Here is a 252,875-nt window from a genome sequence, read left to right as displayed (position 1 = left end):
GGTGCCTTGTAGTTGCATCTGGTGTTAGTTTGAGCTTTACAAATCTTGATTCTTTTTTTTCTGTTTTGCACTTCATTGATGTCATATATGCAAAATTTCATCCTCAGCATCATTGCTTGCTTCCTTGATATGGTGCGGTTTTTTGTCTTGGTTTTTCTTGTCTGTAAGCTTTGGCTTAATGATTTTATCTTGCCGCTATATGCAGGGCATTTTCCATTATCATATTTTGATCCAAAATACTCACAAGTCTTTCTTTCCATATTGTTTATTTCCTGTGCTTTGTATTTATGCAGTTATTTTTGCATACATTTAGATGAATTCTTCCTTTTAATTTCATGGTTTCCTTCTGCTACTCAGTGAATTATCTCTGCATCTGCACCAATTATTCTGTGCATTTGGATGTGAGCTTGTTCACTAGCTTTGCATATGTCTATGGCTCTTGGCAGAGCTCATGTGGGTAGTCTAAGTATTCTGCTTCAAGTTCTTGCATCTTTTGTTCCTATTACTAATCTAGAATGAATTAGTTTATCTTTTAAGATCTGATAACCTGATGAGTCATCCATTTTGTGCAGTTTGGCAGTTACTTCTCCAGATTCCCGATTACACTTCTTGTAAAGACACCTTTCATATATTAGAGAGACTAGGTGGGTGAGGTAATAGCTTTTATTGGACCAACTTCTGTTGGTGAGAGATACAAGCTTTTGAGCCACACAGAGCTCACACACGATATTTTTTGTGGTGCTTTTGCAGTGCTTCTAGGATTTGACATGGGTCCTCTCAGTCTGCTGCCCTTGGCATATCCACATGCTGTTGGACCATGTGGTAACTATTGGCCATTACTTCCAATAATACAGCTGCTCTTCTTTTGTTTTTCCCTTTATACTTAGCCCCATCACAATGTCGTGGTTTTCCTATTATCTAAAGAATGTTAGTTGCTAAGCACATCTGCTTTCACATCCATCTGTTCAGCGACGGGAATCTAGTATTCTGCCATGAATATCATTTTCTCTTTGACTTTTATTTGTTTTTTTGCAATATTCTTAGTTTCTGATTTCACATACCTGCAGGAGCCAACTCACTTCTCACACCATGTTTAGTGTTCAGGCATAAAGAGAGCCAATGCAGTCCAGCATTCAGGCTTTCCCATTCCTCCACATATACTGGCCTCTCTCATCAAGCACTTCCTTAAAGTGGTGGTCTCTGAATTTCTAGAGGTTGCCCTATACATAAACATCTTGTTATACTACAGAGCAGCATATGGGGAAGCTATCTATCATAACACTCTCCCTTCCAAAGTTTAGGAGAAACAGGAGACCATCAGCACAACTAATAGTTGTCAGAGGCTGTGGACAATTGGAAGTATGAGTTTGTGAAGGTCAGGAAGGGAAGAGGGGGCTCAAAAAAGGCAGAAGTGGAAGCATGAATTTGGGGATAGTGGGAGGGGTTGTAGAAGGGACATGAGGGGTTGAGAACAGGAATTGAGAGACTTGTGAGCAGAGAGCCCAAAGAAGATGAACTTGGGGTAGGGGTTGTGGAGATAGTGGAGGTGGTTTGGAGAGAGAGGAGTAACCCAGCTGAGGGGAAAGAAACTAGGAGTATGGGGCTGAGACTTTTGAAAAGGAGCATCATAGGGCAGCAGGGGTGCTGGGAACAGGTGACAAAAGAAGTAAGGGGTGACACTAAGAGCCCCTCGCTGCCAACTGGCTGTGGGCTCCTATACCAAGGTGACCAAACTTACTGACTCTCTGAGCCACAAACAATAATCTTTAGAAGTTCGAGAGCCACAAGACATGCACAACCTTTACATGTGTATTTTTTCTACTTACTGTATCACAGCTAATTATTGCTTGAGCTAGAGGCCTCGTGGGTCTCTATCCTGGTTTTAAGTCTTTGGAAATATGGTTAATACATTGTCAAGGAGAGGTACAGAGGTACTTGGTCAGATATTGATTTGTAAGGACTATACGATGTTTCGATTTTACGAACTTCATCATGGAGTACAGGATTCACAGCAGTATGTTGTGCCAAAAATTGAAATGAATTGCACACTAGTCTTCTTGAGTTGAGGACACTTCGTTCCTGGCACTTGCTTCCAGAACTCAATTGTAAACTGTGATTTATGCATCATCTTTAGAGCCTGGTCTTTCTGGAATTCCAATAGTTCCATTTCTACAGTAGATGGTTCTGTTAACCACAGTTTTGGGAATCGGACAGCCATTATTGATCATATCAATCATGAATGAGTTGCAAGAAAGGCAAAGCAGGATATCAGCTTCTGCAAGTCTTCAAACCTGGCCTGAAAGTCATCAAACAATCCTTGTAATTTACCTCTGTATTCCTCGAGTTTGTGATCTTCTACTTTGATCTCAGGGAATGCGTTTACCCTACTCTTGAGATGGGAAAGTGGTTGCAGTCTCTTGACACTATGTCTCTTTGCAAAAGCTTTAACTTGTTCTGAAAGCTAAAGACTGTCTGAGTAAGGTCAGAAATAATCTTATCCTTCCCTTGGAGTGCCAAATTGAGAGTTTGCAGATGCTGCATAATATCAGTGAAAAATTATCAGATCCTTCATCCATTGCTCATCTTTCAGTTGTGGATAGGACTTTTCCTTTTCTTGAAGGAAAGCACCAATAGGCTCCAACAGTTCCACAAACCTATTTAAGATATTGCTGGTTAATAACCACCTCACAATACAGTAGAAAGAGATGTCGTTAGGTTTGTCTTCAAGATCCAGCTCTTAAATAAAATTTTTGAACTGTCGATGAGTCTTCCCATTCGAGCAGATTAAATTGACAATTTTAGGACTATTTTCATAACATTTTCATACTTGAAGTATCTGCCTGTGAGATGTTCATGATGGGTGATGCAATGAACAGAGAGAAATTCCAGAAATGTGGGATCACTTTTCAAGAGTCCGATAAGGCCTACTTTTTTCCCCATCACTGCAGGTGCTCCATCTGTTGCAAAACTGACAAGTTTATCCAGTGGTACATCAGCATTTGTCAATGTTTTGTCAAGTGCATTCTTTATGTCAACACCACAAGTTGTTTCTTTTAGCACCACTAAGTCCAACATTTCTTCTTTCACAATTACATCTGCGGAAACATAGCGAACAAATATTGCTGGTTGTGGTTTATCTTGAATGTCTGTGGATTCATTGACAGCTGGCTGAATACTAGAGAATTCTTTACATCATTTTGCATGTTCCTTGCAACATTGCCACTAATCTGGGAGATCCACCTCTTTGTAGTGTGGCACGATATTCGAATCAGCCTCAGCGCTCCCCCACTCACGGGGCTGAAGTCGCGAATGCCTTGCTTTGGAGGAAGCACCGAGCCTCAGCATCCCCCCCACACACACAGGGCTGGAGCCACGAATGCTGGCTCATCCCCCTGCCACAGGGGGAAGCCCCGAGCCTTGGCACCCCTCCCACCACAGGGCTGAAGTCACAAGCACCAGCTCATCCCACCCATGGGGTGAAGCCCCGAGCTCCGTGAGCCGCAGCTGACCTGTCAAAGAGCCGCATGCAGCTCGTGAGCCACGGTTTGGTCATGCCTGCACTATACTGTTACTCATATCAGGCCTGATACACTCACTACCCCATTGTTGTCATATGTATATGTATATAAAAGGAATTTTATAAGGTATGATATGTAAACTGGTGCTACACTGAAAATTATTGCATGAGGTATGTACAGATTGTGTACAGTTATATGTGTGCTGGAAATATGTTCTTAAATGTGTTTGAGAGGCAGTGCATACATCTAGCCTGCCCTAGACAAGAATGTGCATTTATCTGTCTGACTGGCTTGATCACAGGCAGAGGACAATGAAAGTACATTGAAGGTAAACAAAGCCATCAAGCTAACATAGTAAACACACAGGGGGACAGAGCCTGCGCCCCAGGAAGTCTTCTTGGCTCTTGAGGCAGAGATAGTGGACTTTGGGAGACATCACTTAAGGCACAAAAGAGGCTAGTGCTCTTGGAATCTGAGAGGTGGATTCTTCAAACATGTGGTTTGAAGTCTCTGGGAACTGACTATAGGTGTGAAGTTGCCTGAGACAAACATTGCCCTCTGTTACGCTTTAGACACTAGAAAGCATATTGTATTTTGTGTAGTTTGGAACTATACCTGTCTTTTTCTCGTTTGGCAGCACTTAAATCTCTGTTCTTTATCAATCACCTTGTGATAAAACAAGAGTAAGACCATTTGTCTTGCTGTGTATTAAAGTGAAATATGAGTCTTCAGCTAGCCTAACAGGCTGTCCTAAGCAGAACACCACAAGGTAGCGATAACACCAGGGAGTGTTAGGGCAGAAGAGGAGGGCTAACCACCATGATTTAATGTAATTGGGGTTAAGTAGGAGAGAAAGGAGGTGCTGAGGCATGAGGAGAAGATGGCTGGGTTATGATGGATCATTCGGGTGGGTAGGTGAAGGGAGTGGAGCATAGGCTATGTTTGGGCAAGAGGAAGCAAACTGAATGTATGACTGGGGATCCAGTCGTATTCCTGCAACCTTCAAGAGGACTAATTAAGTGGACGCTGCTTAAATAAATGTTTATCAACAACTTTTGGTTTATAGCAACATTTTGTCGGGAACCAATCCCTTCCCATTGCCTGTATGTGATGGTTTGTGCTCATAGGGAGCATTGCCTAGTGTTCAGGACTTAAGGGGTAGGGGTTTTGGTAGGGGAGCCCAAGCCCTCCCACTCCCCTGCCCCACCCAGGGCCCTGTGAGATCTGTGAGGTCTAACATCCAGGAGCACCTTAAGGTTGCCCTCCCATGGCACTTCCTACCACCCCACTATTGTCCAAAATTCAGTCTGCAGCAAGGAGGTGTGAAGTGGGTCAGCTCACTGCCGGGTGCCTCCTCATGTCCAGGCTTGGCATGGGAGCACTCCCTCTCCAGATAGCAGCTGCCTCCTCCTGTGACTTGGCCCTCTGACCCAGTCAGTTCCAAGTCTCTCCCCTGTCAGGGTAGTCCATAAACAACACAAGTGGGAATTAACACAAACAGAGATCATACGGGGGGGGGGGGGGCGGAAGAGGAGTGCCTCCCTCTCAGGGTCGACCTGAAACAGATCCTCCCTTCTCTCAGGGAGGGACCTTTGAGCAGCTGCTGAGGGGAGAGAGCCTACCTTCCCTTAGCAATTACAGGTCTACCCTCTGCCATGGTCTATCACCAAGTGAGCTGCTCTGCTCCCTTTTAACTCCTCTCCCAATCTATGCATCTCTTGCAGGTGTGGCTGGGCAGGGCTGGCTGAGTCCAGAGCAGTTCCTTAACCCCTTGTTGCCACTGTGGGGTTTGTATACCCCATCACACTGTCATGTTAATGGCATTCAGTTACTGGCAACAGGCATGCTGCTTATTAACAACTTTTTGGAAAAAGGGCCCTGGCCACAGACAGGTTTGCGGGGCTGCAGCTAGGGAAGGAAGTGCTGGGATGTGCACAGTACCTCTCCCTGTGTTCTTAAGCTGCATCTTGCTCTCAGGCTCAGCACATTCCACAGCTTCCTTCCCTGCTGCAGTCCCACTAACCGGTCTGTTTTTGGGGATCCACCACCCTCACAGGAGACAATGTGCTGAGGCATCTGCATCCCCACCCAGTGGGGGAGCCCTTCTGGAGTCCTGGTGCTAAGGGCTAGGAAGGGAAGCTGGGAGGTGTGACGGGTTTGGTCACAGAGATCCCCTTGGGTCTGTCACCTGACGTGCTGAGATTACATCTGAGCCCGTTTTCCCTGCCAGCTTGGGACTCCAGAACTCTGTCTTGTTGAGCCAGGCACGCTAGCCTGCTGCAAATACAGACCCAGGTCTGGTCCACACCCTCAAAGCTGCAGACTTAACTGAAAGCAGCTTAGCAGGTTACTAGCCTCCAGAACACAGACCCTCAGCTCCCAATGGGATCCAAACCCCAAATAAATCCATTTTACTCTGTATAAAGTTTATACAGGGTAAACTCATAAATTGTCCACCCTCTATAACACTGATACAGAGATATGCACAGCTGTTGGCTCCTCCAGGTATTAATCACTTATTCTGGGTTCATTAATAAACAAAGTGATTTTATTAAGTATAAAAAGTAGGATTTAAGTGGTTTCAAGTAATAACAGACAGAACTAAGTAAGTCACCAGTAAGTGGCCAGATTTTCAAAATGAAAAAACTAGGAAACTTCTTGTACCATAGAGATGTGTGTTGGGGTCTCAAGCGCCTTAAGGTATTAGGGCTCATGCAGTGCAGGAGTCCATCTTTGAAGAGTTTATGGGAGGATCAGGGCATTAGCTGTGAGACACTCCAACCTACAGAATTAGGGGAGAGGCCCACAGGTGGTGGTGAACTCTGTCCACGCTGAGCTCTTTGGAATGTCAGCAGTTATGTGAATTTGTTGGTGTGTGTGCACTGAATGAGACAATGGTACTCAGGAGCCATTAGAGATTTGTGCATCACCTTTAGTTTAATTTGGTGAACAGCTCATTTAATTGTTTTACATTTTATTTAATTAATAAACCCCCTGGGACACCCACCGAAAAAAACCCCTCTTAGTTTCAAAATTATTTAACATCGCTAAGCAACAGTAAACTTAGTTAGCATGTCATTTACAAATCCAAGCATTTAAAAGCAAGGACATGAGCAAGTAAGAACATATTTTACATTATTCACATAACCAAACATGTTAAACCCTAATTCTGATAAGCAAAGGCCTATATGTGCTTTAATTTCATAGCTTTATAGTACTCCATATGATGATTGTATTGCTTAGTCTAACCAACAACTCACATATGCTGCCGCAAAATCAAACTAAATTCTGCAGGAAGCCCCGTTGTTTCACTATTTCTTTATGCACCCCTTTATGTCTGTATCTCCTTGGTCTCTTGTCTGAGACTGTAAATTCTTTGGGGGTAGGAACAATCTTTTTGTTTTGTGTTTGTACAGTACTTAACACAATCAGGTCCTAGTCCACAACAGGGGTGCCTACATGCTAATGCAATGCAAATAAGAACCTCCCCAGCTCCCACAGCATTTTTAGGGGGACACCTAAAGCATGGCCACAGATCGAGATTATGGGGAATAAATATATTCACTGGATGTTTTTGCTAAAATGGCCATTAGTGGCATGATGGTTCCTAGTGCTGAGGTTTGCTGTACCCTCTGTAGGTTTCAGAGTTAATGCTCCATTGTGAAGAAAGGCTCAGGCCACACAGGCCATGCCAGGCCAGCACCGCACTGCTCATAGTTCAGTCTCATTCTAGTTCAGTGGTTCCCAAACTGGGGTTCAGGAACCCCTGGGGGTTTACGAAATGTTACAGGGGGTTCTCGGGAAAAAATTCCCTAATGGAAGACAGAGCTGTCCCTAGAGACCCCGGGCAGCACGGGGCCAGCAGCCTGGAGCCCCTGGACTTCCAAGAGCTAAGTAGATCAAAGCAAGCATATCTGTCACACTGAGGAGATTTCAACTTCAAGACTCCTTATAAGAAATGGAAAGGGAGGTGGATATTTTTTGCTGTTGTAAAAATTAAATCGGCCGCTAGTGTTGTTTTAAAAATTATGATGAAGAACAAGTTTAAGCTTTGTTTTAACATACATTGTTTGCCTGAATTGCTCAAGACCTGAATGCTTATGTAGGAGGAACACTTTGAGTTGGCTTCTTAAATACCTTTGTTGCCGGCCCAGAGGGCCCGAGGGGGACAACAGTGGGGTTCGTTGCCCGCTGTGCATCGCACTAATTAACACACCAGGGTGGAGAAGCAAACCAAGTTTATTTGAGATCTCAAAGCGATGCCAGGAGACAGACATGTCTCAAATCAAGCACACTAATTACAAGCACGTTTCCCTTTTATATTTCAAGCTGTCTGTACAAGTCTTTGTTTCTCCCTGTTTTTCCCCCTTCCTCCCTCCCCCCCCCCTGCAACAGTTACACTAAACACTATATTGTAGCTTGTTAGAACTGTTCTCATTCGCATGTTTATCTATGACCTTCACAGCACAGATGCATGCAGACTTCCCTCCCCCTTCTCCCCCGTCTCACCACCGCTTTTTGCTGTTTCAAGCTGTACTGCAGCTGCAAGCTAAGAAAGCTGACAGTTACAAATTTTTGCTTGCTGTTTGTTAGCATTTTAGGCTGGTTAAAGTTCACAGCATGGAAGAACTTTGGTTCACCTCGGCCTAGAGTCACAACTTTGGTTCACCTAGGCCTAGGGACACCAACACCTTCATGCTGTTTCACATCTGACACTCGATGAAAAATAGGAGCCTTGTCTTGTAACAGGCTTATTCAAAGTGATACAAGCTATGAAAGTGAGATCTTGGAAGAGTGTTGCTGTTTTCATAATGTAATAAAAATATTGTCATGATAAATAATAATTAATAATAGTGTGTAATAAGCATGTCATAAAAACAAATTTTATATTTCCAAGGTCACTGCTTTTATAATTTATGCTCAGGTAAAGGAGAAAATCACCAGGAAATAGTCATTTTCAGGAGAGGGTTCACGAGACTTGACATTTTAGTGAAAGGGGGGGGAGGTCACAGGCTGTTAAAGTTTGGGAACCACTGATCTAGCTTATCTTCACCGCAAAGGGTTAATGATTATCCCCATAGATTCCGCAGCTCCTTCCTGCGGCAGACACAGGGTCAAACTTCTCCACCGTCAGCCTAATCCTCGCTTCCCCATTGGTCAGTCGCGGCCCGACTCTCGCTCGCTATTGGCTGTTAGGTACTGACTAACTCTCCCTCGAGTTAGTCAGTACCTGTCTGTGATTGGCTAGGCTGCACGGAGCCCGGCCCAGCCCGGAAGCTGAGGCGCTGTGGCGCGATCGGGGGATGCGGTGACGTGATGGTTTCGGGGCTCAGGTATTGGCGGGAGCGGGGTGACGGGCGATGTGGCGTTCGCTGTGCGCGGGTTGCGGGGCCGCACTTGGCAGGTTGGGCCTGCGCGCTCCCAGCCCGCTACTGTCCGCCAGGTAAGTGCAGCGGCGGCCGCACCGCCTCTGGCGGGGGTGCGGGGGGGGGGGCGCTAACGGGAGCAGAGCATGGGCATGGGATGGACCGGGGGTGGTGATGTAGGGTATGCGGGGGAGCGCCAGGGGATAGGAGGCTGTGAGGGGATGTTGCGGGGACAGGAGTGGGGTGTCAGGATAGGAAGATTGGGGTGGGAATTTGGGGGGACTGGAGTGGGGGTATCAGGGAATAGGAGGATGGGGTGGGGTTTTGGGGGACAGGACTGGGGGTGTCGGGATAGGAGGATGTGGATGGGGATTTGGGGGACAGTGGGGGTGTCAGGATAGGAGGGTGGGGTTGGGGACTGGAGTGGGGGTGTCGGGATAGGAGGGTGGGGTTGGGGAACTGGAGGGGTTGGGGACTGGAGTGGGGTGTCAGGATAGGAGGGTGGGGGTTGGGGACTGGAGTGGGGTGTCGGGATAGGAGGGTGGGGTTGGGGGAACTGGAGGGGGTGTCAGGATAGGAGGGTGGGGATGTTGAGGGGACAGGAAGCTGTGGGGTGGGGATGTCAGGGAGACAGGAGTAGGGGTGTCAGGGGATAGGAAGATAGGGGTGGGAATTTGGGGGGACTGGAGTGGGAGTATCAGGGAATAGGAGGATGGGGGTGGGGTTTGGGGGACTGGAGTGGGGGTGTCGGGATAGGAGGGTGGGGATGTTGAGGGGACAGGAAGCTGTGGGGTGGGGATGTCAGGGAGATAGGAGATGGGGTGTCAGGGGATAGGAAGATAGGGGTGGGAATTTGGGGGGACTGGAGTGGGGGTATCAGGGAATAGAATGGGGGTGGGGTTTTGGGGGGACAGGACTGGGGGTGTCGGGATAGGATGATGTGGTTGGGGATTTGGGGGGATGAGTGGGGGTGTCAGGATAGGAGGGTGGGGGTGGGGATGTTGGGAGGACAGGAGTGAGGGTGTCAGGATAGGGGGATGGGGATGTTGGAGGGACAGGAAGCTGTGGGGTGGGGATGTCAGGGAGACAGGAGTAGGGGTGTCAGGGGATGGGAGTGGGGGTGTCAGGGGATAGGAGGATAGGGTTGGATTTGGGGAGAATGGAGTGGGGGTGTTAGGATAGGAGGATGGGGTGGGGATGTTGGGGGGACAGGAATGGAGAATGTCAGGAGTTAGGAGGATGGGAGTGTCGGGAGAGGATTGTGGGGTGTCAAAGGATTAGGAGACCTTGGTGTATCTGACGTCCTATAGGGTCTTCTACTGGGCTCTCTGATATGGGGTGTCGGGGAAGGGAGGATGGGTGGTATTGGGGACTGGGGTGTATTGGGAGTGTCAGGGGAACAGGGGGTTAGGGAGTGTCATAGGATTTGGGGTTATAGGTGGGGTTGAGGGGATTTTGCATGGAAGGGCTTTTTACACCCCTGGCTCTTTCTAGTGTGGGGTGAATCTCCTCCTTCGCTGTAACTCCTCATCCACTTCATCTGGTCCCAGCCTAAGGGCCCAGGAGTATCTTTCTGTGCTGGATGTTTTCATGCCATTGCATAGGTTGGTGTTTGAGGCTGGCACTGCTGCAGTGGAACTAACCTTCTCATAGAGAATTCGGATCATCTCTCTGAAGGGTTGTTGCCACCATCATCTTAACTCATACCTCAGTCGGAGACCTGCTTCTCAGTGTTGCTGGCAATACTGAAGAGTCCCTGTAACTGAGCAAGATTAAAGGAAAATATTTCCTTGATGTGCTTGATGGTACCCGTTGTCTAGTCGTCATCACTGTTTCCACTCGGTAGTGTGGGTTTGTCACAAAGCAAAAATTAAACAATTTTTAAAAATAGCAAAAGGTGACGGCAAAACCCTCAGTCAGTTGTAGGAGCCATAGGGGCAGACAAATCACCTATAACTAACTTTAATTCCTTTTAAAAGAAGTATAAACTTTTTTGTATTGAGAATAAAGTCTCTGTATAAACTTGTCACATCTTGGGCAGATCTTGCAGCACTTTGGGCACAGGAAAAAAACAGGATGAACAGGAAAAAGGGTATTTGTTTAATTAGAAAATTGTTTAGAATACACTGCCCCATATTACAGTTTCTGGGAATACTACACCTCAGACTCCTGCTCTCTCTCATTATTGCTACACTGCGATAAAAGACATCTCACAGCAGTCTCAGAGCCTTGGCTCCAGCCCAAGCCTGATCATCTACACTGGAATTTTTAGCCCCACAGCTCAAGTCCCATTAGCCCAACTCAGCTGACCTTGGCTCAGAGACCCAGTGCTGTGAGTTATTTTTATCGCAGTGTAGATGTACACTCTGAGCACGCGCCCTCTTGGTTTCAGGCCTTAGTTGTCCCGTGTCTCTCAGGGTGGAATCATGCAATTCTTCCACTCTGACAGGATCCTAGATTGCATTTTTCTGTGTATCAACTGTGATTATCTCAGCAGATCTGATTTATGTCCAGACTTTGCAATTCTGTTCCCTCTGTGGGGCAATGACAGTGGTAAATCAGTGACCAAACAACCTCCTTAAAGCAAGCATGTCAGAAAAAACAATCTTAAAAAATAATAAAACAGATTGTACATGTGTAGCTTATCAGATTTTTAACCATATTTCACATGTAGATCTGACTTCCTATAGGGTCTTCCATAGAGCCTCTCTCCCTCTCAACTTGTCTTCCTAGTGGAGCTTACTGACCACATCCTAAGCAGCCTGGCAACTCCATCCTCCTTTGCAGGAATCATGTAACTTTTTAGCTGCTTATAGTCCTTTGATCTGGTAACCTCTAGCTTTGGCAAAACAATCAGGGTGGATAAAAATCAATGATTTAAAAAAAAAATTAAAAAATCAGATTTTTTTAATTTAAATCAGATTTTTTGGTAATGCTATTTGAGGAAAAAAATCTATCTAAAGATATCTTTGAGCTATAATGTATCTTAATTAAAACTATCTCATCATGGAATAGGGATTATAAATTCTAATTCTATAGTATGAGACAATATATTCATGGAATGTTTAAGAAAAGTTTTGTAAATGAGTTCCAATAGTTCATGGATTAGGAACCCAATCTTATGGGATTCCAGGGGCTTCTGTAGAGATTATTTAGGTTAATCTTTCGATCTACCCAATGGGACTCAGTATTCAGTCTAGAAGAAACATCTCTATCCCAATATAACGTGGTCCTCGGGAGACAGAAAATCTCACCGCGTTATAGATGAGAAAGCGTTATATCAAACTTGCTTTGCCCTCCCCCATTCCTTGTTCCCTGACCCCCCCTCCAGAGACCCCCATCCCTAATAACCCCCAGGACCCCACCCAACCCCCTGACTGCTCCGACCCCTGTCTACCCTCCCCGCCCACCTGACAGGCACTCACCGGCAGCGACAGGAAGCGGAGCAGCCCGGCCACAGCCCGCTCTACTCCACCACGTCCCAGCCTCGGCACTCCACTTCCCGCTGTCGGTGAGTGCGGAGAGGTTGGGGAAAGGATGCCTCCCCGCACTCACCTGTGGCGGGAAGCAGAGCGACGCGGCCCCAGCCCGCTCCACTTCCCTTGCCCTGGCCCTAGCCGTGTTGCTGGGGGGCGGCTGGGGAAAGGTCCTGCACTCACCTGCCCAGCGGGAAGTGGCGTGCCATGGCTGGGAGCTGGCAGAGTGGAGCTGGCTGGGGCTGGGCTGCTCCGTTTCCCGCCGCCGGTGAGTGTGGAGAGGTTGGGGAAAGGACGCTCTCGGCGCTCCCCTACGGTGGGAAGCAGAGCGACACAACCCCGGCCTGCTCCACTCTGCCACCTCCCTGCTGCGGCGCTCCGCTTCCCGCCACATGTGAGTGTGGGGAGGTTGGGGAGAGGACGCCCCTCCCCATACTCACCTGCGGCAGGAAGTGGAGCCCTGCAGCTGGGAGCTGGCAGAGTGGAGCGGGCTGGGGCCGGGCTGCTCTGCTTCTGCCGCTGCTGGTGAGTGCGGGGGGGATCGCTTCCCCCAAACCCCCACCCCCGAGCAACACGGCTAGGCCTGGGACGAGGGAAGCAGAGCGGGCCCTCCCTGCTAATCCCCCGGGCCACTCTGGGACTGTGGGGCCCCCAAAAGTGCCCTCCTACAGCTCTTGCCCCCCAGACCGTGGTGGGAGGGGGGAGCCCCTGACTGCCCCCGAGACCCTCTGCCCCTTATCAGACTCCTTGGCCCCAGCCTGGCCCAGCACCCTTAACACGCTGCTCAGAGCAGCATGTCAGAGCTTTACCGCCTTGTATGCGAACCCGCCTTACGCTGGGTCGCGTTATGTCGGGGTAGAGGTGTACCATCAGTGATGCTTAGTTTTGCAGTTCTCAAACTGTGGATTTGTGTCTCCACAGATAACTTGCTTGTTAACAGCAAAAATGTTTTTAAATAAATAATATATAGAGGTGAGAAATTTAAATCAAATCCACCCTGAAAATAATCTTTGCAACTTGTTGGAGACCAGGGCCTTGAAGCTAACAGATTGCCCCGCTGTCTTTCAAGTATGTCCTTGGGTGTTTTTATCTGGGAAGCAACTGTGTCCCCTTCACATATATGTACATCTGGTCCAGACCATATGATTAGTTCACTCAATCTGGTTTGGGCAAGCTGATGTGTAGCATGTAATGCAGGACTTCCTATATCAGATCAGATATCCAGCCTCCTTCTCGGGCTAATACCTGCTCTTTCAGAGGAAATTGACAAAACTCCATAAAGCATCTAGCTAATATTGTAATACAGTACATGCTGTGGGGTAGCCAATACCTTCATCTCCGTGCCAATCCATTTACATTTAGCAGAATAAGGTTTGCTTATCCTTCTCTAAACAAAATAATGATAAATATAACTTCTTGTAAAACTATCCACAGTATTAGTCTACCACCTATGGCAGCAAATTCTGAAGGCTGAACATGTGATGTATGAAGTATCCTTTCTAACCTGTTCTAAATTTGCTGGCTCTCAGTCTCATCAAGTGACTGTCTCTCTTGTTTTCAGTGGGAAGAGAAGTACCACAGCTATGCCTGAAGTAAACACAGATAATCTTGATGAGCAGCAGGTGCAGCTTTTGGCAGAGATGTGTATCCTTATTGATGAAAATGACAAGAAGATTGGTGCAGATACCAAGAAAAACTGTCATCTGAATGAAAATATTGATAAAGGTACAGTTTAAATTGATAGGAAATTATGTTAACAATAATTGTGTGCAATATATGTAAAAACCACAAACCTGGCCTTGAAGGGTTTACAATCTAATTTTAAAGCAAGATGCTACGGTGGGAATAACAAACAATTGGAGGCAATAAAGAAGGGAGAATAAAGACAATAGTACTAGGAACATGTGGCCATGAACATTAGCCAAGGTGCTGTATTAGATGTTTTTGACTCACTTCGATTTTAACTTATAAAATGTAAGCAAATAGATATATTATAACAAAAGTCTTAGACAGTAATTAACATGTATTTTAGTAGAGGTTTTTTTGTTTTTTTTCAAATGGCAAAATATAACCACTTCATAGAGGGGTGTTAAAAGGGAATTTGTCTCATCTTACATGCTGGTTTGTGTCTACTGGAAACATGAGTCTGTATACTTCTTGAATGCTTATCCTTATATTTTTTGGTGGCCCAATAAATGGTATTTCATGTAAGGGTTTGCAGATTGCTCTTGTGTACTCACAGTACAAAGTAAGGAGCTTGTCCTGCAGAAGGACAGAGAGCTAACATTTTTGGGGAAGTTCTGTTTTTAAATTCTACTTCTTACTCCATGCCCATTATTGTGAGAGCTGGATGCTTTCCAAAGTTAAGTTTGGGATTTTAACAGCCTGTCCTACATTCTCTCTCACTCTCATATAAAATCTCAGGTAATGACTAAGCCCTGGTAGTGACTTGCCCAAACATGCCATAGATAAACTTGCTTCAGAGACATTGAGCTTAATTGCAATAATATATTGGAAGCAGATACTTCGAGACATGTGCATGTTTGGGAATAGGAAAAGCTAACATTTAACATAAGTCAAAAAACAAAATCAAGTGTTTCTTTTTTTCCACTTCTTACTTAAGAAAAGTTTCTAGCACATATGATTGAGGGGAAAAAAACCTTTAAAAGATTAACCTATTCCGGTTCTGTGATCTTTACTATTCTACTTGCAGTTCTTTTTATTTCAGAGACTTATACTCATGGTTCTTATGTCTGTTTTAGGATTATTGCACCGAGCTTTCAGTGTTTTTTTATTCAATACAGAAGATAAGTTGCTATTGCAGCAGAGATCAGATGCTAAAATTACTTTTCCAGGTTAGTATGTAAACATTTCATGCTAAGGTAAAAAGCTGTGTTTGTGTCCTTCTCTCATTTCCCACCATTACTTCCTCTACAGACTTTAAGATCAGTTTCCTTGGGGAGAGGAGAGAGAGTTAATTCGTTTTAGGCTTTTCCAGGAGATGAAATCAATGTATAGGCACATCAGTTTCTTGCATTAGAGAATAATTATACCATGGATTAGAGGCTTGTAGGGAGAGATTGTCCTAGGACATGTTACAGACATGTTTATGCAGGTGCAGAGAGTGTAATTAACTTTTCTCAGTAGAGAAGAGCTAGAAAACAAAGTGGGAAAGCCATGCAACTACCTGTACAAATGGAATTTGAGCCTTTAGATTCCACTTGGAAAGAAGTGTAACTGAAGTCTCTCAGGAAAAAAATATTTAGCTGTTGGAAGGTGATCCTGAGTTGAATCTAAAAACTGACTCCTTTTACCTGACCCTGCTGTTTTAGTAGTTCTTTTTCCACCCCCCACCCCCACCCCACAAAGTAGCAAAAATACTGCTTTTGATCAAAAGGTACAGTGCCCCTATCACACTGTCTAGAGTGGCTCACAACTGAGTGTGCCTATTTCAGGGCAGATTGTCAAAAATAGAACGGACATCCCAGACTGTTGGTATGTACTATAATTAGATTTCACCAAGCCAGTAACAAAAGTGAACTCCTGGATCACTATATCGGTGTTACCATGGAGTCACAGTCCCCTAGACTGTTCAGTCTATCTTGCCGTCCAGGCAAGCTGGACTTAGTGATAAATGGTCACTTACACCAAAATATTCTAGTTGCTCCCAGTTCCAAGAAGCCAGTCACTTACCCCAGATCAATTGGTACTCTAGATCTCATGTCAAAGACAATACCTGAAGGCAATTCTGTAACAAATTAACTAAAGGTTTATTACCTGGGGAAAAGAAATAAGCGTTATTGACAGGTTAAAGCAAGCAAACATACCATATATACTCAATCTTAAGCCGGTTCGTTTATAAGCTGACCTCCCAAAATGGATAAGTAAAAATGGAAAATGTTTATAACCCGTTCATAAGCCTACCCTATAATTCAGGGGTCAGCAGACTTTGGCTCCTGGGCCAACAGGATAAGCCGCTGGAGGGCAGAGATGGTTTGTTTACCTTGAACGTCCACAGGCACAGAAGTAAACCTAAGTAAACAAAGCGTCCCAGTGCGGCAGCTGCTTACCCTGACGTGCCGGGACAGCAACTGGTGGGGAAATTTTTTTTTTGGGCCGGGGGGAGAAGCTGGGAGTCAGGGGAGTAATCCCTGTGACCACCCCCACATGACCCCACCCCTAGCCTGGGACCCCCACACTCTCCCCATCCCTTCCCACCTTATCTGGGGAGGGCCAGGGGAGGATGTCTCTGGCCTGGCTGGAGCTGTTCCGGCAGGCTCGGCTGCACTGGGCCAGCCAGGCGGCATAGCTGCAGCATGTTCCAGTTGGCTGGGCTGGGTGGCATGGCCGCAGCGTGCTCCAGTGGCGTGGCCACAGCCTGCTCTGGGGGGCAGGGCTGAGGCCGAGTGGCAGGGCTGCAGCCTGCCAGCCCCAGAGCTACAGCTGCTTCGGAGGCTGTGAGGAGAGCAGCGTGGCCAGAAGCAGAGAGACTCTGGCCTCACCTCTTCCCTTCTGGCTCTGCTGGCTGTGCTGCCTCTCCTTGCTCCCTCTGTTGGGGGGAGGGGTTGTGTCCCACCTCTCCCTCTCTATACCCGTTCATAAGCCGACCTCCTTCTCTAGTGCTTCCCTTTTTTACTAAAAAAATTCGGTTTATGAACAAGTATATATGCAAATGAGTTGCAATCTAAATCCTAAGAGTGACAGAGCTGTAGTGATCTATCAATTCAAAGTATCTTTCAGGGTGGATCCAGGGGTAACCCCTGCAAGTCTCTGGTTTCAGTTTGGTATCTCTGGCCCTGTGAGAGTTCAGACAGCAAAAAGAGAGAAAATTTTCCTATATCTTTGTTTTATTTATTTCATTCAGCCTCCAGGTCCATCGGATGAGTTTCCTTGCACATAGAATTTCCAAGGTGTTATAGGGCCCTTCACCAATCCTTTGTATTGTAATGTTCCTTGATGTACCATCTGATTTTGATAGTTCTTCTGGGTCGGCAGGAAGAGACACTCTTCCCATCTGAGTTCAAATGTAGAGCAAATATTTTCAAAGTTATCAAGCAAAACTTATATATTTCCTTATAGCATGAAATACAGACATTACAAATAAAATTAATGCATGCAGCAACTAACAAACATACTATAGAGTCTAAGCCAGGGATAGTCAGTAGGCGGCCTGTGGGCCAAATCCAGACCACCAGATGCTTTTGAATGGACCACAAAATCTTTTTATTTACTTAAAACTATTGTGGTGGTGGTGTGAAAAGTGTTTCTTTGTAGTCTGGACCTTGACCAAGAAATTTGGACTTGTCAAAAAATAGACTAACCTTGGTGTAAGCACTAAATACATTCTTATAAGACTAATACTGATTTTGAGCAACACTTAACACATAAGTGAAATGGTCCGGTCTCTATAGCTGTGAGTTTGTCAGTCCTTAGCTAATGCCTGTAGCTTTGGCAAGAGCTAGCACCTGGCTTGCCAGCGTCACAGCCCCCTTGCAACCTCCTTCTTTTTATCCTTTCATGCTTTGGTCTGTTTTCTCAGAGTCTGGTTCTTTATTAATGTCAAAACAATAGGCAAGACAACTTACAGAGAAACCTAAATATGCCTGTTTCCATTTAGAACTCTGAAACCCATCTTAGACTTGAAAATGTCTAAATCTTGTCTGCTCTAGAAAAATCTCATTGTATTATGAGACTGCTGCTTCAGTCAAAGCACTCAGGCATGTGATTTAAATCCCATTCAGGTCAGTAGGATTTAAGCATGTGTTTAAGTGCTTTGCACCTGGGTTTTAATGATTATTTAGACTGGTTTGGTCAACTCAAAGCATTTACCATGCTCCAATATCGGTAATTAATGTGAAAACATTCAGTGCAGTGGGTGGGTGCTCTTTTCTACCAATCTAAGGGCTTGTCAATGCAACTGCTTAGTTTGCTGCAAGCTAGGGTGTGACTCTACTCCTGCCATGGATTAAGTATCTATATGGACCCTGGTGCACCTTGATCTAACTCACTTTGAACTAGAGTAGATTAAAATGCACTGGGGAAATTTCAGTGTGCGGCAGCAGGGTCCACATAGATACTTAGAGTGCAGCAGGTTAGCATGGGATACATTTACCCCACAGCAAGCTAAGGACTTGTCTTCATTACCAGGGTAAGTCGACCTAAGTTACACTACTCCAGCTACATGAATAACTTACTTTGGTGTTTTCGCTGCGTTGACAGGAGACACTTTCCAGTTGACTTACCTTATTCTTCTCGGGAGCTGAAGTACCGGAGTTGACCAGAGAGCACGCTGCTGTTGATTTAGAGGGTCTTCACTAGACCCGCTAAATTGATACCTGCTGCATCAATTGCAGCAACGTTGATCAGCCAGTAGTGAAGACAAGCTCTAATTTTGTATAGGAAAGCCCTAAATAAGCAAGTAGCATTTGCAGTTCGTACTCATTTGTCCTGCCTCTTCAGAGCTGATTTGCACCATCTGCTGGAGAGTATCCTTTGGATTCTATTGTTTATCAAACTTTCAAACACTCCAGGTAAAGTCTGCAGGATTTTGCCTGCTGATCTTGCAACACTGGATGAGATCCTCTGGTGGGACAACATTTGTTATCCCAGGTGATACTGCAGCACAAATAAGGCACTAACGTGCAAAGTCAGGTTAATTCTAACTTCTGTTAGATTCCCCCTAATCAAATATTTCTCTCTTTTTTTGTCAAATAAAAACAAAGGGAGCAGGAATAGATGCTCGAGGTTTAAGGTAGAGGGTACTGCAGACCTCTTTTTCAAAACATGCTGTCTGGTGATGCATTAGTTCTATACTGGATTTCTGCAACATATATTACTGTTCTGAACATTGACTGTACACAAACTTCTTACAGATTGTTTTACCAACACTTGTTGCAGCCATCCACTGAGCACCCCACTAGAACTGGAAGAAAATAATGCCCAGGGTGTTCGGCGAGCAGCACAGAGGCGATTAAGAGCAGAGTTAGGCATTCCCCTGGAACAGGTAATAGAGGGTGTTGCTACAGATTATAACAGGGTTCGGCAACCTTTCAGCAGTGGTGGGCCGAGGTTTCATTTATTCACTCTAATTTAAGGCTTCGTGTTCCAGTGATACATTTTAACATTTTTAGAAGGTCTCTGTCTATAAGTCTATAACATATAACTAAACTATTGTTGTATGTAAAGTAAATAAGGTATTTAAAATGTTTAAGAAGCTTCATTGAAAATTAAATTAAAATGCAGAGCTCCCTGGACCAGTGGCCAGGACCCGGGCAGTGTGAGTGCAACTGAAAATTAGCTTGCGTGCCGCCTTCGGCACATGTGCCATAGGTTGCCTACCCCTGGATTATAATTTACCTGAAGAAAAATTGTTGAACAGTAAATAGACTTTTGAATTTGGCACAAAATAACTACCAACTAGGACTTGTATGCAAAAGCTTACACTGAAGAGGAATTAGACTTTTTAACCTTGTAGGTCCAGTTGGTTAGGGATATATGTAAATATTGGTGAGTCAATTGGCACAAGTGTGTTCCAGATTCTAAAAATCTTGTCTAACTGCCTACTAAAGGATCCCTCATGAGTACTTGAGTTGTACATGAGTACAACCTAAATATAAGGCAAAATGTAAATAACATGGTGCAAAGTAGGACTTCATCATTTCAGTTTAAATCCTCTAATGTTTACTAACATGGGAAAGGACATTTAATCACCAACCTAAGTCACCCCACAATATTTCAGTGATTTTAAAAATACAAATTGGCAATGAGGGGTAGGGCTTCTGTACCTACTCAATTATGAAAGTTAAAAGGAGTAACAAGTAGGATACCTGCCCCTGAGTCCCCTGGCAGTGCTGGATTTTTTAAATTACTTAACTATTTAAAAATATTTATTCTGTTTCCATGTAGAAAAACCCACACAAAATGAGAGCATACTGCTGTATAGGGAAACAGTGAAGCCAACTCGAGTGCTGTCACGTGCACCAAGTTAGACAAAAAAATTAAGCATTTTCTCTCTATTTGTGTATTAGAAATAAGCTTTAAACTTTTTTCCAGACCAAAAATGTATGTTGGAGTGTTTTTTAAACTGACAGTGTCCCTTCAGAAAGGTGATTCATAACTGTTCTGTTTTTTCCACTTCCAAAATATATTCATTAAAATATCTCTGCTGTATCTCCCTATCTCTTACTGCTGATTAGTTAATTAAGGATTTTGGTTATAGGTAACTCCAGAAGAAATCTGCTATCTAACGCGAATTCACTACAAGGCCCGCTCTGATGGGATCTGGGGAGAACATGAAATTGATTACATCTTGTTTGTGCAGAAGAATGTAACACTGAATCCTGATACAAATGAGATCAAAAGTTACTGTTACGTGACACAGGAAGAACTAAAACAACTCTTGGAAAAAGCATCAAAAAATGAAATCAAGATTACTCCATGGTTCAAATTAATTGCAGAGACTTTTCTTTTTAAATGGTGGGATAACCTGCATAATTTAAATAGATTTGTGGATCATGAAAAAATACACAGAATGTAAAAAGCTCCAAGTAAATGTAGTGGTGAAGGACAACAGTAGGATGCTGCCTTAATAGCAGTAAGGTAACTTTTAATCCTTAAGGTTTTGAATACTGACAGAAATGGTACATCAGCAGTACCTGTTGTAGGAATTTCTGTACCTATGCCTAGTGATGGTGTGGCAGTTGGGTTGGGGTTTTTTTTTTAGTTAGTTTACAGCTGATGAATGGTGCTGGCTTGACAGCATGGGAAACTTAAGACATCTTTTCAGAGCAGGCAAGCTGTGGTGTTACCCAAGTGCTGAAAAAAGTTTTAAATGTAAAGCCAGCCTTGATGACTATAAGTAAATAACAGTAGGTACAGTATGAACTTGTTTGGGGCTTAATGAATACTAAGATAGAAAGCCCATGTAGAAAAGAAATTATAAACCTTTATTTTGAAGGGCACTGAAATACATTTAATGAGGCTTATGTGTAGACATGAGTTTTGTAGAAGGAGACAGACACAAATAGGCAACAGCAAAGTAAGCTTCCCTGCATTGCCTTCCAGTGCAGTGCCTATAACATGACTGGGAGTGATTCTCTCCAATAAATGGAGGATAATCCAGTCTCTAACTCTGTTTAGTTGTCTCCATTGTGACTGTAAATAAGTGCCACTTCTGATGTAAACACCAACCCACTGGCAATTAATCTGAGACTTCTCCTTCCACACTCAGTTAATGGAGGCTTTTGGTAGTTAGGTTAATTAGAGGAATTTTGTCAACTTGTATTTATACTAGTTCCAGGCCACAGTATAACTAGCATGTCTTCATCTTTCATCGAGCGGGGGGAAAAAACTGATTTACTAAGTAAATGTCATCAAATGCACAAAGTAAACAAATCACAAACTTCACAGCTGTACCAGTCTCAGTAATATTTAGAAGTTGTAATGAAAATTTTGAAGTACGTGTTCCTTTGAAAATCTAAGTTACATAAACTCATAGCTAAGTTATATGAAAATCACCTGCAGTGACTGGTTCCTGTGCTCTTTTGTAAAAGTTTGAAGTAGAATACTCATATCACTGAAGACTTCCACTAAGTTTAATAACTTAATATTTTATTATTATAAAGAAGAAAATGGAATTTCAACTTAGATGTTTTCGTACAAGGCAACTACAACTAAAATGGAAATGTTTGTTTTTGCCTAAAAAAAAGTGACTGACAAGGCTGTTAACTGCAGTCCTTAAAAGGACTGTAGTTAGGAGCACAGAAAGAAGTGCAACATAACCATTGTTAGAATGCAAATATAAGAACCTTAGTAATTCACTAAGTTCTTTGAACTTAAATGCACTTAAAATTACTGGTGGTCATGTGATAGGAGTCTGATACAGTGGAAAAAAGTAAAAATAGGTTGAGGGTTCTCCCTTAAAATCAGAAAGTAAGGAAAGCTGTATTACCTTTTTCTTGAAAGGTTTAGTTAAAGGTAATACTTGTGACCACGTGACATCTTTTCCCTTATCATTAATAGAGCACCCTGGAAGTGTTGTAGAGGATTAAGTAGCTTCATTTCTAAAATTCTTTTGATGACAAAAATAATTTACGTGAGCCTTAGAGTAGTTGTGTTTTGGATCGAGCCACAATTGACACTGTTCTTCACTTCTAATTTTAGACAACTGTTTTCCTGGTTCTTTAGTTTCCTCCTCTTCCCCCCTTCAGTTTACATTGTGGACACCAAAATGGAACTGCCACCCCCCAAAACTGAGCCTACTGTGGTTACGCAACTCTCACACTTTGTACAAGTGGATCATGGTGGACTATCAAAACACTTAAGATTTGAATTATTGAGAGGTTCTAAGGACAGCTGTTTTGGCTGATACTGTACACTAAAATAGAGCCATGTTGCTATAAAGATATGTATATTAAAAGTGTTTGAACCAAAATATTGTTTATTCAGGTACTAGTTTTTTCAAACCAAAACTAGATGACGATAAGCGTTTTTGCTCAGTGTGATCTGAATTAAGACAATAAGTGTAAGAGCTCTAAAGGCATTGAAAACTGAATGCTAGATTCTGTCTTCTGTGAAATCCATTCTGCTTCAATAAAGTCAAAATAGGAGCATAAGAAAATAAAATTTCACAAGTTATCACTGTTTCTGTTCTCTATCTGACCCTGATGGTCACATTGGGTAAAACTCTTGGCAACCACTCTAGGATAAAGCTGACAGTTTATGCAATTGCCAGTTGCATTACCCAGTCTGAAGTTTTGCCAGAGCATTGGCAAGAAGACAAATTCCCAAGAAGACCATTAATCTTAACATTGGTCAGGGCTTTTGTTACAAAAACAGCTTAAACACTTTTTATAAACAAAAGTGAACTCGCTTTACAATTACCTGCACTTCTAGGGAGAGCACTTAAGTGCTGTATTAGCATAGCTGCAAAAAAAATCTATTGCTTTTCATAAATGAAAGGAATACGTTTATGTATAATGCACAACTTGTCTCACTAACATTAAAAAACAGAAGAAATTCAACAGTACAATCACAACTAGTGCTTCACTACTGTATTGTCAGTGAAAGCTAATCATGTTCTTACACATTGAAACAGGAACTGAAGTATCCGTGTAAAGGACATCTGCTGAAATTGCATTTGTGTACGGCTAGAGACATTTCAATGAATACCCCATTAAACTAAAGAAATATTTCACTAAAACTGTCCCATTAGCTGCTTTTGAAGATTTTACACAGTCTGATTATCAGAATGAAATCAGAAGACCATTCTACTCCATAACAGAGGGACGTTACAATAAACTGACTATAAAAACAGTTCAATAATGGAAAGTGCATGCTGCTTATCTGATTCATTAAATAGATTAAAAAAAATACACCCCACTCACGCAACAGAGTTCCCATCCCAATTCAAATGAAGGGATGAAAGGCACTGTCAACGACTTAAAGACAAGATTATCTCTTTGGCATAAAAAAATGGCAGATTCAGCAATTGGGAAAGTACACCTTGCCTGCAACAAATACTGAAAGCCAAAGAGCAACGTTTCAACATGTTGAAACAAAAGTACTATAGCTAAACTTGCCCTGACTTTGGCTGGAGTGCAAAAGGCAAAGTTCTAGTCTCCCCTTTCTAAACATTATATTCCTGCCAGTTTTAAATTATATACATTTTAATCAAATTCTTATGCCAAAATATTTCCTTATATTAGTGCTGGAGGTTTTAACATCTGCTTTTTTCTTACTTTATACTATACATAATGAGGCTAGCGTGGTGGGGGGGGCGGGGGGATGTGGCAGGGAAGAGGGGCTTGGTTGTCAGAGATAGCCAGTATCACTCAGCCCTTCTGACCATCACCAGTTTTCCCAGTGCCAAGAGAAAATATACTTGCTAGTTTATTTTAGGATTGTAGAGAATTAGCACTGAGCTCCTCTATAGTTTGGAAAGTCTAAGCATAAGCTCTCCAACATGAAGTCTTTAATAGTTTGTTTTACATCTCTTACTGCAAAAAGTATCTCATGTTAAAAAAAAAACACTTCTACGTTACAGTGTAAATTAAATTAAGTGCCCTAACACAATGGATGAAACAAGCTCCTTCTGAGCTGAGAACAAAGATAACAGATCCCATTGATTTACTAAAGAACATGTATTCCTGCCTATTTTTCATTTATAACAAGTCATATGCAAATTAGGTATAGAAACAAGCAAATGTTTCAATCACAACCATTAAAAAAACCTAAGTGCTCGACAGCATTGGATTTTTTTTAATTTAAGATAATATTCAAATCTCCAGCTTTGCATGTGCTGAACAAGTATGTAATCTTATATAACAAGCTATTTGTAATACTGTGCATAAGGCATAATGCAAAATATTACTGTTATTTTGTTATTGTTAATCATGTATTTTTTAAAACCACTGTGAGGTAAAATATCCTTAAGACGATTTTAACTGGCCAAGCTAATGTGAAGTTTCTCATTACAGTTATTTTCTTATGACAACATGCCAAGTCCATTTGGGTTTAATACCCTCAACTTCTGTAGTTATTCAGATGGTTCATCTGGATCGATGCCTATCTGACATCCATTCAAAACTCCAGTTTTAGTGGTGAGATAGTCATATCTGTTTCCGATGGCCTTACTAACCCACTTTGGACTATGGAACCAAAACGTCAAACTCTCCTTCTGTACATTTAGATCTAAATAGTTACCAAGGAAAGATTTCTGCATTTCTTTAATAATTATTTTTGCTTCCAGATTATATGATCTAGTTTTTATTGGGTGTGTGGGGGGAAAAAAGCAGGACAGCAAAGTAGTTTTAATTCAGAAAAATGTTTTATCTTCTCTGTGTTGTACCAGATTTCCTTTTGCCAGACAGTAAATGTTTGGGTTTAAGGTCAAACACATGCCTATCTGCCTCTCCTTTCTTGCCCAAGCGATTCATTTTCTTTTGAGAATTCTTCATGATAGTCTTAACCTTCTTCACCATCTATTTGAAACAGAAACAAACATTTAAGAGAAATTCTCTCTCTTTCTTCTCCTCAGCAAGAAACTTGAAACAAAATTCTATTTAAAAGTCTAGCAAACCTAAATTGCAGAATGTCAGGAAGAAGATATCAAAACAAAAGGTCAAGCACAAACCATCATCTCTGCAGTTAGAGCGGATTTTCAAGGCCAGGTGTAAGAAAAAGTGACAAAGGGGAAATGAATCTCCTTTCCAAACAAAGTCAGAAATTACAAAGTCAGTCAGAAATTCCTTCTGTGATAAAAACTCAGGCTAGCATCCTATTTCCAAATATATTAAGAGCGACCTAATGATATATCTTTGGGAATCTAAACATTTAGACACAAGATTTAAGTGACAGATTATGAGATGTGTGAAGTTAATAATGAATTCCATTTCAATTTAGATTGCCTTTCCTTCTCAGGTGTCTAAAAATAAATTTATTAAAATCTAAGTGTTACCAAGTGTTTTGTGAAAAGCATTTTTAAACCATTTTGTATCACTACATTTTATCTTTACATGTTGTCATTTTTCAGTGTGCATAAGGAATCAGAGCAATAACTGACTTTAAATCGTGAAGAGAAGACATATCCCCTCCACAAAATATATACTGAAAAGAGACCAGAGCAAAGTTTCATTGAAGATCATTTGAAACTTTGTACAAATAGTAAATCCTCATCTATATTCTATTAAAAGTATCTGTAAATGTGACCACATATTGTAGCAGTTACCATAAAGTTTAGATAACATTAATGAACTAAAACAAACCTTTGCATCTCGCAGACCGGAAGTGTCACGTGGTGTGCGAGAGGAACTGCGACTGCGTGCTGCAGACTTAGGGGGTTCAGATTCTTCACGTTTACGTTTCCTAGTTACACTCCTGGATCTTCTTGCTTGGACCACATAATGTGCCTGAAATACACAAAGTAAGCATTAGAGCTGCTATTGTCTATTTCAAATAGAATAATTTAAAAATCATTGTAAAAAGACCTCCTGTGGCTTCCTTTGATACAACACTCTTGGCTCTTCCTCGTTAAGCTAAAGACCATTGGATAAAGTCCTTAAGTCAACTGTTGATCAAAATTCTCTGCTGTATTTCCAACAATTCTTATGCAAAAGATCACTAACATGCACTTAGTATCACTCATTCAACATTCTCATACAGTAGCTTTATATGATAAAGCACGAAAAGGCTTCAAAGTCACGACAACCAGCATCACCCCACACAAGTCTCAGGCTCCTTCCCCTATAGAGTCTGGCTGAGACAGCAGGCCTTTGGGAAGTATGGCTCCTAAATAAACTTGGATTCCAAGCTCTGCAGACCATAAGTATTTGCTTCAAAATGTATAATGGCACCTCTTATTATTCCTAACATCCCAACCCCTCATTATCTGAAGGCTTTGGGTCTCACGTGAGATCTCTGTATATGGTTGTGCTACATTAGGAGTATAAAAAGGGGTGCTGGGATCTTGTACTACAATAAAGCGGACCCCAAAATCCAGGGATAGACAATTTACTCCATGACTGCATTACCTGCTAAGTACTAGTCAGGTACTTAACGTCACACCTGAAGAACAGCTCTGCGTATGCTTGAAAGCTTATCTTTCCCCAGCACACATTGATCCAACGAAAGATATTACCTCACCTACCTTGTCTCACTTAAAAACCAGTAATTTATGGTGCTGATGTGTGATGAGCCTGTTTAATTTGTCCCTGTCTTTAAGCCACATTTTTAATGGGCATTTATCCTAATCAATATTATGTCCTCAAAAATTAAACATACTAAAAACTGTTGCTCGTTAATTCTGTATCCCCAAAGTTGACTCTTGTACATTAAGCTTATTCCAGAGAGCTGGAATCCCACCCAAATCCACATGAAATGTTCTAGTATAAGACAGCGGTGCCAATACAAGTATATCATGCTGAAAAACGATGGCAAAGAAATCTTTTCTAGGTAACTAGCATGGCATAACTGCATAGCTCGGTCAAGCCAGATAAAGGAACAACAGGAGATCTGCATGTCCATACATGAATTAATGGTCCCTTCACTTAGTTTATCAACTGTAGATGTAACTGACATTTTAGGGGGATTTTCAAAGGCATCCAAAAGGAGTTCAGCACACAACTCCAATGGGATTTCCAAACCCTCACTCTTCAGACATTTGTAATACTTAATTAGCCAAAGCCTTACTTCATCTTTACCAGCCATGTCAAGACCAAGACTGCTCATCTCCTTCTCTAGTATCTTCCGTTGGACCTTTATAAAAAAAATAAAATAAAAAGATAATTAAGAGAATGTTGGTTTTTTAAGAAGGTATGTTTTCTTGATCAAACAAAATGTCTATATATTATACATACAACAAATTGAAGAGCCATGTGATTTATCATGAGCCATGAATTTATCATGCACTTTTGATCACTTTACTGGCTCTCTGCCCACTAATGCATCTTCATGGGATTATTTTAATATTCCAAACTCTACAGTAACTTCAAATAGCTGCCAGGCTTTGCTGTTTGTTTTTTAAATCAACTTATTACATAAATATTTCCTTCTCTTCCCAAAGTGTGCAAAATTCCCCTCTTTTACCAAAATTACATACCCACTATTGGCAACATTCTAACGTAGGACAGTAAGAGTTTTCTAAAAATATCACAGCTTTACAACAGGACTTCTTGCTACCCTGTTGGGCTAGACACAGCTGCTTTATATAATTAGAAAGAGAGTTCCCTGAACTTTCTAAAGGGAACTAGCAATCACTTCCAGCCCAGGAATTGTCTAAAATAATAGACTTTAAGTTAGTGACATTTTTATGTATACATTGCTATTCTATATAATTGCAAGAGGTGTTCACAGCTCTCTCCAAGCCACATACAGTTAGACTCATGACAACTAAAGAACACCGGGTTTGCAGGTGAAGAGGGAAAACCAAACCCACTTCTAAAATTTTAAATAAATTCCTATGAGTTTTTCTATAATATATATATCATAAGGTGACATAATGTGATGGTACTACTGGCATTTGTTTGGCATGACCTACGTAACTCACTAAGTAGGGTTTTCAACACAACAGGCCCAGAGGTAATATAGAGGAGAGAAGGTAGGGAGTGAGCAGCAGGAAAGAAGCGAGAGGGGGCAGAACAACAGGGAAGAAGCCATGGGGGAGATCAGTTCCACCTGTTATATAACAGCCAAACTTAGGTTTATGCTGCCATAATTCTGTTTTAGCTTTTCAATGTTTTTATGACATCACCAGATCCCCTTAATGGAATTACAGCTCAATTATATAGTTTGCCAATTTCTATTTAATAAGCTAAAAGGTCCAAAATGCCAGATCCATGTTTTATGGAGGCTCCCACCCTTTCCCTCATATTTCCACATCTCTTTACCTATCACCACAGTAGCTATTCCTAGAGCTCCAGTGGCATTCTCTGAACCTGTTTTTGGCAAGGAAAGGCGGGGTAGGGTAGGGTACAGAAGAAAGTGCTACATTGATTGGTAGAATCTTGTAACTGAAATCACACCTAATAATGAATCATTTTCCATTTGCATATTATCCATGAAGAAGACTATATTACTGACGGTATTTTATACTTACCCTTCGAGCTGTCCTAGGCATTTTTGGACCTTGAGTATCTTTTTCCTTGGATTCCAGAATTTTTAGTTTCTTTTTTTCTCGAATCTGTTGTGCCAGTTGTCTGATTTCCATCATTTCCTCATCTTCACTTTCTGGTTCACTGTCATATTCCCCAGCAGCTTGCCTCAGCTCTTCCTCTTTCTCTAACTCTTCCAGTTTCTTAAAATGTAAAGAGATCAAATGAAAAACAAGTTGTTAGTGTCACAGTTCAAGGCAACTGGACCTGTATTTCCCTGCAATGACCCATTGCTGGAGGCCTGTGTCTCACTCCCGTCTGATCAGAATATTTCCAGGCTGCATAGTCCGACAATATCATGTTATCTCAGCAGAGACAGGCTGTCCAAACGGACCTGCTTGTTTTCTCTTCAGAGATGGCTAAAAGTGGGACTGCCACAGTTAGTTACAGTTACCACACAGCTCTTTTAATCCAAGTCTATTTTATTCTTAAAGTAACAGGCACTACAGAGAAAACATTAAAAATAAAAGAATTTACATTCCTGCTAATAAGCTAATCAGAGATCACCGCAACCTAATGTTGGTTCCAGCAGAAGCAGCCCTCCAGATCCCACCCAAAGGGTTTCCTTGTGGTTTCAAGTTCATCAGCATTCACCACCAGAATATCTTCAAAAGTGTAAAACAAATAGCATAAAGCTCACCCTCATGATATCTGGATCAATATAATCAGCTATATTATGTCCTTCCCAGATCTCAGGTATCTTATCATATTTTTCAGATGAACTCATTAGATCCCAGTATTCTAAAAAAAGAAATTAAGCAAAAATTAACCAATACTTTAACTCATTGAAACTTTTTATAAAAAAATCCGTGATGGGAGAAAACATTTGTATTTTATATTAGGATGCAAATCTCTCTCTAAAATGTAAGCATTTGATAACATACAGACTCTGTGCCACACAGAACTTTACACTGGAAGTCTTCTCAAACAGTGATGATGCATGTGACACACAAATAATGAGCAAAAGTAATATCAGTGAAAAAGAATACACCAAATTATTCTCTCGACAAATCAATTATTTCCCTTAAGACAAGGATCATGCAAGAATATGTATCAGATATGTCCAAGCAGGACAAAAGAAACAGAGCTGAGTCATCAAGCCATTCATTCTGTTTCAGTAGTTCTACAAACTGGAAGACACTCCAAATTACATCACAACACAAGTGAGAGCAGAACGCCAATTTTTACAAATTTGGAATTAGAGAAAAAGTCTGTTAGTGTTCACTAAAATATCAGCAAGGACACTTAAGATGGAAATAGTTAGGATAAGATTTTCCTCCTTGAAACTTTCTGCTACAAACACAGAAAGACAACGTCAGCCCAATTTCACTTCTTAAAATAATTATACTGAGACTTGAATAACACTTACTCTGAAGATCCAAAACATAATCATCTCCCATTTCCACTTCAAGATCTCTCTCCTGAAAAGACATACGTAGCATAAATATTGTACTTTTCAATGATCACTCTTTTGTTTTTATTTTTTTAATTTCGCTACTGATTCCTCAATTCAAGGGTGTCAAATCTGTTCGGTAAACCACTTACCCTCTTCTTTTTAGGTACATCTACTTCCATGCGTTTCTTACGTGTTATTGCTCCCTCAGGAATGAAAGGTGGCCTTTCCTGAAATTAATGCAATATAGTGATCACAAAAGCATGCAATTCTTTTCTTTTTTAATGTAATGTGGAAATCCCAAATTTTCTGTAATGCAAATAAAACATTGTCACTATCCATTTCTCTGTAAGAAAAATTTTCAATAATCTTAACTGATTGTGACAGTCTGTATCCCTATGTTCACGCTTTTTACAAAAACTATAATGGATTTTGTCCAAAATATGCCTTGTGAGATATCATCTGAAAACTCAGTGTGCCGATTATTTTGTCCTGGTAAAATGTATGTGGCAATATTGTATGTAAAGTTATAAGATTCTATTGTATAACATTGAGACATATTCCAAGTTTAGAAAAGCAGGCACAAACTGCTTCCTCAAAGTCAAAAGGCAAACTGGTGCCTCAGCCAGGTTTCAACAAAATTAAATGGACTATCCCTGCCACCACTCTTTGGCAGGAAAAAGGAGGTGAGCAAGAAATTTACATCTTGGCAAAAAACAAAACAAACAAACAAACAGCTGGAAGTTCCTGTCCCACAGACTTTGTCTCTTGAATCCCAGCTGGAGAGGATTCTCAAAGAGGATGAAAAGATAGAAAAAAGAGGAACAGATACCCCAAATTATCTCTACTCACAGCATCAACACCACCTGAAGGACAAGGAAATTAACACTGAACTGGGGGAGGGGTCCTGCCTGAAAGGATTCCAGACAGTAAGACTTAGAAAGCACATGGTAAAGCAAAGGTTTCTCTTGAATTCATTTATCTTAAGTTAGGAGTTAATTATGTTCTACCTTTTATTTCTTTGCAACCAACACTGACTTTTATGCCTCATTACTTGTAATCACTTAAAATCTACCTTTCTGTAGTTAATAAACTTTTTTTTATTGTTTTATCTGAACCAGTCTGTGTCTGGATTGAAGTGTTTGGGAAACTTCATTTGGGATAACAAGATTTGTGCATGTTATTTTCTATTAACAAAAATGACGGACTTTACATGAATTTGTATTGTCCAGGAGGGTGCTGGGCAGTACACTATGCACATTTCTGGGAGGGGAAGTCTGGCACTGGGAGTTTGCTGGTGTTGCCCTGCAGTGTAAATCATCAGTGGCTCGCAATAGCACTCATACAATATAGCTGGGAGTGATTCACATGCTGGAGGCTATGTGGGGGAAGACCAGGAGTGGTTGCTCTTACAGCAAAGCAGCATAAAAGACACCCCAGGCTGGAGAACTGAGGGGACACAGCTATCCATCAGTCCAGACTGTACCCTGGGTAATGTCACACTAATTCACTATGCCAATACATTAACTGAAATCCTGAAATTCACAGGATTCCAACAAAATGAATCCCCACATTAAGTCAGCAAAAAAAGGATTTTCAAAGACTACTGAAAAATATATCAAAATTTTAATAACCTACCTTATTATCTCTTTTGCTTGGTACAGCTAAATGTAGTCGGTTCAGCACTTCATTCACCTTATTTCCTTTCATTTTGGTATCAACACGATGGGACAACAGTCTGTCACAGGCCTAAAAATGTACAAAGTGTCATTAATTATTGTCAGGGACGGAGAGAAGGCTGTCTGATTTAATGCACTAGCTTTTCACTTACAGAGACCCGTTCAAATCCTATTTTAAGTCACTGTTTCCCCTCCCCCAAAATACTTGATTTTTTTTATTTTACAACTCAATACAAGAGCAGTTATGTAACAATATTCATATTTAAACCATGACTAAATGGGAATGGAACCTCCTACAGTGAGAATCTACAAGCAATACAGAAAGAAAAATCAGAGCAACAAAGGCTTATAGAAGAAAAAAATCTCAGTCAAGTTTTTTTTTTTTTTAATTAAAGAAATCTGGAAAATCATGCCAAGGAAGTGTGATCAATTATAGTTAAGGATCTGGTTGTCATATTTGTTCAATCTTGGATATGGAGTTTGAAAATAGTTTCCAATGTAAGGCATGAGTAATGTCTGGAAAATGGTTCCCAAAAAACAAACTGTCTTCAGATTTATTTCTAGAAATACACAGGACCTTTTCAAAACTGAGCTTTTGCTGTTCTGTAATATCTAGTGGGAGTGTTTTATTTTTAGCTGAGAACAATTCTCTGCTTGCCCAGACCAAAAGCAGGGCCAAATTAATGACTATCTTTTTTTATCCCTGCTAACAAAAAGTCTGATGGGACAAGAGTTCAAAGTAGATGGAATTTCCTCATGTGTTATTTCTGTGTAGCAAGAGAGACACTGGTCTAAGAAATGACCAAACAGCCTCTGAACAAGTAGTCAATTTAAGATTAATATCTGAAAGACAGTGGAGAAGTTCCCAGTACATAGAAATTCCACCAGGATTAAAGACACGGCATAGAATTTATATAAATCTAACCAATGATTCACAGGGGTTCTCAAACTTCATTGCACTGCAACCCCCTACTGACAACAAAATTACTACATGACCCCAGAAGCGGAGGGAAGGAGCCCGAGCCCCACCGCCCCGGGTGGGGGTGGAGCTCAGGCTTCAGCCCTAGGCCCCAGCAAGTCTAATGTTGGCCCTGGTGACCCCATTAAAATGGGGTCATGGCCCACTTTGGGGTCCCGACCCACAGTCTGAGAACTGCTGGATTAGAGTTAATTTTCAAACAGTAACTCTTCAGTCCAAATTAAGATCCAGGGTTTTCATTGTAATGTGTATAGTTTTTTCTGCCATTTTAGATTTTGTGACCTACAATCTATTTTACTTCTACTGCTTTGTTATATGCTGGGACAAGAGAGGGTGGCTATCATCCCCCTGGGATCCTCAAAAAATGCACTAATTTTCATAAAGCCATTTCAGTAAGCAAAACTGTACAATAAATATGTCAGAAGTAAGAATCATACTTGCTTGTCTCATCCTAATCTCCACTTATTCACATCATAGAAAGCAAAAACAATTTTGCTCATCTGGCAGTATCTGTCCCAGGTGAGACCCAAAACGTGAACATGAGAGTGTCATAGTTCCTCAGACACACAGGAAAACTTGCTTTATCTGTCTCAAGCCAGAGCACCAGTCCACTACTTTAATAAAGACTAGATTCACAAGCAGTAAAACAAAAGTTAGATATCTATTTGGAACAAAATTTGTGTAAGTGAAAGAAGAAACTCACCTCTGTTTTAACTTTAATCACACCTTCTTCTGTTAGAGTACTTGTCTCTATGACAGGAAATCCTTCTGCTTCTAAATTTTCAAACATTTTCTAAAAAACAAAGAGAACACACAAAAATAAAGTACGTTCTGATTATTTCTTAAAGATCACTGTTTCCATCTCATTAAACTAAGTCAAACTTCTAATCTCATCTCAAAATAAAAAATTTCTTCTGACATTATTGAACAACTGTATTATTAATATATGTTTTTCCTAAAGAGGAACTACAGAAACTTTGCATAGACTAACTTTTACACATAAATACTTTATGGATATCAGATGTAAACAGTAAGTTAAGTAACAAATAGAAAAAATATATATACATTAGATAGGTGCTCAGAACTTGTGAAAATCAGGGTAACCTGTATGCATATGAAAATCAGGCCTGTGTGTGCAGATACTACTTTATACATAACTTCCATTCAGACAGTTCAAGACAGTGTGCCTCACACTAGTACTCAGTTGTCTCTACCCAGAAACTGTTGGGTGAGGTTCACTGGCCTGTGTTATGCAAGAGTTCAGATCAGATGACCCTTTCTGGCCTTACTATCTATGAAATCAACAGGAGCTATGGGTGCTTTGCACTTATGAAAAATCAGGCTAATCTCTCTCACACACGTACCCCCCATACATGGAAATACACAAACACACCCCTTAGTAGGTATTCATGATTTTAAAAAAATAAAAAAAAATCGAGATTCAAAGACCTACTCACTCTTCATCAGATTATTAAACTGTCTGATTAACAAGTTACACAATGAAGTTCATCTGTGCACATTATAACGTATATTATTCCACAATAGAGGCATATAATGCTTTTGTAAATTATGAAAAGAAGAAAAGGCCTTCTAACCTGATTTTCTTCAGGAAGTTCAGAAATCCTCTTCACATCACACTTGTTCGCTACGATTATAAGAGGCTAATAGAAAGAAAGTAAACAATATTATTCAGCTTATTGATTCACATTGTGAAAAATTAGATTTGACTAGTGTTGTAAATCAGATCTACCTTATTAGCAAATAGTGGTTTAATATTTCTGAAGAGTTCTAGCTGCTCCTCCAAGCTATGCCCGCACTGCTCAGACACATCCATTACAAAAAGCACAGCAGCACGAAGATGTGCAAGCGCTGTTATAGCCTGCATCTCAATGGTATTCCTCTCTTCCAAAGGATGATCCAAAATACCAGGGGTATCTACCACCTAAAATTTAGATTAACATAATTAACTCACACCTTAACATAAATTAGCCACAGAAGTAATAAGATTGTGGGGGTTAGAGATCAATCAATCTTTCACAGTATGTTTGTGCTTATTGGTTAGGAAAGAAGCAAAGCAGAAACATATCAAACCTGCCCTCTGCAACATACACTGGCTTCCCATAGAATATCATATTAAGTGCAAGGTCTCAGTCCTTATCTTCATAGGCCCCCCCATGACCAGGCCCCAGGATATCTAAACAATCATCTAAAGCTACAAGACAAAGACAGTGATCAACAACTATTACTCCTGAGAGAATTCTGCGCCAAAAAAATAAAAATTCTGCAAACAGTATGTTAAAATCCTGCATATTTTATGTGTCAATAAATAAATGTGGACGCCCCAAGCATGGTAGTGGGGAGCACAGGCCACTGGCTGCACGGAGGTGGAGGATCACCCTGGCAGCCCTCCCTTCCCCCCAGGACATGGACTTGGCGGTGAGGCTGCATCCAACCCTGACACAGCACAAGGACTGGGCCTACCCCAAAAACACTCTGGGGCCCTGCCCCTCCACAACTGCTGCACCAAGACAGTATGCAAGAGGAACAGAGTCCCTCATGCACACCCGCCCTGGCGCCCAATCCAGATGTGTTGCAAGCAGGCTCAGCCCAGCAAGATCCAAGTGTGGAGGGGCTTCATGTGGGGTGATCGGGTTCTGTGTGGGGCAATCTGTGTGCAGGAAGCTAGGTGGGGAGTCCAGGACTCTGCAGGGGGTCCAGGTGCAGATAGCTGTGGCTCAGCAGAAGGGTCTGGGTGTGGGGAGATGGGACTCAGCAGGGGGGTTCCAGGTGCTGGGGAAGTGGAGCTCAGTGGGATGGGGCTTCAAGTGTGGACAGGCTGGCTGAGTGCAGGGGTGGGGGTATGGATGCAGGAGGGTGGGGCTTGGCAGGGTCTGGATATAGGGGGTCCAGATGCATGGGGTTAGGTGGATGGGAGAGCAGCTCCCTGCACACTGACCCCTTCCCCCAAGCCTGGGGAGCCATGGGGTCATGAAGTGGCGGAAGGGAGGGGTACGGAGCTTCCTGCATGGGAAGGGTCTAGGGGTGGGTCTGGCACAGCCCCAGCCGTTCCTTGCAGGGGAAGAGACAGTCCCATCCTCCTCCATCCCCAGCCAGGACTAGCAATTGAGCCCAGAACACGGTAGGAGCCGCTGGCCAGGGCGTCTCCAGCCCCACAGTGATTTACCTCTCCGCCCACTGCTCCGGGCACCCAAAATGATGCGCCAGTGCTGCTGGGGTGGGAGGCATGACTGCTCTTACAGCTTACCTATGCTTCCCCATCATTTTCTGCAGGGAAGCAAAGAAATCTGCAGGGGACATGAATTCTACATGTGAGTAGTGGCGCAGAATTCCCCCAATAGTAAACTATGCTCTTCTGGCACAATGGAACTCTCAACAATAAGAGTAAAGCTTGTATGTGCATGAGAGCGCACCTTCTCTGGGGGCAGTCTGAGACTGTGGAATGAACAGCCCCAGGAACTTAGGAACCTCACCATTTTCTGCTTCAAGTGCAAAGCACGTTTCTTTGACCTGCCTTCTCTAACAGAAACACATAGCAACAAATATATTTATATTAAAGAGAGAGAGAGCGCGCGCGCTCCAAAACAGGACATTCTCTCATTCTTTCCCCAGAGAGAGAAGCATGTGCAGTAGAACAAACAACATAAGACAGATGCGTAGTTATGTGGCTTAATATACTACTGGAAGGTGCTCAGATACTATAGTGATACGCATGGTATAAAAACCTAAAAGAACAGATGCTGACAATCGCATCTATATATATAGTTTCCTTTCAGCCAGGAGTTTGTAATTTCATTTGAAGTAAGACCATGAAAAATGAATAAGAAAACAATAGTATTTGTGTTAAAATAAGATGAGACTGAGTACTTCAAATTATAGTCAGAGAAAAGAGTATCACAGTAATACAAGGAAAGACTACCTGTAGTTTGTGTGCATTTTCACTTTGACTGAATCAGAAGGAGGGAGACCTGCCCTGACCTGATCCAGTCTGGAGATGAATCACTGTCTCTTACTACTCAGGAGTTATACAAGTGCCCTGTCCCTCCCAGCAACTGAAAAACCCCAGGATCTACATTTTTAGAATAGCTTCTGATAGCTGACCTTACTCAGCACATTATGTAGAGAGATCTTACACAGCAGTTCTCTAGGCACAGTACTTTAGAAATAGCCATCAGCAAGCAAATGGTATTCTCAACAGCAACAGGATCCTAACCAATTCATTCCTGTGGAAACAGAGCGGTAAGTTAGCAATAACGCTTACCTGCCAACGCAGATACCTATAATCCATGTGTCCCACAAAGAGGGATTTTGTGGTAAAGGCATAAGGCTGCACTTCCACATCTGCTCTTGTCACCTTAAAACAAGAAAAATCCCCAAATAAAGATTTTTTTCATTTACTGAGATAATTATTTTCCAGACAGCAGCAGGTCAGACTAGATGATCATAATGGTCCCTTCTGACCTTAAAGTCTATGAGTCTATATCAATTATCATGCACTTCCTTTGCTACATCAAAGTAGTTATTATCAATGGTTTTCTATAGAAGGTTAATACACTTATTCATCTATCTGGGGGGAAGATTTTACCACACTGGGGAAGCTTATGATACAATAAATTGATTTAAAAATAAATCTGTTTTTCATTTCCTTCTACAGCCCTGAGATTCATACTAAATCCCTAACCTTGTACAGAGACCTGCTAGCTGAGATCCTTGGGTAGAGTCCCAATAGTTCAAATTATTTAAACTTTGAAGTAATATTTTTTACAACAAACTCACAAACCTTGTTTATAAAGCTCGATTTTCCAACATTTGGGTAGCCACACAACAGAAGAGTTCGTGTATTGGGATCAATAGTTGGCAAACGGGACAAATGTTGTCGCACTGAAAAGTTTAAAAAGCTTTAATTAATTACATGGGTGATAAAATAAAGTTTAAACGTACAAAAATAGAAAGGAAGAGATCTTTCTTTGTAGATGGGAAAGCTTCTGATTTTATTCAGAAACAACATTATTCAGAAACCACATTTAATTTGGACCTATTTTTGCATTAAGTTTCCTTTTGTAAGTGGTTCATAAAGTGTTAATAAATTATTAATAAAGCATGTTACAAGAATGAGTTGAATATGTTATAGTTATACGTACATCAGTAGAAGGTGTTCTAGACGGTTATAAACAACCTATTGGACCTTTAACAATTAACCATTTATGAAAACATTTATTAACCTGGATAATCTATTTACAAATGGGAACTTAATATAAAGTGTGCCTGATTCTTGTAAATATTATATTTTAATTAACACATCACCCCCCCTCAATTAGCTATAATGTGAACAAGAGGCAAAAAGGGCCACAGAGAAGAACGTATAAAAATATTTGGCCTCTATTAAATCAGAGGCAGGGAATTGATACAGATAAATGACGACAGCCTATATCATTTAGTCAAAGTAAATCAAATACTAGGAAAAATGCACTGTACAAATGTGAATGCAATACTTAAGACACGGTCAACAAGGTGGGTGAGATAATATCTTTTATTGGACCATCATCTGTTGCAGACAGACAAGCTTTTGCGTTTACACAGAGCTCTCTTTCAGGTTTGGGAAATGTATTCAGAGTGTCTCCGCTAAATAAAAGGTAGAACAGACTGTTTAGCAAATGTAGTTAACACATTTCAAGGGATCATTATGCTAAACAATCTGTTCCACCTTGCATTTAGCTATGACACTCTGAGTACCTTTCCTAGACCTGAAGAGCTCTAGGTAAGCTCAAAAAGCTTGTTGTCTCTCTCACCAACAAAAGATGGTGAAATAAAAGATATTACTTCACCTCCCTTGTTTCTCTAATATTCTGGGACCCACAGGGCTACAACACCACTGCAAATAACAAGAAATCTAGTCAGTTTTAGAAACAAGTTAAGAATACTTCAAGGTACTTAATCTTTCAAAGGCTCCTGCGCCAATTATTTGTGCCGATTATATTTTCCTGGGTTTTTTTTTTTAAATGTTTTTCCCTCTCCTCTTGCCATGCAAAACATCTCAGAAAAAGCAGGTGTATTTGACTGACTAGTCAGGAGAAATAGTGAAACTAACCACAAAATGTTGATAATTTCCCAAAGTAAATAAATTGAAAAAAGAAAAAAAATGTTTTTCCTCAAACCTTTCAGTTAAAGTAAGATTAGATGCTATTTATAAAAACAATTGGTAAAAAGTCTTCATGCGCAAGTCTGTATTTTAAATTCTCTCTTCAAAATTCTTCATTTTACTATATCTGCAATACATACCTTGTTCCAAATATTCTAAACTTTGCTTCTGCCTTTTGATAATTGTGCACATACGTCCAAGAGCTGCCCGTTTCAACTGTTTGCATCGATAAAGGGAATCACCGTATTTCATCAGGCGCACATAATCTTTAGAAACACTATTGCAGGAGGAAAGAAAAGGTTAATCTGTTGTTATGACAAAAACAAGCCACAGAAAAATAAGTTAAGATATCTTACTTGTCAATCAGATTCTTGGCAATATTAATCTGTCCTAAGGCCAACTTGTAATGATCTTTGTCATAGAGAACATTCATCAAATCTGCATAAAAAGGATGGATATCCTAAAAAAGCATAAAATAAATTAATCAAAACCTTTTCTGGATGTTTTCTTTCATGAACGTAAAGACTTCTTACTACTAATTTGAACTTTTTCATAGATACAAACCAGTGGTACAGCTGACAAGTACAAACTGAAGACCATTTTCCATATCTAAAAATCTCTAAAGAAAATAATCTGCTTATCCATACATTTGAATGTTTTTTCCATAACTTTGATTCCCTGCTTTATATTTCATTGGACTGAAGCTAAATTTCTGCTTGTGCCTTTTTCTTTGTAAGAATATTTTTTGTTAAAAAGGAAAAAATATGCACGATTATATTGTATAGAGGGAAACTGCAAGCATACTGTATAGTGGCAGCCTTTTTTCTAACATACTTCTGCTATTGTGGGAACACAGCAAAGTAATTCCTCTCTTTCACTGAACCCTAAATTCTGTAAGATTCATCTCTTTTTAGGCAGACAATTTTTCATGCCTGAATAAACTCATCAGCATATGAAGAGTGCACCTTCTTCACATCAATTCTTTTTGAAGAGAGTTTACAACACATCCCTTCATCTCTGTGTAAAAGAATCAGAGAGAATATTTTACCCATCTAGGTGCTTTATTTTTAGAAACTTAACCACATGACACAGATACCAAACTAGTTTAGCAAATACAGAAGCTGTACTTCAGAACTTTGTAATGGAGATCAGCCATTAGAAATAGAAGTCAGAAAAACCCCCACGTAAACTAAAGTCTCAATTCTGCATCGGATTAAGTACAGGCAGATTCATGTGCATACACAAAGCCCCAGTCACTGAAGACTGCACATCTGCAACTGCAAGATCACGGCATTAGACTGTAAACACACTGATCAGACCTATATTTGGATGCTCATTCTTTCCTACAAAACATTTGGATGGCAATAACTGTGAAAATAATATCCTATGTTTCCTTAGCACCTTTCACTAGAAATAGGTGGTCAAAGTCCTTTAACAGCCTATATTTCTTTACCCATCATTCAACTGAAGTTTCTATCAAATTTAAACGTATCTAGAAGTTAGTGCTAAAACTCCCACTCCTGGAAGAAGTGCTGAGAGACCTTTAATCACCACTGGTGGTTAAGACATCGATTTTTTACCTCTCGTCTACAAGACGTGAGCTCCTGGAAAAAGTTGCCCTAGAACCCTGTTCGAGCCCTGATTCAGAACTTTACTCAAAAGAAATAGAGCCACCTGAGTTATCAATACCTCTTCCTGCAGATATAATTTTTCTTCCAAAGTCTCCTATCCAAGTAATGTCAGCCTGATTTTGCTTAGCCAACAAAACCTCACAAGACCACAATTTACAGTCACAGCATTAGATCTGATGAATTTAAGGTACACTTTCTTTCACTTATCAGTTGCCAAAGTCACTTACATCTAATTTTGGGAAATCTGTTAAAATCTGGGTGAGTCTGTCATGGTAATTTTGCTGGGTGTATTTAACTTTTCTCATGTAAAACTGTCGAATGCGGTGGATTTGATAATGCTTATGAATGACTGTCGGAGTCTTTCGCTGAGTCTTCGACAATGTCAGATCTATGAAGTCCTGAAAGAAAAGTACAATTATCAGCAAAGACTGTATTACTTATTACTAAGAACCCATATTCTAATATGGAAGTTATTTAGAAAAGGAAAACAGAGCAGTCAAGTGTTTTAAAAAAAAGACTCTTAAGCAGTTATTGAAAGAATCAGTACACACTTCACACCACACTTTTACCCGCAGTTAGGTTGATAGAATACAATGCATCCACTTTCTATCATTGTTGTGGAAGTTAAGAATTTTGCACATTGTGTGGGATAACCAAGTTTTTTGAAAGAAAAAAGCTGTTGTGCAGCTTCAAAGGCATCAGTAAAAAACATAGATAGCATGTCACTCCAATTTTAAGATATCTAAACAAGTCCTTCCATTAAATTAAGTTCAGACCACCCAGTCCCATGCACCACCCACAAGTTTGAAAGCAGAACCTTTCATTCTTTTATCCAGTGTTCATTTCAGCTATGTAAGAGACAGCCTCCTTTTCCTACATTCTTTCAGGGAACTGCCATGTATCCACTATCAGTGCTAGATCTCAACTGATTGGGGTGGGCAGTAAGGTGTTCAGTTGACGGCCCAAATCTCTACAGCTTCCTCCCTCTCTGCTGGCCTGTCTGAGTCCAAGTTTGGTGAGGCACAGATCATAATGAAAGGCTTCATTTCCTTCCCTCCACCCCCCCACCCGACTTTTGACAATGTTAAATAGGGGGAGAAGAGTTGTTGGTTTTGTCCAGGTATTTTATTGACCCACTCTGAGTTGTGTACTAAGTTATGTGTGTGCAGCACCTGCATACTCTCACAATAGATACTATATGAAACAATAAGTTATTGTGCATAAAAACATTTCTCTATATTTTCCTGTTGGAGCAATTCCTTATAATATGCACATTACTGTCCTTTCTCCAACAATCTGACCACCCAGCTCAGGCTTTGAACCCTGATGAAACTCCAAAGCCAATTTCAAACCATTTTCACAGATTTTAAGCAACTGTCTCTGAAGAGAGGTAATGAAGGGTTGGGAGAAGAAGAGTCAACGGAAGTCTGAAGGATGCAGGCACTCATTAGAATTGTCACTGGTATTTACATATGCCTCTGAAAATGGCACAGAACTTCTGAAGCTCAAAATAATGATTGAAAGCAGGCCTGTTCTGCATTTAGAAAGGAGAAACAAAAGGTGACTGTCCCGAGAAAACCAAAATTTATAAGCTCTCTTGGATGTAATCACTTTATATAGAGAGCCTTTAGAGAGAGGCTTGCTATGTTTAGCCACAAGAATTTACCTCTTAATCTTAAATTTGTTGAAGTCTTTTTTTAACAAGGACAATTTTATTCACATTTCAGACAAGAGTAATAGGTCCCATTGAGGGAGTTCTGCACATTCAGGATTACACACATAGCAGTGACAATAACTCAGATTATCATAAAACAATGAATTTCTTATAATAACCATTACTTGTGATAGTACCTTATGCCCAGTCATTTACCCTTTGTGTGGCAGATTTTCATTGTTTAATTTCTCTCCCTATAAAAGTTAATACTGAGCACTTACATACTAAAAGAGTATATAAATATTAAATAGAGTAATTAATCTTTGCCAGGTAACTAAATATATTACAGAAAGGGAAACTGAGGTACAGACAAGGATTTGTTTAAGGCCAGACACTAAACCAGTAAGAGTCAGGATTACAATTTAGAAAATTCCTGCCTGTCAAACCATAGTTTGGTTTAAATACTAACAAGCTCCAAGTTTCTGCTATGTAGGAGGACCTGTTACAGAAAATGTGTGCTTATGTTTAAATTTGACGAAGACTTTACTAGCTCCCTGGAAAAGCACAAGACAGTCATATTTGATAACCATCACCTTTCCCCAGTACATTTCACATGTGTTCAGTGCAAACACTGCTTCAGTGAAACCAGCCTGAAGCCACTACGCCAAAGACTAGATCTGCTGTTGGGCTGAGGTGGTTTTCACCAGAGAGGCACCCCGCTCTTGTGTTAGCTTCACAGGGCAGAGGTGCCTGTGACATGCACGCAGCCCAATACTACACTTCTCCTCCACCACCCCACGCCTGCGCTAGGGCCCCCCCCCCAACTCCCACTCCTCTGCTGGGCCCCTGCCCCCCCAACTCCCCCTCCTCTGCTGGGCCCCCCCAACTCCCACTCCTCTGCTGCCCCCCCCCAACTCCCACTCCTCTGCTGGGCCCCCGCCCTGTGCCGGTCCCCTCATCCAGCTCCCCCGCCCCGGCCCGTGTGCACGGCCGGAGGCTGCCCGGGGCAGTGAAGGTCCCACGCGCTGGGCACGGGGCGGGGCAGCGCCCCCGGCACACATGGCTCCAGCTCAGCACGAGCTGCCGGACAGCGGCCGGCAGGAGAAAAGGGGCGCGCGCCCCCCGCCGCTACCACTGCGATGGCGCTGACGGGGGATGGGAGAAGCGCTTCACCTTGGCGGAAGGAACCACCATAATCTTCTTAAAGTTGTAAAGCGCCATGGCCGCAACCTCCGCGCGTGTCTGCCTGCCTAGCTGGCCGGGTCCGGAACAACCCTGTACAGTCTCGCGAGACTTCCGACGAGGTGCTCAGCCCGGGACAAGAGTTCAAATATCGGCCCTTTGTCAGCCGCGCGCCTTGGGCACAGCGCCCCCTGCCGTGGCGGTCTGAACTGCAGCGCCGCCCTGCGGCCAGACTGTGCCGCCGGGAACCGAGCCCGAGCGAAAGGGTCCGGGACCGGGGGGCGGAGAAGCAGAAAGAAGCTGCAGGAGCATCTAGTCTGAGGCCTGGTCTACACTAGGACTTTAATTCAAATTTATCAGCGTTAATTCGAACTAACCGCTCAACCGTCCACACCAGGAAGCCATTTAATTCGAACTAGAGGGCTCTTTAGTTCGAATTTGGTACTCCACCCCGGCAGGTGGAGTAACGCTAAATTCGCACTTGCTAGCTCGAATTAGGCTTGGTGTGGATGCTAATCGAACTTAGCAGCTCCGGGAGCTATCCCACAGTGCACCACTCTGTTGACGCTCTGGACAGCAGTCCGAGCTTGGATTCTCTGGCCAGCCACACAGGAAATGACCCGCGAAAATTTGAATTCATTTTCCTGTCTGGGCGGTTTGAATCTGACGTTCTGGTTGCACATCGGGGCGAGCTCCGCAGCACCTGCAACGATGCAGAGCTCTCCAGCAGAGGAGTCTGGGCAATCCCAGACTAGAAAGAGGTCCCCAGCATGGAGTGACCGGGAAGTCCAGGATCTGATCGCTGTGTGGGGCGAGGAGTCTGTGCTCTCAGAGCTGCGCTCCAACAAGCGGAACGCGAAGACCTTCGAGAAGGTCTCTAAAGCCATGAAAGACAAAGGATACAGCCGGGATGCGATGCAGTGCCGCGTGAAAGTGAAGGACCTAAGACAAGGGTATCAAAAGTCAGAGCGGCAAACGGACGCTCCAGAGCCCAGCCCCAGACATGCCGCTTCTACGAGGCACTGCATGCCATTCTAGGTGGGTCTGCCACCAGTGCCCCACCAGTGACGGTGGACTCCGAGGACGGAATAGTGTACCGGGACAGTTCCCCCTCCCTGTTCGCCGATGGGGAAGATGAGGAAGGGTCTTTGGAGGACGGCGCAGGCGACATCGAACCCACTCCCGCTTTCCCTGACAGCCAGGATCTCTTCATCACCCTCACAGAGATCCCCTACCAACCGTCCCCGCCCGTTAACCCGGACTCGGAATCAGGGGAAGGATCAGGCGGTAAGTGGTACAAACAGGGAAACATTTATTTTTTTAAGAAACAGGGATATATATAAAAAATAGAAATACTATGTAAAAATTTTTAAATATGAAACTATACAAACAGCAGGTCTACACAGATAGGAATGGAGCAATAGTCCTCTGGGGACAGTTCAAAAAAGCTCTCAGAGAGCAGCTGGAAAAGCCTCAGCAAGAGGTTTCTTGGGAGAGGTGCTTTATTGGGTGCTCCGTTGAAGCACACTCTTCCGCGCCAGGCCATCCTCAGGTACAGGGGGACCATCGCCTCAACGAGCATGGCGGCGTATGGTCCTGGTCTGTGCAGGGCTTCTGTTAGCATCCGCTCTCTCTGTGTGCGCCTGACACGCCTCAGGGTGATGTCGTTGTGGAAGTGCTGCATCTAATTAGTGGAATTAGTGTACTGTTACTATTGTGCATGGTAGACTTTTACTTTGCATAAGAATGACCCTCGCTTAACAGAGTTTTACTTTGCATAAGAATGACCCTCGCTTAACAGAGTTTTACTTTGCATAAGAATGACCCTCGCTTAACAGCCACGTGTTGCAGGCCACAGAGGAAAAGCATACAGGGGTCTTTCCGTTCACTGGCGGGAGGTGCCGCATAACGCTCATCTTTTCTGCTTTGCACATTGCCTCCAGCAGGAGAGCACAGCTAAGCACTAACTGATAAGCACTCTGTACTGTAAGGCTTACCAGGACTTTGTGCAAGAGGGATGCAGCTGTCTCTCCTCGCTTGTGCGCTATCCAGTGCAATCACGCCGCCAATAAGAGCGTATTCCGAAATCTCGGACTAGTTCCGAGATCTCCTGAGACTTGGTTCCCTGTTTGGTCTTCTTAACTGAAACTGACTAGACTGTGTTTACTGTTGGCAAACATGTATTTGTTCAAGGAAATCACCTACTTTTTCGCATCACACAGCTTCGGCTCCTTCCCGGACTGCCCCGCCATCCCCCTCGCAGAGGCTGGCTCAGATTAGACGCCGCAAGAAAAAGACAAGGGACGACATGTTCCAGGAACTGATGGCCAGCTCCAGAGCGGAGGCGGCAGAGCAGAGACAGTCGAGGGAGAGCCTGTGTCAGCAGCATCGCACACACATGGAACGGGAGGATAGGTGGCGGCAGGAAGACCAGCAGGCGACTCAAACGCTGCTTGGTCTAATGAGGGAGCAAACGGACACGCTCCGGCGCCTTGTAGATGTTCTGCAAGACCGCAGTCAGGAGGAGAGAGCCCCCCTGCAGTGCATCTGCAACCGCCCTCCAACGCCAAGAAGTCCTGTCCCCCCCTCACCCAAAGTGACAAGACGGAGGGGCGGCAGGGGCCGTGAGAACTGTCCCTGCACCGCAGCACACCGATAATGTTCGAGACAACTGTCACGCTGTAAATTTGTACAAGCTCTTTCCTTAAAGCATCAACCAGTCCCAACTCCAAGTTCAACCCCCCCACTGTTTACTACATTATTAAAAGCGGTTTTGTGTTACTGACTGTTTCCGTCCCGTTTCTGGTGTCAGAAGACTTTCTGTTGTTCTGTACGGGGGGGGGGGGGTTGTAATTTCACTGCATAGCCCACAGTGCCATGCTACAGACTTGGCTGCAGGGTCAACTGCAGGGCACACACAGACTGCAGTCACTAGGCACCAGGGACAGTCTGTGTGGTGTATGCTGCCCCGGGTCTTTCCTTGATGTGTATGCTTGTGCAGGGTCCTGGTGCCTGACATCCCAGAATGTAAAGGCAGGCTTCCCTTCACATGCACTTGGACCGTAGTCACGATCCTCCCCGGTGCCCTGAGCCCCAAAAAGAGACCTCATCCAGGGGCAGATACTCACCCTTCCCCCACACCCCTCACCCCTTCCAACGCCCAAACCCACAGCCGTCATGTTAACCCCTATCCAAAGACGGCACCCCTCGCCCCTTCCTGCAAACCCACCCATCAGTGCACACCTTAACCAGCACAGAATGCTTCCATGTTTCAACGAAGAAAGACAAATGCAAAGTCAACGAAAGATTTATTATTAATTACTAAAACATGTCCTTAGTTTTAAAAAGGCCTTCGGAAGTGGGGGAAACTTGGTTTATGATCAGGCTCTCTTAAAATCAAGTGGACAGTCACAGGTTACCCTGCTCTGCGAGGAAACTCGCTTTCAAAGCCTCCCTGATGCATATCGCTTCCCGCTGGGATATTCTCTCAGCACGGGTGTCTGGCTGATCGTAAACAGCAGCCAGGCGATTTGCCTCAACCTCCCAAGCGGCCAAAAAGGTCTCGCCCTTGCTCTCACAGAGATTGTGGAGCACACAGCAAGCAGCAATAACTACGGGGATATTCTTTTCGCTGATGTCCGAGCGAGTCAGTAAGGTCCGCCATCTCCTTGAGACGTCCGAAGCACACTCCACCACCATTCTGCACTTGCTCAGCCGGTAGTTGAAGAGTTCCTTTTCACTGTCCAAGGCGCCTGTATAGGGCTTCATGAGCCAGGGCATTAGCGGGTAGGCCGGGTCCCCGAGGATCACTGTAGGCATCTGCACATCCCCAACCGTTATTTTGTGGTCCGGGAAGAAAGTGCCTGCCTGGAGGCGTCTAAACAGACCAGAGTTCCTGAACACACGCGCGCGTCATGAACCTTGCCCACCCACCCGACGTTGATGTTGGTAAAACGTCCCCTATGGTCCACCACAGCTTGCAGCACCATTGAAAAGTAGCCCTTTCGGTTAATGTACTCGCTGGCCTGGTGGGCTGGTGCCAGGATAGGGATGTGAGTCCCATCTATAGCCCCACCGCAGTTTGGGAATCCCATCGCGGCGAAGCCATCTATGATGACCTGGACATTTCCGAGAGTCACTACCTTTGAGAGCAGTTGCTCAACGATTGCGTGGGCTACTTGAATCACAGCAATCCCCACGGTAGATTTGCCCACGCCAAAGTGGTTCGCTACTGACCGGTAGCTGTCTGGCGTGGCAAGTTTCCAGAGGGCTATGGCCACTCGCTTCTGCACACTCAGGGCTGCTCGCATCCTTGTGTCCTGGCGCTTCAGGGCAGGGGACAGCAAGTCACACAGTTCAAGGAAAGTGCCCTTACGCATCCTGAAGTTTCGCAGCCACTCTGTGTCATCCCAGACCTGCAGCACTATGCGGTCCCACCAGTCTGTGCTTGTTTCCCGGGCCCAGAATCGCCATTCCACACCATGAACTTGACCCATTGCCACCATGATCTCCACTGCCCGGCGTACCCTGCTTTCTGAGAGGTCTGCGCCACTCTCCTCACCGTGCTGCCGGAGCCTCCTCGCCCGGTTTCTCAGCATCTGACTGTGGAAGAGGTGGACGATAACGTGCGAGGAGTTGACAACGGCCATAAGTGCAGCGATGATCGCAGCGGGCTCCATGCTCGCAGTGCTGTGGCGTCCGCGCTGTAACCGACCAGACAAGGGCGCGAACAGATTTCCCGCCGGCGCTTTCAAGGAAGACAGGGAGGGCGGGATTGACGGTTCAATGACGACACATTTTTCCCCCCAGCATGAATTGGGGGGAAATCCCACAATTCCAATGGGCAGCGGGGAGTGCGGGAACTGTGGGATAGCTTCCCACAGTGCACCGCTTCCAAAGTCGAAGCTGGCCCCGTGAATGTGGACTCAGAAGTTCGAATTTGTGTATTTAGTATGGATACACAAATTCGACTTATTAAGGTCGAATCCACAAATTCGACTTAAGTAGATTCGAAATAGTCCTGTAGTGTAGACAAGCCCTGACCTGCTGCCTAGAGCTGCTGCCCGCAGCCGCCTCCTCTCAGCGCCGGGCTCGACTGAGGCGGGCAGCTGGCTCGAACCCTTGGGTGGATGGAGCCCCCCATCCCTGTGTAAAACACCCCCCGGACCCAGCACCCCGCGGGTAACTGTGCGCCTGGGTGCCCGCCACGCCGCATGGATCCGGCTTCAGCCCCCAGTATGTAGGGCTCTGGCGGCTGGCTGGGACCAGGATTTAAAGGGCTGGGGCTCCCCTCAGCAGCAGGAGCTCCGGGCCCTTTAAGTCCCTGCCCCAGCCCCGCAAAGCTCGGGGTGCCGCTGGAGTCCTGGGCCCTTTAATTTGCCCCTGAGCCCTGGGGGCTCCCAGCCACCTCTTAAGCTGGGAGCCCCTGGTTGATTTAATGGCCCTGGGGCTCCCAGCCACCTCTTCAGCTGGTGCCCCAGGGCTTTTAAATCTTGAGAGGCCCCACCTCTTCTGGATGAGGCCGCACCTCTTCCGGATGAGACCACACACCCCCTCAGGACTCCGGCAGTACCGGTAAGTCCTGTAAATTACTTTCGCCCCTGCCCACCATTCTGTGCAGGGGCGGCTCTAGAAAGTAGGCTGCCCCAAGCAGCGCGGAGCGCTGCGCCGCCCTTCCCCGGTCCCGCGGCGGGTCCCCTCTTCCCGCGGCTCCGGTTGAGCTCCTGCCGGCATGCCTGCGGCAGGTCCACCGGAGCCCGGGACGAGCGGACCTGCCGCAGTCATGCCTGCAGGAGCTCAACCGGAGCCGCGGGAAGACGGGACCCGCCGCAGTCATGCCTGCGGCAGGTCCGCTCGTTCCGGGCTCCAGTGGACCTGCCGCAGGCATGCCGGCGGGAGCTCAACCGGAGCCAAATGCCGCCCCCCCGGGAAACAGCCGCCCCAAGCGCCTGCTTGGCGCGCTGGGGTCTAGAGCCGCCCCTGATTCTGTGCCAGGCTGGTGAGCCCCTTGGCCAGCACGGGTCTAGTCACTGCTGAACCCTCACTTGGGTTAACCATCAAGCTCCTGCCCGGAGATGTTTTCTAACCCTTTAGTCACACCCTGCTGGTTCTTCTCTGCTCCCTCTCCACTGGATCACCTCCTTCTGCAGCACCTGGCCCCAGCATTCCAGCAGTGGACACACCAGGTGAAAAAACCTCTCTACTCCTACCTGAGATCCAGCTGTTTATACAGCTGAGGATCGCATTCACTGCATTTTTGGTCACAGACATGGTCACAGACATGGTCTACTATGACAGCTTCCCAAGATCAACTCCCACATCCTTTATGTAGGGCTTACATTCTTTGTTAACCATATAAAAAGGCATATTTTAGTTGCTTTGTGCCTGGTTTACCAAGCAATCCAGATTGCCCTGCATCAGTGACCTATCTTCACTACTTATCCTTCTCCCATTGTTTGGGTCCTCTGCAAACTTGATCAGTGATGATTTTATGTTTACTTCCAGGTCATAAAATTGTTAATTAGTGTAGGGCCAAGAACCAAGACCTCTAAGACCTCACTAAACGCATACCTGCTCCTTAATAATTCCCCATTTACAATTACATTTAGAGACCAGTCATTTTTTAAACCATCTAATGTGTGCCATGTAATTTTTGGCTCATTCTAGGTTTTGGTAAAAATGTCACATGGCACTAAGTCAAATGCTTTACAGAAATCTAAATATAATTACATCAGCACTAATATCTTTATCAAACTTGTAATCTCATCAAAAATAAAGTTAGCCTAACAAGATCTATTTTCCATAAACTCAGGTTGACTGGCATTACATTGCTCTCCTTTCATCTCAGTTGTTCCATTATTTTTCCCTGGATCAGTGTCAGGCCTATAATTATGCAAGTCATCCTGTTTACCCTTTTTCAATATTGGCTCAACATTAGCTTTCTTCCAGTCTTCTGGAACTTCTGCAGTAGTCCAAGATTTATTGAAAAATTAACATTAATTGTCCAGCAAGCTCCTGCTCTTTTAAAACTCTTGGATGTAAGTTAGTGGGATGCGGTGTTTTCCCCAGGAATTGAAATTAGTGCGGGTGTTTGAATTTATGGGGGCGGGGGAGGGCAGGGCCAATGAGGGGTGAGACCGTAAGGGTGAAGATGGGCTGTATGGCACCATAGTAAAAACTGAAAAAAAAATTAATGACCATTTTATTAGATTTAACTCATGTTTTAAAATCATCACACAAATTAAAGTTGGCTACTCAAGCCTTCCGTGAAGCACTTCATCTACATCTACATCCTTCTTGGTTTCTTGTTATAATTTTGCACAACTCTGTTAATGAACTTCTTGAATGCAAATGCGTTCATCTTTGGTGGCTTCTCTTGTGTCCGGTACTTCCATTCCTTCACTTGATATGCTCTGTAGTTCATTCACATGATCAGGCAGAAGCACAAAATTCGAAGCACAAAATTCTATTCAGTGATGAAAAAGAACGCTCAGCTGTAGCTGTTACTGGAGTAGCAAGAGATGAATTCCTACTTCTTTCATCCCAGGAAACATAGCATCACATAGGGTCGAGCCACTAGTGATGATAAAAAGGAAGTTGAAGTCAAATCTTCATTCATTTGTCATATGATATTCCATTCTGTGTTCAAATTCTCTATTCTGTCCTGAGCACATGGCAGCCCCATTGCTGGTAGTGCCTTACTTCACTCAACTGTTGGTGTTTTATAGGACAGGGATCTATAAAAGCTACAAAGAGGTTGAGTAGAATCTAGAAGTTGCTGTTGTAGATTTTTAAAAACCAAGTCTGTGTACTTTTTCAGTTGTCTTAACAAACACTTCTTGTCCTCCTCACTGAAGGATTCAATATAAATGCCTTCATTAGTCAACTTCTTGACTGAAGTCTTTGCTTCTTCCAGTACTTTTTCAATGGATAGCTCTCTGATTGATCCAAATGTAGCTTCTATTGCTGGACAAAGACCTACTACTGTTGTAGCAGATGCCTGGATGGCATTGTTTAATGACTCAAGTGGTTTCAAAAGAGAAAATGGCAATAGTCTTCTCTGAAAGTAGTAGCAAATCCACCAGCCTCACTACTTAGATCCATCCCATCTTGGTAGATACTTTCCAAAGCCAGTAATAACAGCTGGAGTAATTTTAAGACAACAGCCAAGGATCACTCATGAAAAAGCCAGAGGGTTTTCCCAGGTTGGACTAATTTGAACTTCAGTCCCAGTGTATCTTCTATATTTTCCAAGATGTTCAGTCTTTTTGGACTCTTGCTGAAAAAATAATATGAAGACATTAAATTTATAGCTTTTTTTAATGTCTTTTGAAGAGTCTGCAGCTCATACTAGTGCTAGTTGAAGTAGATGGCCTCTGTAGTGTGTATTGGAGAGATTAGGGCTACACTTTTCTCTGAGAAAAGCTTGTACTCCACCATGTCTTCCAGAGAAGTTTGCAGCTCCATCAAATACACAAGCAGCCATCAGTTTGGGGTTCAATTGACAAGCATTTAACTCTTCTAAGATGTGGGTTATCACAGATGCAGCCGATGTGTCTTCTATAACTTGAACAGCTACAAATGCATCTACTGGCCTACCACTGACATCAAGATAATGTACACAATGATTTAATACTTGATGCCCATTTGCATTGGTGCATTCATCAACCATTTATGCAAATTTTTTGAACATGGTGAGAGAGTTCTTCACTTTTTCAACTGTTGAGTCTTTCACTGTTGCACAACATGCTTCTAGCCAGTCAGTTTTGTTTCTTGCAGAAAGTTAGTGAGCATTTGCTGGTCTTGTTCAGAACCAGTGTTCAACTTCAGGATGAACAAGTGACAATGCACTTAACACTGGCCTCCAGTTTGTAGTGTGTGTTATCTCTTGCTTAAATAAAAAATATGATGCCACAGCCATGTTTGTTCGCATGAACTGTGTTGTATCTCTAGCATTCTTAACTCCCTCATTAACACTCGCCGGTGTTGTCCTTGGTCAGTGGAGACTCAGAGTTCAGAGGTGCTTTCACATGAGTTCACGTCCCAGGTGGGGGGGCCAGAAGGCACCTTGCTCGTTCCTCCAGCTGCTCACTATTCGCTCTGGCCACAGTTGTTCATTGTGCCACCGTTCACTCCATTGCTCTGTTGCCAATAGCCCTGCACCGTCACCTTCTGCTGCCACCTGCCACTGTGACCTCTGCGAGTTGGTCTCTTGAGGTTCCACCCAGCTCTCAGTGATTTCAGCTGAGCTCTCAGTGGGGGAACCCCGCTGCTAGTGCAGACTGGGCCGTCTCTTCCACAGAAACACTGTCCCACTGTAGGTCTAAGTACTTAGGCCTGATTATCAGTGATTTCAGCTGTGGTGGTCACTAAACAAAACAAAACAAAAGACTATCTATGGAGACTAATCAGCTCTGTCTTTAAACAGTGGAGAGGGGCAGGTCAAACAGTTCTTGTGACTCAAGCAGACCATCAAGCAAAACACCTGTCCCCACCCTTTCTCTTGATGCCCTCGATCAGCACCAGTCTAAGTACAGTTCTACTGCCCTTTACTCATACAGTAAGAATAACATTTCATGCATTAAAATGATTTGTAACCCAACCCCAGCCAAAATCTACCACTTGGGCAACGCAGCTCTGTTTGCTGGATACCTAGGTAGATTAGGTGTGAATGTAAATACAATCTGGTCCTGAAACCTTTCCCCCCAGCCCCCAGCTCATCACTAGCTGTCAGAGAGAGCTCATTTAGACTTTGCTTACAAATCATAATTTGAAATTATTAGGTTGGCCAACGTCATCAAAATGAATACACTGACATTGTCATAAAAAACATCAGCTGTATAAGGAAGTTAGTCTATCTTCATACTTTTCAAATCTATTATACTTTTTCAGATACACATTTTATCATACACTCTATATGCTTTTAAAGTGTGTATTAATGTTTCAATTTCAATTCACATTTCCAAACAATCACTAAATATAATATTTATAATATTTAGAAATTCTCAGGATGTTTTAGTACTGGCAGCATGAGACCTCCAGCATGTGTCACTTAGACTGAAGTCTCCCGTGATTATGCAGCCTTTTTTGCCCTACCCATGAGAGAGAAGTGCTTAAGGAGCTTGTCATCCTGTTCCCCAGTGAAATTTGGTGGGTGGTAGCAGACACTAGCTAATACCCCCATCTTGTGCTTTATCTGTTACAACATTAATCCATAAGGATTCAAGATCATTTTCTTCCGAATTAACAGTGACTCAGAAACAAGTTATGCCATATTTGACATACAGTGCCACTCCTCCCTTCTTGCTCACTTGATCCTTCATAAATAGGCTATAACTAAGGCTAAGTTTGTCACGGAGGTTATGGAAGTCACGGAATCCATGACTTCCAGAGACCTTCCTGACATTCTCTGCTTCAGTCCCAGGGACTGCAAGACTTTGGAGCTGACAGCCAGTCGGGCCCTGTCAGGGTTCCAGCGACAGGCAACAAAGGTGACAAGCGACAGGAAGGGCCCCTGCAAAGTTCCAGCAACAGGTGACAGACTCCTGAGGGGGCCCTTCTCAGGGTTCCAGCAACAGGCAACAACCTTGTGCAGGGGGAGGGGGACACCTTGGGCGAGTGGCTAGGGGTGTCCCATTTTCTCTTTGGGAAATATGGTCATTCTGCAGCTCCCAGCTGCCGTGGCTGGAGGGAGAACGCCACAGCTTCCAGCCACCCATGGTGGCGGGGAACACCATGGAGCTGCAACAGCAAAAAGTCACAGACAGGTCACAGCTTTTGTGAATTTTTCTTTATTGCCCATGACGTGTCCATGACTATTACTAAAAATATCCATGACAAATCTTAGCCTTAGCTATAACCAGGGGCGGCTCTAGAAATCACGCTGCCCCAAGCAGCGCGGTGCGCTGCGCCGCCCTTCCCCGGTCCTGGGGCGGGTCCCTTCTTCCCGCGGCTCCAGTTGAGCTCCCGCTGCGGCAGGTCGACCGGAGCCCGGGACGAGTGGACCTGCCGCAGGCATGACTGCGGCGGGTGCCGTGGTCCCGCGGCTCCGGTTGACCTGCCGCAGTCATGCCTGCGGGAGGTCCAGCCGAGCCGCGGGACGAGCGCCCCCTCCGCAGTTATGCCTGCGGCAGGTCCACTCGTCCCGGGCTCCGGTCGACCTGCCGCGGCCATGACGGCGGCAGGTCCGCCAGCCCAGCCTCCCGCCCTCCCCGGCGGCAGGGGACGCCCCCTACATTTTGCCGCCCTAGGCACCAGCTTGTTTTGCTGGTGCCTAGAGCTGCCCCTGGCTATAACCATTGATTGTTCACATTCCAATCATGTGAATCATCCCACGAGGTTTCAGTCATTCCAGCTAGATCCAATTTATGCTCAAGTGAGCAACTCCTATTCTTGTCTGTCACTCAGGCTCCTAGCACTGGTATATAGACAATTAAATAATTTCTTCTCTTTATGTCCTTTGGTTTCTTGATTATTTTTGTTCTCACCACCTGAGTTGTGTGTTAAATAAGTGCTCATTTCTTCCCTCTTTTACTCTCTCCCTTTGTTGTTAGTTTGAGGCCTTTCAAAACCTCTCTACCTTATCCCACTTACCTAGCCAGCTTTTCACTTCCAGAACGTTCTGCCTCCTTTCTTCCTTTGCTCATGGGATAGGAATGATCTCCAAGAAAATCACTTGAATATTCTTCTATCTCAGCACCCTTCTGAGCTCCCTGAAGTAGTCCATAATCTGAGAGATATTCCGTGACACAGTGTCATTAGTACTGATATGCACCATCACCCGTGGATCCCAGTCCATCAACGTCAGTAGCCTATCCAGTCTTAGGGAGGCATCTCGTGACTTAGCTGTGGTGAGACAGCACACCATCCTGTTTCCCCCAGGTTCTGAAGAATGGAGGGAGGCTGTGGGTGGGAAGTAGTGAGTTGGGGCACTGATTTGGGAGAATGAGGACTCCGGATGGGGAGCAATGAGCTGATTTAAATATCATCCAACACAGGGTGTTAATGAACATGTTTTGCTAAACACTGCTCATTTATTAATCTAGGCAGGACTCAGAGTGGAAAATCAAGGAAAGCAAAGAGAAAATGACAGACACAGGACAAGCCTACAAAGAGCAAACATCAAGCCTAGCAGACGCTCGCCACTCATCCTGAGGCTATTGTATGGCCACTAGCTCCTTGGATGGAAGCTGAAAGCCTCTGCTCCCCCAGGAGACCCAGGCAGCAATGCAAACTGGCAGCGTACCCTGATATCAGAGCTTGCACTTCATATCAGCACCTTTGACCCATCCTGGTGCAGCTAAAGGACACGCTGTAGACATTTAATGGTCTGTACTTCTTGCTACTATTCCTCATCTCTCCCCTCCCTTTCATTTTTCCTTTCCCATACATAACAGTGCAGGAAAAAAATAAATCAATTGATATTTGAAAAAATATATACCTAGAATGGATGGATGTTTGAAAGAATGTTAAGCAGAAGTCTCACAAGAGTCTGTGACAGTTGGACCCTCAAGCCTGGAGAGCTGGAGATGTCAGTAACTTGATGTAACTGAGAAAACTGCTTAAACAAAGATTGTAACTTGCTAAAATTAAGCTTTAGTCACTAGAAAGCATGTTTTGTTTTGTTTGTAACCCAACTGTCTTTTTCTCTTGCTTAATATCACTTAAATCGTTGTTCTTTGTTGATAAACTTATTCTTAGTTTTACTATAGACCAGCTCAGTGCTCTTATATTGAAGCAAACCTAACAAGCTGGTATATGCACGGTCTCTTTGGAGACAGCAAGCTTGTGCGCGTCCCTTGGGAGGGACTGGATGCTATAGAGAGAAGTCTCTGGGGGAACTCAGGAACTAATTCACTAATTGTTATCTGCAAGGCAAGGGTAAGACTGTGGTGGACAGACTGGTGTTGCAAAGAGCTGACACATGGTTTAAAGCCCAGCATAGCTCTCTCTCTCACACACATGGTTTTGTATTCCCAGAGGAGACCATCATACATGCCACTAAAATAGATTTGTTTTAAATAAATTACAATTTTTCTGGGATATTTGGACAATGAAAACTAGACTAAAGATGAAAAATATTGTTTGTTTTTGTCCTTTGTATCATACAGAAATGAAACCTTCCACCTGGGTGTATAGCCATGGTGTGTAATATTCTGTCAGAATGCATCTTTTTCTACAATACTAGGGGTTTGTTTTTAAATAGATTATTCCTTCTGCATTTTCCTCACCTTGTTTGTCTTACTGGTTTTGCTAGGATGCTCCAAGCAGATGTCAATGCACTGGGAATTTCAAGGTATTTCAGCAATAATAATCCATCAAATCTGTCGAGTCACCAGTTAATCTTTTCCACGAGTTAACTTCAGTAATGAATATATGAACACCACTTATTGCAAACATGCTAATAAAACCACTCAAGACTATTTTACAGTTGCACTATTATCTTGAGGCATCAGCAGCAGCAGCATCACTCATTGGTCATTGGAACACCATCATTGATGAGCAATCAACCAATTGTCTCCACCCCTGACGATTGTGTGTCAGTGCTTGAGTCTCCATGAAGTCCATTCCTGTCCACTCTTTTATGTTGTCAATCCATCTTTTCTTCTGTCTACCTCTTCTTCTCTTCCCCTAAACTGTCCCTTGGAAGATGATCTTGATAGGCCAGATGATCTTGTTAAATGGCCGTACCACTTCAGCTTGCGCTTCTTCACGGTCATCAGCAGGTCTTCATATGACCCAGCGCATTGGATGATGATGTTGCAGACCTCTTCAATAGTGATGTGGTTGAAGTAGGAGATGCCCAGGATTTTATGGAAGTATCGCATCTCTACTACCTTTATTTTCCATTCAAGTTCTGCCATAAGGGTCCATGTCTTGCACACATACAGAAAAATGAAGATGACCAATGCATGCAGCAGTTTCAGTTTGGATTCTAGGGAAATGTTCTTATTCCTCCAAATTGACTTTAGCTTTGCCACTGCTGCTGCTGTTTGCGCAGTTCTTGCCCAGATTTCTGCCTTGGATCCTTCAGTGATGACTGTCCCTAAATACTTGAAAACTATTTCACTGTCTCCAGTTCTTGTCCACTGACAGTGATATGTGAACTGATCCCATCACGTTTATTTGTCATCAGCTTGGTTTTCTCTGCACTGATTTCCATGCCATATTTTGTGGAGGTTTCATCCAATCATTTCACAAGGGTTGGCAAGTTCATCTTTGCTGCTTGCCAGGCCATCAATGTCATCAGCGAACCAAAGATTTCAGATTGTTTGCCCCACAGTGCTGACTGTGCATATGTGATCTTCTAAGGCATCAGTCATTATGCGCTCCAAGTAGATGTTGAACAGTGTGGGCAAAAGAAAGCAGCCTTGCCGGACTTCAACAGTGGAGTGAAACCACTCTCCTATTGTGCCATTGACGAGAACTGCATTGTTGGCCTTGGCATACAGTTGCTTAATGGTTAGAATAAGCTTACGACCAACATTGCACTTCTTCATGGTTGCCCAGAGAGCTTCATGCCTTACTCTGTCAAATGCTTTCTTGAAGTCAACAAAGACATAGTAGATGTCCTGCTGGTGTTGTAAGTACTTCTCACATAGAGCATGAAGGTTGAAAATCTGTTCTGTGGTACTTCTTCCAGCACGAAAGCCAGCTTGTTCTTCAGCAATGATATTCTCTGCTTGTGGCTTCAATCTGTTCAATATGACTTTCAGTATCGCTTTGCTGGGATGGCTAATTAAGCTTATGGTCTGGTAATTTTGACACAATTGCAGGTTACCTTTCTTTGGCAGAGTGATGATTAGTGATGGGTCCACATGGAGAGCCACTCACCAGTCTGCCAGATCTTGTTGCAGATCTTGGTGAGTACATCTATTACTATTTCTCCTCCGAATTTCATCAATTCAGCTGGGATGTTGTCAATACCTGTAGCCTTTTCATTCTTGAGTGATTTCACAGCTGTCTCCACTTCTTCACATAGTATTGGAAAGTCATCCTTCTCTGTTGAATCTGGGCTGTCTAAGACACTAAGATGTCCATTTGTCTAGTGATTGTATAGATCAGAGCAGTAGTTTGATCTATTGACATATTGACGATGTCCCTTTCTTCTGTAAGACTGTTCCCTTCTTTGTCTTGAATTGCATTAGCTTTGGTCCATCTTTCCTTCATCAGATCTTTTACGACCTGGAAGGCTCATTTGTTATTTTTATTATTGATACACTCTTCAATTTTAGAGCATTGTTGTTCAATCCTTATCTCCTTGGCCACCTTCATTCCTTTCTTGATCTTTCTGCCAACCACTCTGTATTTATCAGCTCCCTCAGTTCTGTTCTTGTCTCTCTTAAGTTCTCTTCTAATATCACACATCTGTAGTATTTCATTTGTGACCCATGGTTTTGTCTCTTTATGATATTTCCCAACGATGTCCATTGCTTCCTCATTCATTACAGCGTTGAAATTGCTGGTCATTGTTTCTATGTCTTCCTCTAGAGCAAGCAGCGGGGCAAATTTTCAGCTGATCATTGCTTGGAATGACTCTGCAATGTTTCAGTCTCTGAGTCCTTTGAAGTCAAACTTGGTTCTGGTGAACTTTGGGCTGACAATTTTCCTTAGCTGCAGCCAAAAATTTAGCATCACAAGGTCATGATCACTTCCAATATCAGCACTGGGAAAGCTCTTTGTTTTAGCTCCGTTAATCCCAGAAAGAAATCGGTTTTGCACCATGATGTAGTCAATCTGGCTGTGATGTAGACCATGAGGTGCACACCATGTTGATCGACTGGAAGCTTTATGTGCCCCTAATGTGTTTGCAAGAACCACATTGTTATAGCTGGCAAACTCCAAAAGTCTCAATCCTCTCTCGTTGGTTACCACATTACAGAAAGGGCCACAATAATCTCATCAATCTGCCTGTGCGTCAGTACCCACTTTAGCATTCCAATCTCCTTGTACAATCAGGATATCTTTCTATCTATCTTGTGGCATGCTGCTTCATAAACATTTTAATACAAGTACTTCATGTGTTCTTGAAGTGGTGAGAAGGTTCAAGTGGCCATTTTTATTTATATATAGTTCTGGTTGCAAGAACATTTTTAATTATCTTGATGGAATGCATATAAGTTGTTCTCTATATCATGCATACAAAGTGAACAAGATGGTGGGTAAATAGGTAAATAAAGATAAGTCTCAAGATCTGTCACTTACAGTGGTGTAATGCCACCAAACATTAGCAGATTTATGAACAGGTTACATCATTGTGAGGTGAAGCAGTTCCACTGTTATGAACAAATCGCATCGCCTTTCACGAGAAAGAAGGCATATTTGCTTGAAAAGAGAGAGGACAATGGTAGCAGGGTGTTCTCACTGAAGAACCTTAGCTCTGGAATTCACTTTCTGACAAAGCCTGTGTTTGTAGAATTTCTATCTTGGTTTATCAAGATCTTTTCTCAGAATCCCAGAGGTTGGCAGCTCGAAAGAGTCTTTTCTGCTTGTAATAATTAAAAGCAGAGTTACATATACATGCACTTTAAGATTAATCAGTTATATTTTATAAATGAAGATAAATGTGCAGATGACCACTAAATGGCAAAGTTTAAACAAAAGAGAAATGTTTGTGTATGAAGAGTGAGAGTCATCTTCTCCCATTCACAGCAGCCATCCAAAGAAGAGATTTTAGTGAGTTTTAGTTTTCTGAGTGGATACAGTCTTTACAATTTTTTTATGTTACAAATTCATCTCTGATGCCATGATATCCCAGCTTTTCAGTACTTCCCTCATAAGGAGCCATTACATTAAGGGACCTCCAAGGTTGTCTCAGGTACAGTTTTACTGTCTTTCTTAGAATGACGGAATGATTGCCCTAAATTCTGGGAACTGTAGTTCAGGCATTTTCCTATCTACCCAACTAATAGACCCAGAATAGCTCCATTATTATGCATGTCATAATTCACAATAATAATAGAAAGAATTCTTGCACAATATTTTAAAGCAGTGGAATGACCTGTGTGTGCTTGGCAGAATTCAATACCCCCAACCCCCCAAACATATAGCATTACAATTTTAAAAAGCTTAAAAATAATCAATTTAAAGTTATGGAGGGAATCAGACAATTGTTTAACAGTAGATATTGAGATTCAAAAAGTTAAAACGATAACCATTAAATCACAAGTTGTCAACATCACGTCAAAATATACAAAGTAAATATCCTTAAATCAAACTCTCGTAAGTTCTCACACAGCATTTTTCTTACTTTGCTTATCTGTAAATTTCAGTCATCAATGGAATTTTTTTTTGTTGGTTTGTGTTTGTACAGTGAAGACATTTACCGACAAAAAACTAATCCTTCCTAAATGCAATAGACAGTGAACTATCTATGGTTTTACCAGATAAATCTAGTGCAAGAAACCTGAAGTCCCAGTATATATATTGTTTTGTAAATGTGGCCCCTTATAAAATCATTGCAAGCACTGAGGATATAACGGACAACTCCTGAGACTGCAGCATCTGTGAAATGTAGCTTCTCAAAAGAAACTTGTAACAGCCCAACATCTCTGTGCATTACTGTCAAATGAACACCTGTTAGTGGTGCTGCTTTATTTTGAGACTGATGCTGCCATTTCCTGGGAACTATTCATGGCTTATTAATGGTTTTGGCTCCAGAAAGACTCGCAGGCATGTGTGTTATTTCCACAAGAGCAGTTGTTTTGTCTGTGTTTATGAAGAGAATGGATCTACAGAGATTTCATTTTCTGAGCCCTTGGACTAAATTGGAGATTGCATCGATTTAATACCCAATACAGTCTCTAAGATGTCAGCTGAAGATTTCAAAAGCAGCCACTGGAAATGCCTTAGGTTACAGATGCCCAATTTGGGACATGTGGCTGGATCTACAAAAGCGACTTAAGAATTGCAACACTGAGCTTTGCAATGCCTAATTTTAGGCACCTAAAAAAAATATCACAGGAACAACACTGCAATCTACACAGCCTGAGTTAGATGCCTAGGCCCCTGTAGTGAGGCGGCCTGGCTCCCGGCCGCACCTGAGAGGGAGGAGCCAGAACAGCCGCCGAAGTGGGCGGAGCCATTGCCGCCTGTCCCCGCCCCCCGGAAGTCAAGGGGCGGGACAGGAAGTATAAAAGCCCCAGCCCAGCGCTCAGTTGCTGCCCGGCGGCCGGAGAGGACAGACGCTCCTGACCGAGCTCCTGCTGGACTGAGCCTGCCCCGAGCCAGGTACCCTGAAGAAGGCTGGCCGAGCCTTCCCCGAGCCCGGTATCCTGAAGTGGACTGGCTGAGCCTTCCCCAAGCACGGTACCCCGAGGAGGACTGGCCGAGCCTTTCCCGGGCCCGATACCCCGAGGAGCTACCCAAGCGTAACCCCGACCCGCGTCCTGAGGAGCAGCCCGAGCTAGCCGACACTCAGCACGATGAGGAGCCCATGGTGTGGGACCCAGCGCCAGACACCAGTACTGAGCAGGTACCCATGGAGGGGGAAATGGAAAGTAGCTGACCCCAGTCTGGCTACAGCAGACGTTGAGCCGATGTTGGTGTGTTGCGGTCAGGACCCCACCGACCCAGCAGCAGACTAACTGCTTCTGTTAGGGCCCCGGGCTGGGACACAGTGGAGTGGGTGGGCCTGTGTCCCCCCTGCCACCCCACTCACGGGTGGCAGTCTCCCCCTCACCCCAGCGCTCAGACAGTGAGTCCTGAACTATTGCTGTTGCTCAGCTCCTGCCAAGGACCTGAGCCCTGAACTATTGCTGTTGCTCAGCTCCTGCCAAGGACTTGAGCCCTGAACTATTGCTGTTGGTTGCCCCGCCCTCACTGAGGGCTTGGGGCTTAAACCACTGACTCTGTTTGCTCAGCCCCTGCCTGAGGGTCTGAGTCTAGAACTGCTGTTGGTTGCCCCGCCCGGACTGAGGGCTTGGGCATAAAGTACTGACTCTGTGTGCTCAGTCCCTGCCTGAGGGTCTGAGCCTAGGACTGCTGTTGGTTGCCCCGCCCTGACTGAGGGCTTGGGGCCTAATCTACTGACTCTGTTTGTTTTTGCTCAGCTCCTGCCTGAGGGTCTGAGCCCGTGGACCTTCGGAGACTGACTTGCGGAGTTAGGCCGTGTAGTGACACGGCCTGGCTCCCGGCCGCACCTGAGACGGCCGAGCCCCCACACCGGACGCTTACAGCCCCCTATACAGAGCATGGGAAGAGACAGATGCCTCTGACGGTGAGCCACAAAAGTCAGCACACTAGGCAGGGAGCCACCTAAGTTAGGTGATGGGATAGACCAATGATATGTATGTGCCCCCTCCCTCTGATGGAGCCAGGAACCTAAGTTTGGGCTGCAGGGAGGTCCCTATTTCTGCTTGTGATCCATAACCTGGGGGGAGATGACTGCATCACCACCTAACTTGGATGTGGGGCCTGATCCAATAAGCATGCTTAGAGGCCACCTAACTCCACACAAGACAGCAGAGGGGAGGAGAAGAGGCTAAGCTGCCTTATAACCTTAAGCCCAGTGGTTCAGGTATTTACCTGAGATGTGAGAGATGACCAGTTCAAGTTTCCCTTCTGCCTGATGAGAGGAGATGAGTACAGGACTCAGCCACCTCTCAGCTGAGTGCTCTAACCACTAGGCAAGAGAATAGCCTGACGTGGGGCTCCATCAAATCTCCCCTATTCAAGTTATTCCACTTTAATTGAATAATTAAGTCTTAATTGAGCCAAAACAATGTAAGATTCCCCTCTATAGCCTAATGGTTAGAGCACTCACCCGAGACTTACAGATCCTTGTTGAAATCCCTTCTGTTCATCCGGCAGAAGGAGCACTTGAACCAGTACCCGGGACTTGGCAGACTACCCTCTCCACTAGGTTAAAGGTTATACAGGAGGGCTGCCTCCTCCTCCCTCCCCACCGGCCGGTCTGAATTAAGTGGCCTCTGAACAGATTTACTGGATAAGAGCCCAACACCTATCTTTCCACCCCAACTTGTGGATTGCTTTAGCACTTAGGCAGGAGATAGGCATCTGGGCACCTAGAGTGAGGCAGCAGTGCACATGACCAGAGGCAGTAACATGGGCACCTAGGGAACTTGTTACTGCAAAAACGTAGGCAGTGAATGACTTTAGGCGCTTACAGGGTTAGGCAGCAGCCAACTGGGAGTTTTGTGGATCATGGTGGTGCATAAAAATGGATTTAAGCCCTTAAGTATCTTTATGGATCCATGCCCTTGAGTCTGATTGTCTGAGGTGCTTAGCACCTGTCTGTCCCATTGATGGGAATGGAAATTGTAGGTGCTCAGCAAGTATGAAGGAAGAGGCCCAAAGTGTCTCAGTAGGATATCCAAAATCATCACCACTTCAGAAAATTTTGGCCATCCTGCCCCAGCGGATGGAAAAGACTTACTGGCCTTATAGATCTTTTCCATTTGATTCTAGGAGGCCTGATCTAAATTCAGATCTCAGTCTAATCAGGAGTGGCTCCAACTTCACCAGAATAAAAATGGCTTAGCAGGTGTCAGAATCAGCCCCTATGCATGTAAGCAAGACATTCGTTTCATTTCATTAATCTGTGTCAAAATATTTAAGCTAACCTATAAACACTGACTGCAATGAACTTTGCCTACATGAAAGTCCTAGTCCTGCATTTCTTTATCAGAAAAGGGCACTTGAACCCCATTTAATTGCTAAAATAAGGAGACTCAGAAGACTGGCAATGTAAAGTGTGAAAGGCTCCCTAAGGTGTCACCAGTCTGACTCAAACCCAGAATTAATGACCAGAAGAGACAAAAAGAGATTTATGGTGCCGGTCAGATTATTAATGATCAGATCACAGAAGCCATCACACAAGTTGGCAGTGTTGTTTCAGTCTTACTCCTGAGGCCCCTGCAGTGTCAGAGACCAGGACTTGAGTGGTCAGGCCCAGTGGTTAGACAAAGAGTCAGTAGCCAAGAATAGGAACCCAAGGTTAGAGCCTGAGTCAGAGCCAAAGTCAGGAATAGGAAACAAGGGTCAGAGCTCAGCTGGTTACCTGTTGCAAGGCAGGGCTAGGTCCTAGGCATAGGACAAATAGGAACTATCACAGCCCTGGGCAAATACTTTGAGCAGCTGAAGGGCTTAAGAGCCCGTCTGCTGATTCTTCCCACCAGTCAGTAGGGTTGCCAGGTGTCCAGTTTTCGACCAGAAAGTCTGGTCAAAAACAGCACCAGACAGTGTCCGGTCAGAAACACTGACCAGACACCAAAAGTCCGGTTGCTGCCTGAAGGAGCAGAGGTGATGCGTAGGGGGAACATGCAGGGGCAATTGCCCCTCCCCCCTAGATTGGCCTACCAGGGCAGGGAGAGGGGCTCTGTCCTTCTCCCACTGCTGCCGCCACCGCCCACAGCTAGGATCTCTGTCTCGCAGGCAGCCGCCAGGCTGGCTGGGCGGCTGGGTTCTCACAATGACCCGGAGCAGAGTGTCCGGAGGGAGAAATAGGTGGTTCCGCCCCTTCCACTCCCCACCTGCGCCCAGCTGCCAGAGTCAGAGGCTGAGTGAGCTGGAAACGTGCTGGGGAGCAAAAGGAGGGGGGGACCACACACTTCTCCCACGAGCCGCTCTGGGTCGACATGAGAGCCCAGCCACCCAGTGTGGCAGCTGCACTGCCTGAGAGAGAGCCTAGCTGTGGGATGTGGCGGCAGGCCACCCCCCACCTGGGCCCGGCTGAGGCAGGTGCAGCAGGGATGAGAGAGCCTCCCCCACACAAGTAGGTGGGTTTGGGAGAGTGCGGCAATCCCCAGGTTGGGTGCAGGGGTAGGGTTGCCAGGCATCCGGTTTAGACCAGAACGCCCAGTCAAAAAGGGACCCTGGCAGCTCCGCTCAGCACTGCTGACCAGGCTGTGAAAAGTCCAGTCGGTGGCGCAGTGGGGCTAAGGCAGACTCCCTACCTACCCTGGCTCTGCGTGGCTCCCGGAAGCAGCCGGAATGCCCCTGTGGCCCCTAGATGCAGGGGCGATCAGGGAAGCTCCACACGCTGCCCCCAGCCCGCCGGCTCCACAGCTCCCATTGGCTAGGAAACGCAGCCAATGGGAGCTGCAGGGGTGGCACCTGCGGCATGCACAGCACAGAGCTGCCTGACCACCCCTGCACTTAAGAGTTGAGGAACATATTGCCACTTCCAGGGAGCCCCCCAAAGTAAGTGCCGCCCAGAGCCTGCTCTCCACACCTCCTCCCACATCATAACCCCTGTCCCAGCCCTGAACCCCCTCCTTCACCCAAACTCCCTCCTGGAACCCACACCACCTCCTGCACCCCAACCCCAGCCCTAAGCCCCATCCCACACCCAAACGTCTCATCCCCAGCCTGACCCCAGAGCCTGCACTCCCAGCTCGAGCTCCTCACCACCTTCCTCACCCCAACCCCCTACCCCAGTCTGCAGCCCCCTCCCACACCCTGAACCCCTCATTTCTGGCCCCAGCCTGGAGCCTGCAACCTCTGCTATAGCCTGCACCCCCTTCCGCACCTCAATGCCTTGACCCCAGCCCAGTGAAAGTGAGTGGGGGTGGGGGAGAGCGAGTGATGGAGGGAGGCTGGATGGAGTGAGGGGGGTGGGGCCTCAGATAAGGGGCAGGGTAGGGCCTTGGGGAAGGGGCAAGGAGTGAGGCAAGGGTGTTCGGTTTTGTGCGATTAGAAAGTTGTCAACCCTACTCAGGGGGTCGCAGGGAAGAGGAGTGTGCAGAGAGCAGGACCTTGGGAGACAGGGTGGATCAGGGGCAGGACCTCCGGGGGGAACGGGTGGAACAAGGCTGTCCAGTTTCCAGAAATTGGAAAGTTGGCAACCCTACCAGTCATGCAGTGTAGCCTGACAGCCTATTACAGTCCTGCTGTAGTCGTTACTTGCCCAGAGGCTGGCTCTGCTGCAGGCCCTGGGTCCTGACAGCACAAGCTTCCCAAACTGCCTATTGCTTCCTCTGTTGCAACTGTTCTGTGGTTAACTAGATAACATCAGTCTAAGGGCTGCCAGTCCAGCACTGTTTCATTAATTCCTTAAGCAAAATAAAGCCATAGCCAGGCATTAGTACATGAGTTGCATCCATCTGAAATGTGGTATCTGAAATGTTTTTATGCTCATGATTTTATTTCAAAGTAGTGTCAAATGCCAGTTCACATAAGTACACACAGAGGGCAGGAAGAAGGTGTCAAGATAGAGTTTGATTCTCAATATTTTAGTCATTAAATCATTACAAAGGGCAGGCACCATAATGGATCATAAAGCTATGAAGAATGCCAGTAAACAGGTAATGCATTCTAATCTCTTTGAGGGTAACATGTCTGAGATACCTTTAGGCTCACTCTCACTAATGCAGTATAACATGTTAACATGAGTTTATTGCAGTTACACCCTAGTCCTGGGAAAACTTTTCAGTTTGTTCAAGCAATGTAATAAAGATGTATTGTGCCCCGTGCAGTCTCCCCAGTAGTTATTTCACTGTAAGAGCACTGGAGAAAACAAATAGGCTGAACAAAAGTGGTGAAAGGCTGGATTCTCCAGTCTGCTACATGATTCTCCTATGCAGCACAAAGTGTCCTTATCCCAGTCAAAAATGCATTAGAGGTCAGATCAGGACAGAGATGAGATGTAGCATGGCAGAGCCAAGCTCTCCTATACCCAGTCCTTTGATGGCACAAGGCCTTTGAGGGACATTACACGACTGGCAGGGCCATCCTTAGGCATATGCAGCTGTGTAGGGCACCATGAAATTTGGGGCACCAAATTACCCCAAATTTCATGGTGCCCTAGGCAGCTGCGTGCTGCATACGTGGCAGCACCAGCCCCGGCGACCAGCCCTATCCCTCGGCCAGCCCCCACTGCAAGGGACAGGGCTATCCCTAGGGGGTGTGGGGCCCTGGACAACTCCCTCCACCCTGCCTCTTACCCTTCCCCCCTGCTCCACCCCCAGCCCATCCCCATTCCACCTCTTCCCCCATTGCCCCCTGCACTCACCGGTGGCGGCAAGCCCACTCCGCTTCCCTTGCCCCAGCCATGTTGCTCGGGTTGGGGAAAGGACCACCCCCGGCTCTCACCTGCAGTGGGAAGCAGAGCGCTGTGGCTGGGAGTTAGCAGAGCAGAGTGGGCTGGGGCTAGGCTGCTCCACTTCCTGCCACTGCCCCTCTCTCAAGCAGGAGCTCCTGCTTCATCTTTGTGTCTCAGCCCTCCAACCAGGTCACTCGTGTTTTCTCCTTCCAGGGTATTAAAGTCTTTCAGGGCAAACTGCCCCAAGGTGTCCCTTCTTCACTGCCTGGCCTGTGGCACTTCCTCAGTAGCTGGTAGAAGAACCCAGTCCCACCCTCTGCTCCAGATTCCCACTCATCAGCACCCAAGTTCTGCCTTGCCACATGCCTTGCTACTTTTCCTGCAAGCCTTGCCTACTTTTCTAGTTCTCTCCCTCCTACCTGGGTTTGTCAGCCCAAACTCCCTTTTCCCAGGGAGTAACTGTAGTCCCAAATACATCTGCTAGGGAGTAATTGCAGACTACTTTCTGCAGCCCCTATTCTGCACTCAGCTCCTGGACTTTATACAGGCCCCTCGTATTCCTGTTCACTTGAGCTTCATTGAATCAATTCCTGCTCCCTGGCTCCTCCAGGTGTAGCCTGGGGAGTTAACTGGCCCACCACCACCTTAACCCCTTCAAGTCTTGTGTGGGGTGGACACCTGTGATGGGGCACCTGCCCCACACTCGGTTCTAAGGGGTTAATAGAGCCCTAGGGAGGCGGCACAGGAGGCAGCCAATCAAAGAAGGGCTGAAGGAAGCAGCCAATCAGGGCCAAGCAGGCCCATATGAAAATGGGAGCTGCAGGGCAGAGGAATACAGTTCTCTGCTGGGAGGAAGGACTGTCTCTGTAGGGCTGAGAGAACTACTAGCACCCTGGACAGAGCAATGCTCCTAGCAGGGAGCAAGAGACAGTTCTGGCTGGCTGCTGGGGTTTGTAGGCTGAGGTCCTGAAGCAATGAGGATGCTGGGGCCATGGGGAAGTGGCCACTAAGGACAGTGGCTGAACAGTGGACTACAGGTCCCCTGGAAGCGGAGAGCACAGTGTGAGACACAGCCCTCTGCACTGAAAAGGATGTGGCAGTCCTTGAAGAGATGTGAGTCCTAAGAGCAGGAGTGATGGTGATGAGGCACCACCTGAAGAGGGTGCACTAACATGCAGAGCTAATTCCCCTGATAACCCACAGGTGGTGCTAGAGTGAGTGAACCCCATTCCAACACCCCATCACACATAGGAAACTCCAACAAGAGCACATCACCTTGGTGCTCTGTGTGCTCTAATAGCTGACTCTTCATTTGTGACCTCTGTAACCCAGCAAGGCAACTTTGCTCCCTCCAAAAGCTGTGTGACAGAGGCCCAGGATCAGCGGTACAATGTTCTTGGCAGAGCCCCTATTCCCCCCCAGATGTGGAATTCCTTATAATCAGATTAGACTAACCCAAGACTAAGCCATTTTTAGTCCATGAGACAAAGCCTGGTTTGTCAGAATGCCTTTCCTGAATGATGATGGTAGATATCAGCCAGGTAATGTTTTTTTTAGTGGGTACATAGACTGGATTGTGCCTTTAAGAGATGTGTGTGTAAACAATGGGGAAGAATGGAGAATCCTGCACTGAGGGCCCTTGGAATATAAAAAGAGTTATTTGTACATAGTAAGGATGAGGTTGTATCTCTTATCTCATACTTAACACACTTAGAACCTGATGTGAAGTTTCCTCAGATTTTCCACTTGGGAAAATGTGCATGTGTAATTTTGCTGGCAAAAATAATTGCAGGCATATTTTACTGTGTATTTTAGTTTGTTCAGAAGTCAAGTAGTTTGACATCAAAATGCATCTTTAATTAGCTGTGCCACAAATCTGCACCTACAGTTACATTCTAGACACATCATTGAAAAATGAGGAGTTGTCCTTTTCAAAAAAGGAATCGGTGTCTTGATTTTCAAGTTTCTAGATGGTAGGTTTGGGATTTTATTAATGTTGTTTAAATCCTTATTAGGTTATACGTAAGAGGTAGTGGTAGTGATATTAATTAAAGGAAGTATGCTATTGATATTATTTCTTGAAGAACAAGATGAATGAGGTATTATCTCTACTGGACCACCTTCTGTTGGTGAAAGACAAGCTTTCAAGCTGCAGAGAGCTCTTCTTCTTCAGGTCTTGAAGTTGGTCCAATAAAAGATATTACATCACCCACCTTGTCTCATTGCTATCATTAGATGCATTGAAATAGCCAGAGAGTTACAGGTATAACAATCAGCATTCTAAGAAGAAAGATGGAGTTTGGAAAGTTGTTGTTATGTTAAGAATCAGCAGGCGGTGCTTTTGAGTCACCGGCTTAAGTTTCCCACTGCCAAATACCGCAACATTAAACCTTTAGTAATATATCAGAAGCTTTGACATTCTACAGTATTTTTCAATAAAGGCACAAGGCACAGTAGTAACACTCTTGCTTGCTACTTTGTGAGCTATTACTGTTGTCACAATCTGGTCCAGCCCCCTTCTCTGGATGGATACCAGTCTGGTGAGTAGCACCAACTGCTGGCTTCCAAGCCCCTCTGGGTTGGGGTAGTGACTGGTCACTCTTCATAGCTCTCAGTCTCTTGAGTGCATTCCCCAGTGCAGACCCCATGTCTGACACCCTTCTAGGGCAATGGAACCCTGCAGTCTGGCCACTTAGACCCCGGAACCAGTCCCACAGCCCTCCCAGTTGCTTAGACATGTTCCCACAGAGTTCACCTAGCTGTGGGAGCTCTGGTTTCTCTAGTAACCTTTTCAGGGATGATGGCAGGAAAGCAAAAACAGAGCTTTAGCAAAGGAATTTCTTAACCACACTCTTGACTTCACTCTTAACAAAGGATACTTGAGAGTTACAAAATCTTTGGAAAAGAAGCACGTGTTCTGTGTCCTTAGCCTACGTGGCCCTTCCTTCTCCTCCAGCCCTTTTCTTCCGGCATGTGGCAGTGGACTCCCCTTCACAGAGAATATTATCTCTTAAATATAGTCTCTGACCCCTTTGGGCAGTGATGGGGTAGACTAGACCCAGAGGTCCCCTCTTGGAGGCCTTCGGGTCCTGCCACACTCATCTCAGGAAAGGAGCAGTGGAGAGGTCCTCCAAGCAGCCTAGAGTGGCTGTAGGGGAAGCAGCCAATCAGAGGGGCTGCAGGGTGTCCAGTCAGGGCCCAGAAGGGACCTAGAAAAAGGAGCTCCAGAACCAGAGAGAGGCTGTTCCTTGCTGGAACCACAGGAGTGCAGGTGGTGCTCCTGGTCGGTCAAAGGGCATCGCTGGACAATAGACAGGCCCTAGGGGAGTGATGAAGAGCTCCTGGCTGGCTGCTGGGCCTGAGCTTGGGGGAGTCCTAAGCTCTGGGTAAAACCTCACGGAAGGTTGGGGTGGCCCAGGGGACTGAAGGCAGTTTTTCTAAGGGGACATGGTGGTGCATAGCTGCTATTCTTAGGGTCCCTGGGCTGGGATGTGAAGTAGTGGGTGGGCCTAGGTCCCCTGCCATAGGCCAGTGGGGAAAGGGCCCACAATTGGACAGCAATAAACTCCAGAAGGGGACTGAACTGTCAGGAGGCCCAGCTGGGTCCAGAACAGACTAAGAGAGTGAAATCATTGTCTTCAGGGAGGAAGTCCTGGGGGTATGGCCCAATACCATGGCTGGGTCTGATTTAAAGACTGTAGACACATCTGACCAGAAGGGGGTGCTTACGAGAGGTGGGTGCCATGCTGCTACAGCTAGCAAGAGAAACTGTGGATCTCTCAGCCATGTGCTTCTGCTGAGAGACTTCCAGATCCAGGCCCTCCAACACCCCCACTACCAACCTTGTCAACTAGTGCCTAGACAGTTGTTCTTGCAGATAAGCTGGTAGGTGAGACACACAACTGATGGCCCTAGGTTGCTCTGTGCTAGTGTCTCAGACAGTGATTAAAGTAGGTGTCTTGTCCCTGCCACAAAATGAATGCTCTTATCTACAATAGAGGTTGCAATATAGCATGAAGGCCACACTCAAACATAAAAGTTACAATACAAAGTGGAACCCCTGAGACCAAATGAGGTCACAATTTGGCACAGACATATACCTAATCTGTTACAACTTGATCCTAGGAGCAGATGGAAATTATCTTTTTCCTACTCCAGTGACGAATGAAGGCTGGATGTGAGGTGTGTGTGTGTGTATGTTGCCTTGTGTTCAGTTTAATCAGAGCCTCTCCCAGCCCCAGGTTTCTGCAGCTCTGAAGAGACTGATTGAGGAACAAGCTAAAGTTACAACTATTAATTAACTGGAGCCAGTGCTTTAAAGGCAGGGACATAAACAGCTTACTTTGGGAGGAGCTAAAGTTAAAGACAACAGCTGTTGAATATCACTTTAATGAGTAGTTTTATAGTATTATGAGCTGGGTTAATCCTCATTATAGGTTGAGTTAAAACCCTTCACTTCAGATAATCTGTAAGAAACACCTCAGGGGCCACACCTACAACAAAGCCTAATGGAGTCTGCCCAGAAACTAGCACCTGGAGGGTGTTGTGTACAGGGAGTGAGAGTGAGACAAACTCAGACAGACAAAAAGCAAGAAAGCCAAGGAACAGCCTATGAGCGCAGTACCTAACCCTGGAAAATGTGAGAGGTTTTATATGTTCATTGATTGTAAATAAACAAGAGAAATCAAGGAAAATACTAGACTATCAATTTCTATCCCCAGCTGGAAGATTCCCCAGCAATGGCAGAGCCAGGCTTTGCAACTCAGGGGGCAGGCAGTAGGTAATAATGAGAGAGTGAGTCCACCCTGCACTCACCCAGCAGCATCTGTTCCCATCGCAAAGGGCTGGGCCCAACTCACCACTCCAGGCAGCGTGACCTGGCTCTTCAGATCACAGCACCATTCAGGTTTGTCCCAACTGCCTCTCCATGATGGAGGGGCAGTCTGGCCAAATTTGAGTGAGTGGCATTGTGACATGGTGTACAAGCTCACAGCACCATGTGACCCTCTGCACCATGTCACAATGCCCAGAAGGGAGCCAGACCCAGCCTCGCAAGACAGGAGCCACTGCTGCCAGCTGAGTGTGCAACAAGCTCACTCTCCAGTCCTGTGTGAAAGTGTGTGTCATACACCTCCTTTTGTCAACTGCATAATATGCTTGAAGAGTAACCACACACATTTAAAGGGTGAAGTTGGACTTAAAAAAAGTCAACTAAAAGCTCACAAAATGAAGGGCGGGTGGAGCAAAAAATGCTTTCTTCCCTTTTTGTCTTACACATTTGCAACCATAAAGTGGAAAAGGCTTATAACTGTGTGTGCCCTAATGTAAAGGGCATAAAGTTGATCCCAAGGTTGAAAAACACTTCAACTGTTAATTTCCTGGTCCCCAAACCACTGCAAAAATACTGTAAACTCCAATTGCACCATAAAAATAATCTACAAACTACCATCTAAAACTAAACAAAACCAATCTACCTTTCTAAAATATTTATGGTGTTTAAACACTGGGGTAGTAGTGGTGGTAGTTAAAAAAACTACAAGGTTGAATTTAAATGGTATCTGTGGGTCAAAATGAACAACTAAAAAAGAAACTGCATGGTTTAAAAGTTTATGGGTATATAATATATTTTTTTAAAAACACCTTTTAAAAGGTGCTAAATGTTGTGGCATATAAACAAGTCCAAGGTTTTTCTAGTGCAAAATATTTATATTTTAGTAGGCCCAAAATAATTGATAAATGTATGTAAATAAACCCCAGCTGTTTTGATGGCAAATAACATGCAACTCCCTGTGCTAGTCCGAAGTAAGCATCTCAACCATAAAATCTTTTTTTAAAAGGTGCTTGTCGCAGGGCAGAGGTATAAAACCTTTGGGTGTCCTTCTAAAGGGCCGGCTTCCCCCTGTTTCCCTGTAAGGTGGCTGGGTGTATGGGCCAAGACCCTTAGCAGGAAGCCCAGCTGCAGGCCCTAATGAGGGCAGGTTCAGGGTGATCTGCTGAGCCTAGTAGAACCAGCTGGGTTGATGACTAGGAAGGCGTATAAAGCCAGGGAAAAGTTCAGGCAGGAAGCTAGACAGGAAGATAGGAGGGTTGGGGCTCTGTTGTTGCTGGCTGACACAAGCCTTGAAGGTCAGAGGACCCAGGGAGGGGTTGGAGCAGGGATAGGTTTGGGGAATTGGGACCGTACAACCACTGTAAATAAAAGAACACTGTTGAAGCACCTGAAAGAGGCATTAGAGACCCTTTCTTTGGCCAGCCCAAGCACAGGGTGCAGGGACAAGGAGAAGGAAGCTGCCCTGTAACATGAGGGGGTTAGACTAGATGACCTCCTGAGGTCCCTTCCAACCCTATGATTCTATGATCTGGGATTTCCTCCTAGCCACAGATACCACTGGCTGCACTCCTGGCCCCCCTGCCTGGGGGGGGGGGGGGTCTCCTTCATTACCACAAAACCAACATTTGTTGGTTTCTTCCCTCTGTTGTCTAGGTCTTGCTACTTTTGGGGGTTCTATCCACCCCCCCCCCCATGGTCAGGTTGAAAACAGAAGATAAGTAAATAGGTCAGTAGGCTAAGATGACAATTTCTGAGCCAACTAAGATAAGAGGGAGAACACCCAGGGAACTATTTACTAGGATAACAAGGGACATAAGGGACAAAATAAGTTAGAAATGAGGTAAAGAGGAAGTTGAACCATGTACAGTGCATGTTGCACAGGGATTGGTTCCTGCAAATAACCAAGCCAAGCATGTATGATGCACTGCACAGTAAATGCAATAAGATGTGTAATGTATATGAAAGGAGGGGGGTGTCTGTAACTTTGGAGCTGTGATGTAGCCTGCATCCATCCCCCCTGCATTTGAGTCTAATCAACTCCATGTAGCACTGCTGTATGCCAAATAAAAATACCTAGGTAACAAAGACTGAAGTTGAACTGAATTCTTGGGAAGCTGAGTGAAAACAGGTCTCAGAGGAAATCCCAACAATCATTAGGCTGGGGACAAAATTTAAACTACCAAAATCAGGAACACAAAATGATTTTGTGGCAGGAGCAAAGAGGACTGTTGTTCAAGGGGCCACTAGATGTCCCTAGCAGCTCCCCACTCTTCAAGTCACATGGGGTGGAGGAAGAGCAATACACATCTCCTGGCTGATCCATATCCTCAAGAAACACTTTCCCAGGCAGCAGGAGCTGCTGCGCAGCTTCCTTTTCCTCAACCACAGTGACATCAACAGAGCCTATATTCCATGCCTTGAACTTTGCATATTCTTTATGTAACCTTTCTGCCAGGTGAAGTTGACAGCTACAAGGGCTGGGTTCAATATCTAGGGGTTCCTTTCTAACAATACACCACAGAACCAGCTCAAGCCCCCATCCAGTAACCTGGGAAAATAACCCCACCTCTTGGCATCTCTAAGAGGCAATACTTCTCATGCAAGTACCGAGTCTGTGTGTAGAAAAGCAACCCTTAATAAAAAGGAGACAGTAACCTGGCATTAAGTTTGGAAAATGCCGCAAGCATCATTCAGAAGCCTATGACCATGAACAGAACACCCATCTCAGACTTTGCTGGGCAGTGTCCTTTGCCTCAGGTTTTCACCTTGAAATGAGAAACTCCAACAAACAAATTCCTTCAACATGCCCCTCTCCTCTCCCTCCACTGCACTCCAGTCACAGTTGTTGTCCTTGGTCAGTGAAGACCCAGAGTTCAGAGGTGCATTTGCATAAGTCCCACCCTGGCAGAGGTGGGGGGAATGAAGCACCTAGCTCATTCCACTGGTTAGCCACTCACCATGCTAGCTGCTCTACCGCTGACTGCTCACTCTGCTAGCCACTTGCGCCACCATTTGCTCCACTGGCCACTCACTCTGCCGTTCACCACTCCCCTGTCTGCTCACTACACCATTGGCTATTCCACTGCAACTTCTAGGATGTCTTGAGGTCCTACCACTTAACACAACTTTCAGCAATTTCAGTTCTTAATGATTTCAGCTGTTAGCAGGGGAAACTTCACTGCTAGTGCAGGCTGGGTAGTCTTTCACCAAAAACACTGTCCCACAGCAGATCTAATGCTTAGCCCAATCAATCTGCAATAAAAGACTCTTAACTGAGTCTTAGCTCTGTCACTACACAGTGGCAAGACTCAAATGATGTCTAGGGCCCACTCAAGTACAAACACTTGTCCCTACCCTTTCCCATCGCCACTGGGCATCTTCTCCTGCTTAGTGAGTGCAGTTCTGTTGAGGGTGAACCCCTTTAATTAGGGCATGCCAAACACAGCTCTGCTTCCCTTGATCCACACAAGGATAACAACACTTTATTACCCCTGCACCCAATAACAAAGTGACTTGCAATCCAACACCCACCAAAAGTGGGTCATTTGGACAAAGCAGCTTCATCATGCTGCACGCATAGGCAGCGTGGGTGTGCCTATGCAAACAAGGTCAGTTCCTGAAGTCTTCTTCCTCAGTTCATCACTAGATGTCAGGGGAGAGCTCATTCAGACTCTGCTTACATCTACATTCTGCTGTTTGGTTGTTTGCTCTGACCTCCTGCCACAGTCTTGCTATCGCCAGCTCACCACAATCCTCTCCATCCTTTCCTTTCACATGGCTTCTTCCCACACATGCACGGCCATATACAACACAAATTTCATTCTAGAGCAATAATGTTGCCCTTGTCAATAACATGAATGTGGCTTGGCATTATTTCTGCAGAAGAAAGAACTCTGTCCTCTAATGCTATGGCTTCAGAACCAACCTCTTGATTTAAAGTGTCAGCTCAGTTTTATGCAGCACTGGTAGCGTATTTTTCCCATCCTTTTGCTGCTTCATGGCCAAATCCTGAGGTCCTTACTCTGTTTTTATTTAATTCAGGCAAAATTCCCAGAGACATCAATGGCAGTTTACTAGAGTAAGAAGTGAAACAAAGTGAGAAAGGAGAAGGACTCTGGATCTGACCCTTAGTAGATCAAACATCGCTTTGTATTCACCATTTTTAGCTGCTATTTGTGGTATCCTTTTACCCCCTCCTTTGTGCCTATGCTGTACAAGTGCACACCAATGTGAAAAGGCGAGATGTATTTCATGAGAGGATGGGGGAAGGGAAGCAACCCCCACTCCACCCCAGTTTCTAGCTAGCTAGTCATTTATAAGATCACCTGTCACTGTAGTATCTGAGATCCTTTTAGAGGTACCTGAAAGCCTTCACACCCCCATTGAGGCATAGATGACTAAATCCAGTAGGAAGCTTGGTAGATAAATAGGACAGCCATGGTTATATATGTTGTTTTGACTGAATTTTTACCAAAGATTTGTCAGAAATTCAGGAGCTACGAGCTTAAAGTTACTGGTATATTTTTCCTTCTGGAAATGTATTACCAATGAGGAATTATTGAAGAATGACAACCTTCCCTGCATTACACTGATCCACTATATATTTTTATAACACTGTGATATGCAGCACTTACCAGTGGTGCTGCATAGTGATTAGGTACCTGAATCTTCACTCTCTCATCTCTAGCATCCCCTGCCAGAGGTCACTCCATTATAGTGGTGATCTCCTTTCCAGTAGATAGCAACTCTACCCTCCAGCCAGGTCACCAGATGAATTCATCTCCTCCCAGAGGAAGTTAACAGAGTCCAAGAAGATATAGAAGTCCAATGTCCCCCATGAAAGGAGTCAAACTTTAAAAAGAATGTTGACAAATTAAGAAGTGTTCAGAAAAGAGCAGCAAGAATGATTTGACATCTGGAAAACCTGCCTTACAGTGAGAGACTAAAGAAGCTCAGTCCTATTCAATTTAACAAAGAGATGGTTAAGGGGTGGCTTGATCATGAACAATAAGAATCTACAATGGGAGAAGATTTCTGATAATCGAGGACTCTTTAATCTAGCATAAAAAGGCTTGAGATTCAGTAGTTGAAAGCAGAAACTAGTCAAATTCAGACTAGAAATATGGTGCACATTTTTTAGAGTGTGAGTAACTACTAGAACAATTTACCTAGAGATGGTGGTGGATTCTCCATTACTTCAAGTCTTAGAATCAAGACTGGATATCTTTGTAAAAAGCCATCCTGTATCTCAACCAGAAGTTTTAGGTTGATGAAGAAACTACTTGGTGAAATTGTATGGCCCGCGTTATACAAGATGTTCTGGCCTCAGAATCAATTAACCTATTCTGTTACATTAAATAACAGAAAAAAACAGCAGATGTCTCAGAATACAGATTTGCTTGACTGAGAAGGTGCAATTTTTTTTACATGGTCATTTTTGTGACTAACTGCACTTTAACTTTAAGAATCCAAAGTTAACTAAAACTCTAAATAGAAGTACCAGCAGCTTCAGCAGGTGGATTATTTAGCGTAATGTAATGAAGCTTCTAGTTCATTACCAGGATCCTAGTTTTCGGTGATAAAAAAGCCAAAATTCTTTGATTTAAAAAAAAATCCACGATTTTCAATGATTAAGATGAAACACTGAACTTTAATTTCCCTAGCCACAATACATATAAGTATCAGTTGAACACAATATTTTATTGATAAATACAATTTTTAAGCAAGTACAAAGCCTTTTTTCATTTCTTTTCATTCCGTTTATGTTTAGCACTTTCCATGTGTTCTACAATTGTCTTTGAAAGTAATCTCCAGCCTTGCTGCATACAGAACAGCACAACACATTACCGTCAATGTGAAATTTGTCCTTGTCAAAGTCAGTGACACGGTATTTGGGGTCAGGTTTCAGAGTGATAGCCGTGTTATTCTGTATCAGCAAAAAGAATGAGGGGTGATTTTTAAAGTTTTCAGCATCTTTTCATAACTTTAATTACTCACATCTAGAGGCTAAAGTGAAATTTGAGATGCATTAAAACATGAACCTTTATTCACCACTAAGTAACCTCTATACATTGGAAGCAGTTTATCAGAGTATGTTTAGCCAGTAAATTTAAAGTGCATTCAAAAATCAGCCACAAGAGGGGGAGGTTGCACACACTGAATAAGTGCCACCGGTACTTTCAGTTACTTTAGTTAATAGCGACCCGATATAACATTAATTCGAATATAACGCGGTAAAGCAGTGCTCTGGGTGGGGCTGTGCACTCCGGCGGATCAAAGCAAGTTTGATATAATGCGGTTTCACCTATAACACTTTAAGATTTTTTGGCTCCTGAGGACAGCGTTATATCGGGGTTGAGGTGTATATGTTTTTATTTTTTCACAAACTGTAAAAACTATAGATTCTCTGTAAAAATGCAAGTTATGCATTTTTCCATGGCAAATGGAGTTCTAGGATCCCTGCTCATTACTGGACCTTGTGTTAATCCTTGGTGCAGTATCCACCCAGCAGAGGGCTCCATAATCCCTCCAGTACAGGAAAGGGATGTATGTCATAGGGGAGCCAACTGGCTGACAAGAGTGAGGCAGAGGCTGCATGTGAGCAGGAAGGAACAGCAGACGGGAGGCTGCAATCTGGGACCAGGCTGCAATCTGGGACCAGGCTGCAGAGGAAAGGGCTGAGATGCACCCTGTTGCTGGCAGCAGCCAGTGGTAGCCAGAGCAGGAAGATACAGGGCAAGAGGACCTGAGAGGTTACATCTAGACCAGTGGTCCCCAAACTTTTTACCTTGTGCCCCCTTACCCCTCTCCGAGCCTCCCGGAGCTGGTGCGGGGGACATGGACGAGGTAAGAGGACTGAAGCTGGTGCGGGTGGGGGCGGAGCCTTGGCTGGGGTACAAGATCAGCAGCCGGGGCCCTGGGCATGAATCCCTATGCGAGTGCCCGGCAGCTGGGGCATCTGGCTTGGGGCCAGGAGCAGAGCCCCAGGTGTGGGATCAGTAGCCAGAGCCAGGACTGAGGCCAGGAGCAGAGCTGGGTGGCACTCCCTCCACAGCCCCTGTGGGGGCTGGCTCGGGTGCTAGCCGCACTCCTCGTAACATTCCTTGGTGCCCCCTTAAGGGGGCATGCCCCACGGTTTGGGGACCTCTGATCTAAACCTTCCTGCTGGAGGTAGGCAGAAACCAGATATTTCATTTAGCAGGAAATTCCATTATTTTGATTTTTTTCCATTCCAAAACAAAACCAAAAAAATTCATTTTCTGACTAAGTGAAATGTCCCCTTCCCAAAATTGTTTTGGTTCAATTAAAATGTTTTATTCCAATTTGCATTTTTTAAAATCTTTATATTATATAATATTGCAGTAGGGTGCTGATACTGTTTTCACATTCGAAAAGGAATATACCTGTTTTCATATACATTTCCAGTTAGAATACAGAATATTCAAGAGTTTTAAACCAGCGATTCTCAACCTGTTCTGTACATTGACCCATGGTAAAACAGAAAAGCTTTCAGGACCCCCTTCTTTCTAGCGATAAAGAAAGAGATGGGGGTTGTGATGGGGTTTGCTCCCCATAGGCTGAGAACCAATGTTTGTTAAAACACTAGTTTAAACAAAAGATGGATGTGTTGTTGTCAGTCCATGCCATTACTGTGAAATCTAGGCCAGGACTCAGGGAGACAGGCTGGGGTAGTCCATGTGAGAGGGATAGTGCAGTGGTTTGAGCATTGGCCTGTTAAACTCAGAGTTGTAAGTTCAAACCTTGAGGGGGCCACTTAGGGATCTGGGACAGAATCAGTACTCGGTCCTGCTAGTGAAAGTAGGGGGCTGGACTCCCTGACCTTCCAGTTCTTCTATAAGATAGGTGTATATCTCCATATATTATTATTTAAAGAGCTCAGGAAAGCTGCAGGGTCAGCAGCCTCTTAAAAAATCCCCTCTATATTTAGTACTGCGGAGTTTTGTCTCTTCTATCCAGAGCCAACATAATTAAAAACACAACACAGTGTGACGCTTGAGAGAGAAATGTTACTGGAAAGTCCTAAGTAAAAGCAGTTAACTGAACTCATCGTGGTACTGTGATAGACTGTATTTCAGCTGTATTCCTTATTCCGTGATATCAACCTGGAGAAGCAGAATGAACTCAACTGCATGGACCTTGACATTTTGGTTAGACTTGTCAGTGAGTATACTAACAACAATCAGGAATCCTTGAATTAATGTATGTTTTTATTAGACTGATTTTGATGTGCCAAAAAAAGATATTGGACAATAAAAAGTTTAAAAAAAAAATTCACTGTTAACTTGACTGTCCTAATTGTAAATACTGTGATTCTAGACTTCTTCATGAGAGACAAAGTTGCAGAGATTAATGTTAATTATTGACTTTGTTGTATGCACAGTGTTATAGATTTGGTGAGGATTTTGCCTTTGACTAATAAAAAAGCAGCAGCTGCTGACACAGATCCAAACAAGGTGCACGGCTCTTCAAGCTCACCTGTTTGTTGGATTTGACATCACGTTTTCCTTCCACTTGCGATAGCTCTTGCTGGACTCATAGTCATAACAGTAATAGAAGATGCTTTTTAATTGGTATTGCAGTCAGACAATTTAGGATGTTATTGGTGCATTTAACTGGCCTTAGGTGAACAACTGTTGATGGTGAACAATTAAACAATTTCCTAGAACTCTTTCCACACAAATGGAAAGATCTTTGTCAAGGTTTGACGTTGCATGAAAGCTTCAATCAGTCTTACATGATCATCCAAGTACAGATGTCTGAATGAAACATAGAGAAAAATGGAACAGCTGGACTAACAGCACTTTTCTCAAATCTATAGACAACACGCATGTGGAGGAACTCGTGCTGTACAAGGAACCCAGGGTGGAAATCCTGGTCCCGTTGAAGTTAATGGCAAAACTCCTATTGACTTCAACTGAGGCAGGATTCCACCTCATATTTTTAGCTCCTGCATCTACTAATATATAGAGAAATTTGCACCAAAATGTCAAGACTACTTTTCTAGGAGTTGCCTTGACGAAAAACAATTTGGATAATGGAGCTGGACCCCATCCAAGGAGTCCACTCTCTAGGCAAGAAAGGAAGTGAAGAACAGGTTTAAAATCAGATGTTAGAGATGGAAGAGATATTTTTGGTTAACTAGTCCAGCTCCTTCAAACTCAAGATTATTCCCCATGGCACAAGTATTGGTGCTTTGTCCTGGCTAATTGTCCCAAGCTATAGGTCTTCCACCACTTCACCAGGGATACCATTCCCCAGCCATATTGATCTCACTATTAGGAAACTTTTCCTGATATTCCATTGTGACACTCTGTACTTTGGGGGAACACCCTGCACCCCCATGTTCATCCTTATGATATGACTGTGTGGTATCCAATGCAAAGTTTGTCATGTCAGGTGTCTTCGGGAGGCTCATGATGCACTGAGCATTGTTGTTATAGTAATGTTATAGCTTGTAATTTCATATATAGTTATGAGGCTGAAAATGTGTCCTCATGGCTTAAAACAAGCCCAGGCAAAAACTCTCCAGGAGCAGAGGGGCAGTTCACACCTCATCAGGGCATATATAGAACAAACCCAGCCCAGCCTCACAGGAACAAAGGACATTGGCCTAGGCAGCAACAAAGGATCTGTTGGACTCTCGAGTGAGTCACACCCCCTTCCCTTGGTCAGTTTGGGACTACGATGAGGTAATGCTCACCTGACTCTGAAGGAGGGGGGGCAAAGCCAAGAGGGAAGAAAGAACATAATAAAAAGGAGAGACATTTGCCATGCGCTCGCTCTTCCATCTCCATCTACAGACACTACCACCACGTGACTGAAGTGCTGATCAAAGGGGACAGCCTGGCTGAAGGACAACCAGCCAGCTTGTGCTGAGAAGCATCTAAGTTTGTAAGGGCACTGAAAGTGTTAAGATCAGCTTAGAATGTGTTTTACTTTTATTTCATTTGACCAAATCTGACTTGTTATGCTTTGACTTATAATCACTTAAAATCTATCTTTTGTAGTTAATAAATTTGTTTGCTTATTCTACCTGAAGCAGTGTTTGGTTTGAAGTGTGTCAGAGTCTCTCCTGGAGATAACAAGCCTGGTACATATCAATTTCTTTGTTAAATTGACAAACTCATATAAGCTTGCAGCATCCAGTGGGCATAACTGGATACTGCAAGACGGAGGTTTCTAGAGTTGTGTCTGGGACTGGAGATATTGGCTAGTGTCATTCAGTTGCACAATCCAAGCAGCGGCTGGCCAAAAGTGCTCACTCACGTAGCTAGGAGCAGCTTACATGCCAGAGGCTGTGCGTGAACAGCCAGGAGTGGGGGTTCTCACAGCAGAGCAGGGTAAGGCTGGCTCCCAGAGTCGAGGATTGGAGTGACCTAGCAGATCATCAGTCCAGATAACACCAGAGGAATGTCGCATCCACCTCTTATTTTCCTCTAATTAGTCCTAGTTTCTATAGAACTTGCTGTAGTAGCCTAATAATTTCTCCCTCTGGTAACGTTGATTGTTAAATCGTCAGAGAACATTTGTACCAAACAAGGGGCCAGACGAACTGAGCTTCAGTAGTCCTCAATGCACAGAACTGAAAAATGGGAGCTTAGGTGACTCTGTGGCATCACCTTCCCAGGCCCCTCTGTGAGGTGCAGGGTCTGCTTTAGGGAGGAAATGGAGAGGAGCCAGGTAGGCTGCGGGAGATAAGAGTGAGCCTTATGTGTGCAACTTGTATAAAAGAAGTAAACACACAGAGAGCTGTATGAGCTTTTCTGCAGAGCCCTATATCTCAGGGGCATGGCCTTGATTAGGGGTAGAAGTATCAAGGGGAGACCAGAGATTCTGGCCACGGTCACTTATTTCTTTTCAAGATTGTTACTGTTTTATCACTGTTTTTCCCCAATGGTACCTCCTCTGTTTTAAACATCACAGCTAGTTGGTACAGTTTTAAAAGCTCTGCTAGAGACTCCCTTCAGGTTTTAGTATATATTACTGTACGACAAACATGGTTCTTAAGTGTAGATTCCTATCCATGTGGTAAATGGGGTTGTTGCTAGCACAGCTGAAAATCCTACCATCTGCTGTGGAAATGCTAGATGGGGACATGAGGGTAGCAATATTGCCAAACTTAGGTGTTCAGAAATCATGAGTCAGGCTCACCAAAAATCATGAGTTTGGCTTTAAAATCACAAGACTATGTAAAAATAATAGATGTGGCATTCCTTTTATTTGCCTTCTGCTTTTCGAGCCTTTAGGGTGCACTGGGGTCACATTCTGAAGTTTTCTTCACAGCCTTGAGGGCTAGAAACTTACTTTTTCTTTAAGAATGAAGGCTGAAATCATCACATATGAGGGCTAGAAACTTACTTTTTCTTTAAGAATGAAGGCTGAAATCATCACATATCCACTTGACTCCGGGAGCTGGGCCTTTAAGGAAAACAATAGTTATCATGAGTCTCATGAGCAACACTGCGGTAGGGAACCTCTTCATCCCCAACCCTCACACATCAGCAGAACAGGAAGGCCCATCCTCCCACATAGCACTAACATGCCAATCTGGGTATGTGGTCAGGCTCTCACCCGCTGTACCTATATTGTCATTCCCCGAGTTCATCCATAGCTACTCTAAGGAGTGTATGCTGTTCTTTTTGGAGAAAAAGTCAGGAGTGCCTTCCCAGACACAATGAACCATCCTTCTGTGCACTGACAGATGAACTCTTGGAACAGAAGTTGGCACTCTCCACTCCCCAAACCTGTGTGGCTAACCAGAATTAAGGGCAGGACTATGCTGGAGTGTGTATGTAAACATGCTCTGTAAAACTCAGCAGAAGCAACACATATGCAGAGTGGCTCTGTATGTTTGTTTGGTTTTTTTCAAACTGCCAGACAAGGCAGCAAAGAGAGCGACTGCTGGGCCTGTCCTGCATTGGAACTCAGCTGGCAGTACTAAGGGTTGACTTGAATTCATACCAGCCTCACCTCAGCAGAGATACTGGCAATACCTACTGAACTGCTGGAGCTCTCTAATTTAGCTTGACCTCCCCTCATGACAGGTGGCCAGTCTTCACTTTCACTCGAGCTACCGAAGCTTGGCCATGGCAAGACTCCAACATTGGTCTTTCAGCTAGTGTGAAAGTGAACCCTTGCAGCATGATGATCTACTGGGTCTGACCTATTCATCATGCAAGATGGAGGTGCAGACTATTGGAAAATAATCTGCACGCTCAAGACGCATTCCCTTTTATTGCTCTTTTTCTGCTGTTCCCAGCTGCCACCTCAGTTAATGGGCCAGGTCAGATGCTTAGTTCTGTGGGCTAGAAATCTGCCTCCAGATTTAAGATTTTCATCTTAAAAAAAAAACAAAAAAACATTTAGTATGATGCTGCAATTAGTAGCAATGCTAATAACATGTAAAGTGTCACTTCTCCAGTCCTTGTCTTATTAATGGGAAACCTATCTAACATCTAGCGTACACCATCCAGCAGCAGGCCTAATTATTCATTGGAAAGACAGATCTGATTCTCTGTTTAGAAAAGATTTGCAAAGCAATAAAGATAATTAGTGGGTGAGAAAGTGCACAAACCCCACAATGAGTTCAAGGCTTTCTGTCACACAGCCCCAGCTACACTACCAAGCCTGGAGAAAAGAGTCAGGAAAGGAACAAGAAATGGAAGCAGCCTTCAGACTGCAGGTAGCCCTGGTAAACAATTTCTGTCTCTTGTAAGCCTGGAATGAACTAGTGCTGAGTGGCTACCCACGTGGAGGAGAGAGAAGGGGCAATGGTGCTGCTCTGCCAGGGAAAAATCTCTTTTGAGGATTAGAGGAAGCTGTCTGGGTTCATGAGGTCTGCAGATAGCAGGTGAGACAAGGGGCTACCTTGGGAAAGGGACCCCATTTCTATAGACTGTTTTCCCACTTAGGGAGTGGCAAAGACTATCCATGTTTCCCTCACTTGAGGGGAAGTCTTGGAACCAGCACAAAATAGGGTTTTCTTCAAAATAGGGTTCAAAAATTGTTTGAACTCCCAGTGAGTGGGAAAGCCTCACCTGGTCCCCTGAGAGGTAGAGAAGGCTACTGAATGGACTAGAGGAGCAAGGGTTTTGTTTGTTCCTCTGTGGTGCCCAGCTTAGAGCACAGACCTTTTGCTGACTGCTTGCATAGTCGTTCTGCTGGAAGAGGTTGTTTCCCCTAACCCTGCTCTGCAGCCTGTCTTCCTTCTTCCAGCCAGGGGCGGCTCTATGTTTTTTGCCGGCCCAAGCACAGCAGTCAGGCGGCTTTCAGTGGCGTACCTGCGGGCGGTACACAGTTACGCAGATTCGGCGGCATGCCTGCGGAAGGTCTGCCAGTGCCACGCCATCGGCGTACCCGCCGCCAAACTGACACCGAAGCCGCAGGACTGGTGGACCTCCCGCAGGCGCGCCACCGAAAACCACCTGCCTGCCACCCTAACAGCGACCGGCAGGCCGCCTCCTGCGTCTTGCCACCCCAGGCACACGCTTGCTGCGCTGGTGCCTGGAGCCGCCCCTGCTTCCAGCTTCCTGCATGTAAGAATACTTAATACAGCTTTGAAACTTTACTATGCAGAAGAAAAAAGCTGCTTTTCCTTTTATCTTTTAACAGTTTACGTTTAGCAAAGTACTGTTCTGTATTTGCTGCTGCTGCTTTTTTTTTTTTTTTTTTGTCTCTGCTGCTGCCTGATTATGTACTTCTGGTTCCAAATGAGGTGTGTGTGGTTGACTGGTCAGTTTGTAACTCTGGTGTTCATAACTCTGAGGTTCTATTGTATTTTGTGTCATGGTGTTCCATGTTATAGACTACATATATGCACTACTGTAACAGCATCATGGGCCGAGTTCAGCCCTGGTGCAAGTGGGTGCAACTCCATTGATTTAGTGTCATCTGACAATTAGAATGCAAATCATATCAGTGATTGTGCCTCTCCACGCTATTCTAGAATGTCACCTTGCACATTCCTGGGGTGTTTTCCTTCACTCTTCTCTGAAGTATGAGATGACAGACTAGAAGGAGCTATTGATGCTGATCAGTCTGGGCAACAGGGAGGATTGAAGAGTGATGCTGTCAGCATCAGTGACTACTAAGCAACATGGCTTTCACTGTGCTGAGGAGCTGGATTCCCATCATAGCTTTCAAAATGACTTCTTCTGTATAATGCTGCAGACAACTGACTGTGCATCCCCTCTGCCTTATTTTACATTCCTTTTTCCTCACTCATTGCCTAGCTAATGCTGGGTCACACAGGTGTCTGTCAGGTAGTCCTCAGTATAAGAATCAAATGTTAGGAGTGCAGTGCAGTGAATGTCCTCTCAGCAGCCCTTGGCCTGCGAGCCAGATCCACTCTAAAATTAATTTCTCTCCCGTGACAGTGTAATTCACTGCCTCAGTTCTTCTCAGCTAACTCTACATTTTACTGTACCAAGGGCTACGGGAAACGTCACTGTGTGTGAAATGTTCCCACTTTGAAGAGTTTTATATTTAAAACTTGTTCCTTCTGTCTCAGTTTGACACCTTAGAAATGATAAATTAAGAGACATTTCTGGGAATGCAGCCAATACTACTGGAGCCCAAGAAAATCAATCTTCAACAAAAAAAATAATTTAGATATTGTCACTATCTATCAATATTTGTCTCTGACTTCAGATAGCAAGTCTGAGGAAATGGACTGCTCCCATTAAATAAAGGGGAAAGTGGGAACTGTACTTAGATGTGTGTTGGTAAAGGGCATCTAGTGCAGAAGAGAGCTAATCATAAAGTCCTATAAAATACCATATTGATGGGCACTGTAGAAACATGGAATAAGTCCTACAGAAACACAGTATATTCACCCCCAGATAGAAATAAATTTCTCCGCTTTACAAAGCTACAATTTGTATACACTGTGTACTCCACTTTATAGTACCAATACTTATAAAAGTACAGAGTACTCCACTTAATTGGGGTGGCTGTTTTACTGAGAGATCTCCTAGAGAATTGACGTAGCCAACTTTTAGTGATTAGCAATGACTGCTTCTTGATCAGAACAGTATTAGTAAAGTTTCCATTTCATGACAAGACATTTAAGCCAATGATTTCTTGTTGCAGCTGGCTTCTCCCTCTGACCCCATGAGATGGATTGGCAGAGGGGTCCTCCCATGTCCCTGGCACAACAGCTTTGCCCAGATGCAACCATCTCGCTCTTTTTTTTCTGTCCACTTTCTCTCGTGCTTCTCCTTTTTCTCTTTTTTTTTTTGCTCTCTTACATATTTTTGGCTGATCCTTCTCTCCCATCCTATTTAATCTTCTCCCCCAGCTCCCTACTCAGCAGATGACATGCTGGGAGTTGGGTCGGGGTGTCCTGTGGGGTGTACCAAGGCTAAGCAGGGAAGAGACTTTTGGGCCAAGGACCAGCTACCTGAGCCTACAGCCCTGTGCATGTGAGCTGCTTCCATAGCAGCTCCATGGAGGCCATAAGGGGAGAACACAGATGTTAAAGGGGAAGAGATATGATTAGAAGACAGCACTAACATGGTCCTATCTCCAAAACAAACCCCTCACCCGCCATTCTCAGTCACACCTCTCTGCCCCGATAGGGTTCATTTGCCAACTGCTAGCCTGATGGAGTTCTGTAGGAGGAATTGATGGAAGTTTAGTGTCTCACTCCTGACAGACATTCTGGCTTTGGTGGCTGACTCCTTTTCCCGCAGGTCGTCTCTTCTTCCTGCTCCTCGTCATGGAATCCCCTCCCGAGATAGGGGAGTCCTCTTTCCCTTGCTGTCTGTCCGAGAGTTTTCTATAGTGTCATTCACCACAGTAGGGAAGCATAGCTTCTCCTCCTCATGTTACATATTATGAGACGCAGTGCAGAGCCAGTTCTCTTGTTTCTGTTCCTCCTCATCAGACCCAGTCCTCAGTTCACTTTATTGTCATTGTGAATTGGGAAATGTACATAGAAAAGTTCCCTAGCTGTCCAAAAATAGGACACGAAAACTATGGGAAGGGGATTAGAGGGATCCCACGCCACTAAAAAGAGACCCAGCCTTAAAGCATTGACTAAAACTGATGAAGGTTTGAAGTCATGGGGCTGTAATTCTTGATGCAACCAATAGTGACAGTAATTATATTTACAGTCCTTCAAGCTCAGTCAAATCTCCAGGCTAGCCTGCGAGCTTGTTCCATCACTGTGCCTGGTTTAGTGCAGGATATTTATTTAAATGTTGCCAATGAAAATTCATATTATCCTTTGACTTTTTTTTTCTTGAATTCAGCCTTCTCCAGAGGAAACAACATGGAAACTTGGTGCTGCATCAAGATTGCAAAATGGAGTCATTCCATAAAAAGAATGAAATCCAGAAGGATTTACAAGATACCAGTTGGCTCTGATAATAATCCACTGCTCTACTTTATTGGGGAGTAAAACAGAGTAAAACAGTAAAGGTTGGGCTGTTGTTCAGCTGTGTTATTACAATTGTACCTGTGATACATCAGCAGTTGAGTTTACATAGCAGACCTCCACACTGGATTTTAATTATACTTATAAAGTATTACTACTGTATTCTACAGTCATCACCTCCAGCTCTGCAGTGATGCTACTATTACAATCGTCTTTTGGACCATTGCTGTCAAATGCTGTGGGTTTCTGTTGTTGTTATTTCAAATAAGGGTTAGCCTGGAAGCAGACCTCTCAGAAATCGTAGAATGCATAGTATGGATGGTTGGGGCCCATAGATGCTACTGCAATAGAAATAATAAAACTAGAATGAACATTAACCACTGAAGACTCCATAGTCTAGAGTAAATGTGCTGTAATGATCCACTAGGGAAAGCCAGAGTGTAACTTGTTTCCAGGCTGATTACGGTATAAGATTTCAGGGTGCATGTGATAAATGAAGGGGGGAGTAGCTCCCTTTTATAGACACCCAGCTAGCCAGTTAGCTATAAAATCCCTGTTACTATCTGTTCTCTACTTGCTTTACCTGTAAACGGTTAAAAAAGCCCATAAGTAAAAGGAAGGGAGTGGGCACCAGATCAAAAGAGCCAATGGGAGGGTTAGAACTTTTTTAAATTGGGGGGGGGGAACTTTCCCTTTGTTTGTCTGTCCGTTGTTCTCCGGAGAGAGGAGACACAGAGCAGCAATGCTGTAAGAAGCTAAACCAGGTATGAAAAATCACCAAATCATACCCAGGAATTGCTTATCTAAAACCTCATATATGTAAGTAAATCAGGGAATGTCTAGGAAGACGCGATTAGGGTTATTTCTTTTATTTCTTATTGGCTTGTGAACTCCTATGTACTATGGGTTTGTTTTGCTGGTAACCATTAAGCTGGACCTCAAGAAAACCATTCTTGATGCTTAATTTTTATATTTGCTCTTTTTAAATCTAGCAATAGCCTAAGTTCCAGATGTATTCTCTTTCTTTTTGTTTTTAATAAAATGTACCCCTTTTTTTTTTAAGAACAGGTTTGGGTTTTTTGGGTCCTAAGAGGTGTGTGCATATGTTGTTTAATTAGCTGGTAGCAACAGCTGATTTCCTTTGGTTTTTTTCTCAGCTCTTCCCTGGAGGGGAGGAAGGGTGAAAGGGCTTGAGGGTGCCCCACACGGAGGAATTCCCAATGCACCTTCCTGGGTCCCAAGGGGCTTTTACACTTGGGTGGTGGCAGCATCTACCCATCCAAGGTCAGAGAAAAGCTGTAACCTTGGGAGTTTAATACAAGCCTGGAGGGGCCAGTATTAATTTTTAGAATTCTTGCGGGCCCCCACTTCCTGCACTCGGAGTGCCAGAGTGGGGAATCAGCTCTGACAGTGTATAATTAGCTATGAGGCGGTAGTGGCTGAGGGCTGCACTAGGAGGCTCCTATCTCATGGAGCTGAGTGTGCTGGAACTTTCTCTCATAAGCTTCTCACTGCAATAAAGCTTATTATTACCATCTTATACAGAGTTTCAGAGTCACTTTATTTGGGGGACCCTGCCTCAAGGCCTCACATAGAAGCTGCCAGAAACCAGCCAGAGCAGCACCAGCAGGATGTACGTAGCTAGGTGTTGAACGTTTGTGTATCTTCAATCAACAATTATTTGAGACAGCGGTGGCTATCTGGTTCCTTTATTTTCTTTTCATCATACAAAGAGCAAAAGACAAAACATCATGAAGACAATTTTACCCCTCAATATTACTTGTTGCCTGCTATAGCAAAAGTTTCTTTATTTCTTAAAAATACAGCTGAGGGAGGGCAAGACAAAAATATTTAATAATTTCATATTTATGGACATACTGTGGTGAAAATGATGGAGGTGATGTTAGAACACCATCCTATGGTAGAACATTTCTGGAGCACACTATGGCTTTTAGATTCTGCAGGAAGAAGTGACACACCAGGGATGACTTTGATCCACTAGCATTATCATTTGGGTTCTGTTTTGAATGGGGTCCTGTTCCCAGTGAAGTAGATGGAAATATTGCCATCGATTTGAGTTGGAGAAGGACCAGGCTTTTCTTATTAATTCTTTATGCTTAAGACTCTTACAATAAAAGCAAACATGAGTAAGAACTTTGTACTTGCAGAATTATTGCATTCTTGTGTCTCTCTCCAGAATGTCCCATCCCCCTTCTGTACAGTACATTCCTGAATTAGATGCTTTCTGGCATTAGTAAACAGTTCTGGCTCAGTCCACATTTTGCTTTAAGGGATTGGAAGTGACCGGTAATTTCCTGTGCTTCTGCTCAAAACCTTTCTGAAAGGAGAGGACATAGAGGAGTATTTTTAAAATAAAGACTTGCTTTTTTTTGTCTCTTAAGTGCTCACCCCAAGCATGTAACTATTTTGGGGTGGGAGGGGGCGAGAGGAGCAGGAAAGAGTTTGTATTCTTACTCCAAAAATGAAAAGTGTTTTATGATGCTTTAACTTAACTAGAATGACCAAAATGCTGAACACTGAGAGAATGCTTGTTCTTTTGGAATATTGATTAAATGTTGTTTTATATGAATTGCATTCATAGTGATTTCCCACTTTGGCCACAGTGCTGCAGCAGCTGCCTGCAGCATTGGGGAGCCTCTCTCGGCTCCAGGGTTGCCAGGCGTCCAGTTTTCGACCAGAATGCCTGGTCAGCGTTGCTTGGAAGTGACCGGTCAGCATTGCTGACTGGGCCATTAAAAGTCCGGTTGGTGATGCAGTGGGGCTAAGGCAAACTCCCTGCCTGCCCTGGCTTCACGTGGCTCCTGGAAGCAGCTGACATGTCCTGTGGCCCCTAAGCGCGTGTGCGGCCAAGGAGGCTCCACGTGCTGCCCCCGCCCCGAGTGCCAGCTCCGCAGCTCCCATTGTCCGGGAACCGGGAAGCACAAGCAAATAACTCTTTGAAATCTACCCATGTTACAGACAGCATCTTGATACTTGGGGCCCTGCCTGCATGCCCTGGTGGTCCAGAACAAACATGGGGGAAGTGTGCACTGCACCTCTTTAAAGAGGATAGCACAGTATTCTTTTAATGGAGTGCTGCGCCTGCTTATCTGTTCCCCACAGATTGCTTCTGGCCACTGATGCTGTCGTGCCCCACACACTCCCCGTAATGCAGCAGTGGCTTTAAAAGTCCTTAGGCTGATTCAGCTGAAGAGCAAATCTGCTGCTTGTTCTTTGATTCTAGCAGTTATTTATTTGAATCTTGCTTTTACTGGTTAGTGTTATGAGACGTATTGGCCAAAAGCTTCACACAGGAAAGGGGGCCAAACAATTCATTAGAGGAAACACCCTGGTTGCCATGGGGTGGGTGCAGTATGGCATGTTGCATTGGAAACAGGAAAAACAGAGCACTTTCCAAGCCTTGAATGCGTTCCAGGCATTAGGTAATTAACATGATCACTTACCTACCTGAAAAGCAAATGTATGATGCACTCAAAACTACAAGGGAAAATCTTGACCTCCTGGAGGGAAAGGAAGAGACAATGCCTATATTGTTCCACTTTTGAGAGGACTCCGGCTGGCCAGAGTGGGATTCCTCAGAGGACCAGGAAGAAGTGCTTTAGGGTACATTTCACTGCTCTACTGAGTGGGAGCAACATGTGCCCTGTGCTAAGACTTGTTGATGGCTGCGTCCTGTGGATTAGGAGGGCTGGAAAAGCCCTCCTATTATGGGCCAGTTCTGTTACTTAGCACAAAGGTAACAGCTGACTCAAAGGGCACACCCATTGCACTCACTGGGACTACCCAACAAGTGCTATTTACAAGAGAAAGGGGCAGGTGCTGATACCCTAACTTGTTCTGATTTATCCATGTATAGTTGTGGCCTCTTAACCAATAGGATGCATCCCTTGGGGTTATGATGTGCTAGCCAGTGCATAGTTGGTTTCCCAGCCTATCATACTCAAATATTGCAGGGGGATCTTGCTGTGCTGTTTGGAGGGGATGGGAAAGGAGGCGAGAAGAATTTCCACACCAGTATGTCAAAGGAAGGATTTAGTCTGTATTCTTCGTTTGTAATTTATTTCTGTTGAGAAGTCCTGCAAAAGAGGTGTTTGAGTGATTTGTTCTACTTGTAATGACACCTGTCAAGATACAGTGGAAGCCTTTCTCAGCATGAAGAAGTTCTAGAAAAATACAGAGAACGTGAGTTGCCTAGCAGTGACTTGCAAAAGAGTTTACTTCCTGGTTTTGGTTTACTTGATTATTTTTGACTTTTAAAAAAGCACCAGATTCCTTTGTGTGATGAAGGGCTGTGAATTGACAAAAGCAGGAGGCATCATGCCTAAGGCAGGAATGTCACCTCCAGGAGCGCCAGGGAGCCCACACAACAGTGGCATCTGCTACACCCTTTATTAGGATGCCATATCTGAAGCCACTCAGCATCACTGTTTGTTTTGGATGGCAGGATGATAGTTCTATTCTAATTCACCTCACCTCTATGGAACTTGTAGCATCACTGCTGGTGCTAGAATCACTTGATTGTTATGAATACAAGGATCAAGATTGTGTCTGACTCTTGGCACAATCGGGGTTGTGGTGTGGGCAGGGAGGCTCCTTGCACTCACGCAAGACTAGGGACGGCATAGCCCTAAATGGACTAGAGATACCTTGCTTGTAATGTTTCTGCCATTTAAATTTGCTAAACTGTTGCAAATTTCTGTTAAAGTTGCCACCCATCTGGACTCTTAAATGATAACTATCAAATGTAGGATAGTGGGAAAGAAAGCGCAATACTGTTTGATGGAAAATAGGTAAGTTAACAAGGAAGGATTCCCTCTGCTAGCACTGCTGGTATATCCAGCTACTTCTTGCTTCCCATAGTTTGGGCAGAAAGACACACAGCTTTGAGAATTATGGCAGAGAAACTTCAGACATTCTTTAAAATAGAATGACAAGGATATAACTAATATTATCATTTTAAATTGTCATTTTCAACAAACGAGCATTCTTCTGTGGCTAGAAGATCGTCATTTTAAGTAATTATCCTGTTATCCTAGTGACAGATTGACGGTGACCTTTAATCTGCAAGTGAATTATGCAAATCAGTATTTTCATTAAACATTAAATAATTCCCTTGGGAGGAAAAAATAACATTACTAACTCTTAGTTGCTGTTAATGTCTAACAAGATGATTTACCCACAAATTTGTGTTCTGCATTTTAGAGCCCTGAAGGAAAGAGAATTAAAGCTTGGTTTGGAAACTGGGGCTTAGGCAGTCAACAACAAGAGAATTTAAAAAATCCACACAACACACATCCACACCAGTCACTTTATCTTCTCTACAAAAATGTATGTTCTTTCTGGTAGTACATGAGGCATGCCAACAAAATGCCCAGATTGCTCCATGACATGTTGGTTTTGCAGGCAGGGCTAATTGTACAGGGCTGGCCAGCTCCAGGCCTCCAGCCCTTAAAAGAACAATTACAGTAAGCAAAAATCCATTTAATATATTCATACATTTTGAGGCTACATTCCACTATTCTGACCTCCTGTTAACTAAGGCCATAGAAATTAATCTCTTTACTTTTCTATTGAGCCCATAACTTGTGTTTGAATAAAGCATCTTCCAGAAAGGCATCCAGTCCTGATTTCTAATGATGGAGACCTCATCACTTCCCTGGGGACTTTGTTCCAATGCTTAATCACTCTGTTAAAAATAACAGGAGTACTTGTGGCACCTTAGAGACTAACACATTTATTTGAGCATAAGCTTTTGTGGGCTACAGCTCACTTCTTCAGATGCATGCAGTGGAAAATACAGTAGGAAGCTATATATATACACAGAGAACATAAAACAATGGGTGTTACCATACACACTGTAAGGAGAATGATCAGTTAAGGTGAGCTATTATCAGCAGGAGATAATAATAAGGTGAGTTGATAATAGCTTATTATAGTTAAGCTTATGCTCAAATAAATTTGTTAGTCTCTCAGGTGCCACAAGTACTCCTGTTCTTTTTGTGGATACGGACTAACACGGCTGCTACTCTGAAATATGTTAAAAATGTATGCCTTCTTTCAAATATAAATTTGCCTGGCTTTAACTTCCAGCTTTTGGCTCTTGTTATGCTATCTCTGCTAGGTTAAAGAAGCCTTTGGTATCAAGTATGTTCTCCCTGTGTGGGTACTTTTACAACACAATCAAGTCACCTCTCAATCATCTTTTTGATAACCTAACCGGATTGAGCTCCTTAAGTCTCAATACATCCTAATATAATTCGATTTGTAATACAAAATATACGGATAATAATTCAAATGATTTTCTGTATCACAAGACCAAAAAAAATCTCTCTCCTACTGTTGTTTGCCAAAAAAAAATAAATGACAGAACATGAACCTGATTTGTCCCCACATTTTTTAATAGTGCAGTGTGGATTAAAGAAATGTTAGTTTCTAAGTGAATATTTAGTCTACTGTAGCTATGGATTCATTATGACTATTTCCTTATTGAAACAATCACCAGTGACTACAATAGATTATTTTTAGCATGAATTCAATCAATAAAATACCATTTATAAGGTTAAAAAAACATGCACTCGGATTAGAAATTAACATTTTTAAAAAATGGAACTTTATTTTGATTTCATGGCATTACGTTGTACTTAAAAACAATCGAACTCCCCTGACTACTAGTTTTAAGCAAAGCTTTCTTAACCTTTTATTGTTATTAAATGCCAAAAAACTAGATTAACACAGAATTAAAGTTGCACAATGGTGCCTGGTGCCCTTTCAGAATATGGGATAATAGCACTTCCCTACTACACAGGGATGTTGTGAGGATAGACACATTAAAGATTGTGAGGCTACAATAACGGAGGCCACATAAGTAACTATGACTGATAGATTGATGTGGGACTTTTGGGAAGACAAAGCTGAAGCCTCCCACCAAACCCCCTGACTGCACAGTTCTGACTCCTTCCTTTCAACCTACTCTTCCCAATACTACTCCAATACTCCCCCTCACTGCTCCAACAGCCCATACTCTCCCCAACTATTGAGACTGCCCTACCACTGGTCCAATTTCAAGACAATCCAAGTAAGCATGTGATTGCAGAGCACTTAGAATAGTCCACCTTTAAACAGAATGTAATGATCAACCTTAACTATAGCAGAGGTGGCACTCTGCTATAATACAAAATCGTTCAGCCTAAAATGATTTGATTACTGCATTTGGAAAATACTGCGGTATTTTAGTGGCTGATATCATCTGAGGTCACCTAGCAAAATAATCTTCATGACTATGGCCTTGTAAATTACAGAATGATATTTTAAACTATTTATTTATTTATTTTGCTTTTTTACTTTTTAGGTTTCTGCTATTTTTAATCACACTGAGTATTTAATTGTATGTATGGAGGGGAAAAGGCATAAAAGTGTATGTAAGTCATAGCAGTGAATATTATTATAACGGCAATGTCACTGTGACTCCAAGAAAGTAATGATTCTTCTTGCCTTTCTTCTTTCTCATTCACAGACAGAAAAGAACATAACTACAGTCCTGCACTCAACTCAATGCTGCATGCAACTTTCATTGCTTTGATGACTTACACTATTTAAAATATATTGATCACCAGATTTTTCTAGCTGGGAAGTCCATTGTAAATATATTAAACCTGGGATTCCCAAACTTTTTTTCCCTGAGGCCCACCTGTGCAGCTGCAATAGGCACTGCAACCCACTATTAACACTTCTTGAGGAAAATTATTAGTGTTAATTATTGCATACATATAAACTATAACACTGTAAATAAACAATGTATGTTTCCTTTTCATTTTTAATGTAACCACTGTAATGACAGAAATTCTTAGCAATATGCAGTCACAAAAATACTTCAAGAACTTTGAAACCAGTTTTAGTCATAGGTGCTGGAACTAGAGATGCTGGGGGTGTTGCTATACCCCCTGGCTTGAAGTGGTTTCCATCATATACAGGGTTTACAGTTTGGTTCAAAGGCTCTCAGTACCCCCACTATACAAATTGTTCTAGCATCCCTGGTTTTAGTAAACATTTAAAAAAAAATCAAGAGTAAAATGTGGTATTCAAACAGGGAAAACACAATTTTGTATCAAACTGAACAAGATTACAGGAGTCACTCGTGGAGTTAAAGATTTACTAAGGGCTTGTTTAGACTTACCAGGGGATTGTCAAGCAGTGATTGATGCATTGGTGGTCGATTTTAGAGGGTCTAGTGAAGACCTGCTAAATCAACCGCAGATCGCTCGCCCATCGACTCCTGTACTTCACCAGATAGAGAAGAGTAGTGGGAGTCGACGGGACAGCATCTCCTGTCGACATCACATAGTGTGGACCCTGCGGTAAGTAGATCTAAGCTACGTCGATTTGAGTTATGCTATTCATATAACTCAAATTGTGTAGCTTAGATCGAATTTCCCCTACAGTGTAGGGAATGCCTAAGAGCTTAACTGGAGAATGCGCCGGCAGACCAGCAGGGATTGTGTCACGGCCAACTGTCTGTATTAAAACATGGAGTTTTTGATTTTGCATAAATATTTTTCTGGGTTTATAGAAATATTTTTGCTGCTTTACATTGCAAACACTTTAGCTGAATAATATTTATGCAAATCAAAAATATTGTTAAAACAGTTCTATGGATCTTTTTGCAAAGCTTTTCTTGTGTCAGTTTTATCCTGCATATTAAATATTGAATAAATTAACTGAGGTACTCAACTCAGGAACAGACATACTAAATTTCACAAAGGATTATGACATGAAAAGCATAGGTATAAAAAATCTGAGACGTTTATCTTAAAGCTAGGGGAAATGACCTTTCAGTTATATATATATTTAACATGACCTTCAACTCCTGATTGTCTAGGAGTTTGCATCTAAGTTTTCTGACTATAATAAATCCAGCAAAGCAGGGATAAAGCTCATCTTCTCACTCCAAAAGCACAGAATTTTCTTAAACTGCTTTCAGTATACAGCATATGACAAACAGTTGACCAGGGATAACACAAGATTTGTGCATACCTCCACTGACTGGAGTTACGCAAAACTTCTTTCCTTATTTTCTTCCATATGACTCACCTTCTATGCATGGGAAGAGCTCCCTGGAAGAATCAGCAAATCTCTCCTTTAAATCTCTCCTTAAAACCCACCTGGGCCTTGATGTGTACAAAACACTTGACAGGGACTAGATAGTTTGAATCCTGTAACCACAGCTTGGTATACTAATGATAAGTGTCTCATTACTAACCTTGTGCTCCTCCCCATCTGTTTGTTGTATCTACCTGTATCTCTTGTCTTGTATTTAGATTGTAAGCTATTTGGGGCAGGGATAGGCTTTCGGAAAAATACGTGTACAATGCTTAGCACAATGGAGCTCTGATTAAGGTCACCCTAGCTCTAATCCTTCAGAGAAGCCTTCTAGGCACTCCACAATACAATTAATAATAATACACAGGGTGATTGAGACCTGGATTAGGCCCAAAGTTACCCCAGAAAGCATAAAATAGTTCCTCGAATGTTTATGAAGTGACACATTGCAAGAATGAACCAAAAAGAATCCAAACAGATAAGACTTGCACTGTACAAATCCACATAGAAATGTTCAGCTGAAATTATCAAAGCAGAGGAAATCATTAGCTGTGAAGGTTTAAAAAAAATTACCTAGAGGAGAGCTTTATTGCTACTTTCCAAAATAAAGAAATTAATTACTGATGTTAAGGAAATTCTGGTCAGATCCTTTTAAACTGCCACTTCATTTCAATACTTGGCTGAATACTTTGATCTTCTTATTGTGGTATTAGCTTTTGATCTCTTTATGTCTCCTCTGCCTGTAACCTGACCTTTTCAGCTGCCAAACCTCCCACTTGTGCATTCTACTCTTCATCGCCTTCATTCAACATTCCCTATACACACTATATATAATATATAGTGCTCACTGAGTACCCAGCTATTACTCCTAGGGATGCTCCTATTTACAGATAGAGCAATGTTAAGGCACTTAACATTCCCCTTTCCATAGCAGTTTTTGAGCATACCATTTTTTATTTTATTTAATATCTGTGTATCATTCCTAATCAGATGTATTGTTCTGTTGTCATCATCATCAGAAACTAGTTTTATTCTGTTTAGATACTTACACATCAACATAGAAAGACAGCTAAAAAACCTGGATCTGAACATTCCCAAGCTTTGAGAAGTTCGGATGAACTTTGTGCCCTGCCCAAAAATTCAGGATCCAAACTTTGTTGAAACTTGGATCCGGATCTGAAGTCAGAGTTGAGCTTGGTGACTCGGCTCCATCACTGATATATAGAGAAAAAAGGATATATCAGTCAGCCCTTGCAGCAATTCTCGCTGCCTTGCACAATTGCCTTTCTGATTTCAGTGTTTCAATGATGACTAAAGACAGGGTTGTTACTGACTGACCTCTCCTAGCAGAGGAATCTTCTCTCCTAGTTGTTCCTTTAGAAGGCAATTCTCTTCTTCCTGTTTCTGAAGTTTGCAATTTTGGAACCTGTGCTTTCTCTAAAGCTCCTACAGCACTCGTAGGAACCTCTCCAGGTAAGAGCACGTTATCTCAAAGGGGTACTGAGGCTTTTCTTACATCTTGACTTCACTTCTGTAATTCATTATTTTCAGTCAGATCTGTCTGCTACTTCCCTGAGGCATTTGCACTATTAAAACTTGGATTTCTGAGCATATTGCTTCTGTCCTGAGAGAACTTTTCTGGCTTCATTCTGGTGAAGTGGCAGTTTCATTCTGAAATTAGTTTTCTTACACAGAAGCCTTCACTAGCTCATCTCCACTTCTCTTCCTTTTTTCTTTTTATTCCTTTCTTCTTCTTCCTCCCTTTTTCTGTGCTACCTTTTCTGCTCCCCTTCACAGCCGTCTCATTCTGAAGTAGTTTTTCACTTCCTCCCTCTTTTAGGCACCTTTCCACCCATCTTCTCTGCTTTTCTCTTTCTCCCTTTATTTGTTCCTATTGAAGGAATTTCACACCTGGGCAGATGCCCAGCACAAGGCCTATTTGCCACTTGAGCCTATTTTAAGGATTTAGGTGATTCACAGTGAAATTCACCCCTGTAAAGAGAGTCAAAACAAAAGCTGAGCCAGACATTAACACTACCATCACCACACTGGCTCTTTAATGACTGGGGAATTCCAGAAGCATTGCTAGAAGATGAATAATGCTGCAGGTCTCTCTGTAGAACAGTTACACAGGACAAGATCCTGGCCCCAGCTCCATTCTCTCTGAGAGGCTGTTGTGGTGCAAAGGAAATGGAGAACTGACATAAATATCTAGCTGGGGATGTCCCTTGCCTAGGACAAGCCCCAGGTGGCATAAACAGTTCTAGCCACAGGCCCTGGCCCCAGGGTTGGGGTCAGGAGAGAGTATGGCTAGAGTTCAAGGCATGCTGGTTATCCTGGGCCAGAAGAACTAGTCAGTACCAGCAGGGGCGGCTCTAGAAATCAGGCTGCCCCAAGCAGCGTGGTGCGCTGCGCCGCCCTTCCCCGGTCCCGCGGCGGGTCCCCTCTTCCCGCGGCTCCGGTTGAGCTCCCGCCAGCATGCCAGCGGCAGATCCGGGACAAGCGGACCTGCCGCAGGCATGACTGCGGGAGCTCAACCGGAGCCGCGGGAAGAGGGGACCCGCCGCAGTCATGCCTGCGGCAGGTCCGGTCCTCCCGGGCTCCGGTGGACCTGCCGCCGGCATGCCGGCAGGAGCTCAACCGGAGCCAAATGCCGCCCCCCCGGGAAAGGGCCGCCCCACACGCCTGCTTGGCGCGCTGGGGTCTAGAGCCGCCCCTGGTACCAGTTAGAGGCTGCTCTAGCTTGCACCGTACCAGCTCCTGGCTACTACCAGGATCTGGAGTTGGAAAGATGGTGGAAAGCCATCTATGCTCACGCCTTGGGCATGCCAAGCAGGGGATTGGCCTGTGGATGATTTAACTTTTGTAAGAAGCACAGATACTATAGTGATGGGAGCGGTATAAAAACCAAGAAAAGAAAGAAAGAAAGAAAGAAAGAAAGCAAAAATCACAGGACACAAAACCTGAAAACACACATCCCAAAAGCCTGGCCTCTGGAGGCCTGAAGTACAGCCAGGAGCTGCCCTCATCTTTGTTTCAGAAGTGGGGCCAATGAAGATTCAGACCTGCCAACACTACCCAATCAAACCCACTCCAGTTTTAATTTGCTTAAATATGCATGTATTTGGAAATACAGTTTGTTTAATTCTAACCTCCACAACAATTCTGCCTCTCCTGGGCACACCAATTATTTCTACTTCCCCCAACAAAAACATACAAACCATTTGATTCTACCCCCCAAAACAGATCAATATCTCCCCACCCACACACACACTTGTTCTGCCTTCACACATGTAGACATCCATGCCCACATAAATTGTCACCCATATTTTATTCTTCCTCCAAGCACAGCCAAACCCCCTCCTCCCAACAGATACATGAGCCATATCTTTTTCTTGATTCTGCCATGCTGCCTTTGCACTGGGCCTTCAGTCACCATTCTGCCTCTGCTGCTGGGTCCCACTCCTCACTCCCCTCCCATCCCCCATGAAAAGAGCAGCTGTTCCAGATGCTCTGCTCTGGACAGAAGGAGCCCACCAGTCAAGTTCTTCAGCTTCCCCATGGAGGCAGCATTGAGAGCATCTTCAGCCCACCCATTCCAGGCTGAAGGGACAGCAGCATCAGCATCTTCAGTACTAAGGGTGGGGGACCCAGCAGCAAGAGCATCATCAGCCACCCCAGCATTCCAGTGTGGGTGTGCAGTCTAATTCAGGCAAACAGTGAGTGATGAAGGATTTATATTGCAGTGGGGAATTGGCTGGGTCCCTTAACTGTTCATTTCCAGTCTTTGTAACATTTGGGTTGTTTTGTAAAGACAGTGAAAAATTGACTTTAGGGGTGTTTGCTGGACTCCACTGACACATACTCTTAACCTTAATTCTTTATTAATGGTGTGTTAGATTTTGAACAGAGGCTACACAACGTTTATAGTGTGGTTAAGAGCTGGGATATTTTAGTGGGGCTTAGCCTACCTGGATCTGTACAGACAGAGCATTTAATGACAGGTCTAGTTTCATTATCCAAACTGAGCGGAATACAAAAACTAAACAAACATATGGTGAAAGTTATATTCACTTTTAACAATTCTTTCTATGTCTAGCAGGGTCAATTATCGGGGATGAGGAGTGGATATTTTGTGGCCCTGAATGCTGCTATTTAAGAAACAGAGGCTAGTTAGACCTCTGAAAATCTTGGAATTTAGCTACTATGTCAGTGTTTTGCTGTTATTTATAATTTATATAAAGGATGGAGACTCTCCAATCTGCTGCTGTTTTAAGTATAATTTTCCCTGCCAGACCAGAAAGAAAAAGATTCCAAAATGAAAATAGAATTAAGTGACATAGTAAGAATGTTGCAACACTGTTTTCTATTAGCTCTATCACACTAAAAGGCAAGGGAGATATAGATTATACACTGCACGTATTTTTTTTATTTATTTCTGCTGACAACCCCAAGTGCAAATGAGTGGTTTAAAGCACATTAACAAGATATGCTAAATTTTACTGTTCTTACTGTGAAGATCCTCCAGATGGAATCTGCTTATACAGCAAACAAAACACCGGTATTTTAATTTTCAGAAGGTGCTATAGAAAAACTTGAAACTGTAAAACTCTGGTAAGAACTACTCAGCAATTAGGAACACATACATTCACAAAATAAGCCGACCAATAAAATAACATACTTCAAAAAAACAACTGTGGATTGACAAGGTACAAAGTTCCATACAGTTTTCACTATTCAGCTGGCATGCGATGGGTGCACCTGGCCTTTGTAGCTCCCTGCAGGAGATCCCACAGTTCTCAATGTGGGATGAATGGAGCAGTGAAGCTGGGTCCTTCAGGCCTGCCTAGAGAGGCTTTTCCAGAGCAGTGATCTTGCAAACTCCAGAAATCTAGTCATCCAAGTGCTAGTGACAGCAAATCATAGCCCAGCAGACTTAAATAAAAGGAGCTTCAGGGCCCCCTCAGGGCAGTCCCTCGCTGGGACCAGACAAGTGGAGAAAGGTCTCCCTATTTGGCCACATGGGCAGGAGGACTAGTCAATGTTTGTCTCTGGCTTTACAGGCATAGCTGGGTCTGCAGGGAGAGAGAGACCTGAGAATTTTGTCCCTGGGCTAAGGGTGAAGATAAAGGACCCAGGAAGGAAGAGGCCTATGGAAGAAGCAGCAATGAACTCAGCTGAGCAGTACACAAATGCTGTTTACAAAGTCCCTGGGTTGAAACCCAGAATAGTGGTCAAGCCTGTGTTCCCCCACTGATCACCAGCAAAGTGTGTAAACCCTAAAAAACAGAGACAAGCCTAACCTAAGCTCAAGAAAGGGATAGGGTTCATTAGGAAGCATGAGCGAAGGGCTAAATCTAAAGAGCCTAGAGCTGGGGTTGAAGAGCCTGGGGAGGGCAGATAGACTATTTATTTGTTGGACTCATTGCTGCCCTGGAAGGTATTAATTTTGACTGTGTGACCCTGCCGGAGGGCTGAGCCAGAGAAGATTGGCAGTGACAGGCAGACAGCTGGTAGGGGGTTCTGGGAGCAGGAAAAGGATTGCAATACTGTACATAGCTGCAAGGAGGCACTCAAGAAGTGAATGCCCCCCCTACACATCACCACAAATAGTTTTAATAATAAGTATATGGAAAGGAAACTGTATTTAAATCGATACCCCTCCCAATACAATACTCATAAAAAGAAATGAAACAGTCAGTTAGCTTATTACCCTATGTTTTTTAAATCCTGACTGATGACGGTAGCTGCTGAAATTATATGTCTATAGAAGCAAGACACTTAATTAAATAATGCAGAATTCAGTGCAGCTTACCTGTCGCATAACTGATGAGTTAAACCAGATGTAATGGGCTGGACCCCTTGGGAAGCCACCTGATGTGCTGAGATATCACTGAGTCTACCTGTTCTGCCAGCATGGGCCCCCTTTAACCTGTCTTACTGATCGAGGCTCTTAAAACCTCCTCTAACACACACAAAGGGCCACACCCAGCTGCAGATCATCTCTGGGAAGACTCAGTTTAAGGGACTTGCCCCAGCACTCAGATGTCTACCTCTCTTGGAGTGAAGACTCAAAGATATATTATGAAGTTTGCCCCCTCCCTCATTGTAGAGAGCGGTGTGCACACTTCTTGCCCCCTCATTAGAAATTACAGAAACTGCATTTAAGAATAAACAAAACAAATTTCATTAACTATAAAAGACAGATTTTAAATGGTAAAAGGGGGAACAAACAGAACAAAGCAGATTACTAAGCAAATGAAATCAAACACGCAAACTAAGCTAGTTTCACTAAAAACAATGGTTACAAATATCAGAGTGGTAGCTGTGTTAGTCTGTATCAGCAAAAACAATGAGGAGTCCTTGTGGCACCTTAGAGACTAACAAATTTATTTGGGCATAAGCTTTTGTGGGTAAAAAACCTCACTTCTTCAGATGCATGGAGTGAAAGTTACAGATGCAGGCATTATATAATGACACATGAAGAGAAGGGAGTGCCTCACAAGTGGAAAACCAGTGTTGACAGGGCCAATTCAATCAGGGTGGATGTAGTCCACTCCCAATAATAGATGAGGAGGTGTCAATTCCAGGAGAGGCAAAGCTGCTTTTGTAATGAGCCAGCCACTCCCAGTCCATCTTTTGCAGTCTTTTCTCTTGGGCAGACAGGCCATGGAGAGGAGAAGTCCTGTTTGCCTTCCTCCCCACCCTTAAATAGGATTTACATAAGGCAGCTCCGTGAAAGCTACAGAAGACAACCATTTACCGCCTTTTATTGGCCATCTTGAACCAAAGAGCTCGTTTCGCTCCCTTTTTCCAGGATTACCCATGCAGGTGCCACAGTGTGGCAAGCATGGAGCCCGCTCAGATCTCTGCTGCAGTTTTGACCATTGTAAATACCTCACACATTATCCAGCAGTATGTGCAGTACCTGCAAAACCAGGCGAGGCAGCGGCAACAAAACGCAATTACTATACTGATGAGGACATGGACACAGACATTCCTAGAAGCACGGCCTGTGGCGATTGGGAGATCATGGGCCTGGGAAACAAGCACTGACTGGTGGGACCGTATAGTGTTGCAGGTCTGGGATGATTCCCAGTGGCTGTGAAACTTTTGTATGCATAGGGCCACTTTAATGGAACTTTGTGACTTGCTGTCCCCTGTCCTGAAGCGCAAAGACACCAAAATGAGAGCAGCCCTCACAGCTGAGAAGCCAGTGGCCATAGCACTGTGGAAGCTTGCAATGCCCGACAGCTATCGGTTAGTCGGCAATCAGTTTGGAGTGGGCAAATCTATTGTGGGGGCTGCAGTGCTGCAAGTAGCCAACGCAATCATTGACCAGCTGCTATCAAGGGTAGTGCCTCTGGGAAATGTGCAGACCATTGTGGATGGTTTTAATGCGCTGGGGTTCCCTAACTGCGGCGGGGCAATAGACGGAACGCATATCCCTATCTTGGTCCCGGCACACTGGGGCAACCAGTATATAAACTGCAAGGGGTACTTTTCCATGGTGCTGCAAGCACTGGTGGATCACAAAGGACATTTCACCAACATCAACATGGGATGGCCAGGAAAGGTGCATGACACTCGCATCTTCAGGAACTGTGGTCTGTTTGAACAGCTGCAGGAAGGGACTTACTTCCCAGACCAGAAAATTACTTTTGGGGATGCTGAAATGCCTACAGTTATCGTCCGGGACCCAGCCTATCCCTTAATGCCATGGCTCATAAAGCCGTACACAGGCACCCTGGACACCACCACACCCCGCACCCACCTCATGGCTCCGATGAGGCTCTGAGCAAGGATGAGCCCTTTAAACTATAAGTGAACAGCCCAGCATGGCTGGGTTTCCCTCCCACCCCCCACCGTGTGGCTCAGATCAGGCTCTCACTCACCAGAAGTACCTTCTCCAGGGTCATGGTCCAGGAGCCCGCATTGGGAGTGGGGGGAGGCTATTGGCTCCAGCGTTAAGCCTAGTTCCTGGCTATGGGGGAAAACGGATTCCCCACTTGCCGCCTGTGCACTGTCCTGCTCCTCCTCCTCCTCCTCTTCGTCCTCCAATGACTCTTCCTCCTCACTCCGTGCAACTCCCCCCTTGCAAGTGTCCACAGACAGTGGTGGGGTAGTGGTGGTGTCATCCCCCATAATTGCATGGAGCTTACGGTAGAAACGGAATGTATGGGGCTGTGACCCAGAGCGCCCGTTTGCCTCCCTGGCTTTTTGGTATGCTTGCCTGAGCTCCTTGATTTTTGTACAACACTGCTCTGTGTCCCTGGAGTAACCTCTTTCTGTCATGGCCCTGGAGACTTTAGCGTACATATTTGCATTCCTTTTTTTGGAACATAGTTCTGCCATAACAGACTCATCTCCCCAGCATGCGATGAGATCCAGTACCTCCTGTTTGGACCATGCTGGAACTCGTCTGCGAATCCAGGACTGCGTGATCTCTTGTGATGGTGGACACTGCATGGTCGCCTGTGATGGTAGACTGTGCTGATGGTCACCTGTGCTGATGGTGACCAAACAGGAAATGAAATTCAAAAGTTCCCGGGGCTTTTCCTGCCCACCTGGCTAGTGCATCAGAGTTGAAAGTGTTGTCCAGAGCGGTCACAAGGGAGCATTCTGAGATAGCTCCCAGAGGCCAATAATGTTGAATTGCGTCCACAATACCTTTAACCAGGGATTGCAATCTCGAGTTAAGTGCTACTCCACTTGCCGAGGTGGAGTACAGAAATTGATTTAAAGAGCCCTTTAAATCGAAAAAGTCAGTTTGGTCATGTGGCTGGAATCTTTTTTTTTTTTTTTTTTCAAATCAACTCGGCTAATTCCAAAATAACAGACTAGTGTAGACCAGGCCTAGGGTGACTAGATGTCCCGATTTTATTGGTCCATTCCCGATATTTGGGGCTTTTTTTTATATGGGCCCCTATTACCCTCCACCCCTTGTCCCGATTTTTCACACTTGCTATCTGGTCACCCCAACCAGGCCTAAGACTAGGGTTTGGCTCAGAATTGTTAACTTGATTGCGTTCCTTTGCTGATGTTATGGCTGGATTTCTCTTCTAGGATTTTGTCGGGAAATATATGATCCAAGTTTGGCAAATAAGACAGAACTCAAATGTCAGGCAGACTGCAGAGTGTATCAGGTTTTGCCAGCTCTCATGACTTTATCATGAGTCTCATGATATTTAGGGAGTTTCTTAAAGCCCCAGCTTCTGGATTCAGGTTATTACCTGAGAACTCAGCTTTCATTTAAAAAATACGTCTCTAGCCCTCGTGTTTGTTAGAGAAAAGCTTGAAAATAGGAACTCTATTTGCCCCAACAGTAGAAGATAAATCAAAAGAACCTCAGATGTTATTTTTCAAATCTCATGCTTTTTAAGCTAATTTCATGACATTTGGGGGCCTGACTCGTGATTTTTGAAATCTGGAGTTGGCAATACTGCCAATAGATATACTTTGGCATGAAAACTTAAAGGCTCCATGATACACACCATTTCATTACTAATTCTGTCAGACTCCTGCATCTGGTTCTTGTCTTTATTTCCCTACCTCCTGGTATGACATATATCCAGTGCAGCCAACACCCACAATATTATTGTGAGTGCTGGGATTTCAGGTCAATTGTGTGGAGCTCATGTGTTCTCACAAGAAAACAGACACCTGAGGAGGTTTGCCTGAGCTGCCTGCAGTTTCCTCCTTCAAGCATTAGGGGCCACTTGTGCTGCGGGTATCCATAGCTACTGCTTATAGTCCTGAGATGCCCCTTTGCCCTCTGAGCAGGGCAGAGCCCAGGAGCAGTGCAGACTAGAAGCTAGCAGCAAATTGCTATTCTCTGCCCTGCCAAAGCAAGGGGAAAGGAAGCAAAGCACTGTGCCAGGAGTGGTGCAATTTATGTGCCACCCCTTGCTCAGGGCTGTGCCTAAAGCCACAATCTAGCTCTTAATTTGAATGGTTTTGGACAAGCAGGATGAATAGAAATACACTAACAGAGCCAGGGGCAGAGCCTTCTGCAGTACGATGTAATGAAATTTCTATATCTTACTTCATTATTTAATTGTAAATGGCATTTTCAGCCTTTCTTCCCTGCTATATCTACAGTACAAACCGCCACGCAGTGCTGAAGCCATCTAACAAAAACGATGTGGATCTCACCATGGATACCCATTTAAACAGAGAGGTCACAGGACAGTTGCTGTTTGTGTTGCTGAATGGTACTCTATTGTATTATTATTTTGCTCCAGTGAAGCAGAACAAACCCTTCTTTTTCTTTGTTTATATGAGGTGAAAAAACATACTGGTACCAAGTTTCAGATAAAAACACATGTTGGTATTCAGTTTCTGCTCACATTGAGCACAGCTGGGAGTAGATAGAGAAAAAGTCGTTATGCCCTTCTCCTACATATGGGCAACACATCTTTGCTGTTTATATTTTTGCTTGTATGTTGTATGGGCAATAGACCAGCACAGGCTATATTTTGCTTATATGTGATATCCTCTTTCCCCCCCACATCTTTAGACTGGCTGCTCTTCAGAACAGGGACTGTCTCTTTTCTTTGTTTGCACAGCACCCTCCTAATTGGGACCTTTGGGCATTACCATAATATAAATGTAAAATAAATAATATATATTATCACATACTAAGAGAGTGAAGATGGCCTTGTGGTGAAGGTACTAGACTGGACGATCTGGCTTCAATTCCTGGCTTCACCACAGAATTCTCATGTGACCTTTGGCAAGTCAGTTAATCTCTCTGTACTTCAGTTCCCTGTCTGTAAAATGGGGATACTACTACTGTTTTGTCTATTTAATTTTAAGCTCTTTGGTACAGGAACTGTTTCTATGTGCTTTTATACTACCTAGGACAATGGATCTGAGTTGGGGCATTTAGATGCTACCAAAACATATGTTCGTGTCACCTGTCAACTAATCTATCACACCACGCCTCATTTTAACATTTTAAACCCCCTGAGGAGCTTCAAATAATAATCACCATATTTTTAAAGTCTACCTGCCAGAGAAATGCCTACTCCTCCCTCAAATATAGAATTTCTCTCACAAAACTGTCCTTAACTGAAGGCCAGGATGGTGCAAGATTCACTCCTGGGCCAGTAACAGGTTCTCTGTACATAAAAACCTCAGTTTCAAAATCTGATCTCTCAGGACACCACAGGACTAGAAATGGCAGCTTTATCTTACTGGGACTGGGAGATTCTCCACTTTCCAATGAGGCCCAGCACTCACTAACAGATATGCCCCAAATAACATACTTGAACGTCATGAGATTTTAAAGTATAAAAATGCTATTTTTAATGAGATGAGCCAGGCACAGTTGGTTTTGTAGGCACTCATTTTTATGTCTGGCCAAGCTGCAATCAACACAGGACCGGAGTGAAGTCTGGGGTAAAGGCGTTTTTATGCCGGCTTCTGGGGCTGACCAGGAACCAGTTTGGCCCCAGTGTAAATTAAAGCAGCCTCAGAGCTGCTGCCCTAACTTACAGACGGTTGTCTGTGGCTCTAAGGGCTGTGCTGGCGATTGGAAATAGCTGGAAAACTGCTGCACGCCAGCCATATCACCTTATCTTCACCACACACTCTGCTTTCAGAGGCTCTGTGCACAGGAGAGAAAGAAAGAAGCAGACTTTGTGAGGAAAGGGAGGTAGATGAAGTCAATGCAGACTGCTTTTCAAAGCTATTTCAGGTCTCGCTAGTTCTATGTTAGAGGGAGAGAGAAAGCAGTGAGGAGTTGGGCCCACATCCTCAAAAGGTATTTAGGTACCTAACTTCCATTGATTTCACCTACCTAAATACCTTTGAGGATGTGGGCTTTGTTGCCTAAACTAGTGATTGACACCTTGTAAATGCACAGAGACAGAGAGTGACTTGGTGGGCTAGAACCAAGTGAAGGGTGACTAGATTAGTGGGGAAGTAGGAGGAAAAGACTGGGTGGATGTTTTAGAAAAGAGCTATTGGGTGGAGTGACAGTTTAATGAGTTTTTGGAAGGAGAGAGAGACTGCACGAGGGAGAGAATGCGGGACTGGAAGGAGCAATTGAAAATGAGGGAGGAGAGAGAGAACACAACATAGGGGAATGAAGAAGGGGGGAGTGAGAAGAAAGGAAAAAGGTAAATATACCCAAGAGAAACAAAAGAGAAAAAGGTTGACTACGGCCTCGGGTCAACCTAGCTGTGGAAGTGTTTTCACTTAAATTTGGCTCCCACCGACGTAAATGCCTCTCTATGCCCATTTAGTACCACCACCTCCAGAGGTGATGACTTTTTAATGTGCCAAGGGGTGCTCCCCCTAGCTCTGCCCAGCTCTGCCCGAGGCCCCACCCCAACTCCACCCCTGCCAACGCCCCACCTCTGCCCTGCCTCTTCCCACTCCTGCTCCACCTCATCCCACTCCATTCTGTCCCTTCCCCCAAGTGCACCCCACCCTCGCTCCTCTCCCGCAGTGCCTCCTGCATGCTGTGGAACAGCTGATTGGGGGGCTGCCTGTGGGTGCTCAGCACCCGCCTTTTTTTTTCTGTGGGTGAGCACCCATGTAGTCAGCACCTATGACCATCTCCCCGAGTGGCATAGAGTCACAGTTGATGTAATTAGGTTGACGCAATGTCAGTGTCACATTGCTTACGTCTACTGTTACTGGCTTTCAGGAGCTGTCCTACAATGCCCCACACTGACAATACAATCGATACAAGCGCTCCTGGTGAGGTCACGTACCACCGACACAAGGAGCCAAGTGTGCACACATACAAGCAATTTTATAACTGCAGTGGCTGTATGCCATTGTAAGTTAGATTGACATAATTTTGTAGTGTAGACATGGCTTTTAGGATAGGGAAAAGAGAGAACAAGGGAGACATAGGGGTAAAATTTTCAAGAGCCACCTACATGATTTACAAGTCTTGATCCCATTTTCAAATTTGATTTGAGCTTTTATAAACCTAAATCCTCTCCATGAGACTTAGAGTCCTAAGAGCCTGGATCACTTTTGAAAATGGAGCTTAAGTGTTTTTGAAAATTTTATTCACAAAAAAATTATATTTCAGAAGATTACTGTACTTAGCAGAATGCTGAATGTCACATGCCATAAAAGCTGGTTTGTATGTTAGCCTTCTGGATTGCTCCTAAGGGTGGGAATTAAAACCACTTCCTACACGATCCTGAATAGTCCCAGCTCTCCTATGGGGTTGCCTCACCCCTGCTGTTACTTGTATCTTGCTTAATATTTTCTGAGCTGCTCCAAGGTGTTGTCTGGGCTGCCTGGGCCTTGTACTCTGACTCTGATATAGTTGATAGTATTGTAAACCCATGGGGGCTAATAGTGTTCAGTAGGGGCTCAGAACCTCTCAAGATTTATTATTATTGTCTATTATTTGCATTGCATCTGTATTGTCCAGAGGACCTAGCCCGGATCAGGCCTCCATTGTACTAAACTCTGACTATAAACCAAGATGCTACAAGCTTACACAAGAAACAGCAGGGAGGCAGGGTTGGGTAAGGACACATATACTAGCTAGGGCACAAGTTGCTGACTCTGACAGAACAAGGTTTTTTCCATCCTCTGCCTTTTGCTTATTTTTCAAACTTCTATTTCCATTTATTAACCTCTGGCTTTTTCAATGTTTTAAAAATTTAATGTCTTCCCATTTTCTTCTCCTCCCCCTCTCCAGCTTTCTGGCTATCAATAGGATTTTTATATTCTCGTACTAAATATGTGGATATTTTTATTCTCATTAAAAAGTTCCAGTTTTATCATATTTAAATGTTTATAACATGGTCTTACATATTACTGGAAATAAATGAGAGAGGTAGCTTTCTGTTTGTGGGTCAAGTCTACCATGTGTGGTCGTGGGCTATCTTTGTGGCCATATAGAGGATTTCTTTACACAGCATTCTGAGCAGATGGGAGTTTCACATTTTCTCTTTCTTCCTTGGTTCCTCTTGGTTTGGCTGCCTGCTGTCATAAGTACCATGTTCAGTGCCAGTAGTTATCTCTGCAAGCTCAGCCAAGGAAGGTTCATAGATTCATAGATTCTAGGACTGGAAGGGACCTCAAAATGTCATTGAGTCCAGTCCCCTGCCCTCATGGCAGGACCAAATACTGTCTAGACCATCCCTGATAGACATTTATCTAACCTACTCTTAAATATCTCCAGAGATGGAGATTCCACAACCTTCCTAGGCAATTTATTCCAGTGTTTAACCACCCTGACGGTTAGGAACTTTTTCCTAATGTCCAACCTAAACCTCCCTTGCTGCAGTTTAAGCTCATTGCTTCTTGTTCTATCCTTACAGGCTAAGATGAACAAGTTTTTCTCCCTCTTCCTTATGACACCCTTTTAGATACCTGAAAACTGCTATCATGTCCCCTCTTAGTCTTCTCTTTTCCAAAGTAAACAAACCCAATTCTTTCAGCCTTCCTTCATAGGTCATGTTCTCTAGACATTTAATCACTCTTGTTGCTCTTCTCTGGACCCTCTCCAATTTTTCCACATCTTTCTTGAAATGCGGTGCCCAGAACTGGACACAATACTCCAGTTGAGGCCTAACCAGCGCAGAGTAGAGCGGAAGAATGACTTCTCGTGTCTTGCTCACAACACACCTGTTAATACATCCCAGAATCATGTTTGCTTTTTTTGCAACAGCATCACACTGTTGACTCATATTTAGCTTGTGGTCCACTATAACCCCTGGATCGCTTTCTGCCATACTCCTTCCTAGACAGTCTCTTCCCATTCTGTATGTACGAAACTGATTGTTCCTTCCTAAGTGGAGCACTTTGCATTTGTCTTTATTAAACTTCATCCTGTTTACCTCAGACCATTTCTCCAATTTGTCCAGATCATTTTGAATTTTGACCCTATCCTCCAAAGCAGTTGCAATCCCTCCCAATTTGGTATCATCTGCAAACTTAATAAGTGTACTTTCTATGCCAATATCTAAGTCATTAATGAAGATATTGAACAGAGCTGGTCCAAAAACAGACCCCTGCGGAACCCCACTCGTTATACCTTTCCAGCAGGATTGGAAACCATTAATAACTACTCTCTGAGTATGGTTATCCAGCCAGTTATGCACCCACCTTATAGTAGCCCCATCTAAATTGTATTCGCCTAGTTTATTGATAAGAATATCATGCGAGACCATATCAAATGCCTTACTAAAGTTTAGATATACCACATCCACTGCTTCTCCCTTATCCCCAAGACTCGTTATCCTATCAAAGAAAGCTATCAGATTGGTTTGACATGATTTGTTCTTTACAAATCCATGCTGGCTATTCCCTATCACCTTACCACCTTCCAAGTGTTTGCAGATGATTTCCTTAATTACTTTCTCCATTATCTTCCCTGGCATGGAAGTTAAACTAACTGGTCTGTAGTTTCCTGGGTTGTTTTTATTTCCCTTTTTATAGATTAGCACTATATTTGCCCTTTTCCAGTCTTCTGGAATCTCTCCTGTCTCCCATGATTTTCCAAAGATAATAGCTAGAGGCTCAGATACCTCTTCTATTAGCTCCTTGAGTATTCTAGGATGCATTTAATCAGGCCCTGGTGACTTGCAGGCATCTAACTTTTCTAAGTGATTTTTAACTTGTTCTTTTTTAATTTTATCTTCTAAACCTACTCCGTTCCCATTAGCATTCACTATGTTAGGCATTCCTTCAGACTTCTCGGTGAAGACGGAAACAAAGAAGTCATTAGGCATCTCTGCCATTTCCAAGTTTCCTGTTACTGTTTCTCCCTCCTCACTGAGCAGTGGGCCTACCCTGTCCTTGGTCTTCCTCTTGCTTCTAATGTATTGATAAAAAGTCTTCTTGTTGCCCTTTATTCCTGTAGTTACTTTGACTTCATTTTATGCCTTTGCCTTTCTAATCTTGTTCCTGCATTCCTGTGTTGTTTGCTTATATTCATCCTTTGTAATTTGTCCTAGTTTCCATTTTTTATATGACTCCTTTTTATTTTTTAGATTATGCAAGATCTCGTGGTTAAGCCAAGGTGGTTACACAACTTTCAGTCCCATTGTTCCACCCCACCAATGTACTTGGAATGTAACCGCTCTTATTTTTCATGTTCCACCCACACATTCCCCACCAAATCCCATCTTGGATTATACCCCTGAAAATGTCTAACTCAGATGTTGTGTCACTTACAAACACTGGTTTTGCATCTCTAGTGCCACATTTGCACAATGCTCTAGGAATAATTTTGGGGAAGTTCTAGGGCCTGTGTTATACAGGAGGTCAGACTACATGATTACAATGGTCCCTTCTGGTCTTGGAATGTATTAATCCATTTACTAGATTAGTCAACACTACAATTACCTTCCTGATTAATTTGTGACCCTTGGAAAGAAAATTTAATGTATTTATGCAAGACACTTCTCAAATATCCCTCTGATTTTTTATCAGAACTTGTTCTTCTTCTGTAAATATTATTTATATTACGGTAGAGCCCAAAAGGTTTTAGGCACTGTACAAGCATAAAAAAATAGTGTTGGAAATACAAAAATAATGTCAGGATTTAAAGCAACAGTTGAGATTTATTTTAATAATTGTTCTGTATTGAAAATCCATGTAAACATGCACAGTGCATTTTATCTGATAAGTGAATTTTTACTATTCCTGTACGGTCTCAGAGTGTCAGCCCTGATGATAGAATCATAGGATTGGAAGGGACCTCAAAGTGTCTTGTAGTCTAGATAATACTTAGTCCTACTATGAGTGCAGGATGACTAGATGACCTCCCAAGGTCCCTTCCAGTCCTATGATTCTATTATTCTAGTCCAGTCCCCTGCACTCATGGCAAGACTACGTATTATCTAGACCATCCCTGACAGGTGTTTGTCTAACCTGCTCTTAAAAATTTCCAGGGATGGAGAGTCCATAACTTAGCTAGGCAATTTAATCCAGCGCTTAAGCACCCTGTCAGTTAGGAAGTTTTTTCTAATCATAGAATATCAGAGTTGGAAGGGACCTCAAGAGGTCACCTAGTCCAAGCCCCTGCTCAAAGCAGGACCAATCCCCAACTAAATCATCCCAGCCAAGGCTTTGTCAAGCCAGGCCTTAAAAACCTCTAAGGAAGGAGATTCCCCCCCTCCCTAGGTAACCCATTCCAGCGAAAAAGTTTTTCCTAATATCCAACCTAAACTTCCCTCACTGCAACTTGAGACCATTACTCCTTGTAATGTCCAACCTAAACTGCCCTTGCTGCAATTTAAGCCCTTGGCTTCTTGTCCTATGCTCATAGGTTAACGAGAACAATATTTCTCCCTCCTCCTTGTAACAACCTTTTTATGTACTTGAAAACTGATGATCATTGTTGTTGCTCTTCTCTGGACTTTCTCCAATTTGCCCACATCTTTCCTGAAATGTGGTACTCAGAACTGGACACAATACTCCAGCTGAGGCCTTACCAGCATGGAGTAGAGCAGAATAATTATTTTTCATGTCTGGCTTACAACACTCCTGCTAATACGTCCCAGAATGATGTTTGCTTTTTTACAACAGTGTTATACTGTTGACTCATACTTAGCTTGTGATCCACTAAGAACCCCAGATCCCTTTCTGAAATATTCCTTCCTAGGCAGTCATCTCCCATTTTGTATGTGTGCACCTGACTGTTCCTTGGATTTGTACTTTGGATTTGTCCTTATTGAATTTCATCCTATTTCAGACCATTTCTCCAGTTTGTCTAGATCATTTTGAATTTTAATCCGATCCTCCAAAGCACTTGCAACCCTCCCAGCTTGGTATCATCCGCAAACTTTATAAGTGTACTCTCTACCCCATTATCTAAATCGTTGATGAAGATTTTGAACAGAACCAGAGCCAAAACTGATCCCTGTGGGACCCTACTTGATATGCCCTTCCAGCTTGATTGTGAACCATTGATAACTACTCTCTGGGAATGGTTTTCCAACCAGTTATGCACCCACCTTATAGTAGTTCCGTCTAGGGTGTATTTCCCTAGTTTGTTTATGAGAAAGTCATGCAAGACAGTATCAAAAGCCTTACTAAAGTCAAGGTATACCACATCTGCCACTTCCCCTCCATACATAAAACTTGTTACCCTGTCAAAGGAAGCTATTAGGTTGATTTGACATAATTTGTTCTTGACAAATCCACACTGACTGTTACTTATCACCTTATTATCTTCTAAGTGTTTGCAAATTGATTGCTTAATTACGTGCTCCATTATCTTTCCATATACTGAAGTTAAACTGATTGGTCTCTAATTCCCCTGGTTGTCCTTATTGCCCTATTTATATATGGGCACTATATTTGTCCTTTTCCAGTCCTCTGGAATCTCTCCTGTCTTCCATGACTTCTCAAAGATAATCACTAATGACTCAGATATCTCCTCTGTCAGCTTCTTGAGTATTCTAAGATATATTTCATCAGGCCCTGGTGACTTGAAGACATCTAACTTGTCTAAGTAACTTTTAACTTATTCTTTCCCTATTTTAACAGTCAGGGTGGTTAAGCACTGGAATAAATTGCCCAGTGAAGCAATCTCATTATCTCACATCCAATTTTTCTTCTGCATAGTAACATTTCAGAGCTGTATTAAGTCAATATTCAGTTGTAAACTTTTAAAACAACCATAATGTTTTGTTCAGAGTTACGAACTTTTCAGAGTTACAAAGAACCTCCATTCCCACGAATGCATCCGACGAAATGGGTATTCACCCACGAAAGCTCATGCTCCAAAACGTCTGTTAATCTATAAGGTGCCACAAGACTCTTTGCTGCTTTTCCATTCCCAGGGTGTTTGTAGCTCAGAGGTTCTACTGTAATACTATGTTTAAGCAGCATCTGAATGAGCCCTCCCTTGGCAGCTAGTGATGAACTGGGGGAAAAGACTTCAGGAGCAGAGAGTATTTGCATAGACACACCTCGGGCTTTTCTTCATATACAAATGCTACAGCAGCGCAGCTGCACCGCCAATGGGAGTGCTCCTCTCATTGGCATAGTTAATTCATCTCCATGAGAGACGGTAGCTATGTCAATGGGAGAAGCTCTCAACATAGCTAAGGATGCTGCCCAATGTATTGTGGGTGGGTGTTTGCTTATGGTCACATGCTTTTGAATGCGATTGTGGTGTTTTTCCAAATCATTCCTGGATTCCCTTTTATTAAAAGTTTTCTTTTGCTATACACAGACTCAGTGCTTGTGAGTGAGGAAGTATTGCCTCTTAGAGGGGCCCAGAGGTGGTGATTGTTGCTGCCGACTCCACCTGGCAGAAGGGTTACATATGCCTACATCTAAAGACAGTGATCTTGATCCCTTATCATGGCATTGTTGGGATTCCCTCTGAGACCTTTTCCAGCTTATCCAGAACACGTTGTCCAGTTCTGGGACAACACTTCCTCTAGTTCTCTGGGATCCAAAAACTCAGTTCAACTCCAGTTTTTCTCTCATGTTACTTTATGAGGCAGCCCTATGACCATGCTAGCCTGGCCCAGACACAGGGAGTTTAGATACAGGGTGATTGCAAACCATGTTACACACTACATTTTTCCTAGTTAAATCTTGAATTTAATTGGTTTGGACATCATACAGATCATGTAAGGATCAATCACTTTGTAGATCCTGGAAGGACCAATCACTTATATCCTTACCTCATCTACGTTTCAAGTTTATCAGGTTAGGGTGTTCCCACTGTATCAACAAGCCTGAACACACCATCTGTAGCACACAACCCTGTTACACCCTTAGTTACAGTTTAACCTAGTACTCAAATCAAACTATATGCAAGCTTACTCATGCCCAGCAAGATCTATGCCTACAGGCAGGGGCGGCTCCAGGCCCCAGCACGCCAAGCGCATGCTTGGGGCGGCATGCCATGGGGGGCGCTCTGCCTGTCGCCGGGAGGGCGGCAGGCGGCTCCGGTGGACCTCCCGCAGGCACGCCTGCGGATGCTTCACCGGAGCCGCGGGACCAGCGGACCCTCCACAGGCACGTCTGCAGGAGGTCCACCGGAGCCGTGGGACCGGCGACCGCCAGAGCGCCCCCCGCGGCGTGCCGCCGTGCTTGGGGCGGCGAAATTCCTAGAGCCACCCCTGCCTACAGGCATAACCCCCATTGTCAGTCACTAATGTGTTTTGTTCTCTGGGATGAAGAGCTGTCCTTTTTCACTGACACATTGAAGTTTCCATGTTTGCTCTTAGTTAATGGTCATCTTTGTTTAGGGAATGGGGCCATACAAATGCATTGGGGTTTGATATCTATGTTGCCTATACTTACTCTAGTGAGACATGGAACTGGTGTTTATAAGATTGCAACACTTTTCTACTTCTGTTACTCTAAAGGGGAAGCAGGCACTGAACCTCTGCATAGAAGTACTAGCCTTATGAGCATGTCTTGAGAGTCACAGGATTTACCCCCAGATCAGGGGCGGCTCTACCCATTTCGCTGCCCCAAGCACGGCGGCACGCCACTGGGGGCGCTCTGCCGGTCGCCGGTCTCGCGGCTCCGGTGGACCTCCCGCAGACGTGCCTGCGGAGGGTCCACTGGTCCCGCGGCTCCATTGGACCTCCCGCAGAGTGCCCCCCGCGGCATGCCGCCCCAAGCATATGCTTGGCGTGCTGGGGCCTGGAGCCGCCCCTGCCCCAGATCTTAGGACAAATGCTGAGAATCAACACCACAAACAGAACGGTTACTTACCTTGCACTGTTGTCCAGATATAGTCCACTCTTGATGTGCACACTCCTGAGATCAAAATCATTTGGCCAGTCGTGCTTGTTGGGGCTGTACCTGTGCCCTTCAAAGGGCATAAAGGGCAAAGTGTTGCCAACCATCCATTGGTTTCTTTACCAGCAGAGAATCCACAAGACTCCACACTTGTGGGGAAGGAGGACAGGGCATGAAATACACATGAGAACACAATAACTGTGGTTCCTTGAGATGTAAGGTAAGTAGTCATTCTTTCTTCTTCAAGTGATTGTGAATCACCAAGAGTTGAATACATATGGACAAACAATTATGTGATGTACAAGCAGCGGGTGCCGGAGTCTACCTACATAATGATTGTAAGACTGTTCTGCCAAGAGAGATCTGATTTAACTGCCTCTGTGAGGAACCAGTGTCTTGTACATGTATGTATTGATCACAGTTAGCTGCCTTATACATTTCAGTGATGGGAACTCATCTCAAAGAAGCCACAGATGCTGAATTTGCTCTGATTGAATGAGCCCTTATTTTTGCTTGAATGAGATCAGGGAGGGGGCTCTAAATTAGCTAACTAATAACTTAACTTAATGCAATCAGAGACCCATTTTGAAATTCTTTGGGATGAGATAGCTTGGCTTTCAGCCCTCTCCACAAAAGCGATGAATAGTCTAGGTGAGATCCTAAACGTTTTGGGTCTATCAAAGTAAAAGGAGAGAGCCCAAAGTGTCATTAAAGTATGGTGATTAGCTTCCCCTTGGTTGTCATCAGACTAGGGCAAGAAAACAGGTAGGTAGATCATCTGGTTCAGATGCAAGTCACAGATCACTTCAGATAAAAAAATTGTCCAGGCCCCAGAAAAACCATTTTCTTTGCTGAAGACAATGTGCAATGGACTGCCATGAGTGCCTGCAACTCCCTGGCCCTTTGAACTAATGTGATTGCCACTAAAAAGGCAATTTTCACTGAAAGTTAGTGTAGAGAGCATGATGCCAAGGACTCAAAGGGGAGATCCATCAATCTAGTTAAAACCACATTAAAAGGGGTGAGGGCTCCCAGACAGAAGGAAACATGTGAACTAGGCCTTTAAGGAGGTGTAAGAATAACATGTAACCCTGAATCAGAGGATAATGTGTTGATATTCCTGCCAGGTGCACTCTAATATAACTAATAGATAGTCCATAGTTCTTCAGAGATAAACAATCCAAAATAAAGGGAATTAGTGTCTCCAAGGAAGAAAGATGATGCTGTTCTGCCCAAATCATGAATCTTTTATATTGAGCTGCATATGGAGTCTTTTCTGTTCCAAGTTAAAATGTGGAGAATATCAGAGGAATAGTCTCTCTCCACCTCAGTTAGCCAGCCAGAATCCATGCTGTGAGACGCAGTGGCGTTGGGTCCAGAAAAAGAATCTGTCCATTGTTTTGTGAAAATTATATCTTAGGCAGGTGGATGGATAATTTCTTTAGATTTGGATACCAAAACTATCTAGACCAGGCAGATGATACCAGGGTCATTACCTCCATGTCCTGCACTGAGTATTCTAAAGACCCTCAGGGCTTGTCTACATTACCTGCTGGATCGACAGGCAGTGATCGATCCAGCAGGGATCGATTTATCATGTCTAGTCTAGACACGATAAATTGACTGCCGAGCGCTCTTCCGTCAACTCTGGTACTCCACCAGGGCGAGAGGCACAGGTGGAGTCAATGGGAGAGCGTCAGCCATCGACTTACCACAGTGAAGACACCACGGTAAGTAGATCTAAGTCGATTTCAGCTACGTTATTCATGTAAATGAAGTTGCGTAACTTAGATTGATTCCCCCACCCCTCCAGTGTAGGCCAGGCTTCAGTATTAGAGGTACACATACATTATCCCCTGAGTTATATACAAGAAAAGCATCTGACTGGAAGCCAGGGCTTGCAGGGCCCCTGGAGCCAAAATTCTGACACTTTGTGTTAATTTCTGTGACAAAAAGGCCTTGACTGGTTGACCCCATTTGTGACAAATATTGTTGATGACAGAATCTTTGATGGACCATTTGTGACTGCAAAGAAACTGCCTGCTCAATTTGTCTGCTGGTGTGTTTTGTAACTGTGACAGAGTGCTGGGCTACAACAGCTAATCCAGCATCACCGCAACCTCCGTTGGTTGCCCCATGTGCACTTGAATATGGGAACAGTGTCAAACTGATAGACTGAGGATATACTGGAGAGACTTAACAGCTAGTTCCCTCCTAAAGGTATAAAGGCACAGGAATGAAATGTGAGAGGTGAGAAAGTGAAAGAGTGGTAGGCTGGCAGAAGCCAAGGCCATAGAAGGTCTCTCTTCTGCTGGGCTCAGGAACCTTAGAGCCCCAGGATACTGTTGAAGGTGCTGGGAATGAACTCTGTAAATAAATCACTGGGTGTTTTACCTAAAGATCGCTGAATAGTTTGTTGTTTGTTTGGAAAGAGGCGAGAGCAGATCACACACCCTGCCACAGTCACTCTGGAAAATATAGAGCTACTAGGGTAATCTGATGACTGATGTACCAATTCCACAGGCAAATTGCTCCTTTGCCCAGGGTGAAAGATCAGGCTTCTTGTCTGTTCACACCATGATGTTGTCTGTCATAACCTGACTAGGCATTCCTTGGATCATAGGTAGAAATGCTAGACAGACTAATTGGATTGCTTTTAGCTCCAAGACACTTATGTGTAGGTGCTTGTTTTCTTGAGACCAAAGTCCCTGGGTTTGACGGTGATCCAAGTGTGCTTCCCAGTCAAGGATGGAAACATCTGTAACAAGTATTTTTGTGGGCAGAGGAGGCATAGTACTCCCTTGCATACCAAGGAGGGTCTTTCCATCAATTTAATGATGGAAGGATATCTTGAAAAATTTGAATGTGTCATATCGATGTGATGTCTGCCCAGGAAGTAGACAGAGTTCAACCATCCTTGCATGCCATGAAGACTTAGTCTGGCCTGCTGAATTACGTTTGTGCAAGAGGCCATGTGTTTGAGTGATCTGAGATATGTTGTTGCTGACATTTGCGGATAGTTCTGTAGATAATTTGAGGTCCACCATGATTTCAAATCTGCTTTGACGGAGGTAAGCTCTTGTTGCTCAGTTTAAGATTGATACTATAAATTCTATCCTCTGGGATGGCATTGGGGAAGACTTTTTGTTGTTGGTCACAGTGTTGATCACTGAAGAACATTTGGCTCCAAATATCCATATCCTTCCGCGTATACCCAATGTCTCTATTAAAGCCATACGTCAACAACTTTTTTGTGCATCAAACACAACTGCCTCCTCGTGCAGTGCAGGCCAGGGTCATGACAGATATGAGGTCCACAAAATATTGGATTAAAAAATGAAACATGGCTCCCACTGATATCTCATTGGCTAATACTGGCTCCGACTCTGCCTTCTGTTCTGGAATCCCAAGCTCCTGCCATGAGTCCTGCCCACCCTCACCCAGGATCCTGACAAAGTACTGGAGTGGATGGTGTCAAAGATGTTAGTACCTAAAGGATTGGTGCTGGTACTGGGAACCTCAGCGTCAGTGTCAAAGCAAAGAGCATTGTTGATGGCCACCACAGCTCCTGAAATGCAGGACCGGCTTTACCAAGTGCGGGGCCCAATTCCGGGTGGGGAGGGGGAAGGGGCTTGTACTCACCGAGCGGCGCTCCCAGTCTTCGGCAGCACTTCGGATTGCCGGCCAGGACAGCGGGGCCGTGGGGCTGCCACACTCCGGCCGAAACTCCGTCTGGGAGAGCGGGGCTGCAGGGCTGCAGCACTCCGGCCGGGGTTGCAGGGCTGTGGGGCTGCTGCACTCCAGCTGGAGCTCCGGCTGGAAGAGCGGGGCCGCAGAGTTTGCTGTGCTCCGGCCAGCGCTCTGGCCAGGGGAGCAGGGCTGCTGAAGACCCCGGCAGAGCTGACCGCTGCCGGAGTGAGTAAAAAAAATTAAAAACGCACCTAAGGTGTGGGGCCCTCTTAGGCACGGGGCCCAATTCTGGGGAATCGGGCAAATCGGCCTAAAGCTGGCCCTGCTAAAATGGATGCAGATTGAAGCTGCTCCTTAGCCATTACCGGAGCTTGGTGACTAAGGTCTGTCAGGGTGCCAAAAGGCCCCATCTCAGACCATTTGCTATCCTTTGAGGATGTTGAGCGAGGGGATTTTTAACCCCACTTTTTACCCAGTCCCTCAGAAAGTGATCAATGCCTGTACTGTTGAGCAATGCAATACTCCGTCCTACCCCTCGCAGTAGCCAATGGTGCAGACTTGAGGGCAGGAACAAAAGAGGTCTTTTTCAAAGAATGTGTTTGACATCTAACATCAGACTCAGAGCTCACTGGAGCACTTTAGAGGAAGACTGCTCTGTAGCAAGAGGGTCTTGTCTGCTGGAACCAAAGCAGGTTTCATCAATCTGTCTAACAAGAAAAAACTTCAGGTGAGTTTCCCTTACCTTCTGAATTTGTTTTGAAAATGATCAGCAGATGAAACACTGCTCAATGGTATGCCCATCTCCTACACAAAATAAACCGGTGGTATGCCCATCATTGAGGGCCATGGCCACCTCACAGGAGGGGCAATATTTAGAACCAGGAGATTTGTTTCAGACATTATGGCTGAAGCCCCATTACCAAAAGAAGCCTATTAACTAACTAACACTAAATAACTATTATGTACCTGTAAGGGTCCGGTGCTGGGGCTCGGCCCTCTCAGGTGTGGCCGGGAGCCAGGCCGCCTCACTATGCGGGGCCACGTAATCAGTTCAGTCTCTGAAGTCCAAGCCCTAGGTCAGGGCGGGGGCAGCAAATGGTAGTTCCTAGGCTCAGACCCTCAGGCAGGGGCTGAGCAAAACAAACAGTATTTAAGGCCCCAAGCCCTAGGTCAGGGCGGGGGTAGCAAATGGTAGTCCACCGGCTCAGACCCTCAGGCAGGGGCTGAGAAAAACACACAGTCAGTGGGGCCCAAGCCCTAGGCCAGGGCGGGGCAACAAACAGTAGTCTGAGGGCTCAGACCCTCAGGCGGGGGCTGAGCCAAACAGGCAGTAATTTAAACCCAAGCCCTCAGTCAGGGCGGGGCAACTGACAGCAGTTCTGGGCTCAGACCCTCTGGCAGGGGCTTGAGCAACAACAATAGTCCAGGGGCTCAGGTCCTGAGGCAGGAGCTGAGCAACAACAAACAGTCAGGGAAGCCCTGCCCTAGGTCAGGGCGGGGCAACAAACAGCAGTTCACAGGCCCAGGCCCTCAAGCAGGGGCTGAGCAAAACAAACAGTCAGTTCAGGGGCTCAGACCCTCAGGCAGGGACTGAGCAAACAAAGTCAGTAAAGCCCAAGCCCTGGGTCAGGGCGGGGCAACAAGCAGTAGTTCAAGGGCTCAGGTCCTCAGGCAGGAGCTGAGCAAACAGCAGGTAAGTCCAGACTTCTAGGTCTGAGCGCTGGGGTGAGGGGGAGACTGCCACCCGTGAGTGGGGTGGTGGGAGGAGGACACAGGCCCACCCACTCCACTGCGTCCCAGCCCAGGGCCCTAACAGCGGCAGTTAATCTGCTGCTGCGCGTGTGTCCTGTCCTGACCCGCACACACACACGGCTCGAAATCTGCAGGCAGTAGCCAGGGGTCCTGGGGTCACCTACGGGCCACCATTCCCCCTCTCTCCATGGGTACCCTGCTCACGCGCTCACAGCCACAGCGCCACACACCCATGGCTCGGCGTACTGAGAGCTGGATAGTCGGGCTGCTCCCTCCTCCCGGACTCGGGGGGGGGGCGCTCGGGGCTCCTCGGGGCTCGGCCAGTCCCTCTCAGGGTACCCGGGCTCAGGGCTCGGGCTCCAGTCCTCCTCTCAGGGTACGGGCCGGAAGGCTCGAAGGGCAGAGCTCGCTCGCCCAGGGTGTCCTCTCCGGGGCGCGGGCAGCCGGCGCGGGCTGCCCTCGCCTATTCCTCCTGTCCGCCCCCCCTACTTTTCGGGAGGCGCCGGGCGCCCACTGTGGCGGCTGTTCTGGCTCATCCCTCTCAGGTGCGGCCGGGAGCCAGGCCGCCTCACTACAGTACCCTATGATAAAACTGTTTACAAACAAAGCTAACCAAGTGCAAGAGATAAGGAGACCATCTGCTGTTTTTTCTGGTAGTCATGGGCCATCATTGCCCTTTATGTCCTCAGGTGGGGGTGAGGCAAGGGCTCTCAGGGTGCAGGTGTGGCCAGCAGGCACTGCTGACCAAAAGATTTTATTCACAAGTGCATGGGGTACATGTGCACCAAGAGTGGAATTCATCTGGACAATCACTGAAAGAAGCAGCAAAGAGTCCTGTGGCACCTTATAGACTAACAGAAGTATTGGAGCATGAGCTTTCGTGGGTGAATACCCACTTCGTCGGATGCATGTCATGTATTCACCCACGAAAGCTCATGCTCCAATACTTCTGTTAGTCTATAAGGTGCCACAGGACTCTTTGCTGCTTTTACAGATCCAGACTAGCACGGCTACCCCTCTGATATTCACTGAAAGAAGAACCTACAGATTTTTCTATGTGAGGATCTGATTTGTTGTTTATGCTATAGTGTCTCCACTGACTTTGGATCAAGCCCCATCTGAGTTTTTCACTTGTGATTCAGAAGCTGGCACAATCTAAGGCATTTATATTTGTATAGCAGAGTGGGTGCTCTGTTTTAAGATGAGCTTTTATACGTTATTTCTGCATGAGAATGATATCCCTTTTAAACTTATGTAATAATCACCTTGAGCGCTACAGGAGTATTTAATCTAGAATTCATTAATATATATGAAAACAAATAAATCCCACCATGATTGATGGATGCTATATCACTAAGTTTTTTTCTGGCACACTTGCTGCTCACCTCCCTAATCACCTCCTTTAGCAAATATACCTTTCTTATCACTAGGAAAATTGTAACCTTTTAATAAAGCCCCAAGATGTAAAACTCTCTGCAATCATCCCCTTTGTGGGATACATTTAGCTGTCAATTGTACAGGGGAACCACTTACTGAAGCTGTGAAAACTGGCCAGACCAGGTGTTGTTAACCTGGGAGATTTATATGAAGGACCAGGCACTGTATGTAATTCTAGTGTTTTGAAAACAGATATGTGGCCAGATCCTAAGACTGACAAGTGTTTGGTGCTGCTGGAGAAGGGGGTACTATGGTTGCTTTGAACCAACTTTATGATCCCCCTATCCTGGGGCCACTTTGTGCCAGTCTGGTCCCACTTCCACAGACTGTCAAGGGACCACTGCTGCAGCTGGAGATCACCAGTACCATAGAGCCATATCACTTTCTCCCTCAAATCACATCCCCTGCAGTGTCCACAGGGAGGATGGTGCGTAGGAGCCATTCCAGTGATTTTATGTTACCTGAGGATTCCACTACAAAGGGAATACTCCAGTGGCTGCACATGATGCTGGCATCAGGGAGCAGTTTTGAGCTTACAGAACTGACCCATAGTATTTCAGGGCACTTTCATTCTCACTAATTAATGCCCAGTATTTTATGGTATTTGGAGAACTAAATCTTCACCAAATAAATAAATTAGGGCTGTCAAGCGATTAAAGAAATGAATTGCGATTAATCACACAATTACAGAAATTAATAGCAATAAATCATGCAATTAATCACGCTGTTAAACAATAATAGAATACTATTTATATAAATATTTTTGGATGTTTTCCACATTTTCAAATATATTGATTTCAATGACAACACAGAATACAAAGTGTATAGTGCTCACTTTATATTTATTTTTATTATAAATATTTGCACTGTAAAAATAAAATAAATAGTATTTTTCAATTCACTTAATACAAGTACTGTAGCGCAATCTCTTTATCATGAAAGTTGAACTTACAAATGTAGAATTACGTACAAAAAATAACTGCATTCAAAATCAAACAATGTAAAACTTTAGAGCCTACACGTACACTCAGTCCCACTTCTTGTTCAGCCAATTGTTCAGACAAACAAGTTTGTTTACATTTCTTGTTTACAATGTCACCTGAAAGTGAGAAGAGATGTTCACATGGGCACTGTTGTAGCCGACAATGCAAGATATTTATGTGCCAGATGTGCTAAAGATTCATATGTCTCTTCATGCCTCAACCACCATTCCAGAGGAAATGCTGATGGGTTCTCCTCGACAACAATCCAAAGCAGTGTGGACCGAAGCATGGTCATTTTCATCATCTGAGTCAGATGTCCAGCAGAAGGTTGACTTTCTTTTTTGGTGGTTTGGATTCTGTAGTTTCCGCATCAAAGTATTGTGCTAAGACTTCTGAAAGCATGCTCCACAACTCATCCCTCTCAGATTTTGGAAGGCACTTCAAATTCTTAAATCTTGGGTTGAGTGCTGTAGCTATCTTTAGAAATCTCACATTGGTACCCCTTTTGCGTTTTGTCAAATCTGCAGTGAAAGCGTGTGTGATGTTGCACCCCATAATGCTTTATGGGAATATGCTTATGAATGTATATATGACATAACCGGAATATTTTTTATACTACACATGACATGTAAAATATCTCTGTAAAGGTTAAGATCTACTGAATACATTCCTCCTATTTGTATGCATGTATCATTTTTGTAATTGAAGTTATGAATATTGGTTGTATACTTGTTTGATTTTAAATAGGTTTTAGTAAGGCATTTGTCTCAGCTTTTTTAGAGAGGAATGTGCAAGTTAAGTGCCCAATCAAGAAACACTTAACGGACAATTGATCTTGGAAGGCTCCAATCCATATAAGAAGTCTACCTGAGGATGTTCAAGGTAGCATGTGAACAATGCCTGCTGCCTGCTGCCTGTAAAAACTGAGTCATGCATGGACATATGACTTGCCCATGTGACTCCATTGCATAGAAGAGAGGAGGGGGTCTCCACTCACAAGAGAAAGTCTATTTAAGCCCCTGGGAGACCCCTCCATTTTGTCTTCAGCTGGGCTGAAGAGAGAGCCTCTCCACCCCCGAGGATACCTGAAAGAAACTGGAACAAAAGACTAACTACAGGAGGGGTGACTGATTGCTGGACCCAGACTAGAAGAAGACTAGTCTGTGAAAGGAAGCTTACTGGAACACCTCTGAGGGTGAGGTTTTTATCTGTATTGTTTTCTTACTGTATTAGGCATAGACTTGTGTGTTTTATTTTATTTTGCTTGGTAATTCACTTTGTTCTGTCTGTTACTTCTTGGAACCACTTAAATCCTACTTTCTATATTTAATAAAATCACTTTTTACTTATTATTAACCCAGAGTATGTATTACTACTGGGCAGGGGGGGGGGCAAACAGCTGTGCATATCTCTTGATCAGTGTTATAGAGGACAAGGAATTTATGAGTTTACGCTGCATAAGCTTTATACGGATAAATAAAATGGATTTATTTGTGGTTTGGACCCCATTGGGAGTTGGGCATCTGAGTGTTAAAGACAGGAACGCTTCTTAAGATGCTTTCAGTTAAGCTTGCAGTTTGTGGGACGTGGTCCAGACCTGGGTCTGTGTTTGTGGCCGGCAAGCGTGTCTGACACAATCAGGCAGAGCTCTGGAGTCCCAAGCTGTCAGGGAAAGCAGGGGCAGAAGTTGTCTTGGCACATCAGTTGGCAACCCCAAGGGGGTTTCTGCGATCCAACTCATCACAGTGTTCTTAAAACGAACAACATGGGTCATCCGAGACTGCTATAACATGAAATATATGGCAGAATGCTGGTAAAACACAGCGTAGGAGACATACAATACTTCCCCAAGGACTTCAGTCACAAATTTAATTAACAAATTACTTTTTTAATGAGCATCATCAGCATGGAAGCATGTACTCTGGAATGGTGACCGAAGCATGAAGGGGCATACAAATGTTTAGCATATCTGGCATGTAAGTACCTTGCAATGCCAGCTACAAAAGTGCTATGCAAACGTCTGTTCTCACTTTCAGGTGACATTGTAAATAAGAAGCGGACAGCATTATCTCCCATAAATGTAAACAAACTTGTTTCTCTTAGCGATTGGCTGAACAAGAAATAGGACTTAGAGGATTTGTAGGCTCTAAACTTTAACATTGTTTTGTTTTTGAGTGCGGTTATGTAACAAAAAAAAATCTACATTTGTAAGTTGTGCTTTCATGATGAAGAGATTGCACTATGGTACTTGTACGAGGTGAATTGAAAAATACTTTTTCTTTTATCATTTTTACACTGCAAATATTTGTAATAGAAATAATATAAAGTGACAATTGTACACTTTATATTCTGTGTTGTACTTGAAAACAATATATTCGGAGATGTAGAAAAACACCCAAAATATTTAATAAAGTTCAATTGGTACTCTATTGTTTAACAGTGCGATTAAAACTGGGATTAATTTTTTGAGTTAATCACTTGAGTTAATGGCAATTAATCGACAGCCCTAATATACATAATATATTTATTATGTTACATCATGTTTTTTTTATAATATGTATAACTATGATTTTTTTTGTGATCCCAATACAGTGTGATCTGCTTTGGGCCCTGGACAGATGGAGGCCAGAACCATAGGTGCTGGAACTATTTTTATAGCAAGGGTGCTGAGATGCCATTGAACTAAACTGCAAATCCTGTATATGATGGAAATCACTTTAAACCAGGGGGTGCTGCTGCACCCCCAGTTCCAGCACCTATGCAGAACAATGTTAAAACAGTTGTTACTTTGCTAGTAGAGTTCTAGTATTCTCCTGAGCAGCGTTAGGGAGCATCTACACAGCTGCATTTTCCTAGTCAGGTGACTGTGTATTGAAATGATACTAATCCAATCATGGTTAGGTCTTGCCTGTGTAGATGGGACCAGACCATGTTATAACACAGATAGAGCATTATCATGTTACAGACCTGATCTTCCCAATATAGCCAATTTGTACCCTTGGGACTGTGTTATAAAACCACACTAAAGGCTTTCTAGGGGAGATAATCTCTAGCATGACTCTTGGAAAAATCTCTTTTTCCCTGCTGTGCTAAATCAGAAACCTGACAGCAACAGCCTATGTTTAAATACAGCTGTTTGTATCTATAATGATTCTACTATCTATATGGACAGGGCATAACTATTCACCAGCCAAATTCCTGGATTTGTAAATCTCCGATTCCTATAAGAAAAAAAATCCAGAAAGGACCCAAATCTCCACTACCTGACACTTGGTGTAGTCATTTATACCTAGGCAATATGAATGGTAGCATTTTACATGCAACTTGCATTTCCCGTGCAAGGTGTAAATGACCACACAAGGTGCAAGGCAGTTGAAAATCTGCTAATTCTTCATTCTTCAGATGTGCTATTTTGGTGGTGAAGAGCACGTGTAGATGAATAAGAAAAAATAAAGAAAATTCATTATCTCTATCATTGAATGGATACTCTTTTTATGCATTGGTTGGTGTCTGAAAATTCTTCAGCTTTTCTGTCACAGAAGGGCATTCAATAGAAAGTTAGAACAATGAAGCATACACTTCTATGATTAGATTGCAAAGGTTAAAATGGTTCTGCAATTTCTATATGAATAACATGTAGGCCATGATATACAGGGATTATGTAATTAGCGCTGGAGGCAGATAAAAGTGTTGGTGTCTTTCTGACATGTTAGAACCATATTTCTCTGATTTAAAATTTGTTACTCAGTCCCACTGAACTTTGACAGAGAAACATGTTTTGGGTTTGCTCCTCATATGGACAATATTGTTCTTGCACTCTGTCATACTAGGCTAGGCACATTAAAATTATATCTGCTATTAACTGAAGATGAGCAAAGAGCAGTGAAAAAAACAAACTGTTCTTTTAGGTTTATGGTCACATTTTTGCTGCATAATTGTCAATAAACCTATTGCAAATGATCTATCTCTTTTTAAAAAGTGATTTTCTTAAGTTCTCTACATTTGATTTAGCCAGGCTTTTTTGTTCATAGACTCATAGACTTTAAAGTCAGAAGGGACCATTATGATCATCTAGTCTGACCTCCTGCACAACGCAGGCCACAGAATCTCACCCACCCACTCCTGGAACAAACCCCTAACCTATGTCTGAAATATTGAAGTCCTCAAATCGTGGTTTAAAGACCTCAAGGTGCAGAGAATCCTTCAGCAAGTGACCCATGCCCCACGCTGCAGAGGAAGGCGAAAAACTTCCAGGGCCTCTGCCAATCTGCCCTGGAGGAAAATTCCTTCCCGACCCCAAATATGGCGATCAGCCCTGAGCATGTGGGCAAGACTCACCAGCCAGCACCCAGGAAAGAATTCTCTGTAATAACTCAGATCCCATCCCATCACAGACCATTGGGCATATTTACCTGCTAATAATCAAAGATCAATTAATTGCCAAAATTAGGCTATCCCATCATACTATCCCCTCCATAAACTTATCAAGCTTAGTCTTGAAGCCAGATATGTCTTTTGCCCCTGCTACTCCCCTTGGAAGGCTGTTCCAGAACTTCACTCCTCTAATGGTTAGAAACCTTCATCTAATTTAAAGTCTAAACTTCCTAGTGTCCAGTTTATATCCATTTGTTCTTGTGTCCACGTTGGTACCAAGCTTAAAGGCATTAGAGTAGATTTCTGTTATGGCTAAAACCATTTTACTCTATACCCTGTTTTATACCAGTGTAACTTCATTTTGAGGTGTGAAAGGAGAATTGAACTCACTGCCTGCCCCAAAAGTGAATTTTTTTGTGTTTTTTTATTTTTTAAATGCAAAATGCTTCCAGCTGTTTTTTTAGTTATGGGCAAGTAGGTCAAAATAGCCAAGACTAGAAACTTGTCATGGATATAGTCCTCATTGAGCACTAGTGTCTATGTGAGGAAATGGAAGTACAAAATTATAATCACGTTTCAGGAAAACATCCCTGTTCAGGACACCACAATTGATTTAAACAGGGCTCCATTAGGTGCAAGAGCTTTCTGGCATAGAGTCAGTTGCAAGATTGGGCCTTAATGTCTCTGAGTTTCAGTTCTCCATCTGTAACATGGGGATAATAGTACTCAATGGATGATAAATTCATGAATTTTGTGAAAAGCTCAGCTACCGCAAAGATGGGGACCATGAAGGCAAGTACAAAGTTAAGGAGGTGTTAAAATGCAAGCCCAGCACTGAGAAGAATTAGAAAAAGTTTCAGATCGTTTAGGAAAATTCTGAGTCACTTACAAAATATGAAAAATTATGAGTCCTTATTAAAGTTTCATTCATTTCAGAGACTAATTCAGTGGCTAAAACAATAATTTAAAAAAGCTGTCAGAAACAGATGATTATTGCATTGAGGAATTTGACTGTATTACAACAGACATACATAAGACCTGGAAGCTAGTTGGTCTGATGAGCTGCCAGGATGATAATTTTCAGACCTGTGTTTATGTGAGATATATTTAAACACTAATTACAAACTTACATGAGAGGGGTTAATAGTAATGTGACTGAACCACATTGGGATGATGTAAGAGGGTTAGGGTCTGTTTAAAATAGTTTTATTTAACCTAGTTCAACAAAATGCATAGAGCTTCTGGCTTGTCTCCCCTGAGCCTACAGAAGACTAACATTACGCTCCATGTCTCTTTCAAGCCCTTTCTTCAGGATATGGTTTATTCATTCAAACAATCAAACAAAAATCTAGCAAAGAAACACAAAATAAAGCTATTCCCTGACCTACTTGGGCCCAGAAACCTTTTGCTACTCCCTGACCACTCACAGGAACCAAACTCCCCCGAAAGCAGCCCTCCAGCTGAGCTCTCTGACCCTATTATAGAAAACACCTGATCCAGTTCCACCAGGGTCTGATAATGAAATAGGGCTTCCAGCAGGGGCGGCTCCAGACCCCAGCACACCAAGCGCGTGCTTGGGGCGGCACACTGCGGGGGGTGCTCTGCCGGTCGCCGGGAGGGCGGCAGGCGGCTCCGGTGGAGCATCCGCAGGCACGTCTGCGGGAGGTCCACCGGAGCCGCGGGACCGGCGAAACGGCAGAGCGCCCCCTGCGGCGTGCCGCCGTGCTTGGGGCAGCGAAATGGCTAGAGCCGACCCTGGCTTCCAGGCCCTTACAGGACAGCCATCCTGTTAAGCAGTGTTTTGCTACCAAATCATGTTAGTTAATCCTGCCAGGAAAATCCCACACTACACAACATGTTATCAGTTACTTTTCTGGGTTCTTAGAGCTACAGTGTATATATGGGGTTTGAACCTGCTCCTCTAGAGTCCAACTGAATTTTGCCATTGGGAGCAAAATCAGTCCCATGATTTCAGATATTTAAATCTGAAATTTCACAGTGTTGTAACTGCAGGTGTCCTGACCCAAGAGGGAGTTGGGGGGGGTCACAATGTTATTGTGGGGGGACCACGGTATTGCCACCCTTACTTCTGTGCTGTTGCTGGTGTGGCTCTGCCTTCAGAGCTGGGCACCTGACTAATAGCCGCCATTCTCTGGCCACCCAGCGCTGAAGACACCGCAGAAGTAAGGGTGGCAATACCGTGACCCCCCAACAATAACATTCTGACCCTCCCCCCAACCACACACAACTCCCTTTTGGGTCAGGACCCCCAGTTTGAGAAACACTGACCCTGTGAAATATGTATTGTACAGGGTAAAAGCACACAAAAGACCACATTTCACAGATGAGATCAGATTTCACAGTCCGTGACAAGTTTTTCACAGCCGTGAATTTGGTAGGGCCCTAATGATAACCTAACAATTGGCCTGTAGCAGAATGGTTACTTCCAAACCAGGACAGATGTTGGTGTGATCACACATTCAGATTAACATCCTTGCTTGTATCCAGCTATGGATTTTCCAGATTTATGCATCTGCATTTATTTGAAAGAATGAAAGACAACTTAATGTTTAAAAAGCTGCTTCATGTCAGAATGGAGGGTAATGCTTTGTGGCTTGCGTTATCTGAACTGAATGTGGAGAATTCTGTCAAATGTAGTTGTGCATATATAGTCGTATGAGCAATAATACACGTATATCAGCCTTTTTTAAGTGAATGCCTCATCATTCCAATATAGGAGAGTATGGACATCTAAGAGTAAGGATGGTCTGGTATTTAGGGCTGGAACTCAGGAGCTCTGGGTCTATTCCTGACTCTGCCACAAAATTTCTCTGTGACCTTGGATAAATCATTTAATCTCTCAAGCCAGGACCCACAACAGGATTTAAGTTCTGCAATGCTGAGTGCTGCAGCCCCTTTTAGGTGCCTACAAAAATCACATGGACAACAGTGATACTCAAAACCTAAGTTAGGTGCCTAGGGTCCAATAGAATGAATGGGGAGAGGCATAGAAATCTTAGAGTCTGACTGTGATCCACAAAGCCAGTGCACTGGGCGGCTCCCTGCCTAAACCAGCCAATGGGAGATGCAGGAGACAGGCAGTATCCTAAGCCCCACCCCTCTCTCAGAGATCAGTGTCTATGTCCTGGCTGCAGGGAGGTGTCTATCTCTGCTAGCTATCCAGAAATCAGAAGATAAGCATTTGGCTGCCTAAGTTTCAGGGGCCTGAAATAAAACAAGCAGAGGAATACAGAGGACCTTCTTAATAACTTTGTGAGTAGGGTACTCACCTAGAATGTGAACATACCCCCAGTTCAAGTCCTGCCCCTCCACTACCCCAAGGGGAGAAGGAATTCCACAGATTGCAAGATCCAGAGTGGATCTGGGGATATTGATGTGGGTGCCTCAACACAATAGTTCTTGAACCATCATGGTCCATGAAGCCCTGTCCCAGTGACCTGTGGAGTGAAATACTTTGAGAACACAGCAACAGGAAATTGGCACAGTGCAAGAGGAGGCATCTCTCTTGTGAAGTGAGCAGCAGAATGAAAATGCTGGAAAGCCTCTGCATCTAACATGATCAGATTTTATTTATGTTAATTTAATTTATTGTTATTTCTATGAAGCTCATTGCCATGCTATCTAAGAGCTTCACAAACATTGATGAATTAAGCCTCACAACACCCATGTGAGGTAGGGAATTATTATCATCTGCATTATACAGATAGGAAAACAGAATCATACAGAGGTTAAGACCCAAGTTTTCAAAAATTATCATTGATTTTAAGCACCTCAGTTTTTGGGTGCTCAACTGGAGATACTCTGGGTGTGATTTTCAAGGGGTGCTGTGCTATCATTTAAAAATCTTGTGCATCTCTTCTTCACGAGGAGCTATAATCTCCATATACACGTAACATCTCATTCTTCCTTGTTGAACAAGAAAGTTTGTCTTTAAAAATTCTTAGGAAATGTCATTTTAACAGCCCATTATTAATGTAATGTACTAGTGATAGCGCTGGGTACCTTATACTATTCCAGATCTGCCTAGCTGCAGGTAAATAAAGCTTGCTTTATTTTTATGGACTGATTATCACATTGCTGCACACACACTGTTCCCTTTGGTATGCAGCCTTTTCCTAGTTCTAAATTCAATACTTGATCTGTGTGGAAGGTGGGATTAGTTTGTGTTAGTCAACAGCACCCATTGCTAATTTATCCATACCTTTATGTACACTCCACAGCTGTCGGCACACTAGATAAAGAAAAATGTCAAATGAACTACACATTACCTACTGAAATTGTAGTATACTGTGTAAAAATGGATGTATTCTACATATAGGCATGGAAACCTGGTTAATACTTCAGCCATGATACTGTGGTAAGCATAGGTGTTGACTTTATGGTTGCTGGGGGGCTGGAGCACACATGGAAAAAAAATAGTGGGTGCTAAACACCCACCAGCCATAGCCAATCAGCTAATCGAGGGCACTGCCAAACAGCTGTTTAGTGGCTCGGGGAGGGACTTGGGGGAGGGCAGAAAGCAGCAAGCAGGGGCCTCAGGGAGGGGGCAGAGTGAAGGTGAGGCCTTGGGGGAAGGGGCACCCCTGGGGAAAAGTAAAAGTCATTGAATATAATGGAAAGAACTAGAAGTAGCCATGCAGATAACCTCCAGTTGCTTATTATGCAAAAGCATGTGTATTTTACTGTTACCTCATCCTCCTCTCCACATATTTCATCCATCTACTACACTCAGAAACAGGAAATATCTTTTTGCTACATGTTTGGCTATGACTGGGGCCTCCAGGCACTACCAAAATAAAAACAATGAGGAAATGAAAAAAACTCAGAGGAATAGTAGAGTGTAAGTACCAATTTTTTTTTATTACATTGACCTTTTAGAGAAACTCACATAAGATTTTTTTTCCTTGATAGATAACATGGTCAGGCTATTGAAAAAGAGAAGAAAGAAAAACATAATACAACAAGGCTTCATTTATCAGATTTGCTTCCATTTGCCATGTGTCAGACTTTTATAGGGATTGACCTCTCCCTTTTACTCCCAACACCAACCATTGTTTCAGTTACAGAAAGGAAAAAAAACATACATACATTAATTAAACCGGAGGCAGTAGAGGTTATGGTTGTTTTGCAGAGCCCTTGTTATAAATCAGACACATCCAGCTGTAGCTTGTCTTTTTTTGTGCGCAAGCACTCTATTGCAGTAGTGTGTGGGACAGAAATGAACCAGTAAGTATCTAGGGTTTTTTTTTTAACATTTTTAAAATTAGTATATAGAGTCTTTACCTCACTGTGTTTGTCCCATTGCTCAGACTGAAAGGCTTAGAAACTTGCCTCCTTCTCCTAGTCTTAAGAAGAACTAAAGTTTAGTTGAGAGAACAATCTGGTAATAAATATAAAGATAAGCAGATATGGGTAGGCTTAAAGAGACACTAGGAAAGTCGGGTGTTCCTCATTCTCGAATGATCTAATTAGCTGTCGCTTTAGTTGGGAGTCTTATTGCAGCCACACAATCCCTTGACCACAATCCCATTCCATGTACTTTTAAGGGAGATTTCCTTTCTTCTTCTTCTTCTCAAAACTCTATTGTCAAAAGCAAGAAGGAACCGTTCCTGTTTCTACACACATATGTATTTCCTTATTCTTTAAAAACAAAAGATCTCTGGTTTAACTTAAATACTCATTTCCCCAAGAATGAATACTGAACCACTTTTTCGAAGGGGAAGAATAAAGTCCCCCATATCTGAACCCATTACTGGCACCATGATACTCTGTTGCCTTTACAAGCTGGAATTGTCAAGTGCAGCAATCTGAACAGAATTTCTATGGGTACTTGTCCATCATTAGTAGAGCCCTGCATGGATACAAAATTTATATCTGCAGCCGATCTGCAATCTGCAAAAATGATCTGTGGCTATAATGTGAAGTATTATATGTATTACTCCTGGGGAAATTCTGCACCAAAACATTAAAAATTCTGTGCACAATATTTTAAAATTCTACAAAATTCTGCATATTCTTTGTCAAAATAACGCAATATAATCCAGCTAGTTTCAATTATTTTGGTAATTTATTTAAACTACAATACAATGGATAGAGAATGGGAGTGGGGAGCATTGAAGGAAATCATCAAACCCCCTCTGTCTAATAGTAATGTAGCTAGTACTGACCTTTTACTTCTAATTATTAGTAGGGCTGTCAAGCAATTAAAAAATTAATCATGATTAATCGTGCTGTTAAACAACAGAATACCATTTATTCCCGTCAATGTAAACAAACTTGTTTGTCTTAGCAATTGGCAGAATAAGAAGTAGGACTGAGTGGACTTGTAGGCTTTGAAGTTTTACACCCTTTTGTTTTTGAGTGCAGTTATGTAACCAAAAAAAATCTGCATTTGTAAGTGCATTTACACTTTCACGATAAAGAGATTGCACTTCAGTACTTGTATGAGGTGAACTGAAAAATACTATTTCTTTTGTTTATCATTTTTACAGAGCATATATTTGTAATAAAAAATAATAATATAAAGTGAGCACTGTGCACTTTGTATTCTGTGTTGTAATTGAAATCAATATTGAAAATGTAGAAAAACATCCAAAAATATTTAATACATTTCCATTGGTATTCTATTGTTATAAGTGCAATTAATCACGAATAATTTTTTTAATCGTAATTAATGTTTTTGTGTTAATCGTGTGAGTTAACTGTGATTCACAGCCATAATTATTAGTCAGCAAATATATATAGGCATATGCTCAGTGTTACATCATAGGCAACTCAAGAGCAAGTGAGGGCTGGGGACTCAAACTCACAATTTATACTGGCTACAGACCATCTCCAAAAAGGTCAGTAGCAAAGAGTTCATGGAGCACATTTTGATTGGAAGTTTTTTCAGTCCAAAAATCTAGACCAGTTCTAATCACTAATCATAAGCATTTATAAGGCCATAGCATCCTTTGTAATAAGGCTGCTTTACACCACTCTGGCAATGTAAAGGAACCTTAACATTTTTACACCTGTTTTATACTCCTGGGAGAATTCACTAAAGAACAATGGAAACAATTCACTAAGCAGGCAAGCTGCTATATTCTCCTCTGCCAGAGGGAACAGAGCCTGCCCTACCTCCTCAGAAATACCCCAAAGCCCTGCCCCTCCATGCCAAGAGTGCTGCAATAGAATATCAGCACTGGAAGGGACCTCAGGAGATCATCTAGTCCAGGGGTCTCAAACATGCGGCCCTATTTCCTGGGGCCTGCCAAGCAGCCCGCACCCACCCCCCTGGCCTACCTCCAGGCCAGGGGTGGGCAAACTACACCCATGGGATTGCCCCCCTCGAGCGCCGCTCCCTGAAGCGGCTGGCATCACGTCCCTGCAGCCCGGGGGTGGCGGGGGAGGGGGAGGAGGAGGAGAAGCAGAGGGCTCCATCTCTGTGTTGTCCTGGCTTCTAGGCACCGCCCCCCTGCAGCTACCATTGGCCGGGGAACTGCGGCCAACGGGAGCTTCGGGGGAGGTACCTGGAGGCATGGCAAGCAGCGTGTGGAGTCCTGCGGCTCCTGGGGAAGGGGAGACGCAGGGACATGGTTCCAGCTACTTCGTGGAGCGGGGCCGGAGCCAGCAGCCTGCCCTGGCCCCGGCCCTGGTGTGCACCACTGCCACCCAGGAAAACAAAGCCCTCCTTCACCCTGCCCCCCAACTCCCTGCCCTGAGCCCCCTGCTGCACCCCACACCCCTTCCGCACCCCAACCCCCTGCCGCATCCCACACCCCTACTCCCTGCCCTGAGCCCCCAGTTGCACCCTGCCCCCCAACTCCCTGCCCTCCCTGCACCTCAACCTCTGCCACACCCCGCATCTCAAGCCTGTGCCCCAAGCCCCCTGCCTGCACCTCACCCCCCTGAGCCCCTGCTGCACCCCGCACCCCTACTCTGTGCCCCCTGCCTCATCCCATCCCCCTGCCGCACCCTGTCCAGAGCCCCCTGCTGCACCTCAACCCCCTGCCGCACCATACACCCCTTCTGCACCATAACTCCCTGCCCTGAGCCCCCTGCCACATCCCACACCCCTCCTACACCCTGAGCCCCCTGCGCCCCCTGCCTGCACCCCAATCCCCTGCCCTGAGCCCTCACCACAGCCCCATGCACCCTCTGGGGGTAGGAAGGGGGCAGAGTTGTGGTGGGGACTTCGGGGAAGGAGTGGGGCCTCATGGAAGGGGTGGAGTAGGGGCAGGGCAGGGCAGGGGGTGTCAGTGATGCAGCCTTCAGGCCAAAGAACTAGCCCTCATGGTCATTTGAGTTTGAGACTCCAATCTAGTCCAATCCCCTTCTCAAAGCAGGACAAATCCCCAGTTCCCTAAATGGCCCTTTTAAGGATTGAACTCTCAACCCTGGGTTTAGCAGGCCAATGCTCAAACCACTGAGCTATCCCTCCAGCAAGAGGGACAGTGTGTGTCTCTCTCTCTCACATGACTACCCTGCCCTCCTCCCCACTTGGTGATTTACATCTCTACCAGTTGCTCTGAGTGCCCAAACCAACCTGTCTGCATTGCCAGGGTGTGGGCACATGATCGCTCTCGCGGCTTCCCTTTGCTTCCCAGTCACAAGTCACTTTTATGCGGGTAAGCAAAGAAATCTACTGGAGCCATGAATTCTGAGTACGTGCAGTGACATAAAATTCTCCCAGGAGTAATGTATGGGAATTTCCAGCAGATGCTCTAAGGCAAGAGTATTAAGATCAGTAAGAATTAAAACAGATCCTTGGGGAATCTGGTCCTAGATATAAAAGTCAGGTAAAAAGATAGGTGGCAATGTAAAATACAGACAATTGCTGCCAGCTGGCTTTGAGGAGGGTTTGGCCTGTCTCACTTAGAAGGCAGATCACAAACTCAGGAATGGGAGTAAGAAAGAGTACAGGCACGGAAAGTTGTCGATTAAGGGTTTGTCTAGCAGGTTTTCATGTCTTAGTGGAAAGGTTACATGTTAGCTATCTACAGACTTAATAATAGCTAACAAGAAATGTACATGAATCTATTACTAAACCAGTCAAAGTAAAGGTGTTAGACAACTTGTTTTTCTTTATTGGTATTTGGCCCAAACAGTTTGTTGTTTTTGCAAGCTGAAGAGTTAAGTGCAATTCATATTCATATTAGAGCAGTGGTTTTTAATCTGCAGCCCAATCAGCACACAACTGCAGCCCATGTGACATCCTCAAGGCTACACAGGTAGTATTTGATGTGGCTCACATAACACAATGTGGGCCACATATGTGGCTTACAGTGGTAAATAGGTTGAGAACCACTGTATTAGAGGTTACTTCCATCATGTGCAATTTAACTAAGTTATGGCTAACAGAAGAGAAATTCTATTTCCTTAATCAGTAAATTTAAGTCCAGAAGCAAGGGTCTTCTTCTGCAAAAGGAATCTTATAAAGAAGAGATTAGTTTCCTGCTTTCCACACTAGGTCTAAACACAAGTGATGTGAAGAGGTGGTGGGGCTTTAGGTTGAGGGGGGAGCCCCCCCTGTTAAAGGGGAGGTGGTGGTGAGGCTCTAGGTTGAGTGGGGGTGCCCCCATTAAAGGGGAGGTGGTGGTGGGGCTCTAGGTTGAGTGGGGGTGCCCCCCATTAAAGAGGAGGTAGTGGGGGGCTCTCAGTTGAGTGGGGGTGCCCCCCTGGTTAAATGGGAGGTGGGGAGCTCTAGGTTGAGTGGGGGGTGCCCCCTATTAAAGGGGAGGTGGTGGTGGGGCTCTAGGTTGAGTGGAGGTGCCCCCCCATTAAAGGGGAGGTAGTGGGGGGGGCTCTAGGTTGAGTGGGGGTGCCCCCCTGCTTAACAGGGAGGTGGTGGGGGGCTCCAGGTTGAGTGGAGGTACCCCACCATTAAAGGGGAGGTAGTGGGGGTGCCCCCCTGGTTAAAGGGGAGGTGTGGTGGGGCTCTAGGTTGAGTGGGGGTGCCCCCCCATTAAAGAGGAGGTAGTGGGAGGCTCTAGGTTGAGGGGGGGGTGCCCCCCTGGTTAAAGAGGAGGTGGTGGTGGGGTTCTCGGTTGAGTGGGAGTGCCCCCATTAAAGGGGAGGTGGGGGGCTCCAGGTTTAGTTAGTGGGGGGTGGCCCCCCATTACGGGAACGTGGAGGCGTGGTTTAGAGCGCCCCTTTCCCACGGCGGGCCATGCTAGTGAAGCAGAGGTTACGCGTGCCGGCCTCTGGGAAGGAGGTGGGGCTGGCAGCCGTTAGCTGCCATGGACGCTCTCCCCAATTAAAGGGAGGTAGCGCGCCCCAGTGGGGAACACGATGACTAGTTCTCTGTCCAGCCCGGTCCCTTTAATTCGTCGGGCTGCACCAGCAGCGGGCGAGGGAGCGCGCACATTCCTCCGGTGGGCGTGCTCGGTGCGAGAGGGAAGAAGGGGAACTAGCCTCCCCTGTCCGCGCGCTCATTCACGGCCGGTGACGGCACCTGGTCACGTGCCGAAACGCGTCATCCCGCGCGCGGGGTCCGTTCCGCCAATCATAGGCGGCTGCTGCGGGCTGGGGAACCTTTAGCGACGGCCAATATCTTCCGCTGGCGAAGGCGGGACTTCCGCCGGGAGCCGGAAGCGGGGCTGCGGGTCTCTCATGCGAGCGGGGTGTTGCTGCTTCTGGAATCAGAGACGTTTTGGGCCCCGAGTCCCGCCGCCGCCTCCTTCTCCACGGCCCCCCCTTCCCCGCTGCTGCTGCCGCCGCCTCCTCCCCCCCGGGCCCCGCTCTCCATCCTCCTCCTCCTGGGATCCGGCAGCAGCGAGGCCCTGGTGGTGGTGGCGGCGGCGGAGAGAGGCCCCGGCCCCTGCGGAGACCCCGGCAGGAGTGAGAGGCCCCGCAGACCCCGGCAGCGGCCCCGGCACCGACCTCAGCGGAGGCGCGAGCGGCGAGAGACCCGGGCGGCAGCGGCTGTTGGTGACAGGTGAGTTCAAGTGGCCTCCCCGGGTCCCCTCCCTCCCCTTGGCCGGCCTCGCTCCGGCTCCTCCCCGGGCTGCGACCCGCCACCTCCTCTCACCGGGGAGGCGGCCAGGGCCGCCATCTTCCTACCCGGAGATCCCGCTCCTGGGGGAGTCGGATCCCGGCCCCGGGCAGCGCTGGTTGCGGCGAGTACGAGCTCCTCGGTGTGGGGCCGGGCCGGAGCCCCGAGCTGTGTCGGCTGCTCAGAGCCCCGCACTGCAGCTGCCCGGCCTCGCAGAGGAGCGCCCTGCGCACTCCCCTACCCGCGGGCTGGATCTCCCGGCCTGGAGCAGCAGCCAGTCACTGCCTAAAGCGGCTCTGCCTCCCTGACCGGGAGTCTCAGCGGAGATCCGGCCCCGCGGCAGAGTCGCTCCCTTCGAGGCCGGGATGGGGGCGGGGGTGTTGTGTAAAGACACGAATAGCTCCATAAAGCTTTTGCAAAGCGTCACAGCCCTGCACTGTCCTTGGCGGGCGGGCGGAGAGGTGCGGTCCTTGCCCCGCTTAGCCGGCAGCCTGAGTGGGACCAGGTACAGAAACCCCCACTTAGCTAGACGCTGCTAACTGGATTCCTGTAGGCATATCTCCCCCTGGACACAAAGAAGTTAACATGCCTAGGAGCTTCAAAGATGTGTATGAACAGGTCAAAAGAATTACCAGCAAAAAGTATTACTTTCCATCAAGTATTATTGCTGTTTGTTCCTCCACTTGCTGCTTCAGCCAAGTTTTTCCCTCTTAATTTTAGTTTGTACAGCTACTCAAAATTACTACTCAGTATTACAATGCACATTAAGTGTTCAGTGCTTTCAATCATCGTGTTGCACATAAATCCTATGAGGCAGAAGGGTATCATTATTTCTACTTTGCGGGTGTGGAAATTGAGGCAAAGTGAAGTTGAGATTTGCCTGTGGTCACAGGGAGAGATGGTTTCAGAGCCAGTTTGAGTCACAGGTGGGGTTAAAAATCAGGAATTCTGACTTCCAGTTAATTACTTGCTCTCCTAGATCATGTCTATGGTCTAGTTTTGCTGGCCTTCATCTGAAAGCTCAGCAACAGTTGGCTGAGAATCTAACTTAAGAGAAGGGGGATGCACATTAGAGCCCTTCATGCAACTTTTTCCAAACTTCACTTTGTGCTGTGAATCTGATTGGGCTTTTTAGAACTACTGTTATTTCCCAAATAATCTTTTTTCCAAACTTACCTGTGGAATTCTATCTCCAGGGCTTTAAGTCTGACATGTCAGCTACTGTACACCTTATCAAATCAACTGTCTAAGAAAATGTGCTCTGAAATGTAAAGTTAATCAACTTACATTCATCAGTAGTTTCACATCTTTGCTATTAGAATAAGACTTTAGCTTTCTAAATGTTGAAAGAACTGGGATGATAACTGAGAGGAGGGGTACAATGTAAATGGTGCTTTATTTTTCTATATAGTGTATATAAAAGTGGATATTTTTCTCCCCCAGAAATGCTGCAACTTGTATTGTGGTCTAGATTTCAATAATACAGTAAAATTTTAAACATTTTAATTGGTTTAATATATGTGGAATAAATGATCCCCCATATGGAGACTCAAGTAAAAAAGCTAGGTTAGTGTCTTTTTAAATCCATATTCGAACAAGAAAATGTTTGTGTTCCCACTTGTACTAAAGTTTGTGTTTTCTTAACTAGTAGTGATATATTTTCAAGGTATATCATAAGTGCCACCTTAAAACTTCTAGTATCTTTCCCTTGGTTATTCTTGTCTTCAAATTCCCACACTTGTATATTGAAAAATAAGGCTTGCATAGGAATGTTCTATAACTCATATCACTTGCTTTTAGCTTCATATTGCATGCCTTCATACAAGAATACATGTTAAAAAGGTATGGTTGGATCTAAATATCAGGTTCGTGCATCAGATGCATCCTTTGAGACGCTAACTATTTAGGTCATTCTCAGAAGGGGGCTTTAAACTGATGAAAATAGAGTTAAATATTAACTACTTGCCTAATTTTACAGAAATGAAAAGTAAATAATTTTGTCTAAACTAAATATTTTGTGAACTGCAGTTGTCATTTAAAATCTCATAACTGGTGATAGGGTTTGGCTTTAAATCAGTAATTTAATGATAAACTTTTATAACTGTTATATTAAATGTTGAATATTTAGCTGGTAATAACTCTGAAAATGTGGTATGCTGAAAACATGGAGGGAAGGCATATTCACATAATCCACATAAAGTATATATAATCCAAGCCAATGACAATGAAAGGTGACAGGAAAAGGGGTATAAAGTACAAGCAAGGTGATTGGATTTTGATGATACATGTCTTATCAGTTAAAAATAACCAAGGGACCTTTTAAACTGAATAGATTTCTCTCCTGTTATCCCTCCACCATTCATCATCTTTATCTCCCCAATTTTGATTCCAGTGTCCTTGTACCACTTTCCCTACCTTAGACCCTTCCACTTTTCATAAATTAGCAGATAGCTTACAAGAAAGAAGTATGTCACATTATCAACTTGTTTCTTGTATTTGTCCTGGAAGAAATAGGTCTTGAGGAAGGATTTAAGTGGAGAGGGTAGTGGCCTTGCTGACCAGCTCAGGTAAGATATTCTATGCTGTGGGAGAGGACTCCACAAATCAAAGCAGAAAGACGATTGTAAGAAAAGCTAACAAATGGAGTATCAATGCTTGGCATCGCTGGCAGAAAGAAGATGGTATAAGAGACAAGGTTGGATAAGCAAAGGAAACATATTCAAGCTTGGGAAATATAAAGCCATACTTTTCAGGCGTGATGCATCATTATATCAGGGAGATGTGCTGTCAAAAATGATAGGCTCCAAAGGGGAAGTTACAGCATTTTGTTTTTTAAAATATATTTTTAGGTGTTCGCTGGTACTAGTCAAATGGGAACAGATACAAACGGTCCTTTTTTTTGTTTTGTTTTTTGTTTTTAATTCCTATATATGCAGGTAGTAATGTTAAACTAACAAGTCTTGTAGCTGTCTTACTCCCCTTACAGAGTCAGAACATAGGCACAGCTTTGGAAACTAAGGATATTACAAAATGGATAGAATTATAAGGAAGAAAATTCCCTGTCCTCCCCTACAGTTTTGTAAGAGATGATAAAATGGGTTGGCTGGGAGAATTGTGTAGAACAGCAATAAAAGAAACACTTGAAGTGAAAGCCTAAGAGGACATCTGAGCAGGAGAGTTTCCCAATGCAGGCCATGCTCATGCTCACACTGTCATTGTTTAGTTAATAGGAACTAAACAAGGCATCACATTTCACAAAACAGGCAAAGTCAACAAAGGTGGTAGAATAAATGGAGGAAATTGACTTAAAAACTTAAGCTTCCAAGTAACACACAATTAATTAGCTGTTGAAAATAAATTAGCTGGTGTATTACTAATTTCACTGTGTCAGATTTAGCCGTTACAAAGTTCATGAAATGCTGGAAATGCTCCCTTTTCCTCTCTCCCACTTCATATCTCCCTAAAATATAGTTTTATGTCAGAACTCTCTCAACTAAATTCCAGGCAAGATGAAGTCCCATAACTTTCAAGCAGCAAGAAAAATTGAAGAATTTTAACATACTTACTATTGGAAAAAGTAATTGACCCCAAATATAAAATTGGATGGCATTTCAACTGGCTGGGTGATAAATTAGTTGTTGGATAGTTGATGGAAACCCAAATAATTCGGTACTTGGCAAGTCTTGCAATGAAAAGCAGAATCTTTATATGATTCGTGATTAAAATTTTATCTGAGCCCCAACAGTTAATAGGAATTGCTAGGAGGGGCTTATTTCTACTTTTACTGTAAGTTTAAATTTTCTGCTTCCCCAGTAACCCATCACTTCCAGTGAGAGGATACTAATACACTGATAATTTACCTTAAACTTTGACTTGTATAGCTCTTAGTGGAAAGCTGTAGAATACTTCAGGGCAGTGCTATTATCTTCACCTCTTTTGTATCCCTACTTCCTCTTTGACTATTTTTCTTCCTCTCATCTCCTCTACACCTGTCAATGTTGTCTTCTTTCCTGTTTGATTTCTCGTTTGTAGGGGGACTCCTACTTGGTGTAGAAGTGCTCTGACTAGCGAAACTGTGATCCTAAAACAGTTTAATTCTGAAGTTAAAGTGCTCATGATTACAGTTCCTTTGTGATGTGTGCTGCTGCATGTTCTTCCATGTTGATCTGTGTGTGTTCAGGATGGCAATTTACTACTAATTTGGATGCCAGACAGAACAGTTATTGTGTGGTAAGCTTATTGGCCTTACACTATTTAAGTGTACTTGCAGTGCATTGAGGAGGCAATGTTTTGGCACTCTGATTCATCAATCAGTTTCTCCCTTATCTTTGAGCCTTAGTCTTTTCCACTATTCATCTGATTGTGGAGGGTTGGATTGTTCATGCTCTGGAGCCTGTCAATACAACTCCTTAATGAATAGTTGAATGATTTTAATATATAAGGAATCATATGTTCATAAGATGAAGGGATTGCTGTCTCAGCATTTCCAGATCCTGTTGTTGCTCACATAGCACTATTGGTGCGCAAGGACCTGTAGTCTGTGGAAATGAAATCTAGAAAAAGAATTTAACCTGGATTGCTCTCATGGCAATACAGGGTTCTGAAGACCTGGAAGCCAGAAGTCAGGTACATTCATATCTGTAACTGTTACTGTTGTAAATGTCACTTTTGGGTTCTAGCCTGCTGCAGATAACTTTTATGCTCAGAGTTGCTTATCCATTTTGAGCTGTGTTAAGGAGTGCTTCCTCTCTTGATTTTTCTCAGATGAAAATAGTACATATAAAAATGGTGGTAAAACTAGGCCTTCTGTCTGGGGGAAGGAGTTAATGGAGGCGCTTGAGTGCCGGGGGCTTAAGCTGTTTCATATACAGCTTGTTCGAGAACTGACTAACTTTGATAGTAGTTGTAGACCTCATAACCAAATTGTGTCCAGAGCATGTTTGTTTGCTTTGGGGATTTTCCCCCTGGCAAATGCTTAGTAGGTGCTAAGCTTCTCAGGGTTTTGTCTAGTATATTTAGTTTTTGGCTGTGTTGCGCGTTGTTTGGCCAGTGAATGACACTATACTTGGATATATGTTCAAAACTATTGTTAAAGAAATGACAAGGTGTTCTTAAAAGCAATATCAGCCATTAAAAGTGTTAATGGAACAAACTGGCTGAAACTGTATCCCTGACCAAATGGGGCAAAGCTACTAACTCATTTTTAAAATAGGATTCAAAATGTAATTATTTATAATTGTAATTATAATTGTTTTTATCATGAGTGTTATAGGTCTTTAAAAGCCATTAATTCCTTCTCTCCATACCCAATCCATAACTAACATTTTAAACTAATTTTTCCCTTTTTCTCTAGAGTCAAATTCTGCCCTCAGACACTCACTCACAACTTGCATGGCAATGGAAGATCTGCACACGTATCACAGGGTGGAATTTGTTCCTTACTGCTTTTTTTTTCTTTCTCTCTCTCTCTCAATAATTCATCATGGTGTTCCCCCTAGCTACTACTAATACATCTTATCAATCCATTTTCTATGCCTTCTCAAGGTGAAGTGCTGCCATAAGGAAACAGTGATGAAAAGTAAATATTTTACGGAGTCAGCACATAATTGTATCTATCCAGCTGTGCTGGGTGTGAACTCCTGCTGCTGGAAAAAAAATTACTTGTGGATTTTATCATTCTAGGAAAGATATAGGACTTTTATGCAACAGTGGTGTTTCACTGGCGGTTCTAGTGATGTAAGATATTTCCAAGCACTTTGTAAGCTTAGGATGTTGCTATTCTAGTAATATATCTTGAGAAACAAGATATTAACTAAATAGTTATTTGTGGTGAGTGACCTTTTTTAACTAATTGCTTCATCAGACACTCCTGTTACAAAGCTTAATCTAAAAATTGTCTCAGGGAACCTTATACTGAAGTCACAGTAAAACTAAAATCTTTGTTTAGTGTTGGTACTCATAATGATACTTTTACAGGTTAGGTGCTGTCTCAGGTTGCCCCACAACGGAGCTTTGCTAGTGCTGACCATTGTTCAAACAAGGAACGGATGAATCAACAGGCCAATGTCCAAAAGCAGTTTGCTTACTCATACCCAGTGGCTGGAGGGTTTTATGCTTAAATGAGTCAATACCGCCTTCTTATTTCAAAATGTCTCACTCTAAGAAATCAAAAGAACAGAGTAAAATTAAACAGACAGTTAAAATAAATGTCTCGAACTTCCTGAAACAAATTGATTATGGCTGTTAAACTGAGTTACGAGATATACACCTCTACCCCGATATAACGCGACCCCGGGAGATCAAAATAAGTTTGATATAATGCGGTTTCACGTATAACGCGGTAAGATTATTTTGGCTCCCAAGGACAGCGTTATATCAGGGTAGAGGTGTATTGTGTTTTGCCATCCTCAGGTGCTTTTGAGAATTACAAGCACTATGCCTACACGGTGGCAATATTTTCTCCATTATCACCAACAAAACTCGGCCATTAATTGATAGTCCTACACAGCAGTTCATAGACAGGAAGTGAACTGTCTATGGACAGTCCTTGGGGGAGGGATAGCTCAGTGGTTTGAGCATTGGCCTGCTAAACCCAGGGTTGTGAGTTCAATCCTTGAGGCCACTTAGGGATCTGGGGCAAAAAATTGGTCCTGCTAGTGAAGGCAGGGGGCTGGACTCGATGACCTTTCAAGGTCTCTTCCAGTTCTAGGAGATTGGTATATCTCCAATTAAAAAAAAAAAAAAAACGGTAACTTTTCCAGTTAACACAGCAATAAAGGTGGGCAGAACATAATTCCCCACAATAGAATTGAACCAGGACTCTGGGATTGGTGTCCTTAATCCTGTTTACATTGCCATCCAGTTTCTGATAATTAGTCATGTTATGCCTGAAGGATGGCACAGTGAAGTGCACTGTTCTTCCTATTCTTATTCTAGGTAGCAGAGATTAGCACTTCTTATTTTTCTGTCTATCATCTCAGGTCTTGGCTACACTTGCAAATTTGCAGCGCTGCAGCAGGGTGTGAAAACACACCCTCTCCAGCACTGCAAATTGCGGCGCTGCAAAGCGCCAGTGTGGTCAAAGCCCCAGCGCTGTACGTCTGTACGTTATTCCCCACAGGGAGGTGGAGTACAGACAGCGGTGGGAGAGCTCTCTCCCAGCGCTGGCGCTTTGACTACACTTAGCGCCGGCAGCACTTTGAAGTGCAAGTGTAGCCAAAGCCTCAGTATTCACCTGATACACTTTGGCTTGTGACATTTAACAAGATTATCCAAAGTGTTATGGTTAGAGCTGGGTAAATAATTGATTTATTTATTTTTCTTCAGTGGCTGAACTGAAAAATCCCTGAAAAGGTTCATTTTGGTCAGACAAAAACTGATATTTTTGGGTTTTTTTCCCTCACTGAAACAAGAAACAAATTTAAATTAGGTTTTTTCATTTTTTTAATTTTGTTAGTGTTGTGCTGTACATTTTTAAACAAATCCATCTAAATTTCAAAATAACATTTTGCAACAAATAGTTTGTTAAATTGTAATGAACAGCTAAAACTTTTTCAATTGTTTTTCATTTGTTGGGTTGAAAACTATTTGTGATTTCGACAAATAGTTTTGGCCAAATCAAAAATGCAGTGAGGAATTGGGGGGTGGGGAGTGGTAGGAAATTGAAAACGTTGAAGTGGTTCACTTAGTTGCCCCAGAACCACATTTGTGGATGAAAACTATTTGACCAAAAAATTGAGTTCTCATGCTCATTTTATCTTGCTCCATAGTATCAAGATATTGACAAAGTTTCAGACCAGTATGGTAGTGTGTTGTGCCAAAGTATTTTGACTTGTGGGGAATGTTAAGGGAGTATTAGATTTGAATCCAGGCTGAAAATTTGGAGTCCATCCTTTAACAATGAGCCAAAAAAACCTGAATTACCAGTAGCACTGATTCCAACAATGCATCACAAGTGTGACTGTAAGACTAACTATAAATAAAAGTGCACTACAGTAAGTATGTTTCATGTACCAGTTTGCTTATTTTTAAAGGTGGTGCATTATTGTTATATTTTGGGCTGGAGCATGGATTAGTTGCAAAAAATAATGTTGAAGTGATCAACCTCTGAGCTATTTAATTTCTTTTTTTGTCAAATATAAAATCTTACATAATCATGGTCAATAATTCAAGGTAGAATGTCCTAAAAGTGAGGAAAATTGCAAGTTTAATGAATGTACATTTGTGACCACTTTAAATTAGTATGGTTTATGAAGACTTGGATTTTGCCTTTAGGACATTGACAAGCATAAGCTAAAAGATTCTTAAGTTGCATTGGAAAAGTTTTTAAAGCAACCTCCAGGGAAACTGAGAAGGAAACTGACTTCAGATTGCTCTGTAAAAGAAATGTAGCCATTTTTAATTAAAAGAATCTTGAGCTGACATTTTCATTGAAAGAAAACTGGTTCTTAAGAGCTTTGCCTTTCATTACCTTCACTATCAATTATATTTGATCTGGCTCATAGTATAACTCCCACTTGGGTTTTGAATGTGTCAGCACTTTCGTTTTGCTGTCATGCGCCAAAGATCTGCTCTGGTTGAGGAAAACATGTTGTGCCAGTACTGCCATAGCTGCCCTGCTATATGCTGTGGTCAGTCCTAACTCTAGCAGATATCCCAGTGACTTTTTAAATCTTTTTGATTGCCTGTTTTTAATAACATTAAATATATACTGGGTATTAAACAAAGCAGGCCTTCAAATTGAATGGCTAACATCACTTTCTTAGAAAACATGATGAATCATGCAAACTGCATGTGAAGGTTAGAGACTATTTCTCAAAGCACTAAAAATCAAATGACCTTCTTGATGTCTCAAACTTCAGTGAAATGTTTTTACTTAGATAAGGGAACTGCTTGTTGTGGACTCAAAACATGCAGCTTTAGAATATATATTTCTGGGTTTTTTTTGTTCTTTCTTTTAAGAATATAAGCCCATTAGGATCTGTTGAATTAGACCAGACTCTTAACCTATACCTTGGTAGTGCCCATTAAATTAACTTTAGAGCTTCAAGATTAAACTCTGTCTTGTCTCTGGTTGCTAGAGCAAGAGGCAGTGTTCCAATCAGTACCTTGGTAGTATCTGGTTCATCAAGGGAAGGTACTATAGGCAAAATGTCAGCCCAGAGTTAGACTTCTTTCCCTTTTGTTGTTGGGTTAAGTGGTTTATAGATGTACTGCAATATGAAACTACAGTATCATAAACCAGAGGTTTTCAAACTGGAGGGGCAGACCCCTCTGGGGTGTGTGGAATATACTTGGGAGGGCATGAGAAGCTTTGGGGGATGGGGAGGAAACTTACTGCACACATTTTACCCATAGCAATGAATAAGCTGATTCCTCAGGACCTCTCAGGTCCTCAGATGGTGCTGTGAATTTGACTTTAGATGGCACCGTGCGTTTTGACAGTTCTCTGTTAAGCTTGCATAGCATTGTACAAAGTCGTTGCTATCTGTAGTTAATCCATTTGCTACAAGGTGGTGTGCCCATTTAATTGTAAGCATGGCCCACAATCACAGTTTTGCTTTTGCTCTTATTACAACGGATTGTTGGCTCATTTGTGCAATAGTGTGGGGGTGGGGAGGGAGACCAGTGAAAATCAGAAACCGAAACTGATTTGAGAGAAGCACTGCCACAGCCATTGGTATATGTATTTGTGTTGCTGGTGGGTGGTAGGTTACTGTAAACGACTACAGACATGAAGATGGGGGGCATGCTCATATACCGTAAGTTTGAGAACCACTGTCATAGACTCAACTAGAAGACTTGCATTCTGAGAAGCTAAAGCAGGGGTAGGCAACTTATGGTATGGGTGCTGAAGGCGGCACGTGAGCTGATTTTCAGTGGCACCCACACTACCCGGGTCCTGGCCACCGGTCCAGGGGGCTCTGCATTTTAATTTAATTTTAAATGAAGTTTCTTAAACATTCTGAAACCTTATTTACTTTACATACAACAATAGTTTAGTTATATGTTATAGACTTACAGAAAGAGACCTTCTAAAAAGGTTAAAATGTATTATTGGCACGTGAAACCTTAAATTAAAGTGAATAAATGAAGACTCGGCACACCACTTTTTCTGAAAGGTTGCCGACCCCTGAGCTAAAGTATACTTCCAGTGTACTCTCATTTCCATTTTAACTTAAAGCAAATTAGGGTTTTTTGTGCTAATCACAGTTTTTAAGAAGGTAAATCCATTTAAGAACTAAGATTGCAAAAAGTAACTAATTTCTGTATGTCTCCTTCACAGTATTTCTAAGCTCTGGAGCTTTAGAAAGTTAATGGTGTACTCTGTGGTTAATTTGGATCTGTTGGGTTCTTGTGGATAGTTGTGATTCTGCTGCAGTCTCTGATGTGCCCTGGAAGCTCTGGGTCACCCTCAGAGGTGGTGCTGGTGTTCTTGTCCCTGGGGCCCATGTGTAGCTGGAGAGAGCACCAGAGGGTCGTCTTGCATCAAACTAGCGTATTTGAATTCTGAGGGGCAATGTGTACCTTAAACTTCAAGTTGAAAACTGTTCTTTTCCTAGAGTTTCTAGCAGAGTTCTCAGTATTGCAATCAGTATTGCACCAGTCATCTTGGTGGCAGGAAACGGGAATGGTGAGGAAAACTTTGTAAATAAGGAAAAGGAAGTCAGATATAGTAGTTACAGAACAGGGAATTATTGAGTTCAGTGTTCTAGTCCCAGCTCTGCTAAATTGGCTGTGTCTCTGGGAAAGTCACTCTATTATATATATAAAATGGATAAACCTTCTTGCCTCCTTCAAGGGTGTTGTAGTGATTCACTACATCTGTTAAAGGCTTTGAGTCCCTTCCAAGGAGCTCTAGAAGTATAAATGAAATATTGGGTGATATTAGCACTGGCTGTAAACATTGCAGCTCTACCATTTATTTTGTGGGCTGCAGTGTAATTTCTAAAGTGACCCTATGTCAAAACCCTGTTTGCAATGATATTAGTAAATTAAGATGTGCTGTGTTGCTTAACCCACAAAAACATTCACATTTCATGTGTTTTTCAGTTTCAAAAAACTGTTACTCAGAAATAGAAATAAAGCCTTGTGTTACAAGTCAGCAAAAGTTTCAGCATTAATATGAAAGCTGACTCCCATGACTGAGCTGGTAAGAAACAGCCAATGCAAGCAGCGTATATCTTTACTACTGTAAAGTGGAGAGGTTTTCTTGTAGTCTTGCAGCAGCAGTCTAGATGAGCTACTTTAAGAAATAGTTGGGTTCTAGATGGGGTCATAGATAATTGCTTCTTGTGACAGTAGAAATATAGAGTAGCATTAATTTTCTGGACTTCATCTGCATCCTTGAAAGAGATAAGTACTCAAAGCGTTGCAGAGATGAGGTGGAAGACAAACTTTGTGTAATCAGACAGGCCAATGAAAAAAGCAGGGCGCCCCCTCCCTTTTTTTATCTGGGTCATCAGTAAACACCTTCAGTTGTCAATTATAGTTAAGTTTTCCACTACAAGTGGAAAAAGTTACTCAACTCTAATGCGCAAATTTTCAGACTGTGGACGCTTACTCCTGAAGGCAAATTTCAATCTTAAGATTCAGTAGCTTTCTAGAAACTACAACTTTTATCATACCCTATAAAAATATTTGTCCTGTATGCACTTAGATGAATTTCCCTTTCATGAGGCTTTTCTTAGTCATGTGAATCTCTCATCACCTTCACCTGACCACTAGGAGTAATAGCCATGTGAAATAAATGTAGAGAAACTTGTCAATTCCTTCCCCCCCCACACACCCCCAATTCACTCTTAGCACCTGGAATTTTAAAAAAACTTTGGTATTTCATGCTATGGTTTATAGTTTTGCATATACAGTGACTGAGAAATAGAAGAACAAAACAACCAATCCTGCTACAAGTGTAGAATCTTTGAAATGCACAAGGGTGGGTTTTTGTGTATGTGGTGGGTTTTTTTGGCTTTAAGTGGTGAGTTTTGTTAAGCCTCTTATTGAACCTTTTGTTAGGTCACAGGGTCATGTGTGACCATGACTGTTACTTAAAACTGCTGACTAGCTTGGAGGGCAATACTGCAAAGCTGTGAGATTACTTAATGCTGTCTCCTTAAACTGTATTGTTTGGAGCACCATGTGCCTGTGTGGATAAATAAATCAGTTCATACTTTCACTTAAATCATTAGTAAACCTGTAAAATCTTTTGATGTGACTAGGAGGCTCTTGTTAGCTGTTTTCTGAACCACTTCTGCCTAGGAGTTTAAATCTTGTGATTTGGCCAGCTGAGGAGCCAGTATAGACAGCATCTACTTGGATGTAACACAACCATAGTCCTCCATCAAGTCTAAGACAAGCTTGGACGCCACCATGTTGCATGATGGAGGGAGGGATAGCTCAGTGGTTTGAGCATTGGCCTGCTAAACCCACGGTTGTGAGTTCAATTCTTGAGGGGGCCACTTAGGGATCTGGGGCAAAAATCAGTACTTGGTCCTGCTAGTGAAGGCAGGGGGCTGGACTTGAGGACCTTTCAGGGTCCCTTCCAGTTCTAGGAGATTGGTAATCTCCTATTATTTTATTTTTTCTGTTCCTAGAACACATTTATTTGTTCCAGTGTGCATTGATCACTTGTAATGCCTTTCTGTGTGCATACTTAAAGGGGCAGGGATGGAAATGTTATGCAGTTTGTAATCCAAATGGCCTTCATGGAGACTATGAAGGCCAGAATGTTGTAGCAATTGGGTGTTGGGGAATTAATTGATTCTCTTTAATGTCTTGAACTTTTAGTAGAGCTGTAAAACCATTTTCTTTCCTCCTGTATAAATGTGCTTTCTTTAGCTCTGCTTTAAAAGCAGGACTTGTTTATTGGCGTAGGAAGAGCTAGCATAGCCATTTGTGACAGTTGTAGGAAAAGCTAGCATAGCCATTTGTGACAGTTGTAGGCTTCGAGTGCTGGAGACTATCATCTCCTTGCCTGTTCTTTCTAGGCATATGGCTATCTAAAAATTGTTGAGGAGCTTTGTTTTAGATTTGAAATTTACAAAATGGCATTTTGGCAAAGGATATTGAAATGTGTAGACACTACAGTGAAATTAGGCAGCCTTTCAGGGCTCTTATCAAAGTGTTTATAGTTTTCTTCTTTGGAGTAGGTGAAACAATAATAATAATAAAAAAAAGTTAATACTTATCTAGAGAATTTTAATAAATGCAGAAAAATCAATTGATTCCTCTCACCTGGCTCTGGCTTTGTAGTCCTTGATCACTGAATGTGTAGGCATTAATAAACTATGGCTTCATCTTCAGCAGGAGACACCTATTTTTCCACCCATCTCCAAACTTGTCAACAGGCAATTATGTAGAGCTCTACTTCAAGATGCTGTACAAACAATAACTACCCCCCTTAGCCTGTGAGGTAGGAATGACAAGTAGCATCCCTGTTATACAGAATGAAAACTGAGGCAGAGATTAACTGATTACTTAAGCAGACCTGGGGTTAGAACTCTAAAACACGTAACTCCCAACCAGAAGTTGGCACCACCACGTTGCATGACGAACGCTTGACAAAATTACCGTACTTAATGATGGACATTGGGGGAGAGGGGAGGGATTATGACATTCAGTCATTCAACGTTTCTTGAAAAATTACCACGGACCTCAAAATTTTTACTACAGACACTTGTGTCCATGTAAGGATATGTTGCCGACCCCTGCTCCCAACTGTGTGGTTGTTCCTAGACTATTTCCTTTTATTCAGACAACTGTTCTTCTGTTTCTGATTCAAAATGTAAGTGATCACTGACCAACCAGGTCACTTACTTAGTCTCAAGTGAACTGCATTGAATTCTGCACCCCCCTGACATGACTTTGATGTTTGACAGGGAGGCTCCGCATCTGCCCTGCTGCACATAGTCCTTCAGAAGACAGCAGAGCAGTAGCAGAAGTTTCTAGCACCCAAAGCAAATTTTACAGTGCTCTACTTATAGTACTCTGCTGCTGCTGAGGATGCTCCCTTGGGGAGGAGGAAGGAAGAAACAAACCCATATCTCTTCCTCCCATCTTTTCCTCCACCCTCACAAATGATATTAATTTCGTTTGATTTCTTCATTGTGCCCCTAATAACAGAAGGTAACATTTATGTGCCTGCAACTCCTGCACAGTTGCCCAGCTGACAGGAATTGTCAATTAACTCACTGCTGTTCTCATTGGTGAACTACTATTGGCAGGGGCAGCAGTAAAATTAGGGAAAGAGACAGTATGGGAGGCTATATTGTCATAAACTGTGTTCAGAGGAAAGTGACAGCATAGTGTTGTTGTGACTACTCTATTTTTGCTCTACCCTTTTATTTGAGGTAGCAGAAGCTGTGAACTCTTCTTGAGAGGGGGAATTCTTGGCCTAGCTTTAGTTGGTTGTTGACCTAAAGTGAAGACACTTGCCTAGGGGGTGAGAAGTCTAGATGTGAAACTTGAGCAACCCTCTGTCCTCAGTTAGAGGACTATTCAATAATAATAATAATAATAATAATAACTAAAGTCAGTCTTCAGGTGAAAGGATATTCCCTGTTATGGAGGGACTCTGGGTGTGAGGGGTGTATAGGGGATGCTGACAGACACTCCCTTAATGTAGTATTTCAGATTCTAATATCTAAACTGTATTCTTAAATTTATTCACCTAAGTTTAGGTTATTGCTGATTACGTACTCTATTATATGACTTTTTAAAAACAAACTTTGTATTTGTAGATAATCTAAGCGCTATACCCAGATTTACAGACACTCTTTTCTCAACTCATGTATTATTTAATTTTAACATTAACTTTAATAAAAAATTTAAATCTGTTCTCTCAAGCAAAAAGGCAGGAAAGGGACCAGTTCATACAAACCACAGACCACAATTCACTCTGCAAGTGTGATGTCTCGTAGTAGTAAGGTGTATACCCGTGGCTGGCAAGAGGTACAGCGCGTGTGTTAAATTGGCTTAAACTTAATTGCCTTTGTCTTGTGGTTTTATGTCAGGTATATTATGTATAGTAAACTTAATTGTTTAGCAACTTTTTGTGTATCATTATGTACATTGTCTTCTGTGTTGTCAAGCTTGAAAATAGATTTAGCTGAAATAGCATTGGAAGCAAACCTAAAACTGCTTATTGCACGTGTATGTTTTTCTTATGGACTTCCAGGCACAGAGTGCTCTTCTCAGACACCTTACACATGTATATGTATAGTCTCATCCAGGCAGTTCTTTCTCTGGCATAATCTTCTGGGTCTCCTCACCCAAAGGACCTAAGTGTGGCATTGTTTCTTGGATCATAGAGTTGGAAATTTTGAGTGCATTGCCTCCAGAGAAGGATGGGGTGCACAGCCTTGCAATATGATTGAAATTAACATATAATTCAATGCGCTAACACCTTTCTCCTGCTTCTTTTTTTTTAAAATGTGGCCTGCAATAGAAAACCTAAAATTGAGCTAACTACAGACATGCTGAATACGGCTGCAGGTGAGGATGGGTTTCAGAACATAATTAACTTACTAGTATATTTTATACTTCTTGGTCTTGTAAAGACTCCAGCTCGGCCTATGTTTGCTGTTGGCACTTTAGAATGTATGCACTTGGGAAGTCCGGTGCACGCAACTTGCTGCATCTCTGAGCTTAAAGGTGCAGGACAAGGTGCACTTTTTTACTAATTTTTCCAAGTACTACAAATCTACCAAAATACCAGATTCTTCATAATACACATAGTAAATAAAGGAGGTTGGGATAAAGGGAGAAGAGAGGAAGCAACGTATCTATCTTGAGGGTCTGCTTTGATCATAGACATCTGAGGAGTCAGCCCGAATTGCTCTGCATTTTTCTGGCATTTCCTTTCTGTGGAATGCCAGTTCATTAGCTGTGCGGTCAGCCATGTCACTGAGCCAGGCATCAGTATTTGGTGGGGACAGACTTCTCCATTTTTTTGCAGGTTTAATCTTTTAGTGACCAAAGCTGTGCAATTGAAACCAAGATGTCTTGTTACTGGGTAGCCTCCAGGTATCAGGAATGTATCCAAGAATGAAATTTAGCATCTAATATCAAATTTGGTATGAGGTGGGTCAAAGGACAGAGGTTCTTGATACAGGGACACTCAAAAAACATGTGATAATATAACACTAAGGGGGTTACATTTCTAACAGCAGTCCTCATTTGAGGCCCATTACCATTAGCCTATGTGGGTGGGGATCAGTATGTTCAAAAAAGCCATTTATGCTGAATAAGCTTTCCTCTCAGGTCTATAGTATTTCAACATTAGATACAATTGTATTCCATTCAGTTGGAGATAGTTCTGTATCCAAATATCTATTCCAATCAAATCTCAAATTGTCAATCTTTAGTGGAGCTTTTCAGGCCAGAAAATCATAAAAGGATACAGCTGGCTGAATAAATCCAAGAAGTTTTCTCCAAAATAATAAAAGGTTCTGGAACTCCTGGTGCATACAGGCCAAACACATCTGTCATTAAATGCTTTAGCTGGAGATATTTCCATGCTCCAGGGCATGGCAAGCCTAATTGTTGCTGAAGATCTACAAGTGGCTTAAATTGATCATTAAGGCTACATTTTAGTCACAGGTACTTTTACTTAAAAGTCCAGGACAGCTCACGGGCAGTAAACAAAAATTCATGGCCTGTGACCTGTCCATGACTTGTATATCCCCTAACTAAAACTTGGGCTGGGGAGCCACGGGTGCTCGGGGTGGGGGGGGGGTCTGGGAGGTGCCACTGGTGCAGGGATGTGTGTAGTGGGGCTGGCAGGCTCCCTATCTGGCTGCATGCAGCATCTGGCATGTTCCTGCAGCTCCTGGAAGGGGAAGGTTGGGTGGCTCCGCACACTACCCCCACCATGAGTGCCGGCTCCACAGCTCCCATTGACCAGGAACTGCAGCCAATGGGAGCTGCAGGAGTGGTGCCTGCAGGCAGGGGCAGTTCGCAGAGCCCCTTGGCCCCTCTGCCTAGGAGCTGCAGGGACATGCCAGCTGCTTCCAGGAAGGCCCCCCAAGGTAAGTGCCCCCCACACTATAGCCATGAACCCCCTCCCACACCAAACTGCTGCTGGCCCAGGGGCTGACTGAGCTGGTCGTGCAGCAGTGGAGTCAGCTGCACCGGCTGCTGCAGAAGTCACAGAAAGTCAAGGAATCTGTGACCTCTGTGACAGACATGCAGCCTTAATCGTTGTCAGTTATCTGCGACACAATCATCATTCCCCTCTCTCCAATCTCTTCGTATTAAGGTTTTGCAGTCAACTTTAAGGCTAGGATTGCTCCATAGGACTGCCTCTACAAAGAAGAATGGATGGAAGCAGAACTTTGTTGCCAAATTTGACCAACCTTGCCTTGCAGCTATTATTGTGCGAGCTCCGGAGCTGCCAAATCAATAATAATTCAGTCCTACAATGCCTGAAGCAGGGGAGATAGTATACCAATAATTTATTCAATCTGAACCCAGAATAGGGTCTGTGAGGTGCTATCTAATAGCCACAAAGATGCCTGGCTTAACAAAAGGAGAGAATTTGCCAGGTTGGAAAACAAAATCCTTCGAGATGGGGGAGCTATAATTTATTCAGTCTAGATTTCTTACCTGCTGATTTCTTACCTTAAGATAAGTTTGAGGAATAGAAATAGGGAGACTGCTCAGGACATTCAGAATTCTGGGAAGGACATTGAGTTCATAAACCCTCAGTTTGTAGGGCAAAATTAATATACTGAAAATCAGTCTCCCTAAAGTGGGCAACACTTGGTTCTGTATTTAACTTACAGATGTCTTGAATATTACTGGGAATCAATATTCCTAAATATTTAATGCAAGAGGATTACCATTGCAAGTCCAAATTTGATGAAAACCCTTTGGGCATATACGTTAATGCCTAAGATTTCTCATTTACCCCCAATTAATTTTGTGTCCTGATCTTAGAGACAAATACAGCAGCATCACCCACGTAGAGCATGAACTTGTTCTCTCTTTGACTCATTGTATCAGGATGGGCTTGTTGTTTTGCCTGGATGGAAATGGCTAAACATTGTAAAGCTAAACAAACGGAAGAGGCGAAAGGGGGCAGCCATGCCTTAGACCTCTCTCTAATGGGAATAAGGCAGAAATAATACCATCGGTATTACTTGTAAGTCAGGCTAGAGCAGAAAAGCTCCATCCAAGCAATGCATTGGTTATCAAATCAAAATTTTGATATTACATGAATAAAATAGTCCCAGGTTATGCAATGAAAGGCCTTATCAACTAAAGAAATGACAGCTAAGGATTTTTTAGAATCTCTCAAAGCAGCAATAATATCAGTTGACACATTATCTGAGCCATGTCTCTTACAAAGGAAGCCTACCTGATTTGTGTATAACATGAGAACTTTTTCCAACTGGATAACAAGCTTTTGCTTAAAATCTTAGTACCACAATTGATTAAAGAAATTGACCTATAATTACTGTATAGTCCAAGGTCTTTTCCAGGTCTAGAAATAACTGAAATTACAGCTTCTCTAGAGTGGTGGGAAAGTTAGCTCATTCCTGGTCTCCTTGACCGTATTCATTAATCTAGGAGTTGAAGTTTCAGAACTTTTGGTAAAATTCAGTAGGGAACCAGTGTGTGCCAGTAGTCTTTCCAACCCTTTATTTCTTTTATAGCGTTGGCCAGTTCTGTGATTTCTAGTGGGGTGTCTAGAAGTTCCTTCAGAGAGTTAGAGATGAGTAGCATAGACAATCCACTAAAATAGTTACTAAGTCATCTTTACCAATACCCTCTTCAGCTAAACATAGTTTTATTTAAAACTGTTCAATTGTTGTATATAATTTGTTTACGTTTGTGTGCCAATAGCTTGCCAGCTCTCTCACCAGATTCCCAGTAATCTTGCTTCAAACAAAATAACATAAACTCACCCTTTTGGGGCAGAAGTTTGTTGATTTCATACCTTTTTGATGAGGGTTCTGAGTTTCTTTAGGGAGAGGGCAGAAGCATAGTTTTCATCCAAGAACTTAATTTCCTTTTCTAAGGGTATCAATTCTGTGTTCTCTCCACTCCTTTTTATAAATGTTGCATAATAGTTGATACGGTCTCTGATGAAGGCTTTATTGGCTTCCCAAAATGTTGCAGTGGTGAAGTAATGGCAACATTTGTTTAAAGGAAGAAAAAAAGTTCTTACTCTCACTGGAGTAACCAAATGATGTATCAAATTTCAGAGGTATTCAATCTCCACATCTTAGTTGGTGGGTACATACCTTGTAGGCCTAAAAGACATGCATAGGCACATGGTCAGTTATAACCACATAACAGTCCACCACAATAAGTGATGGAATTTATCAAGTCATAATAGTAAGAAATAGTCCAATCTTGAATGTGTTGAATGAGCTGCTGCGGAAAAAACAACAAACAAAAAACCAAAACAAAACTGGGCAATCCTAAGGACAAAAACTATAATTGCCACATATCTTGTAAGCCTGAATCAGCCATGTTTTATATACGAGGGACCTGACAGGTGTTATATAGAGATGGAGAAATTTATCAGACTGGATCTAGAGTTTCATTAAAGTCTCTAGCTATAATAATTGGATCTGACTCATGTCATTTATATTCATAAAGTATCAAAAAATTTGGGATCATCTCTGTTTGGCTCATAGAGATTGACAAAGATGATTACAGAATTGCCAATTTCAGCCTTGAGGACAATGCATCTGCCCTCATTGTCACACCTTGTGCTCATTGAACTTTTTATGTATTAATATAGCAATTTTAGAATTAAAGCAACTAAAAAATTAGGCCTACCTAATCTCTGTTCAGTTTAGGATCGTCAAGTTCTGTCAGGTGTCTCCTGAAGCATAGCAACGTCAGCATTTGCAATGAGTGCATTTTGTGATAGGGTTATTAAAACCCTTTATATTCCAGGAGACATGTTTAATTATGGGTGCCTTCACTGTTAAAATGTACCAGATAAAGTATAAAGTCAGTTTTGTGAATAAATGAGAAATTGCAAATTTTCTTGAGCAGTGTATGGTTCTTGCATAGCTAAACAGCAAAAGTTATATAATCCAGAGGTAGGGTGTCACTTCCTGGTATATATTCAGCAGGAATGGGAAGGAAATTTCCAGCATGGGAGGATAAAGAGAGGGGGGGAGAAAGAAGAATTAAATAAGTTGGAAAAAACAAAATGGAAAAGATAGTGGAGAGAGAAATAGACATTAGTACCATACAGTCAAAAAAAATAATCTGTTTAAACATCCAAAATACACACTTGACACCTGTGGAATGGGGAGGGTGGCTGCATGAGGTGAAACTTGGAAACCCTCAGAGCCCCTGGGGCTCAAACATTACAACTATAGTAATCATCTTTTACTAACAGAGCCTTGATACGTTATTCTAAAAAGAAGCACCATCTAATAAAGCAACGATATTTGCTTTATTAGATGGTGCTTCCTTATGGACTACATCTTTACATAGTGCACAGTCAACCTGTGGAACTTGTGAGGGATATTGTGAGGGCCAAAAGTATATCTGAGTTCCAAAAAGAACTAGATAAGTTCATGAGGCTGGGTCCATCAGTGGCTATTAGCCAAGATGGTCAGAGATATAGTCCCTAAACATCTGACTGCTTGAAGCTGGGCCTGCATGATGGGGGATGGAATACTTGAAATTGCCCAGTTCTGTTCATTCCCTCCCTTCTGGCCATTGTCAGAAGATGGGATCCTGGGCTAGATGAACCATTGATCTAACTCAATATGACTGTTATGTTCTTAACCGCTCCTTTTTTCCCCCTCTGGATTTCTGCAGTATAAGCTCCTTAGTGATAAATTTCAGGAACTTCAGTCAGTGCTCTAGACTGACCTTCTGGAACTTGTTTGGGGGCAAGGAACTGGTGTGCCTGAAGTATATCCAAAAAAAATAAATAAATCTTAGGGCATGTTAGCAGTTTAGGAACAAATTCAGAAGGTTTACCTTTCTGTATTCCCACAATCCTGATGTTACATTGCCATGAATGACTTTCTTGATCAGTTAGCTTGGTCTTAATCTTGATATCATTCCAGTTCTTCATAGCCTGTAGTGGGTTGGTTTGAAAACATCATTCACTTCAGAAATTTTTCTGCTTCACTCATCCATCTGAATAGAGCTTGTAGTACACTATGAATCTCAGTCATGGTGGTCTGTTGGGTAGATGCAATTTCAACAGTATCTGCGGCTACTGCTTGCAGGATCGCCATCCACTTACATTCTATCAGGCTCAAGCAACAGTTTGTAGAAGGTGAGGAGGTAGATCTCCTTTGAGGATGGAGGGGGGTTGGGGCATGGTAGAGGGGTGGTGTGCTTTCAGTTTTTGGAGAGGAAAATGCTGAGCTAAAGGGCATCTTGGGGGTTTCAGTAGTTGGATGGTGGGTTTTAGGAGACCATGTTTGGGGATTTTCTGTGGACTGCTTCAGTATTCAAGCAACCTGTATCCACTTTGGTCACAGTGCCCTCTGGTGTCTAATTTGTTATACAAACTAAAACTTCCATATGCAAAATCTGTGGTCCCATGGGCCAGGCATCTTAATGTATTAGTAATGTTTTTTTGTTCTTCCTGGAAATGATGCAGTCCACAGTGATTCTGGAACTGGCCAGCAGTTCTGAAAGATCTAAAACTAAAAAAATCAGTCTAAAATTATTTGTGTGCTGAATCCTGAGTCTGGTTAGTTCCAGGGTGTAAATCAGCCTAAATGCAGAACCCGTTTTTAAAAAGAACATTAAAGGCACACTGTCAACTTAATTCATAGATTCCAAGGCCAGAAGGGACCATAGTGATCATCTAGTCTGACCTCCTGTATAACACAGGCCATAGAATAATTCCTCAAAATAATTCCTTAGAAAAACATCCCATCTTGATTTAAAAATTGCCAGTGATGGTGAATCCACCATAACCCTTGGTAAGCTGTTTCAATGGTTGAAAAAAAATTAAAACCGAGGGTAATTAACACCTTCCAGTCTGAATTTGTCTTGCTTCAGTTTTCAGATGTTGGATCACGTTATACCTTTCTCTGCTAGATTGAAGAGCCCTTTATTAAATGTTTGTTCCCCATGTAGATGCTTAAGACTGTAATCAACTCATCTCCCTTAACTTTCTCTTTTTGTTCAGCTAAATACTCAAGGAGCTCAGTCACAATAAGGCATGTTTCCTAATCGCTTAATCATTCTCGTGGTTCTTCTCTGAACTCTCTTCAGTTTATCAACATCCTTCTTGAATTGTACACACTAGAACTGGACACAGTATTCCAGCAGTGGTCACATCAGTGCCAAAAACAAGGGTAAAATAACCTCTCTACTACTTGAGATTCCCCTGTATAGGCATTCAAGGATTGCATTAGCCCTTTTGGGTACAGTGTTGATTTGGGGGCTCATGTTCAGTTGGTTATCTACCAGAACCCATAGATCTTTCTACAAGTCACTGCTTCCTAGGGTAGAGTCCCCGATCTTGTAAGTATGGCTGACGTTCTTTCTCCCTAGATGTATACATTTACATTAAAACGGTATTGTTTGTTTTCACCCAGCTTTACCAAGAAAATCAGTTTGCTCTGTATCAGTGACCTGTTCTCATTATTGACCACTTCCCCAATTTGTGTCATCTGCAAACTTGATCAGTGATGATCTTATGTTTTCTTCCAGGTTGCTGGTAAAAATGTTAAATAGCAAAAGGGCCACAAATGGTTGCCTCTGGGTCCTCAGTAGAAACACGGCTGCTCATTGATGATTCCCTGCTCACAATTACATTTTGAGACCTGTCTGTTTTAAAGCATGCCATGTTAATTTTATATTCAATTAAAAAAAAAATAGTGAAGTACCAAGTTAAACACTCCCTCCTTTAATTCTTTATTAACAGAGTCCCGTGTCAGCTGCTCCAGGATCAATGTCAGACTGACAGGCATATGATTACTGAGGTCATCCCCTTTACCCTTTTTAAATATTGACACACCATTAGCTTTCTCCTAATCTTCTGCAACTGCCTCACTGTTCCAAGACTTAGTGAAAACCAATATTAATGATCCAACAAGCTCTTCAGCCAATTCTTTTGAAACTCTTGGATGCACATTATCTGGACCTGCTGATTTTAAAATGTTTAACTTGAGTAGGATTTAAACTACTAAACTTTATCAGCAAATTGCATGCAAAGACTATTATGGATGAAAAAGGGGAGTATGTATCTTCACTTTATTTTGTGCATTTAAGACTTGCATATAGCATTCCTGTCTTTCCCTATATAGTTGGTTTTACTTTGTGTGGATCTTTTTTACAGCTCAGGAGGAGGTATAGTACCTGAACCACTTAAAAACAAAAAAACAAAGAAACGAGTACACTTGAGCTGATGGCACCCCTTCAGATTCATCTCCGGCTAATATGGTAGATGCACAAGTCACTACTATTGATTCCTTCAGTAATTAAGTTTTCATGTATTAGGTAAAGTGTGCAAGTCAGTTTAACCTGAAACCAGAAACTTTAACCTGAATTCATTCATTTATTTTACAAAAAAAAAAAACCCACAACACTGTACTAAAAACTTCACTGTGTGTATCTATTTTAAAAAAAAAAAATCTGTTAACATTAAGATTGCTCCAAAGTTAGAATTGAGGTAGCCTTTGTAACCTTAATTTGTCCCCTTTGTGTATGTGCATTATGATGTATTCTTGAATTATGTGATCAGACTATTTTTTCCATGAGCCCTGTCTTCATCAATGCACAGGACGGCCGCTGCTTACTTATTAAGTAGCTGTTCAATATTTTATTTCTCCTTATTCAGGATGCATCCCCATGCCTTATCTATTGCACATTCTTCAAACTCTGCTCTTAAGATAGAATTATTTTTCTCATGGGCTCTTCTATAGTGCTTATCATTATAGCATCTACCTACTTCACACACCTTAATGAATAGTTGTCATCCTCTGAACCAGCTCTAAAGAGGATGTGACACAAATTTTGCTGGTGTGTTTCACGATATTTGCTGACGGCAGAAGAAGAGTTAAACTTGGAGCTCTTGGGTTCCATTCCAGGCTCTCAGGAGATGCGTACTCTAGTGGGCACACTCTCTGCCCATTTTCTTTAAGCATGACTCCTTTTTGCCCTTTGCCTTATAACCTGTAGCTGTCCCATTTCTTTCCCCCACCCCTAGCTCTTTATCCCAGTCCCATTCTCACCTCGCCAGTCCCAGTCTCCACTCTTTTGGCGTCTCATCCCAGTCTCCTTGTCCAGCCAACCCATTTTCCAGCACTCCAAGTTTCCATCTTGCCTCCCACCCAGGTCCTGCTCTTGTCCCTATGCTGTTGTGTCAGGCAGCATCCTGCTTCATGTTGCCTTGGGGGAGAGGAGTGAGTGATGGAGGTAGTCATCAAAAGCATAGGAGATAAATTCTGCCTGGTTCCCCTATATAGTGCATAGCTCTGGCACAGTTTGTGGCACCCCAGAGCTGCAGGGGAAGTTCTTTTTAACCCCAGCCTGAATCATGCCCAGTATGCACAGAATGTTTGGGAGAAATTTAGCTGCTGAAACTTGTCTCCACTCAGCACGTGCAAACTATTTCTCCTCCCCCACCGCCACCCCCGGGGAAAAAAAAAAACTTTTTGTATTTTGGCAGATTTTTCACAGGGATGGCAAGAAACACATCCCTGATAGGGCCTTTGCAAGATTAAGTCCCTGCTCCAAAGCATGGTGACTCTAGATGCTTTCAAGGTAAAGATCTCAATCACTAGCATAGGAGAAAAAATGCATTGTTTTGCTTAACTTTGTTCTTGGAAGTGGTTGAACAGTTTTGGCTCAAATTTTCTAAAATTCTTCAGCCTAACGCTGTCTGCACTAGCACTTACATTGGCAAATCTTTTGTCGCTCACTGGTGTCCTGCTGTGGTAGAAGAAATAAGGTAGCCCTCCCCAGAAACCTGCAACAGATTTCAGAGTACGTCCATGAAAGTTTCCTGGAGATTTCTATAGTGAATTCCTGGGCCATCCCTGTGTATATAAAGTCTTTTTTTCATTGGGCACCGTCTGCCTAGCTGGTGCGGCCACTGGGAAGATAGGCACTGTACCTCACCTTATTAAATTTAATAAAAAATAGAATATAAGAACATGTCACCCGAGAATATAACTTTGAAATTGCATACTCGCCAGGGGTTCTTTCCCCAGCATCACACTTTGCCACAATGCTGTTCTGCGACTGGCTGGACAGATCTGGGGTTACAAAAGCTCCTGGCTCTTGGAAAGAATGGATCCCCTGTTCATCTGTCTCCCATTCTTTTTCTCCTCTTTCCTTTCTAAGACTACCACCTCAGTGTTGCCATGTTGGCCTGGGACTCTGACTCTCAGAGGTATCCAAGCTGCACTTGGGGGGTCATGGTGGGGTCGCTTCTGAGAATCATATGCAGCTACTCGTGGAAGTGGCATGTCTGCGGTGCTGCACCAAAGCAACTGTTCACCTCCCTTGCCTTCTAGTACACCCGCTACAGTTCCTTTATTTTATTTTATTTATTTATTTATTTATTTTTCACCCTCTTCCTTCACCCGGCATTGCTGTGTGTCCCTGGTGTAGCCCTTCGCCCCCATGCCCTGCACAATCTGCTCTGATGTCTACGTTTCTGTGGCTGAATCAGCTGTGACTGAACAGCCTCTTCTCATAGACCAATAAGATCCATCACCTCCTATGTACTCCAGGTTTGGAGATTGGAGTTGCTGTGATTAGCTGTGCAGTTGAGCGCTCCACACCCAAAAAACAGGAAATGAAAATTCAAAAGGTCCTGGGCCTATAACCAGGAGGGGCTTTTTACTGTGTACCTGGCTACTGTGCAGCAGAGTTGAACATGTTTACCAGAGCAGTCACATCTCGAATACTGTGCACAGATGTGGTCTCCTCACCTCAAAAAAGATATTCTAGCACTAGAAAAGGTTCAGAAAAGGGCAACTAAAATGATTAGGGGTTTAGAGAGGGTCCCATACGAGGAAAGATTAAAGAGGCTAGGACTCTTCAGCTTGGAAAAGAGAAGACTAAGGGGGGACATGATAGAGGTATATAAAATCATGAGTGATGTTGAGAAAGTGGATAAGGAAAAGTTATTTACTTATTCCCATAATACAAGAACTAGGGGTCACCAAATGAAATTAATAGGCAGCAGGTTTAAAACAAATAAAAGGAAGTTCTTCTTCACGCAGCGCACAGTCAACTTGTGGAACTCCTTACCTGAGGAGGTTGTGAAGGCTAGGACTATAACAGTGTTTAAAAGGGGACTGGATAAATTCATGGTGGCTAAGTCCATAAATGGCTATTAGCCAGGATGGGTAAGAATGGTGTCCCTAGCCTCTGTTCGTCAGAGGATGGAGATGGATGACAGGAGGAAGATCACTTGATCATTGCCTGTTAGGTTCACTCTCTCTGGGGCACCTGGCATTGGCCAATGTCGGTAGACAGATACTGGGCTGGGCTGGATGGACCTTTGTTCTGACCCGGTACGGCCGTTCTGGAGGCCGGTTAGATCAACATAAGCAACGCTGTGTCTACACTGCCTCTATGTTGACTTAACAACATCGAATTAAGTTCTAAGACTCTTGTGGAGGTGGAATAATTAAGGTTATGTCTACACTAGCACTTTTGTCAGTCAGTGGTGTGTGTGTGGTGGGAAAACCCTGACCAACAAAAGCACCAGAGTGGACAGCACTATGTTGACAGGAGATGCTATCCTGCCGACATAGCTACCGCCAGTCGTTAGCAGTGGAAACTAACATTAAAGTTAGATATAAGAATTCTGGACAAAAGCATTCTTAGTGGAGAGAATGACACGCACTTGAAAATAATATTTTGAGATGATGAGTAATTAATCATTTCTTCTTATTCCCAAAATAGTCTTCCCAAGCCTGTATAACTCTCTGCTGTTTTTAAATGCAAGATACTTAAGTCCCACGCAGAGTATTGTGAACTTGAAGAGATCCAAAAAAAAAAAAACATGGTTATTTATTTCCCTTTTTTTTTTTTTTTCATTCTAACAATTGGTTAACTGCCCCAGCCTAACCTTGGCATGTTAGTGCTGCCTATGCTCTCAGATGTATTGGGTATGAGGATTTTGGCCCCTGCTGCAGGAGTTCACACCACTGCATCTGCCTGCCCCCTGCCTAGCAGTGAATTCTGTCCCACAATCTCCAAGTCAGTTCTGCTCTCTGCCCCTCCCCATCAGTTCTATCCCTACCCAGATGGGTTGTGCCTCCCTAATTCCTCCACCTCACACCCAGCACCCTGTTCAGCCCTTTCACCTCGCCTCTGCTCCTCCTTGGGTTCTCCCCCAGCCCTGTGGGGCTGCAGCGGGATCTCTGTTTCCCTTCCAGGCTGGGGTCTAGGGCCTCTTCCCCACGGCTGGTGGCTGCAGGAAGGAGAGGGGAGGGGCAGAGGACGGGACCTGTTCATCGCAGAAGGGGAGGGGAGAAAGATTAAGCTCTGATTGGTTGCTCTTCCCCTGGAGGAGGCAGGGCAGTGAGGCAAATAGCCAATCAGAAGGCAGCTTCTCCCTCCCGTGCCTCCATTCCACAGGACTCAGATTTGCTATCTTACTCTCTGTTCCCCAAAGGGAGGTTGACTCATGCATAATAATGAAAGGGGTGTTGTCCCAGAGAGCAAAAGCACAGAATGTGATCCAGCTCCGACACTAATTAAAATACAAAGGAAGGCTTTTTGGTTCTCATAGTTTTTTCAAAAAAATCAATGGCACATGCACCTGTTTGGTTCTGACAGCACATCAGTTGGGAAACACTGCTATAGACACTGCACTATGACTAACTTCCTAGAGTGCAGTACAGTGTGCTCTCACAGGAGATGGAGACGCTTCTGCAGCCGTGGTCCCCAAACTTTTCATGCTGTGCTTCTCGCCCTGCCCCCCACCCCCATCCTGGGAGTTGGGCCAGGAGTTGGCCCGCAGCTCCTAGGTAGGGGGGCTGAGGTTGGGGATGGAGCTGCAGCTAGGGGTAGGTCTGGGGTGACAAGTGGATTTGGGGCTGGGAGCACATCTGTAGCCAGGGCTGGGTGGCACTCCCTCCCCAATTTGGTGGGCTGGCCCAGGAGCAGAGCTGCAGCTGGAGGCAGAGTGAGGCTGGGTGGCACTCCCTGCCTGCTGTGGGGGCTGGCCTGGGCCCTGCCCCACCCCTCTGAATGATCTTCTGTAACCACCTGGGGTGTACACCCCACAGTTTGGGGACCACTGACCTAGCTGCTAATGCAATGGTCTAGTGCAGAAGCAAAGGCATGTGAGAGTGAATATAGTGTCTGTGATACACACTGTAGTGGAAATGTAGTAAGGGTTTTCTGACTTGTGGAAATCTGGGGACAGAGTTTTCTGGTGCTAAAAATTAACACATGCACCTCTTGAAAGTCTCAACTAGAGCATTCTTATGTTAAGGTAACTAATGGAAGTGTGCTTCTATGTTGACGGCTTCTTTTGAAAAACTTCCCTTAACCTGGTTTCAGACTAGTTTGTGAAGAAAGGGATTTATGCAAAGAGCTAAATTGAAATATATATTTGTTTACATTTTGCTGGAAGAGCAATGAAAAGATCTTTTATTTTAATGAGCTTTTTTTGTTGCTGTTTGCAGTGCTAAAGTTAGTTGTCAGCATTTGCATTATAAATTCTTTTTAAGGGTTGATTACTCTGGTCTGAAAACTGCAAGATTTCAGCCCAGAGGCATTGTTTTGTGGTTTGTATGTTTTTAAATAACAAATCTGACTGAACTGATTGTGCTTATGTTAAACACTTACACATCCATGCTCATGTTCACTCCAGATAGTAAAACTGACTGCATACAAGTAAAGTTTACAACAAAGATTAGAGAAAAAAGTAGGTTCAAGTGTTCAAGTTAATGGTAGTTCAATGTCAAGGGTCATATTCTGAAATCTGTAAGTAGTTCATTCCTTTTTCAGTATTATTCAGTCCTTTCCTTCCTGCAAAGACTGCTGCTAATGTAGCTGACTTTTTGCATGTGTTATACTGACTTGCCGTTCTTGGGTAGTAAAACTATAGATGGTTGTAACTCAAGTTTTATTATAACCCATGTTTTCAGCTGAAATGCCCTGCTTGGGTTCATCCCAAAGGTGAATTGTTGTTAAACGTAAGCAAAATCCATTTAGCTGTTCTTGGGTTAGGATAGTGAAGATTAATTTTGTATTTTAAAATAAGCTCGCTCTTTACGTATTAAGGTCTCAATTTAATTTTAGCATTTAACTGTCTAGTTTTTGCTAAAATAGGCCCTTGATAAATCTGAAGAAAAAGTTATCAATCTTGTAAGTACTTATGTAATTGTATAACCTTTTCTAATTCGACCTTCAATTATTAAAATTAAGGCATTAAACTAGTTAGGGACATCAAGAGTAACAAAAAACATTTACACATATATTAGAAGCAAGAGGAAGACCAAAGACAAGGTAGACCCATTAATCAAATGAGGAGGGATAGCCAATATTGGAAGATACAGCAATGGCCAAAGTGTTAAATGGTTGGGGGTGTTTTGGTTTTCATTGAAAACAGTGGAAAAACATCAGCATAAATAGGGTAGGCTCTGAGACTGAAATAGTGAAGGAACAAGCTAAGAATTACTTTTGAAATGCTGCAATGGTGCTGCTGTTGCACTTCAGTATCAACACTAACTGCACCAACGGGAGAGGCTTTCTCATGGGTGTAGATAATCCATCTCCCAGAGGTGGAAGCTAGGTCAGTAGAAGAATTTTTCCATTGACCTAGCACTGTCTACATGGAGACTTAGGGCAGCTTATCTGTATCACTCAAGAGGTGTGGCTTTTTCACACTAGAGACAGTAGCTGGGTTGATCTAACTTTCTAGAGTAGACCAGCCCTTAGTAGACACCTTCCAGTCAGCAGGGCTTGACTACATACATCCTAGAATACTTAAGGAACTGGCTGAGAAGATCTAAGCCATTAGCAATTATCTTTGAGAATTTGAGGATGGGAGAGATTCCAGAGGACTTGCAAAGGGCAAATACAATAGTTATCTACTAAAAGAGGAATAAGCTCAACCCAGGGACTTAGACAAGTGAACTTAACTTGAGTACCTGGAAAGATAATGGAGCAAATCAAGCAATCCGTTTGTAACCACCTAGAAGACGATGTGATATGTGACAGTCAGCATGGATTTATGAAGAACAAATCCTATCAAACCAACCTAAAATCATTCTTTGATAGGGTAACAAGCCTTGTGGATGGGGGGAAGCAATAGATGTGATCTATCCTGACTTCAGTAAAGCTTTTGGCACCGTCTCCTATGACCTTCTCAAACTAGGGAAATACAGCTTAGATGTACCCACTGTAAGGTGGGTACACATCTTGTTACCAGTGGTTCGCAGTCAAAGTGGAAGGGCATATCAAGCTGGGTCCCACAGGTATTTGTCCTGCGTCCATTTCTGTTCAATATCGTCCTAAGTGATTTGGATAATAACATAGAGAATAAACTTACAAAGTTTGTGAACACCACCAAGCTGGAAGGTGGTGCAAGTGCTTTGGAGGACAGGCTTAGAATTTGAAATGGCCTGAAATAAATAGGATGAATTTCAGTAAGGACAAATGGAAAGTACTGCACTTATGAAGGGATAATCAATGGCACAAACACAAAATGAGAAATTACTACCTAGGGAGTACTGCAGAAAAGGATCTGGGCATTATAGTGGACCACAAACTCAATAAGAGTCAGCAACTTAATACTGTTGCAAAAAGGGTGAACATCACTTTTTGGGATGCATTAGCACAGGAGTGCTGTAAGTAAGACATGAGAAGTAATTCTTCTACTCTACTCAATATTGATAAGGCCTCACCTGAAGTACAGTGCTGTGTCCAGTTCTAGGCAACACACTTCAGGAAAGATGTAGTCCAAAGGAGAGGAACAAAAGTGATTTAAAGATCTAGAAAACATGAATTACGAAGGAAGATTGGGAAAAAAACTGGGTTTGTTTAGTCTAGAGAAGGGAAGACTGAAGGGGGGATGTAACCCTTCTAGTATGTAAATGGTGGTGGTTAAGAAGAGGTAGGTGATAAATTCTTCTCCCTAACCACGAGGATAGGAATTAAGTAATGGGCTTAAATTGCAGCAAGGGAGATTTAGGTTTGACATGAGGAAAAACTTCCTAACTGTAAGGGTAGTTATGCACTCAGTATAACTATGTTGCTCAGGGGTGTAAAAAATCTACACCACGGAGTGACACAGGTATACTGACTTAACTCCTGTTGTAAACAGTGCTATTTTGACAGAAGGGCTGCCCTCTCAACACAGCTACTGCTTTTCAGGGTACATCCAGACTACCCACCGCATCGGCGGGTAGCGATGGATCTATCGGGGATCGATTATATTGCGTCTAGATGAGACGCAATATATCGATCCCCGAATGTGCTCCTGTCGACTCCGGAACTCCACCAGGGCGAGCGGCGGAAGCGGAGTCGACGGGGGAGCCGTGGCCTCGATCCCATGCCGTGAGGACGGGAGGTAAGTCTAAATAAGATGCATTGACTTAAGCTACGGTAATAGCATAGCTGAAGTTGGATATCTTACATCGACACATCCCTTTCCACCCCCACCCCCAGTACAGACCAGGCCTCAGGGAGATGAAGTGCCTATGCCAATGGGAGAAGCTTTCCTACTAATCACTACAGAGGGACATCACCTCCAGTGCAGCTGTGCTGTTGCAGCATTGTAAGTGTAGACAAGCCCTGGTCAGGGATGATCTAGATAATACTTAGTCCTGCCTGAGTGCAGAGGACTGAACTAGATGATCTATCAAGGTCCGTTACAGGACTACAGTTCTGTGATTCTATTGTCTTGTAGTACTAGAGTGAAAAACTACATGGTGCATTAGCTAAGTGTTTGCTACTGAGTAGGATGTCTGTGGAGTTGTGGAAAAATCATTCAGCTTTGTAGTTTGTGGGAGGGCATGGTTTTTGTATATCTTATTCCTGCAGTCTATGGAATTGAATTTTGTGACACCCTTGCGCTACGGCTAGGCTAGCCTCTGTTTTAAATGCAAAAACTGACATTACAATATTAACCGGTAAATTTAAAGAGCAAAGGTCCAAATGCTGATGTGCCTTCAGGGCTTCTATTGACTTGAGTAGAGCCCATAGGGACACTTGTATGTAGCAACAACTTGGCCACACTGTGTATTTATGCCATTGTTATGATCACTAGTCAGTTTGTTTTTAAGATGCACAATTAACAATGGATATTCCAACTTTGCTATGAGAATCTTAAATATTTAATGTAATTTTGTTAATGCTACATGAACATTTACTATATTGAGCATTAACTATTTTGCCTGTTAAATTGATACTACAAGGTGATTAATATTGAGTAGTCAAATTGTCATCTAGAGCATTGTATGCAGTGGGGTTGCTGCTATGTTGGTCCCAGGATATTAGAGAGTCAGTGTGGGTGAGATAATCTCTTTTATTGGAACAACTTCTGTTGGTGATAGACAAGCTTTCAAGTTTACACAAACCTGAAGAAAGCTCTTTGTAAGGTCAAAACCTTGTCTCTATCACCAACAGAAGTTGGTCCAATAAAGAGATCTCACCCACCTTGTCTATCTACAGTATTGTCATTCTTAGCAAAGTTGTTGATACCAGGACACAGCATAATTAATAAGAAATCTTTAAATCTGCAAACGTAGCAAATTTCACTTTGTCTTCCACGAAAGTACAAAGGGGTCATTTGATACTTAACTCACTTATAATTTTCATTTAGCTTGTCCTGAAGTACCTGTGTTCCACTAAGGTGTATCTAAATGCATTATTCTGTGACATGGCTAAATGGAACCCTACCAGAATATGGAGTTGGACTACAAGGTACTTGTAAGTGGAGACTTTATTATAATGGTGTGGTTTTGAAAAGTTCATTATCAAGTAATTAACTTTCCAAAATGGTGCTTTATAATAATAAAGCCACTTGACCCTGTAGGTTAGCTCTGTAGTCAAGTTCAGTAGTATCTGTGATGTCGTAACACCATTTGGGATGTTGCTGCAGAGCTCTCAGGAAACATGAAATGGCCTTCTAATTTTAAATCATGTCAAGTGGCTGTGGCATTCAGCACATGCAAATATGGTTTACTTAATTGTAAAATACTTACCCAAATGGATGGCCAGTATGAATAACTCGTAGTATGGATTCATGCAACAAATAATGCAAATGGCAAGAATATTTATATGGCTGAGTACGGAAGCTCCCTGACGTGTGCAAGCATTTCATTGCATAAGTCGAATTTTGCGGAAGTCAGGAATGTATCTCCGACAATAACGCGCACACAAAAAAAAAGCGTATAGAACTTTTTCCCTAAATCGGGTTTACGTAACCCAGGGAGTGTCTGTATTCCAAATGAAACTGTCACAGGTTAGTTCTTGACAAAAGTTTTACATGAGATACAACATGACACATCAACTAAGGGCATATTTAAACTACAGTCACTACAGTGTCACAGCTGTGGTGCTGCTGTAGCATCAAAGTGTAGACGTTTCCTGCATTGACAGAAGGGGTTTTTCCTTTGGTATATTTAATTCATCTTTTTGAGAGGCAGTAGCAAGGTCAACAGAAGAACTATTCTGGAAACCTAGTTGTGTTTCCCATAGGGATGAGGTCCAGCTAACTATGGTACTCAGCACACAAAATATTTCACAGCCCTGAACGACATAGCTAGGTCAAGCTAACATCTACATGTAGACCAAGCCTTAGTGTTAGAGGTTGAACACTAAGGTTGATTAGTTATGCTATTTTTAATTGCTTGTATGGCCATCACATTTTATTATATTCATGACGTTGTTAGCCATCTAAGAAGTTTACTACTAACTTGTCTAATGTCATCCTAGAATAATCAATTAGCTAACTGCTGTGTGATTGATAACCGGTAGTCAGGAAGTGCCAAAAGGGGACCTCAGTGCAGTGGAGCTTTACTCATGGTGGTTAAAATCATGTAATCCTACTTGTTTTTCCTCCACAGGCTTTACATGTATGAAGTACTAGTGCTAACCCCTCATCTGCTAGAAGGAACAAGGTGGGGGAAGGGGGAATAATAGAGAGATTAGAGGGAAGGGTGAAAAAGCTCCAAGGTAGAAGGAAAATAGACAAGATGCATGGGCAGAATGGGGAGGTATTGCATACCTCATGTACAATACTTTTTTAAAAAAACTAGCTGTCTGTGAATGATCATGTGCCCTCTGCCTCCTTGTGCCCTCATTTGAGTGCTTAAAGGGTAGGGCATCTGCAATTGTCCCCAAGTTCCTTCTAGCTGGAATCTAGCTGGTCCACCTCGCTAGATTTTACCTCAAGCCAAACTTCTCCAAATTCTTCTCAGAATCTTCAGAACAAAGTTACTTTTATTTTGGCACCTTAGTCTGTAAATAGTGCTTGTCAGATTGAAAGCTGCTGATCTAGGCCCCTTTGTCCTATCCTAGACCACAGGAGACTTAAAACATATATGGTGTCTCAGTTTTAGGATGGCAATGCTTGCCTCCATTGCTTCAAGCTCATGACTGGTTCATGGCTCTCAACTTGCAGTACTTCCATGTCACCAGCTGTCTGGCCCACAAGAAGTATCTCAGGTTCACAGTAGGACCCAACCACTGTCAACGCCGGGTTCTGCCCTTTGTAGTCTCTGTGGCACAGTCTCCATGAATCTGGCTTTGGAATCTGGGGGAGTGGGGGAAGTGCCTGGCTATAGCAGTGGCACATCTAAGAGGGAATCCACTTCTACCTGTATCTAGATGACTGGCAAATCAGAGGCAGGTACTGGGGGAAGACGTACTGCCTTAGATGACATCCTTTCTTTATCTGTCACTGAAGACTCCTGGTAAACTAAAGAAGTTCTCTTTCACACCATCACAGATGTTGAGCTCTACTTGACTCTAGTTCAGCAAAAGTTTTCTTGCCAGAGGACAGGTTCTGGTCCCTTCAGTCTGTAGTGCACCACCTATTGACAAGACTGGCAACAGTATGTACACTTGGGCTCTTCAGCCACATGTCTTTATGCATATACATGCTGCTGCTTGCCAGGTGTTACCTGTGCCGTCTGTAATGACCTCTCCTCCTCATCCAAACATCATATTAATAAACAAGTCATGGTCCCGACCAGAATCCTGCAGGAACCTGACTGGTGGCCACACCCACTGGATGTGAGAAAAGAGGTACTGTTTTTGGTCTCTCCCTGACAATGACACAGGTCACAGATGTGTCAGAGAGAGTCTGGTGCACTCACCTTAATCACATTCAGATGCTAGACTCATGGTCTCAAGATGATCTCACGCTCTACATGTACATCTTGAAATCGAGAGCCACTACCTGTGCTGTGAAACCCTGCAGTGCAGATTCTGACGGACAATGCATTGGCAATGCACAATTTAAAAAAGAAACAGTGAGGCGCTTGATCATCTTTTCTTTGTCTGGAAGCAGTTGAGTTTTGGGAATGGTGCCATCATCATGGAGTGACATGATGCTAGCTCTGCACCTTCCAGGAATCGACAATGGCCTGACAGACTTGGGGCTGGAACAGCTGTGGGTATTCACTACAGAAATCTATCCTAGACCTGATATTCTACCAGTGGGTGACTCCCACCATAGTTCTGTTTGCCATGACAATGTCAAGGGCAAAGACTTGTGCTTCAGTGAATGTGTGAGCACTGACTTTAGTTCAGATGCCTTTGTTTGGTGATTTCAAGGACTGCTACATGCCTTCCCCAGGATAATATCCAAGATCAAAACTGCCTCAGCCAGTATGATGTGCTGTCAGATCTCTGCAGATGTCCAGCCAGCCCTTCTGTACTACTTTCTATCTGTCTGAAAATGATGTTGCAAAACTAGCATCAAATATTGCCTGTAGACCCACAATGGTTGCACCTGATAGCATGGATGTCAGCTAGATAAGTAGAACTGATGGACTGGCACCCCAGAGCAGGAGTGGGCCAACTTTTTGGCCCGTGGGCCACATCTGGATATAGAAATTATGTGGCAGGGCCATGAATGCCCACGAACTTGGGATTGGGGTGCAGGATGGGATGAGGGCTCTGGCTGGGGATGTGAGCTCTGCGGTGGGGCCAGCAATGAGGAGTTCAGGATGCAGGGAGGGGGCTCCAGGCTGGGGCAGGGGGTTGGGGTGCGGGGTGGGTGAGGGATCCGGATGGAGGTGAGGACTCTAGGGTGGGGCTGGAGATGAGGGGTTTGGGATATAGGAGAGTACTCCAGGCTGGGACTAAAGGGTTCAGAATGTGGTAGGGAGGCTCTGGGCTGGGGCAGGGGGTTGGGGTGCAGGAGAGGAAGCTCCTGGAAGCAGCAGCATATCCTCTCTCCAGCTCCTATGCGGAGGTGTGGCCAGGTGGCTCGGCGCACTGCCCTTTCCACAGGTGCTGCCCTGCAGCTCCCATTGGCCACCGTTCCTGGCCAATAGGAGCTGCGAGGGTGGCGCTTGGGGCGGGGCAGAGCACAGATCCCCCTAGCTGCCCCTGCGTAGGAGCCGGACTGGGGTCATGCCACTGCTTCTGGGAGCCGCAGCATGCGGAGCAGCCCTTGACGCTGCTCCCCGCCTGGAGCACGGGAACGGGGCAAGCCCCAGAGTGATGACTGTTGGAAATAGTTGGCTGGCATATTTTTACCTTCAAAGGTCAAGGGACACTCCACCAGGATGGAAGCAACCTCTTCGGCCTGCTTCAGAAATGTGCTGATCTGTATGGCGGCTATGGGGAGCAACCCACGGACCTTTTGTTAAGGATTATTCACAAGGCTGCGAGTTTGTCACAGAAGTCACTTCCTGACTTCTGCAACGGCTGGTGCATCTGGCCTGGGGGCTGCCCGTACAGCCCTCGGCTCTTAGGCAGGGGTATGGCCATGGGGCTCTGTGCGCTGTCTCCACCTACAGGCACTGCCCCCTCAGGTCCTGTTGGCCACACTCATGGCGGAGGCAGTGCACAGAACTGCCTGGCCGTGCATCTGTCTAGGAGCTGGGGGGTGGGGGATGTCACTGCTTGCAGGCAGCCCACCGAGGTAAGCGCCAGCCAGAGCCCTCACCCCCTCTAGCACCCCAACCCACAGCCCTGAAACCCCTCCCACACCCAAACTTGTGTTTGCTGCTGGGAGGGGGTGCCATTGCCAAAGACTGTCCCAGCTTTCCAGCCCTGCCACCTCCCCACCCCCAATACCCACGCACCCCTGCCACTGCCTCTCCCCTGAGCACCTGCAGAACCCCTGGGCCGTGCCCTCCCCGTTCCCGCCCCCTGAGATTTAGTCGGGGAATATAGTAAGTCATGGACAGGTCACAGGCCATGCATTTTTGTTTACTTCCCGTGACCTGTCCATGACTTTTACTAAAAAGGCCTGTGACTAAAACATAGCCTTAATTATTCACTTGGTTATGCCTGGGCAGATGCCAAGTTCAGAAGAACAGTACTCCATCCTGGTTGATATAGCCAAGACTCCTCAGGCCCACAGTCCAAGGCAGATTCCGCTTTGCAGTCACCTAGAGTGGGATCCACACTGACAAATAATTGAGAGAAGAGTTACTGATCTACATTAACTGAGGGTCCTCAAGATGATGTAGGCAATGTGGATCCCATGACCTGCCCTACATGCCTGCTTTTCAAAGTCCTCGGCTAACTGGGCTTTGAATTGCAAAGGAACTGAGGGATGGTTGTAACCTTCCAGTTCTTACTACCCTCATACAGGATTACAAGGAACCACAGGATGCATGTGTGGCCCCAGTGGACTCTAATAAACAAACAAAAAGCACTGTGCCTGAGGTATATGCACATTTAGTGGGATCTACCCTGACTACAGCATCTCAAAGAACCCCATTAACTCTGATAGCATAAATAATAATTCATTGTTAATTTCCTGTCATGTTCTGTGAGATATCAATATATATTATCTGAATGTACTTTAGTAGCCTACATGCTACCTTTTTATTTAAAAAAAAATCACTGTTAATAATTAGTGTGGGTGAGAGTTTTTAAAGAATACTTTAAGGAATATTTCCCAGGTACCTAAACACCTTTTGCTCTGTTAGTGTTTCAACAAATTCTTCCCACCCTTGAATTCTGGGGGAGAAATGTAGAGATTGAGTAGTTAGAAATACCTTATGTTCTCAAACATAGTTTCATCTTGAAGTAACTGGTGGTGAAACTGTTTAATTAGACTTTATGAAATATTAATATACGAATAACAATGTTTTCTGACACCTCATGTGCCAACACTTTATTTGGCTCTTATGGTTCCTTAGTCCTTGATCACAAAGAAATTTATTTTCTCTACCCTTCTGCTCCCTTGTATATATTTTTTTAAAAGGGGGCTATTTGTCAGGAACTGGATGGGTAAAAGCAGTATGCTGGTTTTCCAAAAGAATGTGCCCAAAATATTTTTCATGCTGTCTGGTCAAACCACCACTTTTGCATACTTAGTATGATATGATAAACAAGGGTTCTTCTAAACTAAATGCTTAGTCTTCATGGGGACTTAAATTTTGGTTCCTTGAACAATGCCAGTAAAATGACAGATCTGTTGAATAAGCTAATGAGTCAGATAATTGAACCTAGATCTTGTAATTTTGAGTTTTTTGGTTACTTGTAGATTTGAAAGGATTAATCTTTTTTGTTGGTAATCATCAGTTTCACCATATGTACCCAAACTGATGATAAATTTCCATTGATAGAAATGTACATGTAGGTAAAGTAAGAAAAATGCTGCTTGAGAACTTAGAGAATGTAAGGATGTTTACTTTGTATATTTTGACATGTGATGTTGACAACTTGTGTTTTAATGGTTTACAATGCTTTAATTTTATGAATCTCAATGTTTGTCATTGTCTGATTCCCCTAAATTTGCAAAATTGTGAATGTAAATAGATAAATTAGAGAAGCTTTAAAAATAAACATTGATATTTATCGAAATTATTTTAATTTTTTTCTCCCTGGCCTATTTATTTGGATTTGTCATAGCTATATATGAATATCTGGGATATACAGCGTCATTCCACATGTAGAACACCTCACATTGTGGGCTCCAAAATTTACTTTCTGTATTTGCCATACATTACTCTAGTAATGTGTTAAAGTTTCACTTTCAGTGCTAACTGTAGTTTTTCTAGCTACCTGCAAAACCTCTTGAGTGAGATCTTGAATACTTGTATGGTCCCTTTATGCTGAACAAAAGGGCTAAACTGGCATAAATGTGTCCTAAAAACCCCAGTCCCACCTGGGGAAAATCTTACCCACAGCAGGCACTGAGGTAATGGCAGTAAGGGTGCCTCATTGGACCCCCTTGCCAAGCCATAGTTCAGTGGTGTACCTGCCTGAACAGGTCTGCAGTGCTGTGGGGATTTCTGGCAGTCCTGGGACATGGCTGTAACTTACAAAGGCCACAGGGGCTCTGAGTTAGGCTGGCAACTGCTCCATCCTCCAGAGCAGCCCAGGGTTTGAAGAGTGTAAAGATGACTTGAAGCTACCCTAGCACAGACCGCAATCTCTTCATTTCCCTGGGGTGCGCATCTGTGCTTCCTCTTACAGGCACAACACTACATCTCACCCCTTGGCTTTAGGGCTAAATCTGACATCTTCGAGGTGGTACCTCCCACACATTGCGCAATTTCTTTTGTGTGGTACTCTAGGGCTAACAATGGGATTCAAAAAACCTAATAATTAAAAATCCTCCATTTGTACTCAGGGACTTTAAGGCTAGAAGGCACCATCATGATCATCTAGTCTGACCTCCTGCACATTGCAGGCCACAGAACCTTACCCACCCACTCCTGTAGTAGACCCATAACCTCTCTGAGTTTCTGAAGTCCTCAAATCATGATTTAAATACTCCAAGTTACAGAAAACCCAACATTTAAACTACTTTAAACCTGCAGGTGACCTGTACCCAATGCTGTGGGGGAAAAAAGGCGAAAAACCCCAGTCTGTGCCAGTCTGACCCAGGGCTGCCCAGAGGGCGGACTTGCCCCGGGCCCCGCAGGGGCCCCCACGAGAATATAATATTCAGTAGTATTGCAACTTTTTTTTTTATGGAAGGTGCCCCCGAAATTGCTTTGCCCCAGGCCCCCTGAATCATCTGGGCAGCCCTGGACTGGGGGAAAATTCCTTCCCAGCTCCAAATACGGCAGTCAGTTAGACTCTGAACATGTGCACAAGACCAACCAGCCACGACCCATGGGAAAGAATTCTCTGTAGTATCTGGGAGCCCTCCCCATTTAGTGTCCTGTCTCTGGCCATTGAGAATATTTGCTACTAGCAGTCGCAGATTGGCTACATGCCGTTGTAGGCAGTCTCATCATCCTATTCCATCCATAAATTTACCAAGCTCTGTCTTGAAGCTGATTAGGTTTTTTGCCCCCACTGCTCTCTTTGGAAGGCTAGTCCAGAGCTTCACACCTCTAATGGTTAGAAACCTTTGTCTAATTTCAAACCTAAACTTGTTGATGGCCATTTTATGTCCATTTGTTCTTGTGCCAACATTGGTGCTTCACTTAAATAACTCCTCTCCCTCCCTGGTATTTATCTCTTTGGTGTATTTATAGAGAGCAATCATATCTCCCCTCAGCCTTCTTGGTTAGGCTAAACTAGCCAACGTCTTTGAGCCTCCTCTCCAGAAGATAGATTTTCCATTTTGGTGATCATCCTAAGTAGCCCTAATCTGCACTTGTTCCGGTTTCAATTCATCTTTCTTACACATGGGAGACCAGAATTGTACACCATATTCCAGATGAGGTTCTGCCCCTCCCCCCCCAAAATTGTCACTTACAGTCCAATCCTTTTTAAAAAACGAAGAATGTGATGTATACAATGACTTTCTCTTTTTTATGAAACACCAACTGTTTACTAAGACAGAGGTATTTTAATAATAGCTGTAAAATGTGAAACCATCAGTGTCCTGCAGATTTTCACCCCTCATCTGCTTTCTACCCATCTGGTTAGATAAAGTAACTTTCAAGCATGATGGAATAGAGTGACTTATTAAACACTGCTAACGTAGAAAAGCAATTGTGATGTAACATCGTTTAAAAATTAAGATGACATGTTACAGCAGTTGGGAACCTGAAAATCCATTTGTACTGAAACTTGGCATCTTTTTAATCAAATGAAAAAATAATTAGTTGCAGCGGCAAAAAGAGGTGCTGCATGGTTGGAAACCAATCTGAACGCGTCTCAAGGTGGACCACTGTAAATTGTGCTTATAGCTGTTTCCGCTGGAAAACCTACAGTAGAAACAGTTGTAGCTGTTCCTTTTGCCATTGTTCTACAAAACGAAGTTGCTTGTGAATTCTTGAACTATTTTAACAGTCACTTTTATAACGTCTATATCTTTTTGTTTTCTCTGCAGCTTACCAAGGTGGCCAGTAAAGTTCTCTCTGAGGAGCCAAAAAGCAGACAGCTCATGACTTCTGATCAGGACACTAAAGTTGTGGCTGAACCGCAGGTGCAGCAAGTACAAGAAGTTAAAGACAGTTCTCATCTAGTAAGTATTATAGGTTAAAAAATCAAACATTTCACTTAGTTTGAGCTAACTATCTAATGTAGTCTTTGTTTTGTATATTAAACAAATACACTCTTTTGTTTGGCAGTCTTTAATACAAATTGTATCCCAAAACATTCTAATACAGGATGTGGGCAGTACATGGCACCATCACCAAAAATCCTGAGAAATAGCTGTCTAGGTGACTGCATTTCCACAACTCTTGGAAATTCACCTTCATAGTACAAAGTTGTTTCTCAGTCTTGAAGTGGTATGCACCTTTAGTTAACATGTTATGCAGTTACTAATATGCTAAAGCCAATTGGAGAAGTTTAAAAAAAAAAATTAAGTTACTAACCCTCAGCTTAGTCAATAGAGTGCTAGAACTTACACATGAGGAGAAACTTTACAGGAATAAACCTTGGCATGGATATCTTTAGGTTAAAAGTGTTGATAACTTGTGTAAAATGGGAATGTGCATCCCATGTAATTAATTTTGCATAGTCAAAACACTCTGGCAAAATACATGTTGCTGTGCAGGATCTAATAAATTGCATCATGGGGTTCTTGTGGCTTTTGGCAAAATGCATGGTAAATGCAACTTGTGTACAGATTTACAGTGATAGTAGCAAATGTTCCAAGTAACTTAGACATTTGGGTTTGAAATTTTTTTATTAACCAAATGGAAAATTTTGACTTCTTGCATAAATAGTACTTAAACGATTTGAGAGACTAAAATATAATAATGCTTTAAGGAAAATATTGCCTTTGGGACTGGGTGGAGGGTGAGTGGGGAAGGCGGGGGATGGGGAGCTGCACTTGGGGCAGGAGAGGGGAGCTGTCAATACCTCTGGACTGAGCTGCCCCAGAGTGCTCCTCCAGGCTCCAGCAGCAGCTGCTCTTCCCCCTCCCCTTCTGTATAACAAATGGATCACTAGACCACTTTAAACTAGTGCACTCTGCTTTTTTCACTTCACTAATTAAACATGTGTATTCTCTAGCTTGCCCTAAAACATGGGCATAAGTGGAGGTTGGGGACCTTGGGTTTTTTTAGTTGAGTCACTTCCCTGCCTCAGTTCTGTTCTGTCTCAAACGTGGATGTTTCTCTTCTCTTTAAAATCGCAGACAGGAATATGTTGAGCCAGATTCAGAGTGGCATTATTTCAGATGTGCAGTTTTTTTTGTTCCATGGTAAAGTTGCCTCTCTTCAGAATATCTGACTCTAGGGAACAGTCAAAATACCAGTGACTTTCAGTGCTATATCTGGACCTAATAGGTATATCAGTTGTTCTGTAGAAAAGGGTGTCAGCTTATTTGCATTAGCCTCCCACTCTCACAGAGAAGCCACTCACTATGTTTTTAGTCTAATGTTAGTTCTTCTAAAATAAGTAAAATGTCCTTAATTAAAACACATAATGCTAGATGCAAATTTAGAGCCAAATCTCAAATGTCTGCTCTTCCGTATCTGATTAGAAATGGGATTAACTATCTTAGGTAACTTTAGAGAAAACAGATTGCATCTAATGTCTGAACTCTGGTAAAGGAGCCTCTGAAGGCACAGTTAACAGGAGTTTGGAAGACTTGAAATGCTATCCATAGCTTTGGACCTGAAGGATAAGCATAGCCTCTTGTTTTCAGGAATGGCAAGTTTTTCTCCCAATAAGGTGTCGTCATTTTTCAAGCTTTTCATGAACTACACCAGTATCGTGGTTCTTAGGATACTGCTCGTGTAGAGCACCTGTCAGTGACTTAGTATATTGAACTATGCTTCCGAAGGAGTTTCTTTAAAAGCCATATGTTCCCTCTCATACAAAATGTCTGAATATTTTATTAGTAATTGTTTGGTGCTGCTGTACAAAATCTGAATGTGGCTGTAGATTCATGAGCAAAACTTGTCACTTCAGTACAGTTCAAGAAACATACAAAGAAGTAGGTCATCTAATTTTAAATCTTTTTTTATGTAGATGCTTCAAAGAATAATTCCAGCCGAAGTCCTGGCTAAAACATGATTAACAAGTTTTTTTCCAATTTATTTGAATTACTTTTTAAAGGTTAAGGCTATATTTCTGTAATCTGCACATTTCTGCACCAGTTTACTTCTCTGGACCTATGCGCACTGGGGGTATTCAGCACAATGTGTTGCTGCTTGTGAAGGCCCTACCAGAAACCCTGAGAGCACAAGAGCCCTTCTCCCAGGAGCTTATTGGAATATGCTGAATCGTATTCCCTAGCCATCCTGGCTTTGTCCCTCGAATGAAGGTTAGGCTGTCTGCTTTCTGCCAGTTCAGCCTCCCCTTCACAGAATGTCTGTTAGGAGGCTTCTGGAATAGATACAGACATTGGCAAACGTAACTCCTTGGGTACTGGTCTGGAGCCTTGAATGAACCAATGAACCCACAGAAGTTGTGTGGTTTGTTTTTTTGGTAAAGGATTCATCTTTTTCTCAATAAAATGTAGTGTCAGTCTTCCTGTGCAAACATAGTAAGATCAAAACGTACAACACACATTTAACATTCCATAGTTTGAGCAGCTAGTGGTTGGCCTAGTAGTAAGCAAATTAAGACTAAATTTTTTTGTTAGGACCCCTTTGCCCCTACTGCCCCCACGTCCCTACCTAGAAATCTGTCTGTGTAGACAATGGCTAAGGGTATGTCTACAAGAGGAGTTTAAGGCAACTTCTTAGGTGCACATTTGGTAACTCATAGTATGCAAGTACCACCAATAGCATACACCCAATATGCTTGTTCTGTGTTCAGTTTCAACATGGTGTGAACACACAGCAGTAGTTTGCTGCAAACTGATGGAGTATCGTTCTCGAGGGAGGGTGGGGGTGGAATATCCCGTGGTCCTTTGTGTGGCTGAGCAGTGTATATTATGGGATAGTTTTCACTGTAAGTTGTGGGATGTGAAATGGAAGTTAGGAGGATTCGGGTTTTAAAACCCCATGTTCTGGGTGTTTCATGTCATGCTTCCTTTTTGGATGAGCATTTTTGCTGTTTTTGCTTTCTGCCAGCATGGGCCCAGAAATGCACTATGGTAGGAAGTGAGAGTATGCAGAGGCTGACTGGGCTGTATTACAGTGCACAGAGCCACATGTTCGGCTTTGGACTTCACCCACCTTACCACCAAGCAGAAGGAAAGAACATGTTAACTGAGTAGTTGCAGGAGGGTGATTGAGTGCATTTGGCTGTTTTAAAAGGCAGATCGTGTTGCTTATGGAATCATTTGGATGCAGCAGAAAGAGTCCAACTATTATAGTTGCTCTCACAAATATTGTGCAGAACACAAGAGGGGAAAGCCTCATCAATGGGTGGAACCGAGGTGCAGAGACTTGCTTGGCAGTTCGAGCAGCCAGCAAGGCATCCTGTAGAGAATACTAACGCAGAGGAGGATACTTTTAGGGATGCCTATTGCTCATATTTTGAATCTCCTGGTTGAATATGTGTTTGTGTATCCTGCTGCTAATCCATGGGGGGCAAACTGGGACAGATTTTGAGCAGTGCAATACATTTAAGGCTGGGGAGGTGGGATATTGCCTATATACTTCTGTAAAACTTTGAATTATTTTAGCTGTATTTAAAGAATTTTGTGTTACATTAGTGATGAGTGAGAATGGACCAAAATGGATCTTAAACAATTTTTATTATGAAACAGTAACAAAGCCAAAAACTTTAATAATGAATACTTTTATTTGAAAATGCATTTTCCAAAACACTGTTCTATTTAAAGGTTTGCTTTTTGTTGGTCATTGTGAACCAAACTAAAAGTGCAACAGTGTAAACAGAGCAAAAATAACAAGTTTGCAGGGAGGAAGGAGCTTAGTGTGCGTATAGGTCTTGCCTCTTGTACTCAGTTGTTCTGGTGCCATGGCTCCATAGTTCTGGACTTCTGGAGCTGGTGTTCCTGGCAGGTGGATGTTGGGCCTGAGGGGAGTGGCCTCTGCAAGTACTGCATGGATATGGCATGGAGGAATTGCTCCTGGTGCCAGTAGCCAGTATTGCGGCCTAGCAGGAGCTTGTTTTGTAGGAGAGCGTTCTGTCTCGGGATTGTGTTCGTGCATTGCCTCTGTGTATTTCTGTCTTTTTCAGTGCTCTCCTTAGCCACTGTGATGCTTTCCTTGACCATTGCCACAGTCTTCTGGGAGAACTGGATTTCTTTCTTCCTCTGAGTCCTCATGTACAGCCTCCACCTCTTCTCTGCCATGTCATGACATTTTGTCCTGAATCGTCCTTTTTTTTTTGGATTTCTTTGGTTCCTTGCAGAAAAATGACTTTCTGACCAGGGAGTCACAAGAGCAGTCATGGTACCCTCCCAAGCAGTATGTTTTGGCTGCCCAGGGCAGCCGGCAGAGAGGCAAATCATTGTGGGGCAGGACTGGGGAAGACTGGGCTGGTGGCTCCTACCCTGCGTCGGGCTCAGTTGCTAGTACTGTCTGGGCTGGGGAGTATGGGACTTCCTCTTCCCCTGCACAGCATCCAGGGCTGAGTCAGACCCACCCCCAGATTTCTCCTGCAGCTGCAGGAAGCTCTGCCAACTTCCTCCTGCCCCTTGCCCCTGCTTCCTGCATCCATCACTCCTCAGCTGCTGGGGGAGGGATCCCAGTACAGGGAGCTGCTCCCCCATCCTCCCAACCTGCATGTATTCAGACCCCCTCATACCCAGACCCTCCTGCCAAGCCTCACACCCCCTCCCCCCGGAGCCCTGTGCACCTGGACCACCCCGATGAGCCACCTGGATCTCCACCCCACTCCCCCAGCATCTGGACCATCCACTGAGCCCCCTCCCCACACACCCAACCCCCCCTGCTGAGCTCAGTTCCACCTCTGCTGAGCCCCACCTACCTTCACCTGGATCCCCCTTCAGAGTCTCATAACCGTTATACCCAGAACCCCTCAACAAGCCCCGGTGCATCCAGATTCCCCCCCGGCACCCGGATCCCCCACTGAGCTGCCCGCACCCAGATTGCCCCCGCATAGAACCCTCTCAATCCATACCTCAATCCCCAGACTAAGCCCATCCACACTTGGATCCTGCTTTGCTGAACCTGCCTGCCCACGCGAGGTACACCTGGTATGGAGGGTCAAGGCCCTGGGGTGTTTGTTGGGGCAGGTCCGGTCCTTGTGCTGTGTCAGGGTTGGGTGCAGCCTCACCGCTGAGTCTGTGTCCCAGGGGGAGCTACGCAGTGATCTCCCACCTCTGTGCAGCCAGTGGCCTGTGCTCCCCAATGCCATGCTGGAGCCTCCATATTTATTTAACAAAATGTGCAGAATTTTAAAATATGGTGTACAGAACTTTTAACTTTTTGGCACAGAATGGCCCTCAGTAGATTAGGAAAATCAGCAGTGAAATACTTGCTACTCACCAGTGACTTAGCTGAGCACTTTTGTGGCCAGTCCCTACAGAGCTCTTGGGCACTGTTTTGCCTGTAACACAGTCACCTGATATAGTTATCTACATGTTAACCTAGACATCAAAGAGCTCTTCAATCATGCAAACTTGGTTTGAGCTAAGACAATTGAAAGATGCATACTTTTTGCCCATAAAGACACAACCTTGAGGAACATAAGAAGATAAGAAGGGCCGTACCGGGTCAGACCAAAGGTCCATCTAGCCCAGTATCTGTCTACCGACAGTGGCCAATGCCAGGTGCCCCAGAGGGAGTGAACTTAACAGGCAATGATCAAGTGATCTCTCTCCTGCCATCCATCTACATCCTCTGACAAACAGAGGCTAGGGACACCATTCTTACCCATCCTGGCTAATAGCCATTTATGGACTTAGCCACCATGAATTTATCCAGTCCCCTTTTAAACATTGTTATAGTCCTAGCCTTCACAACCTCCTCGGGTACGGAGTTCCACAAGTTGACTGTGCGCTGCGTGAAGAAGAACTTCCTTTTATTTGTTTTAAACCTGCTGCCTATTAATTTCATTTGGTGACCCCTAGTTCTTGTATTATGGGAATAAGTAAATAACTTTTCCTTATCCACTTTCTCAACATCACTCATGATTTTATATACCTCTATCATGTCCCCCCTTAGTCTTCTCTTTTCCAAGCTGAAGAATCCTAGCCTCTTTAATCTTTCCTCGTATGGGACCCTCTCTAAACCCCTAATCATTTTAGTTGCCCTTTTCTGAACCGTTTCTAGTGCTAGAATATCTTTTTTGAGGTGAGGAGACCACATCTGTACACAGTATTCGAGATGTGGGCGTACCATGGATTTATATAAAGGCAATAATATATTCTCAGTCTTATTCTCTATCCCCTTTTTAATGATTCCTAACATCCTGTTTGCTTTTTTGACCGCCTCTGCACACTGCGTGGACATCTTCAGAGAACTATCCACGATGACGCCAAGATCTTTTTCCTTACTCGTAGCTAAATTAGCCCCCATCATGTTGTATGTGTAGTTGGGGTTATTTTTTCCAATGTGCATTACTTTACATTTATCCACATTAAATTTCATTTGCCATTTTGTTGCCCAATCACTTAGTTTTGTGAGATCTTTTTGAAGTTCTTCACAATCTGCTTTGGTCTTAACTATCTTGAGTAGTTTAGTATCATCTGCAAACTTTGCCACCTCACTGTTTACCCCTTTCTCCAGATCATTTATGAATAAATTGAATAGGATTGGTCCGAGGACTGACCCTTGGGGAACACCACTAGTTACCCCTCTCCATTCTGAGAATTTACCATTAATTCCTACCCTTTGTTCCCTGTCCTTTTAACCAGTTCTCAATCCATGAAAGGACCTTCCCTTTTATCCCATGACAGCTTAATTTACGTAAGAGCCTTTGGTAAGGGACCTTGTCAAAGGCTTTCTGGAAATCTAAGTACACTATGTCCACCGGATCCCCCTTGTCCACATGTTTGTTGACCCCTTCAAAGAACTCTAATAGATTAGTAAGACACGATTTCCCTTTACAGAAACCATGTTGACTATTGCTCAAGAGTTTGTTTTTCTATGTGTCTGACAATTTTATTCTTTACTATTGTTTCAACTAATTTGCCCGGTACCGATGTTAGACTTACCGGTCTGTAATTGCTGGGATCACCCCTAGAGCCCTTTTTAAATATTGGCGTTACATTAGCTGACTTCCAGTCATTGGGTACCGAAGCCGATTTAAAGGACAGGTTACAAACCTTAGTTAATAGTTCCGCAACTTCACATTTGAGTTCTTTCAGAACTCTTGGGTGAATGCCATCTGGTCCCGGTGACTTGTTAATGTTGAGTTTATCAATTAATTCCAAAACCTCCTCTAGTGACACTTCAGTCTGTGACAGTTCCTCAGATTTGTCACCTACAAAAGCCAGCTCAGGTTTGGGAATCTCCCTAACATCCTCAGCCGTGAAGACTGAAGCAAAGAATCCATTTAGTTTCTCCGCAATGACTTTATCGTCTTTAAGCGCTCCTTTTGTATTTTGATCATCAAGGGGCCCCACTGGTTGTTTAGCAGGCTTCCTGCTTCTGATGTACTTAAACATTTTGTTATTACCTTTGGAGTTTTTGGCTAGCCGTTCTTCAAACTCCTCTTTGGCTTTTCTTATTACACGCTTGCACTTACGTTGGCAGTGTTTGTGCTCCTTTCTATTTGCCTCATTAGGATTTGACTTCCACTTTTTAAAGGAAGTCTTTTTATCTCTCACTGCTTCTTTTACATGGTTGTTAAGCCACAGTGGCTCTTTTTTAGTTCTTTTACTGTTTTTCTTAATTTGGGGTATACATTGAAGTTGGGCCTCTATTATGGTGTCTTTAAAAAGGTCCCATGCAACTTGCAGGGATTTCACTTTAGTCACTGTACCTTTTAACTTTTGTCTAACTAACCCCCTCATTTTTGTAAAGTTCCCCCTTTTGAAATTAAATGCCACAGTGTTGGGCAGTTGAGGTGTTCTTCCCACCACAGGGATGTTGAATGCTATTGTATTATGGTCACTATTTCCAAGCGGTCCTGCTATAGTTACCTCTTGGACCAGCTCCTGCGCTCCACTCAGGATTAAATCTAGAGTCGCCTCTCCCCTTGTGGGTTCCCGTACCAGCTGCTCCATGAAGCAGTCATTTAAAGTATCGAGAAATTTTATCTCTGCATTTCGTCCTGAAGTGAAATGTTCCCAGTCAATATGGGGATAATTGAAATCCCCCACTATTATTGGGTTCTTAATTTTGATAGCCTCTCTAATTTCCCTTAGCATTTCATCATCACTATTACTGTCCTGGTCAGGTGGTCGATAATAGATCCCTAATGTTATATTTTTACTAGTGCATGAAATTTCTATCCATAGAGACTCTATGGAACATGTGGATTCACTTAAGATTTTTACTTCATTTGAATCTACACTTTCTTTCACATATAGTGCCACTCCTCCCCCTGCACGACCTGTTCTGTCCTTCCGATATATTTTGTACCCCGAAATGATTGTGTCCCATTGATTGCTCTCAGTCCACCAGGTTTCTGTGATGCCTATTATATCTATACCCTCCTTTATCACAAGGCACTCTAGTTCACCCATCTTATTATTTAGACTTCTGGCATTTGTGTACAAGCACTTTAAAAACGTGTCCCTGTTTATTAGCCTGCCTTTTTCTGATGTGCCAGTTTCTTTTTTATGTGACTGTTTATCATCTGATCCGGCCCTTACATTATACTTCTCATTCCTCTGCTCCTGACTATAACCTGGAGATTCTCATCATCAGACTCTCCCCTAAGAGAAGTCTGTGTCCGATCCACACGCTCCTCTGCAGCAGTCGGCTTTCCCCCATCTCCTAGTTTAAAAACTGCTCTACATCCTTTTTAATGTTTAGTGCCAGCAGTCTGGTTCCACTTTGGTTTAGGTGGAGCCCATCTCTCCTGTATAGGCTCCTCCCATCCCAGAAGTTTCCCCAATTTATAATGAACGTGAACCCCTCCTCTCTACACCATCGTCTCATCCACGCATTGAGACTCTGAAGCTCTGCCTGCCTACCTGGCCCTGCGCGTGGAACTGGGAGCATTTCTGAAAATGCCACCATAGAGGTCCTGGATTTCAGTCTCTTCCCTAGCAGCCTAAATTTGGCTTCCAGGACATCTCTCCTACCCTTCCCCATGTCATTGGTACCTACATGTACCACGACCACCGGCTCCTCCCCAGGACTACACATAAGTCTATCTAGATGCCTCGAGAGATCCGCAACCTTCGCACCAGGCAGGCAAGTCACCATACGGTTCTCCCGGTCATCACAGACCCAGCTATCTACATTTCTAATAATAGAATCTCCCATTACTAACACCTGCCTTTTCCTAGAAACTGGAGTTCCCTCCCCCGGAGAGGCAACTTCAGTGTGAGAGGCAACCCCAGCACCATCTGGAAGGAGGGTCCCAACTATGGGAAGGTTTCCCTCTGCTCCCATAGACTGCTCTACTTCCCTGGGCCGTTCTTCCTCCTCCTCAGTACAGGAGCTGTCTGAGCAGAGGTGGGACAATTCTACAGTGTCCCGGAAAGCCTCATCAACATACCTCTCTGCCTCTCTTAGCTCCTCCAGTTCCGCCACCCTGGCCTCCAAAGTCCGTACATGGTCTCTGAGGGCCAGGAGCTCCTTGCACCGACTGCACACATACGCCACCCGCCCACAGGGCAGGTAACCACACATGCAACACTCAGCGCAATAAACTGGATAGCCCCCACTCTGCTGCTGGACTTCTGTCTGCATTGTCTCCTAGTTAGTGGAAGGGTGGTTTACAGAAGGGAGTTTTGGAATGTGGTTCGGTTTACAGGTTTCAGGGTTTTAGGGGGGGGCCACAGGGAAGGGGTTACGGCCGGCGAGGGTCTCCCACTCCCTTCCCACTCCCCTTCTAAACTCCCTTGCGAAACTCCCTGTTAGCAACCCCTGGTCACAAAGCTCCCTGGTCGCTTGTGCGCGGCTTTATAAAGTCCTGGCCTGAGCGAATGCCCCGGCCACTGATTAAGGCTCAGCCAATTACCAGAGGCTTCGAGCTTTCAAACCTGCCTCCAGTTGCCAGCCAGAGCACACGGTCCCTCAAACAAACAGACAGACAGACTGACAAACACAAGCTCAGCACACAGCAAGTAACCCCCAAACACAAACAGAGACACACTACAGACAGTCACTTACAGACAGGACTTATAAAGAGGAGTTAGCAGAAGTCTAATCTATGGTGGCTAGTCAGATTGTAATGTTCAGAGTGTGTAGTGTAACATGACTTGGGTGAAGAAATTTTGCTTTTGCTAGTTTATTACAGGATAATATTTGTACTGTGTATAGTGGCCAGGTTTAAACCTTTAATTTTTCATGTGCCTAGAGTTGGCAACCTTGAAAATAAAGCAATCAAGAACCTCCATGTGACTTCCAGAGCATTTATAGTGGGAACTTGAAAAGCTTTTGGGGAAAAGCAGCTATGGGAGTTAATATGGGAGGATGTTTTTGACTGGTTTCTCTAACCTTTGCTAGACTAACTTGCAAAAGAATTGTAAAACCCAAGAGTAGTCCTGAATGAAAATTGTTTAACTATAAAAATCTAAAGAACACTAGGAAAGCTTGGGGTCCACTGTATTTGTACACACTGGGGCTCCAGTCATGCTTAAGGTATTTAGACAATACCATGGTATAAGAGCCATTCTACATTTACCAATTGAGGTTTCAACCTTGGCCATGATGATTCAAGGTTTTTTTGGTTTTGTTTTTGTTTTTTTCCAGTGATCATCAGTAATTGCATAACTTGTAAACAGTACTCGGTAACCACATCTCTCTCTCCTAGTACCCAGGAGTGAGGTTTGTACAAGAGAAAAATGAGTATATGGATTAGACTGGGAAATCGAGCAACTCTGGCACCACTGAATGTTTCCTTAACAACTTTGTAGCTATAGAAACAGTGTTGATGAACTTTGCAGTTCAAAGTGACTGACTGTTAATGCAGCTTGATTTTACACATTACACAGTCCAGTTAACCCCACATGTTAGGTTTGAGGAAGAATGTAAACCACATTGTATCTGTTTTCTTCTTTGGAACTTGTGGTAGGGACAAACATGCTATAGTCACTCCAGGCAGCATTATGGTGCCCATCTTTTCTTTCCCCTCCACCTTGAAACCTATTGCCCTTGAAATAGTGAAGTTGTTTTAAAGACTACAGTTTGTTTTTTTAAATCATGGTTTAAATCATTCATTCATTCATTCATGCCCGTCACCCCAACCGGGGTATGGGCCGCCAACAACAGATCTCCATAGTCTTCTATCCTGGGCCATTTGCTCTAGCTGGTTCCAGGTATAGCCCATTTTTTTGCTATCAACCTGAAGGTCGCGTCGCCAGGTATTTCTTGGGCGGCCTCTTTTCCGCTTGCCTTGGGGGTTCTGCAGCCTGCGCCGTCTTTCCTGACTCGTACATGGTCCTCACGTTCCATGTGCCGATGGTAATCCTCCTGGCTGCAAGAAGGGTGATCGGCTTAGTGGCTTCCTCGCGGCTTTCACCACCCAGCGTCATGCATCTTCGAGTTGAAGACCCTTCTTTTTCCAGGCTAAAAGTCTCTGTTAACTCTATTGTTGGCGTTTCTGTAGCAAGCTGATTTTTACAGGGTGGAGTTGCTAGCCCCACGCCCAACCCTCCTCCTTTACCCTGACTTGGGACAGGCAGATGGCCCCAAAGGACCTCTCTGGTGGAGTTATGGTTTAAATCACTCTTTAAAAATATCAATTACTTAAATCAGGTTCAGGCTTTGTAAACCTAATATTCTTGCGCTAATGCAACTTTAAATTTATAATGCACTAAATTGTAAATGCTGGTTCTATTTTGTTTTTGTTATCTTCAAGTAGTGACATTATCTTATTTGTGTGGTGTAGGCAGAAAATAAACTCTCTGTTCCTGCAAACACTTAAGTAGATACTTGAGTCTTCTCACATTGTTAATCCCATTCGCTTCAGTGGGAATGCCCATGCTTAAGTGTTTGCAGGAACTAAAGCTGAATTTATTACATTTTTCTTAATGGTATTAAAAACTTTGAAACAAAATTGCTTCACTGGCAATGGAAATGTACTTAGATTTTTTCAAAACCATAGCACAGATATTGTGAGCTCTCTTGCATACACGGACCAAAACTTTTAAAAATAGGAGGCTAAATTTAGGCTCCTAAGGCTTTAATAAAAGCACCTGAGTGACTTAAGAGCACAAATCCTATTGATTTCTAAGTGCAAACCATGATGGAAGGGTACAACCTGGTCCAAAGTATGTCAGCTTTATTGGTTTGTGAAAATTCAGTGTATCAGAAGGTTGTGTTGGTTGCAAATATAGCATGTGTTGTTTGCTTATTAGTGTTCTCCACAGGGTGGATTTGATTTAAATCGCAAGTCAGGGAGACTTGATTTAATCATGGTTTTCTATATAAAAGTGCATTCTTGTTGGTTGCTATAACCTTAATACATATTCTTCACAACTCAGAGATAGATGTAGGTTTCATTTTTAGAAGGTACACATACGTTCTTAAACAGTGATTTATTTTGAAAACTTTTCCAATTTAGTTTTACAGCTATATCAGAAAATGAATGATTGGTTATTTCATTTACTAAAGGTAATTGAAGCATATTTATGAAGTCACTGGGAGGTGAACTATCTCCAATTCAACAGGTTAATTATTATTTGGAGAATTTTCTTGCCATGCTCTATTAAGAAGAGAACATCCCCCAGACAGACATGTAAATTGTTTTATTTAACTATAACAACATCATTATGTATTCTGGGTTTTTTTCTTTAACAGCAAACATATGTCTTGACAAAACAAGCATATGTCCCTCACTTCTCACATTTATCTCCAGACGTCTTCTCCTTGTCCAGATCTATTCTGCCCCCAATCATCTTCTATTCATTTGAACTTTTTGAAATTTTGCAGTTTTAGAGAGAGGTAAGGGATTAACTCTGTGTACACAAATTTGCAGAGACAGCAGACCTCAAGTCTATTGTATTTCTCACCTCTATATTTATTTATTTATTTATTTATTACATTTTTGCTGTTAACAAGCATGTTACCTCTGGAGACACAAATTCACAGTTTGAGAACTGCAAACCTAAGCATCTCTGATGGTATCTTCTAGACTGAGCACTGAGTTCTATAGGATAGATAGAAAGATGAACCTAAATAACCTATACAGAAGCCTGTGGGACGCCATAAGATTGGGTCCCTAATCCATGAACTATTGGAACACATTTACAAAACTTTGCTTAATCATTACATGAATATACTGTCTCATACTATAGAATTAGAATGTATAATACCTATTCCATGGTGAGATAAAGGTAATAGGAAATAATTGGAGATATACCAATCTCCTAGAACTGGAAGGGACCTCGAAAGGTCATCGAGTCCAGCCCCCTGCCTTCACTAGCAGGACCAGTTTTTGCCCCAGATCCCTAAGTGGCCTCCTCAAGGATTGAACTCACAACCCTGGGTTTAGCAGGCCAATGCTCAACCCACTGAGCTATCCCTCCCCCTAATCTTTGAGCTATAATATATCTTAATTAAAACTATCTTTAGATAAAATGCTTTTTGAGGAAAAAAAATCAAATAAAAAATCAGGTTTAAATAAAATATCAGATTTTTTATTTTAAAAAAATCATTGATTTTTATCCATCCTGGTTCTCCCAGTAAGCATCTCGATGAGGCCTGAGATGTCTTTATTTCCTCCCAGTGTAGATGAGTGTTTTGAGTGAGATTTCTTAGCAGGAAAAAATGTATGTAAAATCTGAATTTTATTAAGTAGGAAATTAAAGAAACAAAGTACAAAATGTTCTGTTTAGCAACTGAAGACTAAACATAAGTGAGAACTAAACTAGCACTTGTCAATAAAAATTTTTTCATATTTTCTCCATCCTTCCTTAGAATCACCAGAACATACATAAAGAAAATGGTATGGTAAAGCCACAGTAAGTTACTTCTTGGCCACAGAATTTCCCATTTTGTTTCCCTGTTAATGTAAATAGTAGAATTGCTTGCCTGTGAGAGCACTAAATGAAAACTTTCAGATCAGTAAGCAAGCAAGCTCTAGTTTTAATGTCACTTTGTTGCTCTGTTGTAGCAAGCTTTCTCTTCACATTTCGTTAACATGTCTGTGACATTCCATATTCTTTATGAAAATATGCTTATGATATGAATGACATAACTGAGATATACTTTATGTAAGATGGCTCATGTGAAATATATTTGGAAAGGTTACGACTTACTGAATGTGATTATCCAATTTGTATGCCTGTATCACTTCTGTATCTGAAGTTAAGAATATTGACTATGTATCTGTACTTCAACTATGCTGCTTTGGGTGACGCCCAGGGCTAACACTTCAGGTACAACAGTGGAAAAGCCAGGCAGGGGGGATGGCCCATCCATGAGGACAATGAGCTGTGAAAAACTTGGCCTTCCTGTGACACTCCGTACTGCCACTGACTCGTGGACGCTGTGATGCTACAGAGTCAGGTGGTCTTGTCACCTGATATTAAACATTACCTGGGACTTCTTGTAACTTTCTACTGTAAAGAAAGGAGGGGGTCAAGTTTGGGAAACAAAGGATTCCCACCTAATGTAAATCCTATTTAAGGGTAGGGAGAAAGGCAAACAGGGCTCCTCCTCTCCATGGCCTGTCTGCCCAAGAGGAAAGACTGCAAAAGGGAAGGCAAGGGGGGAGTCCAGACTGAGACAGGGGTCCAGTCTGAAAAGAAATATAACTGGAACTCTGAACCACAGAAACTTTGCAAACTGCCTGCAACAATATCTAGGGTGAGAAATACTATTTGGCCTTGCACATTTTTGGATCATTCACACGTCATATTCAATGAAATGTGTTCTAAATGGGGAGGAGAGACCACCAGGTCTCCTTTCCAGGAAATGTAGTGGAAAAATGACTCTCAATTAAATCTGGTCAAGTTCGACAGACACAAGCATGTTGAGAAACCCTGTCCCAGGAGAGAATTTGCTCACAGATTTGGTAAGTTGGGCCAAGATAGTCTCCATCTTGTCTGTTGCTGTGGGTCTCAAGGCAAATTTCTTGGAGATTTATGCCGCCTTCTGCCAATTCAGCAATGGTGAGAGGCTTAGGGTTGAATAGAGTTTCTTCTGAAAATTGGCCAACTTAACTCTTTAGTTAAATTTTTCCTATACAAGTGTCGTTAACTTAAACAGCATGTATTCTTGCTTTCTCTCTTTTTTTTTTTCCTGTCATCTCTATGGTTACACAGAGCATCTTCTAAACCTGAACTAAGTGTGAAATAATACAGGGTCATCTTCCTGAGTCTGCAGGCATGGGACCATCAGCTGTCCTGCTGTTCAGAACTTGTTAGGCAGCAGCAGAATAAATGTTAATTGCAGCAATTTAATTGACAAGACTTGACTTACAATCTCCTAGGTGGCAGTGAAACTTCTGAATAGGTCAGTTTCATGCTGATGCTTCTTGGGAAAGGTCTGAGCAACAGCTGAGTAAGACACTGTTTTCCAAGTAAAACTGAAAAGATGCTGGGAGATGGGTAACTTGGTTAGACGCTCACTACCACTTTTGGAGAATCTTGGAATTTATGAAGTGGATGAGAGGAATAGACACTGTTCCTTCCAGTATCCAGAGGAATTTTTGTGTTAACAGTGGAGGCACATTTCACATTAGTCTCACATACTAGCCACAAGCTATAAAATATAGGAGTTCCCTAGGCTGTGCCAAGAGTATTTTGGTTGTAAGCCAAGCCCACGCATTTGACGAAGTGGGTATTCACCCAAGAAAGCTCATGCTCCAAAACTTCTGTTAGCCTATAAGGTGCCACAGGACTCTTCGCTGCTTTTACAAGCCCAGATGATGGGAGGTTGGTTCTGTTCATTATTCCTGGACAATGGGACCTGGTAAATGTGTCAAGCCTTATGGAAAGGATGAATGGGAGAGTAGGCAGATGGAAGAATGCCTAGTTGTGGATGGGAAGTAGGGGAATTATTGTTGGGGTAAAATAGAAAAGATCAGTAGAATGAGTGAGCAAGCGAGATTTTTGGCAAAAATGGCATAGACAAATGGAGGAGGAGGTAGAATTACCATGGAGGTAAAGAGGGGAGGGAGAGAGAACAGGAAATAAACAATGCAGGAAAGATTCTCTTGTAGGAAAGAAGAATAAAGTGAAGTCCAAGAAGGGAAAGCAAGAGACTATTTAAAATAAACCTACTCCTTTAAATTACAGTGGTGTGGTGACAGAGGCATTTTTGCTTTATGATGAGGACAACTACGCTTAGTCAGAATTTGAAAGCCTTATGTAGATAAGATATCTAGATATGTTGCAAGGCTTTCTGTTTTAGAAAGTTAATGCGTTTAGTAGAGCACTTAGAGTGAACTAAAATAACAATGAAGTACCTAAGCATGCTGTGGTTGGTTCATTAAAGCTGTTTCCCTTTAAACCTGCAAGCGCGTCAGATATATTGGAGTTGTACAAGAGGGAATAACAAGTTGCCTGAGTAACTACTATATTTACATCTACTTTTGGACAAGAGATTGTTTTGTATTGATATATTTATTTTTAAAATATTGTTTGGAGGAGAGGAATTTGGATAGCTTATGACTCTTGATTACAAGAGTTGTGACCTTTAATTCGCTTTTCTAAAAAGTAGTATCTTAGTATATATTCACTTTACTATATTCCAAAAGTGTTTCTATAAATGTGCACAACAGCTTCAGTAATACTTTTTCTCTGGTTTTTTAAATTTGAATCAAACTTACGTGTAGCTCTGCTTTAGATACTCTTGTACAAATATTGATGGTTGTCATCTGCAACTTCAAGAAAAACAGGTTTAGGGCGTGCTTGCACTTTGGTAAAGACATAGCTAAAGTAGTTTGGTTTAAGGTAGGGTGACCAGATGTCCCGATTTTATAGGGACAGTCCCAATATTTGGGGCTTTTTTAAAATATGGGCTCCCACCTCCGTCCCGATTTTTTTCACACTTGCTATCTGGTCATCCTAGTTTAAGGAAACCTCAGGAAATGTCACAATTAAATGCTCACAGGTCTTAAAATATTAGCTAAGTCTGCTATGTTTTGGTTAGGAAAACTCTGACTAGATATTACAGTACATATGACACATTAAAACATTGCTCTGTAACTGGGATTTGGACTTTGAGTGGCAACGGCATATGAGCTCCCTGCAGTGTTTTAAATGTACTATTTTTGGCATCTGGGTGTTGGCTTGTCTTTTCAGAAGCAGTAGAAAGTTAGTTTAGATGTGCAAGAAGGCGATTTGCAATGTGAGCTCTCCTGTAGTACAACTTCTTCTTTAAACATGGGTTGCTGCTTCAGTAAAGAACTAACTACCAGCAAAAATAATGAAAAAACTGGCCTGTTACAAAAATCTGGGGAAGAGGAGGCACCAGAAAGCAGGATAAGTAAAACTTTACCTTCAATTTTAGAAACTGTGGAAAGTAAGGAGCTGCATGCAGCAGAAAAGACAGCTAATGGGACAGCTGCTTTAGTCAGCATTGAGTGCATTCATACCGATAATTGCGTGGAGTCAAATCCTAAACGTGGGTTCTGGGGTAGAAAAACAAAGTATCCTTCATACAAAAGTGTGGAGAACACTGACCGTGAGCCAGTCACTAAAAGAAAGTACAACAGACCTTTTAACTTTTTTCTTTCATTTAGTCATATCCTAAAGGTCTTTAGTAGATATGAAAATTTGGAAAAGAGTAAAGAAAAGGAAGCCTGGGATGGCAGTGAAAGAATAATTGAAAATACCAGTAGGAATACTCAGTGTGTGAATAATACAGAAATCTCTCAATGTAATAGTCATAATGGAAACAAATATATTCTAGCCAGAGAGCCATGTTGTTCATTGGACTGTGTTTCTCCTTCACGGGAACCGGTGTCTGTAGACCAAAGCTCACAAGAAGAAACTTTGTTAAATATGAGTTATCTGGAATATTACCCAGTTAAATATGAACATTCACAAAGACAGAAAGAAGAAACAGTGGAGAATGTTCAAGACAACAGTCGTGACAGCCATCGAAAGATTTCAGATGCATCACGCAGACAAACAGCAGTTCCAGCTTTTACCTATATTGATATAAACCACAGACAACATAGAAGAGAGGAGTTTTATAGTATTTGTATTGTAGATGCTGAAGATCTGAGAATGGATGAAGAGATGCCAGCTACTGAGCGTGGAGTGATTGTAGCAGACATAAATAATTCAGCTGTTACAGTTGAAGGAATGTGCAATGTGGTATGCCCTCTAGACACTAGGAAAGAATTTCCAATCCTGCAGTCAGCACAAGTAGAAGCAGAGTTTAATACACAGAAAGAACCCTCTGTAGGTGAAGAGAAACATAGCTCAAACCTGCAAAAAGATGAAACAAAGGAGTATTGTCGTATGGACGTCCAATCATCTTATAACAACTTACTGGATAGCAGCTGTGAGACATGTAAGCTAAATATGGACACTATAGCAACAGATGGTTTAAGAACACTAGTATATGATGAGTTTCCTGAAAATAGAATTCAGGGATTGGATACACTAGATAGTAGTGTTAGTTTGAATGAATCAATTAATAGAAACAATGAGTCTGTAAAATTTATGAATGCTCTCAGAGAAGAATATTGTTCATATTCAAAAGGTGTGAAACATGTTGACAGTTCCACTTCTGACATTTTATTGGGTTTAAATGCTAAAGAATATAATTCAGGAAAGACTGAGAGAAATTGTAACATTGAGACCACATCATTTCATTTAAATGAACATTTACTGAAAACTGAAAAGGAAGCAAATTCTAAACAAAAGTTAGATGATACTACAGGTAACTTATGTTTTCATTTAGACAGTGATTCCTTTTCAGTGAAGCAAGATCTGGAAAACCTTAGCCAAGAGGATTCCCTACTAAAGCCAGAAAGTAAACTAAATTCTAATGAGAAAACAGACAAATTTCAGACAACGTGCTGTGAATTTAGAGAAGAGGCCCCTTTTACTACTTGTGAATGTGACAGTAAATTGGAACAGCTCCTGGAAGATGAAGAGAAATACACAGATGAAATTTTGTGTAGCTTGGAAAATGCTTTGGTTGCAAACATGATTAAAATGCCCTCAAAACTGAAGAGTGTTTCAGATTTTCAAACTGATATGAAAGGCAGCACTGAAACAAAGAGAAGGTCAAATATTTTAAGTCCTAATACTACGGAAGATGACAATCATGTGAGCATCATTGGGCAAACTCCTTCATATCAAGCAGATAACATTCCTGTGGAAACTGGTTGTCTGAGGAGGACTTCATTAAGGGTAAGAAATCATACGTTAGCATCTTGCAAACCACATAACGTAAGTACACATGAAATAATCAAAAAGGAAAACTGTCTAGTATGTCAGCTTTCACCAGCACTGCCAGAAAATAGAAGTAAAGTATATGACTATTCCAGTTCATTTAACAAAAACAATATTTCCTCTGTATCTTTGCTGGCATATTCAAATATGAATAAAATGGACTTAAATTATAAACAAGATGAACTATGGGATAAATGTTCATTCCATGCAGTGGAAAATGAATTGAGTGCTGGGACTGACCCTGCCAGATTAACAGGTGGTGGTGTAGAAATGGTAAAACAGCCAAAACTAGAAATGCATCAACGGGAGACCGTAAATAATGAAACAGAAAATAGTGAGCCAGATCCTGAAGTTACCATTTTTGATCATGACAATAATACAGTAAGTCTCAATAGAGACTTAATGCACAATCAGAACGTTTTCTCAGTTATGCATGATAGACCTGTAACTTTGGAAGACTGTACAGATGATAGATTAAAAATGGGGAACAGTTTCAGAAATCATGAAAGAGCGAGTAATCCATCAAGTCAAAGATCCTATTCAAATGTTCTTCAGAAAAAAATGAGAAAGTGTGATGTGATAGATAACTGTGACAATACAGAACTAGAATCCATTTACATTAAAGGGTCTACTGAACCTTCAGCTGAAGAACTTTCAGAAACTGAGAAATGTGTTTCAGATCTACAGGAACCAGAATTTCAAAGGGGTGAAGAAAACCTGTGTCACAATCAATCAAAGGAAGAAAATGTTGTGTCTAATACATCAACTGGCTACACAGAAGCACAAACCAGTGAGAATAAAAAGTGGTTGGGAACAAAGAACACTGAATCTGAAAACAGCAGTTACACTCTAGGTGCTGAAATGAAAAGCTTGAAAACTCTTTCCACTGCCAATCACAAACAGACGGAAACTTGTGATCTGAACACATCTGATACAGATTTTTGTGGGGTTTATACTGACCCAGAGCAGGTAGATAGATATGCTGCTACTCCTTCATATGAATTACCTAATGTCCGAGTTGTTGCCAGAGAACTTCAGCAAGGTAGTGGGAGGTGTGTTCTAGATCTGATGGAAGATATTTTGAATGAATCAGAAAATACCTGTAAAGTGGATACACCAAATTCCCATGATGAAATGGGTTCACAGTTCTTAACTCTGCAGACTGATGATGCTGATTTAACAAGTCAGATATTTTCTGACACCATTTTTAGTGGTAATAGTGAATATCTGATGGGCTATTTATGGAATACTGTTGCTTCTAACACAGTTATGGAGAATAACAGACAAAACATACCTAATGAGAATGTCCAGAACCAGCCTCAAGATTTGACAGTTTCTTCATTTGCTATAGAAAGAGATCCTTATCAGTTACTAGTGGCAAAAAATGATGGTATTTGGGGATGGCAAGATGAGGAATTTGTAAGTATTTTTATACGCATGATTTGATCATTTACAGTATATTAGACTTTAAAATGTGGCTGAAATTGGGAGCTGGGGTAAATCTAAGTCCAATTTCTGATTTGACTAAACAGCACAAGTTTCATATACTCTCTCAAAAAGCATATTGATCAGTTTTGGCTCGATAAAATGACTTTTTTGTCATGCTGATATAGTCCAGAAATGTTACTGACTATTGTTAAATCTAGATCAATGCTGTATTTTTGCTGTTTAGAAGTTCAGTCCTTGCCAAAGTATGTGAATTTCCAGAATTGAGAATTGCTGTATAAATAAGATCTTGCTACGACTGTTCATCACAAGTAAGGAAGCTATCTGAAGATAGTCAGTAGTCCCCTTCACTGTGGTATCTAAGAGCTATATTTATAAACACAAAATAAGATTTTCTATTCTAATGTATTCTACATCAAGTATATTAAAAACTGCTGAGAGTCTGCATCACTTACAGGGAGCTTTGAAAAAAGTTTGATTTAAGATTTAGAGTAGTTCAGATCAGCCCTGCAAGGCGTTCATTTATTTCAGTGGGAATGCCTCACGTTATGTCGAGATTAATTAGATTTTTAGAACCAAGCAAACCTTGTGCCTGCACACTTCACACCAAGTACTCCTCACGAGGAAGGATGGTACAGTGGGGTAGGGCACTCGGCTAGGACATGGGAAATTAGAGTTCAGTTTCCTGCTCTGCTATATGAACTTGGGGACATCACTTCGACCCATACTTAAAAAGGTAGTTTAGGCATTGGAGTCCTGAGTGGAGCAACACCTAAATACATGTTTAAAACTCTGCGCCTTAGGCTCTGTTTCCCATCTGCAAAATGTGATAATAGCACTTCACTTCCAGAGGTGTTGAGAATAAATACATGGAGAAATTGACACTGAGGTACAATAGTGATGGGGATAGATACATGTGCTATACATCAATCTTGCTAATTTACCCCCATCCTCCCCACCTCAGTCTCTTGTAGCATGAATCATTTCCACGGTCCATCACTCACTTCAGCTCATCAGTTCTCCACACCCCTAATTGAATCCCTTTTCTCTCCCCCCACCCCCACCCCCCAAATCCAACCCTAAAATTCATCACTTTCCTCTTCTACCAAATCTGTTATATTATAATGAGTTCCTTGGTGGCAATGGCAGCAACATCACACCCAACCTGGGTAGGCCTCAAGTCCTTCTGATGGCAAATGCCTCTCCCTTTCCTTGCTGCTCCACTTCTGCTGTTCCTGGGCCATGGGACTTCTGCTTTGCCCTCTCCTTTATTTAGGGAGGAGGCATGTGGAGCTCCTGAAATCTTTAGTTCCTTCCTGGAAAGGGATTCGGAACTTGGGTATCTTCTGCTCACCTTTTGAGGAGGGCATCGTGGAAGTGACGGGGGAGGAAGAGGCTCCAGCGGCGCTAAACAGGAATGCTCAGCGTTAGGTCTTGGCCAACTGTGGGAGAGAAAAGAACAATCTTGACTTGCAGCTCCTTCTCCAACCCTGCCTTGGTTCACTAGCAAAGCAAGTAGAGTTGCACTGGACCTGTAGGTGGATCAGTAGCAGCTGCTCTTACTTTGAACAGCAATTTCAGCACCAGCACCAGATTCACATTTTTAAGGTCCTTTGCAATCATAAGGGCTGGGAATTTACTTTGTTTTAAAATGGAAGCTGATGGCATTGGTCATAATCACTTGGGAAAGCTTCCTGTGCAAGCAGGCAAGTGGGATTTTGCAAATTTGTTTTAGGTTAACTAAAAATACTTACACTCTACCACTTTCTTTCTTTTTAAATGTTGCAAGCCAGAGGAAAACAGTGGTTTAATTTCTTCACATCTGTTTACCCTTTGATTTTGTGTGTGTGTACTAGCACAATGCTGCAATGTTTGGGTTGCAAGCAGTTCAGAATATAAACTGTTCACTGAATACAGGTCTGTTGCATCTTACGCGCATTTAACATGCGCGATTTCAGCCTTACACGGTCGGCAAAAACAAAAAGAGGAAAAAATAACCATTTTAATGCTGTACCTTAGGCGATTCTGCCTGCCATTCAACTCAATGTAATTTTGACTCTACGCAGTTTTCGCTTTACACGCTAACCACGGAACGGAACCCCACGTAAGATGAGACTTGCCTGTACCATCTGTAATACTTTTTAACCAACTAAAATTTGAAACTTTTAAACTGAATTTTGTGAACTTAAGTCTAGTAGTTGGTGTCAAATAGCAAGTAAACCAATTGGGAAAATGTGAGTAGTCTTCAGAAAATTGAAAATTCATAACTTTTTTTGTGCTTGAAAGATGATAAAATAAAATGTGCCATACCCTGTTGTGCTGGAAAATGCTTGAAAGGCACTGTCTACATTGAAATGCAATGTGCTGACATTAGCTGGCTCTGTGATCCTTCAGCAGTATAGTACCAGAATATTTTGTTGTTGTTGTTGAAAAGCTGGACAATAAATAACAAAGCATGCCTGAATTCAGCAGCATTGAAAAGTGTATTGCCTGCCACACACTCATTACCCTTTTAAACTAGTATTGACCTCCTAGTTGTAAAAATGTATGAATTGGTAGTGTAAATGGAACAAAATGGTCTTCAGCACCATTTCCATTGTAGTGATTTCTATAATGATGCTGGAAATAGTGTTGTCCTGTCCTATTGATACTAATTGTTTCCAGTGCTGGTTAAGGGAGAGGGCATACAGTGTCAACAGCATCAATTCAGTTTGCTTGTTTAGGTGGTGCTAAATTAACATACCAGAGTATCATGTTTTACTACCAATTTTTTGGCTGCCTTCTTGCCAAATGGTATTACCCAAGTTTTGTCATACATACTTCATATGGTGCTATTTTTCTCCTCTGTTCTTTCACAGGAACAGGCAGGGAACAAATCTATTGAATCTATTAGGGGGCTGGAGCACATGACTTATGAGGAGAGGCTGAGGGAACTGGGATTGTTTAGTCTGCAGAAGAGAAGAAGGGGGGGGGTGGATTTGATAGCTGCTTTCAACTACCTGAAAGGGGATTCCAAAGAGGATGGATCTAGACTGTTCTCAGTGGTACCCGATGACAGAACAAGGAGTAATGGTCTCAAGTTGCAGTGGGGGAGGTTTAGATTGGATATTAGGAAAAACATTAGTCTTTGTAGCCTGCAGAAATATTAAATGGAACAAAATGGTCTTCAGCACCATTTCCAATGTAGTGATTTCTATAATGATGCTGGAAATAGTGTTGTCCTGTCCTATTGATACTAATTGTTTCCAGTGCTGGTTAAGGGAGAGGGCATACAGTGTCACAATGGTATCGTCATTGCACCAGTAGTTACTGTTTCTCCTTTTTCCTCAATATGATCATGTGGTGAAGAAACTTGGGATGCTCTCCAGCATTATATGTCAGGTTTCTTTTATGTCACACATATAAATGTGACTCATCTACAAAGTACATAATCCAAAATTTCTTTTGTAGGAGTCAACCAAGGTTTCTGAGTTAAATCCTAATGCAAAGGTATGGGGGAATCATATGTTACATTTGGAAGCTAGTGGTGCCACTGATGGTAGCGTGAACAAAACCTGGGAAGAAATACCTGACCATCCTCCAGATTCCTGCAAAGAAGGTATGAATAATAGTTTTAAAAGCTTCCGTTCTGGCTGAAGTAAATCCAGTCCAGAACTTCCGAGTAATGTCACAAATTTTCTAATGTAAGACACAAACATGAAAATGATTAAGAAAACAAGGGTATTCTCAGATTTCTTCCAGAATACAATTCTTTACTGAGGTTTGTTTATTTATATAAATCAGTTATTGCAAACGAAAGTTTAGACCTCCTTAATGAAAAATCCACTTCAGACATTTTCTTGTAATCCTTCCTACAGGACTGGATGCCAATGGTGATGGTGACAAAAAGCAGCAAAATGCAGTGTTAACAGAACTGCAAGAGACAACGCTAACAGTTCCAGGGTCGGACCAAAGAGATATGAACCCTTTGGCTCTAGATAATTCAGAGTATGAATCGATACATGAAACCACCCAGACAGGTAAGAAAAGCAACTTTCTTTATGCTTGGATAGAAATTAATTGTAAACTTTGCCTTGTAACTGAATAATGAACATATATACAGTAGAACCTCAGATTTAAACACCTCGGGAATGGAGGTTGTTCGTAACTCTGAAATGTTTGTAACTCTGAACAAAATGTTATGGTGGTTCTTTCAAAAGTTTCCATCTGAACATTGACTTAATACAGCTTTGAAACTTCACTGTACAGAAGAAGGCTGCTTTTAACCATCTTAATTTAAAAGAAACAAGCACAAAAGAACTGCCTTGTCCTTTTTTTAACTTTCCCTTTATTTGTTTAGTAGTTCACGTTTAACACGGTACTGTACTGTAGTTGCTTTTTTGTCTCCGCTGCTGCCTGATAGCATACTTCTGGTGTGTGGTCAGTTCATAACTCTGGTGTTCATAAATCTGAGATTCTACTGTACTATATACAAACATCACTGGAAATAATCACTCTTGCTCGTCAAACTAAACATCTTACAGAATGTGTTCAAAATCTAAATTCTGTCAAAGTACAGTAGTTTTCCCTTAAAAAATTAACATGCTAATATAAACATGGTTCTTGTACAATACTGCATTTTGTGGGTGTTAAATAGACAATAAGTGTAGGTAGATCAGCTAATAAGTGTCTAATACTTGTGTGAAACAGACCATATTAATTGGTATAAAGACTTTTTTCTTATGAAACTGTTTCACACATTCTTCTGAGTCCCCCTTGTTACAAGCTTCTTAATGAAGCTCTAAATGACCAAACTTTGTAGTGGTCTGTTTTAGTAAAGTTTTCAGACGACTGCAGCAGGGTCTTGCTATACTTACTGTTACCTAGCTCTTTTTTAAGTATATATTATAATGATTATGTAGCATAGTATCAGGAATAGAGTCCAGTTCTGACTGTTTAGTGGCATAACAACTAATAGCTTCAGGGATGGAGGGGAAGGAAAGGGAAGAGAAATAGGTGAAGGTGAATTAAGGAAGAAAAACAAAAGACTGTAATGGTGGGTTCTAGAGGTCATATTTTTCTGCAGAATGGAAGAAATTACTAAACAGGCAGTAAACAGTCACTGAACATTTAGTTTATAGCATGTTTGGTCTTTGTACATACCTGCCATTGACCTCATTGGGAGTCTTCACTCTAGAGTGATTGTAGTATGTAGTCCTAAACTTGTACACTAGTCCAAGGGCAATAATTAGAAATGGAATTTGACCACCTTGACACAGAGTTTGACATCCCTGGTCTAGGAGACACAAACATAACATTTTGCAACGAGGGGGAAAATATATTGGCTGATCAGATGTGGCTGTAACCATTTGTACATCAATTGCGTTTACGAAAATGGTACTGTAAAATTGTGGCTTGAGTTACAGCAACTACGTCTTTCCTTCGGAGTTGTAGTGTTTGTGAATTTGGAACACGGTGGTGAGGGCATGGTGAAAATGGATCAGTTCTCAAACCTTCATTGGACCTTGGCCCCCTTCTGACAACAAAAATACTACACAATCTCAGGAGAGGGCACTGAAGCCTGAGCTGGCCCGAGCCCTGCCACCCCATGGGGGAGGGAGGAGCAAAGCCAAAGCCCAAGAGCTTCACCCCTGGGCAGGGGGCCTGTAACTTGAGCCCCGCCACCCAGGGCTGAAGCCCTCAGCTTTGGCTTCACTGTGGGGCTTGGGCTTCAGCTCTGGGCGGTTGGGTTCAGGTTACAGGCTTCCTGCCCCGGGCTGAAGTCTCGAGGGTGGTGGGGCTTGGGCTTTGGCTTTGGGCCTGGGCCCCAGCAAGTCTAACGCCCTCCCTGGCAATCCCATTGAAACAGTGTCGTGACCACTTTGGGGTCCCAACCCGTAGTTTGAGAATTGCTGGTACTTCACTGCACTGCTTTCTTCCTATTTGCAAGGGCTTACTCAACCTTGAATTTACTTAAGTTTCTTTTCAGTTGTGTAAGTGTGATAAAACCAACTCTAACTCAAGTATTTACATACCTTACCATCAAAAAAACCGAGGAGTCCTTGTGGCACCTTAGAGACTAACAAATTTATTTGGGCATTAGCTTTTGTGAGCTAGAACCCACTTAATCTAGCCCATGAAAGTACTTAATCTAGTACTTAATCTAGCCCATGAAAGCTCATGCCTAAATAAAGTCTAGTCTCTAAGGTGCCACAAGGACTTCTCGTTGTTTTTGCTGATACAGACTAAGATGGACCTCTGAAACCTGATACCTTACCATATACTTCCAGCTCTTCTCTAAAGCTCTTCCAACTGCTTGTGGGCACAGTGAGAGACTTAGATGACATCCAGACATGTTGCTTTATTAATCTTTTATATTCCTGATGTAGGGATTATTAATTCCTTACTTTTCTAATTGTTAGTCATTCTTTTTAAGTATCTAGCGTTAGAGGCTTATTAATGTTCAAAGTGTAGTCTACTGCTGACCCTGTGTATGACATTTTGAAGAAGTTACTTTTAGTACTTTCTGGCAGAATTCACTTTTAGATTTCACTGTTTCTATTCGATTTAATCTTACAACTGTACGTCTTCCATACTTAGGAGGAAATGACCAATTGCAGCCAGAAGGTCAGGAAGACCTACGAGAAGTGCTTAAAAAAACACTGGAGTTCTGCTTATCTAGGTATGTATAATACGTAAATATGGGAAATCGTAGGAGAGTTAGGATCCTGTTATATATTACTTTCTATCCCCAAGACGTGATGGGATCTCTATCTTCCAAAAGTAAAAACTTAGTGGAAAGGAATAGCAATATTAAAGGAAATGATCCATAGAAAAAATACAGCATGTAATGTTACTGATATATTCTGTAGCTCAAACAGAAAAATGAATTCAATGCAGAAATTCCTGCATCGGGTGCTGTGACCTGTTTTATGCAGGAGGTCAACAATAGTTGCTTCTGGCCTTAAAATTCATGAATCTACTGCTCTGAAATTCATAACCCAGTTTTATTCATCATAACTCTACTACTCATTACCTTTTTAATGAATTTAGATTCAGAGGATAGTGAAACTACTATGAAATAAATAAAATACAATTCATAAGGTTGTTTTGTTTCTGTACCAGAGGGCTTTGATATGCTTGTGCATTCTGCCTATGCATCTGTATTTGAGATGAAGTAAATTCCTTTCATCCTACATGGTTACAAAACAAATACAAGATGTTAACCCTTGAACTCCTGTGTTACCACTTAGTTAACATCCACTTACAATTGAAATAGTCCATTGAAATAGTGGAATTTTCAGGACCTTGCATATTCAGGAAGATGGATCACTTGCGTCTTCCAAGTATGCCAGCACAATTTGTGGCAGTGAAATGGCTAATGGCCGGTGGTAATTCTAACAATTTGAAGTGGAACAGCAAAATAATGATGCTGAGTGGTTCTGATGGGAAAATGAGTGAAAATATTCTCAAGATAAAGGATGCTGTAAGAATCTGGTACTTCCTACTTTATGGAGATGGCTATAACATTCCACCATGGGAGTTTGTCTTTGCAAATAATGCTTTTTGCACATGATGAATTTAGTGGGAAACCAGGATTAACCACTTATTTTTCTTTCCAACAGAGAGAATCTTGCCAGTGACATGTACCTTATATCACAGATGGACAGTGATCAGTATGTGCCAATAATGACAGTAGCAAACCTTGATCATGTCAAGAAACTCAGTACTGATATGGATTTGATTGTGGAAGTGCTGAGATGTAAGTAAATGGTATATTTTGACAGCATCTTGTAGTTCATACTGAATGCTTTAGGACCTACTAAATATTTGCAACTTAAATAAGGCCACTTAAAACTATTGAACATGAACGAATATTCAGCCTTTCATATAATGCTAGCACATTCATATTTCAGTGCATTATACAGAATTTCATGGTTGCTAGTGTAGTTTTAATTAGATTAAGGGTCTGTCTATACTGTGACAATGAGCATGTTAAAGATGTTTGGAAAGAAACCACGTTTTACACTGACCCTTTACACAAACAGGATCAAAATTATGTTTAAAAACAGGTTTATGTAAACAGTGCAGGCAGACCTTAAATGACTAGCTCTTTCCGGGTGTAAAACTGCTTCACTTACTGTTTTCTAAAACCAGATTTTTTTTTCCCCCTTTCCTCTTAGCATTGCCTTTAGTCCAAGTGGATGAGAAGGGAGAGAAAGTCAGGCCAAATCAGAATCGTTGCATTGTGATTTTACGTGAAGTACCTGAATCTACACCCATTGAAGTAAGGATATTGTAGTTCCATAAAACAAAAAATGCTTCACTCTCTTGACTCAGGAATTCGCATTCTCCAGTTCATAAGAATATACCGAGGGGATTTAACCTACTTTTTAACATTTCTAATGAGATTGCTAGACTTTGGCTTATAAAGTCCATTAGAATGATCTGTGGTGTTTCTCTGTAGAAATGCATGGTTTCAAGAACATTACAGTAAGACGTGTTTCGTATGAACTTCTGTAAAGGGCTAAAGCACTCAAACTGCTATTGAGACCATACAGAAATTCTTATAAATAGGTTTAAATGCTGGCCTCCCTCTGTAGAACCATGGTTGTAGGTCCCTTACACTAGGGACCTATTCAGGGATTTAGGCAGGTGACCATCCCTTCACAATAGATCAGCAGAGTACTTCTCTGTGGCCTTCCTCATCTTAGACTCTCCCTCCCTTAAAATATTTTCTGCTTGCCTTCTTTACAATATGTTCCAGCCCCTTTTGCTCTGGGGCATAAAATTGTGAAAAGGAAAAACTTCTAACAGAAAAAGTCACTGGTGAAGCTGGAAGCCCGTCCTTGTGAGTTCAAGCATCAGAAGCTTTCCTGTAGCACTGAGGCCATCAGCTTAATATACACTAGTTTGTTGGAAGGAGTGTTAGTGGTCCAGTGGATCACTAATTATGGAACGTGAAGAAAAGCATTGGGGGAAGGGGGGGACAAGGAGGGGGAAGTGTTTCCTAGTGCCTGAATAATGAAGGCATTCAGTGCATATCTTTGAAGCAGATTGGACTTGAGATAGTAGAAAGAAGATGGAGCAGCAGAGGGATCCTTAACTACTTCATTTTGGGGAGCAAGAAGGAAGCAAAGAGACTTGACACAGGATGGGAAAGCATAGAAATGAAAATGTACAAGAACAATTCATGTTGAAAGGAATGAAATGTATTATATTACTGAAGGAAAAAGTAATAGGAAATAACAATGGACTTTAAAGTAAACAAAAGATATGGCAAGTCTTCCTTTCAATAATCCAGCTATTTTAACTTTCAAAGTAGTTAGCGAAGAGAGACATTTCATGTGCGTACAAAGTTCTTACATGGATGTTTTTCCCCCTGTCACCCATTTGCTGATTATCATAAGATGTATTGATGCTGGAACTATGTAGCTGATCTGCCTTGAACATTTGCAAAATAGCTGTGTGAACCACTGGCTTTAAAAATGGCCAAGACCTGTCAGAAGCCAAGTGCATAGTGTAGCTAAACACTGTAGAAACTACAGTAGATGTTAATTGCATACATCTTCTAGCGTAATGGAAAATTGTACAAAGTCTGACCAGAATGTTCAAAGCCACTGTCAGGTCTTCAGAGTCACATCATGGTTCTGGATATTACTTGGCTTTTGGTTCTATGACTAAAACAGAATGGAATATTCTGTACTTTAGGCAGTACAATTGTAAATTGAGATTGAAAAGTATTTTCGCTTCTGTGCTGCCAAAATCCACTATTTTGAGACAACAGAAATCCTGCATTTATTCTCAAATGAAAGTCCTCTAAATAGATTTTTGCTCCTGTTTTTAAACAGTACTGAGAAGAAAAATTCCAGTATGGCCTTTGTAATGCAACATTTCATATTCATTTATATTAAAAATAAGCTTTAAGATTAAGCATTACTGCGGGTATTTTAATCTCTCTGTTCTTAGTCTAGCAAGCTGAAAAGCATTTTTATTCTTCTTGTCTCTTACCAGTAATTCACATTCAAAGTTCTGCACTTCACAATAACCTTTTTTTTTTTTCAAATCCATTTCCCCTTCCTCTCCTCCTCCTTCCCCCCCCCCCCACCTTTTTCTTAGGAGGTTGAAGCACTCTTCAGGGGAGATAATTTGCCTAAATTTATCAACTGTGAGTTTGCCTATAATGACAATTGGTTCATTACATTTGAGTCAGAAGCTGATGCACAGCAGGTAACAACTTCTTTTTTTTTTCCTCAGATGTAAAATAGTTACAGTCTTTAGAATGCTTCAGGGCAATAGCAGATCAGGGTGGGCAAAAATCCATACATATATAAATTTTTTCTGAACATTTCTAGTCAAAGAAATACTGCTAAACCTCCAGTTAGTAATATCAGAAGTCTGATGTTAAGTAAACGTAACCAATAAGAACTTTATGCTGTGTTCATGTGTTCTTGTTTCTGTGAAATATTTTAACTTTATTTACTACAAATGGTGATATTCTGTAGCATATCCTGAAGCATCACCCTATTTGAAGAAATAAAATATTGATTTAGACTTTCTAAATGCCGTTTTAAGAAGTTGTGTAATTCTATATCAAACTTACTTCAATGACTGAAGTGTTCTAACTTGCGTTGACTGTTTTATACAATTACTTACCTCCATTTAGTAGTGGTGATACTTCAAATATAGCAATAGTTCTTGGTCCACCAAAACTCCTTTAACACTAGTTGTGTTGAATTTAATATTCATAATGGATATTTGACAACGTTTTTTACAAATGTCAATTTTATAAGGCTTACAGATACCTTAGAGAAGAAGTGAAAACTTTCCAAGGAAAACCAATTAAGGTAAATAAAGCTGTTTGTACTATTTTATTTACTATTAACATAATAGGTTGGTGTAATTAAGTAATCTAAATCTATCTTGCAGGCAAGGATAAAAGCAAAGGCAATAGCTATAAATACATTTTTGCCAAAGAATGGATATAGACCTCTGGACATGAACCTCTACACACAACAGCGTTATACAGCATCCTTTTATTTACCTCCAGTATACAGTCCCCAACAACAGTTTCCTCTGTACAGCTTAATTGCCCCACAGACCTGGTCTACTACACACAGCTATCTTGATCCAACATTGGTAAGTGTTTAGGAGTATGAGAAGCATTTGTCTACAGCTGCTGCATGTTTAATTGTTTCAGGAAAAGTGTTTAGCATTCAGTTTGAAGGACTTCATGTGAGAGGTCACAATCTAAGTTCCACTCCTCTGATTGTATGTGGTGTGGGTTTTTCTTGAAAGTGGACTCTGGCAGTCCATATTTTGGAGTATGAGAGGCATCTGGTTTCCTTTTTTTTTTTTTTTTTTTTTTTTTTTAAGAAAGGGAGGCTTCAGAAATTACTTTCCTCATGCTTCAAATTCAAATAGGGTTTTTGTTCTAAAGGTTAGACACTTAAGAATCCTCCTCTGAGTGATAGTATTAAATACTTTTTGGAAAGGTAATCTTCATAGCATATGTGTCTGAGTGTATTTATAAATCCACTTCAATATTATGTGTGGAAAGCACCTAACAGGACTAGTTGAGAGGGGATAATCTAGCGCATATTAGTTTAACCTTGCAGGAGAAAAATCTTAAATTTTAATGTGCAGGATTGCCCTATTCGACATATCCTGACAGTTGCAAAACTAACATCTTTTATTATTAGGTTTAAGAATTGTTGATAATCTCTAAGGAAGTACTGATTTAAAGAAATCTTACGTTTTCTATATTCAAAACTAGCAGCAGCCTTAGGTCTGCGTTGCTAGTGCAGTCACATTAGCTACGTGACAGACCCCACATTCTCTGTATTCTACAGCCTTTCCTCCTCCCCACTTACTCTTGCATCAGCATTCATGTCACACTCCCTGTCAGTAGCCAGCTGAGTCAGGGAAGCCAATGATCAAACCAGCAGACCAAATTCAGTGATGAAGCCTGGTCATGGGCCACCTGAGGCATGTTGTATATACGCAAAGAAAAAGAATGTGCGACTTAGTGCCATATCAGAATTACTTCAGCCAGTTCCGCTCTCCACTTGTGCTTCTTGTTTGGCCAGTTGTATTCATCCATGCAGCTTTTTTTGTGCACTCATTGGCTATGGAGTGTCATTGATTGGTGGGGGCCAGGGTTGTCACAAGTGGAACCATCCTCCTACCACCACATCTATCTTTGAGTGTAAAATAAACTAGGGTAGTAGTGCTCAAAATTAGAAAGATACTATTTAGAAATCTTGGCAAACGATTAAAGTCTCCTTGAACGAACTCCCTGTGTATTGAAAGGCAAGATTATTAGAAAGTTGTGGTGAACACATTTGACACATAGGGAAAGCAGGCAGAACCCTTTGCAGTTAGTGTTTAAAGGAAACTATAGAATGGGGAGGAGATTTGATGGAGTGCACGTTCATCTCTGGACACCCATGTCCTGGTTAACACCTAGAAACTTGTTTGGGTTTTTTTTTTTTTTTTGAGATGTGGACAAATGAAGACTCAGTAACAGCAGTAATTGTACCACTTTCAAACATGGTCACATTCTTATTGTCCAACAGTATCACTGGTTATGTCAAAGTCAATAAAAGCATGTTGAGGGTTCCTTTAGAATTAGAAGGAAAAGTCATTCCCTGAATGGAAAATGACTATCATAATGAAATGTTTTCAAACTAAGAGCTCTTCTGAGGAAAGAGTCTTTTAAATGATCAGTACCATCTCTTAAAGATTGATTTGAATAACCTGAATTACATTTATTTACCTCATGCATTTCACTCGGTTTGGACAATAAAAAATACTTGACTTTCTGGTTCTTCACAACTAGTGCCTGTTGCAGCGTTTGGATTACAAATGTTGTAACTTCAGAGCAAGCCTTTTTCACTGAATCTTCACTTGTATTAATAGACTTTGTAAAAATTTTAATTACCTAAATTTGAAGCCTGAAGTATTGAACAGTGTCACTTTTAATCCCTTGATGATGATGGCCTGTTTGCTAGCGCAAAATAATATGCCAACAGTAAGTTGTGGTGTGAAAACTCCACTGTTAAATTTCAATTGTCAGTGTTTTGTGATGCTCTTTGCATTTCCAGACAATGCTGTGTGTGTGTGTGTTGTGTGTCATTTCGGTTGACATAATATAGCCTCCAATTCTTTGAGAAGGACTTGGCACTGTTAAATGTTTGTTGTACTCGTTTCATAGCTGTTTGAAAGTTAATTCTCAGCTCATCTTGCTGATGCAAGTATTAATTGAGACTATGCTCTTACTGTTACCACATTCAGTGGTGGGTTGTTGTTTTTTTTTTTTTGGAGTAACAAACTTTACTTTGAACTAATTAGGCAGAAAAGACAATTTTCTTGGTGCTTGTGCCATTGTAAGAAGTAACCTTAAATTTGGGTTTAATTTTTTAACTAACATGATTATTTGTATGCTCAGTAATAGAGGGAACATTAGTAGAAGGTGGATAGGAATAGTTTAAAAAAAAGTCAAAAATTTGAGTCGCACTTTGTAGCTCCCTTCCAATAAACATTCTATTATGTCCTCGTTTTCATATTGGGAGCAAGACAAACAGTATTACACATGTAGAGTGGTGCCTTAAAACATGAAAAATTAGAGGGTCCCTGTAACAGACATTTGCCAATTTTGGTAAGACTTTGTCAGCAAGCTCCTCAGAAGATGAGGAAGAGACCTAGCATATGGAGAAACTGTAAGCAAAAGGTTGCTAGCCTTGACAGTCAACATGTTTTGTAAACATTTGTAATACTGTACTTTACTTTAAGAGATCGTGTCTGAGGTATTGATATTTGATGACTATTGTTGAATGCTTGTAGTATTAAATAGGTCTATATATACCGCTACCTCGATATAACGCCACCCGATATAACACGAATTTGGATACAACACGGTAAAGCAGTGCTCCGGGGGGGCTGCGCACTCCGGTGAGTCAAAGCAAGTTCAATATAACATAGTTTCACCTATAACTCGGTAAGATTTTTTTGGTTCCCAAGGACAGCATTATATCGAGGTAGAGGTGTATATTAATTGATTAAATAGCAGTTTCCTTGGCATACTGAATAAATTTAACTTACCTGTTTTACTGTCCTTTTTTGCACTTTCAGTGAAGATTTGTGCCCACTTCTTAAAAGTTGTAGTAATGAGCTAACTGGCCATTATAATAGTTACTATGAACTCTGAACAGATGTTGTTTTTTACACTATCCATAATTTTCAAATCTGGATGTCAGCGCTGTTCAAAGTCATTTGTGCGTCAACATAGCAATCACACCTATTTTTTTTTACCTTCAAATGGCTAAAACATGAGTTGTGAGTGTATCCTCCTATTTGGCACACTTGAAAACGAGTATTGGAAAGTGAACTTATCTTACCACCACCAAAAAATGTAACATGAATCTATAATATATTGTGTAGTGGGATGGAGTAACAAGGTACTAGAAATACCAAACTGGGATGTTGGGGCGTATATTATTTCTACTACCTTTTTTACACTGTGCTACCTAATACCATTCCTCTTCCAAAGCTGAATGACTTCATGTCGTCCTTCCGCACATCTTATTCTTCTGTGCAGCTCTTCACTCCTGGAACCCCCTTCCTGACACTGTCTGCCATGCATCCAGCCTGGCCTTAAATGTCTTACTCAAAATGCACTTATTCTATGAGGCTAACACTTTAATCTCCCTTGAGTTATCTTTGAATCCAAACCAGTAAGGGGGGAAACTCCTAATCTTGGTGAAGCACGAATTAGTTACTCAAATAGCCATGTAAGCCTATGGCTGTAGTCCTCTTCCTACCCCAGCTGAATGTTGTCACCATCTCACTGTATTGTCTGTCTTGACATTGTAAACTCTTTGGGACAGGGACACTGTTTTACTAGTCTGTAAAGCTCCATGCATGTTCTGATGCTTTAGACTATAGGAAACCTATCTTAGACCACATAAGGGAGAAAATTAAATCAATATTACAAATATTTTTTACTTTTGTCTCCAGTTGTCATCTTTTGAGCATGTGTAATGGCTGTTCATAAACTTCCTCTTGAATGAGTTTGTCATGCACTGGCCAAAACATATTCTTTTGTCACATAATCTTAAACTAAAAATGAAAAAATAAAATCCTTTTTGGAATACTGTCCTGCGTAGAATGACATGGGATATAGGTTTAAAAATAACTTTAGACATTCAGAACAAGCAAAGAGGACTAGATCTTGGAAATAAAGGGAATTAACCTCCAAATTTGTCTTTCTTTAAAGAAAGACAAATAGTCGCTATTTTTGACAAACCTGTGGAGATTCAAGACTTTTAGTATAAACAAGTATTTAATTTTCCACTCTGAAGATAAACATTCAGTTTGGTTGTATAGTATATAATCTACAAATGTATGTCCACACAATGTTTTTATTCTCTAGGTAACGCCATTTCCCAATGCTGGATTTATCAATGGGTTTACATCACCAACCTTCAAACCCCCTGCTTCTCCATTGACTTCACTCAGACAGTATCCTCCCAGAAGCAGGCAAGTTCAACCAAATAAAAATGTATATAATCAGTTTTTAAAATACCAGTATTCCAGGTGTTGTGCAAGTTACTTTATTCTTCGTAGCTTAAAAAAAAAACTTTAGCTTGCAAAGTGCACACTAAATTAAACTTGCTTTAAGATTAAATATGGCCAGATAATACTTACCGATATCAACATAAAGACACAGCAATATTAAGAGTGAATGATTGCACTGCTGCCTCATAGCTCTGAACTGGTCTGCTAGGTGCATGATCAGAGTTTGGCTGCTTAACATTTTCAGTGGGAACTTGGATCTTTCTGTAATGCAGATTACTAAATGTTTTTCTGGACTGGTTTGCCACTTCAGCTCTGAGAATACTCTATTTGGAATGTCTTTCATGAAGTCCTTGGCTGCAATTACACTATTTGAAATATAATTATCAGCAGATTTATTTGTTATATATTTAAGTTTAGAATAGCTTGTCAAGCACTAAGTTAAAATAGAAGTTCCAAGGTTTAATTTTGCTAAAAATATTTCACCTGTATCCGAATGAAAATCCATCTCTTCTTAAGAGGATGATCAATTTATAAGGATTATATAAATATACAACAGTGCTAAGCAGTTCACATAACCATTTTTTAATACAATGTATTCCCGATTTGTAGGAATCCTAGCAAATCACATCTACGGCACACCATACCCAGTGCAGAAAGGGGACCTGGGCTTCTAGAAAGTCCTACAATATTCAACTTTTCTGCTGATCGTTTAATTAATGGTGTCAGGAGTCCACAGACAAGGCAGCCAGGGCAAAACAGGACACGGATGCAAAATACTACTACAAGTTATACCAAGAGGGATATAGGAACTGGACGAATGGAACAGACTAATATTGACTCTTCTCCTGGCTTAGGAAGAGGAAGGTGAGTGTTTTTAACAGTTGTTTGTATAAATACCCTATGGTGTGATCTGCTTCTGAGTATTTATTTGTATACACAGTAGTAAACACTTTCAAAAACAGGAGTAACATTAAAAGAGCAATATTTAACTATAGCTATGTCTTTGCAATATAATTAAGGCTCTGAGAATTTTTTCTCTGAACATGTTCAGTTGATTAAACAATACATTAATGTTAAATAACAGCAGTAACCTGTTGTGGCTGTAAAAATGTTGAAGTTCTTACTACTTTCGTGTTTGTTTTTGACTTGTGCTAAAATCATCCGTTTTCTAAAACTATATAAAGTTATGGCTTATAGAATTTCCAGGAAATATTTAAATGGGGGCCCAGTTTAAGTGCATTGGTTTTCTTAAGTGACCATTTAAAAATGGCACTTTCAGTTGGTCCTGCTTACTGTGTGTTCAGTCATAACTGCTAGATTGAGTGAAATAGTTAACACTTTGCACTCAGTCTAATACTGTAGATAATTCACCTAGGAGTATGTGAGTGGGATTGTATCCCAGCTAACACATAATATAGTTAACTAACTTTCAGTGGCAGGACCAAATCATGGTTTCATTTATGCCTGTGTCATGCAAAGAACGTAATGTTACATAAGAGTAACTGAGGGCACATTTTGGACTCTGGGATCTGTTGTGCTGTAAGGAAAAAATCCAGTTTACATTTTAGTTCCCAGGTGAGGTTGGCAGGGCTGGGAGTTAGAGAAGCAATTATTTTAATTTACAGATTTAGCAGATTTGATATGAAAGCCGTTGAGATACAAATAAAATGCCATTTTTTTAATCATGCTTTTAGAATTGTATTTTCAAGTAATTTGAGGGCAAAAGGAAGCTATCACTCTTCCTTATCAATAACCAGTTGAATTGTGAATAGGGCTCCATGTCCCGCACAGAGCTTGTGGAAGTGGATTCCGTGACTTTCTGTGACCTCTGTGACTTGTGCAGGGGCCAGTGTGGCTGACCGCAGGGCCACCCAAGCAGTTGGCTCCGGGGACAACCACCCCAGCTGCTGCTCTGCAGCGGACCCCAGGCTGCTCCCCCATCAGTAATCTTCTGGTACCCCCCTGCCAGGTCACGAGCTGTGAATTTTTGTTTATTGCCCATAACCTGTCCATGACTTTTACTAAAAATACCCATGACTAAATCGTAGCTTTAATTATGGAATGTCAAGTTTTTTTGGAAAGCTGAAGTCAAGTCAAATTTACCTGGCCTTTTCACTAAATAAAAATGAGTACTTTAAATGTAAAAGTAAGAACTTCTGTATTAAATCATTTAGTGTGGTATGCAAAAGAACTATATCTGGACATGTTTTTCTTTTTCTAAAAGAGGCTTAAGTTGTGAACAATATGTGAACATCTATAATCATGTAGATGAAAGAATTAGCAAGTGTTTATTATTATAATTTACATTCTGATGCTTTTGGCATTGGATAAAACTCTAGGATATTTCCTAGTGAGTTTCTAATTTTTTTTCTTAATACATAGACATTATATTAATAAAGCATCACAAATGCTGTTACCTTAGTCTTTTTGGAAAGATGTAATGAAAAGCTAAAGATAAAATACATGTTCTTCAAGTGCTTGCTCATGTCAGTTCCAAATAAGTGTGTGCACGCCTCGTGCACAGTAGCCGGAAGCTCTTTCCCCTAGCAGTACCCGTTGGGTCAGCTCAGACATCTCCATGGCACCATATATAGGGCTCTGCTGACCCGCTGACCCTTCAGTTCCATGTTCCCGGCTTTGCACCAACAGAGGGGTGGGCTGGTGGGTCTTGGAATGAACATGAGCAATACATCTTGAATTACAACAATTACGAAAAGTAGGTAACTAGTTTTTTTCCCTGCAAATAAGCTATGTTTTAAAGTTTCAGCCAGTACTAAATAATTTCCTAAATATAGGGTAAAAATTATTCAGCCCTTTTTTATTGGATGGTTTTGGGTGTCCCTGAGACTTCCTCATAGTTTTAGATAGAGCTGTACTTTGAACAGGGGAATTCTTTCACTTAAAAAAAAAAAAAGGGGGGGGGGGAGTTAGTTTTGCCTTGTGTAAACTTCGTGCCTTTCTTCTAGCATGAGCTTTTCTTCAATCATGTTTCCTCTTTAATCCTTACTAGTCACTGTCTCTAAAATAATGACTTGTATAATAAGCCTCTAGGATGAGGATGACTGTAATAATGTAATTTTAAAAATAAATTTATTTTTATATTGCATCTAGGCAAAGTTCTGATGTTAATTGTATTTTCTCCCTTCTAGGAAAAATTCATATGGCTATCGAAAGAAAAGGGAGGACAAGTTTACAGTGAGTGTTGGATCATAATTAATCTATAAGTGAAATATCAAGTTCTTTTTTGTTATCCATATCAAGATTACCATGAAGAATAACTGACCGGGCTTAAATAAGATGTTATACAAGAAAACATGCATTCTAATAGTAAATTAAAGATAACTGCCTGTTTTGTTAAGGAAAATACATCTAATACATTAGAATACACCACATAATGAACACCAAATATCTGGGGGGGGAGGCATATGATTATTAATGCAGAAGGCTTGAGAGAATTTGAAATGCCAGGTTTTTTTAATGATACGTTACGTTACCCCCATTCTTACTACTTTGGCTGAATGCTTGTATATTTAAACTTCCAGGAAGAGTTGGCAAGGTAAGTACAAGGATTCCTTGAGATTCAGATATGCCTCATTTGGAACTTGAAAATCACTAATGCACCATAGTAGAATTAAGAGTTAAAGAATTAGATATCTTACAGTGATTAATTTATATGTAGTATCAATGGTATAACTGGAACACCTATTAAAATGAGGCAGAACGCTGATTGTTGTATGATGTTTCAGCTCTAAAAACATCTTTGTAGAGAAGCCGCCGCTAAGGTGTTTGTAAAGTCGGCAACGGGTGAAATGAGATGGATTTCAGAGGGAACACTACACAAAACATCTGATTTCAGACACTAGTGAGCTCCTTTTACGATGTGTGGTTTATGAGCATAGTTGCCATTTACATAAAACTCAAGGAGCAGGACTTGAATGTGGCCTGCACTAACAGTATTGCAAGTTACCAAAAAATGCTGTTAATCTGTAACTTATTTTATTTATGCCTAAAATTAGTTGTATTATCAGACTTGAAGTATGAAAAGCTTGGGCTTATACCAAAAAATAACTTTACAATCAGTATCTGTAACTCTGTTGTGGGACCCGTTATACCCACAGCCTTTCCCTCAATTCACTTATTTAAAACTTCATTGCCATACCCCATTTGACTACTATTGCAACACAGTTTCTTGGTAGATGACTTCATGAAGTTTCATCATCATTTTTTTTCCTTTATGATGTCCATTTTTTTTCTTCCTGACATTATTACTGCAGATCTTCACTATAGGAGGTGGCCTCTGCATAGTCCCATTTGTGGGATTGGTGCCTTGTGGCATTGAGCTGTGGAATCTTCTAGACAGCATGGTCTGTTTCTGTTAAAGCCCCTCCCAGAAATTCAAATGGTATAAAAGGGAGAATGGGCCCAGCTGCCCTTCAGTTGTTTTTTTAGCAGCCAAATGTACAACAGTCTTCGATTACACATGGTGTCCTTGATGCTTCCCTTTCTTTTTCTTACATTTTAGATTGACAGGTTGGTACAGGTTTGTTTAGTTAGAAGAACAAAGAAGAAATGGTACCCATTAGGCAGGGCTGGCTCTATTGTTTTCGTCGCCCCAAGCAGCACGCCGAATTGCCGCCGCTGATGGTGGGGGCAGTCCGTGCGCCGTTAGGGCGGTACGCACATTTCCGCGGTGGTGGCAATTCAGTGGCAGCTTGTGTCTTCAGCCGGAAGATAGAAGCTGTGCCGCCACGGACAGCTGAACATAGAAGCTGCCACCGAATTGCCGCTGCTGCGGGAACACACGTGCCGCCCTAACGGCACACAGAGTGCCCCCACCCTCTGCAGCAGCAATTTGGCGTGCTGCTTGGGGGCAAAAACACACTGACTGCCGCCCCTTGCAGATTGCCGCCCCAAGCACCTGCTTGGAATGCTGGTGCCTGGAGCCGGCCCTGCCATTAGGCACAGGTACTGTCTGGACAACGTCAGGAGCAGGAGAGCCATCTCATTCACTCCTGCTCATAGCAGTGGCTCTTCAGGCCCAGTTGACCAATTCCGGCATCAGATGTCCAGCATCAGCTTTACTAGCTAAGGTGGCATTTCTGACACCAACTCCCCAGTTGGACCTTGGCCTTTTTCTGCTCTAAAACTGTTCAGCTCAGTTCCCTAACCAACATGTCTGGATGACATCACTGAAACTTTGTAAGCTGTGTTTGGGCCCAGATTTGAGGTGGCTTTTGTACCTATTAAGTCTCATTCAGTCCTGCACCACTTCATGGCTCTGAAAAGGTCTGATTTTTCTAATCATGTGCTGGTGCTGTGACTTTGAAACTGTCCAAGACCATTATTGCTTGGAGACATCTAGCTTACAAACACTATGGCCTGTCTCAGAAACAAAGCAACACTTCAGACCTTTTCTGAAGTAGTCTTTGCTATCATCAGCCATTGTTGGATCATTGTAGGATCATGTTTGTCCTGCTTATATGCAGTCAGCCGCACACCGACAATCCTGCAGGCTTCTAGAAGAAAGCAATTTAAATATATTTAAAAAAAAAAAAAGTTGACAGCTGCTCTTCAGACCCCACTGCTTTGGCATCAAAAAACTTGATTCTGACTGGATTGGACTCTTGGGTGCTGCACTGCCAGTGCTTTAGTCCTGGAATCTCTGCTGCTGCAGGTCTAGGAAGACCTTGGGCTGCTTTCATCTGCTAGGTATAGCAGGCAATCTATTTCAAGTACAGATGCAGTATCAGCGGTATAACTGGAACACCTATTAAAATGAGTCAGAACTCTGATTGTAATTTGTTTCAGCTCTAGAAACATCTTTGAAGAGAAAAAGTCTCTAAGGTACATCTAAAGTTGGCTCGGGGTGAAATGAGATGGATTTCAGAGGGAACACCACACCAAAAAACAAACCTGATTTCAGACACTAGTGAGCTCTTTGTATGATAGGGCACAGTGGCAATATCATACTGTGTTAAATTTACCAGAACCTGAGTGCTCAGGTAGTGAGTGTCCGGTGGGAAAATACTTAATGTGTAAATCTGGGATTCCCAGTTGAGATTAAGAACAACAATTCTGTGGAGTTACTAGTGTGTAGTGGTTTACCTCAGCCATTCAATACATGGACATGGCCACCTGTAAGGCAGTGTTGGCATATATTTGACACATTTTCACAGGACAGACTTCAGCCCTGCTGTATTCACCCAATTAACCACAAGCATCTATGGGGATATTTCTTTTTAAATCAAGAAAGAGTACTCTGCTGTCCTGACCCTATCGGTCTCACACATCAATCATTCAGTGTCTGTACGTAGACTGGTTCCTTAGCTAGGTACCTGCTACCTTTATCCAGACTACATCTGAGACCTGCATCAGGGCCAGGATGCTCCCTGATTATAAAGAGGCTACCCCTTCTTGATACTTATTCCAGAGTCACTCAGGTCATTCCAGATGTATAAAGTGAAGGTAACATGCTCATCAGGAAAATGTTTCAATCTCCCTGATCTACAATAATATTTCCAAATGGTGAACTTGGTGGTTTGCCTTTTTATCCAGCCTCTTTGAGGTTTGTGAACTTTGTAGAAGGTGAAAGTTCCACACTGGCATTCTGGAGTTAAAAGCTGTTTCTTTAGGTTGGGAATAAGAATATCCACTTGAGTCCAGAAGTTAGGCTGCTGATAATGGAAGGAAATACAGGGTGGATGGGGCCATTTCCTCTTTTATACACCTGGAATTTTCCTGAGAGAAGGTGAAATGAGGGGTGAGGGGCCCACCTTTCACAGTTCAATGCCAGGAGATGCCGGTTCCACAAGTGACTGTGCAGAGGTGACTCTTCAACTGTCACTGCTTAAGCAACTCTCCTGTCAGAGTAGGTAACCATTATGGGCATGTCTCAGTTCCTGTCCTGAAACAGGCCTGAGCAGTCACAAAACAATTATTTCCTTGTTTACAAGGTATATACCAGAATTCAAGGAGGAAAAGTACAACATAGTGTAAAACAGTTGTTACTCCTCAATCTAGATGTAATTTATAAACGCATAAAAATCACCCCCCCCCCCCAAATGTGAAGATTTGTTTTGTTACTTTTTCTATCTCTGAAATTGTACTCTGCTTGAGTATAATCCAAAGTTCAGTTACTCCTGTGGTGTTTTTAGTTTTTTTTACTGAAACCACCTGGACAAATAAAGTTTTGCTGTGTAACTTTTACTTTTTTGTACTAAGTCCTATAATTTCTAAAATAGTGCCTTGCTGGGGAGAAATAAGCTTCTATTTCTACAGTGCACTGTGACAGACAATGCATAAGTAAGCTACCAAACACTGTTCAGCAAATGGCCTGGTCTACCAGTAGACTTCATACCTGTATAACTACTTTGGATCGGGATGGCGATTTTTATTGATCAAAATAGTTGCACCAGTATAGCTGCTAGTGTAGAGCCAGTTCTCAGTATAAAGGTGCTCTATAGTGATACAGCTTATTCCTCTTCCTCTACAGGCAGCAGTTATACTGGAATAACTGCATCCACACTTGTAACTCAGTAACTATTCAAGTATAGTTAAAGCAGTACAGCTTGTGTGTATAAATAGGGCTTATATTCCTCACCTCCTATTGTACCTTTTAGTCAGATTTAAATCTCGTTAGGGATCCAGTGGTGAGTAACATTGAGGCCCTGGTCTTTCCTATTTTTGGTGCTTAATAGTTTTGTATCAGAATCCCATAATCTTCGTTAACTGTAATCTGATTTCATAATATGTCACGCTTCTGTTGTTACAGAGAGGTCAAACGCAGTCTCCGCCACCTCCAAAGCCTCCATCTCCTAGTTTTGAATTGGGATTATCCAGCTTCCCTCCATTACCTGGGGCTGCAGGCAATTTGAAGACTGAAGACTTGTTTGAAAACAGACTGTCCAGTGTCATAATGGGAACGTCAAAGGAAAGAGTGAGTAGTTTGAGTTTACTGCTTTACATACCTCCTTGTTTCAAATTCAGTGGTTTATGTAGTAAAAACATAATTCAAGTAGAACTTAACCACGCTTTTATGTAGGTCATGGAAAACTGTAGTTGTTCTGTATAAACTCCTTTGCTGTCATCTCCATTTGCTAGTGATGAAAACAGATATCACTTTTTTCAGTGTTCCCAGCTGCGTCAGGTTACTACTTGTTACTTTTTTGATAGCATTAAGTGAAAAATAATCTTACACCACAATTTGCTCATAATTTGCTTTGTCAGTTTTTTTCCTCCCCTTAAACACCTAGAAAACAGCTGCAGGTGGGGAAAACACATTTTCAACCTCTGAAATACAAGGAAAGAGCCTGGAAACTCTCTCTAAACACTGGGCTTGTTAGTTGAAATAATAAGTATTGCTAAACCAATTGAATCCAAGAGCTGATGTGTGAGATCAGTTGGAGAATGTAAAAATACACCAAAATGACCTGGCAGACTGTGCTTTCAGGATGCAGCTAGAAATGTAATTCGGAGTTGATGCTCTCTCTAGCTGCTCATAGATAGTGCAGAGGACAGAGTCCCAAAGAATGCAATCTGTGGGCTCAGGGTGCTCTCCAAGAGAGATTTAATTTCACAGTGACTATCAAAGAGTCCGGGTTGTGGAAGTCTGTTCCATCAATCTTTCAGTTTAAATTTGGTTGCTTTATTTTTGTTGCAACTTTATCGACACTGTATGTTGATTCCCAGTTATAATATAACCAGATCCTCCGGTGCAGGAGGGTTGCTTTGGACTATTTACAAAACTGGTTTAACTGGCTTGGCGGTGATCACCTTCCTTGGTGTAAGGGTGACCCACTAGTGGTAAAGAGCATCATAAAGGGGCTTACACAATATTCCCTCTCTTTCACTGTATCCTCCTTACTACCACCATATCAGGGTGGGTGGGAAAGGGGTTGTGGTTAGGGAAGTGCCCTATGTCGTAGCAATCCCTGGTTACATTTTCTGCCCACTGATACTGCTAATGGTGTCAGTTAAAGAAGCCCTAAGGTTGTTCTAACGAGGGGTATAGCCGTTTACAGAACAGTGCAAAAGTGGCTTCTAAACCACCTTCACCCATTTTCCTCATCCTTCTCCTCCCCACTGCCCCACACACACACTTTTCCACCAACTTGTAGTCTGTGCATTTTGGTCATATGTAAGGATATTTAAGACCAGCCCACAGTCTCTCTTGAAAATTTTACCAGAATGGGCAGGGATCGTGTCCCTAGCTTCTGTTTGCCAGAAGCTGGGAATGGGCTAGAGGGAATGGATCACTTGATGATTGCCTGTTCTGTTCATTCCCTCTGGGGCACCTGTCATTGGCCACTGTCGGAAGATAGGATACTGGGCTAGATGGACCATTGGTAGATCGTGCCAAACCAACTTGATCTCCTTCTTTGAGAGAGTAACAGATTTTTTAGACAAGGGAAATGCGGTGGATCTCATATATCTAAGGTTTTTGATAGGCGTTTGATTGAATTACCAAGAATTAAATTTAAAAAAGAAAGGAAAAAAATGAAAAAAAAAAATGGGAGAAGGAGCTGGGAAGGGAGGAGACTGGAGAGGTATATTGAAGGGAACTGTCCGGTTGGAGGTTACCAGTGGGATTCCTCCTCAAGGCTCGGTTTTGGGTCGATTTTATTCAATCTATTTATTGCTGACCTGGGAACCAAAAGGTAGGCTGATAAAGGGGGATAAAGTTGATGACACTGGGATTGGGGGTTTGGGTTGGAGGAAGAGGAAGGATTTCGATCTTCAGATTTAGATGACCTTGTAAAGTGGAGTATTTAGTAACAGGATGAAATTCAATAGTGAAGTGGTAAGGTTATTAGGTTATGAGGATGTCTAGCAACTTTATAAGCTAGCTAAGAGCTGACGGGACACCAGTTGGAAGGAGAGGAGGAGAGGGGGACCTAGAGTCCCATTGATGATGAAGATGACTGAGAATGTGATGTGATGTGTAAAAAAAAAAAAGTAAAAATTGTAATTTAGCATTAGTATTTCTAGGAAGTATAAGGGGGTGCTAGCTAGTTAGTATATATATATATGGTGTAGTGGAGACTCATTTGTTGTGTGCAGTTTTTGGTCTCCTGTCCATGTTTGAAGATGAGAGGAAAAACAGACAGGTACAAGGGAAGCCACTAGAACTAGGAATGGAAAGAGGAAGGCCTTTTGTGAGGAGAAGGAGAGAGCTTCGGTTTTTTTTCCTTAACCAAAAGAAAGAAGGGAGGGAGAGATTACATTACACTCTTTAATAATATCAGAGGAATAAATACCAGGGAAGGAAATTATTTCAGCTCAGTGCTTGCTAAATGTGGACAAACTGGATATAAACTGTCAGGCAGAGAAGAGTCAGAAATGAAATTAGACGGTTTCTTTCCAACCATCACAGTGGTGCTGTGCAGTGGGAAGGGAGGAAACAGTGGGGTGGGAGGGAGTGATTTGATTTAAGATTAAGATAATTAAGCTTTGATGGGATGATGGTGTATGGATGGATTATGTGCCTAGGTCAATTAAGGTAATGTTGGGTATGATGTGTACCTTTTTTGAGTTTTGGCTGAGAGAGTGGCCCCGCTCGGCGGGGTTCAGCTGGGGACGGATTGGAGGGCCAGGGAATTTTTTTTTCCTCGGGAAGAGATTGGCATTGGCCTTGGCCCTGGAGGTGGGCCTCATGGGGCAGGGGTCACTTGCAGGGTGTGGGTGGATCGGTTTTGTGGGGCCTGCATCTTGCATCATCAGACTAGATGATCATATATGTCCCCTCTGATCTTTATTCTATGACCCAGTATCCTAGATATCCAGTCCTTTGCTCATCATGCACCATACTCCCCTTCTAAGTATAGCTTGGGAAACTATTTCAGAAGAGCTCTGCATAAGCCTGAAAGCTTGTGTCCCAGAAGTTGGGCCAATAAAAGATATTAAATCACCCACATTGTGTGTCTGTTCTCTAACCATGACATTTTAGGGCTCAATCATGTAAGGAGTTGAGCACTCAGGCCCAAATCCATCATATGCTTCTATTGAGACTACTCATATAATTATAGTTAAGTATGTGCATAAGTGCTGTGCTGGATTTGGGCCAGGATGTTCAGTACCTTGCAGGATCAAGCCATTCCCCACGTAATTGTGGGTGCAGAGTGGTACTCTTCTCTAGCTAATTCGTAAACACAGACTATGTATGTGCTCCATGCAGCTGCTTGTGATTTTGTTTTCACTAAAGTGCAAGTCTGATTTTGTTCAGAGAAACTGCATAGTCGGTATGTGATCTGAATCATAACCACCTCATGGATTACTGTTCACCTTCATGGACTTGTCTATCTACAGACCCCACTGTAGGAATCTCATGCCTAGCCACATGAACATGGAACCAATTCTGAGTGGTAGTTGGAGGACAAAAAAAATCCCCTGTGTGTACACACTCTGCTCCCCTTGCTTCCCCTCTCTGCTTGCCAAGATGGTCACAGAGCCAACCTCTCCCTTCTGTCTCAATGGACAAATTAATATTTTTAATTGGTTATTATGGTAGAGCTGGTTTTAGGATGGGTAAAATTTCTCTTTACTTTTGCAGCTATTTGGATTTTAGTATGTGTAGATCCTCTTAGCTTTGCCCAGGTGGAAGGATCAGTCTTTTGAGCAGTGGAAAATTTTAAGGGGTTTTTCATATTCAGTGGTCAGTCCTACTTCAGATGGGCATTAAAAGGGCCCTTTAGGCCTTGGGTAAGAGCACTTCTCTAAAGGCTGTTATGCCTACATGCTCTTCTCAAAAAGGTACCAAAGCCCATAAGACACACCGAGAACTTGCCTTTGCAAAATACCAAGTTGAAAGAAGTGATCCTGTTGTCAAGGTGCCCCATTAAGAGGCATTGAAACAAGCTTCGCCAGCTAAAAATCAGGCTTTTGGGACAGAGCCCAAGAACAGCACCTTTCCATGGTGTCATTGGTTCCAAATGGTTACACAAGAAGGTACTTCAAGTAAGGATCCTACTGTTGGATCCCAAGTATTGCTGTGTCCATTGGCTCTGTCTGACCAAATCCCCAGGAGTAAACACTTTTTTGAAGGTGAAAAGGATGTTGGGAGACTCTGAACCATCTTCATGGTCAAACCGTGGCTGCTCCTCCTCCCCCCACAATAGAGAGTTAACTTAGCTTCCTTTATTTTCAGCATTAGCCTGTTGATCTGTGGCTGTTCACTATAAATTAATATGTAAATCATGTAGTTTTCTTGTTCCTTTGCAAGTAAATAACCTACAAGAACAAGGGCAGTCCTAACACTTCTCTGCTTAAACATACTGTTTTGGTTTGTTTTTTTTAGAACCTAAATGTGGATGCAAGTACAAACACTATTCCATCAGGAATTCCTCGAGAGCCATTGTTGCCAGCGTCTCCTGCTCTGTCTGGGACGTTTGAAAGGTCTCCTTCCCCATCCCAGTCTCCTGAGTAAGGATTTAATTACATGCCTATAATTATTCTTTTCTGAATCAAGAGTTTGCATTTTCAAAAGGTTAGGTACACTGTGTAACTAGCTATTCAATCCTTAATCAAAGAATGGAGTAACAATATCTCATGTGAACTATACATAAAGCAGAAGGCATTAGCTTGTTGTTTATCATGTAATAAATGTGCACACTTTATAGGTGCTAACGAATTGCTTAGTCTTGATTCTTAATATCTGTAAATGTTTAATAAAATGGCATAAAGAATACTTTAAGCCAGGGATGAGGAACCTGTGGGCTAAATCCTGTCTGCTGCTTCATTTCGTCCGACCTGCGGCAAGTTTCCACACCGTGAACCAGAAGCCCTAAGCCTCAGGGGCCCTCTTTCTCCCCTATTCTTCCCCCCCCCCCCGCCCCCAACCTGCGGGGCTGGAAGCCGCAAATGTTGGGTCGCCCCACAGTGTGGGAAGCTAGGGTTGCCAGGCTGTTAGAAGTCCAATCGACTCCGTGCAGTTCCCAGAAGTGACCAGCATGTCCCAGCGGCCCCTAGGTGCAGGGGCTATCAGGGAAGTGCCTCCTGGGGGCGGGGGGCATGGGGGGAGGCAAAGGGTTCTGTATGCTGCCCTCGCCTGCAGGCACCACCCTCTGCAGCTCCCATTGATCGGGAGCAGGGAACTGCAGCCAATGGGAGCTTCGAGGGAGGTACCCACAGTGCACGGAGCCCTCTGCCCCCACCCCCAGGGGCCACAGGGACTTGGTATCAGCCACTTCCGGAGCGGCATGGGGCCAGGGCAGGCAGGGAGCCTGCCTTAAGCCCTGCTTCATGCCACTGCCACCCCAGAGCTGCTCAAGGAAAGCGGTGCCTGGCCAGAACCCGCACCCTGAACCCCTCCTGCAGCTCAACCCCCTCTCCTGAATCCCCTGTGGCACCCTGCACCCCGAGTCCCTGCCGCATCCCTCCTGCACCCCAACCCCTTGCCCTGAGCCCCTTCCCACACACCTCACCCCCTCCCACACCCCAACCTCCTGCCCCAGCCCTACATTCATGGCCCTGCATGCAATTTCCCCACCCAGATGTGGCCCTCAGGCCAAAAAGTTTGCTCACCCCTGGCCTAGGGGAAGCTCTGAGCCTGCGCATGCATCCCTCTGCATGGCTGTGTGGCCCACAACTGATTTTTTTATTTCTGCCCCACCCCTGCTTTAAACCATCTTGCAGGGAATGTTTACCCTGAAATGTATGCCCTATTTTAGTAGAACTTGAGTTAGCAAGTTAGTGGCTTTGTTAACCTAGGACTTCAGCATCAAAATCATTTGTAACGTCACTTGCCCCAATACCGCTCCTCCAGCAGGTGGCGCTACTCCCCATCATTCACCTCCCGGGGTCAGTAAGCAGACTCTGGCCTCGACGGCCCCACCATGGTCTCCGGAGGGCCAGTTGTCAGGATCAGACTGCGACTTTAGCCCCAAGGTGGGGCAACTCCTCTCCCACATAGGAGACTGAGAGGGCACCGGCTGCAGTGCCGACGCAGAAGGGGCCGTGGTCTGTCCATCATCCATCTCTTCTCTCCCCCCTCCCCCCCCTCCCCCCCCCACACACACACACCCCGTGGCAGTACTGGAATCCATGAGGGGTGCCAGTGATGCTGGTCCAGTACTCCAAACCCTCCCTGACTGCATCACACAAGCCAGCCACAATCGGAGCACAGGCCACTGGGAGCTGCAGGCAGCCCTGCCTGCGGACGGTCAATGTAAACAAACTGTCTCGTGGGCCGCAGGTTGCCCACCACTGCCCTAAACTGTAAGCTGGACATCAAAAAAAACTTTTCTCCCGAATAAGTTGAATCTCTTGGCCTCCTTAGTTTTGGCCATTCCACTGGGGTGGCCCTTGTCGGTCCCTTTCATTTGCTGTGCGGGGGATAAGTATACAGATAGATACTCAAAGCCCTTTGCAGGTTTTGCCCTTTCCGCTTTGTTGGATGTTGGCGGAATAGATGAGGATGTTTGCCACACGAGCTTGGCTATTTTGATCACCACTGGGTGGATGGGCAATACAATTTTTGCTGGTATGGTGGCTGAGCTGACATTGAAGAGGTAGTCTGCCTCTTCAGCGACCTCTTCAATTTGCAAGCCCAGATTCTCTGCAACCGGTTTAAGGAAGGCCTGGTGCTCCTTAAAGGGGACTGCTGGTGTGGAAGGGTCCACAGACAACTGACAGTTGAGTGGCCTGAGGGATGGTGTCACCCCCTTCTTTGCCAGGGAGGGCTCCTTTGACACCAGAGTACAGAGACCACTGGTTTAGGGTCTCTGACCCCCAGGCCCTGCTGGGACTTTATCATTTTAACCTGTGGAACTTCCTCAGTAAGTTCACGGAAGCCCTCCCACAGGATGGTGCCCAAGAGTTCGCCGCATTGGTGAGCGAAGGCACGATGGTGGCCCGTGGAGTCCTCCAGATGGCCTAGAACGCGATGGACTTGGCTGCCATGGTGGTTGCGTCGGCAGTGGCCATGCAATGTAACTCCTGGTTGCAGGCTTCTGGGCTATTCCAGGAGATGCAGACCACAATACATGGGGATTCAGGGCTCTTTTCTGAGCTGACTGTAGGCTCCATGGTCTCAAGGACTCCTGAGTCACCCTCCAATCCCTGGGTTTGCACACCCCTCAGCAGTCCACAAAGCCGTTCCACCTGCTGCTGCCTCCTCCACCACAGTCTAGGTCCTGGAGGGCTCGCAGGTCTGGCTCCTACAGAAGAAAGGACAAGGACAAAGGGCTTAAGAGACGCTACCCATCTTCTTCCCGCCCAGCTGCCCAACCTGACCCTCCCGGAAGTCAGGGAGGCCAGAAGCAGTCATTTTGAGGGTGCGCTCGAGGACAGTGCCCCAGCCAATGTACTGGATCCAACCCTTCCTTTCCTCAACCGCCTCTGCCCTTTCTGGTCAGCCAGATCCCATGTCACCTTGGGCTGCTGGGTGATAGACACGGTTTCTTCGGGCTACACCTTGCAGTTGACAGCCGACCACCCCTCCTACCCCCTTCTCCATCCCTCTTTAGGGACCCTTCTCATGAGCAACTCCTTGTTCAGGAGGTCAAAATCCTACTGCACCTGGGGGCAGTGGAAAAGGTTCCTCAAAACATAGAAGGCAGAAGATTCTACTCCCGCTACTTCCTAATTCCAAAGGCAAAGGGGGCCCTCAGACCCTTCCTTAGACCTGCATCGCCTCAACAAGTTACCCCGGAAGTTGAAGTTTCGCATGGTCTCCCTGGCCTCCATAATCCTGTCCCTGGATCCAGGAGACTGGTTTGCCACCCTCAATTTAAAGGACTCATACTTCCATATTTCCTTCTTCCCAGGGCAATGGCGCTTCCTCCACTTCATGTTGGGATGGCACCATTTCCAGTTTACAGCGATGCCTTTTGGTCTTTCGTCGGCTGAGGGTATTCACAAAACGTATAGTGCCAGTGGCTGCTTAGCTGTGATGTTGGGGAGTCCAAATATATCTGTACCTCGATGACTGGTTGATAAAGGGTCAGTATGTGGATCAGGTGCAGAGGCATCTTAGCCTGGTCTGTTCCACGTGTCGACACCTGGGGTTGATGATAAACGAGGAAAAAAAATCAATCTTAACCCTGGTACAATGCGTAGAGTTCATCAGAGTGGTCTTGGACTCCACTCAGGCCATGGCCTTCCTCGCCAGGTCTTAATTCCAGGCCATAGTGGACCTCATTGCAGGCCTGTGAGCCCACCTACTCACTACCGCCCACACGGCAGCATGTACTTGTATGGTCTAGCATGCACGACTCCACCTCCGATCTCTCCAGGCGTGGCTGGCATCCGTCTGTGTCCCCAGCCAGCACAGCAGGGACCAGGTGGTCAGGATTCTGGACAGCGTATTGGCATCCTTCATCTGGTAGCAGGATCCATTGTCACTGTTGGAAGGTATTTCCTTCACAGCCCCGTCTTCATTGGTGACCCTTGTCTCTGATGCCTCAGACCTGGGCTGGGGAACCCACCTCAGCCATCTCAACCTCCAAAGTCATTGGTCGCAATCGTTCCCTTCATATCAATCAACAGGATGCGCAGAACCAGGTCATCAACCCTTTGCCAGGAAGCCATCTGTCTACAGTACCATGTCCATCTCATAGCCGCTCATTTTCCAGGGTCCAAGAACGTGTTGGCAGATCACCTCAGCAGGACATTCTCATCTCGCCACTAGTGTCCCTTCATCTGGAGGTGATCAGCTCCATCTCCTGCAGGTGGGGAACTCCCCGGGTGGACTTGTTCTGCCTGGATGTGAACAGGAAGTGCCAAGTCTTCTGCTCGATTGGAGGAGGAGCCCTGTCTGATGCCTTTCTGCTCCCATGGCCGGAGGATCTGATGTATGCCTTCCCTCCGGTACCGTTGCTGCCTAGGGTCCTCATGAAGATCAAACAGGACAGGGCGAGGATCATCCTCATAGCGTCAGCGTGGCCACGCCAACACTAGTTCAGCTTCTTGCTGGACATCTTGGTGGTAACCCCATTCCAGCTACTGCTCAGATCGGACCTGTTGTCCCAGAACCATGGCAGTCTTCTGCACCCCAACCTGGCAGCGATATAACTGATGGCTTGGCAGCTGCATTTTTAAACACACAGGAGCAGCAATGCTCGGCAGAGGTTCAGTGTGTTCTGTTGGGAAGCAAGAAGCCCTCCACCAGAGCAACCTACCTGGCCAAGTAGAGACTGTTCACCTGTCGAATTGTGGACAAACATGTTTGTCCCGAGTGGGCTTCGCTGCAGTTTATTCTGGACTACCTCCTGCATTTCAAGCTCCAGTGTTTGTCCCTCTCATCGATCAAGGTCCATCTAGTGCAGAGGTTCTCGAACTGGGGGTCGGGACCCCTCAGGGAGTCACGAGGTTTTTACATGGGGGTTTGTGAGCTGTCAGCCTCCACCCCAAACCCTGCTTTGCCTCCAGCATTTATAATAGTGTTAAATATATAAAAGAGTTTTTTTAATTTATATGGGGGGGGTCTCACTCAGAGACTTGCTGTGTGAAAGGGGTTGCCAGTAAAAAAAAAGTTTGAGAGCCACTGATCTAGCGGCCATCTCAGCATTTCACCTGCCATTTTAGGGTAGGTCTGGGTTTTTTGCTCAGGATATCAGTCAGATTCCTTATGGGCCTGGAGTGGCCTCTGCCCACAAGTCAGAGACCCTGTTCCTCCATTGGACTTGAATCTGGTGCTGTCTCAGCTCACGGCTCCTCCCTTTGAGCCCCTGGCTTCCTGGGGTCTCTTCCTCTCTTGGAAGGTCATGTTCCTGGTTGCAGTGTCCACCCGGTATCCAAGATTCAGGTGCTCACCTCGGAGCCACCGTACACATCTTCTACAAGGACAAGGTCTAGCTAGGGCCACACACGGCTTTTCTTCCTAAAGTAGTTGCTCAGTTTCATTTGAGCCAGGACATTTACGTACCGGTCTTCTTTCCAAAGCCGCATAAGTCAGAAGACGAGTGCAGGCTACCCACCCTGGACGTCAGGAAGGCTCTGGCCTTCTGCGTGGATAGGACCAAGTCATTCCATAAGTCGATGCAACTGTTCATCGCTGTGGCCGACAGGATGAAAGGTCACCCGGTATCCACTCAAAGAATTGCTTTTTGGATCACTGCCTGCATTTGCTTCCGCTACAACCAAGCGAAGGTGCTGCACCTGGTGATCGTCACCACCGACTCTACCAGGGTGCAGGCCTCCTGGGCGGCATTTCTGGCCCATGTGCCTATCCAGGACATCTGTAGGGCAGCCACCTGGTCGTCTATCCACACTTTTACGTCCCACTATGCCCTTACCCAGCAGGCCTGTGACGATGCTGGCTTCGGTAGGGCAGTACTGCAAGCGGTTAAAATGTGAACTCCAAGCCCACCTCCGTGGATACTGCTTGTGAGTCATCTAACATGGAATAGCCATGAGTAAGCTCTCTCGAAGAAAAAATGGTTACCTACCTTTTTTGTAACTGTTCTTCAAGATGTGTTGCTCATGTCCATTCCATTACTTGCTGTCCTACCCTTCTGTCAGAGTTGCCAGCACGAAGGAACTGAGAGGGTGCAGGGCTGGTGGCACCTGATATACCTCCACATGGGAGCACCACTCCAGGGGACGGCACAGCCTGCCCTACGGATACCACTAAGGAAGAAATCTCCCACTGTGCACATGGGCACATGCACACCTAAAATGGAATGGACATGAGCAACACATCTTGAAGAACAAGTTACAGAAGGTAGGTAACCATTTTTCATCAAGATTGACTGTCCAGAGGACAAAGAAAGTTGGCCCATGGGATTGTGGGTTGCTTTTGCCAGACTCCCAGAGCAGGAGTCTAGTGGGGCCTACCCTGCAAAGCAATAGGGTTTGAACCATGCGTCCTGGCTTGACTCAGACTTGAACTTCCACTCCCATAAGGTTCTGGGACCCTGGGTCTGAGCCCTACGTTAGTGCAATATGTGTGTAGACAGAAGGGGATTAAGATTGAGTCTGAGTTCTAACCCTGGGCGTACATTACATTATAGACATACCCACACTTATAGAACAAAGGAGTGCATAGACTAACTCCCAAAGCAATATTCAATATCACTTTGTGCATACAATAAAAGAATTGTTTCCAAGTACTGTGTGTCACAACCTGTTTTACTGGAGACTGCAGAATCAGACGTTAGGATTATAGCAAGATAAAATGTGAGCTTTAATGTCCTGGTCTATCTCCATTTTCAAACAAATACAAACTTAATTAGAATTTGTAGCATGTTCCTTATTTTAAGTTGTGTATTAAACTGTAATATGCTTTTTAAAATGTATAGCGAATTAACTTTTAAAAGGCTGTTATAGTTGTCAGTTCACAGATAGCTGTAACTTTCTTGCAGTCCAAATCAGTCTGATTTAAAAGTACTCTTAGATGCGTAATCTGCTCACATGTTGACTTTTCAAGCGTCAAACATGAAGATAGTTTTTCATGAGATTCACTTTCTGATATGTGCTTGCAGTGACTCCAAGGTTGTCGATAAGCAGCAGAGAGAGACACAAAGTATGGAAAGACTTTCTTCCACGCTCAGTACTGCATGTAAATCAGTACAAGTCAATGGGGCTGCCATAGTAAGTGATATTACTAGCTGTCTTTTGGAAGTGTTATCACTTGATGTATTTTATTAACAGTACAGCATTTCCATTGTTTGTCTATTGGTACCTACAGCATCTTTACCCTTGCCTCAGGTCTTTTCTGATGACTTGCAATAATAGAGCTGTATAACATGTTGCAGGAAAATGGCAAGAGTATTTTTGCATTTCCATGATTAAAATTCAGCTCACTGAAGAATTAGAAGGAACAGTTCGTCATAGGTGGAGTGGCTTGCCTTTTTTTTTTTTCCCCTGAGCCCCAGTAAGTGAAATTTTGGAGTTGGGAAGGAGAGAACATCGATTTAGGCAATTGTCATCTTTTTATGTTCATAGTAGAGAGTTTTGATATGGGAGCACCATTTAACTAACACGTTTCCTCTTATGATCTGCTAACCCACTTCCCCATAGTTTGGTTTCACTCCATCCCCTCCCTGCTGCCTCTCCTTCCTCTGTTACTTCCCCAGATCCCCCAATACTACCTCTATCCATTATCCCAAACCTTTGTGGAGTTTTTGGCAGTCACTCAGACCTAATATGTTTATCAGGGAGACTGAAACCTGCACTGCACTGCCTATGTACTCCAGGCACAGCAAGGTGTGTAATGGTGAACTTTACTGATCACAAAAGGGGATGTTTGTAGGTGTTGGCAGAGCCTGTGTACTAAAATACTTAAGCACATGTGTAAATAATGTCTACATTGCAACGGAAGCCCAGGGTTGGGTTAGAACTCAAGTTAGCAGACCCTGGGTTTGTTAACCTAGAGCTAGAGCATCTCCACTCATTTGTAACCTCAGGTTACTAATTGAAACCGGATCCCAATCTGGGGCTCTGCTGTCTACAGTGCATTATGTGGGCCTGAGTCCAACAACCCATATCTCAGACTTCCTAGCACCTTCCCAAAATGTGGCCACTCTGGTCCTTTGTTCATGGTGCACTGTGTGTGTAAACTTGACTGTCCACCAAACTTGACAGTCCAAAGGACAAAAAGTTAGTCTGTGGGATACTTTTGGCAGTCTCCCAGAGCATAAATCTGGTGGGGCTGCATCTACATTGCAAAACAGTAGGGCTTGAACCCTGGGTGCTGGCTTGACTCAGGCTGGAAACCTCTACCCCCAGGGGTCCTGGGAACTGGGGTCCAAGCGCTGGATCAACAAGATTTGTGTAGATGGAAGTGAAGGGGTTAAGTTTGAGCCTGAGTTTAAACCCTGGACTTCCATTGCCATGTAGACATACCCTTAAAGGCAACATTGCTTGAGGCACTTATCTTATCCAGAACTCCAAGTATCATCTGATGACTTTTGAGCCTTGTCAACAATTGGATGGCATGTCAATGACTCAGACAGTAGGGTTAGCTTCAAATATTTAACTGCTTTTTTGCCTGTCTCTGGTGCTGTATGCAAATATCCATGTTTTCTTTTGATTCATCGATTTGTCCTTTCTGCTTTGGGCAATATGCTAATTTGACCTCCCTGGTGTGATGACCACCTCCTGCTCCATATTTAGATATTTGATTTGACAAAAAAATTTGCCCCCCCTTTTTTTTTAAATAACATTTTTTTCAAACTCCCTTCTTTCTTGGTACTGCTGCCCTTTTCCATCATAATCTGAGAAGAGGGAAGAGAACTGGTTAAATGGAAAGTTTTTTTTTTTTCTTAAGAGTGCTTGCCTGTGTCCATTCCATGTTAGGTGCATGATGGTTGGACATTTTTCCCTTAGCAGCATGCAAAGGAACGATTTTGGAATCTCCTGGAGTCGTCTCCTCATGCACCAGTATATTGGATGCCGGCAGCCCCACACCTTCTCAGTTCCTACTTACCGCCTGTGACAGTTGGAATGCTCCTAGCTTTCACAAGTTCCCTAGTGTTGTTTGTTCTTCGATTCTTTTCGAAACTATTCTATATAGTTTAAAACTCATCAAAGCACTGTGGCAAATGCCATCCTCTTTGCCCCCAACATCTAAAAGGGCAGAGAAAAAAGTATGCCCCTGCCCAAGGCTTTGAATGCATGTACTCCCACCCATACGCCCCCATGGTCACTGGTGGTCTCACCTGCCAACGAACAGGACAGATGGGCAATCTAGCACAACCCCTCAAAATAAAGGCCCTAAGAAACTTGACCTTTTTGGTATTCTACTGCCAATGTAAAAATGTATTCTACTGCCAGTCTGCAACTACATATCACCAATCAGCAAGCATTGCTGGAGCAGTATGATTACAACACTTGGCATTCAATGGCCAAGGTCAGGGACTCTGCCCAGGAGTCAAGACAAGAGTTCTTGGCCTTTTTGGAAGAGGGTGAGGCAGTGGCCACAGCCTCTCTTCAAACAGTATGAGATGCAGCTGATTTGGCAGCGCCGTCGATTGCATCTGCTGTGTCCATGCAACACAGTTCATGGCTGCAGTCCTTAAAACTCTTGAGCAACATCCAACTGTCATCCAGGACCTCCCATTCGAGAGTAATGCCCTGTTTTTGCAGCAGATGGACAGCAGGCTGCATGGGCTGAAGGACTCAAGGGCCACCCTGTGCTCCTTTGGGCTCTAAGTATCTCTGACCTCAAGGAGGCACTTCCAGCCGCCGCTGCCCAGATACTCGGGTCCACCTTGACAAAGCTCCTATATAATGAAAGACTTTTTTAATGCCACCATCTTCCCCATTCTCCTCGACTCCACGGTCGGGCCCCACTTGCCGCTCGAGTGGCCCATGGCAAACATTTTGAGAGTGTGCCCAAGGGCAACGCACCAGACTAACCCCAGGATCCAGATCCCCTTTTATTTTTGCACTGGTTGTCCCCATTCCTTTCTGCATGGGCCTGAATTATCTCAGATCTTTGGGTGCTCAACACCATAACATCTGGTTACACCCTGAAGTTCTCCTCCACCTCTCCCTCCCCTCCCATCCTTCTTCAGGGACCCTTCTCACAAGAGACTTTTCATCCAGGAGGTGGGCAGGGGCTGTAGAGGAAATTCCTCAAGATTTGAGGGGAAAGGGTTTTTATTCCTGCTAGTTTCTAATCCCAAAGTTCAAGGGGGGGCCTCAGACCCATCCTAGACCTGCGTCACCTCAAGAAGTTGAAGTTCCATGTGGTCTCCCTGGCCTTCATCTCCTCTCTGGATCCAGGAGACTGGTATCTCTAGATTTAAAGGACACCTATTTCCATATTTTTATTTTCCATGGTTGCACAAGATTGCTCCAGTTCGTAGTGGGCCAATTCAAGGCACTGCCCTTCGGCCTTTTGTCTGCTCTGAGGGTCTTCACAAAGTGTATGGCAGTAGTGGCCGCTTACCTGGGGCATTGAGGGGTGCAGATCTACCAAAACGTAGACAACTGGCTTGTCAGAGGCAGGTCATGAGCCCAGGTTCAGCACAGCCTTGATCTGTTGTGGGCCACCTGTCAGGAGCTAGGTCTGCTTATGAACGAGCAGAAATCAACTCTGGCCCTGGTTCAGCAAATAGTTTATAGGAGCAGTACTTGATTCAGGCCAGGGCCTTTCTGCTGGAATCCCGATTTCGAGCCATGTTGGACCTCCTCATGCTTTTAAGAGCCACACCCAGGCACTTGTGAGTGGGTATGCCTCAAGCTGCTGGGCCACATGGTAGCATGTACTTGGTCCAACACGCGCGTCTGTGCCTTAGACCCCTGCAGATATGACTAGCATCAGTCTATGCTCCCAGCAGACATGATTTGGACCTACTGGTCACAATCCTGTAGCACATCCATCAAGGCTTGATGGACAGACCCTTGATTGATGTTGGAAGAGATTCCTTTCACAGCTCCATCTCTATCAGTGATGTTGGTCTCTGAATCGAATCTGGAGTGGGGAGCCCACCTCGATGTCCTCCGTGCACAAGGTCTCTGGTAATAGGATTTGTCAGAGAAAAACTCAGTTGTCACTTTTTGGATGGGTGCAGCATAGTCAGATACTTCATTTATTCTCAAGCGATTGCAGAGAGGGGGAGTGTGTGCTAGGACATAGGCAGGTTTCTTAAAAGATAAACAATTACAGCAAGCATTTATACCTTTTGTTACATACAATAATAAGCAACAGCTGCATTTTGTTTATACATAGGTCATCTGTTATCTTATTTTTCTCACTTCTATTTAGATGCCAATTTACATTCCTCCTCAACACAAGGTTGCAATGACTTCTCCCACAGTTCTTTCCCACTCGCTTCACACAATCCTCGCTTCTACAAATCTTGCGTTATTAGGGTTACAGCTAGCCTAACTCTTGCTAACAGACGGTCTTGCATTAAGATCCCCTACAAATCCCTGTCAGTTCTTTCTCTACTTCCACAGATTGTTCCCTCCATATAAATGTCAGGGAACTCAGGGTGATATGCTTGGCCTGCCAGGCGTTTCTTCCCTACCTGATGGGCAGAGTTGTTCAAATCCTGACAATACTGCCGCGATGTTCTACATCAACAAACAAGGTGGAGCTTGCTTATCAGCCCTGTGCCAAGATGCTCTCCAGTTATGAGACTTCTTTGTGCAGCACGCCATTCATCTTGTGGTTTTGCACCTCCCAGGGGCCAGGAATTCACTGGCAGATCTCCTCAGCAGGTTCTTCTCGTCTTGCCTCCAGTGGTCATTCCACCCACAGGGGACTCCCCAGGTGGACCTGTTTGCATCCAGACCGAACAGGAAGTATCAGCAGTTTTTGTTAAATTGACAGGCTCAACAGAGGTTCCCTGTCAGACACTTTTCTGTTCCTGTGGACAGGCATTTCTACACACTTTCCCACCAATACCCGTGCTGCACGAGATCCTCTTGAAGATCGAGAGGCAAGGCAAAAATCATGATGGCTCCAGCGTGGCCTTGACAGCATTGGTTCGGCATGCGCGTGGATCTCTCTATAGCTTGAACCCTGCTTGAACTCCTGAACGGACCTACTTTCATGGAACCAGAACCATCTGCTCCATCCAAACCCCAGTATCCCTTTGTCTGACAGTGTGGCTTCTGCATGCCCGTATGCTGAGAAACGGGCCTGCTCGGCTCATGTGCAGCACATCCTGCTGGATATCCGGAAGCCCTCCAGCAGGGCGATCTACCTGGCCAAGTGGAAACACTTTACCAGTTGGGTCTTCCCCCTCCAAGTCCATGCTTCAATCCATCCTGGACTACTTGCTTCACCTCAAACTCCAAGGCCTGGCCTTTTCATCAGTCAGGGTGCATTTGGCAGCTATCTCAGCTTTTCATCCTCTGATCCAGGGCAGATCAGTCTTCTCTCACGAAATTATGCTCAGGTTCTTGAAAGCCTTGGAGAGGCTCTACCCTCAGAACCGCGATCCAATCCTTCCGTGGGACTTGAATCTGGTTCTCTCGGCTCACAGGTCCTCCCTTTCAGCCATTGGCATCCTGCTCTCTGCTGCTTCTCTTGTGAAGGTGGCATTCCTGGTAGCAATCGCTTTGGACCAACAGTTCTCCAAGATCAGAGCTTTCATGTCAGAACACCCCTTCATGTTTTTTTATAAGGATAAAGTCCAGCTACACCCCTATCCAGCGTTCACAGTGTCCTATAATCAGGACATCTTCCTACTGGTCATACTCCTGAAGCCTCACCAGTCTAACAGTTACATTCTTTAAATGTTAGACGGGCTTTAGCCTTCTACATCAAGAGAACTAAACCCTTCCATAAGTTGACACAGCTTTTCATCACAGAGGTAGACAGAATGAAGGGCCTGCCTGTTTCCTCTCAGAGGATCTCCCTGTGGATAACCGCCTGCATCAGGTGCTGCTATGAACAAGCCAGGGTGTCGCCACTGGCTATCGTGACTGCCCATTCCACTAGAGCGCATGTTTCTTCCGCAGCTTTCTTCGTGCAGGTACCAATTCAAGATATCTGTAGATCTGCTACCTGGTCTTAGGTCCATACCTTCACGTCCAACTACACCCATCACCCAGCAGGCCTGGAATGACACCAGCTTTGGCAAAGCAGTGTTGCAAGCCGCACAACCATGAACTGCAAGCCCACTTCCATGGTTACTGCTTGTGAGTCACCTAACATGGAATCGACGTGAGCAAGCACTTGAAGAAAAAACGATTATCTACCTTTTGTAACTGTTCTTTGAGATGTCGCTCATGTCCATTCCATGACCCTGCCCTCCTTCCCCGCTGTCTGAGTTGACAGCAAGAAGGAACTGAGAGGGTGCGGGGCTGGCGGCACCCATTATACTGGCACATGAGCAGGGGACTAGAGGGGGCGCCAGAGCCGCCTTATGGATACCGCTAAGGGAAAAATTTCTGACGACTGCATGTGGGTGCACACACACCTAACATGGAGTGGACATGAGCAACACATCTCAAAGAATAACAGTTATGAAAGGTAGGTAACCCTTTGTCCAAAGTAGGCAGTCTTAGTATTAGCAAATATATCTGTTAAACTTTAAAAGGAGATAATTCTTTACCCCTGTTCCCGTCTTGTTCAGGTTCAGATGGGAGGTCATACTCTGTTGTTCAGAGATAAATCTGTTACTCGAAGATTTCTCTTGCTTACAGCCAACCTTGGCTATAACGCTACTTGCATGAACTTCACATGCTAGATTGTGCTAAATCTTCCCTGTAGTTGCATATATTATCATAGTCACAATGAAGACTAATACTGTTTTAACTTCAGTGTCTTGTGTTTACCTTCCATTTCACAGGAACTACGAAAACCTAGTTATGCAGAGATTTGCCAGAGAACAACTAAGGATCCACCTACATTGCAACCCCAGAAAGAACAGAAGCCAAACACTGTAGCTTGTGGGAAAGATGAAAGAAAACCCACAGAAACAATAGAGAAAAACAGAGAACCCCCTCCCACAAAGTCAAATCCAGGACAGCCCAAAGACCAGAGGAGACAGTCAGGGCGCAGATCGCCCCCTCCAGCCATTGGGAAACGTTTAAATAAAGAACAGAACACCCCCCCAAAATCTCCTCAGTGAAACTAATGCTTGGGAGGGGGTTGAAAAGAGTTCTACTTCCCACAAATTAAAACCCATGTTCCCATTCAGAGTACAGAGAATGAGTTGCTGGTTAGGGAGCTTGCAGTGCTGCTAGGCATATAGAATGCCTGCAAGCTTTTTCTTCTATGAAATAATTTTTTTACCCTCTTGAGCAAACATTCTATTTTTCCAGGATTTAATTGATCTAAACCTTATGTTTAGGTTGGTGCTTAACTGGAGGTGATGCAAGTCTGATTATTTTCAAGATAGAAAATGTGTTATCTTAAAAAAATCAATTTTTTTATCAAGCCTCCTTGTGGCAATGTGAATACAAGCTCAATATAGTGAGTATTCCTGAACTATTAAGCAGAACTGTGCTGCTGCAATTTTTTTAATAAACTGGTCTGCAAGTAACTATATCTCTAAAATGTCCAAAAGACTGATAATGGCAGCTAGCGTAGAGCATGAAAAAAAGTGTATCGTACAAAATAGTATGAATATGACCTTGAGGATTTTTTTTATTGGGCTGCTGTTCCAAGTATCAGTTAATAAACTTGCACTTTTAGGTTAAACTAATAGTTAACTATAGCATTTTTTAAAAACTAATCTTTTTTGATGTCTTCTACAAAAAAAGTAAGTCCTCCAGAGAGCACCAGTAGAGATTTTTCTAAAATATTTGTGTTTGGATGTACTGCAAGCAAGTAACCAGCTTCTCACTCCAGAATAAAATGAATACTATAATTTCCAAATACAAAGCACATTGTGAATAGAAAAAAAATGAGGTTGTGAGCTTATATAGTGGTGAAGCCTGCTAATGGCTGTTATCACAAGAAAGCACAGTAGTGTTCTTGTGATGATCTAAACTTCCCCCTCACCAGGATGGAGTTAACTAGTCATTACTGTACTTTCTAGTTTATCCCTGTGCTTAGTGTAGACTTTTTTTTTTAACTTGGCCCCAAGTGCTCTTTGAAAGAGTTCATATCTTAGTCAGCCTAGTGTTGACGTCTTCCTGTAACTACAAGCATTGGCATGTGGATTTAAAATTTTCAAACCTTGAGATAATGGTATGTGTTTTTTGTGGTGGAGGAAGAGATCCCTGCTATTTACCTCTGGGATGAGGTTTCTCACACTTATATTTACTTTAGAAGTGATGCGCTTTCTGAAGGACAAGGATGCACTAAATTAGCAAGCTTCTAATAAAGTTGAATATAAATTATTTTTGTTTTAAAATGGCTAAACATTTTCTTTAAGTGTTTAAATAGCAGGCAGGTCAGATAAACCTCTTTCCTGCTGAATATAACAGTACAGTTTATTCCACAAAAATGTTTGTTTAAACAACTGATTTTTTTAAAGAATTATTTCCATCCAATATTTAAAGACTTGAATTTTATTTAAACTTGAAAATGACTTTGCCTTAACTTTTGTATAAGACAGCTTAGAGTTAATGAAGTCTGACCCCCTTAAGGGTTAGCATGAGTTAATTACAGAATTACTCAGTTACAGTATGTATCTATTGTCACTGGTCTTACTGGGTAAACATACTGTAGTACAGGAACTAGCAGCAGTTTTTGTAATATACCTTAAAGATCTTAAACAGTTGATCTTTTTCAGATTGTTGAAAAATCTGTAAATGCAAATAGTCAATACTGTATTAAATATGTGCACTTGGAAGTGTGTGCTTTGCTTGTACAGTTGTAAATAATCAGAACATATAAAAAGGTACCCTAAAGAAAAAAAACTGATAAAAATTATTGATATATTATAAATGTTGCTGTTGAGCTGGATGTAGATAAACTAAATGTTGTGGTTTGAATATTACTTTAATTTGTTGTTTTGTTTCTTTTATTTTATTCTGGTGTGCTGAACTGACTCTGCCTCTTCACTGCAAAAGGGAAATGGAAAGAAGGTCTTATTTCAAAGCCCTCAAATGTTTTCATAATAGTCTCTCTAAAAGTGTGCATTTCAACCAATAGGTGTTCCCTAACACAATGTAAATAGTCAACTCTGGCACTCTAGCTGTTCAACTGAAACTTTAAAAATCCCAGTAATAAAATCAAATTCATTGGGATAATAGTTCAAATCGCCAGGAAAAAACACCCTGAAGCTCATTTGACCGCCTCTTCCAGGGAGAGTATCCATGCTTACCTAGACGGATAATAAGCTCGAATATGGCTGTGTATTTAAAAAAAAAAAAGCAGTTTTTATACTGCAGATATCTGATGGCAATGAATTGACCTTTTAAATCCAGCCTGCTTTGTACTGCAAATGGGCAAGATGGGATGTGTTTGTTCCTTGGTTAAAAAGCACACTTTGAATTCTGTTGGAGGAGCTAAGACTCTGACAACAGTGAACATCACCAAAATTTAGAAACCGGTTCTGTCATTGGATTTTAATATTCTTATCCTTTCCCCAGTGGGCAGTGAAAATGGCAGCTAGACTTGTATATGGTTTAGGCCAGCTGTGTGATTTGTTGTTTGCCTGCTGAAAGTATAAACCTCAACAGCTGCAAACAATACAAAACGGTCACTTACAGCAACAGTGTACAGCTAATCATAATAGCCAACTGGGACATAAGGTAATATATTGAGACCAGCGGATTGTGTTGTGCTGTTCTAATGTATTCTGCTGCCATTTTGTACTAGGTCAATACACTGTAATTACTGCTTACCCAGCAACAGTCTGTTGCAACAGGAGTTTAACCTTTGCTCTGATGTGGTTTTATAGCTTTTTAAAAATAAGCAAAAGTGACCTGCCAAGTAGCTGTATATAATATACAAAAACTTATCTTTGCTGCATTTACTTTGAGATTTTTCCACTCAGTGACAAAATGGACTTTCAGAGTAGAAAGTTGTGATGTTGCATGCAGACTGTTGCTATGGTTCCTATAGCTATTAACATGTGGCTTTTAAAAAGTGAAAAGGAAAAAATCCTCCCAGAAAGCAGTATCTGAGTTACAGGTTCAGAGATAAAGTAATTAAAATTGGCATTTTAACTTGTAGGATTGTGTGGTGATGCTTTTCATTTGGAAGTATAAAACAAGTTAACACAGGATCTGTATTTGAAACAAAGGTTGCTTTTGAGACATAATGTGAATTTCATTTCAGATCAGTCCCCACCATGACATCATAATTTGCCACTTAGAAATCAGTGGAAGGTGGCAAACTTTTATGTTGCTGCATTATCTTCTGAAGATTCAGCAGTTAATATGGAAAGGCCCTTGTTTGTGGGTGCGATGCAGTGTATCACAAGCAACAGCTGACTGTAATGGTGCATACCTATCTCTATCTCCTTCAGCTAGCGACGGTTAGGGATTTTTATGTGCTTTGTAACCTATTACACTAATAGCAGCAGACAATCAAAGACTTTCAAGGAGAGCTAACAGCTGCCAATTCATGACATAGAAGTGTAATATGGAAGCTTTTTTGAGGGTTTTTGTTTTTGTTCTACTTCTTCCATTAAGACTGGAATCAAGCTTACATGTAAACTCTTGGTAATTTAAGTTTCCTTTTGTGTCATAAAATGTAAAACTGTCTAATTTGAAAAATATGTAGGTTATGAAAAATAAAGATTTAGACACTGTTGAATTCTTGATTTTTTTTTAATTAAACGGTTCAACGGTATCAGTCACTACCTTTTTTGCTCACATTTGTGGAGAGTATGTTGCGTCAACATTGCTTTATATTATGGATGTTTCTCTGCTGTGAATAGATTTGAAATGAGTTTATAAACCATGGTGTAAAGATTAAGACTTGAAAAAATGTCTTCACAATTTAAAAAGACGAGCAAACAATTGCACGCCTTCATTAGGAAACAGTTAATGTAGGAGTGATGCTTGTGTACATTGATCTTTTTATGAATGCTTCCATTGCAACCCCTTTTGGGGATTTATGATTGTCTCAATGTTTTGGGCTTCAATTTTGGATTGAAACTTAGTGTCCTGGTGCATGACTCTTTCAGTCTAGAAAACCGTAAGGCACTAACTCAATTACATTGTGTGGCTATTTTATTAAATGGAAAAAAGTGTTTTGGATACTCTGCCTTCTAGGTTTTAAAAAAAAAACACATAAAACCAAATCAATTGAAGTCCTTTTTATTTCTTTTAGTCCAGCATATGAATTGGCTGCATTTAGTATTTACCAGTTGCAAGGACCAAGTTTAATGTTAGAAAAATAGATACTGGGTTACCCAGCAAGTCTTAATGTTTTAGCATGTGTTGTATATTAAAGAGCCTTTAGAGCACTGAACTCCCAGTGAGATCTGTATGTGGTAGAATAGTACTCTCTAACTGTCATTGGATGCTGTTTGCTAGACGGACACCTGAATGTCTATCTGTTCTTTCCGTTCCCCTATTGCCACCACTAATGGCAGCTCTTATGGAGGGAGAAACATTTGGGGTGCCATTGTTGACCAGCTTCTGGTATTTTAAACACCATAGGCTTCTTTACACTAGGAAAGTTTATTGTGTTAGCTAAATAATTATTGGAGCAGTAAATACTGAAGAGGACAGGTCACTGCTTCAGAGCAATCTAGCGCTCTTGGTAAACTGGGCACAAGCAAACTATGTACACATCTATCGCGATATAACATGAATTCAGATATAACACAGTAAAGCAGTGCTCCGGGGGGGGCGGGGCTGTGTACTCCGGTGGATCAAAGCAAGTTCGATATAACGCGGTTTCACCTATAACACGGTAAGATTTTTTTGGCTCCCGAGGACAGCATTGTATCAAGGTAGAGGTGTATTTTAATATAGCTAAATGTATCTAAGATTGAAGAATGTAGGCCATACTTACACAGTGGTGGACTCTATCCTTGGAACTAGTGATTCTGAAAAAGTTTTGGAGGCCATGGTAGAGAATCCACTAAACATGAACTCCCAGTGTGACGTTGTGGCCAAAAAGCTAGGGATGCATACGTGAGAATCTTGAGTAGTAGGTTATTTTGCCTCTGGATTGGCACTGGTCTTGACCACTGCTGGAATACGGTGTCTAGTTCTGGTGCCCCCAATTCAGGAAGGCTGTTGATAAATTAAGAGGGTTCAGACAAAAGCCACAAGAATGATTAAAGGTTAAGAAAACATGCTTTCCGAGTGATAAGCTCCCAGGAGCTCAATGCATTTAGTTTAACAAAGAGAAGATTATGAAGTGACCTGATTAATAGTACTTATAGAGGGAACAAATATTTAATAATGGGCTCTGCAGTCTAGCAGAAAAAGGTGTAACATGATCCAATGTCTGGAAGTTGAAGCTAGACAAATTCAGAGTGGAAATAAGGCATACGTTTGAACAGTGAGAGTAATTAACCTTTGGAACAGTTTGCCGACAGCCATAACAATTTTTAAACATCCAATATTTTTTTCTACAAGATCGGCTCTAGATATTATTTTGGGGAAAGTTCTATAGCCTATGCTGTGCAGCAGGTCAGAGTAATATGCTCGGTGGTCCGTTCTGGTGTTGGTATCTATGAATTTATACTCTGTGCTGACAAGGACTGTTATGGTTAACTGTGACTGGCTGACAGTGTTAAACATGGGCACATCCTTGTCTCTGTTTGTTTGTGTGCTTAGTATCCTGTTAGAAGGATTATCTGCACAGGACGTTACTGCACAGCAAAGCAGGGTATGCATCTGCAATGAGTTAGCTTTCTGCCTAGTAACATCCCATGTGCACACTGCTACAGTGCTCTAAAAGTACCAGTGTGCACTTTGACTTACTGTATTTTACAAGTCATAAGAGCCAGAGTGCACTCTGGTACTTTTAGTGTGTGGTGCTAGTGTTCACATGGGATAGTATTGCACAGCAAGCTAGTGTGCTGTAGATTCACACCATGGCTTGCTGTTCACTAATGTCTCGTGTAGACAAGTCCTTAGTTAATGTGTTCAAACACAATGTAACTTTGCAGTGCAAACAAAACCTTCATCTAACCTAGGGGTTCTCAGACTTTTTTTTGCTGCCCCCCCTTGAAAAATTTCAGACTGTGACAACCTGCCCCCTTAAAAATAAATAAATAAAAAGTGGTAGCAAATTACTGTACATACTCATAGGAGCATTAAGCATGTAATCATTATCCCTGCAGCCAAAGACGCTGAAACCTTTCAAAAAGTGTGAAATAGACTTACCATATTTCAAGTTCTCAAATAGAGGACATTGCCCAGGGGAAGGGGGATACAGCAATATCATACTATGCCACCCGCTGGTGGCGGCGCTGCTTTTGGAGCTGGGTGGTCAGCCTGTAGCCACCACTGTCCGGCTACCCAGTTCAGAAGGCAGTGCTGCTGCAAGCAGCAGTGCAGAAGTAAGGGTGTGGCAATACCATACCATCTCGCGAGCCCCCCTACAATGGCCTTATGACCCCCTTTTGGCTCAGGACCCCCAGTTTGAGAAACGCTGATCTAACCTGCTGAGCACATTTAGAAAACATGGTGACTAAGAGTACATATACCCCTACAGCAGCGCATCTCAGAGCCTGGGTTAAATGACCCAGGCTTGTCCTACAGAGCTAAAAATAACAATGTAGACATTCTGGCTCAGGCTGGAGACTAGCCTCCAACACCTGGCCGGGGGAAAGGTCCTAGAGCCTGGGCTCGAGACTGGAGCCAAGCATCATATCTACTAAGTTGTTTGCTCCATAGCATAAGCCTAAGCTGGTTGCC

General features: G+C 43.2%; 3 protein-coding genes and 1 long non-coding RNA gene across 11 annotated transcripts; 3 read left to right on the top strand and 1 right to left on the bottom strand.

Annotated features, from left to right (window-relative positions):
* The first annotated feature begins 8,746 nt into the window (after nucleotides 1-8,746).
* Nucleotides 8,747-22,995, top strand: IDI1 (isopentenyl-diphosphate delta isomerase 1). Of its 2 annotated transcripts, none has more exons than XM_039522733.1 (5): nucleotides 8,747-8,851; nucleotides 13,922-14,085; nucleotides 15,123-15,215; nucleotides 19,233-19,363; nucleotides 20,579-22,995. In XM_039522733.1, the coding sequence occupies exons 1-5, from the start codon at nucleotides 8,835-8,837 to the stop codon at nucleotides 20,894-20,896; spliced, it is 723 nt and encodes a 240-aa protein (XP_039378667.1). In that variant the 5' UTR covers nucleotides 8,747-8,834; the 3' UTR covers nucleotides 20,897-22,995. The 2 variants fall into 2 exon arrangements, with proteins under 2 accessions (XP_039378667.1, XP_039378666.1); XM_039522732.1 differs by having other exon boundaries at nucleotides 8,824-8,961.
* Nucleotides 22,996-25,112: 2,117 nt separating this feature from the next.
* Nucleotides 25,113-72,689, bottom strand: GTPBP4 (GTP binding protein 4). Of its 5 annotated transcripts, none has more exons than XM_039522730.1 (18): nucleotides 72,498-72,639; nucleotides 55,274-55,409; nucleotides 41,073-41,243; nucleotides 39,571-39,674; nucleotides 39,355-39,491; nucleotides 37,856-37,956; nucleotides 37,337-37,429; nucleotides 34,808-34,999; nucleotides 34,653-34,718; nucleotides 33,761-33,850; nucleotides 32,038-32,148; nucleotides 30,552-30,629; nucleotides 30,376-30,427; nucleotides 29,647-29,747; nucleotides 28,952-29,149; nucleotides 27,547-27,612; nucleotides 26,124-26,267; nucleotides 25,113-25,340 (listed from the first exon to the last, which is right to left on the bottom strand). In XM_039522730.1, exons 3-18 carry the CDS (start codon nucleotides 41,148-41,150, stop codon nucleotides 25,188-25,190), a joined length of 1,764 nt encoding a protein of 587 aa, XP_039378664.1. In that variant the 5' UTR covers nucleotides 41,151-41,243; nucleotides 55,274-55,409; nucleotides 72,498-72,639; the 3' UTR covers nucleotides 25,113-25,187. The 5 variants fall into 5 exon arrangements, with proteins under 5 accessions (XP_039378664.1, XP_039378665.1, XP_039378661.1 ...); XM_039522731.1 differs by having other exon boundaries at nucleotides 72,542-72,611; XM_039522727.1 differs by lacking the exon at nucleotides 55,274-55,409 and having other exon boundaries at nucleotides 72,542-72,689.
* Nucleotides 49,202-56,283, top strand: LOC120397167. Its single transcript, XR_005593698.1, has 3 exons — nucleotides 49,202-49,255; nucleotides 54,099-54,214; nucleotides 55,726-56,283. It is a non-coding gene; the product is annotated as an uncharacterized LOC120397167 (long non-coding RNA).
* Nucleotides 72,690-141,526: 68,837 nt separating the features above from the next.
* LARP4B (La ribonucleoprotein 4B) lies at nucleotides 141,527-248,417 on the top strand. Of its 3 annotated transcripts, none has more exons than XM_039526090.1 (17): nucleotides 141,527-141,907; nucleotides 183,318-183,452; nucleotides 207,645-207,792; nucleotides 208,052-208,213; nucleotides 210,774-210,855; nucleotides 211,799-211,935; nucleotides 212,357-212,460; nucleotides 214,293-214,403; nucleotides 214,967-215,020; nucleotides 215,103-215,312; nucleotides 219,607-219,713; nucleotides 220,362-220,616; nucleotides 222,902-222,947; nucleotides 227,524-227,688; nucleotides 232,045-232,169; nucleotides 239,171-239,279; nucleotides 245,942-248,417. In XM_039526090.1, the coding sequence occupies exons 2-17, from the start codon at nucleotides 183,372-183,374 to the stop codon at nucleotides 246,221-246,223; spliced, it is 2,178 nt and encodes a 725-aa protein (XP_039382024.1). In that variant the 5' UTR covers nucleotides 141,527-141,907; nucleotides 183,318-183,371; the 3' UTR covers nucleotides 246,224-248,417. The 3 variants fall into 3 exon arrangements, with proteins under 3 accessions (XP_039382024.1, XP_039382027.1, XP_039382025.1); XM_039526091.1 differs by lacking the exon at nucleotides 141,527-141,907 and adding an exon at nucleotides 197,308-197,351 and having other exon boundaries at nucleotides 183,354-183,452; XM_039526093.1 differs by lacking the exons at nucleotides 141,527-141,907; nucleotides 207,645-207,792 and having other exon boundaries at nucleotides 183,329-183,452.
* The last annotated feature ends 4,458 nt before the right edge of the window (nucleotides 248,418-252,875 follow it).

The sequence above is a fragment of the Mauremys reevesii genome, linkage group 2 (genome assembly GCF_016161935.1).
Source record: "Mauremys reevesii isolate NIE-2019 linkage group 2, ASM1616193v1, whole genome shotgun sequence".
Taxonomy (NCBI): domain Eukaryota; kingdom Metazoa; phylum Chordata; order Testudines; family Geoemydidae; genus Mauremys; species Mauremys reevesii.
The sequence above is the reverse complement of the archived record's forward strand: the minus strand, read 5'-3'. Positions and strand labels throughout refer to the sequence as shown.

Excerpts from the sequence above, each read along its gene's own strand:
- LARP4B (XM_039526090.1), top strand. The coding sequence starts at position 183,372 with ATGACTTCTGATCAGGACACTAAAGTTGTGGCTGAACCGCAGGTGCAG. Across the intron at positions 183,453-207,644 it reads TTAAAGACAGTTCTCATCTA|GAGTCAACCAAGGTTTCTGA; the intron begins GTAAGTATTATA and ends TTTCTTTTGTAG. Across the intron at positions 220,617-222,901 it reads CCTGGCTTAGGAAGAGGAAG|GAAAAATTCATATGGCTATC; the intron begins GTGAGTGTTTTT and ends TCTCCCTTCTAG.
- IDI1 (XM_039522732.1), top strand. The coding sequence starts at position 8,879 with ATGTGGCGTTCGCTGTGCGCGGGTTGCGGGGCCGCACTTGGCAGGTTG. Across the intron at positions 8,962-13,921 it reads AGCCCGCTACTGTCCGCCAG|TGGGAAGAGAAGTACCACAG; the intron begins GTAAGTGCAGCG and ends TCTTGTTTTCAG. Across the intron at positions 19,364-20,578 it reads TAGGCATTCCCCTGGAACAG|GTAACTCCAGAAGAAATCTG; the intron begins GTAATAGAGGGT and ends TTTTGGTTATAG.
- GTPBP4 (XM_039522727.1), bottom strand. The coding sequence starts at position 72,658 with ATGTCACAATGCCACTCACTCAAATTTGGCCAGACTGCCCCTCCATCA. Across the intron at positions 35,000-37,336 it reads ATAGGTATCTGCGTTGGCAG|GTGGTAGATACCCCTGGTAT; the intron begins GTAAGCGTTATT and ends TCTAAATTTTAG. Across the intron at positions 33,851-34,652 it reads AACTTCCTGAAGAAAATCAG|AAAATGTTTGAAAATTTAGA; the intron begins GTTAGAAGGCCT and ends TTTGTTTTTTAG.